Source organism: Zophobas morio, unplaced genomic scaffold (genome assembly GCF_036711695.1).
Source record: "Zophobas morio isolate AGI-343-1 ecotype UQ-CSIRO unplaced genomic scaffold, CSIRO_AGI_Zmor_V1 ptg000023l, whole genome shotgun sequence".
Lineage (NCBI taxonomy): Eukaryota > Metazoa > Arthropoda > Insecta > Coleoptera > Tenebrionidae > Zophobas > Zophobas morio.
Window position 1 is genome coordinate 9,409,563 of NW_026972128.1, and position 259,339 is coordinate 9,668,901.

The following is a 259,339-nucleotide window of genomic DNA, read 5'->3' on the forward strand; positions in this document are numbered from 1 at the left end:
ACTTTAGAACGGTATATAGGAAATGGACAAGATGTTACAGGACTTATAGAGGCACGCTTGAAAGCAGAAGCCGAAGTGCTACAACCCGTTGAAAGGATTTGTAGTTTAATTGTTGACGACATGTCCATCAAGGAAAAACTGTGTTACAGCCGCACAGAAGACAAATTCTATGGGTTAGAGACTACCAATGAGAGTAGTCAAACAATTGGAAAAAAACCAACGTTGGCCAACAAAATGTTATGTTACGTTGTTCACGGCATGACTACTAAGTACACGATACCCGCCGGATATTTCTTCCATCGAACTCTAAAAAACATAGATTTTGTGAATTTGACGTTAAAAGTAATGAAACTTTTACATAATTGCGGATTTACAGTTTTAAGAATTGTGACAGATAACCATAAGTCAAATGTGGCCCTTTTCAAATCTCTGTCATCAAGTAATAATTTAATGACTCATATTCAACATCCAATAGAACCAACAATACCATTATTTATGAGCTTTGATTACTGTCATATTATTAAAAATTTGAGGAACATATTTTTGGACCATGACATGCATTCTGGTAACGGTATAATTTCTGCACGATTTTTAAAGAAAATATATGATATGCAACACAAATTAATTGTTAAACCGGTAAAGTTTTTGACCAGGAAGCATATTTGCCCAACCAATTTAGAAAAGATGAACGTCCGTCGTGCTGTGCAAGTATTTTCCATAGAAGTAAGAGCAGCAATAGAGTATTTGGGAAAATATAACAATCCAGGTTTTGTTGATGTTGAAGAGACTCTAAAGTTTATGGAAATGATGCACACATTTTTTAAAATTCATGATGTCAATGACAAAACTCAGCACATCCGGCAACTAAATGAAGATAGTGCTCCATATACAGATATTAATGATGAACGCCTTCTCTGGATGTTAAAAACTTTACCTGCTTATATAGATTCCATTCAACTATCTTCAAAGGCAAATAAAATGACGGGATTGACTAAAGAGACTGCAGAAGCAGTAAAATTCACTGCCAAAAGCACTGCAGAATGTATCAAGTATTTACTGGAAGAGAGTGGCTTTTTCTATGTCTTAACGCGAGCATTTAGCTCAGATGCAGTTGAATCGATGTTTAGCAATGTCCGATTATGCGGTGGTTCTCAGGACGCTACTGATGCCAGGGCTGCACACTATACTATTAAACGAATAATTAAGTCAGGTTTAGTAACAACTTCAGAATCAGCAAATGTATATTCTGACTGTAATCACTTGAGTAAAATTGGTCAAATTCAGTCTTCTGAAAGATCTACAACAGAAACAAATATACATATACCTGACAGTATAATTGACGAAATTAGTGACCTTCATAAATTAACATTCGTTAATACCATTTTCACAGATATCAACTCTGCATCAGTTGCGTTTTTATCTGGATATATTTGTAGAACAATTGAAGAAAGGTTAGAGTGCAAAAATTGTTTAGATTCATTACTAACCACCGCAAAATCTACCCCGTTGCTTGACTTGATATATCTGCAAGACAGAGGAAAATTAAAATATCCCACAAGATCATTCACAAATTTTATAAATAAAATTATAAAAATTACATTTGATATTTTGGAACACATACCAGTAAATCATCATCCAAGAACTGTGGTGGAGTCTTTGTTATTAGAGCCAATTGCCAGTTCAGCTTTTTTGCCTTGTAAAGATAAAAACCACAAAGTAATGGTTGCGAACTTAATATTGTCTAAAGTGTTGAAACCAATTTTTGCAAATTTTGGTTATACAAGAACTGAAAATGTTACATTGTTTAGTAATTTGACCCATAAACCCCATTCAAGAAAAGTATTAAAATTATAAACATACCTGTCTGTTTTTTTATATTCTTCCAGCGCTAATTAGGGTGATATTTTACAAAAGGCACTTCTCGATTTCGCACAAACTGTTTGGTTACAATTCTTCTACACCACCCCCTAATCACGTTCCTCACCTTCAAATGTTTCCTTTTGCTACAAAAAAAAAATGTTAAATTTCCCAATTCATACACTCTTTAACGGGAAAAGCTGTTTCCAATATAACCTAACTTTTTATAGTCACCAACACGCGAGGAGTAATGTCGGGAACAGAAGAAAACAGTTGTACAACTTTTGAAGGTGCGGAACGTGAACAGGGGGTGATGTAGAATTGCTTTGGGGAAACAATTAATGGGAAATCGAGAAGTGCCTTTTGCAAAATTTCACCTTTGCTAGTCCTTTTTGTTGTAATTTTCAACCATAGAGAGGATACGATGTATGATTCAACGTTTAACCGTTTAATAAATTGTTCAAAACATTTAACCTAACCCGATTTAACCTATTTATAAAACTTCAAATTTGAAGTTTGTTTTAGAGATGGGTCGTTACTTTAGGAACCGTTCCATTGTAGCGCTACCATCGAGTAGCGGAGTGTAGCGCTCCTCGCGACAAAAGTAACACGTTCCACTCTGCGTTCCACTTGGAACTTGAAACGATATTTGTACGGGAGTTACGGGACGGAAATTCAAGGAACGAAATCATAAAACACGTTTGTCCGGAACGTTACAAGAAACGCAAATAGTGAGGGCTTGGGAACTGAAAAAAAAGAGAATAACCTTTCAGTCATTAAAATAATTGTATGTTTATCAACACAAAAAAAGATATCAGGAAACGTTTATAAATAGGTATTTATTTTATAATATTTATGAAAAAAAAAAAAGAAAAACAAAATGTATGCAACGCAGATCAAAAGTAAAGGTTTAACAATATTTAAATAAACAGATAAAATAAAAAGCAAAGCGGTTTTATCATAAAGCAATCGGCAAAATCAGCAAGTGTTGTATTTTGTTTGAGGGCGGTATCAAAGACGCTGCATATTCGATAATTTTTTGTAAGAATGCGACGGTCGATATAAATGACTTATTATCAGAAAAGATATAAAAGCTTAGGTATAAAATAGTTTATAAATAAGTTTTAATTGAATACATGTACATATTTCAATAGGAACCGAAAAAAATTGTAAAATCTCAGTCTAGTAGAAGATTGGGAATTAACACAGAAAGTTGCGAAAACAAGACTATAAAAATATTTGTAGTTTTGTTTATTTTATTATTTTTTTTATTAAAATGAAAGTAGAGTGCCCGTCCTAATTGTTGTCAGTATTTATTGTGTCCAGAATGTCCGTTCGCTACATATTGGTACTTGAGATTGGAACATTCGTTCCAAGTTCCAAGCGGACAAGTGGAAGCGTCGTACTCAAACGCCACTCGTGATGAATACGTTCCAAAGTAACTAGTTACTTGGAGCGCTATTTTCTTGTAGCGGTAGCGGTTGTAGCGCTCCACGCGTGGAACGATTTTGCCCATCTCTAGTTTGTTTGACAATTGTCAAGGTCAAAAGCGCCCCTCTAGTGCTGCCCTCACGCCCTGACGGCAAAATTTTTTCAATGCATTTTTGTGGAAATGAACAGGCAGGATATAATACAGCCGGCAGTGAGTAGATCTAGTACTAGTGACTTTATTGCCTCCACTCCCGTAGCGCCATCTAGTGAGCTCGCGTTACAATTCTTTAAAATACCTGTAAGATTGGACAACCATCAGTCCATTAGTTTCAGAGAGTATTGAAACGTCGAGAAAATATGACGGATGGATTCTATAACAAAATGCTTGCTAGAGCACGTTCAGGAAGTAAAAATTAGACAGCACCAACAGCTGGAGTTGTTGACGTAGGTAGCAGGGCCGGCTCAACACGGTAAGCGAAAGATGCACCGCATCGGGGCGCCCGTGACAAGGGGCGCCGGGCGGCGGACGCCGCCTATGCTTTTATATTAACTCTATAAAAATAAATTAATATTAGATTTGCATTGAACCACTACCAACAAAATATTATACCAGTAACAGACCAAGGAGCCCATCAAAAACTTTTCAGAAAAAGCTACATTTTAACATTCCACTATGACCACCAAAACAGATCCCAAGTCAATTCCTGGCACTTTTAAACTGTAATAATTAAAAAGAGTGCGCCTTTGGGTTGGATGATGGGACCTTTATTAGATCAATACCGACAAAAAATAACCAGATTTATGATGCATTATCTGGGTAACAATTTGACGAGACAGCGGTATGACCACAACCAGATGTTTTTCCTAACATTTGTCACGTTTGTTTTTACCATAAAAGTCCATATCGGCATACTTAAAAATTTTATTTTCCTAGTCTAGTCGGTTGGTTTTGGTTGAGGTGGTCGTTCAACAGTTTTGTTATATTTTTCACTGTTCCTGTTTGTGGCCGAATTTGGTTCTGTGTATCATTTCGTGGCTTTTTGTCATCATTAATTTTAAATTTAAATTTCGATTAACATTGAGGTAAGTCTAAATTAAAAATAACTTGGAAATCGTATCAATTTTACAGTATTAAAAATTGAAAAACGTTTGCAATATAAATATTTTTATACTTATACTATGTATAGTTTAGGAAATATCGTTGTACCCTATAAAATTTTATTGACAATAACGAGACGGACAGTAGTACAATGGTAAGAAATATTTATGGCTCACACCAGTCCCCCCGAATTTGTCGGAGAACATTTAGCAAGTAATTGTACGCATAGGGCGGACTTCCGCTTTAGAAATTTAAGGTCTGCGGATTACCACCACGCGACAACTTTAAGTTGTAAATATCTCTTGCTATTGTACTATTGTCCGTCTCGTTATTGTCAACAAAATTTTATAGGGTACAACAATATTTCCTAAAATATAGAAAAGTTGTTGCCCGCAGCTCCGTTTGCGTGGAATTCGCAATTAGGACTCATCATTTTTCATACACGATAGTTTTCCGGGTTGGAACCGTGTAAATTGAGTTTTTGGGCTCAACGTTTCGCACACTTTCGTAAGTGGTATCTTCAGGAGCAGGGTTAAGAATAAGGCAAAAGAGCAAGGTAACTCAGTATGTCAACCATATCAGAGGCGAAACTTTTTTGAGAAATTACACGGTTCGAACTCGGAAAACGATCATGTATTGATTCCGACCGTGGAAACCTCCGAAATTATCATTTTTCATCTCGTTCACTCTCCCTCCTCAGTGAACCCGTCTTAAAAACTCACGGGATTTATGCACAAAGGTTCATCCCCTATTTTGTCCCCGTAGGGGCGGAATTTCCAGAAATCTTTTCTTAATGGGTGCTTATGACACAAAAGGAACCTACTGTCCAAATTTCATGTTTGCAGCTTCAGTAGTTTGCGTTGATGAATCAGTCAGTCTGTCAGTTAAGACCCGTGGTTAAGACAAACACTTTTATATATTAAGATTGATTCATCATAATTTTTTGCCTGTTTGTTAATAAAAAGTATCTCTCTACAAAAATATGTGATTACAAAACTTTATTTGTTTTTTTTTACAAAATTTTTTTTAAGGGCGTTGAACAGTAAGTTGCATCGGGGCGTCTGGTCCCTTAGAGCCGGCCGTGGTAGGTAGGTAAACAAGTTGACGACATAAAGGTCGATGTCTGAAAAAACTGCACACGTGATTAAAGCGGAAGGTCATTATCGTTATCATTATCCGGTATGCAATATTTAATGATAGTATAAATGACCTCAGTAATGATGCAGAATAAATTAACGGAAGTGATATTTTTACGAAATTTTTATGTATCTGAAGGTTTTGCAAATAAACACGTTTTTCATTGCCTGTTTTTTTTTACTTAAACCTTAAACATTTTATTGCCAAATCAGCCCGACACTGAAATTTGATTCAATCCGACCCTGGTACATGTAACTTGGAACACAATTTTTAATGCAAATGATGTAACTTGCAGACCTTTAAATTTTGGTGGTCAGAACACCACAGAATGAAAAATAATGTAAACACGGTAATTTTAAAAGTATCAACATTTTCTCAAGAACTGAAGCTGAATTGAATTTGTGCAGTTTGTAACTTCACAAAAATGCTAGTTTTAAATTGTATAAAACACTGCTCAATTTTATCTAGTGGTAAAAAATGCATTTTTTTCATCCAACTCTGCCCACAGGAAGCAACACCTGCTTAATTATCTGTAACAACAGGTAGGTTCACTTCACTACCTACTAAGGGGGTAATTTCAAGTTGGATTTGCGAAATCGCAAGTGCCGTTGCTATGGTAATTTCGATGACAGTTGTTGCGACTCGCGATACGATTCGTCCTCGCGACTGCTGTCATTGCATCTTCCATGGCAACGAGGACTTGCGAAATTGTAAATCCAACTTGAAATTCACCCGTAAGTAAACAACATAGTAAGTCTTCAAATTCTTTATTATCTATTCATAATTTTAATAACAAAAAGTAAAAAATTGAAAAATATTACTGCCCTCCGCGAAGACGCAAAACTAAATGTAAGGTAGACTCTTTCTGAATATTATAATCGGAGAGGGTACGGCCATCTTCTAGCTGTTTGCCCGCAAAAATCAATCTTTGCTGATCTGGAGGAATGCCTTCTTTATCCTGAATTTTGGCTTTCACGTTTTCAATAGTGTCAGATGGCTCTACTTCCAGTGTGATAGTCTTGCCAGTCAAAGTCTTGACGAAAATTTGCATTCCACCTCTGAGTCGCAATACTAAATGAAGGGTGGATTCTTTCTGGATGTTATAATCAGACAGGGTGCGCCCATCTTCCAGTTGTTTACCAGCGAAGATGAGACGTTGCTGATCTGGGGGGATGCCTTCCTTGTCTTGGATCTTAGCTTTAACGTTTTCGATAGTGTCAGAGGGTTCGACTTCCAAGGTGATAGTCTTTCCAGTGAGAGTCTTGACGAAGATTTGCATACCACCGCGTAGACGCAAAACCAAGTGGAGAGTCGATTCCTTCTGGATATTGTAGTCTGACAAGGTCCTACCATCTTCCAACTGCTTCCCGGCGAAGATTAATCTTTGTTGATCTGGAGGAATGCCCTCTTTGTCTTGTATTTTGGCTTTTACGTTTTCAATAGTGTCAGACGGTTCTACTTCCAAAGTGATAGTTTTTCCAGTTAGAGTCTTGACGAAGATTTGCATACCACCACGGAGACGCAAAACCAAGTGGAGAGTCGATTCCTTCTGGATATTGTAATCTGACAGGGTCCTACCATCTTCCAATTGTTTACCGGCGAAGATCAATCTTTGTTGATCTGGAGGAATGCCTTCTTTGTCTTGAATTTTGGCTTTCACATTTTCAATAGTATCAGATGGCTCTACTTCCAACGTAATCGTTTTGCCGGTCAAAGTCTTTACGAAAATTTGCATACCGCCTCTCAAACGTAGTACCAAATGAAGAGTCGACTCTTTTTGAATATTATAGTCAGAAAGAGTTCTGCCGTCTTCTAACTGTTTGCCAGCGAAAATGAGACGCTGCTGATCTGGGGGGATTCCTTCTTTATCTTGAATTTTTGCCTTAACGTTTTCAATTGTGTCAGAGGGTTCAACTTCAAGGGTAATAGTCTTGCCAGTCAATGTTTTAACGAAAATTTGCATACCACCTCGAAGTCTCAAAACCAAGTGCAAAGTTGATTCTTTTTGTATGTTGTAATCTGACAAAGTGCGGCCGTCTTCTAGCTGTTTTCCTGCAAAAATCAACCTTTGCTGGTCTGGAGGAATGCCTTCCTTGTCCTGAATTTTGGCTTTGACGTTTTCGATGGTATCCGACGGCTCCACTTCCAATGTAATGGTCTTACCAGTCAAAGTTTTGACGAAAATTTGCATTCCACCTCTCAGACGCAACACCAAATGAAGAGTCGACTCCTTTTGGATATTGTAGTCAGAAAGGGTGCGTCCGTCTTCTAGTTGTTTGCCAGCGAAAATGAGACGTTGTTGATCTGGAGGAATGCCTTCTTTATCTTGGATCTTGGCCTTTACGTTTTCGATAGTGTCAGAGGGTTCAACTTCAAGAGTAATGGTCTTGCCAGTCAAAGTTTTCACGAAAATTTGCATACCTCCTCGAAGTCGCAAAACCAAATGAAGAGTAGACTCTTTCTGAATGTTGTAATCAGAGAGAGTACGTCCATCTTCTAGCTGTTTTCCGGCAAAAATCAATCTCTGCTGATCTGGGGGAATACCTTCCTTATCCTGAATTTTGGCCTTCACATTTTCAATAGTGTCAGACGGCTCTACCTCCAATGTGATAGTTTTGCCAGTCAAAGTCTTGACGAAAATCTGCATTCCACCTCTGAGACGCAATACCAAATGAAGGGTGGACTCCTTCTGGATGTTGTAATCAGAAAGAGTACGGCCGTCTTCTAGTTGTTTACCGGCGAAGATAAGACGTTGTTGATCTGGGGGGATACCTTCCTTGTCTTGGATCTTGGCTTTTACGTTTTCGATAGTGTCAGATGGTTCGACTTCAAGAGTGATGGTCTTGCCAGTCAGAGTCTTGACGAAGATCTGCATACCGCCTCTCAATCTCAAAACCAAATGCAAAGTGGACTCCTTCTGGATGTTATAATCGGACAAGGTGCGTCCGTCCTCGAGTTGTTTGCCAGCGAAGATCAAACGCTGCTGGTCTGGGGGAATACCTTCCTTATCCTGGATTTTCGCCTTGACGTTCTCGATGGTATCAGAAGGCTCAACTTCCAAGGTAATGGTTTTACCAGTCAAAGTTTTCACGAAGATCTGCATCTGCAAGGAAGAACGGAAAATGTTAAGATGACAAAGCAAATGTCCCGTGGCAGCCATATTGGAATTCCCGAACAAAGACAATCACTTAATTCCAATGATGCAACATTAAAACTACACGGAAATTCGACGAAGATTACTTACGGTGTAGTTTGTTGGTTGATTTCAACGAATTTACAAAATTAATTTTGTTAATTTAAATAAATGAAAAACGGGTCACCAAGGCGACGACGTTTTGCGCATTTCAGATAACAAATTTACAAATATGCTTTTCTTGTAACGTAATCTATATTCTAGTGATCTAGATAACAAGATTGTGAAAATTTTTACCTTTAAAACGCCTTTAATGCACGCACTTTTAATTCACTTGTTATTTCAACTTGCTTTGTGTCAGACAATATGGCGAAACCAGCTGCGACAACGCTTTTATAAGAACGTCTCTCCCCACTCCTTCATAATCTCGAACCCAGCGTTCATTTTCTAGAATTTTCTACCAATTTTGCAAACAAAGCTTTGTTAATAGAGAAACTGTGACTAGGGATAGATTTTTACAAAGAAAATTGTTTGGGATAAAAATTTTGGGAAATCATGTTGTAATAAAGCCAGAATTTAATTTTTAAAATACTCAAAATTGTCCATTTTTAGAACATTTCGTTCCTTTATGTTGGCAACACGATTTTACTCTTGACTCATCGTTATCGATCAGCTGTTTTCTATGTTATTGCGACGATTTATTATTTGCAATTTATATATTAATTATTTATATTTGGAAGGCTTTCCCGATTGATTATTTATTTTTACCGGTCATGAAAAATACGATTCATTATTTTCTAATTAAGTAAATGTTTGCTGTTACTACGTTTTATTTTGTTTATTTAACGATGCATTGTTCTGCAAAATCGCCAAGATTAATTGTTACTAATTTTGACATATTTTAGAATCCGTTGGAAATTAGGGTCATTAAATAGGTTGAAACTTTTTTGAACTATGTTTTATTGTTAAATACATAAGGCACTGTTTGTGTCTATAAAATGGAAATCAATATCACATAAAGAGGCAATAATGGCATTATAAAACACTTCAGATTAGAGAAACTATAAAAAAATATTCAGCCACTTTAAACTACACAACATTCTTTTGTTACAAAAAATAGGATATATTCATATTCTAACAAAAATATTGCATCAGATTTTTATTACCTACCTATCATATTCGCTTTATCACTAACTATAATTAATATAATTTATAACCATTGTAAATTACTTTTGTGTCGTCATAATTCGTTTTTAAATTTAACATACAAGTCAACAAAAGCTAAGCTTTGTTACTACAACATTATATAAAATCTTTCAACTAACGCATACATAGGTTTTAAATGCACTTTTAGCTTTTAACATAATGCATTTAAAACCACCCAAAAACTGTTTTTTCAGTTTTCGTTAATTTCATAATGGTCCTAACAGTGAATATATAATTACTTTTTCAATGCTTTGCATTTAACTCCCAAAATATGTTACTGAAAAATCGTTGTTCAAACGAGGTAAACGCAAAGCCCTATAAATAGTGCGACTAAAACAATACAATTCTTTGTCCCTAAAAGCTGCAACTTTTCATTATTTGCGCGCAGACTAACAAATGTTTGAAATACAAGTTTTGACTCGTCCGAGTCTCAACGTTTGATTCAAAACATTCTTCGTATTCAACGACTAATAACGTATAAATATAGAACTAATACATACAAATAAATAATTTCATAGTTTCATATACTCTACAAAAAGTTGACGTAAGCGTAAAATAGTAATCATTTTGCCTCGTTTCGCGTCTTGATGTTCATTATTGTGAGAGTCCGAATAATTTCAAGGCATTAAAGGACGTAGCAAGGGCCACATCTTCCGGTTTTTTATTCATAAAAGCTGCAATCATTTCGACAATCGCTGGTAGTGAACACGGTTCGTTCCTCTGGAAGGTACAATATCGATGCAAAAATGTTATTGACCTGAAGCAAAACAAAACAATGAGATAAATATTTCAATAGAGGTTAATACATTATTAATTAAAACGCACTATACGTTCTATTCGAATGCGTAGATGCGGAAATTGGCGTTATTTTCAGGAAAAACATGCTTTCTAAAAATTACTGAACTGAACATGAAGTTTACAAGAGTGTAAAAATAGCCATTCTGAGAATCAAGGACGTGACGCATTAAAATCGGGAATGTTAATGTATTTTTAGAATTAAAATGAATAAAGTGCAGACGTACACGAATGTCATGTGATTAGATGATAACTGCGGTAGCATTTTAAATTATCATAAGGAACTTTGGACAGTAACCGGTTTGTACTTCAAACAGACGTTCTAGAATCTACTGATTATTTATAAAAAAAAAGTATAATCAAGTTATACGTAGAAACTTCGATCTAAATACAATACACTTTAATTAGGGGAAATACGGTTTTTGAAAGTGCGCTTATAAAGTTATGACTCATCACCTAAAGTTGCACAAGATTTGATAACTGGTTGTAAAAATTAAAATATTGGTAAGTCAACTTTATAAAAATGCCAGATGATACACAATATTTTTTTATTGCATTTAGTGCAAGGCTAATGTACATTACACTTTAGGTGTTGGATATTTTCCAGACGAAACTTTCTGAGTTTTTATTTTACACATTTAACAACCTTTGAAAAATTGGAGTAATGTTTTTTTTTTGTTAATTTATTTTAAGGTCTCGACAACGACAATGAATAAATTCACCGTTAAGCGTTTACAACTTCTAAAGTCAGAAGAAATTACACAGATATTTCATATCAGTTTTAAAAAAAGTGTTTTATAAATTGCAGAAATTATGTTGTCATTTAATTTTTTGGGAACTGAGTGGCTTCAATCAATTATTTTATTGTATCTATCATGTTTTAGATTTTTTTGAGGTCTAATTCAACGATGCTGTACTGTTGTGATGACCATGTAACATAACAAAGTTGTTACTGTCATAACCTAAAAATTATGTTTATTTTTTTTAATACTTGAATTTTAATACGTATACTCATTATTTTTCATCCATCAGGTGTATTTTAAACATCGAACTTGACGATGTGGAAAGGTTTAATAGGTACTTGAAAATTGAGCATACACTCCAATTCTGATAATATTTGAAAATAAAATTTATCTCAGTAAACGGTGATAAAAAGTCTAAGATATGGTTATCATCATTGATAACTATTGAATTAGTTGTGATTAGCATATAATGGAAAATTTCGGCGATTCAATAAATTAAAAAAATTTCTTCTACATACATATTAAATTTTTGTGAAAATATGATTCTGTAACCAACTGAAGCATCTGGCATTAAATTAACTTCATTAAAATGCATTAAATTTCTCTACTTTAAAATTTCCGTTATCCATTAACTTTGTTATTTATTCAGTTGGAGAAAATTACAATAATAAAAGTTATCACAGAAATGTGAACTATGATTATCAAAAATACAAACCGCTCTGTAAGGCCATCCTTGACATGAAGAGGTAGTTTCGAAGCACGTGTATTCGGGTACATAAATGGGGCATCTGTTTCTACTAAAAGTCTATCTAATGGTATAGATCCATCCACCAACAGCTTCCGCACGCCAATATCAGATTTGTCTTTACACAAGTAACCTAGAGAAGAAAACATAAACAAACAATTATGCTAGATTTTGGTCGAAAACCTGTTAATCCTATGTAAAATCCTCTAGAAAGATATGTTAGCGCCTGCTCAGCTGTGCCTGTAAAGCAGTGTATAAGAACAGGGGGTAATTGACCTTTGTACTGATCTAAAATTTCTAATAAATCTTCATGAGCATCACGTTCATGAACAAACAATGGTTTATTAATTTCTATAGCTAGTTCGATCTACAAGAAAAACATCAATTAAGAAGCTAAACATGATTCTAGCATACGTACATGTTTTTGAAAAACCTGTCTTTGCTCGCTCGGTTCAGAAAAGTTTCGATTATAATCTAAGCCACATTCGCCAACCGCAACGCATTCGGGATTCGATGCAAGTATTTTTAATTCGTTCCAAGATTCGTCGGTGTATGATTTGGCATCATGGGGGTGTATTCCTATTGTAGCAATTTGGATACAAAACTAATTCGTAAAGACAGTTAATTACTTACCTGCAGTCGAATACAAAGTGCCTGGATATATTCTAGTCAATCTTAGGGCTTCTTTGCTACACTTCACCGAAGTACCTGTCACCATTATTTTTTGGACACCTACGTGGGGCAAGGAGTAATCAAAGGATGCATACATTACAGAAATGTGATACCTGAGTCGCGTGCCCTTTGTATGACTGATTCCAGGTCCCTGCTGTATTTTTTATTGGTTAAATTTGCACCAACATCAACAAGAATATAATTTTCGTAGCACTGTTCCATATTTTTGTTATTTGTCGAATTTTGATTATCTTCGTTAGTTGCCATGTTCACGGAACCTCTCGTTAATTCACAAATTGATAATAAAATCGTTCAAAATGACTGCAGAAACAAATATAACCCCATTAGTCATGTGTCATTGTGACAGAAATAAAAGTAAACAGCTGTTATAAATTTGATTAATAAAATGACATAAGGAACAGTTGGTAATTAACGCCACTACTACCAACTTCAATTTAATTCTTGGCGGGAATAAGACCACGTAGAAAAGTCAACACTATCGTAAACATGATTTCATTGATTCAATAAACTTACATTTAAACATACAAACAAGTTTGTATTAAACTACAAACAATAATTAACATAAACTACAATATTTATATTTTTACACAAACAGTTTCTGAATCCTTCGTCAAAATGATTGTTATAAACTTAAAAAAAATAAACTTAACTTTAAACGATTTTGACATTTACAAAGACTGAAGATTCCACTTGTTCATTTACTAAGTATTACAAACTACTAAATTGTACTGACAAAAATATGCGGACGGTTTCACCGCATTAAGAAGAGTCAAAGTATTGAAATCTCGTTTCTTCTTTTGCACGTCTAACTGAAAAAAAAGCGTTATTGTGCGTTTTTATAAAATGAAATCTTTACTACCATCTTCACAATATCTGCTAATGGTATGATCCAACTTTCAGCTTCTTTGGCCTCCTTGGTTGCACAGATCCCTCCATGTCTGAAGTGTCTGATTCTGTTTCATTGTAATTCGAATCTTTTCCGTCTGAAGATTCAACTCCGAAGGACCCTGTAGTTTTGGCTTTCTCTAAGGTACGAACTGTAAGCAGAATTTTAAAGGCGAATTACTAAAACTGGGTTCGAGTCATTACTCTGAGCTTCTAGAAGGTTGTTTTGTCTTTTGAGATCTTCGATATCCTGTTGGTGGGAATGGTTCTTTTTTCTCATGAATACAATATACTCCGCGGCCTTTTTTAAGATTTGCGCTCTACTCGCCTAAAATATAGTCTACAATTGCCGGGATATCTGCGTACGGGCTTTGGGAGTGCCGTAGGGGTGAAAAATTGGACAGACTTACTACTTTTTCCCCGTTGAGAGCGGGAACAGAGTCTCGTAGGCTGCTAAAACTGTCTTTTATGTGGTCTCGACGTTTTCTTTCCAGCGCGTTGTGATGTGCCCGTTTTTCGGCCTAAGGAATTAAGAACATCATCATTATTATTATTATTATTATTAAAAATAACAAATAGTGTTGGGCACACTGATGAGTGATGACATTTCAATTTCAGGGCAAACTTGGTAAGTGTAAAAACCTGGATATCTACAATTTGTAACATAAAATTCTATAGTAAGTTTTTCTTACTAATGGCTCTATAATTAACGTTTTATTTCAAACAGTTTTTGTCAAAATTTATTAAACTTAGCCTGAGATGACAGCGTAGCTGTTGAAACTGTCGACAGTTTGTTGAAATTTTCAGTGTCACGTGTTTGTGTTAGTGCATCGAGCGGTTGTTTTAAAGATTAAAAAATCTACAGGTATCATGCTTCAAAAGTGTACTTTCCATATCAACAAAATAGGTTTGGATCACAAGTGGTCGAGTGAAATCTATGAGTCACTCACTGTCATTGGTACGTTGTTCAACATGATTTCAAAAGTAAACAGGATACTTGAAAAATGGCGATAACACTTTCTAGAAGTCATTTGTGGTGATTATATCAAAGATAAGTAATAGTTAATTGTTTCGGAAATGATGCTAACAACTATTAGATTTAGAGTGTAGAATATAAAAACAATAACATGGATGTTACTTCCGATATGGTACTTTTTAAAAGTTACAGTTTCAAATGGAGATACGTCACAATTATTATTACTATAATTTCGTCGCAATTAAAGAATGTTACGTTACTTTATTTTAACTTTGTACATTTGTGTGATCTGTGGTAAAGCAATCATTTTATTTTAAATATTCAAAAAACCACAATATAAATAACAACTCTGCAACACTACATACAATCCTTATGAATGTCACTGAAGCAACAAAAGGTAATAAATAATTGACTGATGTATAGCTGCAATAAAAATCAAAATTTTTCTAGTATACATATTTTACGTATTTTTTTTTGAAAATTAACAAAAACGTCTGGTCAAATTATACTAGAGAGATGTTTGGAACAGAAATATACAGGTTTTCCAGGAAAAATTCCACGGCTTTGTCTTGAGAACGGGTCAAGATATTGAAATTTTCTAAACGCCATTATTTTTCACTTAAAGGGGAAGCTAAAAACAATGGCGTTTACGGAACTTTAATATCTCCATACTTTCTCAATATTTATGTACATATTGGTGGAGTTTTTACTGGAACACCTACCTATTACCATTTGACACACCTTTCGACTCACTTTTTTAATGCAAAACAGTTTCATTTTTAATTTTCTTGAGGCACTCCGATTAATTAATTCCAAAAAATAAAAATATGTTATCAACGAACACAAAACATTAACTTCCAGAATATTCTTTAACAAAAATGTGCTTGATAATTTTGATATTAGGTCGTCAACTCTGTGAAGGGAATCAGAAATACATTCGTCGATGCTATGTTACGGATAAACGTTGGTGTCGTACTGAAATTTTAATGAGCTACGTTATGTACAGTCTACGACAAATGACATGTCAAAGTTCATTCTACCCATTCTATTTTTCCCATATCCCGTATCGTTAAAAATGTTGCTACATTACTAAACTATCGGTAAACGAGCATGTTACACTATACATTTTTAGTAAGATTTACTTAAGAAGCTTTTGAGATGGCGTCATCAATGTTTGGAGAATATGGTAAACAAATTTCCGTCGTCATGATAATTTTAAAATTTCAAGTGAAACAATACGCTAGTTTGGAAGATTATTTAGTCAAAAAATCCCTATCCTTTGGCAGACAGACAGATGGAATTATGAAAATTGCTTTGTAGTCAATGGGATATGAAATGTCCAGAAAAAATAATGATCAAAAATTTTTCACAACAGAAACTTATACAGAGTTATTCAGCTAAGATTTATGTTTTTAAAATAGGCAACCCAAAATACCGATTCCACCTGAACCTGAATTACAAAAAATGTTTCAAAATTGAATTCTATCGAAGTTTGTAATACTAAAAATAACAGTATTGTATTCACAAAATTTTCTGGGAAAATGGAATGAGCCGTTCCTGATTTAATCAATAAAATAAATTGACTCATTAATTAATTTTTTTGAGCCACTTGTTTAAGCATCTCTAAAAAATGCGAATGCAACTATAAATCACAAGTGAAAACTCATCATATTTTGTACATTTTGGGTTTTCGCACATATTTGCACATTCGGCAAAATTTTGAGATGACGTCATCAATTTTTTGAGGGAACTAAACAGATATATTCTGACTAACAATTTACCATGCTTATAATAGGTTTAAAACGATTCGGCAAAATTTTGAGATGACGTCATCAATTTTTTTGGGGTTGATAAACATTTTGGTTAAAAAATTAACAACTTCAAAACGTCTGCAAGATTTCAAAGTACTCAGTTTTGCAATTCTTGATTTAACCAATTAAATAAATTGACTCAGTCATTATTTTTTTGAGACACCTTGTATAAGTAATTCTAAAAAATATTAATGCAGTGATAAATCACATCATAATTTGCACATATAAGATAGGATTTATTCAGCAAAATTTTGGGGTGACGTCATCAATTTTTAGGGGGGATGAGCACATACATTTTGATCAAAACTTTACCATGCTTATGATAACTTTAAAACATCTCCAAGATTTCAAAGCATTCGGTTTTGTAGTTCCTGATTAAATTAATAAAATAAATTCACGCAATCATTAATTTTTTTAACTCACCCTGTATATGCAAATCCAAAAAATATGAATGGAATGACAATCACTTATCATATTTTGTAAATTTTAGATAGGATTTATTCGGCAAACTTTTGAGCTGACGTTATGAACTTTTTGGAGCGGATCAGTAAATATATTTTGAATAAAAATTTATCATGCCTATAATTACCTTAAAACATCTGCAAGATTTCAAAGCATTCGGTTTTGCAGATTCAAAATTAAATTGCAAAATGTTGTTTTATAATTTTGATTTTTTTTCCAAAAATCTCTCAACACAGAGTCATAAACTATGTATATGTGTAGGACTATGTTATTTTATCTACATAATTTAAAACCCATTTACTATCTATAATTCTGAAGTGACGTCATCACATTATTGGTGGGGATGGTTACACAAATTTTGGTTAGCGTTTTACCATCTATAGTTTTGGAAATTTCATTCCACCTTATAAAATTTTATTGGCAATAACGAGACGGACAGTAGTACAATAGCAAGAGATATTTATAACGAAAAGTTGTCGCGTGCCGGTAATCCCCCGATGTTAGAAAGCAGAATAATCCAGGTCCGCACAGGAACCATCGTTGCTCACGAACGAAAATGACCATAATTTTATGAGTACAACTACCTGCTAAATGTTCTTGTACAAATTCGGGTGAACTGGTATGAGCCGTAAATATTTCTTACCATTGTACTACTGTCCGTCTCGTTATTGTCAATAAAATTTTATAGGGTAGAATGAAATTTCCAAAACTATGCATTATATTCCTAATATAAATACAAAATTTGACATCAATCGGCCTAGTAGTTTCGGAGATTATCTGTTTAATAAAAATCCGTGACGGCAGACAGACAGATAGACAGACGGACAGACAGACAGACGGAAACGGGAGATCTCTTTCTTCGTACTCTAGGGGTCATGAAAGATCAAGAAAACGTAAAAGTACAGAATAGGCAGACGAACTCGATTACAATACTTCCCGAGCGTAAAATTAACAACAATTGGTCCCATATAGTTTCGGAGATTATCCGTCTAATAAATAACAACACAGATGATAGACATACGGAAAAGGTGGACCTATTTTTCATACTCTAGGAGTCATGAAACGGCAGAAAACATGAAAATATGTACTTTAATTTACTTACTTTTCTCACCTCTGAAGGGTAACGTATGCATTTTTTAATAATACTTTTATTTTTTTTAATATCCTGCGTACGCACATTACCGACCTGATTTAACTGTTAATTTTTTCAACGACGTCATCAATTTCCTGGACGCAATGAACAGACAAATTCTACTAAAAGTTCCATAATCGTTTAATTGAAGTCAGTATTTCTAAAAAAAATTGAAAAAGTTTGCAGCAGTGAACACTAGGATTGGTAAGAGAATTACTAATTGAACAGATACAAACTACAACAGATTACATTAATTTATTAATTTGTGCTTTTTGACATTTTAACAATTCCTTCAGGTCAATTTAAAAATATTTGAGTCTTAAAGACTAAAAGAAAATTAACGTTTCAACTGTGACACTTGGTGTTAACTTATACCTATCTGTCCCCATAAAAAAAATTAGAAGCTTTCCAACATTAGTTACTTATTTTCGTAGCTGTAGCTACGGTATTACAATTTTTTAACAAAGGAAATATGCAATACGAAACATAAATAGGTGTAAAACCTTTTATATCCTTTCATGTTTTTATTTAAGTAGAAGAGAAACCATAAATTATCAAAGCATTTTTTGCGGAAATATAAAAATTCACTATATTTCTTAAAAGTTTACTTGGATTGATGATTAACTTTTGGGTGAATTTTTGTGGTACAAAAATAAACCCTAATAGACCATATTTATGGATAGTTGACATGACCTGTATTTTTGTAATCCTCAACCTGTAGACTGAAAAAAGAAAACCATACTGTTCCTCTATGTTTTTGATGACGTCATATTGCCAACTAACAACCCAAAAAGAACTACGTAACTACAACCTAACAACAGTAATAAGGTAAAGTGAGTCCGTCGTTACTAATTTGTTCGAAAATCGATTTTTCATTCACGTAATTCCATCTATCTAACGCGTTTCTTCAGACATAATGATATTTGTACCACATAGAACCACTTTCGAACAATATAATATGTCTTAAGTTCATTGTTGGTACCAATTATGACTAATTTAAACAACAAAATTGGATTTTTCATAACATTGTACCTACAGTAAAAAATGACTTGAACGCTGTTTTACCTTGTCGATGCCTTTTTCGTTTAGAACTTTTATTGTTGTTATTCATTTTACAGTGGCTAACACTGGCAGCTTATTTTTAACTGAACACGCTTAATAACACCAAAACACAAACACTTCACTTCCAAGCAACCCAAATCTGATTCTGATTAGAAAGTGCAAAATTTGTCCCTGAAACAATTTACAAAATCGCAAATTAATTTTACCTGTGAATAATACTGGCTTCCAGAAGATTGTCTCCCGGGGGTAGGTTGGCGGGAATCCGAGTCGTCACCTTCCTGAAAACGGGGGGTACATAATGAATCAATGTTAATATTGATCCATTTGATGTTTTGTATATAAACACCACAATACTCACATCGCTTTCCACGTCAATATCTCGATCGTCATCGCTCATTGTACTTGTTACACGATTTCAAGACGAAAAGAGCTTTATTTCAGGTGTAAAATGCGATCATCTACCTGCGCTTTTCCCAAAATGTCACAACACAAGCAAAACTAGACATGAATCGCACGATGTGCGTGACCTGTCATACTTCAGCACCTAGAGTCACTACAAAGTACGAACACGTTGAAGTCTCTTTGTTGTTAGTTTTTTTTATATTTGTTTGTCGTCACTTTTATGATAAAAGAACAATTATTTGTATACAATATTCAAGTTTTTGTAATTGTTTGTAACAAAATAGTAGAATTTTTGGAAATATCGGGGTTATTACTCACTTGTGATTCCGTAGGGACTCTATTTCGTAAAAATAAATATCAATTACCGACTGAGGTGTTGCAACTTGTTGGTTACACGTGTTCTCATTTCAACGCACGTGATTTTAGTAGTTTTAGCCTAGACGCAAACCAAATTAGGAGTGGAATTGGCCGCCTACGCTGCGAATGCCAAACGGACTTAGTCATTCGAAATTGCGCGAAAAAGAAATGATTTTAATTCTCACTAACGTTTAATTTTTATTTGTGGAAAAAAAGCAATAAAGAAAAATAATAAATTTATTTATAACCGAAACCAAATACAAGTAAATTCATGTTACAATTTGAAATAAAAATAAACTTGAGCAGTTAGCTAAAAAAAGGAGAAAATTGTTCATATATTAGCATGAGATGTTTTCCACAGTCTAAAAATGAATTCATAATTATAAAATGTGACTCTGTAATATTAACATTCAAATCAGCGCGTCTTACTTACTACTAACAATAAAATGCAATTGTATGTGTACTGAAAAGATTTTGACACCACAATATCAAATACGAAATCACAAGACAAACAATAAAACAAACATTGGGTTAATAAAAGGCACTTGGGTGGTGAATTATATTGCAATGTCAGTACTTATGTATTACACTATTAAAATGTTTAATTAACACAAATGTTTATCAGTTACTGCTTGACTGAAACATGTTATAGAATTTTTGCAAACTTTACATAACAGTGTATAATAAAAATGTACGTAGTAGATAAAATTGTATTATTTTAGAAGCGTTATTTACAAATATAAATTACAATAATACCAACATTGCCAAGATATCACATAATCAGCAAAGTTACATACTAAATGATTTTTCCATAAGAAACCTATGGCAAGACAAATGAACAACAATCCCAACCATCTGACAATGACATTAATATGTAACAATGCTTTCAAGGTGCTGTCATAACAGACTAGAGAGTGTTATCTATCACGCCTGTTTTTTCCCATTTGCTGTGATATTTGTCGCATTAAGGACAGTTCTTTCAGCTACTTCGACAGCCATTTGCTGCATACCGTTCTCGACGTAAGTTTGTACGACGGGCTTCATAGACTGCAAAACAACAAAAATTGGTAACTATAAAATCAATTAACACCGATTAGTCAATGTCATGCAAGTAGGTAAGAATTTTTGGTAAGTACATACGTTTCCTTTCTTTTCTCTTTCTAAAATAGGCATGCTATAAAAAGAAGATACATTTAGTAACAGCAGGAACAAAACTTTACTGAAAAACCAATATTGACAAAACGTGAAATTGCATTTCTATAGGGGATACCTGAAATTTTGAAGAAACTAAGCTTGGCAAGAGTTAAAAGTTAGCAGAACCATACAACGCAATTCAAAAATTTATGAGTGTCCCACTAAAACGTGTTATAGTAAACGAAATGGTCTTTCTAGTAATAAACAGTAAGTTTATTATTTAAGGTGGTGACGTTAAAGAAATACAAAACGTCGTGTTTGATGATACCAAAATCGATAAAACCGGCAGCCAAAGTGGTTAGTATTAAAAGAAAAATAAATAGACTTACGTTCTCCCATATTAAATTGGCCATTTCGTCGATATGCAAGCCAACTTCTCGAAATTCGCCACTATACCTGCAACGACAGTAGTAAAAAGTGATCACTCGGAAAAAAACTGTATGTACCTTATGTATGCCCACATTGCTAAAGTAAGGAATGAAATTGCCATTACTGTGTTAAACATGTTAGCGATTGTATATGCCCCAAACAACCCAAACACCCCAGATGAAATATAACAAACAACAGCTAAAGCGAAAAATACAGCGGGAGTCCTGGCTGCCTTAAAGATGTTTTTACTTTCATTATGCGCCTTAAACTGGTTAAACGACTCTTCCAAATCCTGAAACGTGAATCAAATTAAAAATGCCTTAGTAGGTTGACCCGTTACTACTTTATCGAGTTGTTCTTTGTATTTTTCACTAAATTCGTCACCTCCCATTTTCCGTTTACTTTGGAATTGATGTAATGCCTTATCTTTGTGTCTACGGTGTTCCGATTCTATTGCAGCTGTATTAAGATATGGTTTGTTTCCGCCACAAACCTCTTCCATTAGTTGCGAGTAGGTCTCTTTTGCATCAGCAACAGCCGATAAATTGTTTGCTTCTGCCGTCGCCTTAAAAGCAAACGTCACCTACGGATTCGCCGGAAATGACAAAACTTACGACAAGCATTGATTTTGGTTCAGGCAGTTCGTTTCCTTTATATATTGCCATGTATGATTTGAAGTATTGAACTAAATCCCTAACTTTAACTTTCTGACCGTTTATCCTTTTCAGGACCAAGTTTTCAGGTGCCAATAACATGGGTACTAGTATTTTTAAATTTTCTTTAAACTCTGAATCGATTTCTACAAAGAAGTTGTTATTAAGAAAACAGTAATTTGATGGGTGATTCAATCTTACCTTCTAATCTACCGTCAAATGTGGGGCTCGTTGCTACTTTTATACCAGGATGGGGCATCAAAAAGCAAGCAATTTCACTAAATAACGACTTTATATGCTTCCTGAGAGATTCTAGTTCTGGGTGTGAATGCTCATTTATTTTCAAACGTTTTTTAAGTATTTGTTGACCACCCACAGCCCCGTATGGTGCTTCATACGGAAACCGCCAGTCCCGAACCAAAAATTGAAGTCTTTGAAATGGTGTTTTCCCTGAGTCTGCTAAAGCTAATCGTCCATACTCTGTAAACAACTGTACACAAAAAAAATTATATTTGATAATCAAAAAGTATGGACACAATGTTATATTTTGTATTTAAAATAGTAGAATAAACCAAGCTGAAGAAATAATAATGTTGGCTTAAATGGCCCAACCTCAGTGGATGGTACCTGTTTTACCGACATATTCACAGCATGGCTAGTAGTTTCATGCATTACTATGTATTATTAACATTTTCGGGAATCGTTCCTATAACTTCAATACAACCAGTGACTATGTATTCTATACTCACTGATACAACGTTCTAATGTGTGCCGAGAGGGCGCTCTACAAAAATTAGGGTGGATTAAATTGAACCCAAAAATGTTGTGGGAGTATTGTAGAAGTCAGTGTATGGGTCACTTTATGACAGATTTATCGCTATAAATGAAGTTATTAACACAGGTTGAGGCCTTGGACTTCCATTTTCTCACAGCACTTCTTGACTTCCATATCTACATATTTACACGCGTGCAGCGTATGTACAAACACAATAGAGTTACTTCCCGATTTAGTCTTGTAATTGTTCACTAAACAGATGTTATTTCTAAATATTGAACGTAGTTATTACAATGTAGTTTCTTTGTGGAAATAACATCACATTTTTTTTTTATCTTTTATGGAATAAAATCTGCTTAGTAGCAATTTTTTCCCGTTGTTTCTTTCAAAGACTTAATTAAAAAATTGATCGAAGATTACTTCGACAGAACGTCCCTCGCCCATAAAGTACAGCTGTCAAATTCAGCTCTTTCGAAAAATTAAAAGATTTGATTTTGCGAATTTTATTGTTTTTTTATGGTAAAAGTTACAAAGTAAGATGGTAAAATAGGGCGACTAGTTCTTAATTTGATCAATAGAAAATATGAATGCAATGATGAATCACAAGTAAAAACTCATCAATTTTACACATTTTGGTTAAAATTTATTCCGCAAAATTTTGAGATGACGCCATAAATTTTGGGGGGTAAACCGATTTACTTTGATTAACAATTTACCATGCTTACAATTACTTTAAAACGTCTGCAAGATTTCAATTCAAAAATTTTGCAATTCCTGATTTACTTATTCAATAAAATAAATTGACTGGTTTATTAATTCTTTTGAGTCACCCTGTATAATAAGCAAATCTAAAAAATTTGAATGCAATGATAAATTACAAGCATAGACTGATCCTATTTTGCACATTTTCGAAAGAATTTATTCCGAAAAATTTTGAGATGACGTAATCAATTTTTTAGGGTTGATAAATAGATACATTTTGATTAAAAAGTTACCACGCTCACAATAACTTCAAAACGTTTGCAAGATTTCAAAGTATTCAGTTTTGCAACTCTTGATTTAAACAGTCAAATAAATTGACTGAGTCATTATTTTTTTAAAGACACCTTGTATAAGGAAATCAAAAAATATTAATGCAGTGATAAATCGCAAATATAGACTCATCATACTTTGCACATTTATGATAGGATTTGTTCAACAAAATTTTAAGGTGACGTCATCAATTTTTTGGAAGGGATAAGTAAATATATTTTGATTAAAAATTTATCATGCCTATCATAACCTTAAAACATCTGCACGATTTCAAAGCATTCGGTTTTGCAGATCCAAAATTAAATTGCAAAAGGTTGTTTTATCATTTTGATTTTTTCCCAAAAATCTGGACATTTCTGGTAAAAAATCAACACGGAGTCATAAACTACATGTGTAGGACTACGTTATTTCATACAATTTAAAACCCATTTACTATCTACAATTTTGAAGCGACGTCATCACATTATTGGTGGGGATGATTAGACAAATTTTGGTTAGTGTTTTACCATCTATATGATATTCCTAATCAACAATCGGCCTAGTACTTTCGGAGATTATCTGTCTAATAAAAATCCCTGATGGCAGACAGACAGATAGACTGACTGACGGAAAAGGGAGAGCTATTTCGTCGTACTCTAGGGGTCATGAAAGGTCGAGAAATAGTAAAAGTAGAGAGTCGGCCGACGGACTCGATCACAATACTTCCTTCGCTTACCTCGGGAAGTAAAAATAAAATATTATGTAAGTGTTCTTTTATCCTGTTAAATGATAAAATTTAGAGAATCTTTGTAGGAAAATAATGACAAAAGCTAAAAACAGCCACCTATAACAAATTCAAGGTTTTACTTGCGACTGAGCCAACGATATGACGTCATCAAACATTTTTAATAGTGCATTGTAGTTGGCGTTTTAATTAATTGTTCACAAGATTAAAACAAAATTGTTCGTTCGTTTAAAACAAATTTTAACACCAAATAACCAAAAACGATTGGTCTCTACACTGTTAAAAATAGGGATAATTACTAAAGTTTCCACGCTAATTATGTGTAAATATTTTGACACAATATACCTACACTTCACAGACTAATTTAAACAGCAAATTGTTAAATCGTGTCTTGACAGCTTATTTAATCTTTGAAATCCCGCAAGACACTAAAAAGCACAAAACCTTGTAGCATCTGGGTCTAATTTTTTGCTGGCCACAATGCAAGGTGATTAAAAAAGATCATACATCAAGTTGGCTTTGGAATTTGGCGAATTTTGCCGCCTCGTTGTGATGATTGATGACTAATCGTCGCCTGTCACAAACGTCAATCATAACCTACTTTGTTAAGTGTGAGAATGTGCTTGCAGCAAAATGGGGGCACTTTGAAAATTTCTTTACGATGCGTGATTGAATACAACTAAAGCATGTGATACCCACACATTATAATTTGTTATTTTTAGATTTTAATAAATCGTTTTATGAAATAAGGAGGCGGCAAACTCTTATTAAAAATGCAGCAAAATTTTCCAAAAACAATTAGATAGACAAGATAGAACTAGATGGAACAATTGCATAAAGTTCAGATAACGCACGTAATTATCTTTTTTTTTTTCAATATCAACCTGATTTGTATCTAGACTTGAGTATCATTTTAATATATTCTAAATAGATCAGAGGTGGTGGGAACAACATAAGTAGGCAAATTTTCCCCTTTTTTAAAATGAACGTTTTCACATAACTTTTGTGTTACAAGTTACCTGTAAATGTTGCAGATCATCTTCTTGGATGTTACTTGACAGATTGTATATTTGAACGGAGCTTATCATTGTACTTAGAGCGAATATTGTGGCACATTCACGGACAGTACTTTTACTATCCCAAGTCCCTTGCGTATCTAACAGAACTATTGCAACCTAAAAATTCACATTCTTTACTACAACATTGTCAAACCCACTACACTTTATACCTTTTCTCCTGTGAGCAATTCCGTTAAAAAAACGTCAGACCACATGAGAATCCCAGTGGTGTCCCTTTCTGAGCCACCTCTCCACGAGAAACCTTCAAGTGGGGCGTCTTCAGCGCCCAACCACTCGGACGTGTTTTGCTTAAGTACATACTAGAAATGAGGCTATTCATGGTCGTGACTGTGTCAAATGCAAAACGTGTGTTTACCTTTGAGTTCAAGTACCTCAGGAAGAAGTCGAGGAGGAAGGATTTACCGTGTCGAAACGCTCCAGCTACAGAAATGACAACGACAAACCTGTCCTTGATCTCATCTCTTAAAAGCACTTTCTTCAAGGCTTCTTCATCCAAGGTGAAGGTGTGATCGTTGTTGGCGAGGACGATGGGGACAGCATGTGGCTTCATGTTCACCGAATCAAGATCAATAACATCTACAACAGAAATTTTCACATTGACACTGTTCGACAGACCTACACAAAGGGAGAAAATAAAAAGGGCAAAGGTTTATTAATATCAATTGTTTCATTACAAAAATGACGTCAGGTATCTCGGTTTTTGCTCGCTTTATTTTAATGTGATTTTGACAGTTTGGAGTATGCCCTTGAAACCAGTCACTTGAAATTGGGATTTCGGTTCACAGTATCATTTTAGATAAAAAATCTTTCCACAAAGTAACGACAATTTGAAATTTTCAATTAAAATGTACAGGTTTTTGCAATTTCATTGTGTCGCAGATGGAGGTACAGTGTGTTGTAAAAACCATACACTTTGGATGATATGTCCCGGGATAAATCCGGAAGCTTCTTGGTACTTACAAGTTTAGTTTTATCTGTGGGATTAGTGAAATTAATGCTTTAAATACCTTCTACTGAAGATTCTCGTTTCTGTACGTGTTTACGTTGCCTTGTGTCAGACATGTTGAACATTTAGTGTCATCTTTTTCGTTCGTATGTTGTTCCTTGTCGGTACGAAATGGCGCGCTTTTTAAATATAGCCGTGCCGCTTTAATAAATTATAATTAAGTGGAAAGTTAACGCTGATAATGCGGTTATTAATTCATAAAACATTTAATGACTTTCTTTTTTAGATAATGGTTTACAAATTTGCATTTATTATCGTAATCAATTTATAATAAAATAACATGGAAACTGCAACACATGGGAGCGTTTTATGTAAATTGGTTTTTAAAAAACATCGTTGACGACGAGATTTTAAAATGTTACACGATTTTATTTTTTCCTTGTAATCCGCTTGTAAGATGGGCACGAGTGTCTGATAGACGACATTCAATTTCCTGTGTTCACATCATAATTTCCTTTTCAGGTACAAGTGGTAAACAAACACGAAAAATGTAAAATTTGAATTTACATGGGTTATTTTTGGCTGCTGATAATGCATTTAGGTCGGTCTCTTATGCAAAAGTTCACAGCTCAGCATACTGAGACTATCGTATTATCGCGCTATTTTTTCTCACTTTTAAAGCGCATAGAAAGTGTTACTAAACAGATAAGAAAAAATAAAATAAGAAAGAATTTATGATTATGCTTTAAATAATGAGGTCATTAGAATTCTTACTGAATAAAAAAATGTTCTATTTACATATGTTGGGTTTTTTCTCTGCCATGACACGTTAATCGATAAATTTATTAAATTATGCATTTTAATGTTATTGATCTTGATAGTGTTTTATTTTTTATTTTTTTTTTATGAAACATAGATTTTCTTTAAGAAAAGACGTTTCTTTATTTTCTACGACAATAACGTAATAATTTAAAACTCTATACTTCGATTTTAAATTGAAATTGTGCGTTTCATTTTTTGCTTTATCCTTTTCACACAATTAATTACGGATAAAAATTAAAAGTTTTATAAGGTGAGTAAACAGCTAACTAAAATGTCCAAGTAAATGTGGTAACTATTGATTAAATTGAAAACTCTTTTTTATGCGAAAGTAGACAAAAGTAAACACTCCTTTGATAACCCTTTCGGAGGAATATTACTTAGTTACTTTTTATTATCAGCTAATGTGTAACGATTTATTTTTTCTGATAAATATTTAAACTTTTTGTGCCAAAACGAATGTGTCAAATCTGATAAATATTTAAGCCTTTTGTTCAAAAATTTTAGGAATTAGGTGGTACAATTATTTCGTTCGCTCTGATGGGCGTAACCACGGAAACGACGGGTCCCTATTCAGGACTCTGAAGAGCCCGATTTTATGGGATGACTTTTTGTAAATATCGAATGAACAGCACCGTGTTTTCATGAAGCCGCCAGGACATCATTTTTTAATCCTGAAATCTTGAATTACTTTTTTAGTGGCGTTTTGTCTTATCATTGAGAGGCAGCCAAACACTCAAATTTTGGTTACTGTGCAGGGTGGTAGTTTGAAAATACCAGCAGCAGAATGAATTTTCCTAAAGACGGTATCTTCTATAAAATTTATAGAGTAGTATTCATCAACTAAAAGAAGTTCAATATTTAATAAAATCTATAAAATATATCCTTTTGATTCCGTTTCAGATATACTCGTATAGTTGCAATTAATAGAATTAAAATAACTAAACAGAGGTTGTAGGTAATCAAAAGCACCTAAAATACAAACACCATAGGTACGTTATAAATTTCGTTTAATGGCAAATAATTCAAATAACATTTTATGATTATTTATTGAAAGTAATAGGTTTTTGGATACCCTAATATGTAAAATAATTTAGTTTTCGTTACCAGCAGGTGATATATTAGCTGTATATAATATATAGCATTAAAATTCCCCATTTAACAAAGAATGTATAGTTTAAATAATTTTATAACGAGTTTATTTTTTTGACAAAATATAAACAATTTTTTTATAAATCTCTTCAACTATGCTATTTGTATAAACTCCATTTTAAATTTTATCTCCATACAGCATTATTCACTAGTGTGTTAAAATATCACCTTGCATACACTTACCATTTGCTTTATACATTTAAACTAACAGTATACCTAAAGGTAAAATTTTCTATTCAGATATATATTAATAAGACGATCATTTCCTGAAGTCTGACAAAAATTTGCAATTCTTTTCTTAAAACATCAATGAAAAAAAATGTTTAACTTTCCAAGCGTATTTGTTTTTCAGCCAAAAATATTTTAAAAATTTACCTGCTGGTTGATATCCGTGTCGTTTTTGTAGTGTTTCGGAACTTTAGACACCACAAACATGTTCTATCAAACGCATTAAATTTTACACTGTGCAGACTGCAATAAAATACAAATGCATTTCAAAAGCCATGGCCAGATTTATATATATTTTATGAAGTGATTACTTATCTTCAGTAGTAAGATACAATACTACGTTTGATTAATTCAGGTTTAAGCCATACTCGTGAATAATAATAGCATTATTTTGTCCAGATGACAAATTTTTGCTTACCTTATTTTATATATAAATGGGGGCTAGACATTTAAAAACATACTATCATTTTTACTAGTTTTTATTATCTGTGTCCATTAAAGCGTGCATAAGTTAATTTATTCTGATACATTTTTTTGTCATTATTAATGCATGCGCATACATTAATTAATTCACTTAAAATGGTTAAACTTACATTACTGACACTGCAACAATTAACAACTACAATTTTACTCTTAATAACAGCAATTTTTAATGAAACAAGTAGTGTTCATTTTATCAAATACTTACATTTTCGACAATAATGTGTTGAAATATGATATTTTGGCTTATTTGTGAAGGTAGAATTATTTTATTGCAGAGTATTATTAATTCACGGCAAACGCAGTTTGATGCAAAACATCTATTTTTGACTACTTTTAAATTTATTTTTATACGGTTTATGTATTAACTGCAGGATGTGTTCAAATATAATCCGCGAATTTTCACGGGAAAATGTGGTTTTTATATATATATTTTGTATACTCGTTTTATTTTCAATGAGAGCAAACAGCAACTTTTGTAATAAAAAAAAATAGTTGCATTTTGTATTAAATTTGTATTTACGCGTGATTAATTTTTCAGTGAAGAGAAATTTACTGGAATAAAAAGAAATAGTTTTAAGATAATACAGATTTATCATCATTAAAGTTGCTAGCAGTATCTTTTGTTCTAATTTGGCCACTAAAAATAAAACGCTATATGAATAATAATAGATTTGTTCAACTAGAATCTGAAAACGCTGGGTATTTATGTTTATCTAAAATAAACATAATCAATGAAACTTGAAAATAATAAATATATAAAATAATGGTCTATAAAAGAAATACTCGTTAAAAAATACTAATAAATGTACGGTAAAGTCATTTAATGCTTGTTAAAATCGATAATTGCTTTAGAAAAATAACAATTAAAATCTAATAAATATCGCTGCAATTTATTTGTATTTAAAATAAATTAACCAAGATTAGTCTAACATATTTTGCGCTCAGATTTAGAAAATTAATAAAAAGTACACCTTTTAAGACATGATGATATGCTCATTTGCATTAGCATCAAATATCAGAAAATACTAATCTGACATTAACAAATGTTAACGCTAATGTCTGTCAATATTTACTTCAGAATGAAGAAAAAATAAAGCCATGAAAACTGAAAATGTTGGCCATAAGCTGCACCTACGTTGTGTTCGTTTAATAGTGAAATGCATGAAGGGATGCCGGACTTTGTCTCAAAGGCAGAAAAATACTAAAAGGAATAATAAGGAGTAAAGATTTAAATCGTGATTTCAGATTGTATTAAGAACAATTTTTTCTACACTATCCAAAAGGACTGTCTGCACGCAAAAGCTCGACAACTTTTCGAACTGATAGATGTTCTTATTATTCTAATAACAATGAAGTGGAAAGTCTCCTTTGGAAAGCGTTCTGCTGAAGCCATTCAGTGTTGTGGCGATATTAAATTAGGCAATGAAATTCTTAGCGCCAGTTTCAATAAAGACTTAACTATTTCAGTTTCTGAGCTGAAAGTTTTGTCTGAATTTCACACAATTTTTAAACTTTAATCACTTCGAGTCCAATATATTTCTTTTATTCGTTTTTGAGGACATTCGTTAGGTGCGAGTTTTATTCTAAAGAACATAAAATTGATTTTACGAAATATATATATATAATACTAGGGACAGTTTACGAAAAACCGAGTGGTCCATAAGAGGATGGAACCCGCGACTATCACTTTATTAGCATAGCACTGTAACCAAGTGCTTATACTTATGGCCAATGCTTTGGGTTCCTCCTAACCTCCTATGTTAGTGTAAATGGTTGTTATACAGTCTGGATCTTTTTTTGGCGAAAATCTGGATGCCTGGGACAAAAAATTAGGGCCGATTCATAAACCCCATGTACAGAAGTATGTTCTTTTCTAGTAAAAACAATACAGAAGGTACTAGTCACAGTGTAATAGAAAAAAGAAGGTTTTACCTTCTTAAAAACAGTTGGGGGTCCCGAGAAGATTTAGTATCCTTAAAGAAAGACACTTGGGGCCCCCGAGAAGGTTCCGTCTTCTTTAAAAAACGACACTTGGTACTCCCGGGAAGGTTACATATTCTTAAAAAAAAACAGTTGGGACCCCCGAGAAGGTTTTACATTCTTAACAAAAACATTTGGCGTCTCCGAGCAAGTTTTACATTCTTAAAAATATACATTTGGGACCCCAGAGAAGGTTTTACATTAAAAAAAGAGAGTTGGACCCCCGAGAAGGTTTCACATTAAAAAAAAAAGACATTTGGCGCCCCTGAGAAGGTTTTACATTTTTAGAAAAGACAGTTGGAATTCCTGAGAAGATTTCACATTCTTAAAATTACACATTTGAGGTCCCCGAGAAGGTTTCACATTCTTAAAAAAACATTTGGCGTCCCCGAAAAGGTTCTACATTAAAAAAAAAAACAATTGCGACCCCCGAGAAGGTTTCATATTAGAAAAAGGCATTTTGGGGCTCCCAGTAGGGACCCCTGGGAAGGTTTCACATTAAAAAAAAAACAATTGGGACCCCCGAGACGCTTTTACATTCTTAACAAAAACATTTGGCGTCTCCGAGCAAGTTTTACATTCTTAAAAATATACATTTGGGGCCCCGGAGAAGGTTTTACATTAAAAAAGAGAGTTGGGACCCCCGAGAAGATTTCACATTAAAAAAAAGACATTTGGCGCCCCTGAGAAGGTTTTACATTTTTAAAAAAGACAGTTGAGACTCCTGAGAAGATTTCACATTCTTAAAATTACACATTTGAGGCCCCCGAGAAGGTTTCACATTCTTGAAAAAACATTCGGACCTCCCCGAAAAGGTTCTACATTAAAAAAAACAATTGGGACCCCCGAGAAGGTTTTACATTTTAAGAAAATAGAGTTGGGATCCCTGAAAAGGTTTCACATTCTAAAAAAAACATTTGACGCCCCCGAGAAGATTTTACATTTTTAAAAAAGACGATTGGGACCACCGAGAAAGTTTCACATTTTTTAAAAAGACAATTGGGACCTCCGAGAAGGTTTTACATTAAAAAAAAGACAGTTGGCACCCCCGAGAAGGTTTCACATTCTTAAAAAAAGACATTTGGGGCCCTCGAGAAGGTTTCACATTCAAAAATGGCATTTTGGGGATTTTTAAAAAAGACAATTGGAACCCCCGAGAGGGTTTCATATTTTTAAAAATACACATTTGAGGCCTCCGAGAAGATTTTACATAAAAAAAAATGCAGCTGGAACCCCGAGAAGGTTTCACATTAAAAAAAAAAAACATTCGGCGTCCCCGAGAAGGTTCTACATTAAAAAAAAAACAATTGGGACCCCTGAGGAGGTTTTACAGTTTTAAAAAAGACAGTTGAGATCCCTGAGAAGGTTTCACGTTCTAAAAAAAACATTTGGCGCCCCCGAGAAGATTTGACAATTGGGACCTCCGAGAAGGTTTTACATTAAAAAAAAAGATAGTTGGGACCCCCGAGCAGGTTTCACATTCTTAAAAACAGACATTTGGGGCCCTCGAGAATGTTTCACATTCAAAAAAGGTATTTTGGGGATCCCAAGAAAGTTTTACATTTTTAAAAAAGATACTCCTAGTTGGGATTCCTGAGAAGGTTTCGTATTCTAAAAAAAAAAACATTTGGCGCCCCCAAGAAGGTTTTATATTATTAAATAAAGACGGGCGTATTCTCGTCTTTTCGAGTAAGTGGGGTAATTTCATCAATAAAAAATTTGTCATGTCATAATTATAAACATGATAATACACAATGCGAGAGAAAAAGAGAAAAAAAAAAAAAGAAAAAAAAACGAAGGTCCAAGTTTGGAATCAAATGCGCGACGTCCAGTCCTCACTCCTGACTCAAATCGAATTCGTACACCACACTTATCAGTGGCGGCTCGTGACCTTTTGAAATGGGGGGGACACAATTTGATTGATGAGTTAAATATGAAGATATAAAATAGGTTGTTATTACCAATTAATAGACGAAATTTTGTGACGGAAATATATAAATAAATACAAAAATACATTCAGTAAACGTAAAAAAGTATGTGTCCACATACCTTCGTGTCGTAGATCATCCACGCCAGTATTAATCCAGGGACATGGTCTCCTATTACTGAGGAGATACACAAAACAAATTAATTTATTATTTTTTTCACAACCACATATCCACGAATATTTATCATAGTGTTACATCTATTAAAATATCTATGAAAGTCTCTTGTTTTGCCATGAACACTTTTTTTTTATTAATAAATCGGGAGTGGCTCTCCCAAAATTGTTACTAAAATGTTACCGTCCTGACACAGAGAACTATTTTTTATTAAATATTCAACCGAATTCATTATTTTTATTTAAAATCAAACAATTTCACTCGCCCAGAATGAAAACTAAAACCCGCAATTGCTGGTGATCACTGTCGGAACAGAACCCGATTCCAGCCTAATAGCGCGACTAGACGCACGGTTTCCACGGTGTAAAAATGGTCTAAATGAGCAATGATTTGGTCTCCGTCTCCGCTTTTATCAGCACTTCATCAGCAATAACATATCATATATCCAAGACACATCATTAGGTGTAAGTTTTGATCCACTTTATACCAGTGGCGCGAGATAAAAAAATTAGTTTTGATAATTATGCTACAAATTTCCGGATATTTTTTTTAAATAATGAAAATTACTATTTTGCTATGTCCAGTGTATTTGTAGACGTTGTAATTTGGGAGGAGGGATGAGTAGCAAAATTTTGGTCAGCATTTAACTGTCTACATGATATTTCTAATATAGAACAATCGGTCCAGCAGTTTCGGAGAATACGTGTGTAAAAAATGGGTACACACACCAGACAGACAGACAAACGGAAACCGGAGACGATTTTTTTCGTACTCTAGAGGTTATGAAACGTCGAAAAAATACAAAAGTGGTCATTTGTCCGATATACTCGATTACTATATTTCCTTAGCTTGCGTTTGGGAAGTAAAAACTTATAAAATTTGGCAACTTCGGAGATTAACTATTCAATAAGTATCGATACAAACGACAGATAGACAGAAACGGCAGACCTTATTCTTCATAGTCTAGGCTAGGAGTCATGAAAAGTCGAAAAACATAAAAGTAGCCACTGGCCGGAAGTACTCAACTTTAGTTTCGCCAGTTCTAATTCGGATTTATGAGAGTACCCCATTGTGCAAAAGTTAACTTCCTTAACAATATAATACTATAGCCGGTGATGGCATAGTCATCTCGTAAATAAGGATTTAACTATGCCGTTACCACTATACAGTATAATGGTTAAATCTTTATTTATGACTGTCCCATCACCGGCAATAGTCATCTATTGTTAAGGAAGTTATCTTTTACGCATCATAAAACCGTATTAGAACTGGGGAAACTATACAATACTTCCTTAGCTTACGCTCGGGAAGGACAAGTTAAAAACAAGGAAATAAAAAAAATCAAGGAATTTGAGAAGAAGTTAATAAAAATTTATTGTGACAGACAACTGAAAGAAGTTTTATGTCTAAAAACGGTCTGCGGTTTGCCTGTTGATTTAATTGACTTAACTGTCTGGAACTTCAATTAAAACGAAGAATATCGCATTACTTTCATTGCGAAATTAAGAATTATGAAACTCAGCAATTTATGTGAACTGTTATATAAACTTATATATATGTGCAAATAACTAGAAAAATAAAACTTTAAACAAAACGAACACAGTTATTTTAAATTTCAGAATGGTCTACGACAATGCCGATAATTATACTTCATCCATTCGGTCACTATGGCTTGTTGTGTCAGATATCGACTACGTGGTAAATATTGCACAAAAAGTTTGTAAAATAATTGTGATAAAAATCAAGGCGGATTCATAAACCAGAAATACAGGGGTACTTAATTTTATACAATTAAAATAGTATACTTATAGGTACTACGCAAAATTTTGAAGTGTCATCGTCAAATTATTGGTAGGATGGCCAGACAAAATTCTTTATTTAAAATGATTTAAAACGTGAATAACGTGCCGTAACTGTTTATCGCATATAAAATAAAATCAACTATTAAAACTGTGATAAGAAGTTTTTAAGCAATTAACCTACGCGTGGTACGCTGCAACAACCTATCACACAATACAATCGTTAAGGTGCAACAGGTAACTAATGAATTAAAAGTAAAACGTAATCATTGTTTACGGTAGAAACAATTACGAAACGCGATAACATTTTTTGTGTTTGGTCAAAGAGATATAAGTTCAGCCACACTAAATGCATACAAATTTTAAAACGTGATAATTGTTCATTTTACTGCTTTAATTTTAAGCCGCATAATTTTCCTCGATGACAATTTCGACATTTTCAGCACAAGCGGCGTGAATTTCTTGGAAAATAATTGTAATTATAATCAAATAAAACATGTCATGCGAATGTCCGATTTTATCAGAGTCCTCTTTGCCAATCCGTTCAAGTTGAACTTCATTCGAGCTAAGCGCGTTAGTTTGACGACAGCTATCTGCTGTGAAGGCGCGCTCCCAAACACACGCTGAAACTTCAAAAACTTAACTCTCCCTCCAAAAAATTTATTTTAAAAACTCTAAGTTAAGCGGATGAATTGCAGTAACAAACGAGAGAAAAAAAGTTGTGTGAAAAATCGTGAGTTGGTGCTTACAATTAAATATTTTTCTGTATGTGGTGCGTTAGAAGTTAATCGATAAACTTTACCTAAGTATTCTGAAATAGGTTCAAATTATACCTTGGCCGTAAATGTCGTAACAAGTTACCCTAAACGAAGAGTTACGTGTTTCGTTCCCAATTTTAGCCCATTTAACTAATGAAAATGCAACCAATTAAAAGGCCGTTAATATCACTTGCCATGCCAGAAAATTGTTGTCTACATTAACACCTAATTAAAATGAAATAAAAACAAACCATGTCTTCTACAAATATTTACGAAAATTTGCCACTGAAAAAGCTCAACAGCGACGACTCCTCGAAGACCCGTAACGGCCAAAACTCCGAGGTCAAGCAGAAGAAGAGAAAAAGCACGCCCGACATCCAGAAAGTCTCTCCACAAAATAACATTCCAAAAAAGCCGAAATCCTCCAGAAGCATTTCTGAGATGTTCTTCAACAGGAACCTTGAGCACGCTGACAACGCTGACAGAGAAAGTGAAGAAAATTTGACCAGTGGCGGAGAAAAAATTGACGCTGAAGAGAGTTGCAAGAAAGTTCAATCTACTCCGACGTCTACTCTAGACGATGGTTACGAGTCTTGCAACAGCACTCCTTTAGTTTCAGGTTTGTTGAATTTACATTTATTACGCAAATTTACTTTCCTAGACGCGACGCTATTCACGTACTGTCTGAGAGTGAGACTGTTTTTCGCAGAAAGTCGCAGTATGTACAGCATGCCAAAAATTGTGGGGTTTTTGGCCTTGTAAACATGATGAAATCTGTGATGTCAAGTGGGGCTACATTATTTTTTATGAGGTAATATCCAGTGGCGGATTAAAGAAACTACAGATAGGAAAATAATTGCTACTTTAAAAGCATTACAGGGTTTTACGAATGAAGTGTGAAGTGCAGTTACGATAACAAATTTCACTTATGTTATAAGCGATTTAATTATACGGGCCTGTCGCAATAGAAAGACGATAATACCTCGTATTTAAAAATCCAAATGAATTGTTTTTGTCCTAGGCCATACCTTACTATTAATTATTTTCGCATTACAATAGTTGTAATAACAAAGGATTTGCCACCTTTGTCCCGCAACGCATACATTAAAAGTTTCACGAATCTATTTTGCCTATTATAAATATTAAAAGATAATTATTAAATCAAACACGACCTTGGTTTTGATATATTTTAATAAAAAATTGCTTATGGTTAATTAATATTTATGAGGCAATTTTCAATCTGTGGCATAACGGTTTCTATTCTTGCAAGCGCTAAACTGTGTCAAAATTTTTTACCAACGCATTTAAAAAACGTAGGACTTTCATGAAGAAAAAAACAAAAACAAGGCAATAAAACTGTCGATAAATTGTTACCTGTGTCAAAAGTGCAAGCGTGCGAATTTATCATAACTATGAAAAGGTTAAACGCTCCTTTAGAGCTTTAGTATAATTAATTGGAATTTACATTTGGTTTGTTACGTTCTGTCCGAGCTGTGAGAAACTCAACAGGTGGTGTTTTCATTTTTACAACTCGCGAAAAAATAAATTATGATACGAAACTGTTACGGCCATGACAATGATGACAAGTTGGTGTCTGCCAACGAATATAAGTTATAGGAATTAAGAATATAAAAATAGGTGTTGTATACATTTAAAAATTGCGTGCGTTTCAGTGATTTTTTCAGCAAACAATTAAAATTGAGCAAATAGTTTCCTATTAAATTATTTGTAGTGGCTAAAGGCGTCCAGCTGAAAAATGTTTGCGTAAAGACTTACCGCACTGTTGAAGTGTATTTTGGTTCATTAAAATACAATTAGTTTGGTTGTTTGAGTTTGCACTTACATACTATTCATGCGTTTAAAACCATTATGTAAATAAATAAAGTGCACAATAACAAGCTGTTAAGTTGTTGGCGTGTTTAAGTAGAATTTTAGCACCGTTGTACGTACACCATTTCAGATCAGTTTTAGATTGGTGCTGCGACTATTTTAATTTGCAATCTGTGGACAATAGGCAGTTCAATTAAATAGAGTTGTCGCGCTGTTAAATTTTAATACTTAGTTTTAAACGTAGCCTATCAACCAAAATAGGTAGCACTTAGTTTTTAAAAGGTTCAACAAAATATTACTGTCTAATTTAAACGAACTGTACTTATTTTTCTGAAACGGAAGTGGGTTAAAATTAATACCGTTGAAGACTGCTGGGATTGTATAATCAGGCAGTGAGAGTAAGTTATAAATAAAAATTCTATTCTTTAGAATTTAGGCGTGTGGTGAGAAAACGACATCTTTTAGTTATTTTAAGTTGGAGGTGGATCATCATTAAGATGATTTATATTTAGCGAAAATAGATTTGATTTAGTGTAACTTTTGACCAAAACGTCAACGAGACACATTATACATCGTATTATTAAATAAATATAGTTTTATCTTAATTTTCGGTTTTAATTTTGATTGCATTTTTGACATGTGGTATTAAACGGATTAAGAAAAGTATATTTAACTAGGCTTTAAGTAAAGATTTAAACAAATATGCTTTTAAATACTACACACAAGCATAGCGAATATTTATATAAGACAAGAGTATAATTACTGCACACTTTTGAAGTAGGTTTTAGCAGTTTTTCAAAAAAAAAAAGGAGTAGCTACGTACACAATTTTGGCGTGTCGTTTTAAATTGGATGTAATGTTGTTAAAATGTTCAAAACGAATGCTCATTTTATAATACTCATTTTGATTAACTATTTCAATGACAAAAGCAGGGCGCACTAAATTAGACGTAGTGTGAGTGAGTGTAAATGGTTGTAGTTATTGTCCATCATGTCAACAACATCATTGACGATAAACACATTGTTTGGAATTTGGTTTGAGTACTAGAAAAGAAACGAAGAGTTCATATGTAGTGCGCATTTCTTACGGAAATTTAATTATTTTTCAAGAGTTTAAAAGAAGACAATGTTTAGTCGCCGTTCTTAATGCTAATATTAATAGCCTAAGGCAAGTGTATACCTATAATTTTACTTTTTATTAATGGCAGTTTTGGCTGAAAACATAGCCCCGATCTGAATGTAGAGACCACATATTATTTTAAAACTTTGCAATTTAATTAATTAAGTTAATTAATGGCGTTTATTTTTGGAAGGTAAACTAGTGGCTTAAGTGCAATCTTATTGGTTCAAAAACCGCACAGAAAATACTAAATGTTGTTCAGGACGTATTTTTCAGTAAGACTTTATTTAATATTTTTTTGGCACTATGTTTTCGAATTTTGGATTAAATTTTAGTCTACAGGGTCGCTAGAATGTTTGAAAACGGTTAAATCACTTGAGAATCAATTGTACAAATCACCTGAAATTAAGTATAGGGGTACAAGAAGTTGTGCTCTAATTTATTCGTCAAAAAAATTTTGTTTGCTTCATTTGTTTTCGAGAGGCAAGGCCAACTAGATTTTTTTTAACCACATAATTAATGCATTTTTGAATAGAGTTTTTTGAATTCATTGATGTAGCACAATAATACTTTCTTTCTGACTGAAATGGCAAAATAAATTATTTAAATAAGAATAAATAAAAAAAATGGCATAGTTCCTTTACAAATAATTTTAATTTGACATGTAAGCTGTTTCTTGCAAAAATGGTGCATCTAAGTGAAACTGAACGCATAGGATCATTAATGATTATCGGTTACGGTAACAAAAGACAAAGTTTTGGTGAAGTAGTAACACTTTTTAATGAAATTCATCCTGAATGAGAGCCCATTTCTAAGTCGACGCTTTCAAAGCCCCACGAATATTTAATGAAACTGGAAGTGTTAAAGAACGTCCAAAATCTGGCAGGCCAAAAACTGCTACAAATGATGAAAATACCCTTAATGTGCTCTTAAACGCAACATAAAATCCCAAAACGTTAGTGCAACAATTAGCGCTGAATCACAATGTCAGTAGAAAATCAATAATGAAAAATTAAAAGTTTCACCCATACAAAATCCATTTGGTACAAGAGCTAAAAGAAGATCATTTTGATCGTAGAGTTGTTTACCGAAATTATTATAAGCAGAATACAACAAGACGGAAATTTTATCAACAGACTTTTGTTTTCTGTCGAATCTACGTTTTGTTTAAATGGTCATGTGAACAGACGCAACTGCACGTACTGGTCTGAGACAAATCCATATTCGATGGAGCAAATCCACACATGGCGTCCAGAAAAACTGAATGTTTGGTGCGGTATAATTGGTTACCATGTATTGGTCGTTTTTTTGTTAATGGGAATTACATTTTTTTTTATTTGGTTTCAACAAGACGGTGCCCCACCCCATTTTGGACGTCAAGTGTGACAGTACTTAAATAAAACTTTTCCTGGTAGATGGACAGCCACCGGATTTGACACCATTGGACTTTTTTTTGAGGGGCTATTTGAAGAATCGCGTTTGTATCAATAGATCAATTCACATTGAAAACTTACAGGAACGCATACGTAACGAATTGCTAGCATTCATCGAGAAATTATCATTAACTCACTTTTGAACATCTCTTGTAGAAAACAAAAGTTTAATTTTGGTTTTGGTTAATTTATTTATTGTTTAATATTAATTAAAATTTATAATAATAATTATTAATTTATTTAATTATTGATTAATAATTTATTTTGACATTTCAATCAGAAAGACAGTATGATTGTGCTATATTAATGAATTCCGAAAAAAAGCTCTTTTCGAAAATGAGTTAATTATATGGTAGTGCCGTTTAAAAAAAATCAAATTGGCCTTGCATCTCGAAAACAAATGAAGCAAAAAATTTTGTTTTGATGAATAATTCGAGCACAACTTTTTGTAGAGTAGCTGCTAAGATAAGACTGACTTTGGCAGATTAGATAACCTCCAAGAAAAGAGAGGGCGGGGGGGGGGGCGGGGGTAGCACCTGCTAAGGTAAAACTGATTTTGGCAAATGGCATAACTTCTAAGAAAAGAGAGGGTGGGTGGGGCTAGCACCTGCTAAGGTGAAACTGATTTTGGCAAATGGCATAACTTCTAAGAAAAGAGAGGGTGGGTGGGTGGGGCTAGTACCTACCTGTTAAGACTGATGTATTCAGGAACGATAATTATTTGAAAAAAACAGGGAAATATTTGCTGAAGTATTGTTTGTTTCATATGTAGATGATAAAAGATGAAGTGATAAAAACTAAGAATAAAGTTTATGACCTTAGAAATAGCTGAAAATTACAAGAATGATAAACACACCTTTCTTGTTATTATATGTATCTTAGATCCCTTCGGGACATTATCTTCACAACTTGTACTCAGGTAGTAGTAGTTTTGAATTAATTGAAATATTTTTCGGGAATATTCTACGTAGGTAATTTTAAAAAATAAATCCATATTTATGACACATAAGTAAAGCAGCATTTCAGGTATATTTTTCAGTAAATTTTCATTCTATTTTTTTGAGAACACAACGTTTTTCTATAGAGGAAATAATAATAATAATAGCAATAATACCCAGATTTCAGAAAAATTAAACAAAAAACTATATTGTTTTGGAGTAAATATTATATGAAAAAAGGGGAAGGATTATTAAAATGGTAAATCTACATTTTCGTACTTAATCAAGAAATCATTCGACATATAAGATTGTTCCAGTTTTATTCCTTTTATTTCTTAGTCTAAGTAGAGCTGGGTTGTGTTTAAATTTACCTCGGTATTGTAAAATGAAAAACAATATATGTAATAAAATAATATTTTAAATAATTACAAATTTGATGAGTTGTCTTTTGTGTATCATTTACCTATACTGGGTGTCTGGAAAATGGCGCATTAACTCTCCGCTATGCTCTTAACAATCAAATGGTGAATCTGGGAAAAATAGTAAAAACATTCTTCTCACATTTTGGTGGAGTCATAATGATTTTAAAATTGGTTATTTTGCTACATTTAACAACTAAACAACACATTCATTATCACAATAGCTAGTAATAAAACTTTCAGGTTAATATTTCTCTCGCCCATGACCATGTTTAATTATCATTTCAGTTAGAATGTACAAAGATATGGTTGTGTTGCTTTTGTAATAATTTGTTAAAAATGTTTGACGTATCAAAAATTATCAAAGTTTTGAACTCTACGTCCAAAATGTTCGGAGTTGATTTTAGGTTCCCTGGTGTTTTATTTTCGGATAAATTTAAAGGAATCTGGTGTTTTGTTGCGGCATGATCTTGAAAAAAATCTTTTGAGCTTTTGGTGTTTTACTCTTTACGAACTTGAAAAAGTCTTGGCTGCCACAACGTTTGGGTACCCATGGTGATTTTTTTTGTAAATTGTTTAAAAGAATTTTGGGGGAATTTGGTGTTCTATTTTCGGAAAATTCTGACCTGACCTACCTAATTTTTGAATTAATTTTGGAACCCCTTTTTTTTTTGAAAAATTTTAAACAATCTCGAGGTTCTAAGTATTCCTGTTTGGAAAGAATTTGAAAGTGCTTTGGAGCCTCTAGTGTCTTTTCTTATAATGATCTAATTAAATTTCTTAGATGACACTTGATTTACTAAAATCAGTCTTATCTTAGCAGGTACTAGCCCGGCCCACCCATCCTCTCTTTTCTTAGAGGGTATGTCATTTGCCAAAATCGTCCTTATTTTAACAGCTTTTAGCCTCACCCACCCACCCTCCCTTTTCTTAGAGGATATATCATTTGCCAAAATCAGTTTTATCTTAGCAAATACTGATGACTAACTTTTGCAAAAGATCAAAATTTAGAAACATTACGAGGCCTTATATGCAAAAGGCAGGAATTTTGAACATCTTGTCTAGTGTTTAGTTGGTTATGGTTTAATGGATTTTTCTTTTGTTGGTTTTGTACAGCTTGTTTTATTCTTTCGTAATTTGTACCATAAAGAATTTTTTAATTGTTTTTTTAAGACTCCCGAAATCCCCGTACATAACATACTAAAGAATTAATCCGCCATTTTCCAGACATCCGGTATATATAAAGTAAAAGATGAACACTCAAATATAAAAGTATTTTTCTATCAAAATCGATTCAATTTGTTTGTGTATTGTGTATCTGTCACTTGGTAATGTTTGACCACATGATTCATTAAAAAACACGGTAACAGCTGATACAAACATGTGTATGCTTTTAGAACTTCCCGAAAATTAATAGGTTTGTTCTAATTCTTATGTTCAATAATTCAAACACACAGTGTATGTTAACAGATGCTACCAATATTTAAATCTTCGATTTTCATTTTATTCAAAATTTTAAAAATATCGGTATTAACAACAGAAAGCGTTTTTTGAAGTCGTTATTAAAATCAACGATAATTAAATTGTTTTTATCTACATTGAGACGACATTTATGACAGCTAAAATTAACATCTCTTGCTTCCATACTTTCAAATTCAGATTATATTGGCACAGGACAAACTTTTAATATCGAACTTAAAAACATTTAGTCCATTAAATGTCTATATAAATTTATCTTAAACAATGATGTTGCTGTCGAAATGTAACTAATAAGACACGAAATTATTCGTTACCTTAACTTCTAATAACGAAATCTGGTTAGTATAGCCAATTTTTTTTAATAGTTTCGTTTTACGCAAGAGTTATTATTGTCGCAAAATACGAGTATTTATATTTACAACGCACGTAACTTAATTTGGGGAAAAGTATTAATGACACAATGAAACACGTGTTTTACGTAAGTGTGTTGTCGTCATTGTTGATAGAGTTCTGACGTATGAGATTTTACGCTAAACAACAATCCGAACAAAGGTGGATACGGTCAGAGACCATTCAAAACGTGCGGATCTTTGTTCCAAACCGTTGACAAATTATTATTCAAATTTTCAACAACAAGGAATCGCAAACACAAAATAGGAAGATATTTGTAAATTTTTCGCTGCTAAGCTCTGTTGGAGTATGAAAATCTACACACGTTAATAAGTTTCAGTTTTACGAAGCCCGTAAGCTGAATCCGGAACCACATTCGGATTTCTGAACGAATTTGAATTCAGATTCCCAGAAGGATCGAAACTGTTTACCGTCGATAAATTTTTAAAACACACTTATTCATCGGGAACTGGTTTGGGAAAGCTTCCTTGGTGCTGGCAATGTCAGCAAATATAGATTAAGATAAATTAAGTTTAGAGCAGAAAAAATATAAAGTTGCCACAATAACTAGCCCGGCTTCATAATCTTTGTGGGAGACCTAACATGTGTGTCCGACAAAGCAGAGATTTTTGAGTTATACATTTGTCCTTAACAGAAAAAAGCGTCATGGCAAAAATTTTGTTATTAAAATTTAGTTTGAAATATGCAGCATAATGTTGCTCCACCTGGGGCAGTGAAATAAAATTTATAATTTATTTAAGGAACTACATTATGGACTTCTTTAAAATTTTTAGTAAAGTAGTGATTTATTAGTTACATAATATTAACGAAATTTTGTATAATTCCTTGAAAAAAATTAATTCCATCGTCGTTTCAATATTTCGTTGCATAGCTATTATGCTTATTTTAAAACAAAGAATGAATAAATAAATCTTCTGGACAACTAAATTTTAAAATTAATTTAAGCTTCACCCAAAAATTTGATAAACTGCATGAAAAAACTATTCTGGTTTTTCTCATTTCTTTGGTATGGAATTTTTATAAAAATGTGCATGTTTCAACGATCAAGGGAAATACTGTCTAAACTGTTTAGTTTAGAGGAATTTGAAACGACCCAGTTCGCTAAGTATACCACGTTTTACTAAATATGTATTTTGCGTAAAATCCCACTTTAATTAATAGTTATTAATGACTTGAAAAGACAATGCAATCAAACTTTAATATTGGTGATAAGGATAAAGGACATAGCTAGGACGCAGTTTCGTAGTGGGTGCGTCGCACATATTTAGAAGAAAATAGTTTTGACAATTTAGGTTTAAATTGCTTCTAGAAATCGTGTTCAAGTATCAATTATAATAACTGCAGTTGATAACGAAGACAAAAGTCAGGCATTGTTATAAATGGAATACAAATTGATGGGATGCGTGATGTTGAATGTGGTCAGCGTTGGAGTACTCTCCAAGTGTTTACGAAGCACCCGTTATCCCACTACAAGAACTGAAATTCCGCTTTTGATGATTCGAAAATTCGAGCTTTAAAAACGGCGTTTATGTCAGCAGGAAATAAAAATGAACTCGGAGAAAGTTATTATTAAGTGAGTTTAATTTAGGTAACAATTTGATTAATACGCAAACTTGGCGAAACCTCTCTCGAAAGTTACTTAAGTCTTTTTAATTATATTCGACTTACTTTTAATGCACCCAAGATTAAAATGTTGAAGTTTCGACCTGAAAATTACGAGGTGGATACATTAAACTGTGTATCGAATACTAATTTGATTTGGTGGCGACTGTAGGTGTATCGATCATAAAGCGACATCCCGTTCAAGCTTAATGAAACAATCGGAAGTACGAGATTTACTGAAACCACTAAGTGATTTCGCAAAGGACGCTTTTTTGAATGGAACTGGCATTTGATTATTGTTATTAAGGAGGAAAAAGTGCGCCGTTTAATTTATTCATTATGTAGTCAGTTGTGTCTAGATCGTACCGACTAATAGTTAAAAGTTAATTTCTTTTAACTGGTTTGTACACACTGTTAAAAAATTAATTGGTAGAGTAAGGCGTCAAAATTTCAAGGCTGCAAGATCCTTTCAATATGAGCTATTTTAGCCGCAAATCTCAGTGGCGTAACCACGAATCGTAAGCTACATGAGTAAGAAAGCTTTGTGATTTGAATATTACCACAGAGTAAGCATAACAAATAGGTTTGTGTAATCTTTTTTCTTAAAACTGAAGGAAAATATTTGTGTTACTGGTTCCAGCTTAATTGTTTATACAGACTTACGTAAACCAAAAATTTCTAAGATTTCAACCAACTCAAATAACTGATGATTAGGAAGCACAATTTATTTATTTTATACATTTGGATTTCCGTTACTTATTAATTGTGTAAATATAGTGGTTACTGTATTAAACTTTCTAAGTGGTTTATCACTACTTGGTAAATGTATGTGCGTAAGTTTCTGCTTATCAATTTCCGATCTACTAACTTAAATTAAACAACTTAGCAACGTGTTTTACACGATGAAAATTAAAAAATTTGTCATGTGGCTGGATTTATTCTTAAATATTTATAAAGATACATTTACACTTTATCACAAGTAGAGCAATGAAAGATTTGAACAGAAAGAAACAACAATGAAAATGATTTGCTCTGTTCACCGAATTTGATAAAATTGCATTTAACAAAAGTGATTTAATGCCGTCAAAACAAGAAAATAACTAGGTATACGAGAATCAGTAGTATACAGTACAGAGGTGTAATAGTTTATAAACTCTTGTATGTAGTATAAGAGGGCAGTCCTTGCCAAAATTCTCAACATTGTTTTGAACTTAAATTAATGTTTATTTTTTTTGTCAGACCTTGGAAGCACATTATTTTTGATACGAATTTTGCAATGGTTACTCAGTTGTATTTTGTAAAATACTTGAAATAAATTTAATTTCATTTGTTCTGAAAATCATAGCACCCAGTAAAATGATTTTCGTATACTTATTATAAATTTGTATACATTGTTTGGATTCTCTCAGTACCGCAACAGTTAAACGTAAGTAAGGTTTTTTAGTGTTAAACATTAAGTAATGCTGGATATGTTTCATTGTACTTTAGGCGCGAGGGAAGTTCTGTCGAAACAATTTTCGACCAATGTTTTTCTTAATATACGTATCTTTTCGCAACAAGAAACTTACAACATCTTGAAAATGGTAAATTTTTCTAAAGAAATGTGAATTTTGGAATTTTGCTCCGTCTTTCAAAGTGACAATAAATGAAATCATCATAATTGAGATAGGGGCGGGTGGGTGGGGCTTAATCATTGGCTTCTTTTTCTTAATGTATAGAGTTTACTTTCAACAACATAATACTTAAAACATAATTCTAACCTAGAATTCACCATTTGATATTTTAAGTATTTTATTATTGAAATGGATTAATCATTGGCTTCATTTTCTTAATGTATAGAGTTTACTTTCAACAACATAATACTTAAAACATAATTCTAACCTAGAATTCACCATTTGATATTTTAAGTATTTTATTATTAAAATGGATAAGCCCACCCCATCTCAATTGTAAGGAATTTTTTTATTCGTCGTGAGACCGAGGGGTGGAAGTCCAAATTTCTGTACAAGAAATTACGGAGTGAAATATTTGTGTTTGAAGCATTATCGTATTGTTTTGAGAAAAAATAGGGAACGAAGAAGAGAACAAATTTTACAAATATAAACCTTTACAAAATTTTGCTAACATAGCAGCGTCAATAAACAGATTAACCAAGAAAAATATGCAATTTAGTTGGAACGTGGAACGTCAAAACTTTTTTGAAGCATTGAAAAATGCTTTAGTATAACCACCAATTTTACAGTATACAAATTTTGCAGAAAATAACACTTTTATTTTAAAAACTGACGCTGCTTCCATTGCATTAGGAGCCGTATTCATTTCTTTAAGTCGGGTTTAATATAATTTCAGTAATATATCATTTATATTTATTTTTCATGAGGCTAAAATGCAAAAGGAAATCGCTTAGAATGCGAGCGCAGCGAGCATGTGTAAGTATTATTAAAAATAATTCACTGTTGTCCCTGATGAGAAGCTAAATTATAAAAAAAAATGTATTTATCGCGTACAAAAAAGTGTATCTCGAAAACAACTAAGGGTGAGTTTCCGAAAATGTACAAAATTATTTTTATAAATGATACCAAACAATTTCGCTAAAACACTTTCTGAATATTTCTGAAACTAAACTTTAAAGAAAGATTTTTTAGAAGTCAAGCGCAGCGAGCACACTCAGTTTTTATTAAAAAAATTGGTCCAAATTTATAAAACTTTCAGCAAAATGTTTTGAGCCGTTGTTGAGAGACGTCATCCATTTTTTTGGGAGGCAGTAAAGGGATAAATTTTGATTAACGATTTACCATTTCAAAATTAAATTGCAAAATTTTGTTATACATTTGTGATTTTTTTTTCAAAAATCTGGATGTTTGGGACAAGAAAGCAACACGAATTCATAAACTACACATAAGAGTATGATATTTTATAAAATTTAAAGCATATTTACTGTGTACAATTTTGAAGTGACATCATCACATTGTTAGTAGGATGATTACACAGGCATAGACGGTGACCAGGCCGATAGACAGACAGACATACGGAAACGGGAGACCTATTTTTTGGTAAGGGTTATAACAACTCGAGGGTGTAGTCATTCGTCCAATGGAATTTCACTGAATACCAGAAAAAATCGCCTTCATCTTTTAACACTTTGAGAAGAGAACTTTTGTAAATTTTACGTTACTATACTGAGGGCTGTAAAATTGTGTAAAGAAAAACTCAACTCGAAAATGCTGGATATGTTTCATTGTACTTCAGGAGCGAGGCAAGTTCTGTCGAAACAACTTTCGTCCAATTTTTTTTAAATGTAACAGACTAATTCGTGAGAAATTTGACGTAACGACGTATCAGGTTTTTCTTGTATTTCCAAAAGCACATTTAATTCAATATTCTCGTCTTTAGGTTTCTTGAAAAACCGAGTTTTTTGAAATTCGAAAAACTCTTGTAATTTCTCAATTTGTTCACTAAACATATTAAATAATGCGAACAAATGAACAACTACTGAAAAAAATAAACATTAAGAGATTTGTATGACGTATGCCTACTTGATTTAGGCAATATTTTATATATTAATATATTTTTTTCTTTTTATTGGTTAATGCGATTTATGCTGCACCTACATCATGGATACAGAAAAAAACTCTTCCAAAATAGCGAAAAAAATGGGCATTTCCCCTTTTAAAATAAAAAAGTTAAATATCGTTACTATAATCAAGAAGGTTACACACATTTTTTTTCAGTACAAAATGCCATTAAGATTAATATAGGTGCTACGAGCCGGGACGCTTTTTGGCATCCACCCTGTATACATACAGGTAATATTTATAAGTGTGCCATAGAGCTTTTTTTAATATCTCCTGAATTACGTTTTAAAAAAAATTATATATCTTAATGAGGCGAAAATAACAAAACTGGACTTACACTAGCGCGAAAAGATAAATGTAGGGACTACATTTCCTGAAAGTTTCAAATTTGTATTTTTTCTGAACATATAGATTTCATTCAGTAAGCAATTTTTGAAGGTTTACACATGTCAAGCAATTTTTTCTCCAAGAAAATGATAGTTAAAATTTCCGTCAGATTTTCTATTGCATGAGTCTAAGAGCCTGAAAAAAATCAGCTCTCTCAGATTAATAGTGTTGGCACACGAGCCAGATAAAAATTACCAAAAGTCAGGAAATTATAACAAAGTTTCATTGGTGACTTATTCAGATATGGTACTTATATTTATTGTTGAAAGCACACTTCTTAGGGAATACAATCATTGCAATATGTGCTATAGAAAAAAAGTTACAGTCCATAACAGGAGAGTTTCAAAATGACACAACTTCAGATTTCAAAGGGATGTTTATCGGAAGTGAAGGATCCAAAAAATAAATGACGACGGTTTTTCATATTGGTTACCTAAAAGATCATCCTCAATTTTTTTCATCAAAATCAAAAATTATTCTCGTATAGAACAACCCTTAATCTATAACAAAAATATGATTTAGTAGAAGCGGACCTCATGAATCACTGACTTACGAATTAATAAATTAATATTCCTGTAATTTTTTCGACAACATTAATTTATAGTTTCTCATATCTGGTTCAATAATTACCTAACTCTTAATTAACAAACGAGTTTTAAATTAGTTTTTGCCGCCCCAACTCAGATAAGACGTTAATATATAATTAAATATTTTTTAAATAGTTTTTAAAAACCAGTGATTTGGAATTTATTACAAGTACAACAATAATATATTAAACTAAACAGAAATTATAATGTTTAAACACATTCCAGTTTCTAAAATCATGACTGCGTAGTCGAAAACTATTTTCTCTGTGTGTATTTACAGAATTATGGAAAATTTATACTGTTCTGAAGTGAAGATTCATTTATTAATAAAAACTTCATGTGATTTATTTTCTTCTTTATTCTGTTGTCTACTTCTTTTAAGATGTATTTATTTTAATTTATATGGACTTTTAAAACCATGTAACTTACGAATACTTAATAAAAAGGTAAATGAACTATTTTTTTATGTCATATATAAATAATAATAAAAAACTCGCACGCTCAAACATGCGAACAAAAGGAAAGAACTGCATAAACAAACCGAAGTTTCACTTTACATGAATTAGACTGGCCATATGTAACGTTAGCTACGATAATTAATTTTGAAGTTAGTAATTTAAAGTTCACAAAGTGGCAGCCATGTTACGACTTAACCATGAAAGCTGCTTACATTTTTTGCTGGCAAGATCATTAAACTTTTTTTAAACACAACCAGACATTTTTTTTCACAATTATAGCCTGGTTTTATTTCTCCGTTAGTTCAAAAAACTTATTTAACATAAAATAAATTTCATGGAGTGTTAGAAAAAATTCGTAGGTGATAAATGAGTTGTCTTTAATAACTTTAATAACTATCTACACAGTGAATAATTTTTGTAATGCGTTTGAAGTGTAATTTTCTTTAGTTTTAACAGTAAATTTAAGAAAAAGTAGCTTTAACTAAGATACTATTCCTGCAGCAAAAGCTTACCTGGCGATATTTTTTCAAGACGCTTAATGCTTTAAGTGGTTGTTTGCGAACCTCTCCAACCCAATAAAGCTCCTAGAAATCTCGATACGCCACTGGCGATGCTGAAATAGCCCATCAGTCACGTTAATTCCAGCACCATGCATATCATTCAGCGACACTACGAGCGCGTGCAACAATTAAAGTTAATTCGTTTTTGCTATCAGACAGACTCGAACATAAATTATACAATAACATGGGAGTACATTGTGATTAGAATCTCTCCCGTTGATCACCATCGATCGCTTTTAAACCGATTAAATTTATTTAAAAACGATTTGCATTAATATCGCAAGGATATTGAAGGATTTGTGCGAAATTAATAGGAGGAAACGTGTCGTGAGCCTTGTACCTGATCCATGAAGAGGGAAGGCACGATATCCTGGACATATCTTAGTGATATTGGCGTCCTGGAATGTAGTAATGTGCAACGAGCGGGCTCCAGAACCGCTCCGGACTCCGGGGATCTCCTCAGCGATGAAGTCCCTGGAATGCCACCTACAATACCCACCAGTTCGGGGCAGGATGTAAGGCACACGTCTTATTCGAGTCGGCCATTCAATAGAAAATATGAGGAATATTAACACACTAATTTTAAACGATTTAATTTCGCATCGCTTGGGATTTTATTATAAATCATATTAACGCGAGAGATTAAAGCAACCTTGATTCTTGAAACGGAAGGCTTATTGGATTTTTGCTTCAACACTTTAAACATTTATTTTTATGCTGCAAGAATTTATTTTTAATCAAACTAGATTACTTTAAAATTTTAAGGGACGTTTGTATAAAGTCAAAAGTTTCAATATACCTGAAGTTTTTATCTCGTTCTGTTCTTGTGTTTTTTGTAATCTTTTGTTTCATCAGGACACCGATCTATTTGACATCGTTATACAATTTTTTTTCATTATCGCACTTTCTTCTTTTTTTGACTAACTTGTTCTTACGTTACGTCTTGCGTTTACGTTGCACTCTGGGGATTTTCATTGACCAAATCTCTGGAATGCCACCTACAATACCCACCACTATAATACCCGTCAGTTTAGATACACGCCTTATACGAGTCGACCATTCAATAGAAAATATGAGGATATTAACACACTAATTTTAAACGATTTAATTTCGCATTGCCGGGAGTTTATTATAAATCATATTAATGCGGGAGCTAAAAGAGGACAGCCTTGAGTTTTGAAGCGAAAGGTCTTATTGGATTTTTACACCCACACAAATAATTATTAAATATGTTCTGTTTGCAACTTTTGCTATAAAAGTGATGAATATAAGTAGCTCAATAAAAGCAAAGGAAGATAAAAGGGTCCCTCGTGTCGACAGTAAGTTTTAAGTATATTAAGCAAGTATTTTTGCCCTAAAGCACGATATATTTATTTGATTTGATTGATTGTGTAATAGGAAATTTTGAGGGAGAATTTTTTCAGTCTTCAAATACTAGATGTACACAGACAGTTAAAACAAATATGGGTAACAAAATTTATAAGAGAAAAATTATACCTACGTCAACAAATTAACAAAAAGGTTTTTATTTTTCGTGTGCTCTGGAATTAAACAATCTTTTAAATTAATCCTTTTGTTGGTTATCTTATGATAAAACGTCTAAAAAGATTATAAATAGACGACTTTTATTGCGATTACCTTTTATACTTATCTACAGAGAGATGCAGTAGTTTTAAAATTGTTTTAAAACTAATGATTAGACTAAACATACGTATTAATTGCACAAATAAGTTTATTTTATTGACACTGTGAGGATTATGATCCATCTTATCGATATTTATTACGTCCTGAACATAAGCTTTCATGTGTTCTCGACGTTTCATGACTCTAGAGTACGAAAAAATAGGTCCCCATTCGTCTGTCTAGTTTGGCTAGTCATCGCCACCAACAACAGGTGGGCGTCAAGTCCAAAATTTACAATAGTAAATATAATTTAAATTGTATAAAAGAAGAAACCTCTGCAAATGTGGTTTATTAATCCGTGTTGAGTTTCTACTCCAGACATCCAGATTTTTGGAAAAAAAAATCAAAATTGTATAACGACATTTTGCAATTTACCTTTGAAACTGAAGCTCTCAAAAAATTTATGATCTCATTTTTAAATTATGCCAAATAAATCCTACCTAAAATATGCAAAATATGATGACTCTATACTTGTGATTTATGAATGCATTCATAATTTTCAGAATTACTTATACACGATGACTCAAACAAATTCATGAATGACACAGTTTATTAAAATGAAGATGTGTGTGGACTGTCAAGTACGTTAAAACGCATAGAGGTTATCATAAGAAAAATTAAATTCGCAAAATTCAATTTTATAATTTTTCAAAGAATCTGTTCGCCTGTACTTTTGTGGAGCGTATTCTAATCTGAATTTAGATTTCAATGACTGCATTTGTGATAAATATAATCAAATTTTAAATTTTTGATGATGTGGAATAAAGGAGTCGAATAATCACTCAGTAATTATACGAATGTTTCATCTCACAATTTATGAAAGTTGGTCATTAATTTATACTTCGCAGGTTGCCTTAATTTATTGAGTCAGCAGTGGTGAAATCAATTTCCTTTAGATTAAAATAAGATTTTATGCCGACTTCGGTTTTATAAGTTTTGATACTAATTTCCGGACATCACTTGAGATAATAATTGTTTTTATTCCCGACCGAATCGATTTCTTAAATGTTGGGTACATATTTTTCAAATTGTTAATAATCATCCTCGCATTTTGTATGTCACAACTATACCATTAATTGTTATTACGTTCGAATTCAAATTTAACACACACCAGGCTTTTTTCATTTGTCTTATTAGATTTTTTACCATGTGTATTCTTTTACTAATGTTGACTTTATTTTAATAGTTTTTTGCAATCATGTGTGTATGTTCAGATTGATAATATCATTACTATTTTTCAACTAACAATTAGTAAGTAAACTATCTGACCTCCTGCAAAATCTATGCCTAGTGTATTTTGGTTTTGGCAATTATACAGCGATGGTGTATGTGTTTGATGGTCTCAAATCCAAACTTTACCATTAAGGCTAACATGTTTGTGATTAAGTACTTACTGCAACTCCAATAAATTATAAAATCAAATTGTCAAATTTGTATCGAATATCAGTATCATCAATCAACACAACAGCCTCTAGGGTATTAATAATGTAAATTATGAAGTTTAAAATGTTTGTATATGTTTTATATTTTATGGTGCGTAAATGTTTATCTGTTAACCACTGAAATAAAGGGATCCGAATGTGACCCACTTTAAATAATATTTTGATATCATCATAGTGACGAGTGTGATCATTTTAATTACTCCATGGAAAACTTTATTGATCCTATAAAACAACTTCTATTGCCACTCTACTTTACACTTCCATACACCCACTGAAACAATTTTATGGGTTACAATACTGGGTGTCTGGAAAATGACGGATTACGTTATGTACGGGAATTTCGGGAGTCCCAAAAAAATAATAAAAACATTCTTTATGATGTTGATTTCGAAAAAACCGCAATTTTATAAAAGTAAAATTGGCAACACTGCACGCACGCAGTCAGTAATCGTTGTGTATTATTATTAATAAAAGAAGCTGTTATTTTTCAATAATAAATAAATAAAAAAAAAAAAAAGACATTTATAAATTACAAACAAAAACAAAATTAACAAAAGAAAAATCCATTAAAGCATAACCCACTAAACACTAAAGAAGGTGTTCAAAGTTCCTGCCTTGTGCATATAAGTAAGCTCGTAATGTTTCGAAATTTTGTTCATTTTTTGTAAAAGTTAGCCATCAGTACTTGCTAAGATAAAACTGATTTTGGCCTTCTAAGAAAAGAGAGGATGGGTGGGCGGTGTTAGTACCTGTTAAGATAAGGTTGATTTTGGCAAATTACATACCCTTTAAGGAAAGAGAGGGTGGGTGGGCGGGGCTAGTACCTACTAGGATAAGATTGATTTTGGCAAATGAGAAGAAAATAGAGAGCGGGTGGGCGGGGTTAGTGGTGGAAAGTTAATCAGCGTTTTTCCAGACACCCGGTCTCATTAGAGTTTCAAATCATACCCATGAAACAATAAAAACACGATGAAGACAGTCATGGATTTTTGAAAGTTTGTCTTTTATCGTTATAATTTCAACTCAAACTTTCAAATTGACGGTAATCACACAAGATGAAAATTCTGTCAACGACAAATCTCAAAAATTGATGGCTGTCTTTGATCGTATTTTTTATTGCTGTCTCAGTACTTACTATATTTTGATCAGATTGTGTGTATGTAAAAACATGTAAACATTTATGAATAAAAAAAGTAAGCTAAGGAAGTATCGTAATAGAGTCCATCCGGGAAGAGGCTATTTTCTTCCATGTTTTGTCGACGTTTCATGACGCCTGGAGTATAAAAAAGTAGGTCTCGCATTTCCGTCTGTCTGTCGTCTGTGTCGATTTTTGTTAAACATATAATCTCCTAAACTAGCGGACCGTTTGTTGTCAAATTTTATGTATACTTTAGGAGTATCGTGTTGATAGCAAAAAACTAATCAAAAAAGCACGATAATCAAAACATTTATTAACTGTTTTAAAACAAAATCAACAATAAAATTCCATTTATCAGTACTGTCATTCTCGTAATCGATACTTACAGAGAAGTCACGATAAAACTTTAATCACGCAAACAATAAGAACAATATGATAATTAATGAATGCTTTTGCTATTTATCGTTTCTCTAATAGGTACACTATTAACATTGACAATGATTTGATTTAACAGCTAACGTCGTCAGCTGCATTTTCAGTACAGGCATTAACTGGTACTGTTTTAACACACCACAGCCGCAGAAATACTCCCCTAGTGGACAATTTCTGCATTCCTTACCCGGTTAACCAAACAGATTTATCCTTATAAGTCCGGAGATGCGGAAAATGATGCCATATGTGGATTCTTCAAGTATTTTAAGAGTTTATAAAACACTCCGTTTTGTGGTTTGAAAACCGTGCTTCTAGAACAGAAAAAATCAATTCAGAACCAGGATATGAATGCACGGACGCAGCTATTTTTTAATTCAAATGGAATTTGTCCGCATTCGTCCCGTTTCTTAACAATAACAATTTCAAATTCACTCCCTAGCATTTGAAATACGAATGACATAAATATGCTAAGTGATGACGGAGTAGGTCAACTAAAAATGTAAATAGGGTCAATCACATGTCTTTGTTGTATCCGGTAAACATCCACATTTTTAAAATTAGACCCATCAAAAAACATAACATATCGTATCAAATGTATTTAATCCACGAGAACTAGTTTAAATATGGTGCTAAGTTTAGTTTCCTATTTAGCCGTTTCAATTAAATTTCCAGAATTAATATGAGTAAGTCATTGCTATCTTTGAGTTAATTAAATGATGTTGTAATTGTTTAGCTGGGGGTGTCGTTTCCTTAATGAACTTCTTAATTAGTAAATTAACCACTGCATCTAACCATCACCTGCATTAAAATATGGAAAGTTTCGAAGATTAAAGTTTTCGTGCAAACTGTAAATATCGGATTTTAATTGGAGCTCCTGATCTCTGACACGGAGGAAGCTGGAACAGGGAGAAAAGCGCACGATGAAGTGCTTTGTCCTTGCTGATTTTTATTGTGCGAAGTGACGCGGCATTCTCCGAGCAATTACATGTAAATGAATATCCACCATCACCTCAGGTATTCCAATATCAGCCACCTGCCGAGAATAGGGAATCACCATCGATAGACTTGAAGTGGAGAAAACTGACATCATTTTAAGTTGAAATGTGCTGCGGGTCGACTTTTTTAGAAATTTTACTCTTGTTGAGTTAACATCAAAAGGATAAGTAGTTACTAAAAGTTGGTGTTTAACCTATGTATGTAAACGAAGAAGTGTCCAAACAAGTCGACAACTTTAATGAAAAACTGATCTAAGGTTACTTAGACAGAAATAGCATTTACCATGCAAAATTTTAAGGTGACGTCACGAAATTGTTGGCGGGGATCAATAAATAAGGCAGACCTATTTTTTCCTACTCTATCTTTATTTTGACACTCCACAAAATCAAATTTTATCGTTTTTCGAAGAAACAAGATTCCTGGGTTGAACTTCAGGGGCGAGGGAACTTCTGTCCAATACCTTACTTCAATGTAAGTAATGACAAATAGATTAAATAAGTATTAACCAAGAAACTGTAAAACAAGGTCAGATTAAACTGACCAATATTTTATTAATTTTAATACCGACGGAGAAAGCATAACTTGAATTAATTAAAAAAACTAGAGTAACTTTTTATGTATAAAATTAAACACTTCAGTAGCCATTCGAAAGTATTTGACTCATACTGCATTTTGAAGCTATAAAATTCATAATTAAATGTATGAGTAAAATTTACCACTTTCGACAACATTGTTATGATTATATGATAATTTAAACAACAACAACTTCATAACCTGTCATTATTTTTTTTCAGAGGCAAAAATGTAGTTTACTATTTGTGTTTACATTTAATGACCACTAGAATTTTTCTAAAGCGACAAATTCTCATTGCTCAGTAGCATGTGATTATTTATTACGGTTGGTCACAACATATTTAGTACATTTTACGATATTTTAAGTTGTTGACTTTTTAAGACTGGCGTTTGGGATACTGTCCAAAGCGTCGATTTAATCTTTTTGTTAATTTTCCGTCTTGTCTGCCACGTTTCTTTTTGAGTGTTTCCTACTGTTGGGTGAACATTCAAACAAAACATGTCACAAAAAATAAATGAATATTATGAGCAATTTACTTTGTTGGACGAAAATAATAAAATAAATCGAGTTTTAATTTTTCTGATGCAGAATTTCTAGCAATTTTTCCACACTTGTATCATAAACAAATAAATTTATAAAATCCCGACAGGATAATGTAAATTTGTAAGTAATATTAACTGTGCAGTTATTATGAAGTCAGTATTTACCATATTTATAGCTTCCACATTGAATGCAAATTGTGTCTATATGGTTGTAATCGAATTATTACGCAAGATATATGCTTGAATATTATTTATTGTTTTTGTAAAGTTGGTATTCGCAGGTGTTCACGATTTATACGATATTTGAATAATTACGTGCGACAGTTTTTGTGCTAAGATTTACGACTTCTTATATTTGTATTTATTTAAATTTCATTTAAGCTTATGCTAAATAAGTTTATTATTTAAGTATCTGCATAATAATAATGTGATGTGTTTTTAAGTTGGAATTGTTATGGATATAAACAAAATACTGGAATCCGGCAAACAAGCTTTGAAGTGAAAAAATTAAGACAACATTCTATTTTAATCGCTTTATTTACTCTTTAAATAATAACGTTTACACCGCTGTTTTATATTTTACAGAATAAACTTTAATGGAGTCATGAACATGTTTGTAAATAAAGACAAAAGCATAAATTAATTTTAATAAATACGTAACATACGTATGTTTCATCTACAATATTTTGGAAGGTCATTTATCTTTAAAATAAATGAAAAAAAAGTTTATACGCATAGATAATAATAATACAAAGAAAAACAACCATGCTTCATTTGTCGTTAAATTATCCGTTAATGTCAATAAAAGGTGTGTTTTTATGGTTTTTAAATTATGTATATTTATTTACAGGTCAATTTATTACCTCAATTGTTACATAAATTTTAGTTTCAGACAGGAATTTATAGTATTTTTTCAAGTGCAATAATATTTTTTCAGCACTGAAAGCAGTTACATTTCAAGCGAAAAACTCGTTAACAAATTCTGTAAACTTATTTTTTTATAGACCACTAAAACTGAAAGTACTAAGTGTGTTTTGTAGTTGAAGTGTTGAATCTTCTTGTTACTGTTATAGTGTTAATTATTGTGCTCACTTCACGCACTTGTTAATAGACTAGAAGAAATATTATATTATAAATTTCGGAGAATCGTAACCAATATTAAATACTTAGTTCAAATTAATTACGGTAATTCTAAAATATATTTTAGTAATGGATAATCATTTATTAAAAACCAATAATACCTCTGGATTATAAAAATTTGTATCCCTTTCACGCCACCTGAAACGTTCCATATGATATTAAATATAACCTGGCAGTATTATATATTCCGTAAAAATAAAAAAGAATAGGAATACAAAGAAGATTTTACAAGTCGTTGAGCAAAAATATAATTTCGTGTTTAAGCGTCAAGGAAAAGAATTCAAGAATTTATTGATCGTGGTTGAGCGGTTTATAATGAACGAGATGGGAGGAAGCCAAATAATTAATAAATTATATTATTTGGAAAGTGTCATCAGTCATCACGTTGGATTTGTCAATTACGTTTACATGCTTCACTTAAGCGTGGTTTTAAAATGAAATTATTTTTTGTTTTTTTTTTGTGTGGTAGATATCATCAGCTCGGGATACACGAGATTAATAAAATTAATTTGCCAAACTGTCGTGGATAAATTATTTTAAAATGCACTTTTTAAAATTTCAAAGCAATCTCTCTCTAACATCTACGTTGTTTCTAATCTAAAATGATTACACAAAGATCACTACTACAAACTGCATAATACACGAAGATTCTCACGCAAAACACAATGTAAATAACCTAATTAAATACAAGCTTCCGAGTTTGACAACGCTGCCAACAGTAAAAAGACGTCTATTTACAATTAAAATGAGATTGTGGCTGAAGTTGCACTCGTATCCATTATGAGTTTCAAAGTCGTGTAATGATTGCATAAAACTAATATATCATTACAAAGACCTCCTACAGGTGGTAGCTAATCAAAACCAAAGACGAATATGGCATTGCCAAGACAAACTTAAATCGTGATGATGAGAAATTGCTTTTAACTTCAAACGTTTCCAGCCTTGTTGTATCAACAAAAACGAGCCGAGTAGAATCACAAAAGGTTTCTTTCTTCCGTCATACTACTAAATGACTTTGTGTATGAAAATATAACTGTCCCGATTTATTACCGTTCGACAAAGACCTTTCAGAGATTTCTTGAAAAAGAAAATGCTTCGTGGAATCTACGTGTATTGGAAAGGGTATTAGGTTTTGTCGAAAATAAGTATTTCGATGGAACGTGCTTTGTAATAAGAATAGTAACAGTTAGGCTGAAGAGGAGTTAATTACTGCAGTAATGAGTAGATCGGCGAAATAGTAGTTTCCTCATAATATTTAACAGGGTTAATTTGTAGGCCAACGAACTGGACAAAAACAACGATAGATTAAGGCGATAAGGCATAATGTAGACGGGGTATTTTTTTAAAGTCTGAGAAGACAATTATTGTAAATTTTAAAATGCAATAACATAATTTGTATCTACAGTTCGTAATAATGTTTTGATATGAACGTTGATGAGATAGACGCTTTCAAAAAATTCGAGGACTGAAAAAGTTCCGTTGTTGTTGAGTCGGTGATTTTAATGAAAATAACAATTAAAATATAATTTGGAATTATTATTACAGAAAAGTAAAATAATGAAGCAAACGTGAAAAGGTAGAAAACCAACTCGTCCCGAACGGAAGTTGATAATTAAGAAATTCTTCCGGTTTGAACCAATAATTAAACTGGATTCTTGGCATTCAGATGCTATGCTGTCAAATATCGAACGTTTTATAGGAAAATTTATCTGTTTTAGAGTAGTCGTGCAACATTTGGAGAAGACCGGAAGGATAGACAAAAGTTCTGTGTATAATTGTGTAATGAGGGTTTTTCATTAACATTATTCTCAAATAAAAATTAGGGCAAAAGGAATTTTTCCCTATGTTTCTTAATAAAATGTATTTGCCATAATGCGTAAAAGACTTTTTAGTGTTTTACGACGCATGAGTTAATTTATATTAAAATCACATATACGTTAACTTAAAATTTTTAAATGACGTAAAAGCACCATACTTGAGTTTTATTGGTCATAAAAATAAGTACTCGTTTAATTTTGTATCTTTGCAAATATGTTTTATTTTTTTATGTCTTGAATTTAGTTTTTATTTCGTACTAAAATAGATATATATGTTTGACCACGACACAAAGTGCACGAGAATGAGCTTTTTGTGCGAGACGCTAGACGAGTATAAAAAATCTAAAGATAACTGTGTTTTGACTTAATTTTTAATTATACTTTAAGTTGTAATTTTGTGCTTGAAGTAAAAAAACAAGAATGAAACTGAGGCCTGCTCCAAATAATGAAATTTTGTAAACGCCATTGTTTTAAGCCTGAAGGGGGACGTTTAATCTGGTACACAGCACATATAAAGCATTTTTACTTTTTAAACAATAATAATTTATACTTTTTAAACGGATTGTAATATGTATATAAATTCTGTATTTATTTCATTTTAAGTCAACAAAAAATATAACTACTACAATTATTAAGATCTATTTCAAAAACAGTTATTTAAACGTATGTGGGAATTGTCTTTGAACGTGCAGAACACATAGTTTTCAAATCTGCTAAATTCTGCAACGTTAGCAAATACACCAAATCTTTTATGTATCACCACAGAAGCAATCAACGGCGTTAAATCAGGACTGCCAGCTGGCCATGAAGTGGGGCTTCTATTTCCGATGTAGATTTATTTAATAATGTAATTACTATTCCAAAATGCGAAAATACTGCAATAAAAGATGCATTTTGGCACCGAAATGTTGACACGAAAGAGTTACTACTAGTTATACTTACTATACTTTTTTAAATTTCCAAACTATAAGTTAATAACGAACGACTAATTTCATGGTTTTTAAGAGTTAATGGTTCGTACAACGTGAAAATGCACGTTTTTCGTTTCCGTTTGTAAGGTTGCGTTTGTTTTTCCATGCTTTCCAAAAATTGTTAGGTGTAAATATCATCTTTTATAGTTTATGTAAAAAACTACATATTGGAATTTTTGATAAGATATTAATGATTTAATAATTAGAAATTATTAACTAATTCTGGCTGTTCATCCTATCTAGATGATTGATGACGTCATTCGGGAAAATTATTATGTGATTTATGTTTTCTTTTGTGTGTTTTTTTTTAAATAAATAATTGCATATTATGTTTAAAATAATGTTCCGGTCAACTTATTTTATCGATTATCTGGGGAATATTTTATCTAATTCCTCTAAAATTCTGCTGTGTTGGTAATTGTATGTTTAGTGTATATTGTTGTTGATGACTAGCCCTTAAAAAAATATTAATAATTTAAATGTATGTATTTGTTTTTATTTTATTAACTTTAAGTATTTAAAACCTTTTACGCATCGTTTATGTAATGATATATGTAGGTACAGGGTGAGTCACTAAACGCCCTCGTCTCATTTATTATTAGAAATAGAAAAAAAGTCTAACACTGAAGTTATAGATTTTTTTGAAGACCATATATTGAAATTATATTCAAGTATTTTCTTTTAAGGCGTAACACTATACAAATCGAATACCCTATATATTTTTATATATTCTGATTTACCTCTTCTTAGGATTTATAACCATTTTAAAATCTGGGTTAGAATATTTTGTGGAGAGATAAATTTCAGGTATTATAATAATTTCTAAACATGTATATTTCACTTTATTCAAATAGAGCACCCTGTATGTTGTGACTGCATCTTATTTTGTTTTTGTTCTCTCTTTTTTTTGCTACGTATTTTCTGTAGTTAAGCTGCTAGTTATTGAGAATTTTTATTTTTTAAGGGACAAAGGAACACAACGAAAGAAAGAGAACAAAAATAGAGTAAAATGAAGTTAATAAAATATATTTGAAAAACTGAAATATCGGTATTTGAAAATTGCAAAATTTATTTTTTTATAAACACTATATATAAAACTGTATTTATTGATATCGTAACAAAGCGTGTACTTCTGTTTTTTCATAAAATATTGCAACACACAACTTAAAAATAACGTAACTGCGATTTTTTGTTTGCGAAACCTTGCATTGCTGAAAAAAAAAGTTGGAATTACGAAAATAAACTGTGGTGTTGTAAAGCCTAGGAAGAATCTAATAAGAATATGTAAAAAGTCGGTTGAAGGTTATTTCGACAGATCTTTCCTCGCTCCTGAAGGACAATAAAACTATCGAGTATTTTTCGAAAAATGATAAAATTTGATTTCGCGAGTTTTTTTTATGAGAACCTCTAGAAGTTAAAATAAAGATATGTATGTAATGCAAAAAGCATACTATGGGTTTACATAGTACATTCATTAATTTTTTTGAGTCACCCGGAATAAGTAATTCTAAAAAAATAAATGCAGTGATAAATGACAACTCATCATATTTTGCACATTTTCGATAGGATTTAATCGGCAAAATTTTGAGATGATGTTATCAATTTTTGGAGGGGATAAACGGATACATTTTGATTAAATGCTTACGATAATTTCAAAATATTATCTGCAAGATCTCAGAGCATTCCGTTTTGCAGTTCCTGATTTAATCAACATAAATAAATTGACACATTCATCAATTTTTTTGAGAGTCACCCTGTATAAATTATAAAAATTGTGAATGAAATGATAAATCACAAGTTTAAACTCATCATGTTTTACACATTTTATATCGCATTTATTTGACAAATTTTGAGATGTCGTTTTTTGGGAGGGGATAAACGAATAAGTTTTGATTAACGATTTACCATAACTACGACCACGTTTGCAAGATTTCAGAGCAAACGGCTTTCAGTTACAAAATAAAATTGCAGAATGATGATATAAAATTTGGATTTTTTTCAAAAAATCTGGATGTCTAGGATAAAAATTCAATACGGATTCATACACCACAAGTGCAAGAATACCTTAAATTTTGGTGAGCGTTCTAGCATCTCTATGATCTTCCTAATCTACATACAAAATTCGACAACAATTGGCCCAGTAGTTGCAGATAGTATCTGTCAAATAACAATCCGGACAGACGCTAGATAGACAGACAGACAGACAGACAGACAGACGGAAACGGGAGACTTTTATCCGTCTCCGGTTTTGCAGTTACAAAATTAAATTGCAAAATGTTGATATAAAATTTGGATTTTTTTCCAAAAATCGGGGATGTCTAGGATAAAAATTCAATACGTATTCATACACCACAAGTGCAAGAGTATCTTATTTTATAAAATTAAAGAAAAATATATATTACTGTAAACTTCGGAAATGACGTCATCTCATTGGTGGTGGGGATGATTAGCCAAATTTTGGTAAGCATTCTACCATCTATATGATCTTCCTAATGTACATACAAAATTTGACAACAATTTGCCCAGTAGGTGCAGAAATTATCTGTCAAATAAAAATCCGGACAGACGCCAGATAGACAGACAGACGGACAGACGGAAACGGGAGACTGTTATCCTTCTCCGGTTTTGCAGTTACAAAATTAAATTGCAAAATGTTGATATAAAATTTTAATTTTTTTCCAAAAATCGGGGATGTCTAGGATAAAAATTCAGTACGGATTCGTACACTACAAGTGCAAGAGTATCTTATTTTATAAAATTAAAAGAATATATATTATTGTAAACTTCAGAGATGACGTCATCTCATTGGTGGTAGGGATGATTAGTCAAATTTTGGTGAGCGTTCTATCATCTATATGATCTTCCTAATGTACATATAAAATTTGACAACAATTGGCCCACTAGTTGCAGAGACTATTTGTCAAATAAAAATCCGGACAGGCGCCAGATAGACAGACACACAGACAGACAGACAGACGGAAACGGGAGACCTAATAACAATTATTAATGAAGCATCGAGGACACCGCGATTAGTGACTCATCCCGTGTACAATATAACTGTCTAATAACCTTAAAAGTAACCTGGAAAGAATTCGAGATAAAAAATTGGTCAAAAATGATTTAGACAGAACTTTCCTCGCCTCTTAAATACAATTGGACACATCCAGGTTTTTCGAAAAATTATAAAAATTGATTCTGAAAAATTGTGTTTATTCATAATGACCCATGTGAGTAAAAAAAAATAGATAGTACCAATCACAGTGAGAAAAAAACATTCGCTCACGGGGTATATTAAGTATATATGAGCGTGCTTATTAAGCACAAAGTTATTTTCAACAAAACATTCTACTGATGTTGCATGTAAAATTATTTGTATATTTTTCTTTTCTTTTGTTTTCACGTGGCAGACAGAATGTAGTCTTTGTTACCTATACGACTGGTTTCTTCTCCCATAATTAAATTTTAAAATAAGTTTAAAATAATCATTAAGTAATATAACTGTAAAAATGTATCGGCGATGAAGCTTCAGGAACAAGTGTTAATACTGAAAGGTTCACAGAGACGGTCGACGCGCTATTCCGATTAAACCAGCTTTCAAACAGAAAAAACGTCACTGAAATTGGGGGAGGTACGGTGCCATAGACAAAGTTTTCAAAATTATTAAAACACTCCTTTTTTTGCGTCAACTATAATAATGGGATTTAATTTAATTACTATTTTTGTATGTTGCTAGTAGTAGTATTTATATAGTTGCATTAAAATTCGATGTAAAATAGCTAAAACCTTAAGACCCATTAATCATTTAGAACACACTTCTGAAGGACAATCTGTACTAAGATTTTTGAGTAACGTATGTGTATATTTTTTTAGAATTAGGTGGTAAATATTATTAAACTTTTTTATTTTTAAGTGACTATTTGACATATTCCGTTCCTAACATCGTTCGAAATCTTCTTAAGCAGCTGAATTAATAAAATTAATATATTTTTTCAGGTAGAGCCAAACCTATTAAACATCATAATAATCAAACCAGTAACATAGTACTTACCTGCACACTAAGAAAAAGTAAGTACTACACTAATATTGTTCCTGTTAGCTGCTTCATTACGAAGTTTATATTTATTCAAAATTTCTCTCTACCGTTAATTACGAATTAAACTGAACTAATTTCAACTTTCCCCTTTTTTAGAAGATCTTCATGTACAGCTCGAAGAAGATGAAAAGGGTTACGAATCCTTCATATTATCCACAAGTTCTAGTCAAGCAGGCGAAGCGGACTCTGATTCGCCAAACGTTCCGGACGAAAGCAGAGAAACGTGGAGTTCAGGCGCTGATTTTTTATTATCCATCATTGGATTTGCAGTTGATCTCGCTAATGTTTGGAGATTTCCTTATCTTTGTTATAAGAACGGAGGAGGTAGGCAATATAATATCGGCGTCTCATTAGCGGGATTTATGATTGGTTTTTATGACTGATCTTATTATAAGAAACCATTAAAATTCTTTTGTAGGGGCTTTTTTAGTTCCGTATACTTTAATGTTAGTCTTCGGAGCTGTTCCCTTGTTTTATATGGAACTCATCTTGGGACAGTTCAATAGGCAGGGACCTATTAGTTTATGGAGGATATGCCCTCTATTCAAGGGTATGCTTTTATTTCATTTTTCACTCTTAGTTAATCTATTTAATTACGCAACTATGATTAAGTTATTGAGAAAGTGAATCAAGACTTTGCGAGGTGGGTAAGTCAGAAAATCGTATCTGATCTAATCTCTGCAACAATACAACAGTGTTCTTTAACAATAGGATAGAAAAAAACCAATCTGGATTAAGAAAAGCTCCGATTGGTAATAAAAATGTAAATTAGACTAGTGTTTGTTATTTATTGAGGAGTACTGTACATATTTCGAGGTCGGAGTGAGCTGAAATTATGTAAGCGGGATTGTTGTGAGCTTAACTGGATATTATGTAGTATATTCGAAACTCTGTTTACGATGTTATGATACACTTAAATTTTTATATTATTATTTCTGAGAAAGTGATCGCCATAAGATAATGTATTCAGAATGTTTATTTCAATCATGGACTAAATAACCAAACCACAATAGTTTTTTTATTTTCTCTAGAATTACCGTAATATCTATCCCTAGAATTGAGTTTTAATGTATGTTTATGGCAGATTGCAAGTAACTCGATCGCATGGTTGAGATGCATCACCCTATAAATTTTTATAGCTTTACGCTGATGTCGTTTTAGCTTTTGCCGGATTTTTTACCAAATTGGATGTTTGCTATATTCATTACGGTAATTTTGCATAAATGTCTTTCAGCGGCGTCACTGAACTCCCTGAGGTATTTCGTTTCAACTTGAATTAGCTTCAGAACACTGGTGTATGTTGCACCATTTCTGTCCAACAAAAATAATTTAGAAAGAAAAGATTTTAATATCAGTATCTTGATAGCCAGTTATGTGAAATGAATATAAATACTGAAAAGCTGTGCTTGATGTTGACTGGTCGCTCCCTTGATAATGCATTTTCACTGCTCCTTTGGGGCGCGGCGTGTTACATATTAATTTGTTGCCGTAATTCATATGTTTGTTACGATAAATCATTTTTATTAAATGAATGTGGGATTAAGAAAGTGCTGCCGCGGGATTTACAATTAAGGTAAATGCGATCTGGAATTAAAATAAATTTATATTTGTATTTTTTAATTACAAAATTTCGTGTTTAATCGCGGATAGTGAAATCATTATTTTATTTTATTGTCTCAAAATGTAATCTACAGAGTGGTGATAAAGTAATGCAACAAGTGCAATAAAGTCTTCATGCTCAGAGACTACAACAAAATTTACTTTACATAGATGAGTTAAGTGTAAAATAAACTGATTTATAACTAAGTGTTTGATACTCTTTAATCATTCGGCCATCGCCTGCACTTTCAAATCGATTCCAGTATTCATATTTTGTAACAGTCCTTTAAAGGAAATTCAAACAGTTCTGTTAATATAATGACTGATATTCTTTATTGTTTCATCGTCTTCCATTCTGAAAATCTGTAAAGTTATTTACACAAGACTTCCCTCGCCTCACAATATAAATATCGCATGAGTATGGGGCGCATTTTAGAATGTTTAATTATTTTTAGGATCAGTGAATATAAATATAATAATTATTGACGTAAAATATACACCAAATTTGAAAAACAATTACAAGAAATTTATTATGTAATGTCTGCGATAAACTAAACATGTGATGGTCGAAACGATTTTTTTAAAGACGCAGTACGATGTGAAAGCAAAAACAATTTTTTAGAGGAGATGAATAAATAATCTAAAGTTCAAGCACGAGTTAAGCAATTTTCGAAATTATTTACATAATAAAATTAATAACGACGGAAGCGGAAAACCTGTGTCTTCCTATACTGTAAAGTTTAAATAAATCGTCATACGAAATGTGCCAATAAGAACGATTTTGTATTAGCCAGTATGTCTTTGATATCTTATTGCATTCTTTTTTTATAGATCAGGTTTTAAAACCCCGCTATTAACGTAGCGGTTACTACGACCAATTTTGAGAATTTTTTATTTAAACATCCGTTATTTTGTTTTTACATTAACAGTGTTTGTTATTACTGTTATTTAATAAGAGTATGAGTAAAAGGTAAAATTCTCACGTCTATAATTTGAGGAACAATTTTTATTAAACACAAAAGAAATTTTCGCATAAATATTATTCTTCAAACCATTATGTTCCTGACAGGTTTGTGTTCGACTTCGTTTGTAAGAATATTTACGTAATGATTACTTGCAATTTTTACAGAAAAAATGATTTGTTTGCAGGATTGTAAAAGACGCTTTGTTCAATAGTACTTCAAAGTGGCTTTTAAATGCGTAAAATATGCTCAATATTGAATAATCTTTTCTTTACACAGGTGTTGGTTTCTGTGCCGTCCTAGTTGCGTTTTACGTTTCGTTCTATTATAATGTAATAATAGGTAAGTTACTATTGAAAGAAAAACATAATCGATACATCTTTGTATTAACAGCGTGGGCATTGTACTTTTTGGGAACAAGTTTCACTCCAGATTTACCGTGGTTACATTGTAATAACACATGGAACACGGGAAAATGTTGGGAAAGCATGTTGCCGGGTACTTCCAACGTTACCGTAAAAGCTCCAATATTTAACGACACAACACCTACAAACAGGCATACACCAGCATCAGAATTTTTTCAGTAAATAAAATTACTATTTTTTAAAAGACGAATTTATTAACTGTATTGCAGCCGAGCAGTATTAGAAATGCAATGGAGTGATGGATTACACGAAATGGGTTACCCGAAATGGCAGCTGGTTTTATGTTTGATGCTTGTCTACGTAATGTTGTACATATCTCTGTTTAAAGGAGTCAAGTCGTCAGGTAAAAAAATGCAACCGAAAAAGATTTTTTTTTTCTATTTTGGAACTTAATTTTGGTATATTTTGTATAATTTTTGAAGTTTTATTGCTGTTGAATCCATACAAAAAAAACCATTTGCTTCATTTTCTTGCAGGGAAGGTTGTTTGGGTAACTGCCACCATGCCCTACGTGGTTCTAACAATTCTTCTTATTCGAGGGTTAATGTTACCAGGATCAGGCATGGGTATCTCGTACTATCTGAAGCCGGAGTTATCTAAACTTAGAGAAACACAGGTATTTGAACATTTCGATCGCCACCCTTTTTAACTATTTTCTAAATACCAACTCCTTAGGTTATATTCTCTGCATGTTTTAAAGATCCCCCAGCTGTTATTTTATGTTGGTAAGGTAGTAAATATTAAAAGTTAACGGTGTAAATCTCGTTAACTGATCAGTAACAGAATTAGTGTAGAAAAAATAATTTAATTTAGTCTCTTATCAGTATTGTGTTACTAGAATACAAAAGATTACATTAAAATTCTAATTTTGGTAAGTATTTAACAATAAAACGAAATATAATATGAATTATACATTTCAACTGCTGTGTTGTGGATTTCTGAAATGTAAAAAAATGTATATTTTCATTGTTCATTATGCAGATGACTTTATTTTCCCCAATTTATCTCAATTCATTAACTAACACTGAATTTTTTGCACCTTTTCTAGGATTCTTGTGTCCCAGTTAAAAGCCCGCGGCCTTATATCTTGAAAACAGATAGAGATATTGAAACTCTGTAAACGTTATTGCTTTCAGCTTGAGTAGTACACTTGTTTGATCCACAGACCGGAGCGCTCTCAAGCCAATGTCGACTTTAAGCGTTCAGAATTTCTGCGGGAAATAGTTATTAAGTGGATGCTTTTATTTACAAACAAATACTACATCTCACAGGGATACTGATAAAACGTCCTAAACTAACAATACTAGTGGAACCGTAATCATGCTATAGTTTTTTTTCGGGAAAGTGCAGTTATGTATTTTATGTTTTAGAAGGATTGTGTTCTATTTTGTTTATTTTGTATTAATTTTTATATAATTTTGGCCACAATTTTGGTAGTTATTTTTTAGTTTTACTTTTAGTAATAACGCTCTCAATGATCGAAAAACCGAAAAAATGAAAAATTGAATCATAGAAAAATTGCGAAAAACAAAAATTGAAAAGATCGTAAAACCGATAATGTTGAAAAAACTGAGAAATCGAAAACTTGAAACATCGGGAAATCTAAGAATCGAAATTTCGAAAAATTTTAAAAGTCGAAAAACCAAGATGGCAAAATTCAAAAAAATCTAAAAATTGAAAAATAAAAATATTGAAGAACTGAAAAATCGAGAAATTGAAAAATCAAAAATTTAAAACATTGACAAGTTCAAATATCGAAAAATTGTAAAATCGAGAAATCCAAATATGAAAAAAATCAAAAAAATAAAAATTTGAAAATTTAAAATTTTAAAATCGAGAAATTGAGCAATCGGATAATTGAAAAATCGAAACGTCGAAAAAAAATTGGAAAATCGAAAATTTAAAAATTCCGAAAATTGAAATATAGAAGACTCGAGAAATCGAAGTTAAAATATCGAAAAGTTGAAAAATTGAGAAATCGAAGTATAAAACAGTTGAAAAATTGAAAAATTCTAAGTTTACAAACAAATAATTGAAAATCCAAAAAAGTAAAAAGTTGAGAAATCGAAGAATCCAGAACTCGAAAAATCGAAAAGTTGAAATATTACTAAAGAATTCCAAAATTCAAATATCTAAAAACTGAAACAGAAGAAAAATTGAAGAATCGAGAAACTGAAAAATCACAAAAATGAACGAAAAAAATTGAAAAAATGGGAAATCGAAAAGTCAAAATGGCAAAGTCGAAAAATCGCAAACTTCGCAAAATCGAAAAATTGAACAACTGAAGAGCTGAAAGATCGAAACTTTGGGAACTCGAGAAATGGGAAACTCAAAAATACTTAGATTATTTGAGAAATCGGAAAACTAAAAATTCAGAAACATCAAAATCTGAAAAATTAAAATATATTGAAGATCTGAAAAGTCGAAAAATCTAAAATTTAAAACATTGAAAAATTAAAATGCCGCAAAATCGAAAAATTGAGAAATCTAAACATCAAAAAATGAAAATAAAAATTTGAAAATGTAACATTTAAAAATCGAAAAACTGAAAAATCAACAACTCGAGAAATCGAAACTTGAAAACTAAAAAAATTGGAAAATCGAAAAATCGAAAAGCCGAAAAGTAAAAAATCGAAAAACCGACAAATCGAAAAATCGAAACATCCAAAAATTTAAAAACTGAGACATCGAGAAATCGAAAAATCAAAAGATCGAAAAACTGAGGAGTCGAAATGTCGAGAAGTCGAAAAATCGAAACATCCGAATCTCGATAAATTTCCGAAAAATCCGGAAAATTGAAAAATGAAAATATCGAAAAGTTGAAAAACGGAAAATTCGGAAGTCAAAAAATCCCAAAACTGAAAGAAATATCCAAAAATTGAGAAATTAGGAAATTGGAAAATTGAGAAATCGAAAAACCAAAAAAACAAAGTCGAAAATTCGAAGAAGTGAAGAACTGAAACATCGAAACGTGGAGAAGTAGAGAAGTGGGAAAATCAAAAATAGATTAATTGAGAAATCGGAAAACTGAAAATTTAGCAACGTCAATACATATTTAAAAAATTGAAAAATAGAAATACTGAGGAACCGAAAAATCAAAATATCGAGAAATCGAAAAATCTAAAATTTAGAACATTCAACAATTAAAATATCGCAAAATTGAAAAATCCAGAAATTCAAATATCAAAAAATCAAAGAATAAAAATTCGAAAATCTAAAATTTAAAAATCGAAAAATTGAAAAATCGACAAATCAGAAAACTGAAACTCCAAAAATCGAAACTCTAGAATTAAAAAAATTGAAAATTTGAAAAATCAGATAACCAAAAAATCGAATCACCGAAAAATCGAAACATCGAAACATCTGAATTCGATAAATCGAGAAATCAAATTAATGAAAAATCGAAAAATTGAGATATAGAAGAACTGAAAACTCGAGAAATCCAATTATAAAACAGTCGAAAAATTAAAAAATCTAAAGTTTAATGAAAAATTGAAAATCCAAAAAGTAAAAACTCGAGAAATCAAAAATCCAGCGGTCCAAAAATCGAAATACTGAAAATCTCAAAACTGAAAGAAATATCCAAAAAATTGAGAAATCAAAAAACTAAAAGAGCAAAGTCGAAAAATTGAAAAATAAAAAACCTGAAAAATCGAAAAATTGAAGAATTGTTGAATTGAAAAATCGAAACTTTGAGAAGTCGAGAAATGGGAAAATAAAAAAAAGATTACTTTAGAAATCGGAAAACTGAAAATTTAGAAACGTCAAAATTTGAAAAATTGAAAAATCGAAATATTAGAAATCGTAAAATTGAAGAGCACAAAATTTGAGAAATCGTATCATCGAAACATCAGAAAATTGAGAAATCGGAAAATAAAAAAAAATGAGAAATCGAAAATTTGAAGAATGAAAAAATTGAAAAAGTCAAAAATTGAAATATTGAAAAGTTGAAACATCTGAAGTTGAAAATTTGAGAAATCGTAAAGCCGAAAAATCTCAATAGCGTATTTATAAACCACAAGTTCAGGACTATGCTCCTTTTTAACATTTAAATAACATTGATTCGACAAAATTGTTGTTGACTTTTTTCCCATAAATCTTGACGTCTAAGATACAAACTCAATACGAATTCATAAACCGTACACGGAGGACATAGAATTTACTACTATCGTAAAATTTGAAGATTACGTCATTTCATTGCTGGTGACGAATTTTGGTCAGCGCTTTACCACTTGATAATACAATTTGAAATGTAAATTAAAGAACTCACAAAAAGGTCAAAAAAACCTCTGAACCAAGCTTTTGAAAATCTTAAACTTTCGATAAAAATTGAAATCACATCTGGAAACGGTTAAAAATAAAGTCGTGGATCGCAATCAAGCAAACCATCATTAAATTATTAACAACTAAATAATTCACTGCGTATTAATGCAGACAGTACATTGAAACAGATCAGAATACGAAGTTAATTCTTCAATTTTGAGGTTTAATATTTTCGAAAGTTTGGTTTAGGGACTTCTATCGAATTTTTCAATGGTTTGTCAAGAACGTCACATCGATCTTATCCGTGATTTTTTTTTATCATTCTGGATATATCAACTGAAAAATTGGTCCTTGACTTCGTTTTATAGTTCAGGAAATTCCAATCATATACCGTTTGTTTTTATGTATTTCTATGTTTATTAATGTGGTTTAAGTTATTTATTTGTGTCATAATTGTTTTGTCTTTATTTCCAAATCTTTTTTTATTTTTGACTATGGACCGTTGTTAATTTTTTAATTTTTGACTCTACAATTTTGGAAACTTTATCAATAAATGAAGATGAATTTTGAGAAATGTAAACAAAAAAAAACATAAAACACAGGAATCACTACTACAAATCGGAATAAACGCACACTATTTCTAAAGACACCAGGGTGACTATGACAAGTTTGACGTTCAGTGATTGTCATATAAGACTGTATTTGCTATATTTCCACACATGAAAAGTATTTCTCTTTGTTTTTTAAATAGAAAACCTCACCTAGACGAAAAAACTTTCTGATGAAATCACTGCCAATAAATAAACTGCTTCAAAACTAAAAAAAATCTTCAAAATTAAGAGTAAAAATAAAGCAGTATAATCTCAGATAAACAGTCATATAGAAGAACTCGGTGATTGCGAAGTTGACAAAAATAAAGTGGTAGTATTTTTTGTAAAATAATAGTTAATAGTAAAAATAGTTTTGACATTTTCCTTTTGTAAAAAAAGTTGGTTACAGTTTGCAAAGCACACTTTCCTTATCAAGAATTGTTCTCAGACCACCTGCAAATAATAAAACCAAAATAGAAAATAGAAAAAGTTTCAGACATCCAATTATAATGATGATGGATGATTTTGATGATAACATCTTTTTAGTATAGTGTCACACGGATACTGTAATACTTTTAGGTAAACAAGTTATTGATTAGAAAATTCATCTATCTGGGTGTATTCAAAATGAATATTTATAAATATACATATTTGCTTGTTAAAATGATACAAATGTGGAGATAAACAATGGAAAATTTAAAGTGATACGAATGCATAAATGAATATATTCTATTAAAATATTGTTCATAAACTTATATGGTTGAAAAAGAAATCTGATTTTTTCATTTCCAGATTTTTTGTTATTTCTTAATTTGTCGCCTTAGCTTCTACGTTAGGGTTGCTTTTAAATAACTGTCCATATCGATCATAAATGAACAAATAAATTTTTAATTATACATAGGTATTATAACGTGATTCCAAGATAAAAGGACTATCACAGTTAGACGAGAACATCCAAATAATCAAATTTATTATACTTTTCGAGGTAATACAAACTAATAGCTTTTGTCTGAAACTGAACCACTTTGATGAATTTAAAAAAACATACATAACTCTTCAACTGAAATAGATTTTTGTTTCGAACAAAGGAACCAACCAGGTCACACTTTTCATAGATTAGTAGATTCACAACGAATTACCAAAGGGTAATTACCTTCATCCAGTTGCTGTCTACTCAAGGATGCCGCAATTTGTTCCTAATTTCAGGTCTGGGTTGATGCTGCCGTGCAAATATTCTACTCCGTGGGAGCAGGATTTGGTGTACATCTCTCTTATGCCAGCTACAACACGTTCCACAACAACTGTTTCAGGTAAGAACTCCTAATCCCCAATAACGAACCAGTCTAACAGAAGTGAAATTTCAGGGATTGCATTGTGACAACTGCCGTGAACTGTTTTACAAGCTTCTTCTCGGGATTCGTGATATTCACCTATTTGGGATTTATGTCGTACAAACAAGGCGTTCACATTAGCACAGTCGCTACCGAGGGTAAGCCAAACAATTACGCTCTGAAATACGTTCAATTATCCGACAAACATTCCGTTTAACAGACAGCACATGAATCGCTTAAAATACAGGATTTGGCTTGACGCTAAACACCGGAACAAAAGCAGAAACGAAAATTCCTTATTTCTTCTAAATTATAGTACGGTTTTTCCAAATTTAATATTTGAAGAACTTAAAAATTGAAGGATATTTAAACTGCGATAAATCCGAAATGAAAGCATATTCTGTCATAAATCCGCGGGTAATAAATTCACTTACTTCAGGCTCCACTTTACACATTGTGCCTGTGGTTCGGGTAATATCGGTTGCTCCTTCACCTGAATTTATAGGAGGTTGTAAAAAACCCTCAAAATTAGAGGGTAATTGTGAATAAAAAACGTTCTAATTATTATTAATGGGCGTGTTTGTAGATTATCGTTTGGAATAAGACGTGATCAACAAAAAACATTCAATGAGAAAAACTTTTTCAGGGCCGGGTCTGGTATTCCAAGTGTACCCAGAAGCCGTGGCTACCCTCCCCGGATCTCACTTCTGGTCAATGCTGTTCTTTTTCATGCTGATCATGCTCGGACTTGACTCTGCTGTGAGTTATAAAGTCAACAATTAGTGTGCAAAGCTAAACGAATTTTTTTTAGATGGGAGGGCTGGAATGTGTAATCACCGGCTTAATGGATGAATACACGACGTTCTTCAAAACTCGAAAGCATTCGAGGGAGATTTTTACGCTTGGCGTCATCATTGTTTCCTTTTCCGTCGCGCTCATCAATGTCACTCCCGTATACGCTTTATCAACTTTCTTTTTTCAATTGTAAAAGATTTTTCTAGGGCGGTATTTACACTTTTAACCTGTTTGATACTTACTCCGCTGGAATTTCTCTGTTGTGCTCGGCTCTCTTTGAAGCGATTGCTGTTTCATGGTTCTATGGTTTGGACAGATTCACTCAAGACGTTGAAGCAATGATTGGATCTAAACCTGGACTTTACTGGAGGATTTGCTGGAAATTCATCAGTCCGACCTTCATAATTGTTAGTACAGATTTCAAATACTAGATTAAGCCTGACAGATTTTCGAAGGAGACGACATACATAGAACACAGATTTTTAAAAATCTATGTCTGTATGGAAATCTGACGCAAAAAAATATTTTTAACAAAATCAAGTGAACGAAAGTTGGGAGTCAATCAGGTAATGGAAATTAAATGTGGAATATAAAATAAATATAAAAACTTTTTTATACACAACTTGTGCATATATTTAGTTTCTGCGGCAATATTTTTAGTACGATGAAAGTCAAGTTCATTTCCCTGCCTAAAACAAGATAAGACTTAATTACTTTTGTAAACATGTGTACATCATCAGGAGTAACTCACATCCATTATGCACTAAATACATATTTAACGCATACCACATTTTAAATTTGAATAAAATTTGACGAGAACGTTAGCCAGTCAATACGAAATTTAGTGGTTTCAAACTTTCTACCGTTGATACGTTTCTATTGCAGCTGCTCAATTCAAGATCACTTTTGAGCACATACTCATCACGATGACGTCATAGTTATTGACTTGTCACTTACAGACTATGTCGACTATAAAGAATGACATGGATAATTGTTACAATAAAGTCTAAATAAGCAGTAAAAGCTTACCACTTAAAGAAGAGAACATGCATTTTATTATTAAGGTGCCATTACATTGCCCCAAGATCAGAGCTTCATAAAGAGATTTAAATATTACTATTCAGCTGTGTTGTTTATGCACATCCTTAAGAGTTACAAAATTTCAGATGGTAGTACTCTTCGGATTGCTCAACCCTCAGCCACTTAAATATAACGACTACTTGTACCCCAGATGGGCAGAATGGGTCGGATGGGGTTTAGCTCTTTCGTCCATTATAATGATTCCATTAGTTGGTGTGTTACAGTTGATCAAAACTGAGGGAACTTTGAAAGAGGTGAGACAATTTATTTAATCAGGCCCACACCATAAAAACTTTTTTTTTAGAAACTTGCTATTAGTATCACTCCTGTAGAAGAACACGAAGAAATCCGACGGAGTAAACTAGTAAGTAGATTTAAGGCTAAACATTGGTTATTCGTGTAAGTTCTTTTTCAAGTTTCTGTCAATCTTTGTTTGTGTTGTATTTTCATTGCGCTGGTCGTATATGATTTTTTCATGTTAAGTGTTCTGTATAAATGAATATGGTAGTTCTAGATGTTTAATTGTAAGAATATTTAAGAACGGTCGTGCCAAATTGTGCTACTCTTAAAAATACCAGTAATACGACTTAACAAGTGTCGATTGGCAATCATATGAACAATAAAAGCTTTATGTATAAATGTTTAAACGTAATAAGTATAAACTGTTTGTAGATCAAAGTATTAAATGGTTTTACGTAACAAATGCATGAATTTGATATGAAAGTATTTGATTTTTTTGGGTCCAAAATGTTTCATATGGCTGGCCCATATAGAAATAATAAATATAGCGGATAAATAGTTGAACAAGAAAAGCAGTTTTGTAAATAAAATAAGGTCGTCAAAATAAGTTTGCTATGAGCTGTGTTCTTGTTGAACTAATTTAACTAGAATAGTCTACTTTAAGTTTGTTTACTTAAATTTGTATATTACTTAATTTATCGAGGTGAAATCAACGATTGGAGTTAGAAAAATGTTGTTTGCCATAAATGCCAAAGTATTTGAACTGAGCTTTATACGTTTTTTATAATTTATTTTTGGAGATACTAGTCCTAGATGTAGTTTTGATGTTGTAAGTGCAGTCTGTGTTATTCGAAAGGAGAATCTTCCTTGTGGAGTAACATAAACAATTTTTGTGTGTAAAATCGCCCAAAAATATTTAAACAATTCTGCCTTCATTGTTTAAATATTTTTTTAACATTTATAAAGATAAGATTTATAAGAGCTACACGTACTTCAAGAGGTTTACATTGTACCAAACAAAGCTTGTACAATAAACACCATAAAAAATAAAACGTTTCAGAAATGGTTTATTTATTATTTGCTAAAAAAATCACAATCAGTACAAGGTTTCATCTAACAACTACTTTATGGGTATAGAACATTCAACATTACATGTTTTTAATAATTCTACATTTCATGGTAAAAATATTACACACCAGTAAATTTCTCCGGAAGCTTTACACGGAATCTATTGTCTGATTTTTGGAAAAAAAGGTGATTCAAATTTCGGTATTGTGGGCAAAATTGAATCAATCGCGCGAGAGAATTTATTGATGTGTTACATTTTCTGATTAATTGGCAATTTTATTATAAGAATCAAATTAGATATTGTGCGTACATATCAATGCAAATGTTATAGAATATAGTAGTAAATTATCATAAGAAAATAATTTTTGTACATAAAAATTAAAAAACTAGTTCGACTAAAATGACTTAAATACGAGTACGTAAATTAAAATTCAGTCTAAGTATGAAGGGGTATTATCGACGTCTTGCCTTTTTATTTCTTCATGTAAATAACGGCAAGTTTAGGAAGAGTTAAATCTTGAATGTAAATCAATAGACTATAAATTGGTTTAGTTTCAAATGTGAAAATATCACTATTATTTTAATACTATATTTTTTAGTCAGTCAAAAATAAATTTTAGGCCTAAATTTTATAAATTATAATGACATCTAGGAAATTTGTGTTTATATAAAATTTTATAAAAACTTTCTACAAAAAATATTACAAGTGTTTACTTATGCCAAACGACAGTTTAATTTAGGAGTTGTTCAATTCATTCGTCAACGAATTTCTTTTGTTGATATGATTTTTCTACAAATCGATAAGCAAAACAACTCGTAAAAAATTTCAACGTTAGTAGGGTACACCGTTTGGTTCAAAAAAGTATTCACAAATCGTCAGTCTGTTGTTGAAGGCGAACACAGTTTAGGGTAAAAATCAACATAACTAGAAGGAAATTTTTTTGAACAAGAGTTATAGTTGGAGGACAGCGACACATATACATTACGAGATCCAAGAAGCAGTGCTTACTCGAACGGAATATTCTTGGGTAAAAATGAATTATTTGGAAGTACCTTAAATTAGATCCTTCAGCTGACCGAGGGCTTGTACGAGAAGAGAATACGTTTTTGAATTTGTGACCACAACGGAAAATAGAGGAAAAGTTATGTCAACATTATTATTTGGAAGATTTACAACCAAAGAAACATTTTAAAATGTACACAACGGTAAAGCAAGTCTTTATTCCAAATATGGATTTTTTACAAAAATTATTTTATAAAACATTCATTTTCATCATATTATTACACGATTTACTTTTTGATTATGCACTTTTCAAAGATGTTGTATTGCTTTTATCTTGTTTTTCTCAAATAAGGAAATTTGTATATTTTTGGAATCTACTCAGCTTTTCGAAGATATCCAAGAAGTTATTAACACAACTGTAACACATTAATGCATGTACCCGATTCATAACTTAACCTCTATTACCGCCTAGTTTTTGAAATAAAAAAATATTTATACTTACGTATCAAAAAATCCTTCAAGAATACCACGTTTTACCAACACAAAATTTTAGTTTAAACACAAAAATAAACAACGCTTTATATAATCATTTAACAGCTAAATTTGTCCAGTGCGTGTCGTGTTGGTCACTTAAATTTTAGCACAGAAAACTTACATGGCTACTTATCACAAAAACGCATTTTCGATACGTTTTGAACAACAATAACAACGAAACAGTCTTACATAGTTACAAAACGGAGCTAACGTCTTCTTTTTTGTCGTCCTTCTCTTTATTCTTTTTCGACTTTTTTCGTCTCTTCGAGTCTCTAGTTTTCGGGGACCTTTCCAACAAGAACAGTGCTTCGTGGAAATCGTCCGAGCTCAGATTTGATTCTTGTATGTGCAAAACCGAACTCAGAGCACCGTCCGTCGAAGACTTGGGAAACCTGAACATCTCTCGTTCTCTTTCCGGTTCGTTGGCGCTCTTCGCTTTGGCATTGTTTTCCTTTTTGGGGCTCGAGTTTGAGGGGCTGGGGATGTTCGAACGCGAATTGGCTGGGGTTGTCGAACGGACCAAAGATGGCGTGAATGGTTCCGGCGGCAGAGTATTGTTTAGACTAGTACTAGAAATGTTTAAAGAACACGAAGTTAGAGGCACAGGTACACTTAAACTAGACGACCTCGATTGTCTACCACCCGATATCAAGATCATCCCGGGTGATTTTGGTTCTGGCGTTCGGGAGATGGACACTCCCGATATGAACAACGTAGGTGACTTGGGGATGCCAGTCTCCGATTCGTACTCGTTCGAACTGTCTGTTTCTAGCATGTGACTTTTGCGGCACTTGGAATCAGGACTGTTGCAAATCTTGATCCGCAAATTGCAGCTCTTGCGCTGGTCCTCCAGAAGGAACCCGGTGGACCTGGAGAAGCTACCGTCGCGGCAACACTTCTGATGTTTAATGCTCTTGGGACTGTGTTTCTCGCTTTTGCACCTTTCGTCTTTAGGTATATCACAGTTCTTTTTGACTTTGTGTTCGCTGTTGCTGAGAAGACCGATACTTTTATTTACCGCGATTCTCGTCAAGTAACTAGTTTTAGGCAGGTGTGCTGAACACAGTTTTGCTTTCAACGAGGCAAACGGATTGTGTGTTTGTTTTTTACATTCGACGATTTTCGTAACCTCAGTCTTCTTTATCTCTTCGTCTTCGGTGTAACTTTTGCCTATGTCCTCGTCAGTGACGGAGCTCAAAATACCGCACACTTCCATATCCGCGTTGATCGAATCGGACGTCGTGGTGTCTTCTATCGAACTCTGCCCCTGGTAAGACTCCTCCTCCGGGTACGTGTGGTGAAGCAGAAGAAATTGTTTTGTGCGCACCGACGTTGACGGTAAAGCTAGAATCTTTCTGGCTAGATCTTCAGGTTTATCATCGTGTTGACTGCTGTGGTCTGAGTCCAGATGATAACGAGGCTCGTCGCCGTTCATCCGTACCCTAGTCCCTCTTCCGCTTCTACGCACACAAAGGTCGCCGGTCGAGTGTGACCTTTTCAAACCCACATCGGCGTCATCATAATCGTCGACATCTTCAAAGGCGAACCCTTTTTCGTGAATATCCGAAATCTGGAACCTCCCGTCTTCGTTACCGTTGCAAGGCCTGAAAAACAGCTCTCTGTCCGTCTCAGTACTCAACTTGTTAACGTCGAGAGTTTTCAGATCGATCTTGTGATTAGCCAGAGATTTCAGGAAATAATCCACAGTTAAATCAGCGCTGCTCTTTTGGTAAGGCTGATTCTGCACTGCGTCTTCTGTCGTTCCCGATTCCTGCAAACTTAACTGAATTGCCAATTTCAGTTGATCGTCGGCACTTTCGTTACTATTATTCGAAATACTCGAACTAGGGTCCGGAGTGATCGCATTAGCTTGAGCCTGTTTCATTCTATCTTCGATCATTTGAAGTCTCGACATTTCTAGCGCTATTATGAGTTCCATGTTATAATCAGAACCTGTTTTCAAAGAAATTAATAATTTCCACGACTTACACAATAAAAAGTGCTTACGGCCGCATCCGTGTCTGCTGCACAAAAAGCCGCACTGATGATCCTTGGAATTTGGAGAGCCTCCAGAAAATTGTTTGAAACTTATTTCATTATCTTCATCGGAATCGTATTCAGGCCATTCACAATCACGCAACCAGGCACTCGTTTGCGTTAAATCAGTCTGAAATAATTGTATTCAAGTACAATGGCCAAAGAAAAGCTTTCTGCTTACGTCTAGATACTTTCGTTTCCGCTTCCTTTGAGTGGGCGGCGTTTCTGGTGGAATCAAGCCTTGAGCTACCGCTCTCACGAATTCGTGTCTTTTTCTCCTCGCCAAGGCGGTGGTTTGGACGATCACGGCTTTCGGAGTGCGTAGATAGGGGCGAGCTATCATCTCGCTTAATTTTTCGGTCACTTCTTCGAGTTCGTTCTGCGGCATTAATTATTATCGCGAAAGAATTCCCACTGAAATTTTAATATTACCTGCATAAATTCGAAGATGGTTTTGTTATAACCGTCATCCTCCAAGTAATAACCGTAAACGTAAGAACCGCATAAAACTCTTCGCGCTTTTAATAATTCCCTTACACCGTCTTCGATAAATTTCGTCCCTTTTTCTCCGGAATCTGCATATTAAAGTAATAATTACATAGTTAGGATTAAACCTACCTACCTACCTTCTGTGCCCTTTAATCCCAGGCTGGAGGCGAGGACTTCTCTCTTTTGACGTACGCTGGTTAGCAGCGGCTCTTCTAATTTCTGGCTGTTCTCGTGGTTTTTAAAACGAGTATAAAAATGCAAAAACCGGGACATTTCTTGCATTTGATTATTCCTGTCTAGAGCTTCGGAAATTAAATTTCCTTGTTTCTCGTCTGCTTTGTGGACAGCCTCGAAGCGATTGCAGCGGAAATAACCCCCGGTTGCAGAACTGTGTCTCTTCCACGATTCCTGACACACCCAGCAAAAATCGAATTTACACTAAAAATTGAGCTGATTAGAGGAAATATGATGTTAAAGGGAGATATACTTTGGAACACTTCATGTGGTTGCAGCCTTCGTTTTTTTGTATAGGGCTTTTGCAGTTTGGACAGGGTTTAGAATTGGTAACAAGCCAGAGGCAGTTGGCAGCGTCTTCGCTTCCGCTGCACGAAGCTTTAAGCTCTTCTGGTTTGATTTCCGCAATTTTAATTTGCCATTCTTGCCACTGTTTGCAACCGCAAGGTGCATGGGCTTCCCCCAAACATTCCCAACAAAAAAAATGCGCATTTCCACAATCTACGGCGTGGGAGGTAACCGGCACTGATTTATTGTTGATACGGTTTCCGGTTTGTTCGGCTTCCGGTAGCCGTACCGCTCTCCCGCAACCGGCAATGGGACACCATTTAATGCTTTTATTGCTTTCGACAAAGGCCTAAAGATTGTATCAACGATTAGAAATTATCGAACAGACATTGTTGTTCCTACCTTAATGTCAAACTGCAAATATCGCCTCGCCATATCGGGACTTACTAATTTTTCTATAAGTTCCACAGGAACCAATATATGGCACTGATAAGCTGGACACAATATGTGATGGGCGTCGCCATCTTGAATTTTGGTAGTGAGGTAGCTTTCCCAACACGTTTTGCAAAAAGAATGTTTACAGGACATTTTCACTGGCTGTTCCCAGTTTGAAATGGTCGATAGGCAAATTTCGCACTAAAAATCTCGACTTATCTCTGTGTTCACATATACAGGGTGACTGAGAACTACTTGCCAAGAATAAAATCGAAGGATTTACAGATCACAATACCTAGTCAAAAACTAGGCGACAATTTCGGGTCAATCTAATTGCCAAACATTTTCTCTACATTAAAAAGGAATGACGAAACGCATCTACCGAACTAAATAATTTAACATAAAAACGGACAAATAACAAACATGCCCATTAAGTCCTAAAACTTTAACACGCAACTGTATTGTATCACGACTCTTGTTTTTTCATGTTGTAAAACTCACTTTCACGTAAACTACAAAGGCTTTCTCTAAGATGATGACTGTAATTTTCCAAAATTTGCCTCAACAGATATTAAAATAACATTTACAAGATTCTTGCTTGCTGCTGGTTTTTGTCGATTTTATTTCTTGCAAGTAATTCACAGTCAGAGTGTATATCAAACCTTCCGTACCATAATTTCATTGATCTCGTCACTAGTTTCGGCCGAGATGCTGGACTCCAAAGAACCTGCATGCTTCAGAACCGAAGAAGGAGCTTGAACACCCGCTAACTGACAGCATTCCACCGGATCCTTCATCCACTTTTCCAGCAGAAGTTCGCGAGACCATTCTAATTTTTCACACTATACAGACGGCATCTAAATCTCTAAAAACTTACCATTATTTCTCAATAGAGCTTCAGCTGTAAATAAAGGAATCTTAAGCATGTCGGAAGTGTCAACAAGTAACTGGTCTTTAGCTTCCTGCAAGTCTTGACTTCTTAATCCGCTATAAACTTCCTCTTGTTCCGTGATAATTTCATCTTCGTTCACCAAATCGGCGTTGTCAGCCTAGAAATGCCACGTACTTAAATTTTCACTGAAATTCTTGTCAACTTACAAAAACCATCCGGCTTTCTAGCAATCTAGCAATGTCATGGTGTGATCCTCTCATTGCTAGGTCGCATGGAGTTAGCTTGTCGTTGTTTTCGATAAAAAGGGGTGCTCCATGAGCTAGCAGAAGCTCGACACAGCGTTTTAGACCTGTCGAGGCTGCCCAGTGGAGAGCCGTGTTACCCTCTTTATCTTGAGAACTCAAATCCACTCGTTCTCTACCTCCGTTTGCCAGAGGAACGCCTTTCCAGTAGAGGAGAAGTTGAACACAAGCAGCTCGTCTTTCTTGAGCGCTAAAACTCTTCGTTTGGTTCAGCTGGCAAGCGCTGTGCAAGACCGACTCGTTTAAACCATTTTTCTTATTGGGGTTACCACCTAAGTCATTTAGAAACGTTCTTAAAAGATGTTTCATTCCTGCGAAAAAAGTATCAAGTTAAAGGTGGAAAACTGAGTAAAAATTTATAAATACCATGTTTGGCAGCATAATGTAGCGCGGTGTTGTGGTTATGGTTTTCTCCGTAACTTAAATTAGGGTCCAGGTTCTTGCGGAGTTCGGGTGAACTTTGATAAATTTGCATAGCGGCAAATTCATCACCATGTTGAAGGTATTTTTTGAACTTCGATGAAGTGCTTCCCATTGTGCTAAGGGAGGTCTAAGCTAATTTCAATCGGTCGTATAAAAAATTTCGATATGTGTACTTGTCCACGATTGGTTTCTTGTCAAGAAACGCAGCTTCTTGTTGAAAGTGTCCATTTTCTTAGCTGTAACAACAAACAAACATCGCTATTTATAAAGTGCAAGGTTACTCTTATTAGCGTCTCGGTTAATATTAAAATGGAAAAGGTGGCATTTAAACGATGATAAGTTACGTCTCTCCTTAATTAAGGAGCAAGACTCGTGACTAGTGTTCCAATTACTTGGGGATTATTTCACTGTACATGCGAACAATAAAAAAATAAAATTATTGATTATTGTACCAGATAACATTAATTAAAAGTTGCAGTCTGGTATTTGTTGAGCTTGACGGCGTCATTCTCAACTCTCCTAATTGAGTTTCACGACTTATTATCACGACTAAAGAGCATTATTGTGTTTGGAAGACAAAAACAGTAGCACATCTCTGAATTTACGATTACACAGACATACATTCAACACAGATCGAGTCATGTTCTACGTAACAAAATTATTTTATTTACAGAAGGCGACAACGATAATCGTCAATGAAACTTACCCAGTAACAGGGCGAGTTACTATCTGACATTTTCTTTATCTATTTTGCGATATTTGTGACAAGGAATTGACATTTTCATGATAGTGACCAAATAGTGTGTATCAGAAACGACGACGCCGAATCGATTATCCTGGCGCAGGCGTCGCCGTCTCGACGCTCAACTACCCGCTTGTTTTGAAGACGATATTTTTAGAGACTACGGCCTGCGAGATTAAACCATATGTAATTACACCAACGTAATATGAATAACCCATAAACATTTAACCGATAAATATTTGTGCAGTAGTTGATAGGTAGGAAATAATCAAATATTGGTGACGCTTTGTTGAACACACATTAAGCTTTCCTAGAAAACCAGCTTACGAAAGTGTATACAGTTTATGAATTAAAACTAAACAAACACGTTGTGTTAATTTATTGCAAATTGATTTGGGATCTAGTGATTATTCTAATGTTGGATAAAATAATTTTCATGTGAAGAGTTTGACAAAAAGAAATATTATAGTGATGCTTGGAATGAATTCAAATTTTATAATTTCTTTCATTTACATGAAATTCGATCGGTTAGAAATCACATTTTCAATGCTAGAATTCATACAATTTTGATTTTCTATAGTTTGTACCACCGTGATATTAATCTCCACCCAAAACTACTTCACCTTTAATACATAGTAAAACAATAAAATTATTTCTAAAAATCTTGGCACTTTTAAAAATACCACTTTGTATTAAGAGATAAAAATACTGCAGGAAGTAAAGTTATCAACATTAATTCTAGGTCAATTAACAGGAAAGTGAAAAATTTACGGAACCGTGAAAAATTTAGAGAGCCAAACTTTTATTATTTACTGTATTAAAAGTACAAACTCGACCCACTTTCATGGGCCGTTTGTCGACATAAGCGAATAATTATAGTTATCACACGGGAGTTGTTTCTAAATTCTTAGAACTTGTTTTCCAATATTTTATGTGTTCACTTCCGCTATAATTTTTGTTATTTAAATAAAGCGATATAGCTGGAATGTTGTACTTACTTCGTCGATATAATAGTTTCTTCACCTAATTGTGATTAATTTTCTGACGTTAACGTCGTTAATATTTCTAATTATTTTTTTTTTTAAGAAACGCTACATGGTGGTCTATTATTTGGTCACGTGTCTGCGTGTCTCACTGATTATTATTATTAAAAAAATATAAAGTTTAAAAATTGGGTTTAGGGTATAGTATAGAATATGAAGTCGCAAGATATGAAAAAATACACATTTGGTGAAATTTGGTTCTACTTAAGTAATATCTTTCTTAGCGGGGAGTTAAAAGTTTAATAACATTCTTTTGTTTGCAGCTTAATATTTTTTTATTACTTATAATCACAAAACAGAATTTGTACAACAAAAAATTATTATTTTAATATGATCACGATCATGGGTGTTACTTTAAATAGATTCAATATTAAGTAAGTATGTAAGTATATAAATTTACGAAAATTACAGATTCAGTTTACAAAGATGTGTTTAGCATACTTATGGAATATTTCACCACAAAGTAAATACATTTTTTTAAATAACTTGTAAAATCAAAAAAATGTGAAGGAAGATTCCTGGTTAATAAAGGTACAGAAAACTATGTACCTTACTTAATATTGTTGGTTAAAATATTCCGAATTACAGGATAATTACTTCACTATAAACGTCTCGAGAATGTTGTTTACTCAAATTTCACCAGCACAATAACCAAATAAATCAAATAACTTTCATACCTCGACTTAACTAATCAATTACCTGAATGTTTTCAGACAAAGTCGTGGAATTATTTTCCTGTCTTCTCTTCACTAAAAAGGTCAATTGAACAGTTTACTAAGTGAATTTAATATCAGCACACAAAAACCTAATACATACTTTTAAATCTTATCCGCCAAAAAAGCTGATAAGAGTACGGCGTGTTTTGCTTGTTATTTTTCAATGTGAGACGTTTTGATCTCGTTGTGCTTCCACTCGGTCGGATCCCATAAGAGTAGTGCGTCTTTGATAAAGTATAAAATACCATTTACAGAGCATCCTGAATTTCATGTGACTCCAAAGTTTTTGAGTTAGTGTGTACTTTCCTGATCCCAGTAAGTGTGGACCACAAAATGGGTTCAACCCTCTCATCGTGCTTTAAGCAGATTCGTTATGCGGTATGCTATCGAAGTTAGATCGATAAAACACGTGTGTTTATTTAGGGGACAATGTCCTGTCACTAGTCACACTACAGTTTGAGATTATTCCTGAGTCAGAAGCTCTTCACTGCGTTTTTCGTCAAGTCCCTCTATAAAAGGTCCTGACCGGGGTAGGTTGATGGTTCTCAATTTTTGGCTTTTGTTTTCACGGTGCACTGTTAAATTTAACTATATAGTAACAACTGTTTTAGTAATTGTTTCCACGAAAAGTACGTTCAGTTAAAGTTAAGAAGAACAAAGTACCGTGAGAGCTGAGACACAATTAATATTATTGCTTACATTTGCTTAGAGGAATGTTTATTTTCTACACAGTTCCACATTCATGACAACTGTGTTTTATTGTGGGTTAAATTTTAAGATTTTAAATACCTTAAAGCACACGATATGTCACGTAATCACGCTGAAACGTGTAATTTGCTACGCCTTTGTTGGCAAGGTGAATACACGTTCCAAAATCATGTAAAACTTGTATCCCGTCATATACACTTCAAATGTAATTAATTTTTAAACATTTCATTACTTTTGTTTCCACATTCTAATCAAGTCACTGCCATAAGCAGGTTTTGCTGGCGATTACTGAACTAATGTAAGTTAGTTAATACTTTTACTGAAAAGTAATGAAACCCATATTTTGTTTTATTTTCTGGTGATTAAAACTCACCAAAAAGCATGTTCTGAGCAAAATTAACACGAAAAAATATCTGTATAATTAATACATTGTGTTAACCGTGGGGTGTATGCTTTATATTTCATACGCAGATAAAACTGCAGCTACTTTATTTCTGCACTCGTTGCATCCTAAAAAAAATAAAAAAAGAAAGAGGGGTAATGAAGCAAGGCAATAAAAGCATCCATAGCAGGAGCGATTAAAGTGCGTCTAAATGGAAGTGTATTTTTCTTTTTTGTTAACGTTGAGCCAGTTTGCATTAAGTATAATAAATTTATTGTTCAAAAGTTGTAACCACATAACCAAATAATACTTATTTTTATATTAAAACTACTTTTTAAGTGAGTAGTTAAAGCATTGGTAAGTACTTAGTTACTTAACTAATCTATTTAAATTTCAAAATTTAACCAACAATCAAAATATGTTTAAGCATTCCCTATTAAGAATGTGACATCCTCTCAAAGTTTTTCGTACTTGTGGTTCATGAATTCGCTTTGAGGTGTTCCCAGAGCCGTCAAAATTTTTGTAAAATATCAAAAACAACTTTTAATACTATCATATAAGCGGAGCCCACGCAAATATATACAATAACGCAGTGATTTCCGTGGACAACGAGAACGTTGCGGGTTGGATTCTCTCATGGGTCTTTTTTCTTCAAGTTTTATCATTTTTCAAAAAAGCGGGGTTTGTTGGACTGCCGAAATGACGTTCGAATACTTTTTTCTGAGTGATGTAAGTCACATATATGTACTATACCGGGTGTCTGAAAAAAAAAATCCTTCCCATATTTTAAAATTGGTTCTTTTGCTACGTTTCATAACTAAACAATATATTCATTATTACAATAACTAGTATTAAAACTTTTAGTTAATATTTCTCTCGCCCATTACCATGTTTAATTAGTTCAGTTAAAAATGTAAAGATATGGTTGTGTTGTTTTTGCAATAATCTTATAAAATTCCATTTGACAAATGTTTGCCTGATATAAAGTGAAGGTACAAATCAGCAAAAATTGAGTAAGCAGTTAAAAATGTTTGACGTACCAAATATTGTCAAAGTTTGCAAAACCCTACGCTTAAAATGTTCGCAGGTAATTTTAGATTCCCTGTTGTTTTATTTTCGGATAAATTTACAGGAATCTTCTGTTTTTTTGCTGGATGAACTTATAAAAATCTTTTGAGCTTTAAGTATTTTATTTTTCACGAATTTGAAAAAGTCTTCAGTGCGGCAGTGTTTTTTTTTTATTCGGGACACTTTTGGGTACCCATGCTGTATTATTTTGGGGGCCCATAGACTTTTTTGTTAATTATTTAAAACAATTTTGCGGGACTTTGGTGTTATATTTTTAGAAAATTCTGACCTGACCGGTTTTTGAGTTAATTTTGGGGGCTCTGTTTTTTTTTTTTTTTTTGAAAAATTTAAAACAATCTTGAGGTTCTAGGTATTCATGTTTGGAAAGAACTTGAAAGTGTTTTGGAACCTCTAGCGTTTTTTCTTATAATAATTTAATTAAATTTCTTAGAGGAAACGTCATTTGCTAAAATCAGTCTTATCTTAGCAGAAATTAGCTACGCCCGCCCTCTGATTTTCTTAGAAAATATGTCATTTGCCAAAATCAGTCTTAACAGGTACTAGTACCATCCACAAGCCCTTTCTTTTCTTAGAGGGTATGTTATTTGCCAAAATCCGTCTTATTTAAGCAGATACTAGCCCCGCCCACCCACCCTTTTGGGGGCTCTGTTTTTTTTTTTTTTTTTTGAAAAATTTAAAACAATCTTGAGGTTCTAGGTATTCATGTTTGGAAAGAACTTGAAAGTGTTTTGGAACCTCTAGCGTTTTTTCTTATAATAATTTAATTAAATTTCTTAGAGGAAACGTCATTTGCTAAAATCAGTCTTATCTTAGCAGAAATTAGCTACGCCCGCCCTCTGATTTTCTTAGAAAATATGTCATTTGCCAAAATCAGTCTTAACAGGTACTAGTACCATCCACAAGCCCTTTCTTTTCTTAGAGGGTATGTTATTTGCCAAAATCCGTCTTATTTAAGCAGATACTAGCCCCGCCCACCCACCCTTTATTTTCTTAGAGGGTATGCCATTTGCCAAAATTAGTTTAATCTAAGCAGTTACTAGCCCCGCCCGCCCGCCCTCTCTTTTCTTAGAGGGTATCTCATTTGCAAAAATCAGTCTTATCTTAGCAGCTATTAGCCCCGCCCACCCACCCTCTCTTTTCTTAGAGAATATGTTATTTGCCAAAATCAGTTTTATCTTAGTAAGTACTGATAACTAATTTTTAAAAAAATGATCAAAATTTGGAAACATTACGAGCTTATTTATTTATATGTACAAGGTAGGAATTTTGAACATCTTGTTTAATGTCTAATTGGTTATGTTTTAATGGATTTTTCTTTTGTTGGTTTTGTTTTTGTTTATAATTTATAAATATTTTATTATATGTTTTTTTATTAATGAAAAATTTATTAATGAAAAACAACAGCTTGTTTTATTAATAATAATGGATGTCGATTAATGACTACCGGTTGCTATTGTACTAAAAAAAATTAAAGGTGGATTTCAGTCACCATCGTTACTAAGAAATCACAAAGTAAGCCGGGGGTATTATATATATTATACTTATATAAAATTACGTTTTTTTGCTAATCTACATCACAAAGAATTTTTTTTATTATTTTTTTGGGACTCCCGAGACCCCCGTCCATAACATACTGAGTTAATCCGCCATTTTCAAGACACCCGGTATAACGTTTAATAAGATGTGCGAATGGTATTTTGTGCAAATGGCCATTATTTTATGCTGAAAAATAAAAAATTTCAAAAAAATTTTGCTGCTAAAGACTTACGCTATAGATCAGTACTATAGTGCTAAGGTCAGTCGCCATTTTTGACTCTTGCGAGGTATTCAATACATTTTCAAGATGTAAATTCTTCATTATTAACAAACTTATAAAATTTTGAATGTAATCTGTCCACAAGTTTTTTTATAATAACATAAGGGCAGCTTTTTTTTAAGTTATGCATATATATTTTTTTAATTTTGGTAAAATGTTTCAACACGTGTATTTAAAAATCAGTATCTCAATTATTTGTATAAATTTCGGAGTGCGGTTGTTACCACTCTTTTGAGCCCACAAAACCCTAAAAACCATAGTAGAAATATGTTTTATCTGTAATTTCTGTAGTTTTCATTCAAGATGACATTACGGTGGTTATGAATTTTGTTATACAGTTCAAGGCTTAGACAAATTGCCACCTCTGTTAAACAGTGAAGTAGATCTGGATGATATGGTTTGTTATTATTAAATGATGTACTGGAGTGCCTAAATATAAGTGTGTGGGTGTCAATATTTTTATAGTAGTACTGTTTAAAGTTATCTACATAGAACTCGCACCTGAAGCCAAACGTTCAAACAGATTCGATGTCTTAGAAAAAAAGATCTCGATGAGGATAGGATTCGAATTTACAAAGGCAGAGCTCTAATTCAATGTATTATCTACACGGTCACCAGGTACATACGTGCGTAAGGCAGATATCGGCTACGGAAAAATGTTTTCAAAGTAAATGTTATATTAATAAAAATCAACGGATTCATAAACCACTATACACAAGTATATTATTTTATAAAATTTAAATAATAGCACAATTTTGAGGTCACGTCATTGCATTGTTGATTAGATAAATTTTGGTTAGCGTTTTACTAACTACAGATCTTCCTAATTCCTCTCTAATAAAAAACGACATAGAAGGCAGACATAAGGAAATGGGAGAACTATTTTTTCGTACTCTAGTGGTGATGAAACGTCGAGAAAATACGTAACTAGCCGTTTGCCGGGTGGACTCTGTTACAACATAGCTTCTTAGCTTACGCTCGACCAGATATAAAACCCAAATATAGAATTATGTTTTAATATAGCATTAAAAACGAAGAACTTGGATATTTAGGTTCAGCTTCACATCCAATTTTCTTTATTTAAATTTCTCTTTAGTGCTTTTTCAGTGGATCTATTTATAGCAATTATTAAGTCAACAGTTTGGAACTAAAATTTATTTTTAAGTTGTTAATACATAATGCAGTAAAGTGTGCCTCAGTAAAGCTATTAAAATTTTTAGGTTTTTTAGTAAACAGCTTTCTGTTTTATTTTATTTTCTTTAAATGCACTGAACGTTGACATGTTCCACATCAAAATATATATTTTGATTTTCTTAGTACAATGTTAGAAAGCATTGTAATATGACCTATCGGGCGAATGGCCATTTTCATGTTTTCTCGACGTTTTATGAGTGTGAATCCATTGATTTCCTGTTTCCGTCTGTCTGTCGCCTGTTCGCTACATACCTCTAGCGCGTGTCGTCTGTGTCATTTTTTATTAGATAGATAATAATCTTTGAAACCATTGAACGAACTGTTGTTAAATAGGTATTTTAGGTCTATGGTAAAATGCTAACCAAAAATGGTTTGATCATCCTCATCCACAATGTGCTCAGGTCACCTCAAAATGTTGGCATAGTAAATGTTATTTAAATTTTATAACCAAATAGAAAAATATATAGAATTATTTAGTTCTTTTAAATCTGATGAAACAGTTTGTAAAACGAATAATAACATTTTCTCTATTGCTGCTACAACCAGTAGTTTGTGATATAAAATCGACAAATAAAATTGTGTCCAATCATTGAAATGTAATTAAATTTCTAAATGTCTGCATCAACTTTAAATGGAGTAATTTTTTGCACAGTGCTTCCACTGCACTAATCTCTAAAAAATTTCCTTCAAATGCAAATTACGTAGTTAAGTTTGAATAGTCAGATTCAACCAAGTCTGCAGGATATAGGTATCTAACTAAACCTCGGAATTAAACGAGAGTCAAGTCAAGAGGATCGATAAAACGAAATGCGATTACTTTAGATTACATCACCTGGAATTGTGATGTAATTAATTGGAATGATTTCATTTAGTTCGCAACGTGTATAACTTGCGTACAAAGTTATTACGTCTAAATTTCGACGTGTTTAGGGCATGGAGTGCACGATAAGATTTGTATGTCAGCACTGGGAGCAATTTAATTATCATCAATTTCACATCGAAAACGACTTGATGAAAAGATCTATCGTTATCGTTTACTTTTCTTATTTTCCTTCATGTCCTGATATGTTCGAAGCGGGGGAAACGGATTTGAAACTTGCGTCATTTAGAGGCAATTTCCAAGTTTCGCAAGAAGGCCTGCAGTTGACGTTAACTGCTGAGAAAACCAAACCTCTTCAGGTGCTAGAGAGTGACATTAATTCAATTTAAAGGGAAGAACAAAAAGGCATCATGTTGGTAACTTTGCCTTAATTAATGCTAATAGGGTCATTTGGGGCGGTTACATAGGACTGCATACTGCATAGGCTAATAATGCTGAACATTGTTGTGTAATTGAGACGTGAATTCCGCTTTTAGTAATTAATGAAATTGTTACCGGGAATGTAACAAAATAATTGAAGGTTGCTATTTGGATAATTTAGTTTTCGGAAAAATGTGTAATAAATCATATTAGCAGAATTAATCTTCATTAAACGTTGCAGTAATTTCGGTAAAGTTTTATCGATAAAGCTTCCGTAAGGCTTTATAAAGCCGTAACGAACGGTTATATCAAATTTGTGGACGTCAGCCATTTGCAAAATTAAAAAAGTTTTTATTTCACTCAAAATAATAAATTTGCCACCCGTCTCTGTAGTGAAAAAGATTTTTATTGAACGTAAAAGAAATAAAATAAAGTAGAATTACAATGCGGCCTGCGAGTGACGTCAGGAAAAATGTTGTTGTGTTTACGTATGTCACGATGGAAACTACGTGAATTTTTTTCCTGAAACTTGCAGCGAATTTTAAACGAAAATTGTGTCGCTATGATCATTTTATTTTTACATTTTCAGGAGATGATTTAATTTTCGTTTTCGAAACGTTAACTGAATGCTGTATTGGAGTCAGTTCAAAGATGTATATTTCAGAAATTTTTTATCTTTCGCAGTTCATAGAATACAAACACTCAAGTTTCCTAGATTCTCTAAAACTAACCTGAAAGTGGTAAGGTGCTAAACATAACGTATCTTTTCGTTTTTATCCTTCTACTGTCTACGAATTTGTGGAACACTTGTGCTGTTTAGGTTAAATCACCCAAAGGAAAAATAAATATATATTTCTTTAATGCGATACTTTATGTTTAACGAATTATTAAATTTTAACACTGACAAATTTTATAAAAATACTTTACTACGCGGAATACAATATTTTTATTTATTATTTTTAAAAAATTCGCTGTGACGTTCGAGGCGCTACACCAACTGTGTTATAAACTGATGATTTTGAAACGGCTGAAGTAATTATCATCAATCACAGCTAAGAACATCAACTAACATCAAGACATAAGCATTTAATTCCAGTTGCGAAATTTTTCGAAAGTTTTAGACCTACATTTCTTTGTGAACATTTTATTTATCATTATTTTCTAGTAACAATTGGGTTAAAAAATAAAGATGTTTAACAGTCGTTTTGGCGCACTCACTCAAGAACTGCACTCACTGATTTCTCCATTAAGAACATTGTTGTTTTCTCATTAAATATTACATCAGACTGTGAGATAATTGAATTTATTAGTATCAACCCAATGAAACACGGTAACGCGACGAAGTACTGAGTAATTTACAGCTGAGATCATCAACCATATTAAGACTAATGGAGTGTTGCTAGAGATATAAGACTTAATGGTACCTTTATTACATGAACTTTTAAAAAGTATTAGTCCTTGCGGAGTTTTTTAATTCGAGTTAAAAGATAAGATACATTTTAAGAAAAATAAGCCTATAAATAAAGTTATAAGAAAAGATAAAGTCAAATACTGACACAGTACAATCATATTATATACCTTTAAAAGTTTTATTTTTGCTTAGTAAGACTGAGAAATCGATTTTTATTTTTATTCTCATTTCCGAATAATACAAGTTAGGAGGGTATTGTATTATATTATAAACATTAACTAAAATTAATTAACGTACCTTACAAAAAGTTTGAATAAATAAGGAATATTTAACACAATTTTAACGAAAGAAATTATAAAAAGTATCAACAGTTATATCAACAGTTAATCAGAAATCGGTTACTAAAACATCTACTAAATTTTTATCTTCACGGTAGCATTGGTTTATTGCTTAAATAAATAATTGAAGAATAAATACTATGGTTTTGCACTTTGTATCTTTACATATTCAAATACAATTTCGCAAAAGATAATAGCAGGGTTTTCATTTTATAGATACTACAATATCCGGACAGAATTCCCCAACTATTCCTGTAATTGTCAAATATGATACTGATGCCCTAGAAATTAAGTGTACTTCAAAGTATAACAACGCGATTCAGTATTGATGAAAGAATTCTAAACAGTATGAAGCGTATTAAATTAAAGCTATCGTTTCCAGAGTGAAGAAGATACGTAATTATCCCAGCGCATCCACCAAATTTGTGTTGATAAAATATGATTTACTTGCTATATTTACTCAAAAGGAAATGGTTTTTCTCAAGTTAGGGGTGGTCATATGAAACGAATTTAAATATGAAATTGAGTGTAATGTAAACAATTTTAAAAATTCTCTTTTAAGTAAAGTTGGATGATTTTTTTGGCGTATTTTCCAGTATATAAGTATATGTCTAGTGGCTCACTGAGAAGTCATTTATTTGATAGTGGGCGCAAATGGTGTATGTATGGTGGAACATTGGTCCCAATGGTATTGTGCTGTCGGAATTAAAAGGAAATTAGTAGGCAATCAATAAAAATAAATAGATTAATATGTACAAAACATTCAGTTTTTAACCACGCCATTAAGGAATTCGTGCAAATAAAAGAGTATTAGTTTATATTACACAGTATAATTATAACATTACTGACTTACCCGAGCTTTAAGGAAATAAAAAGAAACGTTTCTGAAATAATCATGAAATGGAGTGAATAAAACAAATCATTGTTAAGTTGTTTCAAAGAAAAATTGAAAAATTTCAAAGTCAAAATAGACCAGTTTTAGACAGCGTTTTTCTATATTTTAAAAAAGTTTTTGATAGACAGCCAGATGATTACGGGAAACACATATTTTTCTTTTTATAAACTACAGTCCTTAAAATGTTGCTTAACTACGAAAATTATTTCGAAAAATAAATGCTCTCGATATTTCAGTTTACTTTTAGCTGGATTCTTGTAAATTGGTACATTTTATAAGATAAAGTTCTTTCTTTTTTCCTCGTCTTTATTAAAGATGTTTCAATTTTTGATATTATTATATTTTACTATTTGGAACTTTCAAGTTGACAATCTACACTATATGTCCAAATTATTTTTGAAAATGAGATACATTTGTGAACAATATTTCCTTTTTGTTCAGAATTTTTTACCTAGTCAGCATGGACATCGTAAAATTTTTTTAGGGAATGGACTAAAATTTAATTAATTAAGTTAAAAGCAAAACGGGCTGAATGTAATTTTGAGCGAGCTGTCATTATAATTTAAATTTTCGAAATAATGGAATCGATCTTGATTTGTAGCAAAAAAAAGAAAAAACTAATTGAACGAAAATAAACTAAACAATTAACAAATATAATAATAAACAAAACCAAGGTAAATTCGTAAACCACAAGTACAAAAGTATAATATTATTTCATAAAATTTAGTAATGTTAATTACGCAATATACTGAGCGAAAGTCATCAAATTGTTCATGGGGATATTAACCAAATTCTGGTTTACTATCTACATGACATTCCTAATATACGTACAAAATTTGATAACAATCTGTCAATCGTTTCTTGGGTTACTCTCGGGAAATAAAAGTATATGAAAAGAGGGACTAAAATTTTCTTCCTATAAACTCTTAAATACAGAAACCACATGATTACTATGTTAGGAGAATACTGTAATAGGATCTAACGGTTAATTATATATTTCATTGCATTTGAAAAAGAACGCCTCCCTTCGTATTCGTAAATTTTGCGCGACATATACATATATGTAATATGGTTCTATACTTCTAATATGTTAATTTAATTCGCTATTATTCGTTAATTCGAAGATTATCTATGTAAGGTTTGGAAAAAAAAACAATTTTTTTTACAAAATTTTAGAGTTTAATTTAGAAATTATAAATTTGATAACTTTAGAAGTTTTGTACACGTTTTAGATTATCGTGAAAGTAGTAAAGCGATAATTAAAATTCATTTGTTCGTTCCTTGCAGCAATTGAATAACGTCATCTCAAAATTTCGCTAAGTAAATTTTACTAAAAAGAATTTTTGGTGGAAAATGCTTTGTCTGTGCTTTAATAATACATCCATATTTTTTTATTATTTATATTAATTGTTGACACAAATTTTAAACTTTCATCTAGCTGTTTTCCGTTAATAAAAAAAAAATGATTGAAGGTTAATTCGATAGAACTTTCCTCGCTCCTGTAGTACAATAAAACATATCCAGCTTCAGGGTCATGAAACGTCGAGAAAATATGAAATTAGCAAGTCGCCAAGTGATAGAATTTGGAAAACTTGCATACTTATTGAAATAAAATAAACTTGATTTATTTTTTTAAAGAATCCTGCAAAGCTGAATTCGCAGATCCTTAGTTAATGATAACAATGTACAACAGAATTTTATTAATTCTTCAGACTGTGTGTTCTGTTCGTGATATTAGTCAGTCGGTCCTTTATTGATTCAGACGGTTTAGTTAAGACTGTAATTAAAATTTTGAGTTCTGTAAAGAAATGATAACCAAATAACACTTTATTCATCAGTCTCGAGCTTTTTCATAAGCCCTTTTTAAGCACAGCACTTTTTTCTTAAAAATAATCCGACTTATTGTGCAAAAGCGGGCACCTCGCAAGCTTGATATTGTTGAGGCTTAACAATTCAATTTCGTGGTTGTTTTTATTCAATCTCCCACAGTATTGTTAACGTGCGCTCTTTGAGAATGCCGATTTAAGACAACTTCCGACTGTCCCAACTTTATAATTATTGCGTACGTGAGGCAATACCTTCGAAAGATGATAGGCCAGCCGAGAATTTGTTGTTATTTGATAACCAACGATAATCCTGTAAAACACGCTTCCTTGTTCCTGCAGGCATGCGCACGTTATCCTTGTATAAGTGTCACGATGCATCCAGTTCGAGTTCAGTGTATGCGGGACAGCCTAAGAAGTCGGCGCGGCGGCGTGAAAACCTTTCAAAAGAACCATTCGCAAAGTTTTGAAAAATTTTGGTAAACAACTCAATGTGAACCTACTTTCGCAAAGACGCTTTTTTTTCTTTTTTGTTCACAAATTGGCTTATCATTTTTTTCGTGCGCACTATTTTAACCATGCAGCATGATTATCGGACTTTTATTACGTTTCCTTGTAGAGCGCTAACAATTGTTTAAAACGAAGTTCTACACAGTGTTTGAGGTAAAGAAGTGTTCCAGAAATGTTGAGAGAAAGTTCATCGTTGTTCAGACTGGGTAATAAAGACTTATTTGTGTCGGCGACATTGTTCAAAAACTTTGTTTCTTTTTTGCCGTTTTCAGATAGATAGTTTTTGCCGTTTATTTTGCTTGCGTTTTTCCATAGCGAAGTTGTCGAGCGCACGTCTCAGAAGTGTAATTATTAAAGCCTTCCCAGTTTGCTGTTTTCTCGCTCAAAATGTTTGGAACTTCTCCAGGAGGAGTTGCGAGGTGTTTAAGTAGATTGGGTCAAGCTGAAACGCTCCCTACGTAGTGCATAGCATATATTTGGGGTATCTGTTAATTGCATCTTTGAGAATGCTTCTATTAAAAAAATGATTTCCCTTATGGATCACCTCTAATACCCATGAGCGCTTTCCGTTTCAATTTAATCATTTTTTTGAAAGCGGCACATTTTTTCAATTACTAACACAGTTCTCTCATTAACCTGTCGGTTTAATCAATAACAAAGTATTTTGTATCGTTTGGGGTGTTTCTATTACATTTTATTTAATTGGAAAATGGTAATGGTTTCGCAGCAAAACAAGAGCGAGTTTTGAGATTTAAATGCTGCTCGTACATTTACAAGGGAAATTTTATCTGAGTGACTCTTAGCTTGAGGTACTTAAAATTCAAATAAGGAGGTTGGAAATCAGGAAATTTGATTGTTGCCTTTGAGAACTAGGTTCGGATTTAGCTATTGAGATTCAAAGAACGGGAATCGAAGCGGACTTTTCTCCATATGATATTCTCCCACTCAATTGAACTCTTACGAACACGATTAAAATATATTTTGTGGATTGGAATAAAGGCAATAATGGCATAAACACATTCAATTTTAATATAATTTACCACAGTTTTTTTGACGTTCGTACTTGATAATTTTTAAATGTTGCACATTATTGTTCCCCGTTATAATTCATAGTCGTATTGAATTGCTACTTGTGACATAATGATATGATTACAAAGGTATAGTGTCTAATATATTAAGCCGCGATATAACCTGCAATATGATAAATTTATATTAACTGATAACAATAATACCAAGCATAAACAACACTGTTCTAATAATATCTCTCGTTACAGTTTTTTGTTAATCAATAGCCTTGGTAAATGATTTACTAGCACAAAATAAGTAGTTTGCGCACAAAACATTTCATGGATGTTAACAACGCAATGACAAAAGTATCACAAAAAATCAACAAATAATCCATAAATAACAAGATCTTGTTTGTATAAATTGTCATTTCTGGAAAAAATATTTACCCGTCTTATTATTCACAAAGTCAGTAATGCGTACTTGACCGATATTAGATCGAATTAACCATTTATTTATTCATCGGTCATAATCTTTATTTGCTAAATTATAACCCCTGCTTTTATTAACAACAATAAAACTCCGTCAATTCCTGTGCGACGATTGCAACGTGATGTTGCAAATAACTTACATTTAAACTTTTTTATTGTGTATATTTATTCTTCGGATCGATATAGGATACAAGTTGCAGACAAAACAGCAATTTTTTATAAGAAGAAAGTAAACGATATTTTTCATTTCGGGTCTTCCGAGTGAAAGCGACGTAATAACGGCCATTTATTCACCACGGTGTTTTATTAAAAATCAATGAATTAAAAGAGAAAAATAACGAGAGACGTGAACATAGTCCAGGAGGGTGAAGCGTGTCGGGCAATGGAAGTATTCCAGAACGTTTAGTCCAAAAAGCTCATCGCATGGGACGGAATTTGCAATGACGCGTTTCCCCCAGTACAGACCCGTTAGGCATACAATCAACGTTGTCGTGCTTTCTGAGTCAGGCTAAGCGTGCAGCGCGTCCTGAATAGTCGCGATTTAGATTTAGGACGAGAGATTCTCTCGTAGAGATTGTTGTTAGCAATGTTATATCGTGGACCGGAGGCTTCTGTGTATTATGCTTAAGATGGTTTCAAGATGCGCAAAATTTCAGTTTTATATTTATAAGAACAACAAAAATACATGAATTAAATTCATCACAAAATGTTTTTAGTTATGAAATTCTTTTAAAGGAGCAAAAAGATGTGAAGCTCTCCCGTGATTACGTCCCCTTGGAAAATTAAGAAAGTCTGATAAATCTATAGGCATTTCAGAAGCACAGGGGACCGACATGAAAATATTCGTAAATTGTACAAGGGGTTATAAATATATATATAAAGCCGCACCTGGAGCGGGAATATAATTTTAGGATATAAATTAACACAAAGCCTTTTGTAAAAAAATATCAAATCGACTGTGGATTGGGTTATCCGGAGAGATGAACATCTTTAAATGATTTTTTACTCGTCGAGCGTAAGCCACCTATTTGATAAATTGCCTATTTTATGTCTTCTTGATCAAACATATGATAGGTAATTGCAAAATTTTGCGAAGTAATTCTATGCACGGATTTTCTTTTTACATTTCTGTCTTTTAGAACTACTTATACGGGATGTTTCAATAAACCTCCTTATCTCATTTTCTTCAAAGTTTAAAGTACGAAAAATAGGTGTCGTGTCTGACTGTCTCGATTTTCATTAAACATATAATTTTGAAACTACCGTACGGATTGTTGTCAAATTTAATAATATGTTACGAATACATACTCTTATACTTGCGGTTTATGAATCCGCCTTAATTTTTAAGTCTAATCTTCTAAATTGAATTGTACTTCAATGGCCAGGGAAGTTCTGTCGAAATAACTTTAGACCAATTCTATTTATGTGTCACAAAATTGTGTTCAATAACGCAAGAAATACTTACGAGTAATCAGCAAAACTGACATTCCAGAGATTTGTGGAATTATACACGTGCTCATATTTGGAGGTGACGCTTTAGATAACTTGAAATGCCAACAATAACCCAGAACTTATTGCTTGATTTGGAGGTTGATTGACGACTCATTAACCTCGTATTTTCCATCAAATAATCATGTTGCCGCTGACATTATAAATATTTCCAACACAGACTGCATCAGTTTTAGTTATCAAATTATCGATCCGTTTAGAACACCGTGTGAAACTGTTTAAAAAATTTATATTTATATTTGTACAGTATTATTTTAGAATGAATTTTGTTGTAGTAGTTGAAAAGAGACGAGAAATGTTTCGGTGTTGTGGGGATAATAGTGTGTTTGATCTAAGATATAATTATATTTATAAACTGATAACACACTTTTTAGTCTCTCTCGCTGTTTTTGGTGTTATCAAATGTTATTAATACAGTGTTTTTTAAAATTCGTAGTCTTCCGGTGTTAATTTTTAACTAAAAGTTCTTTGAAAATGTATATAATGTCTTCTAATATCATTGTCCAAACAAACTAAAAGTTAACACTAGTTAGAACAGTAAATGCGGTTTAATTTCTGAGGAGCAGTGTATGTTTAATTAAAATTTTACAGTTATTTTCTCACATTGTGCTTATTTTCGAACCTAGAAAGCGCTCTTGCAGTAATTTCAAAACTTCGCCTTTTTATTACATTACCCTTAAATAACTAAAATCGTATCGGTTAATTTATAAAATATTTGATCATAATTTCGATAGCATCATTTGAAATTTTATATTATTTCCTATAATCTAATTCCAGTGAAAAGTTTGCCTGTTTGTTGTTTTATGGCTGAATAATTTACTGTCGAATATGTTTCATATCGATTTCATATTTCACAGACGCGTTGTAAATTATTACTCCTACTACATTATGGATAAATTATGCCGGAAAAAGAAATAAAGATGTGTAGTACACTGTAGGGAACATTTCTGTGTCACAGAGTCGTAATTTAAACTTCAAAGTCTCTAGTTCTTAAAAACATTACAAGTAACTGGTCCTTTGTATGTAAATGTTCCAACTTTAATTAACAGATTATTATTTTTATTCAGTAAGTTTTTACGGAAACTAATTAAACTGAAAAGAACTACACAAGATTATTCTAATATAAATAAATCATGAACAATCAAATTCTGAAACGTCGATAAGAAATAAAGATAACAGTTTTTTTTTTCTGGCCAATCAATAGAAATAAAAATAAGTGGATTGATTTGGTAGTGTGGGCTAAATTATGACAATTTAGACAAGGTGCTATCAAATAGAAAAATAAAGTTTTAATGTCCTAAAGTGAAAAGTTAATGACAAAAAATATAGAGACAGTAATAAACTAGGGAAATAAAGTAATAGCCACTTTTGATGTTTCGTAGTTTGTACAATAAGAAAAAGTAGGTCTACCGTTATTGGTTTTTTTCATGTACCTATTTGTCTGTCTGGCTTTCCTGTGTCATCTTCATCTGTTGGCGTTTTGTTAGACAAGTAAATAATTGCTATACAAAATGTGCAAAATATATGTTTCTGTACTTAATCCATCTTAATTTTTTTAATTCAAAACGGTACCACAAGATTTTATAATTTAACTTGCAACAATGGGTACTTTAAATTTTGACATGCTTCAACGTCGTCTCGAAATTTTTCAAAGTCAATCGCATTTAGCTACTTTATCATGTCTATTTTTTTTTAATTTTTTGTACAGGGTATCTCAAAACATTCATGAATAAAGCAATATATTTTTCTGATTAAATCAAAAGCCGATTGTTTCATTTCCCCGGAAAGCATTGGCATTAACTGGTATAATAATTCACTCTATTTTTATTTAATTTACAGGGATAATCTAACAGAAAATAAAGTTGGGAGATTTAAAGTTTATAACTTATTTAAGAAACTGAAATTGTTTAAATAATTGTGCTTTAGAGGCGGGGGAAGTTCTGTCTAGACAACTTTCGACTAATTTTTACTTCCCGAGTGTAAGCTAAGGAAGTATTGTAACTGAGTCCATTGGGTGAATAGCTACTTTCGTGTATTCTCAACATTTCACGACCCGCAGAATAAGAAAGCATAGGTTTCTCGTTTAGTAGTATCTGTCTGTTTGCCGTCTATCGTCTAGCTCTGTCCGCGTCTGTGTCGATTTTTATTAGACACATACTTTTCTAAACTACCGGACTGATTGTTGTCAAATTGTAGATGATAAAACGTTGATCAAAATTTGTCTGATCATCCCCAGCAACGTTGACAATAGTAAATGTTATTTAAATTTTATAAGTAATATACCCCTTGATGTGTAATTTATAACTCCATTTTGAGTTATTACACTAGACATGGAGATTTTTGGAAAAAAAAAATCAAAATTGTGTCACTTTGTGCAATTTACCTCAGAAACTGTAAAACCGAAAGCTTTGAAATCTTGCAAACGGTTTGTGGTTATCATGAGGGGATGACGTCATCTCAAAAACTCACTAGAAAAATATGCGTATAATGCTTCTTCACCTGTACTTTAACAATCCACGTATATATTAATTTTAGCTCATAAGGGTTTCGAAGCTGTATATGTATGTTCGACTGTACTTTAGGGGCGAGGAAAGTTCTGTCGAAATAACCTTCCACCAATTTTTTTTATTAGTTAATCTTGCTTTATTTTTTATTTTTGCTATGTAAATGATTCTGGGTCAAATTTAGCGTTCACTGGCGTCCTATCTTTTGTACCAATGAATTGGCACCAAAGACTACTCGAAGTTTCTTTACGTGTTTGTTATTTATTAGTGTCATTTATTTTGTTTTTTCGCGCTTTATTAATGGGCGATATTACAACGATGAGAGATCCATTTAACATAGAGATATTTTGGATGTAAACATCATGCGATTTTGAAAGAAAAGAATGGAATTAACAACTTATTTTTATTATATATCTATACTAGCTGACCCCGTGAACTCCGTTTCACCTACAATTTAATTTTGAATCTGCAAAATCGAATGCTTTGAAATCTTGCAGATGTTTCAAACATATGATAAGCATAATAAATTTTTATTCAAAATATATTTACTTATCCCCTCCAAAAAATTGATGGCGTCAGCCCAAACTTTTGCCAAATGAATCCTATCTAAAATGTCCAAAATAGGATGAGACTATATTTGTGATTTATCATTCCATTCATATTTTTTAGTTTTGCTTATAGGGGGTGTCTCAAAAAAATTAATCACTGAGTCAATTTATTTTATTGATTGAATCAAGAATTGCAAAACTGAATTTTGAAATATTGCAGACGTTTTGAAGTTACTGTTTGACATTGTAGGTTTTCAATCAAAATATATCTGTTTATCAAGCCCAAAAACTTGAAGACATCATCTCAAGATTTTGCCGAATAAATCCTATCTAAAATGTGGAAAATATCATCAGTATATTTTCGTAATTTATCACTGCATTCATATTTTTTAGATTTGCTTTTACAGTGACTCAAAAAAATATATGGATCAGTCAATTTATTTTAGTGAATAACTCAAGAGTTGCAAAAATGAATACTTTGAGATCTTGCAGACGTTTTAAAGTTTTTGTAGGCATGGTAAATTGTTAAGAATATTTATTTATTCCCCCCAAAAAATTGATGGAATGGCTCACTCGATTTTCGCAGTTAATTTTGGGAATACAATACAGTTATTTTTAGTATTACACTGCACCAATCCAAGGTGGTATACCTACGTGTTGATAGTAAATGTTGATTAGGTCATCACAAAATTGTGTGAAGAAAAGACTCAACTCGAAAATGCTGAATATGTTTCATTATACTTTTGGTGCGAAGGAAGTTCTGTCGAAACAACGTTCGATCAATTTTTTGACAATGGTTGATATAAATAAAACTCAGTAGATGCTCATACTCGAAATACGAAGTATCTACTCGAATATCAAATCAAAATGTTTCTAGTTTTTTTAGATGATACTAATACTTCAGTAAGTAACAGTTGATGCTCAAGTAGCATCTCGATACAACAAAAAAGGACAACAATGACAGTGTTCAACCATCAAGGCAAAAATCGAGTCACCAAAATATAAGTTAGTATGGGGTAGACACCTTGAGATGGGAATCTCTATGGCCAGTGTTAGAAAAAACGCACTGCACAATTTATGCATAAATAAAAGTTAATTACATGAAAAGTTTTCGATATTCCTGCTCCTAATGTGTTTTTCAAACTGAATGCACCTTTTGACGACGTTCCACATTCATGAAAGTCACCATGTTTAGTTAAAATTCACTCTTACAACGATCCTACTGGTTTTCTAAGCTACTTTACAGACAGCTCAGTTATTTGCCACGCCGATGCTCATTTCTAGATTAAATGCTCACAAAACGCGTAGATGTTCAGTTTGTGGCCGGGGAGATACAATGTTTCCCAGTAGGTACTCAGTACATAGAGTAGATGTTCAAGTATATAAGAGTAATAATGAAGTAGGTACTTCGTACTTCGAATATAAGTATCTACTCAGTTTTATTCATACCACCCAATGTCTCGCTTCAATGTTTGACTATTATGTTGATTATGAGCACAACGCTGATCAACTTCCATAACCGTTTTTTTACGAAAAAACAAAGAACGATTTGAAATGCAATATACTTTTTACAATCGCACGATAGAATTAGTTTTGTATGACACGTCAGTTAGACGACAACCATTGAAATTAATTTGAAGTGGCGATTCCCATAAAAAATTTTTAGGATTTTTTGATTTTTTAGCTGTTCTTTTAAGTTTCCCCTATTTTTTTAATTTATAAACAATCCCCGTAATATAAAAATTTCTTCAAATCGGTCAAGCCGTTTTTGAGTCTTAGAGAGACTAATAGGAACACCAATTGATTTTTATTTTATAGATGGTTAATAAATGGGGGTTGGTGGTAGAAAGGTGAAAATTTAGGGTTATGTATATTTTTTGATGTCAAATCTTAGAAAAATAAAAATAAAAAAATTTGTCAAAAAAATAGACAAAAATTTTTTAGGGTGGGCCACCCTTATCATTTAGGGGTTTAAAAAATAGTTTACAACCTATTGTCAGACCTACCGAATAGACATACAAAATTTCATACAAATCGGTCTACCCATTTCGGAGAAGTTCGGTTACAAACATTGTGACGCGAGAATTTTATACATAATGCATTATTATTTTAGAACAAATTTCAGTACCATAAAAAAGGTTATACTGACTCGACCTTAAAAGATAGACATATGCTGTCGCGGACTTTTCTTTAGAACTTTTAGAGGGGAACAATTTCGTCATACATGATTTTTACGTAACTTTAACCGTTCAAGCAGCGTAAGCAACGGAAGCTGTCAAAGGAGGAATAATTTTCCCGTTTTTCCGAATTTTTCATTGCTACTTCGCTCCTAATGATCGTAGCGTGATTTTATATAGCCTATATGTAGATATGATACATGGACTATCCAACACAAAAAGATTTTTTGAATTTGAACCAGTAGTTTCTGAGATTAGCGTGTTCAAATAAACAACAGCTTCAGCTTTATTATATAAGTATAGATTATAGATATATTTTGAAATTATTTCACACTCTGAAAATTCTGCCAAAAGATTTTCTGTAACTACTGTTGTCTTTAATTATTGTTGAATCAGCAGTGTTTAACTTTGTTCACTATTTATAGATGGTGATATTTTTGGAAAATTAATCTAAATACTTGTAGGTCAATATTAATATAAAGACTGATAAGTGATAATTAAATTTATTCTATTAATATTCTGTTCTTCGTCAATCCACAAAACACTATATCGCTAAACGGAAAATTTTAGCATTGTATTGACAGTTTTAATATACCTACACCCCAAACATTCGTAAATTATTCATCTATGTATGTACTTGTGTAGATCGTTTAATCATTTTATAAAATATGATCATCGTAAAATAGATTGTAGGGTAAATGTGTCCAAGAGTACGCACTTAGTGTAAAACTGTCAATAACTTTTTAATTTTTTTGGATAGACAAATTTTATGATATGGGTTCGTTATATACATGTTTAGGGATCAGATATATTTAATTGTACGCCCCAACACCACTATATTTTAAGAGTAATTTCAATTTTTGTCAAGATGTGTAAATGCGCACTGTTAGACAGTTCATTGCACAAGAGTGCGCATTTGAACGCTTATGAGTACGCATTACATTTTATGAAAAAATATTTGTCTCTAAGGTGAAAATAAATGGGAATAAGTGACTACAGACTACACATAAAACGGGAGACCTATTTCTTCGTACTCTAGGGGTCTTGAAAAGACGAGAAAACGTAAAAATAGAGAGTCGGTCGACGGACTCGATTACAACACGCTCAGGAAGTAAAAATAAAAAAAAAATCACCATAACCACCACCCCACAACTCGAGAAGCAGTACAAAGTAGTAGAGTTAAATAATTCATTACCGTATGATATGTATCTCCAAGACTATTAGACTACGTATTGCAAGCAATGCGCACGCTTATACAATACCTCGCTGCGCACTCTTGTACATTTGTACACAACCTAATGTTTTCAAAGTTAAAAGCTTTTGATGGACAGAAAGTGTAAAACTGTTAGTGTATAACGACACCTTAAAAGTTACAACTAATGAAAATTATTACTGTAAAATAAAAGAACTGGTACGTACCTTACAAAAAACTAAAACTATGAGCGGTAAAAATTACATCCACACAACGTGTGAACATAAAATCGTCAGTACGACCAAACTATAAACTATATTCAGGTCACTTTTGCACCTTTATCTCAGGTTTAACATTAAATTCTGAATGGTATAACTTCATCTTACCCAGATGGCACTAATAAGCAGAAATCATCAGTGCGTACTCTTATACATATGCGCACTCTTGTACACATTTACCCTAAGTCTTATGGAGTAATTTGATTCAAAATAGTATTAGCTGGATGTCGATAAATAACTACTTCATGAAAATGCGCATTGATTTTTGTCACCTTGTCGAATACATGAATACTAAATGTACCGTCAAACTGAAATTACATGACGAGTACGATTTATAACAAGTATCACCATAAACATACATAGTAGATCGAAAAATGTTAAACCACCAGTTTATGCCTCACCCTTTCAAGTTAATACTGTTAGTTATTATTTTCAAGTTCGTTTTTGATTTTAGTTTAACACATGCTCAATTTATTTACCCCTTTTGTAGTCCATTTCTTTAAGTTGTACTGCTGTCATTATTATGTTTCATTTTACAATTTTCATTTATTTATGTAAATTCCAGCTTCTCGAAATTCCAAGACTCACTGGAATTTTTTTTTTTGGAGCATATATGTGTATTTACAAAGCTTTTAGTAACGTTTCCTGAAGAAAGAGCAGAGGGTCTAGATCTGGAGTAGACATTAAATGCTTCTTTACACTAGCATTGTAAATGTAGATTTAACTAAAGGCAATTAACCATTTTAACAAGACGGGAGTTTAGTTATTCCCAGCCGCATCTGCTTCAGACGCAAGTCGTTGCTGCCATAATTATTTACTTAAATGTCAAATTATTAACTTTCAAAGTAGCAATCTGTTTATCATTAATGTAAGCACATTTTAATATAAATTAGTGTTAGCGGATCTTTGGCAAAAGCCAAGTTTAGGTTCTCGTACAGCGTTCATTATAAATTCTCCATCCTTGGAGGTGAAAAAAATTTCCGTCTGTGAATTTTTATTCGCAACATTATTTAATTGAATGCTGAGACATGTTCGAAAATCTTGCGATATTAATGGCAATAATTTTAACAGAGCTTCCGATTCCCAGTTAATTGTCGGCATCGCGGTTTTATTATTCTCGAATGGTTTAACGCTTCGGGAGATAAATTTACCATTCTTTGTGTGATTACAATAATTGTGCGCATATTTACGAGAAATTTGCGTTCAAATAGAATTTATGAAACGAATCAATGTATTTATTCACCCGGCGTCAGTGTTTTTGGATTTAAATGAAAACATCTTTGTAAATGAAACAGTTTACACGCACACCGATTTAACCTGCCAGAGGCAATCCCTGCTTTAATTATTTCCATTTTGATGTTCTATCAAACAGTGTTAGACTCATCGGTAGACAATAATTTGTTCTCACGGGTTGTTAGTAAAATTGTCTTACCTCTATAGACTTGGCTCGTAAAGACCTCTGCTAATTTGTTTGCTAGAGGAAATATTTGTGAAACCGTTTATACAACTATTCGTAATACAAAAAATAATAGCCTGAGTTCGTAGAATTAATCAAAACATTTGTGTACAAATAAAACAAACACATTTTTATTGTTATGTATGCGATACTGAAAAGTGAATACTGCAATTATTACCAGGAAAAATTTGCTGTATGTTTGGTTTATCTGGTTTTCTGAATCAATATTTTGCGCTTTTGTTTTTATTGAATGATATAACTTCTGTTAATATATTAGACGCACTATGGTCAGATTTGTGTCATCCAAAAGTGTAAAGATTGTTATAGACCTGAAGGAAAGCTTAGAAAAAAGTTTTAATACGTCATTAACCGAGTTATACCCCAAGCTGAGGTTTCTCGCAGTATTCATAAAATTATCAAAGAGAAATTGGATTTCTAGCCATATCGAGTAATGAGGTTTCAGATTATGAAATTCGCAAAAATTATTACAGATTTTTAATACACTTTTATTAGAATTAAGGCTCTTGCTATGCTGACAGAGATAAGAAATGAAGACACGGCTACTTCATTTTACGCAATGTTTCAAATGCGTTCAGAAAATTTTAAATGAAGTTTTGTTATTGATTTTTAATGAGCTTCGGTCAACACTATTTGATGCCCTCTTTAGCACAGCAACATCCTTAACAATCTTTTCTCATTGACATGGCATATGGGTGTGTAAATTCCCAAAATTTTTGATTTTAGAGGATCTATAATTTTCATTATTTTTGTTGAAGTGAGTTTTACAATATATTTTTGTTTATCTAAAATCTAATTTTCATTTGTTAACAAAATTTATAGTACAATTTTTAATAATAATAATAAATTTTCATCTCATAGTAAAACAGAATTTTCCACTATGACAATGAATTGGTAAAATTCTTAAATAAGTTAGTAAGTTTGAAGAGAAATATTTTAGAACATTTCTTCCAAGACCAAGTAAGTAAGTAAACTTTCCTGTGGGTTGAATTTTTTTCAGAGAAACGTGTTTTGTTTAAGTATTACGATTTCTTGTTTAAGTTTTTTTCTAAGTGGTAAGAAAAGTTCACTACACCTACACAACGGTACTGTATTGATCTAACCAATATGTTTTTATTCAAACAGCTGATTTTTATTTCAAGAAATCAACAAAAAGCTTTTAAATTAAGGATTGACGAGCAATCGTTTTGACTAAATAAATATAAGACTTCGTGTAAATAAATATTCCGAAACAATTTATAGTCGAATTTTAATAAAAAAATTAAATTAATTTCAAGTTTTTTTATCCTAGCATTTTTTTCTGGATTTTTAGCCTTCTTATTCAAAAATTCAATTTTTAATATTCCCTCCTCATAAAACGTCGACCTTCTTTCAACCACCCTGGAAAATTACTTAAGAGATTTTTTTGTAGATTTCGACCTCCAGAAATTACTTCCGTCTCAGTTCTTGGAAAACTTCTACCAATTTTGCAGAATCGCCCAATCAATTAATTTTCAAAATTTCAAAAATCCTAGTGTGGACCACACACGCGCTATATTTTTCGAATCAGCACCTCGAAATCTATATTACGAATTTTTTGGGGATTTTTCAACACCTTTTTCAAAAACTCAATTTTTCAAAACCCTTCCCTTATGAGTTCGGTTTTCAGAACTTCCTTTGGCCTCATTTTTTCGAAAATGCCTACCATTTTTCCAGAATATATTTTCAATAAAACGTAGCAATTTTTAGGATGTAAAAAAAAGATTTCAACTTGAATATTTCTAGAATCTTGTTCTGGGGTGATGAACATGCTATATCTTTTAAATCGATACGTTGAGATCTATATCTGTGATTTTTTTGGTGGATTTTTAGGCACCTTTTTCTAAAAGTCCATTTTTTAAAGCAAAAGCATGAGTTTCAAGGGTCATCTAGAGATTTCCCTTATATTTTAACACATTTCTGTTACGTATGATCGTATTATTTACTGATCTTTACGGTAGAAATACTGTTAACACAGTTTTTCTCAATTAAGGTTAAGTGTGCTGTTAGATTCCTCCAGTATCAATGATGCCAATTCCGTACGTTTTATTTTCTCCGAAAAGAAAAAGGCGAGTTTAAAGTATCGTGTTTTCAGACAGAAGTTGTCGCTGTAAAGGCTTTAGAGGTGATTTTAAACGGCTTCCTCCTGCATTTAATAAATGGGAGCAACATTGACTTTCGGTTATCGTACACAACGTGAATATAAAACACAACATCAGTAGCAACTTAAGAAAATGATCGATACGTTTATTCTGGCTAGAATATTTTAGACACTTGTCTTTTTAAACAACTATTCGTAATCCGAAACAAGTATCGTAAAAACTAATCGAACTAATTAAAAACGAAATAAAAGTAAAAGAAACAGTTTATACGCATCCCGATATAGGCTGCCAGAGGCAATTCCCTCTTTAATTATGTCCATTTTGATGTTCTATCAAACTGTAATCTAAACTCATCCATAGACAATAACTCTGTTCTCAAGGGTTATTAAATTTCTCGTATCCCTGCAGACCTGTCACATACTGACCCTTCCTCTAGACCGCCAATCGATAAAATATGATGTATTGTAATATCTGTTCACAAAGCTTGTGCTAATCTTGTTAAACTTCTTGTACAACGCCCGCTATCCATGTTATGACACCTACACGATCCCAAAAACCGAGATCTGCACCGTAATTAATTCGGTGTGAAAGCTCCACACAAAATCGTGTATTGAGCAAAACCCTACAGAGTTTATCAATTTTAAAGATGAAAGCCCCGGTTGACCTTTCTTGGTGTTGTGGATTAGTGAAAAGTATATCAATTACTGGACAAATCCTTTAAGGTTTTCGTTTGTGAGATTTTTCTTCGTATTCGATTTAGGTTTGGCGAAAATCGTTTCACTTATATATATTTTTGGTTCGCAGCGGTGATGGAGAGAGCTCTATAACGGAGGGGCTGAGAACCGCCCTCGCCCGACTGCGACAGAGATCAACTCCCCCCGGTAGCCAGACGTCCCCATTGCACCAACCTTCTAAGGTAAGTCAAAAGTCTTTTAATTTTTTTTTCTCACTTTTATGGGCCGCGTTTTCTCGTTTCTCCATTCGATCAACATGGAAATGTCAAACGGATAATTATTAATTAAAAGGAATGCCACGAGTATTTACTTTGGAAAGGTTTTCTTAATGTAAAAGTAAAATAAAATCGCTGTTTTTTCATCGTGCAAACAAAATTAGCCAAGTGGAGTAACAATGGCCTAAAAGAACGTTATGGATATCTGTCGCTCGATGGTTTAAAATTGCTGAGGAACGTGTTCATTTTGACAGTTTCATAATTAATTGATGTTTTTTTAATGTCACTTTCACAGTGTGGCGACGCAAATAATGATTAATTTCTTGTAGAAAATGCACCACAAAATAATATGTAATGTACAAGTTGCAAGTGAAAATTTTTTTGGAGATTTGTCTCTAAACCTTCCTTCAAGAAATACATGTTAAGTTATGGAATGTCGCTAAGTTAGTGTGAAAAGGCTGCCAATGAAAGTAATACATATTATAATGAAGTTGAACAAATGTATTTAAATTAGTCCGAACCGGAAAAATATTTCTAAGGAAGCGATCAAGATCAATGATATATATGATCAAATATTGGTAGTTATCACAAGTTTCTCAAACACATAACTTTTAGTATTACCAGACAACGTGCTTTCGAAAACTGTGATCAAATTATGTCGTAATTATCAGTGCCCTTTAGGTTAATGTTACATGGCGTAGGCACAAAGTTCAAGCAGATAGCTCCATTAGTTACAATATAGCACAGTATTGGATTTATCGAAGCAGTCGTGACAGGTTTATTTATTTCCCAAGAGTTTGCCTAAATATTTTTGAGTGTTTACACAAATTTGACGCACCAAGTTAAGAAGAAGGAAAAGAGTACACTCGAGGCTCCCTCGGCCATTGGACTTGATTACAATACTTCCTCAGCTTACGTTTGGGAAATAAAAATATATTAAATGTGGCGCTGTTAACAGTTTTATTTTAGAGTTTTAGAGTTCTAGAGCAGCGTAGAAAAATTACATAATAAATGATGCTTTATGTGGCAGGTTTAAATTTTTATCAGAAAAATGTAAAAAATTACAACCATTAGTTTTACCTCTGTGCACCAGTTTCCCCTAAATGTTAAATGACTAGCAATAATTAATTAAAGTGAGTGCAACGTACATTTGCTTTCATGTTAGTCTACAATAGAGTTTTTCAATTCTAAAATAAATACATGTGTGTTTGCTTTAATCAACTAGTAGATTAATACTTGATTATCCATTTCGACCATCACTATTCATAAGATTTTCATGTATTGAACCAAACAACTTTCGCAATATGAAGTTAATTTGGAATCACAGTGGGGTGATAAATTCAAAGAAAATGCCGAATTAGATTTTTCTGGAACGTGCAGCGTCACAATGACTATAATAATAGTGCCAAGTTTTTTTTAATTAAAACAAGAGAAATAAAACTACAGTATTCCGTTCTATCCATGAAGATGCCAACATTGTTGCGATTTTTGAAGTGAAAATTTCCTGAGGCACATTTACATCTAGCCTAATCATTCATCCATGAAAATTTGCTCATTTATACAACAGCAGGATCTACACTGCTCAATCGGGTCTTTCATAAATCAAAGATGATTTTGAGTGAGAGTTTCAGTGTGAATTTCTCATTTTTGTTGCGGTCTGAAGCACATTCGATTTATTTATGAACAATTTTGCTTTTACTTTAGAAATTTTATTCAGAAATATTATACTTTAATAAGATTGCAACTATCCAGTCAGTTTTGAATATTCAATAGTGTGGTATCAAACTTGGATTTTGTAATAAGTATGTATAAATAATTCCTAACTTCAAATGGAATTTTCAGGTGTAAATACACAAACTTTGTTTTGTGTGGACTCTAATATATAATACAATAATTCTTCTATATGTTGACCCTTATGTTTGAAGCTTACATTTTATATAAAAAAATTACTTGATTTTAACATTTATCTCAGAAAAGTACCAAAGTTTTGATAATTTTCGCAAGAGATTGACAATATCTTCTCAAACAATTGCCAAATAAAATTTATGTCTTCTGTTAAAGCTAGAAAACTTCTATGTATATAACTTCATAGTTTTAAAGTTTTTTTTTACAACACTTTATATACAATTTTAAATTATTAATTCAAATTTCGTTAGCGCGCCTTATAAATAATGTCCTTATTACTGAGTACCTAAGGGAATAATAATATTTCAGCAAAACGCTAAAAGGAATCTCCTGTAAAGTTCATCCTCTCTATTTGATGGGTTCAATTAATTAAATTTCTGCCTTTAATAAGGGTCAACTAAAACCAAATGCATTCTTTTGTGTAAACTCTAAAGCTAAATTACTTTGTGTTAGAGCTAAACGAATTTTGTTACACACAATATTGATTTTTCGCTAAAGTGTTGTGATGTAAAGAGGACTATAAAAATAATACCGTGGATACTGCAAAAGTAGCATACTAATTTTTCATGCGTCGCAATTTTTTTTATATATTGCAAAATTATGAAATATAGAGACGGAAGCGAAAAATTTGTATCTACTAAACGTAAACGTTGTTATAAACTAAACGGTCTGTATTTTTCAAATAATTTTTAAACTAGATATGGAAAAATAAGGAATTGCAAAAAAAACAAATTTCAACAACACAAGACACAAACATCAATGACAAAAATTTGACGAAACCATATAGAAAAAAATAGGTAAGACACATCATGTTTAGTCTGCTCGAAGTTGTAAGTTAGGAAATTCTTTGACCTCCTAGGAAAAACCTGCTAGACGAGACGTCGGGAAATTCATTGTCAGTGAAAATAGCTAGAAATCCAAGAAAAAGAAAATATATGAACGTAACATCCAAAAGTGATTATATTTAGTTTTCATATGAAATTACTCAATGGACGAAAGTAATCACAGCTTTAGAATCAGCGTTAAATTTAGTTTGATCCGACTATTCTATTTTTATGAGTTCAATTTTTAATAGCGTTATAAAATCGAACTCTTAACGAGAAATCACTACAATTGTAACCGCATATTATACAACTGTAACAAATTAGTATCGCAGAAATGTTAAATGATATTGAACACTGTACTGTTCCCTCATTTTCTACTTTAATTAATTTATCCCCATTCTTTGTAACTTTTCTCGAAATAAAAGCTCAACGATAGCTGTGATCTCTAACAACTAGGAGTTACAAAACAAAATCCAAAACAAAATTGCTTTGTTTTTCCAGACACCGTTTCCGCGACGACAGAAAATCATATTTTCACGCTATTTTCCGTCGTAAACAATTCAGCCCGACACAAAACCTTCTGACTCTAATTTTATACTTTTACCGCTTTCGGAATTATTTAAATATTATGGTGAGCATCTGCCGGTTTCGCTAGGAAAATGTTGATGAATGAGCCGTTGAGTGGAGATTGCATATTTAAGGAACATAATTTACTTAAAAGTGCTATTTCTCAAATCCATACATAAAATTTACGTCTGTAAATCCCAAAAAGCGTGGATTAACAGCGAATTAATGAGGATTTTTACGGCATGGCTTGACGAAAATGTGAGAGAATAATAAACGGCGTGTTTATTTGTTGTATTGCTGAATAATGCATTGAAGTTTGGGGCAACTAGTTAAGATAAAGTTGCTGCAATGTGGGAGGTAGTTAATTCTGTTATTGGCACCAAGTGTTCAATGAAGTTTCCAGTTGAGGTATGCCCTAAATTAAATTTGGGTAGATGTAGCTGCATTTTGATTAAGAGAGAATTGAAGAATTGGATGATTATTCTGAATCGAAATATCATAGTTGTTTGTCGAGGTGAAGAAACGAGAATTAAAGCGCTCGGAGGCGCGGTATAAAAAATATTCAGGTCGTTTCTCGTTAAAATCATTTTTAATTATGATGTTTAGCGCCGGTTAAATGGGAATTTTGGTGGTTAACACATGCGAAATGAATCAAAATAATTCCAGAAGCAAAATCCCGTCTGTCATTTTCATAAAAGAGAATTTTGTCGAAAAATCGCTGTATGTTGTGTTTGCTCATCTCACGAAATTATGTTTTAGAAAGAAGCTAAAAAGTTTTCTTCACAAAGGCCAGGTATGAAAGAGTTGAAATAAATCGCTTTTAATTAAAATAAAGCAATTATTTGTACCTACGCTTTCAGAGTTTTTCTGATTTTATATTAAAAAAAAAAAAAACTCGCAGCTGTGAATTCGTTAATTCTACAATTGTTTGAATCGGATGACCAATGGGCATTTAACATACGCTCACTATTAACTTTCATCAGCCAGTTTCGATTAGGTCGACGTTTTTGCTGCAATAGCGTCACACTAGTATCGTTTTATTCGTGATTAATTACAATTTCGCTGAACCCTGCAATAGCGTGATGGCTGGCCCTCGTTTAGATTTTTGCCAATAATCCATTTATCGAACGGTGTTAAAGATTCAGGTCAAAACTAGCTATGTCCCGAAAACAATCGCAAAATTGAAATTACTGCAGGATTTCCGACATCAAACCCCGACAGAAATTGTATTTGAACTGGCTTAATGCAACTGGGATCTAGTTCGGTTTAGTGGAGTATATATTTCGTAGAAAAAGTTAATTCAGTTTAAGCAACTCTTCTGGTTGATTTTACCTAGCAAAAAAGGGTGGAATTTCACTTGTTCCTCTCTTAAAACTCTTCCGGCGTTTCCATATGACCTTCCGGCATTTTACCATGGACCCCAGCGAGAAAATAATTTGTTCTTATTTTACTTGAAACTTTCCTGCTGTTTGTTCTGCAAAGTTAAATCGTCTTTTGTGTAAAGAGCGGTTATTTCTATATATTATGAAAATATAAATTGTAACGTGTTGATTCATGTGAGAATAAATGACGTATTTGTTATCCATTTAAATAATTGTGAAATTTTACAATTTGAAAAGTTGCGACAAAAATAAATATGATCTGAAAAAGTCCAATAAAAACATAATTTTGGTGGTCGCTAATTTTGTTCCTAACTAGTTTCCAACTATACATATAACAATAATATAACCAGATTGGCATGTCTATACCCAAAGTCATGTTATTTAACAGAGGGTTGTGTAACCTATAAATTAATTGGTGAACGTTAAGAGCTTTAAAGTTATATAACTGTTTTCTAATTAAAACTGGAAACGAGCTTTTCAGTGCTTTAACAGTATAATAGGTACTGCAAGTTTTGTTATAAACCGTCCAGGATGTTTTTAGACAAAAGTGGGCCTTGAAATTTTTTCTTCACGTTGGATAAACTGATTCATTGACAAAACGGTTTGTCTGTCAGTGCGTGAGACTGACGTTCATTTATTGTTATTTAGAAATCGTGTTATTAAGTTGGCAACATTTTTGACTTCGACAGCACTTCCCTCGCCTATAGAGTACACCTTGTCAAATCTAGCTCTTTCGAAAAATTAAAAGATTTAATTTTGCGAATTTTATTGTTTTTTATGGCAACCATTATAAGCTAAAATCAAAATTTGTATCTAATGTGTGAGTAAAGGTAAAGAACCGTGCTAACCGTTTATTACAAGTGAGTTTTTCTATTGAAGCGTGATTTATAATCAATAAAATAACGAAACAATTTAATCACGTCTGCCGTCTGTAATAATAGAGGTGCGACTGAAGACTGAACTGAAAATCATATATGGTACTCGTAATTTAAGACAAATAGTGATAACACTTATCAACTTGTAGACGTGAGAGTAAAACAGAAACCAAACTAAATGATGTTGTCTACGAATTGCAATAACCGGATTACAATGCTGACGGTCCAGACTTTTTTATTGCTTTGATTTCCGCTAATGGAATAAAACACTACATTTTATATATTTTGATTTTCGATGTTGTAATTCACATTTGGTTAATTATAACTTGTCTAGATCTAGGGGAGGCTTAGCAGATTCACAATTCTACACGCAGGAAGTCAGTTTGGGTTTTTAGATGGCTCTTATTAAAAAACAATGGACGGGACACTTTTTAAAAATTGGGTGGTTAATCAACTTAATCCTGCTTTGGCTAAGTTGAACAAAAAATATTTGGTGGTTACGGACATCGCACGATATTATTCAGTGTACCTGGAGGAGCCACCAACATTTGTAGTAAAAAAATGACTGCTTAATCGTAGTATTGAATTTGAACAAAAATTAACCTAGTACGATAAATTTCATTTTTGCATATACCAAATTAGTTGCCAATTAAATTATTAGATTTACATGGTCTACTTTTGTCTAAAATCATTTTGAACGCTATATAAGTTTACAACCTAATGCAATTATTTCTTTATTTATTTTTTGTAATAAATTAAAATGTATTTGTTTTTCTGAAGGTTCTAGGAATTATTATAGAGGCTACTTTAATAAATTAACGCTTACTCTACTATATTCAAATGTGGGTAAATTATCGTATTACTCGTACCTTTCTTGTTTTTAATTCCAAGAGTAAGCTTCCATTAACTCATTCATTTTGCCACTCCCGTTTCAATACCTGAAAAATTCATAAAACGAGATGAAAATCACCTTTCGCGGAAAACATGAAAGAAGTACAGAAGTTTCATTTACCTTGTTTTAATGTTTGCGAGATAAGAAGTTTGTTTTCATATTGCTCAATCTTATGAAACGTATGCCATTCAGAGAGTAAGAATATTTCTGTTTACAAAGAATTCGCTTACAGATTAAATTCTAGACTAAAGCTCCGACATGAAGAAAATAAATCTTGGCTCTCTCTGATCTCGTTTGAATCTCTATCATTATGTACACATTGATATTTTTTATCAGCATAGAAACGTGTATTTTTCTCCTCCTTTACGACTCGAATAATCAATGTTAAGTGTATTCAAGAAATCCTACGGATAAATTGCGGATCATCGATTTCGTTGGGGTCCAGACGCTGAATCGCTTCTTGTCTTTTTCAGCAGAAATATTCGTCCAGAACGCCAATTTTATTAACATGGGCGCTATTTAAAGTTTAAAGCTGGAATTTTCTTCCAGGCCAGCCCTTTTACGGTAGGTACTTCGTTAATCAAAACAAGTGGGTTGGCTCCGGAGCATGCCAGCGCAATTTCAACGCCACATGTGACAATGTCATAATACGGTAATTGAATCGTGCGCTTTAGCGCTTAGATGAGCTCGTAACAACATTTATTCCCTTAATTAAATATTCCTTGGAGCTAGAGCATGGGTCGCATCACTACTTTTGGCACTTAATGGGGCAAAAAGGTAAACGACGCAAGGAAGAGGCTTTAGATATGAGATTATCGCGAAAACAGGTTCTGCACATAAGGCACCGAATCGTTCGGAAACAAACTGTGAAAAAAGCGTCATTTGCATATACATCGAGATATGCAAAACTGCTGTGTTGAAGGGGGACCACCCTTTAGAATGGTTTAAGCGCTGTGAGAGTGAGAATTTTATTCTAAAATCAAAAAAACGTTATTTGCACCCAATTTTCTTTAACAGCGTTTTTAAATGACACCATCAACTTTTTAGAGGAGATAATAGCGTATTCCGCCACCAGACTTACCTGTCACGGTAATATACGTCTATTATCTTTTTGCATTTTTTTGTTCTCTGACAGGACAATGTGAATGACGCACTATGTTGATAAAAATTACAAATAACTTATTTTTAACCATATTGTGCATTTTACTTAACTTTGATTTATGGGGTGTATTATGATTATGAGTTATTGTTAGCGACGAAATTAATTTACTCAATTCAGGACTTTAATTCTAAGTATGTTGTTTCTTTAGTACAATTTTAGAATTCTGGTTTTTAGAACGCAACACTATCACACGTCACAAACACTTCATCTGACATTCACCAGAAATGCGGCGCAAAATCCAACATTAGAAACAGTTTAATGTTCTTCGTTACGCGATGGAAGTACAAATTTTTTGGAGTATTTTTTGCAAGACGATACGATAAACATCCACAATTTTTAAACAGAGTGCTATCGTTTGTTATCAACGGTTGGACCGTAAAAACTCCCAATTTTTTACTTTGTCGACATAAACATTTTTTTTTGTCAACAAAGTGTCACTTCTAGTTAGACATCTTGGTTTATGAGCATTTACTTGTTGTTTTAATTATTCAAGATGAATGTGTATTAATTAAAAGAAAGTACGTATTTAACAAGGGTGTAGGAGGCGCCAGAAGGCAGCTGTCTACATGAGGTTTTAACGCTTTCCTTTAACGAGTTTCTTTGCATAGAAGGTGGCGTGCTGTTACCTCATATTCTTATAATAAACATCTTTGAATAATAAAACTTTCCCAATTTGATTTTTTTCCAATTTAGAAACTCCGAATGACCTATAAAAACTAATTAAAAAAATTCATATTGCAACTCAAAAATTTTTAAAAATTATTCTAGCCACTGTAAATTTTGTTTCACAAATTAGGCTAGTGTCTTTTATACTATAACGACGGGTTTTGATGTTCAAATTTATTGACTTGTTATTTGATGCAGGTTCCTTCTAGTGTTTCGTCGTGAACATGGGGATTAATTTTGCCTTAAACATACGTGGGTAGCGATATAATATTCAGACATCAAGTGAATTTTAATACAACGGTTAAAGTTATTTCCCTGTTTTTCGATGGTATCATAAATTAATAAAAGAAGTCGTGGTAATAAATAATAAACGAAATAAGTATTTACAACGAGGTAGAGGAATCGGATCGATTTGATTAACAGTTACTCTACATTTTTCACTGAATAAAAATTATACACTGGATATTTTTAATAAAATTATTATTGCATTCATTAATGGCTAAAATGTGAATATAATTGAATTAATAACTATTTATCTAAAATTTGCTATTTGTGCTTTCAATTTGATTCTTACGTCATTAGGTCAGACGATGGGAATTCCTGAATTGATAACTTTGTGTACATGAGACATATTTGATAAAAAGTATGTGGTACGTAGTGTTTAACTGTAGATAAAATGTGACGAAGTGTAATATGTAAATATAGGGTCTAAGATAGACCCTGATTATACGTTTCTATTAACTATTTAGAATAATGGAATAATACATATTTATGTTAGTTCCGTCACGTACTTAACAAGGGTTCACGAAGCACAAAATATGTACCATCGGAAAATTATATAGAAATTCCGGTTACGTTTACACAAAAATTTGAGTGCTACATGCTACATATGTTAAGTGGAACTTTCTATTTATGCATGAATGGAAACAGTTAGATGGCATTTAAATTTTGATATTTTGAAAATTGGTTGGAAATTTCCGTAGAGTTTTTCAGCCCTTTGAGTGTTGAAAACTCTAGAAATCACAAGACAAAGCATCAAAATTGACATTTCAGAAGATTTTGAACGAATTATTTGAATCTACAAACGCCAGAACGTGGAAAATATACTCAATAGTTTCCTTCTCGCAAAACAAAAAATTGGTCGCAAGTTGTTTCGACAGAACTTCCCTTGCCCAGCATTTTCGAGTTGAGTTTTTTCTTTACACAATTTTGTAGCCCCCAGTAGACTAACGTAAAATTTACAAAAGTTAGTGTTAAAAGATTAGGATGATTTGTTCTGGTCTTCAGTGAAATTCCATCGGACGAATGACTACACCCCATGTTTCTCGACTTGTTATAACCTTTAGAGTACGAAAAAATGGGTCTCCCGTTTCCGTCTGTCTGTCTGACTGTCTGTCGGTCTGTTCGCCGTCTATGCCTATCTAAACATCCTACTAACAAGGTGATGACGTCACTCCAAAATTGTACACAGTTTATGTGCTTTAAATTTTATAAAATACCATACTCTTACGTGTAGTTTATGAATCCGTGTTGATTTTTTGCCCGAAACATCTAGATTTTTGAAAAAAAAAAAAAATAAAAAATGTAGGAGTATTATTGAAATGTAATTTAATTTTGAAACTGCAAAATCGAATGCTCTAAAATTTTGCAAACATTTTAAGGTTAGGATAAACATGGAAAATGGTTAATCAAAATTTATCCGTTTACCACCTCCCAAAAAATGGATAACGTCTCTCAAGAACGGACTAAAACATTTTGTTGAAAATGTTCTAAAGTCGGACCTCTTTCTTTATTAAAACGTGGATGTGTTCGCTGCGCTCGCCTTCTAAAAATTTTTTCTTTTAAGTTTGGTTTCAGAAATATTCAAGAAGTGTTTTAGCGAAATTGTTTGGGATCACTTATACTTAATAATAATTTTGTATATTTTCGGAAACTCACTCTTAGAATACGAGTGCAGTGAACACATTCATGTCTTCTCATCGTTATTAATAACAACTGTTTTCGAGATACACTTTCTTGTATGCGATAAATACATTTCTTTTTTTATAATTTAGCTTCTCAGGGAGAACAGTGAATTATTTTTAATAACACCTACACATGCTCGCTGCGCCCGTATTCTAAGCGATTTCCTTTTGCAATGCAATGAAAGAAGCGTCAATTTTTAAAATAAAAGTGTTATTTTCTCCAAAATTTGGATACCGTAAAATTGGTGGTTTTACTAAAGCATTTTTCAATGTTTCAAAAGAGTTTTGACATTCCGCGTCCTAACTAAATTGCACATTTTTTTGTTTAATCTGTTTTTTTGGCGTTGCTGTGTTAGCAAAATTTTGTATAGTTTCATTTTTGTAAAGTTTTTTCTCTTCTTTGTTTCTTATTAAGTATTATGTTGTTGAAAGTAAACTCTGTACATTAAGAAAAAAAAGCCAATGATTAAAACCCATCCACCCGTCCCTGTCTCATTTTCATTTATTGTAATTTTGAAGGACGGAGGTTAATTACAAAATCCACATTTATTTAGAAAAATTTACCATTTTCAAGATGTTTTATATTTCTTGTTGCGAAATATGACTTATACATATGTTAAGGAAAACATTGATTGAAAGTTGTTTCGACAGAACTTTCCTCGCGCCTAAAGTACAATGAAACATATCCAGCATTTTCGAGTTTTTACTTTACACAATTTTGTGATGACGTCATCAACATTTTTGCAAGGACACGTATATTAACTTGGATTGGTGCAATGTAATACTAAAAATAACAGTATTGTATTTCCAAAATTTTCTGGGAAAATGGAGTGATAAGTTCCTGATTTAATCAATAAAATAAACTGACTCATTCATTAATTTTTTTCAGTCACCCTTTTTAAGCAAATCGAAAAATATGAATGGAATGATGAATCACAAGTATAGACTCATTATATTTTGGACATTTTCGATAGAATTTATTCAGTAAAATTTTGAACGTCATCGATTTTTTGGAGGGAATAAGCAACTATATTTTGATTAAAAATTTATCATGCCTATCACCAACTTTAAAACATCTGCAAGATTTCAAAGCATTTGGTTTTGCAGATTCAAAATTAAATTGCAAAATATTGTTTTACAATTTTGACTTTTTTACAAAAATCTGGACGTTTTGGGTAAAAACTCAACACGGCATCGTATACTGCATGTGTAGGAGTGTAGGACTATGTTATTTTAAACCCATTTACTATGTGCAATTTTGAAGTGACGTCACATTGTTGGTGGTGATGACTAGGCAAATTTTGGTTAGCGTTTTACCATGCACATAATATTTTTAATATAAATACAAAATTTACCAACAATCGGCCTAGTACTTTCGGATATTATCTGTCTAATAAAAATCAGGAACAGCAGACAGACGGACAGGCGGACAGACGGACATACAGACAGACAGACGGAAACGGGAGACCTATTTTTTTGTACTCTAGGGGTCATGAAAGGTCGAGAAAACGTAAAAGTAGAGAGTCGGCCGACGGATTCGATTACAATACTGCCTTCGCTTACGCTTGGGAAGTAATTCTTCATATCCTCAGTGATTCAAGTCGTTCACAATTGCTAAACAAGTCGAAATAAAGCTCAGTAGTTTTAAATTTCATTAGAAATTTTTTTTCTAGCTAAAATTTGATTTTTTAGTGAGCCCTTGGAATGAAGGCCTAGCTAGAAATCACAAGAATAAGCTTGAAAAGTTAAATTTCTGACGTTTTTGCACGAATTCTTTAAATTTACAAACGCCAGAACGTCAGAACTTGGTTTATGGTTAATACGTTTTTGTGCAATAATAGTCCATTGTCTTAAAATAAACAACTTTTTTCCACATAATTACGCACCATGTTGATTACATTGACTAAAAATATCAGTTTGCATAACAGTTATTGCCATTTTCGTTATCTTTTAATTACGTCAATGATTTATTTCATCATCAGAATATGACCACGTAACTATAATTACGTACCTCTTGTGGTGTGGTTTGGATGTAATAACGTTCATTTTATTTTATGTAACTAATCTAAGCCATGCGATTTGTTGATAACACTTATTGAGTTTTTGCGGCATCACCACGACATAAAAAAACTATGAGCTCATAATGTGTTGTTTTTGACGTTACATATTTGTCAGCCGATATGATTAACAAAAAAATATAGTGATTAGGTATGTCATAACATTCTATATTATTAAAGATAAAGACGTCATTATTTTTTCAACAGCACTGCAACCATTTCTTTCGTGGTTTTAGTAGTTTTTAGATCAATGCGTACAGAAAACTTAGGTATACTTTAGCCAAAGGTAAAGTGCACTTATGGCTTAAATGTTATTCAACTCAACCAAAGTAGGCCGCAATCAATCACTTTTCTTGGATAGACCTTCTCCTATTGTATCCACTGTAAAATGCTTTTAAAGTCATAGTCGTAAACGCACTATATCTTTAGCCGAACTATATTTTGCTACAGTCGCACACAGTAGGTTTAATATGGAGCTTTCGTTCTATAAAGGAAAGTTTAAATATGTGTTTGTTGCAAAATAATTTCTAGAAATATCTTGAATATGCTACACATTACACATATTTTTAACAAAGTGCATACATTTAATAATTCCTTTATCAAAAAACATCAAATTCCAGCGAGACTTAACAAAAGAAAATCCTTGGTTTAAAAATTTTGCAGCAGCGTCCCTTGAATAATAAAGTTGTAAATATATTACGAGTGGAATGCTCTTCGTCATTCACTGACAAACGTAATTAAAAATTGAATTAAAAGATATAAATTCAATCTTCAATTGATCCCAAAAAATACAATTGTTATTGCATACATTACTGAATTGTTGTTTCTGTGGTTACAGTTCTGCGAGATATTTTCTAAAAATGCTACCTGAATTTCATATAATTTTCCATTAAATTACAAACAGGTTTAAATAATAACTCATGTAAAAATCTGAGCAACCCTTTCAGTGCGTTACTAACAAAATTATTACTACTCTACTGACATTTCAAAGTAATAAGAGAATTACCAACACAAATGGATTTAGAGTGCACTGCAGAGCTTCGCAGTAGATAATAATGAATTCCTAACTTAAATAGAATGAGAAAGTGCAATTACGTTCCATTAGAAATAAGGGTTTCATCGGTGTGGATATTTAATGCGAATGGAAAAAAATGATGTCCTGAGAGGATATGTGGGAGTGGACATTACAGTGGAAACGTGAGAGACTACGAAATAAATGAACGGAAGAGTTTCAAGAGGTCAGCCAAAGCAAGCAGTATAATGATGAACAATGGCGAAAATAGAGAGGAGTGGTGCACAGGATGTTAGAAACGCCGAGGGCTGTGAAAATACTTCTCCGTATAAACGGGAAATTCTCTTTTTCACTTATAAACCCTAAATTAATTGTGGCGGAAAATTCACAGAATTGCACAGACAATATTTCATCAATTTTGCTTGCGGATCAGTGTTAATCGAAGATAAGGGATGATTTATGTAAAGGTTGCGAGATTTTAATTATTACCACCACTGACATGCCGTTCTTCTACTTTCCAAGCTACATTGGAATGTTTGATTCTGAGTATTTTTAATTTAATACACATACTCTGGGCGTTTCGCAGTCTGCGGAATACCGAAACGCAAATTTCCCCCTTCGGTCTATAAATCGTCTACCAGTTAGAAATTATGTTCGAAACTAGTCCCGAAAAATCTTTAAAATGACTAATTTGTTTCAAATAATAGGATGGAAATAGGAATAGAAGAAAGTTCAAGTTGTCATTTTGATAATTATGAAATCAACGACTTTTATTCTTGTTCCAGTTGCTGGTTTCCACATTTTATAATATTAAATGTTGTTTGCTTCAGGTGGTTAAACATATTTACTTACCAACTGTGCATTTGAATGTGTAATCATCAGATTCAGATAGTTTCATTCAAATATTAAAATTTCTTCTACCCATTTCCATACTTAGTGCACAAATTAAATAGTAAGAAGCTGCTGAGGTTGCTGTTGACATTTCCGTATTGTCGCATAATTACGCTGAAATCTTCGCTAAACATGTTACCTCAAGATTTCACATTTACATAAAATTTAACTAGAACTAGATGTAACAAAATGGGTGAAATGCGAATATAGCTACATACTTCCTTTTATGTAGAATTGTAAGAATAGTTTTTTTTTATACACAAAATTACGAATTCATTACTCTTTTTAGCGATTAATATAAATATCCCAAGATTATGTTACCAATTTTTGCAAGGATAGTGTTCTACTATTTCTTCTGTATGATTGATATTGATTTTCCTAGTGGTGGTTTAGACATTATTGGTGTAATAAAACTGCCAACATGTAGATTGAAATATACAACGCTTTTTTCAATTCTTCCTAACGAACTAATATATCTGAAATATATCATATTCCATTAGAAAGAATTACGTTAGGTAAAAAAAGTGTCCATGTAAGAATCCCGATTTATTGCACAGGGATCTACCCAGTTTTTCTATACAAAAAGCTTCGTATACAAAGAAAAAATTTCAATTTTATTCGTCCATATTTCTGGACTTGGGGTTCCTTTTGATGGTTCAAACATTTAATACTTTCATTTCAATAAAAACTTTCACCTGATTTGAGAATACCACCACCTGTTTTCAATAAAATGTTACGAGTTTCCCTGATACAAAATAGGTATAATTTGCATAAATTTTCCAAGCTAGATACAGCAATTTATTATGTATGGTATGTGCCGTGAAGCATCCATATTATGTTAAAAGATGTTCCAAAATGTGCGGAGTTTGTGTGAGCAATAATTTTCGCCAATTAGTAAGTCTGAAAGGGGTTACGTTACTACAGTGTGCGGGAAAAGGTTTATCATTTTAGCCTTGCTGCGCAGTTCGTGTAAACTAAAAGGCGGTAGAGGCACATGCCGTGACGTTAGAAAAGCAGTTTAAATTCCAAAGAAAACAAACATGAATGGCAACGAGGATTAGGATTAAGCAAGAGAATATAAAGTTTGTAATAAGAGAGCGTATAGTATGAAATTTTACTTTGTGTTTTCGTTCGGAGGCAGTGCGGTATATAAAGAAGACATTTTCTGGATCAGTGCGATAAGAGGACTGCAGGGACGAGTACAGTAACTCAGAGACGAGTAATTTTAGACGAGTGGTCAGTACTTACTGCAAAACTCCTTTTTATTAAAAAAGAGTGGATGAAAAAAAAACAAAACGGAAACATCTCTTCACACCGTGATTCTTTATGTACGCAGAAGTGGAGTTGCGGAAACAAATGATACTCAGAGCTTTGGTCTTGGTAATGCGATAAGAAACGAATATGTAGTATATTTCACCAGCTTGTGCGAAGTCATAAAATGCTAATCATCCAGACTTCACACGTCGCTGCTTTCATGCCTGATTCTCCGAAATTCGAAAGAGAAAATATTGTAATATACAATACGTATTTTGCTCTGAAAACTTTTATGACTTCGACGCATAAACTGGTGAAATGGAACATTCCTGTTTGCCGGAGTTGCGGATTTTTAAAACAAGAGTAAAAATCGCTGTACGTGTAGTATTTAATGTTGAAATTTGAAATTAATAATTATTTAGGTACACCTGCATGCAAAATAAAATTTAATCAGAGCCGGACTGTACCCGAGTACGTACGAGTTATCCATAATATCTAAACGTCAGTTATCTGAACAACTTCAAATTTTAATTGATTTGTATTAACAGCGCAGTTTAAAAATAATCGCAATTAATTGGAATATATTCGTGTTGTGTGAAGGGGTTGTGTTATACACAACACACAATATTTCCAGTCACTCAATTTATTTATTTATTTTTTTGCACAGTGATCAAGCGCTTGGAAAGTGTCACTTTTTTTCACTATTTTTAATTTTTTTAAGCGATTTTATTAAACGATGTTTACAAATGCCTCTCCCAGGCGTTTAGTCTTATTGGCTACTAGTTTTTTTTTCTACATTTTTTTACTGATTTCCTTAATTAACTCGGGCTTCGTCCTCGTTAATCAGACTGCAAATTCATGAAAAAAAAAAGTATCGCTTTGAAAACTAGTTGTACAAAGAACTGTTAACGACTAATTAACACTTTTCTACCTTTTCCGTTATTCTAACGTTATTGTCGTACTTTTCGCTCATACCACTTTTATTTAATACATTGTAACTGGTATTGTATGTCTAATAACATGAAACCAATTTTTATTACCTCCTGATAAGGAGGGCGACTGACCACTTCTAGACCAAATTGTAGAGGAGGTCAGTGATTAAAAAGTTCATTTTAGCAATAACAGACACTAATATGTACCAGTAGTAGCAACAGTAACGCTAATACTAATAACTATGTGTAAATAGCGGAAAGGTGTTCTTTAATAGATCTGGTGTAATTTAGATCAGTAATATTGGTAGCCATGACGAGAAATGTCAGGCGAATGTCAGTGACAAATGTCAAATTAAAATTTCCTGTATTTCCGGAGGCGTAAGGACTTCACTAACTTCTTCACAAGACATTTTTACCAACTTTAACTTTAAACAAAAACTCGAATTGATTCGAATTACAGTTGTTGTTGTGAAAATTCGAACCTCAAATATTTCGTGGTTAGTGTCAGACCAACCCATCACCAACCACGACAAAATTCCCCAGATTTAAAAAAAGGCAAATTTCAATTAAATAACTTGGATTCGTGCCTCTATATTTGCCTTATGAAACTCGTTCTTTAATATACTATTAAATATTTCAATTATAAAACACAACAAGAATTCGAAGAATCATTTAAGAACTAAATTTCAGGATCTTTCCAAGATTCTTTATCTTCCAAGGGTTCTCTACATTCTTTTACAATTTTTTCCAAAGAAAAAAGACTCGTCCAAGATTCTTTTACATTCTTTAAAAAAAAACACCAGAATCCCCAAAGATGCTTTTAAATATTTTAAAGATAAAAGACAGTAGAACTTCTGAAATCTATTCAAACAAAAATTTTAGGACTTCACCAAGATTCTTTAACTAGCATATAAAAAAGCCAGGGGTTTTCCTTTGTAATTTTTTTAAATATTAAAATTATTTCAGAAACACATAAAGGGTTCGCAAGTTTCTTTCATACCCTTTCCAAAAAAAAAAATCAAGATCCTTTCATGTATACCCCTTATAAAAAAAACATCAAGGTCTCTAAGAATATTTCATTGTTTAAAAAAAAACTTGGGGTCGTCAAGATACTTTTACATTAAAAAAAAACAACCACCAGAATCCCCAAAGATTATTTTAAATATTTTAAACATAAAACACAGTAAGACTTCTGAAATCTATTTCAAAAAAAAGTTAGCACCACCCCAAGATGATTTACCTATCACAATAAAAAAAAGCAAAAAACAGGAGTTCTCAATATTTTTTTTTACAATTTTTTCAGAGACAAAACACTAGGAGATCGAAGATGTTTTTAAAAATAAAATGTCAGGACTGTCCCCAAGATTCTTTAAAACTATTTCAAAAATAGAACGTGAAGGTCCCCAAGATTGTTTCACACTCTTTCCCCGAAAAAAAAACACTAAGCTCGTCTAAGATTATTTCATATTTCAAAAAAAATACTCGGATCAGCAAGACTCTTTTATATTCTTCAAAAAAAAAACATCAGAATACCCAAAGATGTTTTAAAATATTTTAAACATAAAATATAAAATGGGACTTCTGAAATCCATTCCAAAAAGAAATTTTAGAACTTCCGCAAGATTATTTACCTTATTAAAAAAAAGCTTCTCAACATTCTTTTATAATTTTTTGATAGACAAAACATTAGGGGATCGGAAATGTTTTTAAAAACAAAATTTCAGGATTCCCCCAAGATTCTTTGTATTTATTTCAAAAACAGATCATAAGAGTTTCCCAAGATTCTTTTATATTGTTTCCAAAAAAAAAAAAACAGTAAGCTTGTCGAAGATCCTTTCATGTTCTTCCCAAAAAACACCAAGGGTCCCCAAGATTCTTTTACATTCTTTCCAAAATCCGCCAGAATCCTGAAAGGTCCTTTTAACTACTTTGAACAAAAAAGACACCAGAACTTCTGAAATCCACTCCAAAAAATACAAAAGTCTTAATATTTTAAAGATACAAACCACTAGGAGTCCTAAGATCCTTTCAAAAACAAAATTTTAGAACCTTCCCCTATCTTTTAAAACTCACCAAAAACTCCACAAGATTGGTTCAAACTTTTTCCATGTAAAAAATAGTAAGCTCGTCCAAAAATATATTTATATTTTGCTTTTTTTTAATGTGCGTAGTTTTCTTCTCACAATAGGAAAAATGAAAAATGTTTACAATGATAAATTTTTGTAGGAAGAAATCGATATTGCAATTATGCTCCGCCCCCCGGTTTGACAACGAATGAAAAAGGTGGAGCTTAATATTACTAATACATATAGTTTGCTTTGAACAAGACGATTATTTAAGAACAAGTTTCATATGATAATTTCATAGATAAAAATGAGGATTGCAATTAAACTCCGCCCCCGGCTAATAAGGAATAAAAAAATCATCACATTTCAGATAGAGTGGGTGGGCGGGGTTTATAATTTGATTTTTTTTAATGTACGTAGTCTTCTTTTCAGAACCAGAAATATAAAACATGTTTAAAATGGTAAATTTTTGTAGGGAAATATGGATTTTGCAATTATGCTCTGCCCCTCAACGAATGCAAAATTGATCAGTTATCACAATTGAGATCGGGGCGGGTCTAGGTGGGGCTTAAACTTTGACTTTCTTCTTTATTTATTTTAATAATTAAGTATATGCATAAAAAAGAAACATCTTTTCTTTTTACATAATACTCACCTCCACGGGAAATTAAGTCAAAATGAATTATTATTGTTTTTTTAGAACAACACGATTATTTAAAAACATGTATCGCATGGTATTTTTCTTGGAGAAAAATGAGGATTACAATTCAACTCCGCCCCCCGACTCATGACGAATAAAAAATCATCACAACTGAGATAATTAAAATTATAATTTTCAAGTAAATGGGAAAATCGTCAAAAAACTCGATTATAATATGCCTTTAGAACAGATTAGAAAGATCAATTGAAACTGCCAGAAAAATTTACTTAAAATCATCACATTTTCAGCACCAGCGGAAGAGTGCACAGCATTATTGTTTTTTAAATGGGACTCCCTTGTGTTATTTTTCTAAAAGATAATCTCAATACAAGAAATTTATACAAGGTACATAATAACATACAATTTTTGAAATAATGCGGATGGAAAGTTTCATTTCAACAATGCTCACTGGTCGAAATGAGTTAAGGGAGGGAAGTGAAGTTCACGGGATGTGATGTTTGAGAGTTTTTCCTCTATGCGGTGAACAGGAACAAGAACTGTACAAAATGTTGAAACAAATCTCAGCGATGTTATTACGGTTCAAACAATTTTGTAATCATTTTGAATCTGTTTATGTTACTGCATACGTAAATTGTTTCGTTCAAACTGTTTCCATGTTTAAAAGTGACTGAGTAAAAAATTAATTCCTAATCAATACAGTGTGTTAAAATCTGTCGTCATCTAACTCAAAATTAATTTCTCATTTGCGGTGTTATTTTGCTTCTGAATAAGCACTGTCAACAGGTAAATATACTAAATAATGTGTTAGCATAAACGTTATTGAAGCCTGAAAAATGTCGCAAAATCACATTCAGAGGAAAAAGGATTTATGCATATATAGGAAGGATAATACAGCAAGAATGTAACTCATTTTTCACGAGCACAAAATTTTTTACCATGAGGTCAGGCGTATGCTGAAATGTCATTTATTTTTTAGTTCACGTGAAATGAATGGATAGTCAATGGTTACAGATGAACAAAAAGAAATTGAATTTATAAATTATAATAATCTGTCAAGTTTACTGCGGCATGTGTCTATAGGAAAAATTCTAGTGTACCTAATGGATAATCGGGGTAGGACACCTGATACATTATTCATGTTTGTGTGTTAAAAAAACATACAATTTATGATGAAGATGAATATTGTAGGCTTATTGTGGTTTTGCTCCACACGCGGTGTTTATGAAAGATAGGTCAAGTATAACAAATTCAGCCGTAAAACATCAAGCGATAAAACATTCCAATTTTATCTGCACATATTATGTCTAAAATAATGCAGGCGTTGTATTAATAATTTGACGTAACCCTCGAACAGTAATTAATTGTAGGCACTCTATACGTGCCAAATAAAAGAACTTACGCCGTAATTTAACCCACCGGAAATAAATTAATCGAATAAAACTAGTCAGCGTACAGGAGGCTTACACATGAAGAACTTGACCTAAAAATGCTATATTATAAAATTATATTTTACAGAACAAGTTTGCACAATTTGCAAATTTAACACGAGTGTAATGATGCAATAGGACGTTCAGAATTTAATAAATCTCATTACGCTTCATATTTCACAATCTTCCAAATCAGTGAAGCGTTCAATACGATTTTTCTCTTCGTGAAATATACTCTGTCAAACTGACATAGGTTATTGGGCGTAATATACCTGGACAATATTATTATGATGATAGCTAATACTTTATTATTACACAGCGTTATTGATACAGACAGTATGTCCTCATAAAATACTGTTGCTCGATTCAAACATTGAGCCTGAAGTGTTGATATTGTGCAAAACACTGAATTTGCGTCAGAGCAGCGATGATAAGTAAACCGACGCACTTATTTATATCAATATTAATTTAATCGTTACACCAGCCGTAATTTTTGTTTGTTCGATGGATTATTCGCAGCTTTACGAGCTTTAGTTCGCTTGCGGTTAAACAAAAGAACTTTTTTTATTAACAATTTGGTAACTTTTTCCGCTTGTCTTGAAATTACGAACTACACAATGGGTTTAAATTTAAACTAAGTGGTGTAATTTTGTATACAATATTCGTGTAGTTTTAGTCTGAGTTGATTTTTCTTGTGTTACGGGTACCAAATTCTTACCTGCGTTTTCTTGATATATCATTCTGCGTATTTTTAACCATGTTTAAAAATGTCTGATGCTTCAGTGGGCACGATTACGAGTACGTTAACTGTATTGTTTTTGTGTATTTTTCAACTTCACAGGGACGCTCACAGTTAGGCTGACATTGTAAAAGCAACTAAGAGTGTGGAAAAACATTTACATAAATGATAATGGAAAGTGAACGATTTTAAAAATAAATGAGTAATGGTAAGCAATGTTATCAGGATTGTTATAGCGGAGGCGTTTGTTGCATGCATGGGATGAGCACGTCAAAATTTGAAAAATTGTGTCAATACTTGGTCGCACAATTATTTACTCATCCTTAAGTCGTTAATGTAAAGTTAGTAAATGTTGCATGAATAAAAAGTAGTTCATCCGAGATAAGTTTACCTTCATTTTGAAAGCAAACTTTCTGATAAATATTTTCTTTATAAATGGGAAGTGGTAATTCGCGCTTCCGAGGTTTACGATGCGCAACGATAGCAAGTATAATTTAATTAAAAGTGGCATTGCAAGTCAATGTAAGTATGCATCAAAAGTAATAGTATCTAAGTATTGAACCTGGAAATTACTTAAGTCTTTAGACATAAAAAAAATGAACTAGATAGTTCTGAAATGTGATCAATACACTACATGTCAAATATTTGACGGAAGCTTTCAAGTAAACAATGAAAAAATTTCAAGTATTTATTTTGCAAACTATTTATCTACTTATGTATCTAACAGTGCTTTTTATAAACAGATGGTGTTATTAAAAGACAACAATCTGTTTTCGGACGATATAGTGTTGCAAAGTTTACTGTTGCCAACTGACTCACTTATTATCTAACATGTTATGCAGCTTAGGTTGCAAAAATAAATACAAATTAATAAAAGATGAGTGATGAATAAAAACTTCTGTTTTCTAATGAAACTGAACTCTTCAAACCATAGTTTTCTGTTTTTAGTAATGATTTCTAGATACATGTAAAATAAAATTGCGCAGTTAGTAACACGATTTTTATTTTATGTCGAAATCATTGCAATGAAGCTGTGATTTAAAAAATTATGAAACCCTTTTCACTGGTACGTGGTCAAATGTCTGTTAACTTATTTAGCATTTAAAAAAAGAAAAGTGGACTGTAGGAACGAAATGATTTCATCAAATATTTTTTTTAGGAAACCGTTTCATTCTAGCTTGTATCGTTAAAATAGCTGATTTGCGATAGTTATAAAAAATGCGTATATCTTTGGAATATAATACTTTGTTTTAGTTATTTTTAACAACTGTATACATTTTTTGTTTTAAAACTTGATACATTACAGTAACTAAATATATTAATGGATTTTGGTGGCATGTGGAATTTTTATGTAACATTTGACCGAATTCTATGTTGCTGCTAGTGTAGATTTTAAATTGCAGCTTTCAGAATGATTAAGAAATGAAAATGCGCATTTCTATGACATCATTAGCTTCCAACACTTTGCTTAATTATCTCTTTACAAAAAAAATTACCCGAAAATGTCTTGCTTCTTTCAAAAAATTATTAAATTTGATTTTGTGAAATTTTACTGTTTTTTGTGATAACTGCTGTAAAATAAAACAAACATAGATAATAACAGCCATAGTGTAAGAACAAAATATAGATCATCTAATCCACTCGGCTACGAGGTACTTCACCCATGAGCGAGTTATTGGCTGCATCAAACACCTGGAAAATATTGCACAAACAAAATTTTTGTAAAGTAATTGTGATAACAATCAAAGCGGATTCATAAACCACACACACATGCACAAGAGTACAACATTATTTTATAATAGATAATCTTTAGTACGAAAAATCATGATTAAATACAAATGATATGTCAAATTTTGGCTGGCGTTTGATCATCTACTCAATATTTGTAACAATCGGTCCAGTAGTTTAATAAAAATCAACACAGACAGGCGATAGACGACAGACAGACGGAAACGGGAGGCCTGTTTCTTCGTACTCTATATATTATTCATCCGATGGGTCCTATTACAATACATCCTTCGCTTTACGCCGGAAAGTAAAAATTTGTCATTATACTTAGTACAAAAATTCTGATATTAGTTTCTTGATTTATAGATTTGTTCCAATATGTTTGGCGATGTTAACTACCCTTGAGATTCTGTAATAAAGACAACTCAAAATATTGTTAAGTGATTTTTACCATAAGAATACGGCTTTTGGTTCAGCATTCTATGGATATTGTAGTTTACGTAACAGATTATAAAAAATACAAATACATATATCATTAAATCTTACAGTAGCTTCACGTAAATTACATAGCATAAATTACTTCAAAATATTTATGCAGAATTTTCTTCGTTCTATAAGCACAATCAAATAAGCCCAGGTTTCCTACATAAATTCTAAATTAGATAAAACATTTTGATATATATTTTGTTTCCTGAATTAATTTTTAAAATATCCGCTATAAACAGTTCTAAAAGTTCTATTATTTTATAACAATAATATTTCTGTTATAAAATGTTTCATTTTAGGCCGCATTATTCAAAAAATTGGTCAAAGTTACTTGGACAGAACTTCCCTTGCCCTTGAAATACAGTCCAAAGAATTCCGCTTTTTTATGCAATTTAGATTTTTTCGCTAAAATTTCGATGCCTAAGATAAAAAACAAAGTCGAATTCATAAATCACAAGTATAGAACTATGTTATTTTATAAAATTTAAATGGCATTTATAAAAAAAAAATGAAGGGACGAACAGACGGGACTAACTTTTCGTACTCTAGAGGTCATGAAACGTCGAGGAAACCTGAAAGTAACCATTTATTAGATGGACTTTTAGTAGAGCATATTGTAATCAATGTTTCCTTAGTTTATGCCGGGGAAGTAAAAACATTAATAATGTTTTTTTATTTAATACATTTTTGAGGTGATGCCATTAATTAATGCAGTTTTGAAAATTATTTTTTTTATATGTATTATTATTAAAGGTATTGTGAGATTATTAAACCAAGTCATAAAGTCTTGAAAAAGGTGACTTAAGGTGACCTGACCTGACCTGACCTGACCTGACCTAACCTGACCTGACCAGTTGAATGCTAATTACCGATTTACTATGTTGACTATAACATTAAAGCGTATGCAGAAGTCCAGTTTTCGTGAAGTAAGAAAATATAGATAAATAAGGCTACAAATAGCAATAAATTAATAAATAACAAATACAGGAACATTTTACCATTTGAAGGATATCCTTAAAATACATCTAAAATTCTCTTATAAAATAATAAAATCTTCAACAGGTGATAAAGAGAGACGTAGGCCTACTTTTTTGCATCCTAGAAGCTCTAAAACGTCGAGAAAAAATGCAATTAACCAACTAAATTGACCCTATTTTTGCTAGAGAATTTAAGATATTATTCCTATTTTGCTTACGCTTCAGTAATATTTTTCTATTTTTACTTTTCAGAATTGAGCACACATCTGCTTTTCCTAAAATTCTGAAAATACCGCTACGATTCAGTTTTTTTTCAAAAAAAAAAAAACATAATTACAGTGTCTTATGACAAAGTGCATTTTTACATTCCGAGCGGAAGCGAAAGAATTATTGATAATAGGCTCCATCCTATGCCTATTTTCATGTTTTCTCGACGTTTCATGACACGAAAAAATAGATCTCCCGTTTCCATGGGTCTGTATGTCGTCTATCGTCTGTCTGTGTCGATTTTTACTTCCCGAGCGTAAGTAAAGGAAGTATTGTAATCGAGTCCGTCGGCCGACTCTCTACTTTTACGTTTTCTCGACCGTTCGTTACCCCTACAGAAGAAATAGGTCTCCCGTTTCCGTCTGTCTGTCCGTCCGTCGGTCCGTCTGTCCGTCTGTCTGTCCGGATTTTTATTAGACAGATAATCTCCTAAAGTACTGGGCCGATTGTTGTCAAATTTTGTATGTATATTAGGAATATCATGTAGATGGTAACCGCTAAACCGCTAGATGGTAAACGCTAACCAAAATGTCTCTAATCATAGCCACCACTAATGCGATGACGTCACTTCAAAATTGTACATAGAAAATGGGTTTTAAATTATATAAAATAACATCATTCTACACATGTAGTTTACGATTCCGAATTCAATTTTTACCCGAAACGTCAAGATTTTTGGAAAAGAAATCAAAATTACAAAACAATATTTTGCGATTTAATTTTGAATCTGCTAACCCGAGTGCTTTGAAATGTTGCAGATCTTTTAAGGCTATAAAGAGCATCATACATCTTTAGTCAAAATATATTTGGTTATCCCCTCCAAAAACTTGATGACGTCAGCTCAAAAGTTTGTCGAATAAATCCTATCTAAAATGTACAAAATATGATGAGTCTGTACTTGTGATCTATCACTCCATTCATATTTTTTGGATTTGCATATACAGGGTGACTCAAAAAATTAATGAATGCATAAATGTATTTTATTAATTTAATCAGGAACTACAGAACCGAATCTTTTGAAATCTTGCAGATGTTTTAGGGTTATAAAGAGCATAAAATTTTTAGTCAACATATTATCTCCTCCAAAAAAATGATGACGTCAGCTCAAAAGTTTGCCGAATAACTCCTATCTAAAATGTACAAAATATGATGAGTCTGTACTTGTAATTTATCATTCCATTCGTATTTTTTGAATGTGCATATACAGGGTGACTCAAAAAACTTAATGAATGCGTAAATTTATTTTCTTGATTTACTCAGGAACTACAAACCCGAATGTTTTGAAATCTACTGCAAAAAAAAAACATAATATGCATGCAGTCGTCACGTTTCCGACAGCGAGGGAAGTACCGTCTAAACTCTTTAGACCAATTTTTTTTTACTACTGGATCGATTGTGGTCAAAATTTTATATCTAATTAAGAATATAGTGTAGACGGTAAAACCTTAACAAAAGTTGTCTAACCATCCCCACCAACACTTAAATGACGTAAACATTTTTTTCATGGTTCCGATTTACATTTTATAATACTCCTACTTCTGTAATTGTTCCGATTGTAAAAGTACTTTTTTAAAACTCCAGAAATTCAATTTTTTAATTTTTTTTCTAATAATTTCTACTTTTGGTAATGTACTTTTAAACAAATATTCAAAATTGTCCCTCTTTTGGCTAAACCAGACCAGTTCTTGATACAAAACTAATTTCATTTTTCAGATTATATTTTGGTTGTTCAAGTATCAAGCTGGTTAATAAAGCAAATTTTATTTTCTTATTAAAACGAAGTCTGATGAGGCACTTCACGTTTTATGACTTTCACATGACTTGTATTAGAAAGCATTTCATAACATGCTTTCAGTTTAGTGTTTTTAAAATAGACTGAAAGCACGTGACCTTTAATAATCTTTTAACGTTTTTTTACACTTCACATATAGTGTAAAGCAGGACCGCAGCCCCAAAAATTACATAATAAGTACTTTTTATTCTACGTTCTCCGACCGGTGCTTCGAATACCGAAAAACAAAGCTTTCCATTACCCCTATGGCTATTGTTCCTTTAAATTCGTAACGCGTTTAACCTACATTCTATGAACACAATGTTCAAAAATAATGCAGACACGATTTTTATATACGAGAACAAAAACAAATAAAATATTTTTAGAATAATTGCACCTATAACTAGTATTTACTAATAAACTGTACTTGTATTTTAAGAAAATAGCACACAGAAATAGAGTTTTGCAGATGTTCGTAAAATATACATGTGTCTGAAAAGTCGTACGAAATCTCGTGTTTTATTGCTACAATAAATATCTAGAAACGATTAGAATGATTTAAAGCTTCTTCTGTATTTAATTTACTGAAATGGAACGTTTACTTTTACGTTACAATGCTCTGAACATGCCAATTCCCCAGTACTCACAACAGTCTACTGCTGCAGTCCCGAATTATGCCAGACTAATAAAACGTCCATTTGATAAACTATTTTGGTAATTCTTCGCTGATTTCCAAAGCCTTTAGCAATAAATTTCAGGAGTTTCTTTCTAACATGACGTCTAGTTAAGTGAAAATTGCTACAAAGTTAGTAGCGCCCCTTAAAACTTTCGATGAAGCCACACTATATAAATTTAACAAGAGAATGCTCTTTTCTCCCTTCGTTCAGTTCTCAAGGATGGCATTAGTCAGTGAGACTTTAAATATCTATAAATAAGAAGGCAATTAGTAACTCTAACTTCGCTAAAGAACGACCGACGGACTTGCGAAGCTACTAAGTAGATTTTCCAGTTCTATTGAAGAGTGAATCATATTCGTCTAGACGAGAAAGAGGCACTGAATATATCATAATCTAAATTTAAAACGTCGACACCTCACTGTCTCATAAAAAAATACATTTATCATGCGGGGAATTCTCTAACACTATACGTTTAGATAATCATCAGGATCGATCGTCCTTGACTGAATTGTAATTTTGACTGTCGATAAAAAACGTTGATGTCGAATGTAATAAACCTAATTTTGACCTTTTCTCCAACAAAACTCAATCAAAATATCGGGTTTCTCAAAAGCCATTGTGTTGAAAATACCGAGAATTTGGCAGAAATGGCAGGTGTCGAGTTATTGGGTCAATGCCGATTTAGAAAGAAAGTTTACTAACACGTTTTGATGTAGGCTCTAAATAAAAAGAGACACGTTTGCGTCCTGATTTATCTCATCTGCTGGTACACAAAACAATTTGTATATTAGATCATCGGCGTTGTAATGAAAAGGAAATTTCAACTTTCACGAAACTGGAGCAGCGACTTTTGTTTACAGTTAAAGAATTTGCTGTTTGAACAAAAAAATTATATTGGAAAATGAAAAATGAGTTACAGTGCATATTAAAAACTAATGAAAGGAAATATTAATTTTTGTTATGTACACCCGACAAGGCTAAAGCAGAACTTTTATTGCCCTTGCTGTGGGAAGAGTTTGCGAGTAATATTCGTGAAATTTTATTATTGCAAACGAGCGAAATTATTATTAATTTTAACATACTTTTAGAAAAAACTTGAAGTTTTCTTGATATAAAATTCTATGTATTTGAAAACGCTTTGCTCGAACTGGCACTTTTGGTGGCTTAAATTGAAAATTCTCGGTAACAGATACTTAATTCTTTTTTAACATATTTCTCTGAAACCATTTAAGTTGCTTGTAAGAGTTTTGGCTTTGTAATTATTGGTAAGATCCATAAACTAAATTTAGTTTTCAGGACACATAGTGTTCCAGTTCATTTTCTACATACATATTTCGTAACCGAAGATTTACTATAAAATGGAAGTTTTATGTGTGTGTCTAATTAAAATTTTGGAAATTAAAAAAAATTACACTTCATTCAATTGTGAAAAAGCTCCTAAAAATTTGTCTTTCATATTTGAGTTACAAAACACACATGAGCATTTTTAATTATCTATGTTGACGTGCATTAGAATTATAGTTTGATGTTCTGAATTATTCATGAACGAAGCTAGAGTGGAAATGATGGAAAATGAACAAATTGAATTTCATTTGCACAAAATATTTGAAAACTACTAAATGTCTAGAAACATTGTTAATTTAAATATAAATTATTATCAAATATTTTGGTTAATAAATATTAGTTGAAATACAAACATTATAATATTGACCGAAATTAACGTTTTTTATGAAACAATTATATATAGCATGTCCAAAAAATAGAGAATATAAAAAATTTAGAACGAGATTTGTTGTTAATGGTTGGATAAGCCGAAGTAAACACAGATCTGAATTTGTTTGATGATAATTATGCCCCTCAATTTATTAAAATGCAACCCTATTTTATTATTGAAAAGTGTATACAAACTATGTTGATTGACCTTCTAAAACAAATTAAAAACATTTTGCTAGGCAATCTCACAATTTTGATCTTGGACTATATTTTTTGTGGCTGAGCAGACCAGACCTGATCTGACCTAACTCGAGCTAACCTAATTACAATGATTGAATAGTTATTAAGAAGGGTTATAAGTAGAAGGCATATCCTGCGTTATTATGCAATCATGGTTTAGTTAAGTTTTTGTACACCTACGGTTTTCATGCCGTAAACTCTTACGAGGACGACATTCAATTAAAAAAATGCAACCATCACGTAACACAAAGTGCAACACTCCAAGCTAAAAAACCTATTTTCATAAAGCTTTCAAAATAATTGAGTAATCTTGTTGACTTGTGAAAAATCCCGGGTCAAACCAGGTTAAGTTGTCAAATGCACTCTCGATCTATTTATACTTGTAATATCTAATTCTGCCACGTTGTGTCATGCAACCTGCTGTTGATATTTATAAAATCAGTCGAATCGTTGCGGGTGACTTAAAAATATAAACAAATCTACGAAGACAACGGTTGCTAATCCGTGTGATTAATGTCAGCTCAGAATTCACATTTTCAAAGAGCTGCTGCATCTGGATTTATGTTTCTTTGTGTTCCGGTTCAGTGAATTATAAACCTTTCCGTGAAAAACGCGAATTTTGAAAACCGCCAGCTTTGGTTTAACCCGGCGTTAATTACTTATAAAGACAACGGCCGAGTGAACCGCAGAAGGAGTTCAAAAGGTTATTAAAAAAGTTTTGAAATTTTTAGAATGATAAGTTTTACGAGATATTTTTGCGAGTGCCTGGGTGATTCAACGCACGTTCAATAAACCTGCTTTCACGATGCTAATTAAAACCGCGATTCGCAATGTGTTGATACTTTATTGTAGGCAAAAGAACTTTGACTTTAATTACACCTGAATCCGGTTCTGGTTCTGTATTTTCAGTGCTTCACACGAAAATGAGTTGGTTTCGCTTACTCGCAGCGTGGCTAGGTTTCTGTTCAGTTTCAGTGGCGGCTCGAGATTTTCGCCGATGGGATGAGTCAGCTCCTCGAAAATTTCTTAGATTTTAACAATAAGTAATCAGATGAGGTAAAGCGGACCAATTTAATGACCTAATAATTTTAATTAAGAAATAGAATGAATATATAGTTTTGTTTTCATTTTGCTTAAAACAGTTCGAAAGATGTGGCGTTAAATATTCCTGTACATACATTAAAATACAACATCGAATCCATAAATATACAACACTATTTGTACCTAACTTCTCTTATACCTAAAGACAACCAGATACACTAAATCAGTTCCCACATTAATATTCTTTCAGATACCCTGTGCAAGCCCAAGTATGGACAGTGTAAAATATATTTAAAGCAGATAACCAACGGGAAAAAATGGCCCCTCAGCACTAATAACAAGCTTAAGTTTAACTGTTTATGTTTGTACATCGAAAGAATATCACGTTGAAATTAATTTGATTTGAATGAGTTTGACCCCTCAAAATCGAGGACTAAAATTATTAGTTAAGCTACAATCGAACAGAATGTTCTGAATATTATAAATCTTATTCTGTCCTTATTCACATTTTCGAGAGAATAAGGTGACTCGTTCTTAATTTGATCAAATGTATTTGCGAAATTTTGGACTTTTAGGAAAAGTGGATTCGTACACGGCAAGTACAGGTATATGCATATTGTTGTATAACATTTAAATCATTTAAAAATAGAATTAGGTCAAGAATCGTTCTGGAGTAACCGAAAGGGTTTCTTTTGTAATTTAGAGGGTAAAAAATTTTAGCAAATCAAACTCTAATTATGATGCAGTGGTAAATTTCTGGAACGCCTCAAAAAATTAACCAAACTACAAACAGATCACTCAAAAATCTTGAAATGCATATTTTAGTCAAGCTATCACATACATGACATTAAAAATAACCAAATTTACAATGTAGAAAATTATCTATCAATTCTCAGACGTTTTACCCGTTATATACAAAATATTACTTGCTACAGCAATTAAAAAGCATGCACAGAAGTGTTGAAACATATTCATTTCGTGAATGGACTACCCAAGAGCTTTTTTCAATACCCACTCATGTCTAAAGAAAACAGAACTCCATAAAGTGAATAACATATTCCAATTCTACTGCTATCTGATAAACTAACTACTAACGAACATATTTTCAAGTAGATGACAACACAATTACAACACAACCAATATCTCCATCTGCATGGAATTTTTTAAAGAGATATTTTGGCCTCATTATAATTCGACGGTGGAATTTAATAAATACCGGTATCTCTTTCAGAAGGGACCAAAGAAAAGATCAGTCTTTTAATGTGCATGAACGACTTGAAATTCGACGCTTTAAATCCTGAAAAATTGGAGAAACTAATGGAAGTTATCTCAGTATTTAGTGATGCGTTTTGTATTAACAGAATTACTACAAAGAACAATTAAATTTATTGTATGCTCAATCCTGAACTCTATGCTACAGGCTGGAGTGGGAAGTTCCTGTTAATGTATGGGTGTAATCACTGGTATTCTTTAATCACTTTATTTTACTGAAATTTAAAAATACATAGGGAGCCAGTATTTATGACAATTATTTGAACATCGCAAATTTAAACACACAAAGAAATCGCAATCGTCATTAAAGTAACTGGATCACAACACACACTTTATTACGATGGTGTAGTGGAAAATTTACATACTAACAGTCGGGTACAACAGGCCAAGTTGAGTAAAAACAGACGACGGAGCATGGTGACGCATAGCGACAGCGGCGCGAAGGGCGTCTTCTTCGAGAAAGTCTATTTGTTTTAACTATATACATATACAGCTGCATACGCCATTCGCATTCTTGAGGTTTACTTCCACACCCGGAAGGAGACAGCCAGTTGGACGGCCTGATTCACTGGCGGAGAAAATCCGGTATTACAAATAAATATTCACATGAACAATGACAATGAGAAAAGAACTTTGCATTTAGGTGGGGATCAGTCACTCTGTTTGATTTAATCAATCCCGTGTGTTTATTTCGGTTAAAGCTAAAATCTCCGGAATTTTGACGATAGCAAAATAAGTATTATTATCTCTATCTCTCTATAAAGAATTTGCAAGATGTCAAATCACATCGTGGACCGAATGAGTTTCCACTTCACATAAAACAAACCACATATGAAATAAACACAACAGGCACATGTTCAATACGACTAAAATCAAAATAATAATGCCAGAATAAATGTTCAAATTCAAGCTGTAAAAAAATATGAAACCTTTAGCAAAATATTAAAGCCCTGCCGTTTTCAAGTCCACGACGATATTAAAAATTGATGATCATTTTTAAAGTTCTTTCTCTCAAAATAAATGAGTTTTTAAGATTAGTTTAAATGACATGGATGAATAAATCTCGAGTGGGAACTTCTAAGTATGAAGTGTAGATAATGCAATTTAATAACTTAACTAAAAACATTCACAACTTTATATATATTGTTATTAGAAATAAATGAATTTTCTGCTACATATTTTACGGAAACATTTCCATTACAGTTAAATTGAACTGTGAATTTGGAAATAACGTGTTGATGAATTCGCCAAAGTTTTACAACATTTCAGAGTAGAACATTAAAATTGGTATTTGGTGGACCGTGGTGTCGAATACAATTTCATTTTGTTTATAGAACGGCGGGTGGGTGGGGCTAGTACTTGTTAAGATAAAACTGATTTTGGAAAATACACTTCTAAACACAAAAACCTGGACATTTGAATATTTACAACTTTACGTGAATGTTTACTGTTATAACGTTTTTATTTTTTCTGTTTCCATATATTTTAGAATAAAGTTATGTTTTCTATTAATGAATATATTAATATTTTGTTTTTTGGAATATTTTTTACAAAAGTTCGACCAATCGCAGGTAATCACAAAAAATCAAGAGTTCGGGTTTTTTTGTCTGGCACTGTAGTATACCCTTTCAGAAAATAGGGGGCGGGTGGGCGGGGCTTGTACTTATTAAGATAAGACTGACTTTGGAAAATAAGATACCTTCTAAGAAAATAGAAGGGTATATCTGTTGCCAAAATCAGTCTTATTTTTGCACGTACTAGCCCCACCCACCCTTCCTTCATTTTCTTAAAGGGTATGTTATTTGGCAATATTAGCCTTATCTTAGCAAGCACTAGCCCCGCCCACCCGGCCTTTATTTTTTTAGAGGACTAGTACTTGTTAAGATAAGGCTGATTTTGGCAAATATACTGCCAGACAAAAAAACGCCAATATTTGAACATTTACAACTTCACTCGAACGTTTAATGTTATAACGTTTTTTATTTTTTTTTTTCTATTTCCACATATTTTAGAATAAAGTTATGTTTTCTGCTAATGAATATGATAATGTTTTGTTTTTTAGAATATTTTTATAATAATTGGACCAATCGCAGGTAATCACAAAAAGTGTCCGGGTTTTTTTGTCTGGCAGTATAATATACCCTTTAAGAAAATAGGGGGCAGGTGGGTGGGGCTTGTACTTGTTAAAATAAGACTGATTTTGGCAAAGAATATACCTTCTAAGAAAATAGAAGGGTATATCATTTGCCATAATCAGTCTTATCTTAGTAAGTATTAGCACTAGAGTATGGGTGGTTGCCTACGTTATTAAATTAATTAATTTTTTACTTCGCGAGTGTAAGCATTGCAATCGAATTCATCGGGCGACTTGCTGCTTTCATGTTTTCTCGACGTTTCATGACCCCTAGAATACGAAAAAAGTGGCGTCCTGTTTCCGTCTGTCTGTCATGTGTCTGTGTCCATATTTGTTAAATACAAGATAATCTCCAAAACTACTGGATTGATAATTATCAAATTTTGTGTGCGTATTAGGAATATCATGCAGATGGTAAAACGCTGACCTAAATTCGGGTGATCATCCCGACCACTAATAAGACGACGTCATCTCCAAAAGTTACAATAGTAAATGTTATTAAAATTGTATAACAACATTAAATCGATATTCAACATTTATTTGTTTATACCATCACAAAAAATTCATGACGTGTTCTTAAAAATTTTGCTCTTTGAAATATGCAAAATATTATGACTATACTTGTAGTTAATCAATGTACTCATTCTTTTTAGAATTCCTTATACAGGGTAGCTAACAAAAAAATTATGGATGAGGCAATATATTTTATTGATTAAATCAAGAAGGACCCTCTCTATTTTCCCGAAAATTTGGGAATACAGTACTGTTATTATTGGTATTACCCTGCATATATCGAAATTGATATACATGTATAGAGGCGGCTCGTGTCTAAATAATATTTTTGATAAATTTATGCAGACAAATAATACAATATTATTTAGACATGGATTTGCCTAATCTGTGGAATGAAGTCGAAAATGCCAACTTAAATTTGAACATTTACAAAAAATTTAATATTTTCAATAATTTTGTAACTAACGTAATAACTGATAACTGAATGCTTCCAAATTAAAATAATAAGCATGTATAATTTTAAAAAATAGTTTCATGTTATTAGGCATAATCTGGGCCTGGTAAAAAAATCAAGAGCCTACAGAAGTATGTTATTTTACAAAATTTAAATGGCATTCACCATAAAAATTTTTAAAGTGACGTCGTCAAATTGGTGGTGGTGATGATAACAAAAATTTTGATTAGTACTTTACCACCGAGATGATATTTCTAACATACATTTGAAATTTTACAAGAATCAATCCAATAGTTTTGGAGATTATCGTCTAATGAAATATGGGCACAGAAAACTGACAGACGGAAACGGAAGACCTATATTTTCATACTCTAGGGGATATGAAGCGTCGAGAAAACATTAAAGTAGCCTTTCGCAGGATGGACCTTATTACAATACTTTTTTAGCTTAGCTCGGAAAGTAAAAAACTTATTAATTACTGAATAAAATAAAATATATTCTCGGATAATAATGAATGTTAATAATGATCTATAAAACTATATTAAAAAGAACACTATATCGTGGCTATTTAACCGCACACAGTTTCCTTAGATTTTAAAGGGTAACACAATAGAATTTCTTGCTTCAAACTAGTTTGCCGGCTTCTTTAAAGCTTGAACAAGCGATGCATTCACTGCAATTCAAATTTATTTTTATTTTCAAAACCATTCTCGCCTGAAACGACTGCGTGGGCCGCCACTGGTAAGTGTATGCACTTCGGAGAATCCGTGATCCGCACAATAATTAGGTAACGTTTATTTTTCCGCCTCTCGTTCGTTTCTCGTTTTCCGAATGTGAGGTGAGTTTTGTTGTCTGGGAATTTTCCTCTGATAAATTATAAATAGTGCCGGTTCCTGTTTATTTATTTTGAATAAATTTAGATAAGTGTACCGTCCTACCGTCCCGTATAGAAAAAAGCATAAAATTTTGAAAATAGACTCATAGTACATTACGTCGATTCTACGAAACGAGCAAGTGTCTGTTCTGTTCTCATCGTAAAAATAAACGATGCTCTATATTTCTTTTAAATTCGTACAACGCACAGTCTGACAACTGAAAGGTGTGAAAATCGCGCGACAGCTTCAAAATATAATTTTGCGCGTAATGAGCTGCGTTCGAAGAATTTTAGTTTACGAGAAACTTCACGCACGTCAGTGAAGCACCTTTCTCATAACTCGGTTACCTAATTTCATTTTATTTACACGGGTTTTGCGCGGGTTCGGCTACAACAATGCTTTTAAATAAACTTGGGTTTTGTTGGCGGTGTTTCCTCATTGTCGGGAAGCTTATTATGATGCATACTCACGGCAGAAAAGTTGCGCAGTTTTTCAGACAGGTTACGACGATGCAAGTATTCAAATATATTCAAAACACTGGGGAAAAATTTTGGATGTCGAAAGCTTAGTCAGTTGTTAACTTTCACTTAGAACAAGAAGTTTCGGGAATCATCTGCTTTCCTAAATTTTTAAACGAGTTCGGGTTGGCGAAGTTGAAAAGAACTTTCCTCCTTTCATTTTTTATACTGTATACCCTTCTTATCGATTTAATTTTACTTTATTTTCCTCCAACGGAAGAAGTTATTAGTCAATAAAAGAACCATCAAACCTATAAAAAATACCTTGGCGAAATAACACGGTTTTCGCTTTAAGGTGATTTTAAAGACGCACTTTTTTTTACTTTTTGAAAAACTCACACGATTTATGTTCAGAATGGACTGTAGATAGTTGAGGTTTCATGCCAACAGCACATTTTGTGCTTTCAAACGGTTCGTTATGGCTTGTCTCAACTAAAAGGTAAAAGTTTTAGTTCCAGACGGTGCTAGACATTAAATTTACTTTAAGTAAAGTCAACATCGTTATACGCAAGAATAAAAATGCAGGTGACATTTGTGTGAATTTACGGCAGTTACTGAACGTTTAGTGGGAACGGTGATAAATAATTCAACACTATATGTTTACAGAGCGTATGTATGATACTGAATATCTGCAGAATCTGCTTAAAATTTTCACCGTGTACGCAAGAAGCTGCTGCAATGTCATCGGAAATTAAAGTTATGAGATATTTTTCCAGCTCATAGGATCATAAACTCATGTTTAAAAAGTGTTCTGTTTTTGATTCACATAGAAAACATTTGACTATTTATTTATTAAATCAATATTTTGCCAATTTTGGATTAGTTGACTTGAAATAATGAGAAGAAAGACTCTGTGAAAAACAATAATTTACAAACCGTAGTGACTTCAGTCAAGCCTACATTACATTTGGTATACAACTGTTTTTGTCTTTCAGTTGATTTACGATATTCTTCACATGATAAAACTCATCTTGTATTAATAATTTTTTCTGAGAAATATGTATGTAGGTATTTACAAAAACAATAATAAAAATCCTAATTAAGAACCTTAGTTATTTATGTAGAAATTCCCTACAGTATGGAACACAAAGTATACCATATGTAGTATACGTTTCAAAAAATTATTTATTACTCCTAAACTTTTTGAAAATCTTACTACACATTAATTTCGATATGTCCCGGTATACACTAATTGAAAGAAAAAACCACAACAAAGGGAAATTAGTTGATATATGTTAGAGATGGTTAAGAAACAAAAAAAAATAATAACAAAATTTACCCATGTATTAATTTTTTAGGAAAAAAACTAAACATCTTTTATAAGCACTTCTAAAAAGAGAAAATAATTGCAAAACGTAAATAGCGCATATTTTCTAAGATGACGTTATCAACTTATTGATAAGGATCAACATATTCATTTTGACATGTGAACTGTAATTTGAATCAAATGTTGCTGTATTTACAGAATTTCAAAGAAATTAAATGGTTCAAGATAATAAACAAATTTGTTATTTTAGTAAAGGTTTATTTTATATTTTTAGAATGATATCATAATTTATGTATTATATTTGATATGTATCAATCATTACCATTTTTCGGAACACTGACAATTTGTTCTACCGATATTTATAACTAATAACAAAGTTACAATTTTTGATGACATTATTAACTTTCAGTTAGGGAGGAATGAAAATATTGTAGTAAATATTCTGTAGTCAATTCAATCAATAAAGAAACACTTTTATAATCATTAAATCAGTATCAATTTACTGCATAAAAAATTTGTGACGAATTATTTTTAGCGCCCTCGAATGATTTGTTAACGCGGTCAACGCCTCTTGCATAAAATATCAGTTCCCCCAGTGCATGGCCAAATAACAATTTTTCATGTGAAAATTTTAACTTTTTGTTCATTGACTTAGAAATCTATAGAGATGCAAATATCATTTTATCCTCGCTAAGAAATTGCTTTACTCCCCTTAAGCCTGCTGAGGCTTATTAAATCTTTGAAAAAGCTTCACGTGACTCATATTGTCAATCAATTAATGCCTGCTCGTAACCCATTTATTACCCTTTAGTATCTCCAGGTTGTTATTAATGAATTGATACAATTAATCGATGAACTTCTATTTCTATAAATGATAAATGACCATATCGTCCGCCTTTTCCTATATTAGAAAAAGTGTGTTAGCAGCGCTATTTTAAGTATCTTACGCTGACTGCCTCAGGAGGTTATTAATCACAATACCTCTGGAATATTTAAAAGAATTTTGGAGCATATAAAAATTGCAGCCAACTGTATTTCAGTACTTTAACAGTTATTTGCGGTGTTATACCCGGCAATTTTTCATCAAGTAAATAATTATTTGCGACATTTACTAATTTAATGTAGAGGAACAAACTACAAAAAACGAAAATATGAGACACTTATGTTTGTGTGGGTAGAAATACTATAAACATGTTTTCATTCCACTAAATTCAATTGCAAAGAGTCGTAAGTGATAAATTATTAATAACCGGATAAGTTTGTAAGCTAGTGCCTACTTGTTAATGGTTGGATAAAAATGAAAAAGATCAAATTATTCCACCACGACGCATGACAACAAAATTTCGCAATGTTAACAACTTAACAAGGAAAATTCCACTGTGACTATAATGACCTTTTACTAGATATTATTTGACTGAGAAATAAAATTTTACAGTTGTCTGACCATTTTTATTTTATAGGTTAAAGTAACATGGTAAGACATAACGCGTAAATTCGGATTCGTAAATTTCCTGTGAAATATTTTTTTCATTAAATAAATATGCTGATAAAAATAAAATAGACATTAATTTTTAATGTCTATAAACTACAAATTTAGTTTATGCCGAATCTAATAAAATTGATATGAACAGTAACAGAAAATTAGGGCAGAAAATATTCAGAATAATTTTATTTTTATCTTTTTGCTGTGTTGAGAAAAATATATTTTTAGGTGTAAATAATTAAAAGGTCATTCGTACTTTTTAAGGTCAAATGCAATCTCTAGTTTCTATGGGATATATTTGATTATTTCAGAATAAAATTCAACGAATTTTTGTATATATACTTTTATATAGATAGAATTCATTTTCTGTATTACATTAAGGTACATGCAATATTTCTTTACCAAAAAAGATGTCTTCAAAAGACACGCATGTGGGCGTATAGTTTTTAGAAAACCTTTCATATTTTTTGAGAGAGGATATATATTTTTATATATAGTCCATTGGGCGACTGGCTACTTTCATGATTTCTCGATGTTTCATGACCTCAAGAGTACGAAAAATAGATTCCTGTTTTCCGTCTGTTTGTCTGCCGTCTGTCCCGATTTTTACAACATAATGTTTGGAATATCTATATATATGTTGTAGATGAAAAAACGCTAACCAAAATTTGTCTGCTCATCGCCACCAGGAATGAAATGACGTCATCTACAAATTCTACAATACGAAATGTTATTTAAATTTTATAAAATAATGTACTCCTCTATTTGTGGTTTATGAATCTGTGTTTTACTTAGGCAACCAGATATTTGGAAAAACATGAAAATTGTACAACAAATAACAATTAAATTTTGAAATTGCAAAATCGAATGCTTTGAAACCTTGCAAGCGTTTTAAGCTTATCGGAAACATGGTAAATTGTTAATTAACATGTATTATTAGTCTCCTCCCCAGATTTTGATGATTTAAATGTTAACAAATAACATATTTCTGAACTTGTGGTTTATGAATTCGTGTTGAATTTTTATCCTAGACATCTATATTTTGGGAAAAAAATCAAAATTGTATATAGATTTAATAATTTTTCGATTTCTTGCTTTTTCGACTTTTCGATTTCTCAATTTTTCGATATTTCAGTTTTGAGATTTTTAAATTCATAATTTTCGATTCTTCTATTTTTCAATTTTTCCATTATTTGATGTTTCGATTTTTCGATTTTTCAATTTTTCATTTTTACCTTTCTTAAATCTTTGTTATTTCAGTTTTACGAATTTTCAATTTCTAGATTCTTCAATTTCACTATTTTTCAATTTTTAACGTATCTAAAGTTTCGCTTTTACTATTTCTCAATTTATCGATTAATCGGTTTTTGGTTTTTGACTTTTCGATTTCTATAATTTTTTTCTTCGATTTTTCCACTTTTTAATTAATCGATTTCCAATTTAGACTTTTTAATTTTGCAATTTATAGGTTTTCTGATGTTTCGAAATCTCAATCTTTGAATTTTTCGATATTTCTATTTTTCAATAATTTTTTGAATTTTTAAATTTTAGATTTTTCAGTTTTTTGATGTTTCGATTTCGCAATCTGTGATTTTTGGACTTTTCAGTTTTAGATTTCTGATATTTACAATTTTTAAAAATCTAGACTTCTTTGTTTCTCGGTTTTAAAATTTTCCAATTGTTACTTTTCTCGATATAGAGATTTTGATGTTGGATTTTTCGTTTGTTCAATTTCTCGATTTTCCGATTTCTTGATTTTTCGATTTTTCAATTTTTCAATAGTTAATTTTTTTTTAATATTTCAGGTTTTTGATTTTTCAAACTTTCAAATTTTCCATTTTACAACTTAAAATTTTCGACTTTTTAATTAATCTATTTCCAACTTTAGACTTTTTAATTTTGCAATTTATAGGTTTTCTGATGTTTCGAAATCTCAATCTTTGAATTTTTCGATATTTCTATTTTTTAATAAGTTTTTGAATTTTTAAATTTTAGCTTTTTCAGTTTTTTGATGTTTCGATTTCGCGATCTGTGGTTTTTGGACTTTTCAGTTTTATATTTTTTGATTTGTCAATTTTCTGATATTTACAATTTTTAAAAATCTAGACTTCTTTGTTTCTAGGTTTTTTTTTTTCAGTTAGTCCTTTTCTCCATATAGAGATTTTGATGTTGGATTTTTCGTTTGTTCAATTCCTCGATTTTCCGATTTCTTGATTTTTCGATTTTTCAGTTTTTCAATTGTTAAAATTTTTTGATATTTAAGGTTTTTGATTTTTCAAACTTTCAAATTTTCATTTTACAACTTAAAATTTTCGTCGTTTCGATTTCTCGATTTTTCAATTTTTCGATTTCTCAATTTTGGAATTTCTCAATTGATCTTTGGATTCATCGATTTTTCGATTTCTCAATTTTTTACTTCTTCAATTTTTCGATTTTTAAAATTTTCAATTTTTCGATTTCGTGACTTTTCAATCAATTTTTCTTCAATTTTTCAGTTTTTCGATATGTCAGTTTTGGAATTTTTTCAATATTTTGATTCTTGAATATTTCGATTCTTCAAATTTTTTATTTCTCCATTTTTCATTTTTACCTTTCTCAAATCTCCGTTATTTGATTTTTACGAGTTTTCGATTTTTCGATTAAATTTTTCGATTTTTCAATTTTTGACGTTTCTAAAATTTCGATTTTCCGATGTCTTAATTTCTCGATTAATCGACTTTTGGTTTTTGACTTTTCGATTTCTCGATTTTTCAATTTTTCGATCGCTTAGTTTACCGATGTTTCAGTTTTGGAATTTTTTCACTTTTTCGATTCATTTTTTTCAATTTTCGATATTTAAATTTTGAGGTTTTTCAATATTTGGTCTTCGATTTTTCCACTTTTCAATTTTTCGATTTCACGATTTTAAATTTCAGAGTTTTCAGTTTTTTAAATTTTAGGTTTTTCAATTTCTTGTTTTTTCAGTTCAATTTTCTTCTTCAATTTGTTTCTCGATTTTAAATTTTTCAACTTTTCCATTTCGATTTATCGAGATTTTGATGTCAGATGTTTCAATTGTTCAGTTTCCAAATTTTTCGATTTTTGTTTATTTGAAATTTTTCAACTTTTCAATTTTTAACTTTTCGATGTTTCAGTTTTTCAATTTTTTGATGTTTGGAACTTTCGACTTCTCGGTTTTTCGATTTTTCGACTTTTTTTCGTCACTTCAGTTTTGGAATTTTTCATTTTCTTGATTTTTCAGTTTTTCGATTTTTTAAATTTTGGATTTTTCGACTTTTCGAATTTTCAATTTTTCAATTTTTGAAGTTATCCGATTTCTCAGTTTTTCAAGATTTTGATTGTGGGAATTTTTCAGTTTCTGGATTTTTCAATTTTTCCATATTTTAGTTTTTGCCATTTTCTTGAAGTTTCAATATTTCGACTTTTCGAGTTTTGTATTTTCCGACTTTTAAAATTTTTTGATTTCTCAGAGGCTAGGGAAGTTCTGTCTAAATAACTTTGGACCATTTTTTTTTCAGATGTGACACCAATTGCGAAGTAACTGTTTCCAACATTTCACGAAAATTAAATGAGTCGATTTTGAAACAATCAAAAATATTAGTTGGTTTGTACACAATCCTAAAATAAAATAAAATAATCTCCAACGAAGAGGAAGTCCCACAATTTTGTATTCTCCAAGTTATGAGGCATCGAGAAAGCAGGAAATTGAACAAAGTGGGTGTATTATTGAATGCTTTCTTTAACATACACTTGACAATAAGAAAAATAGATGCCTATGTGTATGTGTTGATTTCCTTCCGCTTTTTATCATACCATCAAGATATTCATAATCGAGTCATCTTGACAAATAGTGCTATAATTTAAAATTATATTTAAATTAAAATAAATAAGTTGATGATTGTCAATCAAGTTCAAGTTATGAGGTGAATGTAATACAGACACGCAATGTTAAGTCCATTTGTAACTCAGTCATAAAATTTGCTGTTCATGGGTTACTTTTAACAATCGATCATTTCATTAAAATAACAATAAAAATAAAGAAAAATTGCTATTAGTTTTAAGTAGTTCTTCAAGTAATAAAAATACAAGAATAAAAATATACATTTAATGTAAATACAAATTTCCACTCTCGAGTACGAAGATATAAAATTTTGTACTGTGATCCAATCTAAGTCTGCTGCAATAAAAGCATCTAAAATAAAAGAAAATGCCGAAGAGTGCAATAATCACATCTCCGTGACGTCTCTGTGCTCCCTGGTGTTTCCATAAAAATATAAACGCGATGAGATAAAAGATTTTTTATTAAAGTCTGCGAAGAAAACCGGGAAGACAAATGAGAAAAAAGAGTAAGTTATACGGTACGTTAAAAAAGTACGTTGTTTCGCCATAAGTAAACTGTCGGAACTTTAAATTTATCAGCTGCAGGGGTAATCTTCTTGTTTGGTAATTTTCGGCAATAAATTCCTTATAAAGAAAGAACATTGTGGACTAGTTAATGAGGTATCGATTGTTAGATTTTCTAAATAAATAATCTCGGCACGATATTTTTAGAACATCTCGATTACATAGAAGCAGACGGTTCACGAGCGTTTTTCAACATGTATTCAATATTCGACTCTCCCTCTGAAAGATATATTACCTTTTTTATATTTTTCTGAAAGATAAACACAATCAAATTTCTGTTATCAACCCGAGCGGGCGAACTCAGTTGATAGAACTTGAATGATTTATTTCTGTCAATTAGTAATTAGGTATCGTAAACCTGTGAACAGGAAGCAGGATGAGCATGGGGAATTGGAGTTGATAACCGTAGGTACACATTATTAATTATTGATTGAATGTGTAGGTTTTGAAAATATTATGGAAACAAAAACCTGGCACTTTGTTTGGTTTATTAACAGAGTTTAACTATAAACCTTTGTTCATCGAACCTCGAAAATCCCCAAGCTCACTAATTGTTTGTATGTCAGTTTACACACGACTGCGCATGTGCTACCTTGTCAAACATAATTCACGCTTCAGTGCTTTCATTGCCGCCGGATTACAATACATATGTCCTGCTGCGTTCAAGAATATATTAAGGAAACGATTCCTGATCCTGCATTTTGCGCTCTTTTTAACGCGCTATCCGCATGTCGGCACCTAGGGAAATTTGTCATTGTTCAGCAGGAAGCCAAGATTATGCCGTCTGTTCCGCACAACAATACGGAACGGCACGAGTTGGAATATATTCCATATTCCAAGTTCATAATCAATTACGGCCTAGCCTTCGTCCTGTGTTTATATTCCCAACTATAATTTGTCATAACAAAATTTAGTGCTACAGACGTAACGTTTCTAGACAGCTTCTCCTTAATGAGGAAAGCACAACTGTGACAGTAAAGTTTCCGGTGTGGCAACACAATTCACATACAAACGTTAACAAATAAATGGGAGCTTGATTGTTTCAACTTGCCGGTTTGTTCGAAAAGGGCTGATAAACGTTTACGCGCTCTAGAAATACACCTAACCCACCCTTAAAGCCTACTACCGTAAAAGAAAGATAACAGGGACAATTGCCACTTTTCAAATAATTTTCTTTAATTTTTTATATTAAACAATAGACGTCACATCAACCGTTAAAAAAGGTTCCGACAGGAAAATAGGTTCGTTAGAAAGAAATTTGAAATGTTTTAACTGATAGTGTCAAAGTTATGACCTGGTTACAAATATTTTCCCCGATATATGACTAAACAAATATTTGACATGATTTACATTTATTTTTAGCCGCGTTATATCTCTTTTCGCTTGCGCTCGCGAAGTATTGTAATCGAGTCAGTCTGCCGTTTTCTCGACCTTTAGAGTACGAAGAAATAGGTCTCCATTTTCCGTTTGTCTGTCTGGCCTTTACGGATTTTATTAGACAGATAATCTCCGCAAGTACTGGGCCGATTGTTGTCAAATTTTGTATGTATATTAAGAATATCATGTAGGTAGATCTCAAAATGCTAACCAACATTTGTCTAATCATCCCCACGAATAATGTGATGACTTCATTTCAGATTTGTTGGTAGTAAATGGGTTTTAAATTGTGCAAAACCGAATGCTTTGAAATCTTGCAGATGTTTTAACGTTATGATAGTCATGATAAATTTTTAATCAAAATATCTTACTTATCCCCTTCAGAAAATTGATTAGGTCAAAATTTTGCCAAATAAATCTAGAAACTATGATGAGTCTGTACTTGTGATTTATCATTCCATTAGTATTTTTTGGATGTGCTTATACAGGGTGACTCAAAAAAAAGAATGAATGCGTGAATTTATTTTATTGATTTAATCAGGAAATACAAAATAGAATACTTTGAAATTTTGGAGATGTTTTAACGGTCATCCCCCTAAAAAATTGATCACCTCAAAATTTTGCTGAACAAATCCTATCTTAAATCTGCAAGGTATGATGAGTCTGTACTTGTGATTTATCACTGCATTAATATTTTTTAGATTTGCTAGGACTTGCTTAGATAATACTGATGTTGACTCTATTAAACCTGTAAAGAAGATTTAGCAATTTAACTCGTTACTATGGAAATTTGCTATTTAACATCTTTAAATTTCATAACTTTTACAAGATTAATAGGGGCAAATCAATTTTATCTTAACAAATACAGAAAGACCAGCAGATGGAAACGGGAGACCAATTTTTTCATACTTTAGGGGTCATAAAACGTTGAGAAAACCTGAAAGCAACGATTCGTCGGAATGTATGTATCTACTATACTTCCTCAGGAAGTAAAAATTATGTTGCTAACGGAACAGTAATTTCATCTTTCTTAGGTTGTCAGCCTGCTAGTTGTCATCAAGATTGACATTTGAATTTTAAAACTCCATATACGAGAATTATTTCCTCGCCTCGTGGTTTTGAAAGAAAACTATATACATATATCAGAAAAAAGGAACGAATGATTAAGCCCCGCCCACCCGTCCCTATCTCAATCGTGATGAACTTTAAACATGTTTTAAGTTTCTTGTTGTGAACAAATAACTGCACATATTAAGAAAAAAAAGGCAAAATGTAAGCCCCGCCCACCCGCCCTATCTCAATAGTGATGATTATTTCTTATTCGTCGTGAGCCGGGGGGCGGAGCTTATTTGCAAAATATTCATTTTTCTACAAGAAATTACCTTCTGAAGCATGTTGTTGTAGTGTAGTTTAAAGAAAACTATGTGCATTATGTAAAAAATTGGTCTAAAGAGTTTAGACAGTACTTCCCTCGCTGTCGGAAACTTGACGACTGCATGCCTATTGTGTTTTTTTTCTCATTACATTTTGGTAGTGGGAATTAAAAAAAAAAATGCGATGACGTCATCAACATTTTTGCAAGGACACGTATATCAGTTGGGATAGATGTAGTGTAATACTAAAAATAAAATTATTATATTCTCAAATTTTCGGGAAAATGAATTGGGTCGTTTTGAATATTGATTTGTAATAATCAATAAAATAACGAAACAATTTACTCACGTATACATATCAGAGGCAACTGAAAATCGTGTATGTATAAACATTCTTAATTTAAGATGACAGGCGTAACAGCATACGTGAGAGTCAAACAAAGAAACTGTAAACAAAACGACAATCGGTTTTATTGCGTCGACTTCCGCTTATTATATAAAACATTGGATTTTATTTTAATTTTTCACGGTGGAATTCACAATTGGTTGATTTAAAACATGTCTATACCACATTCGCGGAACCTAGTCAGCTATGTTTCAACCGAGTTTTAACTTTAAAAAATTTTGTGTCTACCAAATTGGGTTGGTCCAATGTAATACTAATAATAAGTGTTGCCTTTAATTTGATCAATAAAATAAATTGACTTCATTAATTTTTTTGAGCCACCCTTTAAGAAAATCTAAAAAATATGAATGGAATGATAAATCACAAGTACAAACTCATCATATTTTCTGCATTTTAGATAGGATTTATTTAGCAAAATTTAAGGGTGACGTCACCAATTTTTTTAGAAGGGATGAACAAATACATTTTGAACAAAAGTTTACCATGCTTATAATAACTTTAAAATATCTCCAAGATTTCAAAGCATTCGGTTTTGTAATTCCTGATTAAATCGATCAAATAAATTCACGCATTCATTAATTTTTTTGAGTCAGCCTGTATATGCAAATCCAAAAATATGAATGGAATGATAAACCACAAGTACAGACTCATCATATTTTGTACATTTTAGATAGGATTTATTCAGCAAACTTTTGGGGTGACGTCATCAATTTTTTAGGGGGGATGAGCAAATACATTTTGATAAAAAATTTACCATGCTTATAATAACTTTAAAACATCTCCAAGATTTCAAAGCATTCGGTTCTATAAATCCTGATTAAATCAATAAAATCAATTGACGCATTCAATAATTTTTTTCAGTCACCCTATATATGCAAATCGAAAAAATATGAACGGAGTGATAAATCACAAGTACAGACTCATCATATTTTTCACATTTTAGATAGGATTTATTCACCAAATTTTAGGGTGACGTCATCGATTTTTTAGGGGGGAAGAGCAAATACATTTTGATAAAAAAATTACCATGCTTATGGTAACTTTAAAACATCTCCAAGATTTCAAAGCATTCGATTATGTAATTCCTGATTAAATCAATAAAATAAATTGACGCATTCATTAATTTTTTTCAGTCACCCTGTATATGCAAATCGAAAAAATTTGAATGGAATGATAAATCACAAGAAGAGACTCACCATATTTTGTACATTTTAGATAGGATTTATTCGGCAAAATTTTGTATTGACGTCATAAATTTTTTAGGAGGGACGACCAAATACATTTTGATAAAAAATTTACCATGCTTATGATAACTTTAAAACATCTTCAAGATTTCGAAGCATTCGGTTTTGTAGTTAATGAGTAAATCAGTAAAATAAATTTTGCCCATTCATTAATTTTTTTGAGTCACCCTGTATATGCAAATCCAAAAAATATGAATGGAGTGATATATCACAAGCACAGACGCATCATATTTTGTACATTTTAGATAGGATTTATTTGGCAAACTTTTGAGCTGACGTCATCAAGTTTTTGGAGGGGATAACCAAATATATTTTGACTAAAGATTTATGATGCTCTTTAGAGCCTTAAAACATCTGCAACATTTCAAAACATTCGGGTTAGCAGATTCAAAATTAAATTGCAAAATGTTGTTTTATAATTTTGATTTTTTTTCCAAAAATCTGGACGTTTCGGGTAAAAACTGAATTCGGAGTCGTAAACTACATGTGTAGGACTATGTTATTTTATACAATTTAAGACCTATTTACTATGTACAATTTTGAAGTGACGTCATCGCATTAGTGGTGGGGATGATTAGACAAATTTTTGTTAGCGTTTTACCATCTACATGATATTCCTAATATAAGTACAAAATTTCACAACAATCGGTCCAGTACTTTCGGAGATTATCTGTCTAATAAAAATCCGGGACGACAGACGGACAGACGGACGGACAGACGGACGGACAGACAGACGGAAATGGGAGACCTATTTCTTCGTCTTCTAGGGGTCATGAAAGATCGAGAAAACGTAAAAGCAGAGAGTCGGCCGACGGACTCGATTACAATACTTCCTTTGCTTACGCTCGGGAAGTAAAAATTGGTCGAAGGCCATTTCGACAGAACTTCCCTCGCTCTTGAAGAGCGAGGGAAAATTATAAGATTAAAAATTCATTCTAAAAAAATAATCCGCCTAAAAGCCAAAAATAAAAAAAACCAAAAAATAAATTGATAAGATGCAGAAATAGAGAATAAACAGCGCCAAAAAAAAAGAAATTATAAAAAAAATATATTAAACATTCTAAAACCAACAATTCTATATAAGATTTGATTTTGCGATTTTTTTTGATAGTCCTTATACAGGGGGCCTTAAAAAACTTAATGACGGAGTCAATTTATTTTATTGTTTAAAACAAGAATTGTAAAACTGAATACCTTGAAATCTTGCAGACATTTTGAAGTTATTGTAACTTTTTAATCAAAATGTATCTATTTATCAATTGTTATCTCAAATTTTTGCCGAATAAATCCTATCTAAAATGTGCCAAATATGATGAGTCTATACTTGTAATTTATTATTGCATTAATATTTTTTAGATTTGCTTATACAGGGTGACTCAAAAATTTTAATAAATCTGTTAATTTACTTTATTGAATAAATCAAGAATTGCAAAACTGAATGCTTTCAAATTTTGCAGACGTTTAAAGTCATTGTAAGCATGGCAAATTGTTAATCAAAATAAATCTATTCGCCCCAAAAAATTGATGACGTAATCTCAAAATTTTGCCGAATAAATTCTACCCCAAATGTGCAAAATTTGACGAGTTTTTACTTGTGATTCATCACTGCATTCATATTTTTATTGATCAAATTAAGAACGAGTCAGCCCTTTTCCCCGAAAATTTGAAAATACAAACCTCTTTATTTAATAAGACCTATAATAATGATATTTAGAACATTTTGTCGATTGTAGCTTACTTTTTAATAGTTTTGATCCTCTCTTTTGAAGGGACGAACTCATTTAAATCAAACTAATTTCTACGTAACATTCTTCCGATGTATAAGCATAAACACTTTCAAGTTGTTTTTCTTATCGAGGACAACCTAATGACGTACAGTAATGGAGTCCGTTGGACAATTTGGTAGTTTCATATTTTCTCGTTATTTCGTAACCCCTAGACAAGAGCTTAGTTAGGGGGAGGCTAGGGGATTCTAAGCCTCCCCTAGATCTAAACAAGTTATAATTAACCAAATGTGAATTACAAAATCGAAAATCAAAATAAAATGTAGTGTTTTATTCAATAAAAAAGTCCGGACCGTCGGCATTGTGATCCGCTTATTGCAATTCGTAGAAAACATCTTTTAGTTTCTGTTTCAGTCTCACGTCTACAGGTTGATAAGTGTTATCACAATTTGTCTTAAATTATAAGTACCATAAATGATTTTCAATTCAGTCTTTAGTCGCACCTCTGTTATTACATACGGCAGACGTGATTAAATTGTTTCGTTATTTTAATTATTATAAATCACTATTCAGGAATAACAATAATACAATACTTTTATTATTGGTATTATAACGCATCTATCCAAACTCATAGATGCGTCCTTGCAAAAATGTGGATGACATCAACAAAAAATTTTGTAATAGAAAAACGCACTTAGAACACGTTTCGTTACCGTTACTCAAATATTAGATACACATGTATTTTTATTTTAGCTTATAATGGTTGCCATAAAAAAACAATAAAATTCGCAAAATCAAATCTTTTAATTTTTCGAAAATATTTGACAAGTTGTACTCTATGGGCGAGGAAAGTTCTGTCGAAGTAATATTCGACCAATTTTTATTACTTCCCGAGCGTAAGCAAAGGAAGTATTGTAATCGAGTCCGTCGGCCGACTCTCTACTTTTACGTTTTCTCGATCTTTCATGACCCCTAGAAGACGAAGAAATAGGTCTCCCATTTCCGTCTGTCTGTCCGTCTGTCCGTCTGTCCGTCTGTCCGTCTGTCCGTCTGTCCGTCTGTCCGTCTGTCCGTCTGCCGTCCCGGATTTTTATTAGACAGATAATCTCCGAAAGTACTCGACCGATTGTTGTGAAATTTTGTACTTATATTAAGAATATCATGTAGATGGTAAAACGCTAACCAAAATTTGTCTAATCATCCCCACCACTAATGCGATGACGTCACTTCAAAATTGTACATAGTAAATGGGTTTTCAATTGTATAAAATAACATAGTCCTACACATGTAGTTTACAACTCCGAATCGACTTTTCACCCGAAACGTCCAGATTTTTGGAAAAAAAATCAAAATTATAAAACAACATTTTGAAATTTAATTTTTAATCTGCTAACCAGAATGCTTTGAAATGTTGCAGATGTTTTAAGGCTATAAAGAGCATCATAAATCTTTAGTCAAAAAATATTTGCTTATCCCCTCCAAAAACTTGATGACGTCAGCTCAAAAGTTTGTGGAATAGATCATATCTAAAGTGTACAAAATATGATGAGTCTGTACTTGTGATCTATCACTCCTTTCATATTTTTTGGATTTGCATATACAGGGTGACTAAAAAAAATTAATGAATGCGTAAATTTATTTTACTGATTTACTCAGAATCTACAAAACCGAATGCTTTGAAATCTTGCAGATGTTTTAAGGTTATAAAGAGCATAATAAATGTTTAGTCAAAATATATTTGCTTATCCCGTCCAAAAAATTGATGACGTCAGCTCGAAAGTTTGCCGAATAAATCCTATCTAAACTGTAAAAATATGATGAGTCTGTACTTGTCATTTATCACTCCATTCATATTTTTTGGATTTGCATATACAGAGTGACTCAAAAAAATTAATGAATGCGTAAATATATTTTATTGATTTAATCAGGAACTACAAAACGGAATGCTCTGACATCTTGCAGATGTTTTAAGGTTATAAAGAGCATAATAAATGTTTAGTCAAAATATATTTGCTTATCCCCTCCAAAAACTTGATGACGTCAGCTCGAAAATTTGCCGAATAAATCATATCTAAAATGTACAAAATATAATCAGTCTGTACTTGTGATCTATCACTCCATTCATATTTTTTGGATTTGCATATACAGGGTGATTCAAAAAAATAAATGAAAGCGTAAATTTATTTTACTGATTTACTCAGGAACTACAAAACCGAATGCTCTGACATCTTGCAGATATTTTAAGGTTATAAAGAGCATAATAAATGTTTAGTCAAAATATATTTGCTAATCCCCTCCAAAAACTTGATGACGTCAGCTCGAAAATTTGCCGAATAAATCATATCTAAAATGTACAAAATATGATCAGTCTGTACTTGTGATCTATCACGCCATTCATATTTTTTGGATTTGCATATACAGGGTGATTCAAAAAAATAAATGAAAGCGTAAATTTATTTTACTGATTTACTCAGGAACTACAAAACCGAATGCTTCGAAATCTTGACGATATTTTAAAACTATCATAAGCATGGTAAATTTTTCATCAAAATGTATTTGGTCGTCCCCCCTAAAAAATTTATGACGTCACCACAAAATTTTACTGAATAAATCCTATCTAAAATGTACAAAATATGGTGAGTCTCTTCTTGTGATTTATCATTCCATTCAAATTTTTTCGATTTGCATATACAGGGTGACTCAAAAAAATTAATGAATGCGTAAATTTATTTTATTGATTTAATCAGGAACTACAAAACCGAATGCTTTGAAATCTTGCAGATGTTTTAAGGTTATAAAGAGCATAATAAATTTTTAGTCAAAATATATTTGGTTATCTTCTACAAAAAACTGATGACGTCAGCTCAAAAGTTTGCCGAATAAATCGTATCTAAAATGTACAAAATATGATGAGTCTGTACTTGTGATTTATCATTCCATTCATATTTTTGGATTTGCATATGCAGGGTGACTCAAAAAAATTAATGAATGCGTGAATTTATTTTATCGATTTAATCAGGAATTAGAAAACCGAATGCTTTGAAATCTTGGGAATATTTTAAAGTTATTATAAGCATGGTAAACTTTTGTTCAAAATGTATTTGTTCATCCCTCCTAAAAAAATTGATGACGTCACCCTTAAATTTTGCTGAATAAATCCTATCTAAAATGCAAAAAATATAATGAGTTTGTACTTGTGATTTATCATTCCATTCATATTTTTTAGATTTTCTTAAGAGGTGGTTCAAAAAAATTAATGAAGTCAATTTATTTTATTGATTAAATTAAAGGCAACACTTATTATTAGTATTACACCCCAACCAACCCAATTTGGTAGACACAAAATTTGTTAAAGGAAAAACTCGGTTGAAACATAAGGGTAGCACGCTTATTTACATCGACTTTAACATTACAGACCTGCATTTGTTTTATGCGCTCACTTGGTTCCGCGAATGTGGAATAGACATGTTTATAATCAACCAATTGTGAATTTCACCGTCAAGAATTAAAATAAAACCTAATGTTTTATATAATAAGCGGAAGTCGAAGCAATAAAACCGATGGTCGTTTTGTTTACAGTTTCTCTGTTTGACTCTCACGTATGCTGTTACGCTTGTCATCTTAAATTAAGAAGGTTTATACATAAACGATTTTCAGTTGCCCCTCATATTACTAGACAGCGGATTTCTGTCGGGCTACGTCACGATTATAGGGGGGGACGTGCTGGATCGCCGGGTGATAGATAATCACTGAATTTAATCGGTACTAATTCCATAAATATAATTAACGATTTATTAATCAAACGGCTAAGTAAATGAGAACGGGAATTAACAGCAGAGTGCAACGAAACAGCGTTATTCTAATCTCAAATAAACGAAGTGCAGTCCGCAACCGCAATGAATTCGCATCCCGTACGAGCCGTATCGAGTTTGGCCTTGCCTAGCCCGACAGAAATCCGCTCTCTAGATATTACACACCGGCGCCGTATACGTGAGTAAATTGTTTCGTTATTTTATTGATTATAAGAAATCAATATTCAAAACGACCCAATTCATTTTCCCGAAAATTTGGGAATACAATAATTTTATTCTTAGTATTACACTACATCTATCCCAACTGATATACGTGTCCCTGCAAAAATGTTGATGACGTCATCACAATTTTTTTTTAAATTCCCACTACAAAAATGTAATGAGAAAAAAAAACACAATAGGCATGCAGTCGTCAAGTTTCCGACAGCGAGGGAAGTACTGTCTAAACTCTTTAGACCAATTTTTATTCTTGATATATGTTTCTTTTTATAGGTAAGCTAAGTTTGCCAACTTATGTACTCAACATGAATAATAAAATAAAACAAAACTTTTTCACACCGGAAATACAAATTTTAGAACTCAACTTGTGAAAGAAAAGATTACTTTTTAATAGCCTTGAAAGGGCACTCACCTCCAGAGGAGAGGTAGCAAGAAGCAAAAATAAACAAGAAAAGCGAATAATTTGTGCAGCAACACCAATTTTTTAAAAATAGAAGCAACAAGTTTTGGAGTCCAGAAACAGATTTTTCAAGAGGTGCTTAAATTTACATAAAAATGGAATTTTTGTTAACTGAAAAATAATAGCTGCAATAATGTCCACTACACTTTATTGTAACCATGATGTAGATACATACAAATCGTTATGTATGTTATTATTAACAGAGTTTTAAATAAAACTAAAAATGTAAAACAATAAAACTAGTTTGAGAGTTACGGAGCATTAATAACTATCATCTCTAATAATCTCAAAAAATGTGAAATAAATTTTACTGTAAAGTGCGGTTTTATTTGTGTTTCAGACACAAAGGAAGTTTTGCATTATTTTACAGATCGCTAATGGGAAATATTGTATAGAACTTCGTTTAGCGTTAGCCAGCGAACTGAATAATAACAATAATAATAATAAGGCCTTTATTATGCAATAAAGGGAGTGAATTCTAGCCTTCGCTATTCTACTTTATCCCGTCTGCATATAAACAAAAAATATATAGGAGTACATAAAAGGAAAATGGTTAAAAACTTAGTTTCATTGCTGGCCGTTAAAATTTACAAAAGATATTTAAACCTAGTGTAAAATAAAATGCTAATTAGTTTTCTGAGATCATTTTAACGTCGCGTTTCATTACAATTTCCACTATAGTTCCCTGGAGCAATACTTTTTTTGAAGTGTACAGCTATCCAGGATGTGGGCAAGGGTGACTGACATTTGTTAGGGTTCAAAGCTAGCTTGATCGCAAGATCAGTGGTGATAAATGTAAAAGGTTTTTCACTCATTTTCAAACAAGATGCTTTCAACTGCTCAACATACAATCGTGCCTGAAACTGTTCAAATACATTTAGATAGATGGAATTTATTTAAATATAGATAAAAATATTTGTGCGTGCGTTTAAATACTTAGTATAGATACAAATAATGATCGACAATAAAAGCAATTTCATAAATATTTTAAACTGTAGTTCAATAAAATAATTTGACATGTTTTAAACATAAATAGTGTATTTTTTGTTTGCCGGTTAGCACGTCCACAATATAATAATTTAAATTGTTTCTTTGGTTTTTTCTTTTGTAGTAATTAATTATTGCCAAAATTTACAAAATATTACGCAAAGATGTATAAGGTTGCGAAATAATTTTGACTAGTTCAATTTAGTTCAGGACCTTTAAATTTGTGGTAAAAAATTAGAAGCAGAAGTGTGTACTTGCCTGGATGCTGAGCTCGTCCTCTGTATGTCTGGAGAAAAAAGGAATTTTCAGTTATGTCAGACAATGAAGTAAAAACAATCAACAGTTCTAACAAAAGAAATAATAAACTATTAAATATTTAAATGCACAAAGGCGAGTTCAGTTAAAACACTTTTCTCATATGTTCTTTACATCACTGGTGCCAACTAGTGCAAAAGTAACTTTTACAACTCTGCTTGTTTAATAACAAAAAAGTAGAAAGTGATCTGCCCAAACTTAGACACTGACTAAAAACAACATTTCTGTTGTTTTTTATTATAATACTAAATGTAAAAAATACTGCGTAAATTTTGTAGAATATCACTGTGGATAGCCACAAATCATGACTGGCATTCACGTTTGGACCCGCCTCTGCAAAAGTACCTATATAAAGACATAGCAGTTTAATAGTTTCAATTCCCTAACTGCGGACATCTATTAATATCCAAACAGTACAAAAGGATGGAATCAGGCCAAAAAGAGTAAGACACTGTAGTTCTGTTGTCTGTATTATTAATTATGTGGAATTTGCATTTATTATAATTAGATTAAAATATTTATCGTTCAAAGTTTTTCCTGTTAAATACGGAAGTTCATAATTTATTCTTTGTTTACATATTTATGGTACAATAAAATAAGCCAGAGCGACGTTGTCAGAAACAAAAAAGAAAAATTATTCTCCGAAATTAATAAATTACAAAAAAAAAATAACACGCACTTGATATGTATAATGATTGAAACACTGTCTGTTAAAGAAGACTTTTTTCGTAACATATATTTGAAAAAAATTGTCGAAAGTTAATTCGATAGCACTTCCTTCTCTTCTGAAGTAAACAGTCCAACAAATTCCAAAAAATTATAAAATTTGATTTTGAGAGATTTTATTATTATTATTTGAGCCCTTGTTTTTCTGAATTTATTGCCGTATCATAGTTGAATCACCCATACTCCACCACTGCCTTTGATTAGAACGCATTATGTTACGAAAACACACTCTTGTACATTTGGTTTGGCGCGGAGTGCTGAGAAATCTGGTGAACGTCAAAGAATTGCTCTAAAAGTATGAATGCATTGATAAAGAGCAACGCTGTGTTGCCTGTTTGTAATGAATTATCTCATAGAAAAATGGCCCGATGAATATTTCAGCAAGGACACGTATGTCAATTTCAACGTAAAAAATATAGATAATACCCGACAGTGTAAAAAAAAGCGACTCACGAATACCTAGCTGAAAATATACTACTGTGCCTAGAAAACTGTAGGAAATCGAATATAAACCGGAATACATTCCCATTGATGTTCAAATGTTTTGGACTGTCACAGTTTTGGTTATTTGAGTTTTTTTCAAAAAACGATTTCCTTTAAAATAGTGAAAATTTGCCTCAAAAACGCACGTTTAACTTTTTTTATTTTTTAGTATTCGAGTCTCCCGAAAATGGTACCGTCCGACAAATGTGTGCGCAGATTTTAAACGGGCAACGATTTCGGCCTGCAAACTAACCAATGTGACTAAAAAATTTCAAGAAATCGAATGGTGAAAAACGGAATACGCGTTCTTTGTCCGTTCCAAAGTTATGGAATCAAAGTGGAATCATGAACCACGAGTACAGGAGTTTGTTATTTTATAAAATCAAATGGCATTCTAACAGTTCAAGCTAATTTACAGAAAACACACCGAAAATGTGAAAATAAACTCAGACTAGACTAAATTGTCCTTCAGAACAAAGTATTGCACTAATCGAGGACGAGAGCAAAGGGAACTTTGATTAGGTTTTTGTCTGTCTGTCTGAAAGTTGTCAAAGACAGAAATAAATTCTTTTTGCTTATCGAAGCTAGACTTAAAAGTTTCACTCCAGTAATTACTTCATATTAAATGTTTTTTTTTATGTTATTAAAAAGTATATTAAATTACTCATATTAATAAATACTTATAATTAGTTTTCAACTTGGCTAATTTAAAATATCAACTAAAGAAAATGAGAAAAGTAGGAGCAGAGAGAAACCACAATAAGAGGTTTAAAGTTTAAACTTATTTTTAGAACCATTATACTTATTGATCTGTCATTTATGTCAAACTATTAGACACTTTTAACAAAATTAATTTGCAAACACTGCAGTAAATTATTGCACATTTTTTATTTTCTCTCATAGAAAGGAGCGTTTGTTGATTTAAAAAAAATCTATGGAAATTATGATCATGTCTGATCTCTTTCATCTGATGGATACAATAACATATTATCAACAGATTCATTTTGATGCAATATTTTTACAAGAAACTGATTAGATATGAAACGAATTCAACGCCTGAATATTTATGTGTTCACTGTCATTGACGGCTGTTTGTTTTAACTGGGATTGCTGAGTTACCAACAAGGATTTTCCACTAACTGAAAATAGCTGCATCTGTACCTTTGATAATAATTACATTTAAAACGGAACAAGGAATTAGTGCCAGTAGAGAAGAGTAAGTTGCCAAATTGTTACTTTTGTGCTAAATATGTCAAGTAACTAAAAAGTGATTTTTAAGGACTAATAGATTCCGAAAATTCTAAATTTAACTTTATTCTAAACATAACTTTTTATTGCCTGTTTATTTATTCTAAAGAGCTAATATCTATCGACTTCTCCGTATTCAAACTGTCATTGTTTCGTTACACTGAACGATTATCATGAAGTTTGCCAAATTATTAATATGAGATCGATAAACAAATCAAAATGGGAACAAACATGAATTTAAAATTACATTTTACAAAAACAAATAATCTCACTAGTGGCATACTTCTAACGAGTACATTATTTTCCATAAAAATCGCGTAATTGGCATGAGAACTACAAATTGAAAATGACTGATATTTCAGACCTATTTTACGATCGTTGCTTAGATTCTGAAAGAATTTCTGTTTTACACGCAACAATTAACTCCGTTTACATTTCCACTGAATATTTCACTTAAAGTTAACACGTTATCCTTTTAGTTATTATCTGTGTTTGCTGTAAATTACTGACTGTCATGCACTTTGCCGTATAACATAACCGATTTGAGCTTTTTCTTGCATAAAATGATGATATGTACACTAGCAGACTCGTATAAATAAATGTTTTTCAAGCGTTTCTTCTAATATGGGATGTCGGATATATTTTAATATGTAACTTCCAACGTAAACATTTGTGAAATATAAAATTGTGTACACAACTCTACCTGCGCCTGAAGTATTCCATGAGTTGTTTTTGTTAGAGGTTACGTACTTTCGTTTTTCGGGTAAATGTTTTGAAGTTGTTAAAATTGCGGTAAACGATTTGAGCGTATATCGTTCCGTTTCACTTAATGCGATGGTCTCTAGTTTGTGGTTGGTTAAAATTCGACGCAAAACAAAGTTTTAAACCTGCTTTGGAAGCTTTTTATAATTTTTGTTACTATTTATTTGTAGCCTTTAGGTTGTTGTAATCCTTTTTATTTTCTCTTATTTAACCCTTTCCAGGTTCTAACATTTTAAGTGGAAACGCTTTACATTTGGTGAAAACACATTTCCATAAGTTATCTTGAACTCGAACTGATAATAATAATAGCTAAAGTGCTTCCTTGGTCTCCCTTAATTAATTAGAAAGCAGAGTGTGTTAAAGATGGGAGAGGGGTGAATTAATATAAGTGCAAAGGTGATTTCAAAGCAGTTAGATGGAGAAAGCGGTAGTGTTACACTGATCTAATACCATTTACAACAAGCGTTTATTTTCTTGAAGTGTGTTGAAATATGTTCTGTAAATGTAATCATTCAACATTTTTTCTCTAGATTAATTAGCGAAAGGGTAACTCTGGTGGCAAGAGGACGAACATTGGACGCAGGATGTTAATGTATTTTGTGACTGTCACAGGACAACTAATTATGGAGGAAATACTAACAAGAAGTTTAGTTGTGTTATCTAAACTAGCTACTTACACGTACACAGTTAACAAAATTTAAGTTGTTTTGTGCTTGTATCAACTATTGCGCAAGCAAAATAACCACCTTGTTGCAGTTTGTTGGAGTAGGTACTTGTTTACACACTTTGTACCGATGCATTAAAAAGGATTAACACGGAAATAGGTGTCAAGTGTTCCATAAATAATTTAATCGCTACGCTGTGTCTGATATGGGTTATTTACATTCAGAAAGAAACCAGGTTAATTTTTTTAGCAAATTTGTAACCTGAGACAATGTATGACTTCCCACTTCCGTGATGTGCGGTTACTTTGAAAATCTCTCAAACGGAGGAATTTATATTATGTGTTAAAAGATAATAATAGCTAGTAGCACACACAAGTCATAATAAAGCAACATTTGCCTGTCCAAGTCAGTTCATTTTGATATAAATAATAACAGAAATATTTTTACTTTTTTTCTGTTACAGACTAGTTCGCAGAAGGCGCGTTGAAAATTTGTTTTGCAGAACTGTAATTATAAACGATACTTGTTACAAATAACGTATCCACAGCTCGTTCAAATAAAATTAGGTTGTTGACTTAATTTTCCTAAACACTGTTACACGTTACACCTCAAAATTAATATTTTTACCTCCACAAATTTTCGTTCATTTAATTATTTCGTTAATGTAAATTTTTTTGTAAAAAAATTGCACAACTTTTATTAAGAGAGTGTAAGAGAAGTTTATTTTAGTAAAGTCTGTCTCAACATTTAGATTTTGTGCTTACAATACCTTCCTGTCGAGGTCGATAGGCATCTTAATTAATAAATCTGTTATTTGAGTAATCTCTATGATCGCGTTAGTTTCAATAGCATTCAAAACCTATTTAAAGCTCCGTTGTAAAAAATATTATCTCTGTCTCCCAATAAACAAAGCTCTAAATAACGTGCTTATCAGCTTGCCGTGAATAAATGAGCATATAACACAAGCATTGCACGTTTATTCAAGGTATTAGTGTCAGTACTTTCATTGTTAGAAGACTAACATTGTCAGCTTATTATCCGCATTTTGCTCGTTATATTTGTAACATAAATAACCGAAGTAGCAAACAATAAAAACGAAATAATGAAACCAATTTATCATTTCATTAAACAAAATCCACGACTCGTAATTTTTATTTACCGTTCTTACTTTTTACGACAGTCTCGAAGGGTCGATGAATCCATGGACTCCATTTCAGTTCATAAAACACCTTTCACGCCATTTTATTGTTATTAAATTTTAGAACTCGCGATGCAACTTTGAGCCACAAAAGCGATTTTGGACTTGTAATGACAGTGTTTATGGTAAGCCGGAATAAAGCTTGTTGAACTTTCAGCATAACCCTGAAAACTATATTGCACTTGGGAGTCTGCACTTGCAGAAAAGCTCTCCGGATTTTTTTAATTCTGCTGCAATAAAATTCCGCTGATGCAAGATGCAGACTACCTTGGAATTACACAGAAATAACGCCACTACAAAGTTGTGGAAAGTTTTATGCGTTTTTGGAGAACGATTTTATGTGATACGACAGTCGGATAATTTCTGGCTGCTTTTCTAAAGAAGACAGACAGTGAGTAAACAAGAGTGTTTTTAATATTCTCGGAATTTTTCAGTTTGGTCATCCGTTTAGAAGAAATAATTAATAACGTTTTCTCTGCAATCGGTGCGTAAATTTGCATCGCTTGAAGCGATTTGTTTCACTGAGCTGCTATGAAAATCCAACCAATTTATTGTTCAAACAGTTTATTCGGGATAGTTGAATGCACTGTTAGTTTTTTGTTATTAAACGTAAGATTAATATTGACCCATATAAAATGCAACAGTATTGATTCTGCCTTACGGAAAGGAATTCTGCTTTATGAAATTTTAATCATTTCTTTGTAATGAATTTTCGTTGCTTTTTTCTTTTCCATGTACCCGATAGAGGAAATTGGAATAATCCAATTCGACTTCAACGTTCATTTATTATATTTGCTTTGAAAGAATGAAAATGAGACGTTATGCAGTGTAATTGTAATGTTTTACAATAGTAATTATTGTTTACGAAGAGCTTTTAAAATATTGCCAAAGAACAAAATAATCCGACACATAGGTACGCAGTCAGTTCTTTATTACTACATCATTTACCAGAAATCGAATGTTTATTAAAATTATTATAAAAGTAGATAAAACAAAAAAAGTAGTCTCCTGTTTCCGTTTGTCTGTCTGTCTGTCTGTCTGATGTCTGTATTAAACATGTAATATTCGAAACTGCTGGACCGATTGTTATCAAATTTTGTATGTATATTAGAAATATTATGTAGATGGTTAAACGCCAAACAAAATTTGGCTAATCCCACCAACCATTTGATGACGTCATTTCACAAAATTCAATGTTTATATGATTTAAATGTTATACAACAATATACTCCAATACTTGTGGTGTACGAATCCGATTTGAGTTTTGTATTAGCTACGTTTATGACGTCATAACAATTTTTTTATTATTCAAATTAAAAACGAGTTACCCCATTTTCTGGAAAAGGTGACAATTTGCACGTCTTCAGAACATGTATAGACAAACACTTGAAGCTAAAGCTTATTATTGATGGGAGACAACTTTTTCCCGTTGGTTATCTGCTTTAAATATATTTTACCTTGCCCAATTGTGCAATTCGCACAATCGTTTGCAATTTACGCCCCCACCGCCAAAGATCGAAAAATCTGATTTTATATTTTTTAAAAAAAGCGAGATTTGTTGGTACTTCAGTAGCGGGAGAAGTTCTGTCGAAATAAACTTCGACAATTTTTGATTAAACACATTACTTTTTTAATCATTTCAGTCAAAAATATTTTGGTAGCCGTAAATTATTAAAGAAAGCAAATGTGGTTTTATCAAAAAGTGTTTTATTTTCTCATCCTGTCGTCTTAACAGCAATAACAATGAATGGAAAATGAAGCTTTCAATATAATTTATAAGGCTGCTTTTCTGTTTTAGTATTATCTTTTCGTAGAAGAATGTTATCTTGAGATGTGCTGCTTTGTTATTACTGCATATAAATAGAACAACTTTATATAGCTTGTTCTTTGGAGTGAATAATCAAATTTTTTACTTTTCAATAAAGTCATAAAGAAATTTGGACAAGTGTCACTAAAACGATTGCATTTCAGATTTAGTCTCATGGTTAAATCCTAATTTTAGCATAATCATTGTTTACTTACTGTTAGCAAAATTTGTATTTTAATTTTAAAATAGAACCATATATTATTTAGTCACAGCACGATGATGACGGCTTTTAATATAAACAAGTTATTAATACAAACAAAGCGCATAAGGCGTGAAAATAATATAAAGCCATCGAGTTGCGTTCAATTTTTTTCTGCTATATATAACGAGTTTTGATTCTCAACACATCGAAGTAATAAAACCAGTCCAACAGAACAAGATCGAAGTTTCGTTTATTGCTAACTAAATTGCTAATATCCATTACCTTGACGAGGTTATGAAGTTCAAAATTTTTACTTACCAAGCAAAAGGTAAGGAAATTGTAATATTCGAGATACGCCTGATTTGATGCTTTTTGGGCATTTCAGAATCCTTATAGTATTAAAGAGTAGGTCCTCCGTTTCCGTCTCTTTGTCCTCTGTTGGCGATTTTGTTATATCGATAATTTCCGAAACTACTAGACCAATTGTGGTCCAATTTTAGGTTATTTTAGGACGATATTCCTTTAATTAACAATCCATGCTTATTTTTTTAAACTTGGGGCCCTTGGTGTCATTTTTTAAACAGTTCGAAAAAATCTAGAGAATCCTTATAAATAAATGAGTGACGTAAACTATTTTGAGAAGAAATTCAGGGTGGTGAAATTTTAGAAGAACTGTATAAAAATGACAAGTAGGTACGCTACTGAATGTCCTTTGTCTCACTTTCATGGTCATCATTACGCTACGGGAAACCAACAATTAGAATAATATAGCTTATTCACGTATTAGAAAAATGCAGAAGTACTTATATTTAATCACATGAATCATGAAAAACTTTTATTAACGTCTGAATATAAAAATAACGTCACTTCTTTAGAAATGTCTAAGCACCATGGACCACAACTGATAAACGTAACTTAGGTTTGATGATCCAGCTCAGAATTTCCACGTTATGTATCGTAAAAATAGTGCAAATTCTCTCGTAGAGCGTTTCTGTAATAAAAATAAAAAACTAAAACTAAAGTATACCGTGAACATTTCCATAACCGTGATGACCTTTTCTACGACTTCATTTAGCACCCAAGAGAGGTTAAGAATCTCTCATCTTTGCGTTCAACGATCGGCCATTTATCTGCAAATTTAGTTAGTAACATTTTATTAAATTCTACTTAATTGTAATAAATGCGATACTCTTTTTCGCTTTCAAAAGGGTAATCAACGTTCTTTCTTCCCTCGTTGAGATCATTCATCTTGAATTAAAAAGAATTCATCCCAAATTAATTAGACTCGCTAATTATTCCTTTCCCCTACATTTCAAAGCGAAAACAGCACACGTCAACATTTTAAAGCAAATTAGTAAAGTGAGCAACAAAATTGGAGAACAACTCCAACTGAAGTATTCAGATGAGCCAATTTAAATCAATTGATTAAGCCACTCGTTGCTGACTTAAATATTTTAGTTGGGAACCGCAATAACTGAACCCTAAGTTTGCAGAACCGAAACTAAACACACCGTTTTGGTTTGGCTGAATTAGTTCATTTGAATGCAGATCACGGTGCTACTGTGTATACCAGTATTCCGATCGATTTGCTCTAAATTTTATACTGTCAAGTTTTCTGCAGGGTTCCCAATGAGACCGACATTTATTGCGACGTATGCATCAAGTAAATGTCTTAGGTCTAGTATACGGGTAAATGTAAATACCAATATAAGTTTTTGGTGAACGTTATTCGTTTACTTCACTAACTTAGTTCTGTTTTATGTACGGGATGATGTGCACAAGATTTGGGAGTATAATTTATTGAACTTTGAAAAAGCAGTTCCTTCACTACTCGTTACCTATAGAATCTTTTCTAAAGGCAGCAATACATGAAAGCTTTGAATAACTCTTTAATTATTTTTTGTTCTATCCGGGACACGTTAGTTTGTCCAACGTTTCCCATAGTGACATTGGGTCTGGTTAGGGGACATGATAGGTTACGTATTTGTGAATAATTCAATAAAATTACCTGCACTTTAATAATCCAGTTTCACACCCTTGAAAGCAAAACCAGTGTAAGGATGTGATTAAAAGTTCTAAGTCTTCTTAAATGGAGTTTAATTATTCTGTCTACGAATACGACAAAACCTTTCACTGAAGCGCCCTCACGTGGATAGGATATAATAAAGTTTCCAGGCACTGTTCGACACCTTTTCCACAGTTCAGTTTCAAAATCGATATAATTTGTTTCATTGGGATTAAGGTGGTGAGGGCTTTTGAAATTTACTTTGTTACGAACTGTAGCTATATTAAAGTTGCGTGAATTTAGAGAGGCCCAAAGAATGAAGTGTAATTGAATTATTAAACATTGGAATGGTAGGAAGTTGTTCAACCGAACTAATCGTTTTAGAGTTTAGGAAGTACAAAATGATATTCTATAATTCGTTGTAAAGAAAACGAAATCTTGTCTCTATTGAATTTTAACAGTCATCCGTGCTCTCTATCGCTTTTAATAACGTAATTCGTATTAATTTATGATTTCGGCGATAAGATTCCGGAAAATTGAGTTATTCTTAATAAAAGAGGCTTCTTGTTAGGAATTTGAAGAGGTGATTAATAAATTGCGAAAGTGTATCTTTTCTTCATTGGATTTCTTGCTCTCAGCCTTCGAACAGGTCTGCACTTATCGGAGATGTTCCAAATCATTAATTTGTCAGTAAGAGTTATTTAGCTTATATGGCTTCTGGAGTGTAAATTATAATTTGTATTTTACTCTTTTAACGTTCGGTTGCAAGAATATAACGAGCGATTAAAAAGTTTGCAGATTGGAATGGGCTACAGAAATATTTTTGTGTCTTTAATTAAAATTTCAAAGATCCCTGTGATTTCGTTCCGATTTTGAGAAGTTCGAATTTTTGACATAATGCAATTTTAACTGAAGTGAAAATAAAAAACTTTATATTTCACGTAAAACTTAGATAGAAATGAGTTGCGATATACCACAAAGTTTAGACGATTAATATTTACTAGAATGCTAAAATTAGAAGTTTGTTTGTAGACACAAAAATAAAAAATTAAATTTTGTATGATAAGATAAGTAAAAAGAATCACAATATTAAATGCAAAATTTATTATCTAATATGTAGAATAAGGCAGTCATCGGTGAGCCTCACCCTCATTCTTATTTATGTTATATCAGACTTCAGACATTTTCAGTAACACAAAATTAGCAACTGTGAGTTTGTAGTTTTAAAAAGAATTATTGCACAATGATGTAAAGTTGACGAACGAATATTTCCTAGTATATTAAAAATAGATAACAGGTATTATATAGGTTACAACTATCATAAACTCTCAAAGAAAGTTTGTTTATACAAACATTTATCTACATTCTCTGAATTTAACGTATTCGCTGAAGGTTTACGGATATTATAACTTCATCTGTCTACCTATTAGTTTTCGTTTGTTGCAGTGGTTAAATCATGACGTTGAGGCAACATTTCTCAAAAATATATTTGTGTATGTTTATAGAATTAAGTTTTCGTTTTAATATCAAAAACATGCGTCACAGTCGTAGAAAATGATGATGTTTTCTGTTTATGTACTTATATGAGCAGTGGCGCTTTGTCCAACGGGTCATTTTTGACACTTGTATTAATTAAATAGTTTTTTATGCGTTTAATCAACGTTAAAAAGCTAAAAGCAACATCATTGATGTAAAACTAAAAGGTGAAAGGACCAAACTGAGACCCTTGTGGAATTCTTGAATTTATTGTGATGATGTTATGAAAATTATGTGAAATGTGAAAGTCGCCGTCTCTGAGTCATGAAATACAAAGAAACAGTTACAAGTTCAGGGTTGGCATTATTCATTAAAAATTTTTTTTACTCCTCCACTAATACTCGTACCATTAGCGGTAAAACAGTAAACAAAATATGTCATTGTGACATTTGTTGATTTTACATATGCACATGTTAAAAGCACACTCTGTTGAATATCATGCACGACGTTTATTAATATGAGGCACGTGATGTATGACCATAAAGTTTAAAATTCAGCATTTCAATTTTAAAACGACTATCGGTTTTACCTTAACTACTTTCGTGAACGACCTTTAGTGCCATTAGAATTCATGTGGAAGTGTTCACATGCGGGTTTTCCAACCAGTCATCCAAACATACGTTTTTCTATAAGACTTTACGACGTGTGGTCTGCAATTTAAATGAGTAACAAGGGGTAAAAAGCGACTGTAAAATATATCCAAACTTTCGAGACTTTCACTGGTATCAAAGAACTGGCATGCATTCAAAACTCCCCATGCGGTGTCAAATTGTAAATAGACTAAAAACGACCTGTTACAAAAATAATACTTGTCCGTCAAGCTGGGATACATTTAGGCATAATAATTAGACTCCGCGAAGTAAGAGATTTGCGGAATTAAATCATCAGAGGTTTTGATACTCAGTATATCAATAATTTATAATTTTTATTTTCAAGAGATAGTCTTGTTAAGGTACAACTGTACTAATCCGCATCGGACATACAGATCCAGCGATCGGATTTTTAATCGGTTGGCAATCTGGTCATATAAATTATTCTTACTTTCCTATTTTTACTAACTACAACAACAACCAAGTTCTTTATCGAGTGCTCTGCAGCAGCTTATGATTGTGTCCGTAAAGAATTAAAATTAAATTTAGTTGATAAGCGTCTTCACAAAGGTCTCTTTCAGGATGGATGCAACCTAATTTAAAACAAATCTTTGAATCGTTATATTATAAGGAGATGACTAGATGATGGCATAATACCCTAGCTTGGGACGCACAAGAGCAAAAAATTATATTATTAACGGCTGAATCACGATAAATTCTCTGCAAGATCGATGAACTAAATCCAAACTCTTCACTGACCTTCTAACTACGTCCTTTATGTGTGGCACAAATGTAAGTCTGTTGTCAAAAATAGCTCCCGAGTCTTTAAAGTATTTCGTTCGTTAACTCTTCTAGTTTATACCTATTTTAGAGGTATAGGTTATGGAATTTTTCTGACCCGAGAATGTCACGAGGTAGCACTTAGGTTCGTTTAAAATCAGTTAGTTTTTTTGACACTAAAGATATAAGATATTAATATTGTGTTGAAGAGTTAGACTGTCATGTACTTAAGAGACTGGTTAATAAATCATTGAAAAATAACGAAAACAACAATGGAGCGAGATTCAATCCCAAACTATCCCCATCTAGAAATCTCGGAATTATTATTATTTTTTTTATTCATTGGTTGTAAAGTTTCTAAACGATTAAATCGTCTCTTAGAGCAGCTATAAAGACATATTTAAATATCACAGAATTTTGCATGATAAATGCTATAAATTCAAACTCTGGCGCTTTAAGTTTCACAAAACTTGAATAATATGAAACTTTAAAAATTCTTCTACATTTTTTTGTGTGAAAATTTCAGACTTTTACTTCCGATAAAGTTAATGGTAATAATTTTATAAAGTGACATTGTGATGATTTTTTTTTATTTTTTTTTTTTTAATAAATTCTGTGTCTTCTGAAGGTGTATAATAATAATTAAATTTACAGATAAAATATCTTGTTGTCAACTTTTCCTTTTTAATTCTTTTAATTACTAAAAATCGATGCTAACAAGACCATTTATTAACAAACAAAAAAAAAAGTGAAACCCACTCGCCTTGACGAAATAAAACGAATTGGTTTTTGAAGTGAAGCAATGCTTATAGCTTGTTAAATTTAATTACTTTGTGCGAATTTTAAGTCAAAGAAGCGTATAAAGAAAATTGGCCAATTATCAAAGAGTAAGGATAACTAAGCGCCGACTTGAAGTATACGATGCAATTACAGGTTCAGTTAACGTTCGCATACTCTATCATCTTATTGTAAAATAAAAACCCAACGACTCTATCATTTAAAGAGAACCCCCAAGTCTGAAGCATCATGTAAATTTTGTTTACGCTGAAGTTTAGAGAGCCTATTGAAGCGTTTAGAGTAATAATTTCGAGATCGAAAGACTTCAATACCGAACATATCGAAAAAACGCTTCCGAATAAAATTGCAAAATCTTGCGAGATATTCTGCCTCTCACTTTGCAAAGAAATACGAATTCGTTATCGTGACTGTGTCGGGTTTACTTTCAATAAGAAAGATAAATAATGTAGAGGACCGAATTTTGCAAACTTTTTTTCTTTGCAGTGTGTAGCCCCTGAGAGCTGCTCTTCGGGCAGCACTAACAACAGCCACTGCCCTTCCAGCCCGCGCCCTAAGATGACCGTCAATTCGCAGTCGGGCCCCAGATCCCCCCGACCCCCCGACGACCTTATTAGCACTGCCACTTCCGCCCTCCGACGCCTTCATTTTAAAACAGGAAGAAACGCCACCAAAAATTCCACTAAGGTAAGCTGGGTTCGACCACAGGTTGTCTTACAGAAAATCTTCGATGAGAAAAACAAGAAGCTGTTTTTGGTGCAGTTATACCATATTTAATACTCATTTTTGAACTTAACCCATCTTTGAGCAGTTGGCAATATCTCAATGATTTCTTTATCATCACATTTTTTATCCTAAATCTTTAATGTCTAGAAACTTTGTTAAAAAATAACGATACTGTTAGTCATCTCATAAATTAAATTCCTTTATCATCTTATTTTTCTAAATGAGTGTACAGATTGATGACAAATATTTAATTTTAATCTATGATTTCGTGGAAAATAACTTTGAGTGCTTCTTATTCTACCGCCTCATTTCTACAAAGTAGCTTTTTTATTTATCATATATTTTTTCGTCTTTTTGAAGTTAAAATATATACCTGCAGTTGAAAATAAGGCTGATTTTTCTGTAATATTTATTTCGGTGATGAAGGCTATTTGACGCTGAAAAATTCAGAAGTATTGGCAAAGATTATTTTTAGATTCTGAAAAGCCTAATTGGGAAGTAAATACGTCAGCAATTTTATTCAGATGATTATTTTTAGAAACATTTTTTGTTAAGAACTAAAAATACAACAATCTGTTTAAAAACTAATATTTAAGTAATAATAATTTATTTATTTTTAATTATTAATATTACTATTATTGTTAAATAATAATTCCTGTTCATTGTTAAACAATATAATGATTTTCGCTGTGTTGGCCAGGCCAAACAGCCGTCTGCTGGATGGGTCTCGAAACCATGTAAAGTATGTTAAGTTGATGGTATTACTGAAAGTGTTGTTTGATACACAGCTTTAAATATATATTTTTGCTACTACTATAAAACGGCAAGAATTTATACATTTTTTAATTTGACGATGTATTTGATTCATTATATTTTACCTCGTACAGACACCGATCTGTTGCATTAAATGCATATTTGTATTTTCCTCATTATTACTATTATTATACACAAAACCATACTTGAGGTACAAGTACGAACAAGGAACACACCCTGAGATTGGTTTGTTCACTTTAAGATGAAAGTAGCAAGAGTATCAATCTAGGCAGAGAACCTCACTTTAATTAACCGATTAATTAACGTGATTGGATGCAGTGGAGTACATTTTAGTGTGGGAGAATAAGGTCATTATAATTCTGATGTTTGCAGCAGATGGAGTGTCTACACCTGTGTGGGCAAATATGGCAGTTAACAATGCCACTAATACACTGCTGCGGAATAGATATTGTTAGGAAGAGCGACATTATCACGAGAATACTGCAGACACACTAACACTGTCTTTTGACTAACAATTTGTGAGGCGCATTACAATAAAGTTGAAATGAAAAACTCTTTAAACAATTTACATTTTCAGTTATGCTGTGTTGAACCAGACGCCACGTCGAGTGTAAAAAGACAAGCTTCATGCAAGTTGCATTTAGTAAGCTAAAGTTGTAACATTTACACAAAAATCGTTAAATCGTTTTGACACGATTTACAAACACAGGCATGAATATAAATTAAGTTTAGTTTGATTTAATACTATAGCTGTAAATTGGAAAAAACGGTGACAACAAAGATCGAACTTAAATAAAAAAAGATCATGACTGAAAAAGAAACACTAGTTCAAGATAATTTACTTAGTTTTTTGGAAAGTTAATCTTTTCCTTTTGCCTGGTAGAATTAATTCTTGTAAGTCTCAAATTAAATATAATACTTACTAAATACATTATAATATGTCACCTCAAATACTTAAAAAACTCAATTGTCTGATAATATTTGTTTTTTTCCAAGTCACAATCAGTTCCAAAAGTTATCGTCATGGGCTCAAGCACGGCTTCAGAGACCACCATCAATACCAGCACCGACAGCTCCAACACCATCGTAACGACCGTAACAGCAACAGACGGGGACAATACCGAAGACAGTTTGGACATTACGGAACCACTGGATTATTTCAATTCTGATAACAACGCACCGGACGGTAGCAAAATCCTTCAACCAGTTCCTGTATCACCTAAAACACCAACAACAGCAAAACAACAAACGCCGCCGACGGCCAAACATGACACAAAATTCAACTTTGAAGTAGAAACACCCAAGGCCGTTTTATCAAAGCATGACAACAGGTTCGTTTTTGACGCGAACGAGGTCAGCTGCCTTCCTGAAGAAAAGAGCGTGGAAAAGCTAATGGAAGAGCAGATAGAGGCTTTGAAACTAGAGGCCCGAAGACGGAATAGCTACAAAGCTGCTGCACAGGGCGACTTCAATAAGATGTCGGTGGCGAAAGCCATGGAGAGGACCAGCCCGAAGGACTTCAGGAGGAGCTACAGGGCAGCCACTCACGACATGGATAAGAAGGATGGAAGTCCGAAGGAGCACAGGAGGAGCGTGAGGAAGAGGCTGGACGTGGAGGGGAAAGAGAAGCCGGAGAGGACTTCGCCGAAGAGACGGGCGGAGAGGAACTTGAACTCTTCCCCGGAGACAAATGAGGATTCTCCAAAGCCTAAACACAGACACAAAAAGACGAGTCGGCGTCACCACTCGCCGAGTAAGCAAAGAGAGAAGTTCAACTACGACGAGAAACATATCGCAAAATATCGGGAAAAGGCTCGCATGACCCCGCCTCTGCCAGACCTCCGAGTAGACTTCTTCAACGAAACCGTGGATGCTTGCCAAGTGGATTCGTTGCATGTTTCCGGCGAAAAGCGCGGCAGCGTGTGTCTCAACAAATGTTTACGAGAAGTGGGGGCCCAGCTAGAAGCATCTGCCACATCACCTATAAATGTTACTACTAATCCATTGGAAAATTCAGTGCACTTTGGTGGCCGCAAAGCTCCGCAAGCTACCATTGTCGTTCAACAGCCGTCGCTCAGCTTGGACCACTCGAATGTGTCCACGATTCTCCTGAAAAACGGAAGTGAATTCGTGTCGAACGTAGAGAGTGCCGGGAATAAGTTGAGTTTCAAGAGACAGAAGGAAGAGAACATGAAACAGTTGCTGGATGTTGCAAACAATCTAACCCTTGAGGAAATTCATGACTTCGAAATGAGGTAATTCGCATTTCAAATTCGATTTTTAGGCCGTATTTTACTTTCATATGCTGAAATTTATAGCGATCAAATCGAATTTGCATAATTTTAAAGAGGGAAAAAACGCACATGTTAGGGACGCGCTGTTTGAGAGTCAGCAAAAACACGCTTAAACATGTGTCAACACATGATAGTTGAGGTTCGACTTTCCTCCAAAGATTTCAGCGCATGTTAATCATCTGCAAACGGAATTATGGAAATTTATCGAAATAGCACGCATAAAGCTCGTTCTTACGTTTTTCTGCATTTACATGTTTTCAAATAGCTTGTACTTGATATAAATAGCTTTAATGTTGATATCACCATTTCTATTTCTGTTTCGCATTAGTAAACCTATTTTTAGTTAAATTACACTAATTATAACTAGAACAATTTTAAATAGCCTCGTTTATTTTGCCAGTTAACGCTCTCACTTTCGGTCATTTAAAACGTGATTTTACAAAAGTATCATTATTTTATTTTGACAGTGCGTGGTAAAGAGAACACGTCCATTTACTTAAACTTCTACTTAATTTTCTCATGCGTTTACAAAGCAATTTATCATAATTATATAGCAAACCTGGTTCTCGTACCAAATGTGATTTAGTGCTTACTGGTATATTGCAACCTAAATGGAAATAATACATAATTATATTCATAACCACACTTTGGATATTTTTGCTTCGGTAAAATTTTCGAAAAGTACTTGGTAGTGAACGAAATGTTATTTTTTTAAATCAAGGCCCAAAATCCTTTGAAATACCCCAGTTTTTAGATATGCCAAAAGTTCTTCAAGATCTATACACAACCAAAAATTGCGCATACGATAAAATGGCCAAATATCACCAAAAACCTCAAGAACCTAAAAAATGTCCTTGTCTGTAGACACTCGAAAATGGATTTTTACTCCTGGCCCATCGGGAATCAGATCTGACTAAATATGTGTATTTTTTCGGATAAGATTGGTTTTGTTCTAAAAATTAAAGATGCCTGTGTTCTTTTTAAATAAACACCAAACAGTTAAAAATTTTTGGTTTCAAATACCAACAAAAAATGTGAAAGAAGAAATTTGTCCTGGCAATATTAACATTGAAATTATTTATTTATTGAAACAAGTACAGCTATAAATTTAGAAACTGAATAGAAAGAATTAAATCAGGCCTCAAATGCAAAGATTTGTAATGAAGAATATTTCAGTTTTGTTGGTATAGTTGCTCTGAAAAGATTAAAACATTTTATTTTAGCATTGTTGTAAAGATGCGTGTAAACTGCAAGTATCAAAATATTACCAGACAATGACAGATAAATAAAACTTTCTACTACACAGACAATTTTTTGCTACGAGCTCTGTTATGAAAATGTCAAGGTCTCGGCTTCTAAACAACTCATAAATTCGACTGGAGCTAAATTTATAAGTTACTTCACATAACTCAATGAAAGACAACAGTCATAAAATTAAAAAAAAAATAATCAAAAATATTAAAGAAATTTTACGATATCGACAGGTCTGAACTCTTAGCGGCGTCGTTGAAAATAGTAGGATAAGCAAATAAAGCAAACAATGAGAATTTCAAAGAAACCAAAATCCTGCATCAATCATTTCCTTAAGTAACGTAGCGTAAACAAATTTTAGAAATAGCCTTTTTGATGTTTATATCATGCATTTTGCGTCATAGTCAGTGCATTAAAGTCAGTTCACCTGTTGCCATAAAATTTTAATTTCATCAGGTCGCGAACTTATAAATATTTAAGGTATCTTTTCCTTCAAAGCTATAGAGTTTATTGATACTGGACGCTTAAATAAAAAGCGCATTTCAGTTGGTATGATTTTGTGCGTAAATTTGCTTTGATGTTTATTTATGTGGCATTGGGAACGAACGTGGTGAAAGTACAATAATCAGTGAAAGATAAATTTAGTTGTTCTTCTCGATTATTCAACCCTTTTGCTGACGCAACGTGGATCAATAAGACCCAGATATACAAATGTCCATAAATTTTGTTGAAATCATTCAAGTTTATTTGAATGGTTTAAGATAGCATTTATCGCACTGTCCAAGCTGTACTAAGCTATTATCATCCAAGCACAAAACACATTTGTGAAGTGAAATGGGAAGAGGACAGCATAAAAAAACAAAATAAGGGTTATTGTAAAATTTAACGCTTACGGTTTTAAAAGGAAAATCGTGCCCCGAAGTTCTCAAAAAGTAGTTATTCATAAAGTTCCACCTTAAAAACTTATTACGGCCGAGTTTATAAAAATTATGATCTTAGTTCCGACTTCATTGTTTCAGATCACTCGTTCGCATACTAATGAGACAAAAATAGACGTTTAAATAGCGTATTTTACGACAGCGATTAACCTGAAAACCCCGCTGCAGAATTCGATGAAACAGAAATCATCAACTTTAAAACTTAGAAATTTAGTTAATGGTCCCGTAGATAAGAAAACAGGAACTTTATGAAAGCGTTACATTGAATTATACAGCGGAAGGTAGCACTTTTTCGAATCGATTTCAGACGTGTCCCATCATGCAGAAAAATGAACTGAATTCAAAAACCCCTCGACGCGGAGTCACCCAGCGCAAAAATATAACGAACGTTACTATTGATTCTCTTAATTTATGTTTAGTCCGTAATGATTCATCATTAACTTTGCCCAAATAACGTTTAATCTTAATTTGGAAGGTACGGCAGTCCGCACCACAATCGATCTCAGTCCGTGAAGACTCCGGGCCGGTCCTCTGGCAGACCGAACTATCTTTGTTTGCCACAGCAAAGGTCTAGAGTGGCGTCGATGCCCAACACAGGCGTTGAAGAGGAGTATTATCGCCTACGACACTTCTCAATCACTGGAAAAGGCGTCGTCAATAGGGGCGACAGTCTGAAAAGCCGCAGATCCAGGTCCAATAATTCGGTGGCTTCCAGCAATTCAAGGTAGGGTCGCTGCACAATTTGCTAGATGCCGAGCTTTTCAAAACGCTATAACGAGTTAAAGGCCCGCACACACTAAACTCCCAGAAAATATTTAGTAGGAAAAAAGGTTATGAGTGTCAAGGGATTTGTACGAGGAGGTGGGTTTAGCCACATCTCAATGTTGCAACGGTTTAAGTTACTCTCTTAAATTTCCCATTTGATATTAAACACAAGACAGTGAAAATTCTTTCAGTGTAGAGACAGAACGTGCAGGTGGTCCTAACAAGAATTTTTTTCTTGTAATTTATGACAGCTTCTATTACAAAATTTAATAGAGTACGATAACTTTGTCATTATTAATTTAACTTTTTATGCTTGCATGCCTGAAATGAATCAAATGAAAACCTTATCATATGTTTTGCGTGTATCAATTTGGATCACGGTTGGAGGTAGAAAAACTAACGCATTCAAACATAACGGTACACAAATCACTCAAAGCCACATAAACGTACACAGGGGGCTACTATTATGAACACTCTCATCATCAAGTTAATGAAGCAAAACAATGTGTGGGGCTTTTCATGGGTCATAATAATAATTATTTATTTAATAAACACCTAATAATAATCCGTTGTCAGACTACGTTTCATAAAAGATGTTGAAGCATGAATACTAAGAAAGTGTGCAGACAGCGTGCTACAAATTGATGTATTTGCTACTTAAACTTAAATGTGATATGTAATTATGTAAAATAAAAATGAAAAAATAATCATCCACATATTGTGCGAAAAAGGGAGAATTAGAATTAACTGTGGCCCTATAAAAGAGTGTTTAATTCTACCCAAAGTAAATAAATATCGTATACGTGTTTGTCTGAATGTCTCTGTGACGATAATTTTGACCTCAAACACCCTGAGGATATGGTTTAGCAGTCACACAATTGCCAATTGGAGATTTATGGCTACAGTCAACTCTCAACCTCTTTTTTCAATTCACGGTATATAAACTGTCGTTAGAGATTTCTATAAAAGTTTTACGATTTTCCACGGAACACGACAGCGAAGATCGAAACTGCTACAATAAACATAAATGGTAGTTACTGTGTGTTTTAAAGATTCTTTATGCTTAAATTTAAATTTTTCATAAACAGTTGGCGTTTATTCTGGCTAGGTCGTACTAATATTATTATATAACATATGCAATAAAGTGGATCAATGTGTTTGGTGCTCTTTATGTTTTATTTGCTAATAAAAAAGAAAATTTGAGTTAAACTTAAACTCTGAGATTGTTTTTTTTATTACTTAAGGCTTTATGTAAATTGAATATTTATTCAGTATTCAAATATGTTGAAACGTTTGTATGCAGAGAATTTTTGTTTCTTTAAAATATTTCTGCTTCTTACTCCAAAAAAGGTAAATAAAAAATCACGCAGAGGTAAAATCATTACTAAATCTACTAATACTAGAGGGTTCTAGTGTCAATTCGGTTCCTTTACAGAAAAACACAAATGTGTAAATATATGTGGGTTGCTCTATTTAAACAAACGTAATTTCAGTGTTTGACTTATAAATAGAACATCTAGCGTATAGTAAAGAAATAATTTTACTTTGTGTACGGAAATGAACTATATCAGAATTTATACACTTGTATCAAGCTACTGAAAGTCATTAATCTTACAATATAAAATATAAGACATCGCGACATGTGTAAACCACACATTGTGTTAAATTTGCATTAGAAAATCCCGACTTTATGTTATGCATTCATCATAACATAAATACATTTGAACCGTAAAATTTAAGTGAGTGATATAAAATGAACTGGTAAATAACAATTTCAAGATGAAAGAGCAATATCAAATGCTGTACGATACATTTTGTGTAAGTGTTCCCAAAATAGTCATTTATTTAGCACTCAGTACTGGAAGAAAAATTTATTAGATTGATTATTATTTGCTTTGATCACGTTTTATCAGTACCGTTTTAAAAATGTTTTATTAAAAAATTTGAGTTGGTAAACCTGAAGCCAAAAAACATAAACTAATGACTAATAAGCTCCTTTATTTTCAAAAGGTATTGATTACAATTAACACTTGTCAGCTTTTTAGCAAGTATCTTAATGTCTTTGAACATGAATATCGACTAATCGGGAAACTAACACATTTATTTTGTGATTGCAAAATTCCTTTTGTAATTTTACCAAAACAACTGGCTTGAACAGAATAGAACTCAGTGAAATTCGAAATAGAGTTCAAAGGGACGTCTTGAGAGATTGGAATACTAAATTCACAGTTTGTATAAATCTTGGCCTTAGAACAATTGTTAACAAAAAAGCGTGTATTTTGATTGGAGTGACTTAAATGAAAACAGAATCGTTTGTGCACCAAGTTGAAGAGAAACAAATGCGAGAAAGAAACGTTTACAATGCCAGCAGCGATTAATTCTTCAGATGGCAGTTTTAAACGAGGCTAAACCTACAATTACTCATAAGTTGCATGCGGAACGGATAAACTTGGACGTTTACAAAGACCCTTAAATGACAATGTTTATTCATAATTTATTGATTGTCGCCTATTTATAGACACACAAACCTAGACTCTGCTCAAATACACCACATATTTATAGGCAAAGTGTATGATAAAGTGACTGAGTAAACCGCTTTGGGCGTTTTCACATGCTGCAGACAGATCGATAGAGTGTCTACTCGTTCCTCTTGGGCCCTTTTACCGGAAAATTTCACAACAATTATCCTAACTGGACGTAGAATACAGCCGGAGACGAATTAACAACTTAGGAATGGCCATTAAAAATTTACAAAGCTCGTGCTTAATTAATCTACCAAATAATTTTATTATTCCATTTGTTTGTTGTTCCCAAATATCAAACAGCAGTAAGATTTATGTTTACTTCATGACTTTTTGATCACTCAAGGTAATTTTTATGTGCCTACCATCGATGTTCATTTCAGTATTTACACAGAAAACCAACAAAAATTCATACGTTTTTACATCCACTTTCAAGGTTAGACTTATAAATATTTTGACAAGATAAACGAAAACGCGAAATTGATGTTTACTAAGAGAGATTTGAAGCTTTTTTTTTTGGAGTGCACTCTCGTAAATTTCTTACTCAACTTTGTGAATTCGTAACATGTGTAATAACTGAATCATAATTTATGCACGGTTTAGATAGATGGAGATTTATTTTTATGGAGTTTTTTGAGAACTAAACACTCGGATGGCTTTATGGACAAGTTTAAATAGAGATGTATGGATCCCAGAATGTTTAGCTCTTAACTGTTTCCTGATTTAAAAAACAGGTCAAAAGTTACATGTTTTGTTAATTTTAGCGTTCCACGGTTGCTGTTTCGCGCGTCAATAAATGCGTACACTGTAAGCCAAAACCTCAGTCCACATTGTGTGGATATTCAAGAAGTAACTTAATTTTCGTACATGCAACTGCAACTATGTTAATATTAAATTTGTAGAGTCCTCCAAATTACTGCGGAAGTTGCACTGTTTCAATGTTGGCCACGATTCAGAGATCGCTGAAACGAAAGATAAATGACGGATACTTTATTTTTACGGATAGTGAACATAAAAACGTTATATTAAAGACAAGGAGCAAGCTCCTTTAATTTACGTGCTGTTAAAAAAGCTATATTGCTTTTAGGGTTCTTAATCGGTTTCAAATATTTGTTGCTTTGTATGAAAACTAAGTATTCACTATACTCCATGTACAAATATATGTTTATTATAGATAATTTGTTATCGTTTCTTTCATAGCTAGTAGGTTTTAATGTATGTAGTAAGTAATTTAATCATTCGCTTGGGACACCACACGCTCTATACAGTTGAAATCAGTCGACATTAAATCGTTCCCCGATTTTTCTTCTGTGGAAAATAAGCGGAAGCGGAACAATTCTTTATTTTCTTTTGATAGATAGCCGAGCTACAATGTAATTTTTCCAAACTAACTTATTATATATAGGGCCTATTACATTTCATTTGTAAAATGTGGAATATGCTTTTTGCTACATTAGGTACTAGCTATTTCACGCTGTGAATATTCATTTTATACCTGCAGTAAATAACTTTTCCAAGAACTCCGAATTCTTGCGTAGTTTAGTTTTCCGAAACATTCTCTCTCTGCCTTTGCTAGTTAGTCTTCCGATCTTTCGCCCTTCTAAAATCGAAACTTTGATCATAACGCTTCAATAAATCTTGGTCAAGTCTCCCTTCAAACCCCCACATTATGTTTGGGTATCATGGATTTTCCAATAGTCTCTTTGGAAGTGATACGGGGTTTCAGCCCTACTTGTCTTCCACTGCCAATACCCTTGACTATTATTAACTCCGCTGATGTATGACAGGTTATTATCGATTCTTAGCTAAAATACCAGCACTTCACAAAGATAATTATTCAGAGATGATGACCTTATTGTGTGAATAGGTTAAGCAGTGTGACATTTGCACAACTTTTAGCGTGATTAAAAACATACAAACCCTTCCACAACGACATGTTTGGTCAATTTTTACATAGGCTTCAGCTCATTTTTTTTTTCGATATAATTACTTTACGCTTTCACAAGCTCAAAAGTCTTTTATGTGTGGTACTACCCACACTACAAAGCCACACAATTCACAAAACCGAAGGCAGAATCCACATTACAAACACCTATCACCACAAAATCCATAACAGTATCGTTTGTAACAAAGGTCCTCTTAGAAAATATTTTTATTGGATACTATTTTGGAGTCTCGCTTCTATACGACGCTAATTGAATTTCTGTGAAGTATTGCTTTTGAAGTAGAGCTTTTACAGACGCAACTTCCAAACTTGGGCAATAAATTAGTTCAGGGACGATAAGTCGAGTGATAAGTAAATCGGGAGATCGTGTTAGGTTGAAATTTTATATTTCTTGTTGAGAAATTGATGAAACATGGTCTCAAAGGGCGGCGCTGAAAGCCGAAACAACAAAATGATTTTGTCAACATCGAATTACTTCAATATATACCTTTTTACAACACGAGGCTTTTAGTGTTTCGGGGAAATATTTAACGTTGTCAAGGGAGTTTTATCTCGATGGAAAAATTACTCTCAGTTGGGTGCATTTGTAACAAATCGGCACCAATTATAATTTGTCCAACACAAAATTGTGTCATTCTTTTACTGATAACAATACCCGTTCCTAACAGAGGAAAAAAATTCTCATTATGTTGGGTAATATTGATTTTTTTTTTAACTACATGGTAAAAAATATTAAGCACCACTTTTTTATGTAAAAAGAATTTGATAAAATTTTAACAATTTGATTTTCGGATGCGTGATGAAACGATGATTGTTCCATCAAAAGAACAATTTTTTTTATTAGCAACATATCCTTGTGTGTATAAAACTGTATTTTCCTGCGGAAATTTCACTCCTTCCTCAGCCTCCAACAATTTCATCAAGAATTTTTCTCATTCAGTGCCTTTTCATTTCCGGCCTATAGCAATTTTTGCTCGTTTCGTTCACATTATATTGCTTTTTCACGTGTAACAATTTGATACTATTTACATTTTCGGATAGGTGAGTGCGATTATAGAATTTGTCGTGCCATAATCCAGAGATTTTTTTCAAGGAAACGATTTGGGGTAGTTCTACTTTTTGGTGCCACAGGCCCAATGAATTTTGCATATCTGTTCCAGAGATCGGATTATATTTGCATACTTACTTTACATCGGTGTAAAACAAAATAATTAATGTATATTATTATATTATGTACATATATTTTATATTCTAACGTAAACAAAAATTAAATCAGAACTTTCATTTTATCTCTCACTGTGGTTCCAGTTAAAACCAAAATTGATTTCACAGACAAACTTTTCATAGTTTACACTAATGGCGTCGAAAGAAATATAAAGAGAAAATATTTTGTTCACGTTAATAATAAATTAATTACTCACATGCCCTACACTTTTTTATCTCACGTATTGATGCACGCAGGCATGACGGCTTTTGATTTGAAGCAACATAAACGTCTATAAATGGGGAGTCTAATTTATTTTACATTTGAATAATTAATTATGCTATGCAAATATTACATGTGAACGTAGCCAGAGGTGTTAAAATGGGTTTAAAAATAAAAGTTGGGAGCATTTCGGTGGCTGGTCGTTTATGTATTATTTACCCAAGCAACAAACAGCTTGTTATAAAATATTGTGACATTTTACTTTTTTATTACGTTTAAAATTTGTTGTACTATATTTTTCATTCTTATCACCAAGCAGCGGAATATATGAGGGCTTTTAAATCTCTCGTCGCCAAACTTTTGGATAAGAAAATTATGCAGTATTAAACGAAATTTCTCTCAATATTTTTTATAAAATGGTAAAAAATAATTTACTATTTATTTGCAGGTCATTAATTAGCCACAAAGCGCCAGAGGCATCCTCATGTTCTTCGATTTAAGCTTTATAAACTGACACTGAAAAAATAAAAGCCGTATTTTATTAGGTTAATTAAAAACCTGTGAGATTTGTAATATATGTTTTTTATTTTCCAATGGCTAAGGGGGAAGTACCGTCACAAAGCCCCTACCAAATAAAAGAGAAGCCTGCCATCGGACCATCTGTTTGTAACGTGGATTTAAAAACTGAGAACAATAATGCGTACATTTTTGTACTGACAACAACACAAACGAGTTGTCTGGATACTCACAGTGAAACCAACTTTTGCCCTTGTGGAAATTGTTCGGTGAACACGGTGGGCTAGTCGATAAATAATATAACGTAAAAAGTAAAAACGTGCAAATTTTTATGTTCATTCGATAATAATTGTACAATTTACACAACTTTTGTAAAACTAGGAACAACTTTAATTATTTTCTCAGTCTTGAATGTAGTTACTTCAGTGTTGTTTTTGAGACGCTTTTTTAATAACTTCCATCGTAGTGTCAGTCCATCTTGCAATATGAACATGAATGAGTAAATTGTGGAAATTTAAAATGTGAATAGAATACAACTGTAACTGTTATATGACAGAATAATATTCAACTTTACGTTTACAGACACCGAAAAGCAAAACAAACATTCATCACATACGCAGCTTCTCTAGGAATAATGTTTATGACACACAATCGTACACTGTGAGAATAGACAGAGTACAACTTCATTACAATATTGCTACGGTTATACTTCAACGTATTTATTTGTATGTTTGACTAGTGATAGTGATATTAGACAAAATATTGTCAGTTGAAACTTAAATACCTTACCATTGAAACTGTATATAATACCTGCTAAATGAATAAACACAAAAAAAAGGAAGGGGAAAAGTTGCATATTTGTATACAGCGAACTGTGAAATGTCAAGACAGTATGAAACATTATTATTTAACATGACGTCTCTGCACTTTTCTAGGCCACTACTCAGAAAATAAACACAATTAAGGTGGTAACTTTTTTCGTACTCGCGTGACTGAAACTATTACCTGACTCTTCATTTGACAACACTAAAACGTTACTTTTAACCGGCAAGAATAAAAATTAGACTTAATCCCTCCAGGACGAAGGTAAAAATAAATGCGTAGCCACAACATTTTTTTATTGGTCGTTAAACATGAATTTTTCATAGAGGCGTGTTTTGTATTGATGTAAAAAAGTCATTGATTATACCTAAATAACCGCGACATGTAATAAAGTTTGTAAATCCAGAGTAAGCTTTTTGGAAGTAGCTCATTTCCTGTATATATTTTCATAAATATTTGCTTTGGAAAACAAGACTGATTTCAAAACGTGTCAGGCAATTAAAATTCCAAAATTTTACCTTCGCTATTTACATTTCAAAAATTTAAATTTTTAAATTTTATTTGCGAATTTTCAGTATTCACACTGCGTTGAACACAGAATATTGTAAACAAAGGTTGAGAAGCCGTAACTTATTTTAATTTTATAAGAAAATATACATTAATATTTTGCTTACAGTATTCCTTGAAAAACTTTTATGAGCTTTTATTGATTTTACTGGTGTACGTGTGGCTTCTCCTATTCAAAAGGAGCAACGTTGTCAACCAGTTCTTTTAAGTTGTTTTTGGTTAAAGAGAAACATATTTCAGAATCTTAGTATTAACAGAATATGACAAAATAAATTATCACCACAAAGCGAAAAAACCACTGAAAGCTTTAACAAAATTTGCTACTATATTTGATCTCACAAAAACAGACTAAAAGTGTGCCATTAAAATTTTAGAACTTAAAAATAGAAACGCTCATCCACCCATTAACTTTGACAAAAAAAAAGATAAAAAAGATATTAGTAGTAATAACGAAAACACCCATAGAATTAAAGTTTCAACCCCTGTCGTTTAAGCACCTAAGTAAATAAATTCGTTAGCAATCCACGTTTGGAAATTTTTTTACGATATCGTTAAATGCTCGTTTAGACGATGACGAGTGGGCAACCCTGCACTAATTTCAATCCGATACTTAGATCGAAATAACGTCAGAACAAGCCGGCTCGAACGTCATCCCAACACCCTCTAACTTTCAGTTCAGCGATTCGTTCGGTGGGTTGTTGCGTCACAGACATGGATGTTTCCGCCACTATAACTCCGGGTGGGTGTTTCCTGATTTACTAAAGTAACTTTTTCCTATCGGTCCGGTTTTCCAAAAATACAGGCGATGTTAGCACGACACGTCAGAGTTAAATTACCGGCGGAACGAAACCCTATTGCTTGCACAACTTCTCCACTCGAGATCGTATATTGATTAAGTCGGGGACTGACAAAGCAATTTGTATTAGATATCTGATACATTCTATGGATCTCAGCTGAGCCATCAAAAGGCGATGAAAAAACATTAAGTCGCGAAAAGTGCAAAAAATTTACTGCTTTGGTGCCGAAACATGGATAAATATAGGAGAAGACGTAACACTCCGCGGGGGTAAGTTGCAGCACTTTAAATTTATCTTCATGCATGCACCCCTCGAAAATGCATATATTTTACCACGCTGAATCACGTTTGTGAGTGTCGCATCAGTCAGGACGTTCACTCTCTGAGTGTGACGTATATAGAATATGACGTTTTTGTTCTTGGAACAAAGCAGAATTGCATTATACGTTTGTTCTGGCTTGCACACTCTAACAAAAGCATTAAATTCGTAATCGATTCGAAGTTCGTTCTTCAAGAAAAAATGTTACAATTTATTTCTTGATTATGAATTTCACTGTAATTCCACGCGTACCATTTCACAAATATTCCATTATTTAGGCAAATATCTGAAAGGACTTCTCTAATTTACATTTTCATCATAACTTAGGGAACGAAGTGTATTAAATATTACATTGTTTTTATATGAACTCGAATAATGTTTCTTTACTCCATTTTGGTTAACTTGTCACTAGCATGAATATGAATTTTAATAGGAATAAATTAAAACACTCCTGGGACACTTAAAAATTAGAAATTTATTTCTTGGTTTGTTTGTTTTCCTTTACTTCTACAGTATACACAATATGTTCTATCACTTTGCTTTTCATTTGCACTTGTTTCTATAAACTAACACTGTCATTATCGTAGAAGTCGCACCAAAATCACTACACTAGGATAGCGGAACTACAAATACTATTGATCGTTTAGTTTTTTCTATCTTTTATAAAAAGTTTTAATTTTGTTTTACCGACAACAAGCGCTGCTTCAAAATTAACGATTAATTAGTGTACTTATTTGAAAAATGTAACAAACTGATATTTTCTTGTGAAGTCGTAATTAATTTGATGAACAAAATTCATAATCTTCTCGTATAAAATTTCTATTGAGTTCTTAATTGTATATTAAAATTTTAAATGAATTGCAATTAATAATGGATTCTTCTTCAGCGTGTTGTTTAACAATTACGACATATAATTTTACATTAAAAACCTCTCTGTTGCTCAAACAAAAGATAATTTTGCATTAACAGTCTAATTGAACGTTTCTGCGACATAATTTCTGAAATTTTAGAGGTATTAATGTCGTCGGAATATTCATTTGCCAAATATAATTCGAAATTATGAAAGCCCACTTTCTTTTTAGGTTTATTATAATAAAAGCATTGTAGTAAATTATTAATCGCACTATATATCTGTATAAATTACAAGTCTTGGCGGTCGTCAAATGCAGAACAGGGCCGGATCAACTCTACTCTACAACGAAACAATTTCAATTACAAATAATTTTGTCTCACTGTTTAGTTGATTGAATATCCGTCGAACACCTATTTTCCTGAACACATCTGAAATTTAAGCACATTTCAAAGATACATGACTCGGCTATAAAGGATCGACGAAGATTCGTACCGGAACGGTTGTTCGACCATTGTTGGCCCAAATAACATTAATAGGGCCATAAAACTTTATTACTACACAAAAATAGTGCCTTTAGTATACTTACACACTCTTTTTGACTTCTGACTCCATCCATAAATAAAGTAAAAATCCATGAAGCTCTGTATCAACTTCAAACAAATTCCATAAAGAACCCAGACTGATTTTTATTTCGTTAAAAGTTTTGGGGCGTTTAATACGATTTTGTTCGATTTTTAAAAATACTCTTTGACGTTAGTCGAACTTGGTGGTTTTACCTCGCAATACACTTCGCATCAACTCCAAGTTTTGACAAGAAAGCGTTCGGATGTGTAATTTCCTCATGCACTTGTAAACTTTGCATGCATTTGTCCGTGAGAATGTCGATATCAACTGAGTTGTTACGAGTTGGTCCAAGTTTGAGCTTTGCACGTCATAAATATTCCATGCTGCACCAAATATTTAGATATCGTTAAAGATTCTCTTTGAGAGTCTTGGAACAATTCTCATTGTTGCTGCTGTGTGCTGATTTCGTACTTGGTTCACGAGTCGACTGTTTCAATTAAAAAGGATCCTTTAGTACATACGTAATGTACATCAAACATAAATTCAATGTTTGTCTTCTGATTTGACTTGATGAACGTTTTAGTACTAAGTACATACTACATTCTTCATAATTGCGACAGTAATTCTGAATCTACTTAAAAAAATATAAAGGAACACTGTGTTTTTAATTTCCTGGAAGCTGTGCTGAATGCATTAACATTTAATAAAAAAATATTTTTCAGAATGTGAAATACACCGCAGCAATAACATTTTCCAGAATAAATGAATAAATAGCGAAGGCGGTGTTTTTTCAGAATTTCGAACAAATGTTTGAAGTTGTTGGTAAATATGTGATTGCTTGTCAAATACACTGCAGATACAGAAATGTAAATATCATAGGTCGTTATTTTTATTTTCGAAATTTTGCACAGCGCAAAAGCACATCTCAATTTAAACAAACCATCCAGTGCAGTTCAACGGTCGAATAAACACAACAAAGCACAAAGCACTTTATGCTACTTGTGTACGGTTACAATGTTTAATCGTAGAAATTCCCAGTTCCGTATGCTCCTCGTTGTCATCCGCTTTATTTATGCGTTTGAGAACCAGATCACCGCCTTAACATAAACTTGCAAACATCAATAATGCCTTTATAGAAAATGTTTTCACCAAATATTTGATCTGAAAAGTTCCTGAGTGCACTCTAAAGTTCAAGCTATTTCTACCCGGTTTCCCATTTTGCAATACTCGATTTACTCCGGATTCATTTTCTTTTTGCATGCGATGTCGACAGTTATGCCAACACTTACATTAAAGATAAGCTGCCAAAGAGACGCGAAATATTCATGTTTACTGGAAAATTATAGCTCCGTAATGTCGTTATCATACTTTGTAGCAGTTTGTGAATCATTAACTAAACCAGCTAAATTATGTACCCTCGCAATGAATTAATTAGTATTCGTATAATTTGACGTGCGATGTTTTTGATAACCACCGACCGATTTATCGAAGGCATAACGTCATTTAACGCTTTTTATGCCTGCTAAACGAAACGTGAACACGCAAGTATTCAAGAAAGCCGAGAAAACTGCCATGCGGAGGACAATAAACTTCCAACTATAATAAGGGCTCCAGATGGTGGATTTTCGCAGAATCCTGGAAAACACAAACAGATGGAATTATAAATTGGCTGTCGGATGTGTTATGTGGGTGCCACTGATACTATTAAGTCAATGTATGGTGCAATTTTAGTCAATTTATCTGCAAAGGGTATCTAATGCACCTAGTTAAACGATGCCATTTATTGGTTTGATTACGTGAATGGTGTCGGGAGAGGTGTGCGCTGAAAGCTTCATTAAATCATTTGTTCAATAAATATCGGTTAATGGTCTTTGCGTGTTGTATTGAAACAAAGATTCATTTATTTTATGACATTCATTTTTGGCCACTACAAAGACTGCAAAAAAGTTCTGATAATTGAAGAACCGATCAAAATTTATTACCCCCCCCCCCCCTATTGGATGGTGTCATCTCAAAATTTTGACCAATAAATCCTACGCAAAACGTGCAAAATATTATGAGTCCATATATGTGGTTTATCAGTGCATTAAAATTTTTATACAAAAAAATTATTGAATGAACTCCACCTGTAACCTTGACACTCATATATGTAAGCAGAAAAACATGGTATTAAGAAGAGTAAACTTGAGTTATGCTTAGTTTGCCAAAAGACTAATAAAATTTAGTTGAAAATAATTAAACTTTATGTATGTTAAATTAAACATTTTGAAAATCTCAGCACAAGACAACTGCAGTGTTTTTTACGCGAAACTTTCTCATCTCTTTGTGTGTCACGAGTGCTTTTGTCATGGCTGAGTTCAATAAAAGCCGGGTAAGCGTCCTATAAAGTACGGCATAACATACTGTTTTATTATTATAGGCCTTTACTCTTCATTATTGACGTCCGAACAAAATAGCTCCACTAACTGTTAATTCCATTCGTTAAACATGCTTAATAGATTCTTTTGGAGGTCACTTTTACATGGAAATTAATGTATTTTTTGACGTTTCCAGCACAGAGCAACTTCCTGGAGCTGTGTCGGCAGCAGGATCGGCACGTACTTCCGCTTCCTGCAGCCTGGCATCCTCGAGAGAGTCATCCACAAGCGCCCCTGGACCCACTCCATACAAAGTCCTGATGTTAGGGGGACCAGCCGTTGGTAAATCCTCGCTAGTTTCCCAGTTTATGACTTCCGAGTATCTTCACGCTTATGACACTAGCATAGGTGAGAGCTGAAATTAATTAGTCCACTCGACGTAGTAGAGGTAGAACGAGATAAGTTTTTGCATACATTTAGAGGAAAAATGTCGACATGTTTTTGTGTTTTTGTCTTTTGAAGAGAACATTCCATTAATTTTGGACAAATTGAGTGAGGCAGTTGCTATTATATCGAAATTTTTTCTTAGTAGCGTAATTTGAAAAATAAGTGAGGCAGTATTTTAGAAAAAGGGGCAAATGAATTCAAGTGTTGTAAACACTCGGCAAGCCTCATTTGCAATTTATTATTTCTCGATTTGGCATAAAATTAACCAGTGAAATCAAAATAAGCCAGTTTTAGTTATATTGATATTTTAATGATAATTTATTAATTGCACAGCAACAAAACCAGATATAGAATTGGATATCAGAGTGTAGTTTTAATAGTATCTGTTACCAACTAAAGTAATTATACGGAATTTCGCTTGGTTTGATGTACAAGCTATTAGATATTATGAAACAAAAAAAACAACAATATAAACTAAATTGGGAAATAGAAACCAAATAATTAGTATAATGTACATTCCTACCGACATTTCAAGTGTATGCGAAAACTTCTCTTCTTCAGTTTCCAAAACTTCACTAACCCTGAAGCTGACATTCCTGTTACTCCTCACGTTTTTACGAATTGGAATAATTTTCGCTGGAGTCCTCAAGTTAACTAGACCTTGGAAATTGAATTTTCCTTCTCTTTTTCTGAGTTCACTACAAAAACTTTAATTACAAAAGAGCATCAAAGCCGACATTCGGTTCTCGAAAAAATTAAAAATTTTCAAGAGTTTCAGTTAACTGAATTATGTTTTAATTCAGATAGCGAAAACTGCCATGGGATTAGTCTAAGGATCGATTTCGTGTCCGGTGAGGTAGACAAACAGGGTACGTACTAAAAACCTCTGTCATGCTAATCCCCTCAAGTATATTCAGATTGTGGCCACAGATCTCTTTAAATCAACGATTTAAACCCAACACCTAGCGGTGGCGCGACCGGAAACAAATTCAGATTGGCATCTTAAATTCATGACATCGTTTGTGTTTCTAAAAATCTTCGGTTTGAACTAATGGAGACCTCAATTCGCCTGCGTTTGTGAAACGGCATCCGCACTGAAACCAATTTAAAGTCAATTTTAACATTCTTGACAGACAATGATTTGGCTGGCAAAGTTAATTAAAACTAATCGGAAAATAGAATGTAGATTTGAACTGAATTTGCGATCATTAGCGAACTTGTTGTGTCAGGAGTTTTAAATTGCTTTTACACATGTATCTAACTTGAGGTTTTTTTATCGTCGGAAAATCTGCGCTCAGCAGACGCGGTTTGTTCCAGTTTATGCAATGTTTTCTAAAACGTAAATATGACTTTAAAAACCTCAGGAATTCATGGTTTTGGCATCAAATAACACTAAAATAAAAAATTACAAACAAAATTAAAGTTGTTTATATAATTATCTGCAAGAAATTAACACAATAAAGAAATAGAAACAAAGAAAAAATAAAATGTAACCCAAAAAAACAGATTAGCGAATGTATGACAGAAAATATTTATTTTGGTAACAAAAGCGGGAAATAGTATTTACAAATAGGAACAACATAAAGTTTTCTGAAATCAGAGACTCCATTGCTCACTGATGTGGCAATCGATTTTCCACCTACTTTATTCACGAGGAGTAAATATTGCGGAAGAGACCAAAAACAACGACCAGGAAGAGGTCAAACACAAATAAGAATGGAGGAAACCATTATGTAGGTTTGCCACGCCATGGTGATTAATACGGAAAAGTGAAAACAAACTTTTCATTATTTCAGCAAGCAGCCCATAAAACACAAACTGTAGAATGTGTACGTATGATGAAAAATAGGGTGTGAAAAATTTTGTAAACTTACCTACTTGTTTTAAATTAAATAGAAATAGGTATTGGTTTTGGTGGGTTAAATATCTACCAAATTGGTTGATTTTGATAGAAATTCTCGGGATGGAAATTTTTCCGTCTTCATTATGCGCTCTACAACCGGTAGCCGCAAAAATTCCCCCCACGAATAAAAATCGAATCTGCATGGAATACACTATTAAAGAAGTAATCAAACTGTCATTTTTCGAAATTAGCTTGAAAATCCGCGCTCCTAATAATGCAGGCTGAGCAATAAGCTCGTTATATTTAAATTTACATTATTTCGAAAAGCCATTAACTCGGATGCTCCATACGTGGTGGTCAGCGATTCGTATGAAATAATTATTAAACGAACGAGGCTGTTCATGATTGGCCAAATTAGATTTTATATGTACGTTAGGTCCTGTGACGTGCATAAAAAATAGGGATAAATGAAGCGTGCTAGTCGGGGCGCAAAGAAAATTTTACATTTCTTTTGATGTCTAGAGGAATTTTCGAGCGATGTTTCTTTTCCGCCACTTTCTCGTAAGAATATTATTATGGCCATGTTTGCATTTTTAATAGAGACTTCTAGAAGAAACAAAGCATGCCAATTTCACGAATACTTTCACGAGCTGCATGGAAATTGAGTTTTAATATTGAAGACTTCTATTACCTCCCCAACTATGTTCTAGTTTTCTATTCACTATTCTTGCAAGTCGTTCTTCTTTGTCTAGTAGTAAATCAAGAAAATTGTCACGTTCGTGAACGTATTGTAGTTGCCTCCTACACACACGCGGTAAATTATGTAAGGGCAATTCCCAAAATTGTTGCAAATTGCTGTGTAATAAAATTTCCTACAAGGGTGGCTTATTAAAATAGAATAATAGATACAAAGTGGGTACAGCAGCAAAACGTCTAAAGCAACATTTTACGACGTTCCTTGTTTTAAGGGGTGGATTGAGTCGAGTTTAATTCCGCTCATTTGCGACAATGTTACCTTTTACGGCCTTCCGAGATGGAATCACGTATTTCATAACAAAACTTTTCTCCCATTTTTCTGGCCGATTTTCAAAGTGTAAGACAGATGTGTAGTAGTTTAAGAACGTAATGCCGGAAGCTCAAGGGTGCACACGACGTAATGGAAGTTTATGTGAATTGAATGGATAAAAGGGAACCACGAACATGAATCCAAAATTACGAGACGTAGCTCTTTCTCAAGAATACAACGCCAAATCTCATTAAACGGAAAATTGAACCGCTTTGTAACGTTTCGTTAAACATATCATAGCCGAGATCGGATCTTACATTCGTAATGTTTGTGTTTGGGAGCAGTGACACCAGGACAGGACTTGTCAATTTTAATAGACTGCAATTTGCTGTTGGTATGGATCACAATAAAACATATAATAATTTCGAAATAAAGTTTTATACTCCGAAAGAACGTCACGTCGAGCACACAAGCTATATAAAAAAAAGCTTAAGAAATGCTACACCAAATCAATATTGATAGACGTCATATCGTTAAAGGAGTGTCAAATTCGACTCCTGAAGAGTCAAATAAATAAATATTTTGTGTGATAGAAGTGGGACCAGGAATATCGTCGAATTTTCATTTCTTTCTCCATTTACAATATGTTTTAGGTCGCGATTAAATTTTCTTGATAAAAAAATAAAGTTATTTTAGAAACATTACAAATCAGGCTGCAGCACTGCCAGTTTCCTGGAAAAGACAAATTTTGTTTTGTCAAAGGTGCTACCACCTAGCTATTTTTAGAAATAGTTGTTATTTTCTACTTTTACGCGAAAATCCCTGTCAACAATGCTCGGAACTGTATTCGCCTGTAAACTAAACTATTTTTAAACACAAAACAAATACTGTTCCGCCGTGTCTTTATACTGGGGATAATTTAATCTATTGTTGAACAACAATATTCCATTCCAATTTAATCGAAAATGTTGTTACGTAATCTATTGTGAATTGTTGTAATTTCTTTGGCAAAATGGGCTAAAAATAGTGTTTGTTCCGTGAAAAACAAGTTGTGTTCATTTCCATTGAAATTTGATCGATTAAGTGAAATCAAGCACACGTTTATGTAACTTTCTACCAGTTTACTCGAAATGGAAGTTTGCGGTGATTTGCTACATTATTTTTGCATCTTTTAACGTTCCGCTGACATCGCCTTAAGGACATGTCAAACCGAGACCGACGAGGAGGTTAAGGTGGTTTCTATATTGTTTAGATAGGAAATTCGTATTCACTGACAAATATTTACCGAACGGTTGGTACTCAATCGTTATTCCTCTCGACGGGAAATTTTCCCTTCTAATTTTTTGCAGACGACATTGCTTTTCAAGCATTTTCCAAGGACAATAAAGAATTCGTCCCGTCCTTCCGAATAAATTGCATCAACTGATATCATCCGGAGTCACCCATGCCATTTACCCTCTAAAATGAATTAGTCCATAATACCTCCTGCTTCAGCGGTAATTCCACAGGCGATCTGAATTTAGCAAAGGGATTCCATCGTAAAGGCCCGGTGAACAGCTCTATCCAAATAGATTAAACCTTACCGACACATGTCTAGGTTTTCATTCTTCTACCCACGACGCAGCCATAAACAAGAAGTGAATGCGGAATAATCAATCAAATTGTTGTTTGTGTTGATTAAGTGGCCCAGTTTGGCGTAATAATTCACCCTCGAAAACTTAATATGTTTGTGCAAAGTTCATAACAAGAGAAGGCGGCCCTCTTCCTTTATATCTGGCATCTGGGATTTATTTGCACCAGGTTATCTCAGATGCTGATCGTGATAAAAAACGATATAACAGTCTTACTTTCCGTGACCATTGTTCATTATGAGCACGCTACTGCTAGATACAGGCCGTTCTGTAACGAAGACAGTTATTGTTGTAGAATTTACCCCACGTTGGAAATTAATTCCGTAAGACGCTATTGTGGACTTTGTCACAGATAAGAAAATTTCTGCCATGGATTCTATTGTACATATTCATTTATGCGGGGAAATGTCGATGTGTAAAGTTCTTAATTAAACGGATGAAAGAAAGGGATGCGATCACCATTTAAAGTACGACTGTTTGTAGATTACGTCGACTTTAACGTAAGTCTAACTTACGTGAAAAACGTAGTGCTAATAAAAGAGGTTGGCTAACAGGTTGTTGGAAGTTTTCTTTCTCTTAGTGGATACCCGATTTAAAGGAAATGCGACAGTTGAAATCTACATTCTAGGAATTTAAAATTTGTCGTAATACGTTTTATGTATTTTTTAGTTTCGTTCATACATTTTTTAATACGAAACAAAGAATGACACAGTATCAAAAATCAGAAATTGAAATATGTATAATTGTTTATTTTCAAACATATTTTACGTATCTTCAAAAAAGGTTAATTTTTTGAGCTAAATGTACATTACCCAACTACGGTACCACAACTGGTCACATTAAAATTAAATTATTACCAATGTGCAGTCAAACGCTTACGTAAAAGTGTGGATTGTTTATTATTATGATCCATAGCTCTATTGTATAATAACAATTAAAGAGAAATTGTTTAATGCATAGCTTGTATATGACTGTTGTCTATTGTACTGTGGAACAATCCACTACCATTGATATCTGTTTAAATTTTTGAGTCGCAATTAAACTTGTAAACAATGCGGATGTTACATGCAAACGTATGAAACAGTGAATTCAAAATAATATGATGCAATGCGTAATTAGCTAATGTTCTGTCGTTAAAAATTCCGCTAGTTTCATTTGCCTCTACTTTATTAAACAACAAAGTAATCAACTAAAAGCTTACGCAGAAAATTTTATAATATAATTGCATGTACTGTGCATTAAAAATTTCATAAAAAGTTAATAAATTGGCTTACTGTGGCACTAAGCTCAGTTCATAAATCACCATTTTAACAAAAATACGCTTAACAACCTTTCAAAATAGACGCACTTTGTAGACCTGCTCGTAGATATGGGTTGCCTAAACTTTTTGTATACTCTGTAAGTATTTTACTTCCTGTATTCTTTTTTTTACTTTGTAGAATTTCATAGCAAAGTAAAAATTCCTTTTATTTAGGACCAACTTATATCTCCACCAACGCGTGCCTTGTACATCTCCAACACGAACCAGATAATTACAGCTTCAAGAAACGTCTTTCTCAAAAACATTTTTCTATTTGTTTCAGATGATGAAAGCGGCGAGAAATCCGTGTCCGTTCTCTTAGCCGGCGAAGAATCCGAACTTACTTTTATAGATTTTGCCACAGCTGACTTGTCGGTGAGTTCGTGACAAATATCGAATCGGTCACGTTTCAAAATGATTTTTTTTCAATTTTCAGCCGGACAGTTGTATCAATAAGTATACAGACCCTAACGCTTACTGCGTCGTCTACTCGAGCTCCGATCGTTCCAGTTTGGCTTGTGCTGAAAAAATCTTGCAGAAATTATGGACTCTGGACACCATCAGCACGAAAGCCGTTATTCTGGTAGCCAATAAGGCCGATCTTGTCAGATCGAAAGTCGTTTCCACTGAAGGTGAGTCCCTGATTCGTATACGGCAAGCGTAGAAACAAAAATGAGATGACTGCTGCTGCCAGCAATATAAAGATTTATCCTATACTTTAATCTTTACTAATTACATACTTCAATTTAAAAGAATAAAAAGGGTGTTACTTTTCGCACTCGATAATGAAATGAAGTCACTCGCAAAATTGACATTTTGTAGTGGAGGTTGAAGAACTTTTTTTCTATTTTTAAAAGATTCAGCGTTTTGTAGCTGGTGTACAAAATCCTTGAGGGTTCCCATTTCGAGTGATTAGATCGATATGCTTGGTTTGGCTGCAATCTCATCTCATTTCAGTTTCTTTTGTACGTTATAAGGCGAAATATTTTCGCAATTCAATTTGTTTGATTATGGATTATCGCTCCTTGTATTCGGTTTCGTTCGCGTCTAGAGGCGTCTTTTTCTCTTAAATCTGACATACCAACTTTGCTATCTTGCTCCCCTCACATGTAGTTTTTTCTTTAAATTTAAAATGATTGATAAGCGTAACAAGCCCATTAAGAAGATTGAGTTCGCCTTTATAAAATACAAATTCGTTTCGCGCCACTATCGATTACAGTCGATACAGCGTCAAAAATATGGTGCTATTGTCCTCTAAATCCCATTGAATAATTAGTTATGTAAAGTAGTTCATCAAATATTAAACGAGACCGCATTATTCAAATTCTGCGAATTAATACGAAGCAGTGAATAAAAATCACTTGTCTGTTCGTAGAACTTTGAAACGATAAATTATGCAGCAGGACTTTTGGTTTTCTAATTAGAAAAGAATACACATGTTTGGTCGCGTTTTTGCTAAATGCGATTATTCCTTTGTACGTAAAGCTCTTCCTGTCACAGGGAGCCGTCACTTTTTGTCCCTATTCAAGTGTGTTAAACTTAACAGGATCCAATCTAGCTCGAGTCGAACTGCATTAATCCCAAATTTGCAATTGAGAGCAATCTGTTTGAAACAACAAAGATGAGGAAAGCGGACAAGAGCCTTATTGTTCCAAGCACTTTGGCTTCTTTAATTAATCACATGCAGTGACACTTTGGACTTTTTAACGAGTAAACCGTTAGACGCAAATTCTGAATATGACGTGCTAATCGCGATGCCAAGAAAATGCAAATAAAATATGATAGCATCTGAACCTCTGGCTCTTATTACCATTTCTTTGTTCCTCGGTGTGCGCAATAAAATTAACCTTATAGAAAATTCCGTTCGTTTTAACGTTCCACAAGGTGCAGATTCTGGAAATCCGTTCCGACCAAGATTGTTTCATTTTTGTTTGCCTCGTAAACATAAAGATCCCCGAGAGTATCACAGATGGTAAGGTAAAGGTATCCGACACCGCCTCTTGATAATAAAATTCATGGAAATCAATAAGTACACGCGAGGCGTGTAAATTTTGAATAGGAATTTCCTTCGATGGTCTAAAAGTGACCCAGAGTTTATATGATAACAGCTGCTGCAATGCGACGGCTTCTGTGGGGTGAGGAATATGTCAGGGCCGCATTTTAGCACGAAAATATTATAGGATGAGACTATTAAAGGCAACAGCCTGAATTATGTCGGTCGAGTTTGTGATAAAATTATAGGTTTGGGGGTTGATGAATGGAAGGGTTCAGAAGGTGAATTTTTTATAAGGAATACTATATTTCACGGAAATGCGACTACATCTAAGGGAGTTTTTTAATAAAGATTTATTTAATCATTTTATTTTTAATAAAGACTAATTTAATAATTAAAAAAAAAGCAGAAATGGATAAATAAATTTTAGTTAGTGTTTTTTATATCGGTATTAAAATGTTATCAAAATTTCGCGAAATTTTTGTAATAGGATAAATGATGTCCGTAAGCGTGCCAAGAATAATCAGAACATGGTGTTTAAAATCCAAATTTCTAATAAGTAAGCACGAAAATTCTGTATTAAGACATCCTTTCACGTTCTGTTCAGATAACGAACTCGAGAACATCGAAATAAACTTCTTAAAGAAAGATTTCAATCGATAGCGAGACAACTCTTTTCGTCCACTTAAGCATTTAACGAATGACATTCTCCACTAATGGGAATAATACAGAGTGACTTCATATAACTTCGAAGATGTATCCCGACAGTGTAACGTTTATTATAGCGATTCAGTTTGAACTGTCATCATTTTTTTGGCAAATGTGAACAACTGGTGTTCTCATGTTTTAGTTCTTGACACGAGAAGTGTCGTACAGTCAATAAAGAAACGACATATTCTTATGAAATGTAAAATTTTATAGTATTATAGTCGTATATTCTGCCTCTCATTGTGAAAACTTTCATTTAATTGATAATAATTCAGCCTTTAACTTAGAAAATAAATTCAACTATAAAACTAGATCGGGAATGGAATTTAGCCTTCATTTTTAATCGTTCACTGAAGTGGAAAAATATTCGACGAGTTTTTAATAAGTGAATAATGTAATTTAATAATTTTTGGTTAAATTTTGTAGTTAATCACTCTAAGAAATGAGGAGTAATATTTGGTATTAGTAGAGTAGAAGACACTATGAAAAAATGCATAAATTACACACGTTATATATTTTTCCTTATATGATAATATATTCGATATTTTACTTTATTAAAGAGCTGCAATTATGTATAAAAATAGAAATAGTCTACCCTTCAATAGAACAAAGCCTAAGAATCCAGTTAAGGGAATCATTCCCTAAAGGAGTTATTTTACGTCATTTGCACTCAAGGCTAAAAACAATTTTAACTACCTATTTTTTAGCTCTAATTCAGTAATTCGTTTCATTAATTATCTCCGCAAGTCTGATTAACTGGTCTAATTTAGACTTTCAAACTTTTCAACCTATGAACAAAATTTTACAAATATTTTCCATCAAAGTAAACTGTAGTAATTTCAATGATAAGTGAAAAGTTCTCAGTTGAATAAGTACGCTAAACTTATACTTTTTTTAATACGTTTTACCTGCGTGAATAAAACGTCATAAAGTAATCAAAGTTTTTAAAACAGCGTTTTTGTCCCGGTTACATTAAATCAAATTTTGACCTTCCATGTTTAATGTAATAAAAACAGAAAGTTCCGAATATAAATCGGACTCGGTATTGGTTAATCCGAAAAGTTTCACAAATAACATGTTTAAACGTTGCTCACACAAGAATCAAATCACCATTAAGCTTATACTAAATTTAGCTGAAGTCAACCAAACTTTGCAAAGTAGTTATAAAGATTTTTTTATTAATTGTAATTTTATTTTTTGTTTATATGTAACCTACATTTACATTTATAAAAAAGCTAACTATTAACGTACACGACAAAACTGACGTAACACTTCGGGCAAGTTAGTTTTTTTACAAAATGTAATCATAAGACATTTATTAGTTTCTTGGAAAATTTCAGTTTCAAAATTGAAAAACTTAGAAATTATGTATTTGCCAAAACCTTATCAATATCAGTGAAAACTTAGTTTAAGTTTGAAAAGAGATTTTTCAGCAGCTTAATAAAACTGTAGAACGATAAATTCACTAGTGGCTATGACACGCGTTGTAGAATAACTACCGAGATGAAGCAATCAAACTATGTAAATTACTTTGGGAGAAAACTCTGAGTTGTCTGTGCATTTAATTTATATGATGTACTAACATCCTCGGTAATGACAAAGTTATATTAACGGAAACGTTTAATATGTTGATAGTGGTTACCGTTTGTGGAGAATAGGTAATAGAGCACAAATAAACCGTAAATTTATTGGACTGGAAACTTCGCACAGATATTAGGATAGTTAAAGCGAGATTCTACGTCTATTGATTTTTGTCTTCTTATAATATTTAGTACAACAAACAAGTAAAAACACTAAAAACCCTTCTTTGTTCTAGTTTAATTGTCTCCTAAGCCATCCCAACTTGATTATTATTTATACACAAAAACTGCCGTGTTCCACCGCTAATTTCACACCACTAAAATATTTATCAAACTCACCTTGTATGTTTGAAGATGCACAAAGTAGACAAAAGCTGCTTTCCACTTAGCATGCAAACTATAGAGGGTTGTAGGTCGAGTTAACAGGGTTCGACGACCTCAAGGTGTGCAAAGCACTTTTTCACTCTTTCGATCATCCAGCAATTCACTTTGTTAAATCATAAAGTGATGGTTTAGGCACCCTTAAACGGCCTGATGAAACGCACCGTAAATAATATATTCACGATCCTCTTGAAGAGCAGGGTGTAAATCATTGATTTATCAACATAGAGGCGAAAGCAGGACCAATTAATCCTGCTGCCAGCAAATAATTTTACAACTCTGCAGCAAAACAAACAAAAATGAACACAGTAGTTGAACGGAAGATATAAATGGCAAATCCTTTCGAAGTAGTGGAAGTTCAGGATCCGATATTGTCCTCTTAGGATAGACGCAGTGGCGGCTGGGCAAATTTCGACAGGTAGACACGGGATCTAACGATTTTGTTGATTTCTCTTTAAATTTTACTAAAACTAATTAACTATATCACTATTCTAAGATGTTAATTTAGAAATCTGTCAAAATTTATAGTTTCAACAGAACAGTGCGCACCATAGAAGGGTGCGGGATTACCTTGTCTGATAACACTTGGTCTCCCAGAAGTCCAATCTTACTATGTTTAATATTTTTTCACGAATCGTTAAAACTGTGTTCTGGCAGTGCATTCACCGATCGATTGCCCCGTCGTTTTCCTCTTTAAATTCACCTGAGTGCCCCGGTTGCCGAGCCGCCCCTGGTGCTAGGATAATTTCGTATCGTATCGGAATTGGGTTGGGAAAGGCGGAGGGCTTTCAGTCGGATTTCCGACGGTGATTGAGTGACGGTGCGACAGCTAACCACGGATATACGGAGGGCTGAGGGTGTAATGACGCAGCAATTACTCTGTAAACTGGTGGTTAAAGTTTTGCCAAGAAATTCCGGCCTTATTATTGCCACTTTTCAGGAATTCAGACGCAATTATGGCATGAAACGTAATATTCAGAAACTCGTGTATGACGCTTTGTACCTTTCACGTTTGCGATTCGCTAATGAAAGTCTTGCTTGGATGATTCCGTAAAAGAAAATTTCTTCGAGAATCCTAAATCAAATCGTGCACACCGGCGAAACTTTAAACGACATAAGTTTTCTAAGCTTCTTGTCTTCTTATTTGCTCGAGAGAAAAACACATTTTAAACTTTTTTTAAGTTTGTGGGTGTGATTACGTGGCGGCTAATTTATTCTCCACGTTCTTATTTTTTCTTTGTTGGTACTGCTACTCAAGGTTCACGAAGTTTCGCAGCCATTTTTTCACAAAACATTATTTTCAATCATGTTAATTACACTTGTGCTTCTGCGATTTAATTATATTCATTAATTACGATAAAAAGTTTTTAATTAAAACTTGTTTTGGTTTGCTATAACACTGCACCAAATAATAACTAAGATTCATGTAATATTCAAGTTTAAATATTTTCTTTTCCCGACTTTATGGCTTTTTAACAGAATAAGATAATATAAGTTCTGGAGAATAAATTTTGTAGACTAAATTCTACACATTCCTTCCAGCGTTTAGCCTTATTCTGTTTATCGCCGCTCTTTATCTTTAGAGACAAAGAAAGTTCACATTTTTAAAAGTCGTTTTTCAAACAGAAAAACCGACAAATTGTCCACGTATAGATTAATGTTGTTCGACTATAATTTCTTTTATTCAGAATGGTTCTCATGAAAATGATACAAAGAACAGTAAAAATTTCATAAGCGACCTCTTATATCTAGCTTTCTTAAAATAGGTATTTTCAGTATTTTGCGTTTGTCCTCTGCGTCAATCTCTGTCAAGCTCGACTCACTCTGTTTCCTATATTTGTTTACAGCGAAAAAATACAATCTTCGGTTGTCAGGATTTGAACGTATCAAATTGTGTTAGATATAAGTAGTGTCATGGCCTGCGTTAAACAAAACCTTCGTTTACTGATATTTTCCTCGTCATTCGTTTTATTAGAATAATTTCCGCGTTTAATTAAATTGTTGTCGAAACAAAGACAATAACTAGCGAATGCGAATAACGCTTATTTAATTACTCAAACTACATTAAAATTTTGCCGTATTTTGTTAAAGAGAGTTTTATGCAAATTTCTTTTAATCATCGGTTGGGATCAAATACTTATTTGTATTAACAAACCAAAATAACAAAAAATTTCACAATATTGATTGTATTTGTATCCCGTACTATACATAAACAAATTGTAAATTTTATGTCAAACTTAATCAATTATGCTCATGCGGGTACGTGCTATTTAGCATGAAATAAACGCAACTATAAATTTGATGAATTGCTCGATTCTGCCAAATATGACGAACTAATTTATCAAGGGGTTGTACCGATCGGAAATTCAATTTCAGAAAGTTGTTGTTCGTAACGACACTGATTACACATTTACGATAGATCTAAAACTCCGGTTCGCGTAAATGCCGTTTTCATTAAAATTAGGGTCCGGAGAAATTAATTGTAAAACTACTTAAGACTCGTCTAAGTGAATGCCGTTTCATTTAATAATCATTGTCCTATGAATGATTTATTTCAGAGGGGAAATCGATGGCTACAGGATACGATTGCAAGTACATAGAGACATCTGTAGGCATCAATCACAACGTAGACGAGCTGCTAGTAGGAATCCTTACGCAAATCCGCTTAAAATTGGAAAATCCAGAAAGATCAAGGGATCTGTTTCGTAAAAGGAGTTCATCGAAGAAGAATCTGAATAGGAACAGATCCCCGGTTTCCGGGACCGGCACACCTACCGGAAGCGCCCAGAATTCGCCGAAAAAATATAGGGGTTCCCGCACATCAGCTAGCTTAAAAGTCAGGAATTTACTGGGGAAAGTGTGGGCGAGGGATAGCAAATCGAAATCGTGCGAAAATTTGCACGTTTTGTAATTTTTAGTTTAGTCCTGCCCTAGCCGACGGCTGAAAGTACAATTCCAAATGTGATTTTTTAAATTAATTTTCACTGTTTAATTACTTAGTTTTAGGTGCACAAATTTTTATACTTTTTTGACCATATACCATATCTACTATTTTTAGTGATTATTTTATATACTGTATGTGAAATATACTTGTTTTCTAAAACCAAAGTGATTATTTTAACAGTCGCTACTATTGTTACTAACAGTTTCCAGAACATATCTACTACACAGGTTGAGCGTAAAGTTTGTCACGTATTTTCAAAAATCCAAAGTATATATTTTAAAAAACAGTGGTAAAAATTCATTACGAGGCGTCACATTTGCTGTTCCAAAGAGTTACAAACTCTACATGCAGCCTGTATACTTTTCAACACCCAAGAAATTTTTGTGGGTCCATGCAAGCAAACACCAAAAATAGTTGGCCAAACTGTGACAGTGTCGAAGTTTGGATAAAGCTTAATTTCTAGTGGTCGATCAGTGTCAGTATTTGTATCATTTGCAAAAATTAATCAAATTGGGTCCATAACATAGCAACTAATTAGGTAGTTAGGTGTAAAATATTTGTAGAAATTGTAAACTAGAGTAATATAAATTTTGAATTTGTATTTTACTGAGCAAGGTGGAGCTTTAAAATTGCGCGTCAAATATTGTTAGTTATCATTACGGCAATGCAACTATTCAGAACCATTTCAGTTAGTAGAGATACAGGGTGTTTACCGTTTTACACTCAGTGAAAATAGAATCATACAGCCTGGTCCAAAATAAATCGACCACGTGATGGTAAAAGTGTAAGAAATGACTGACAAGAGTTCATATCAAGCTTTTCCTACTATTTTTAATCAGAAAACACTACCTAAGTAGTGTAGCTCATTTTGGACCGGCCTGTACTTTAAATGTAAATAATCACCATTATTTGAAAACATTTTGCTATTAAAAATCATACCTAAATAAATGTAAATTTGGTAAATGTATTTTAGTTTCTTCCGAGTATAAAAATATTTTTGTCTGGGGGTAAATAATTTCGGCGTGAAATTTGATGAGAAATATGTAAATGTGGAATAAATTTGATTTGTCTTTAATTGTAAAACTTGAAGCCTTTGCACATTAATTCACAAACAAATTTGCATCGTAATTGCTATTATCAGTTTAACGTGCGAAAATATTTTTATACATCAAATACTATTTCAAAGCTGTAGTTCCAACGTTATTATCATTTGTATTAAAGTATTGAATGATCAAAATGAGAATTAGAGAATTTGACCAATTTTATTTGTGCCTTTGTATAGGCTTGGTTAGAGATCAAAAGTGTTTATAAGGACTGAATTTAGAATGAGCGTATTCCATATTCCTCTGTATGTTGATTAAAAAGTACATCATTAATATAATCAGTATTCGTAACCAATAAATAGTGCAGAATATAATACGTGTCTTTTAAATTTTTCAACAGTGTTGTATCTTCCATTTTCAAACAGTGTCGTTTAAGTGTTAGCAGCTAAGATATACTTGTTTAATTATTATAAGTGCCAATATATGAATGTTACGTTGATGTATAATTTATTCGGTAAGTGTTGATTTAGTTTAGATGTTAGCGTAATGGAGTGGATTACCATAACTACACCAGATTGATGGTTCTCTCCATTAGCTTGATTTTTCATGTTCGGACAACCGGGTAAAATTATTAGACTAGGCCATACATTTTTGGTTGGATTTTAATCATCTGGGTTACGTTTCAGCATTTATTGTTATGAATTTTAACTAAAAGTTAGCGAGTTAGAGACTTAGTTAAATCTGTAACGTATTATTGTAGTCACTATTATAATAATGAATCATAATGCACAAGTTGGAATTTTAAAATTTGTAAATTTATAATCCATTATTTGTAACATGTAATGAAGTTTATATCAATAAAATTTTGCCGTGTATTAAGTGTTTTCAGTAACATGATTAATTTCAACGTTCGAACCGTGACTTTAATTTTAAAGTTTTGTAATGAGGTTACACTCGCCACAATGTAAGCACAAATATTAATCTACCTTACTTTCCTGTTATCTTTAACAATGGACAGTAGCAAAGAAATGTGCCGTTTGTTAGATAAAGTATTGACCGTAGACTATAGGTGAATGCTTTATAGACATTAGTGTAATTTCTGATAAATTCTGTTATCTCTTCAGGTTTTATATTTTGAGAAAGAAATTTGCACTTACGTCAGTAGGAAGTCATTATATTTTGATATACGAGAATTCCATACAGAAAGGCAGAACTATATACATATTTTCAACATAATTAGCCTTGCTTCTTAGTTAATTAATATTTATACCAGAGTAGGACTTGTAACTGAAAACATCTTGTTCATTCACATTTTTCCCCAATCTGAAAAATCGTGTACTTTTTCTAGTACCGGTGTAGAGGCTATGATTTTTATTCACTTTTTTTTACTACCACTAAGTATATTTTAGTGCAGACAACCCTTAAAAGTGACCCAGTAGTGCGATCCGGTTTCGTAACACATACAGTCCTTAAACACGAATATGAGAACAAACACACCTGATTTATCTGGTGTCAGTAATTAAAGTAAGTGGATCTTCATCCCTTTGTCCACTCCTTTCCATTCAGCGGTTTGAACCTACAGCATCTTCTAATGTTGGTTTCTCTACATATTCCTTCTAAAGTAAAGTTACGTATACCCACTCCAGCTGTACAGTTTGGGATATACTGACCACTTACAGCCCCCACAGGACTACCGTTATGGCCAAAGTACACATGTCAAGATTTTTTTTTTATTAAACGAATTTATCTTCTAAGCTGTGTTGTGTACTCTGCCGCAGCTAGAATTCACTGCCTAAATAAAAGGAATGCAATGTACGATCAAAATCATAATAATAATTTGGGAATAAATGTTCAAATTCAAGTTGCGAAAAAATAATTCGGATGTAAGAAAATAACACATTAATACAAGACAGCATAAATTTATACACCTCCCATTTCGAGTCCTCGATGATATTAATTCAACTGATGAAGATTTTCAAGGTCGTTTCTCTCAAAATGGATCAAGTTTAAGATTAGGTTATGAGCCAGAAATGAACGATTTTAAATTTCAAAACTTTTCGATATTATATTAGAGAAAAATGCATATTCCATTGTGGTGACCGAATTTGAATCAAAATTTTCTCGCTGAAATTAATTAACAGCGGCGCGAAATCACATTTGAATAATTTGAATTTGAAAGAAGAAAATTCAATAAAAAAATCATTAAACATAGGCAACCAAATATGCACGTTAGTGCTTGGGACTAGTTGGTAGTTCTGCTTATAAGAGGGCGGTAGTGGTAGACAAGCTAGCGGCTAGCGGCATGACGAGAGGGTGATGCTGCATTATGTTTCTGTTCGGTGTAGTGGACGCATGGTAAAAAGATGCTGTAAGTAGCTAGGTTTAAATTAGCTGGTTTGATAGTTAATAAAAGGGAGGAAGCCTTTGTTTGTAAATGCACCAATTAAGTTAGTTTTTTAATCGTCAGCTAGTGATAACACAATTTAACAATCAGGATTATTTAAATAAACCACTTGCTAGAAGATTTCATGAAATTCACTTGGTCAGGATAACAATTCTTTGTTTAACAAGTTATAAATAAGTTTCTGGATGCATATACGTAAGTGTTACTTTATAACACTTTTTAATTCTTCACACAAGATTGCTAATAGTTCATTTACGGCAGTTAAATTAACAAAATTCATTATACCGTGGACTGACAGGGGGGTTAAAATAATTTCTTCCCTTAGGCGGTTATCATTGTTATCATGATTACATCACTGAGGCATGATCTCAGAACGCTAAAGATTGATTAGGTACATCACTGAGGCATGTCCTCGCAACGCTAAAGATTGGTTACATCACAGAGGGCATGTCCTCGTAGCGGTAGAGATTAATTACATCACTGAGGTATGCCTCGTCACGTTAAAGGTTGATTACATCATCGAGGCGTTTCCTCGCAACGTTAAAATTTACACCATCGGGGTACTTCCTTGCAACGTTAAAATTTACATCATCGAGGTATTTCCTCGCAACGTTAAAATTTACATCATCGAGGCATTTCCTCGCAACGATAAAATTTACATCACCGAGACGCTTTTTCCTCGCAACGATGACTGGATATTTTTGTGTTTATTTATTATGTGACTTGTTGGGGTAACCAGTTCACGGTATTCTAGACTTTCAAAGTAAATTGTTTTTTTGAAGTAACCAATCACTTGGATCATGATATATTGATATATTGATAAAGCGTGGCAAGAATTAATCTCATGTAAATTTTGTTAACTTTGCAATTTTTCACCTCATAGAATATTTCTCTATCTCACAATTTTAACCTCAGTAATTTTCTTTGTTGTATAATTTTCATTGAACATAAATTTCGTGCTCTGCAGTTTTAACCTTACATAATATTTTTCTTTGCATAAGTTTATTTCACACCAGATCTTTTGTTTTTCATAAATCTTTGCTAGTTTTGATCATGTAAATATTTTGTTGATAAATGTTTTCATCGTATAAATTATTTGATGTCCAATTTTAATCCCACATAAGAATTATTTGTTGTTTAAAATTTCAGAAGATTGTATGCCGAATTCAAATGTTGTTTATTGCTCTTTTGAAGCTGTAACACTTGTTCAGTTGTTGTTAATATCAGAGTTATAAGAAATTGAACATTTAAAATGGAATTGAGGTTAAATAACACAGAAAACATGGCAGAAGCGAAGTGCGGTTCCTAGTCGAGCGGGCGAGATCTATCGCGTCACCTGCACAAAGGGTACAGATTTGGATATATTCAGTGCTGTCGGCTTCTGCGGATCTCCGATGGTAACGGCCTAGTTTCGGACGGCATGTTCGTCATGGAGCTGTGCTGTGTGGGTAGGCTTGCGATAGATAGAATCACCGTCGGGGAGAACAGCCCCGACCGGTAGCCCCAAACTCCGCTTGTGCTAGAACGCCCCAGGGGTATTTTTATTGTGGTCCTTAACTGCCGTAACTTTCAATTTGACGCCACACGCCCGTAATAACTTGTGTATTTGCATCCAGTTACTTTAATTCAGATTTTGCTTTGTTTCTAGTAAATTTGTGATATTCAAATATTTGCATTGATCCATTTTACATACGTATAGGATTTTGTGTTTGTTCGGTTTTCAGATGTGTATGTCTGTCAATTCGCGAGTGTCTTTTCTTTGATATTTTTAAGATGTTTCATTTGAAATGTAATATGTGGGTGAATAAAACCCTAGGCGGTTTTTGGAGATGGAAAGCGATGGCGACTCGGCCCTCCTGGGCCGCCAGAAGGGCACGTCCGAGTCACCTTCGCTCGTCGCTTCTTTTCCTCCTAGGGAGAGGTGCGAGTCTAGCCCCCCTCCCAAAAATGTTTTCTATTATTTCTTGCGCTCTCGACTGACACGCAGTGTATGCTCACTTGTATGAAAGAACGTCTTCCCTACATGTTTCAAAAAAAAAAACACCAACGTAGGTTCCTTTTGTTAGACGATCACAGCCAAGGTCAAATTTTGAATTTTTTAATTTTTCGCGGGCCTTTCAAACTTTTTCAAGTGTCAATTTAAGGGGGGAAGTTTGGGTTATCATTATCACACCATTTTGTTTAAAACTTTTGTATAACAACGGAAACACTGTATAATAAACTTACAGGAATAATTATAATACTACTAAATTACTACATTTGTTTAGCTCATGAGTAAACCCACGAATTTCGCTTTCTTTTTTGTGCAAAAGTCTAATTAAATCAATAACTAAAAAATATTAGCATAACTTAGTGTAAAAATATGAACCGTAGGGTCAATAATCTCTCAATCCAACTCTGTCGCGCCATGCACACTTCATCGTCTATAAATGCCGACAGTGGAAGAAAAAGAAGAGGAACTGATTTGCACGTGATCTGGGATGAAACTCAAAAAACTATAATCGAAGAAATAAATTGCAACAGTCGAACATACAAAATAACTTTTGCATGATGTATCATTTTGTTTTAACTGAAAACCGTGTTAACGTGGAGTGCCACTAACAAAACGTGGAAATTGGACATAATTAACTGACCCAATGGGAAAACGTGCTTGCGATCGAAAGATGTATACGTTTATCTCTCATAATCCGTTAAATTAAAGTTTTAATCAATTCTACAGGTACGTTTTGAGTTGTCCCAATACAAATGTTTTCTTACAACTACAAATTACTTACAAAAAAGTCGGTACTAATACGATATATTTTTACAAATAAATTTTTCAAACAAGGCTGTTAATAATAATTATCGTTGCAAAATTTCGTTCACTTTTAGAACCACAAACGTTTTAATTATGACTGATGCCTGTGGTCGATATTGCATGGAAATATTTTGATAATAACGACAAAGTGCTCTTATTACGAGCGTATGCATTAAAGTTGAAATAATTGTAACAATAATTAGTGTTTCGTGACATGAAACGTTTCAGCTGTCAATAAACCTTACAATAACCATTAGATGCAATTATGTACGCAAATCAACACTTAATTAATTCATACCGTCAATAAACTAATATATTGATTATTATTATGAGCAAATTTAGCAGATAATTAATAATAATTTTCCCATTTCTTTACACTTTTAATTGCGTGAGCGTGTTGCTTCGACGTTTCTTACTTCTATAGTATGAAAATATCGGCCTCTCGTTTCCAACCGTAAAATCTGCTAACCGATTTATGTTCGTGTTTCTGTTGTTTTCTCAAAAATATGTTTTTCTTCTGGATTTTTATTATTAATGAATATCCGACTATAAAACTTAGAAAGCCCTGCCAAAAGCACTTGTGGTATTGATAAATCGTATTAGGTTTTTCAACACTTTTTTCTCCTTGTCCCCCTTTTAGAGCATGTTTTATACTCGGATTATAAAAACTACTAATGGAGTGGAAATTGATGTTGCCTGGACGTGTGTGAGCAACTGTCCGTAAATTTCGCGCTTTTCATCTATTCTTATTAGTTTCGCTATTGCTGTAAATGAATTTGCCTTATTCGCAGTTATGTGATTTTACACCAACTGCTTTGTTTCAGAACTTACTGTTGTACAAAAGTGCTAGTCGTTTGTTACTCTGTACATATAATAGCATATAATATAATTTTGTCTAAAAGGTAGACATTGTTCAGAAAAATCTAGATACAGGACCATTTTTTAAAATCTGCTTGATCTCTGGGTAGTGCTTTTTCATTAATGTAATCCACTTTCCAAATACATATGACATTCTTCCAGTTTTTCAACGTCATGAAAATTGGACAACACTACTCAAATACTTATATTAAATTGGTACATTAACCATTACTTCGCTGAAAATAGTTCATTGGTAAGTATTTTTTCGTATTCCATGATTTTTCACACATTCATTGTGGACTAAAAAGCAGTTGCCGTCTGTTGGGGTCGTCGTAAGGTGTACTTAGATATATGTTGATGTTGAGGTAATAATGGACCAATTGCATACTTGGTTGCCTAAATTGCGTGAGCTTTCGCAAAACTAATTTGGTAACGAAATTACAGTGAAAACGTCCAGTTGTTGCGAACAAACACTGTCCTTGTTTATATTCTCTCGACCGGGATTTGTTCGGAAAATATGACATTTATCACACATTTTTTGGGTCAGGTCGTAACGACGAGTTTTTGGAAAGAACTACTCTTCAGCGGTCAAACAATATTCCTCTATAAGAGTGCTAAATTTTATAAAAATTTACGATTTTGAAATGATCAATTTTTGTTATCTCTTTTAGAGCAACTAGTCTTGCTGAACTGGGTTCCAGTCTTTTATTGTCATCTAAAAACCATTGCCCATATCTGACCATACATTCTAGTTTAAGGTACGGTGCTCTAAACATGGTAAGTAGAATTTCGTAACCAACGTATGAAGTCGTTAGTAAATATTAGATTGCTTTTCAAACACGGAAGATCTAGAAATGCGCCAATACCACAACTTAGTATTTTTATTTCTGAAATCTTTCCACAGTGCACAAGTACATCTCAATTTAAACAAACCATCCAGTGCAGTTTAATGATCGAACAAACAGAACAAAGCATTTTTTACTACTTGTTCGTTCCCGTTTAATCCTAGAAACTACGTTATGTTCCACATGTTCTTCTCTGTCACCGGTTTCATGTTTGGGATCCAGGTCACCTTTCCAACATAAAATTGCAAATATCGATATTTGATCTGAAAGATACCTAAGTGCACTCTCAAGTTCAAGCTGTTTCTATTCGGTTTCGCATTTTGCAATACTCGATTTACATAGGATTTAGTTTCGGTTTACATGCTATTCAGACGGTTATGCCAGGTAAGCTGCCAAAGAGAGACTAAATATTCACGCAGGGAAATTATAGTGTAATATCTTTATCAGGCTTTATCGCAGTTTCTGAATCATTAACAAAACCAGCTAAATTAGGTACCTACGCAATGAATTAATTAGTATTCGTATAATTTAATGTGCGATGTTGTTGACGATCACCGACTGATTTATCGACATCATTTAACGTTTTCGGTTCCTGCTAAGCGAAACGTGAACACGCGAGTATTCAGGAAGGCTCAGGAAATTAGCACGCAGAAGGCAGTAAGCTTCCGATTATAATGAAGACTCCAAATAGTGGAGTTTCGTTCCTGGAAAATATCAACAAATCGAATTACAACCAGTGATACTATTATTAAGTCATTCGATGGTGCAGTTTTAGTTAGTTTATTTAACAGAGGGTAGGTAAGGTACTTAATTAAAGTGGCATTTATTAGTATCATTCCGTTAATGGTGTCAGGAAAGGTTTGCGTTGAAAGGATCAGTAAATCATTTGTTCAATAAATAGAGATCAGTGGTCCCTGTTGGTTTCATTCAACAGTAAAAAGTAATCATAAATTTTGTGCCATTTATTCTCGAGCCTCATGAAAATTAAAAAGATTTTCACTATCACTTGGTGGTGATCGAATTTGCATCAAATTTTCGCGCTGAAATTAATTGACAGCGGCGCGAAATCACATTTGAATAATTTGAAGTTGAAAAAAAAATTCAATAAAAAAATCGTTAAACATAGCAACCATGTGCACGTTAACGCTTGCTGGGAAGCTGGTAACTCGCTAGCGGATTCTAGTTAGAGGGTTGGCATGGTGAAAACGTCATTATTGTTTTGGTTCCGTGAGGGTAAGTTAGCTAGGTTAAATTAATTGGTTTGGTAGTTAATAAAAGGGAGGAAGCCTTTGTTTAACGAAAATTAATTATAACGATGGCGCCACGGTTTACCCCAACACGCGCAGTTAATTCTTGCGGCTTTCTAATCGGAATATGTGAATTTTTGACCGACGCCGACACATGTAAATTTAATTCATTGTATGTAAATTCACAGTTCATGTTCGGAGTTTAATCGTTAACTAGTTTTAACACAATTTAAGAATTAGGAACTTGCTCAGATAAATACTTACTAGTAGATTTCATGAAATTCACTTAGTCAGTCTAACACTCTTTGTTTATAAAGTTATGAATGAGGTTTCTGGATGCATATACTTAAGTGTTACATTATAACACTTCTTAATTCTCCACACAAGATTGTTAATAATTCAATTAGGGCAGTTAAATTAACAAAATTCATAACATCGTGAACTGGTGGGGGGTTAAAATAATTTCTTCCCTTAGGCAGTTATCATCGTTATTATCATCGTTATCATCATTACATTACCGAGGCATTTCCTCGCAACGCTAAAAATTACATCACCCAGACGCTTATTCCTCGCAACGCTGACTGGATATTTCTGTGTTTATTTATCATGTGTTTTTGTTTGGGGTAAACAGTCACAATATAAACCGTCAAAACAAATTGTTTTAAGTAACCACCTGGATCATGGCATAATGTAACATCATTTAAATTTTTTTTTTGAATCGTTGATAAAGTGTGGTAAATATTAATCTCATGTAAATTTGTTAGCTTTGTAATTTTTTACCTCATACAACATTTCTCTACCTCATAATTTTAACCTCAGTAATTTTCTTTGTTGTATAATTTAAAATGAGCGTAAATTTCCATGCTCTGCAGTTTTAACGTCACGTAATATTTTTATTTGCACAAGTTTATTTCACACCAGATCAGATTGTTTTTATAAATCTTTGCTGATTTTTGTTTTGTAAATATTTTGTTGATTAATGCTTCCATCATAAATTATCTGATGCCCAATGTTAATCTCAAATAACGAGTATTTGTTGTTTAAAATGTCTTGCTATTTTTGAAACTTTAACACTTGTTCATTTGTCGTTAACATCAGAGTTATAAGAATTATATAATACATAATTCTGTTATTTACCTCAATACATAAAATGTAATTGAGGTAAATAACAGAATAACACTTGACGGAAGCGGAGTGCGCGGTTCCTTTTCGAGAAATAGGAGACTTCTTCTGCTTCACAATAGAATTTAGAATAGGAGTTAGGGACGGTCGAGATGACGTGACGCTGTCGGCTTCTGTCCATAGCCAGGACCCAATCATGAGTCTGCGACTATAACGGCCTGCTCGTCTAGGCAATGTTGGGGTACTGGGCGACAATGCTTGCGATAGAATAAAACCACAGATTTAGAATAAGGGTTAGGGACGGTCGAGATGACGTAACGCTGTCGGCTGCTGTGCATAGGCGGGACCCAACTGCCAGTTTGCGACCGTAACGGCCTGCTCGTTTAGGCACTCTTGGGGTGCTGGGCGACAGTGCTTGAGATAGACAGAATCACCGTCGTGGGTAGGGGAACAGCCACGACCAGGAGCCCCAAACTCCGCTCGCGCTACAGCACCCCCTATGGGTATTTTTGTTGTGCTCTAGAATGAAATTGACATATTGGATCGCCACACTCTTATGGCGCTTTGATGCCGCTGCCACTGCATAGTTTTTTTTATTAAAATGTGCTCTTGTTGACTGCCATAATTTTAAATTTGCTGCCACCCGTCCGTAATAACTTGTGTATTTGCATCCAGTTACTTTAATTCAGATTTTGCTTTGTTTTTATTAAGTTTGTGATTTTCAAATATTTGTATTGATACAGAACTTTCAATTTGATTTCATTTAAATTTCATCCAGGGTTCAATAAGGTTTTTTTTGGAGCTGAAAAGCGATTGCGATTTGGTCCCTACTATGGCAGCCTGAAGGCAAGTCACGAGTCACTCTTCCATAAATTTTGTATTTGATTTAGTGGTACTTTTCCAACCTTGGGGTCTATCATTTGCATCCGAACGCATCCCGCCATTTTTCAAAAACACAACGTAGGGTTCCATTTTGTTAGACGATCACAGCCAAGGCCAAATTTTGAATTTTTAAATTTTTCGCGGGCCTTTCAAACTTTTTCAAGTGCCAATTTAAAGCTGGATGTTTGGCTTATTACAAGTTATTGAATTAAAAATAAAAGGGCAGCAGTTTTAAAAAATTATGTTAACGTAGGTGGTGTTATTTGTAACCAAGTTATATTACTCCTGATGTTGTAACTAAGTTGCTTCATCCAGATATCCGGTTCCTGATAAAACATCTTAATGACTAAAAATGTCTACATGTGGTGTGAAGCAGAAGAAGCCTAGATTCATAACGTTATATCCATGTGGTCAACTACTTAATATTACTTGTATCCCTTTTGAACCGTATAGGTACACGACATAAAGTGATTCAAAGATACATATCCCATTTTTTATACCAAATGAAAAAACCACTTAGAATACACTTCACAAAAAGTGACACAACTCCGCTATGAGTGGAACATCTGAGTTTAAATTTCAACTTCAAGTTAATTTGGTACGCAGTCATATTTGCTGCATTTTCCCTAAAGTTGACAGGTAAATTTGAAACTTATTTTGACGTCGAGGAAGTGAGTTGAATAAAAATTTGCAAGGATATGAATTATAGTTCAGAAATTCAAACACACTGTCCTGGTTATATTATTCTTTTTCTTTTTGAAATAGTGTACAAGATATATACATACTTTTTAAATAGTCAAGCGACATGGTTGGTTGACTTCGCATGGGATGACCCAGATGCAATATTTTCATTACTTTATTAGTTTTAAACTAAAACCTCCCATAACAACGGTCCTTTTGATACATGTGCTCATAGTGTTTATGCAAAAGGTGTAGAAGATACAGAGATACATTACAATAAACCAGAAATGATAATATTATTAATATTATTATGTATTCTGCTTGTTCTTCTCACTGAAATTGTGGGTTGCCTATCACACTTGCACTAAATAGACGCCGGAGCTTATTTTTCAAATTTTAATAATTGTGCAATAGTCGAGCGCAAATAAGAAGAGGTAAAGGAAACGAAATAAAGTGGGCAATATCTGACAAAAATTTTGTCCATCTAAACTAAATAAGTTCAATTAAAAGCATGATATAAAACACAACGTTTAAATTAATTTTGAAATATCAGAACTTTATAACAATGATCCATCCTCGTGGTACTAAAAAACAAACCTTTTTTTTCGCCTTGAATACTGATCCATGCATTTTTCTCGTAAACATGACGCCCGGAAGAGCAAAAATTCATAAGTAACCTCTTTATATTGGATTTTCTTAAAATAGCTACATATGTTCAGGATTTTGCGTTTGTTCTTGAATTTAATGTCTGTCAAGCTCAACTCAGTCTGTTTTCAATATCTGCTTACAGCAAAAAATACAATCTTAGGTTGTCAGGATTTGAGTTATCGGATTATTTTCAGACATGAGTTGACACGGTTAAATTGAAAAAAATCTATCCGCTTTCGTTTTAGTTAGAAATTTAAATAATTCCCGAGTTTAATTAAAATGATTTAGAACCAAGACAACAGCTTTCATTATTGAGACTCTATTAAATTTTTTCTGTGTTTTGTTAAACACAATTTTACGCAGATCATTTCAGTTTTCACTCGTTTTTGTTAGCAAACCTAGGTAATAAAAAATCTCACATGTATACGAATGATCGACATTAATGATCTGCGTCTGGTACTAGACATATCAGATATAAATTTTATTTCTTATTTAATCACTTATGCTCATGCGGGCACCTGCTGTTTAACATAAACTTAACCGTAAATATGACAAATTGCTTAATTTTGTCAGATATGACGAATTAATTTATCAGAGGAATTGTACCGATCGAAAATTTCCCGAAGTCGTTCGAACTTACCTTAAATCTTGACTGTGTTTTACATAAACGCCGTTTTCATTAAAATTAAGGTTTAAGACAGAAGTTAATTTAAAACTAATTAGCACTCAGCTATGCGAATGCTGTTGCACTTAATAATCATTGTTCTGCGAATGTTTAATTTCACAGTGGAAAACGACTACAACTACTTACCTTGGTTGGATACCTCTACAGGCACACTGTAGACGAACTTCTAGTAGGAATCCTTACAGCAGCCCTTTTTAGTGAAAATCAGGCTCACTTTGAACCAACTGTAATTAATAATAATAAAATAAAATAGAATCATAATGTAACAATTAAGTCCTTTTGTTTCTCTAGCGTATATAAATATTTTTGTCCGAAAGGGTAGGTGATTTAGTCGTGAAATTTGATGAGAAATATTATTATGTAAACGTTAATCAAATTTGATTCGTCTGTACTGGTAAAGCTGAACCCTTTTGCACATTAATTTTCAAGTGGATTTACATCGTAATTGCTACTATCGCTTCCATAGGTACGAAAACAGTTTATACTTCGACGCTATAGTTCCTGAACTGTTGTTATGCGTATTAAATACTGAATAATCTGTAAAGACAAAATATAAAGGTCAAAAGTGCTTATAAGAGCCGAATTTTGAATAACATATAATAATATAAATTATGTATTTGCTATATATATTTTACTACTTGTAACCAATAAATATAGGTGCTTTTTAAATATTTAAAAATAATAGTACTTTCTGATTTGCAACAGTGTCGTTAGTTGTTAACAGCTAAGATACACTTAGTTAATCGATATAAGTGCCAATATATGAATGCCTACATTGATGTAAGTATAATTTATTCGGTAGTGTTGATTTAGTTTAGATGTTGGCGTAATGGAATGGATTACCATAATTACAACCAGACTGATGCTGCTATCCATTAGCTTGAGTTTTCATGTTCAGACAACCGAATAAAATTATTAGCAGGCAAAATATTTTTTGTTATTGTTATGAATTTTAACACAACTGTTAGAGAATTTAGAAACTTACGTTTTATGTAGTTACTGTAACAAAACAATTATAATACAATATCACATTTATATCCATAAAGCTTGAGTTGTGTTTAGATGTTTGCAGTAACATGCAATTTTTCGTTATTCAGACAGCGGCTTTAATTTCAGCACTTTATAATGAGGTTACACCGGACACAATGCAAGCATAATCATAAATCTATTCTCGTATTATCCTTAACAATGGACAATAATCAGGAAATGTACCGTTTGTTAAATTGTATTAACCAAAAACCATCGGCGAATGTTTGAAAGGTGTTATTGTAATTCCTGCTGAAATTCCGTAACTGTCCAGGTTTTATATTCATGGAACGAAAATTGTAGCCGTTGACATAAAAAGTCAAATAAGTGATTTTACAAAGAAATTAAAAAACCGTTGCACTTTTTATAAAAAGGAATCTATTGAATTCCTCCTGAATTCCTCGCAGGAGAGCAATTAAATATTTCCAACATAATTAGCTTTGCTACTTTGTTAATTAGTTTTTGTGTGCATGAAACACGTTAGAGTGCACATTTCCGCATTTATCACAAGTTTTGTCGATGTGAACAGTGAGCACGCACATGACTGCCAGGGTCGGGCTTAACAATGAAAATCGTTCAACGATCGGTACAAATATAATATACAAATATTTATTTTGGTTGCTTTTTAGGTTCAGTTCAAATTATCGGCATGTTTTAGGTTTGAATTACCCGATTCTTAACAAGTAAGAAATAAAATTAGGTAAGTAAAAATTTTAATATTGGGGCGGAAGCGTGCGTAGTTAGGGACACTTCAGAAGTATATAGACAATTAAGAAACATGAACCTAATAAGAGAAAAGCAACTGAATATAATACCTACTGATGAGTGGAAGGAACATTATGAAGCATGACTTGTAAGAACAAGCCCAAATGTATACATCAGCCAAAAGAATTCAAAAAAATAAATTAATATTATTAAAACATAGATGAAGTTAAGAAAACAATACAACTAATGAAAAAAGTTCGAGATGATCGTAAAATGACAATAAGAATGGTTACATGGAGGAAGGACTACCCACAAGCATGGTAAAAGCGTGTCTTCAGTCAAGTTTTGTATTGTCCTGAAGAGTATTTATTGCTTTCATAAGACTGTATGTATACAATTAGAGTCATAAATAACTACTAATTGGCATAAAGTTATCACTAATTTTAAATCACTATGGAAGTTCATACTGTGTGCGCCTTGTGGCTGTACATTCAGGCTTCTGGGCTCTCATATTGTTTTACTTTACCTCATGATCTTGAATATCGTAATATATACAATGTGGTAGCTGTCCAGTTTTATTTGAGCACTTATTGCAACAATTAAATATTTATCAGTAAGGCTAGGATAATATGTCAACTGCATATTTTTGCATATTCTGCATATTTAATTTTTTTTTATTTATTGTATATTTTAATGTTAAGTGCATTTTTATGCATATTCTAGAATTTTTGCTGATTGTTCGTGGTAATTGGTGAAAATCAAAAACATGTCGTTGCAGTCAAAATTACTTTTTTGAGAACATATTTACAGTTTCTAAATTCTTGTGAAAATTTGACTTTCGTGTATACTGATACTGATCTAAAAAGCAATCCCACCAAAATTAAAAGTGAAGGATCAAGGTTTACTATTCTCCACGCGGGTTGTTCAACGGGGTTCTTGGATGGTTGTAACAATTTTTTAAATTCAAAAAATAACGATAGAGACTGTCATAAAACGATGGAGGGGACAACTTTTCAAAATTGGGTGGTTAATCAGCTCATTCCTGCTTTGCCAAAGTTGAACCAAAAATGTGTGGTGGTTTTAGATAATGCACCGTATCATTTGGTTCAGTTGGATAAACCACCCACTTTTTCTAGTAAAAAATGTGAAATGCAGGAATGGCTCTTTAAACATAGTGTTGAATTTGACAAAAAATTTTCGAAGAAACAGTTTGGGATTTAATTAAACTCTTCAGAAACAATAGAAAAAAAGATATTTGGTAGACGAGATATTAAGAGAAAGTGGCCATGAAGTCCTTAGATTACCTCCGTACCATTGTCAATATAATGCAATTGAAATGACGTGGGCATTTTGTAAGAACTATTACAACAAGCTTATAAATTCTCAACCTTCATTAAAAAATAGGGTGGAGAATTTATGGCTTGAGGCGCTTTCTAAATGTACCCCAAGCATGTGGCAAAATTTTTGTAAACATTGTGAAAAACTTATTTTGGCAGATTGGGAAAAATATGAGAAATCTTTCGTATGAATCTATACCTCCTTTCATTATTTCGTTAGGTGAATCTGATTCAGAATCTGAATTTGAAAATGACGGTGATCATACAGATTTTCATAGCGAAATAATGGAAATGGAGTGAATTGTAGTTTGTCGGGGGGGTGGTATTTTTACGCATCTTTCGTTCTAAATTTACCAAGGTAGTATGTGAAAAACTACCTGACGTACAACAAAATAAGTATAATTTTAGTTACAACATCCACGTTGTTACTTTGCAACAAGTTTTAAGCATTTTCATTTTTTTTTGTAACTCTTCATGGATCTGAAGAAGGCGTATAGTAACGTTCTTATTAATAAGCGTTTGGAAGTACTTAGTAAAAGCAAATAAAGAGCACTTACGTAAGCATTAGTAATAGCTATATAGATAAATCATTCAATTTAAGGCCGGAAAAATGTTTCAGAAGAGCTAAACCCATCAAAGCACTAGAGCAAGGTTATTGTCTTTTACCAACCCTTTTAGTAATCTTAGAAAAGTGAAAAAAGAAGTTGAAAGATATGGAAATAGGCTGTTCACACAGGTCGAAATTTCCATTTCTAAGAAGAGAGGGCGAGCAAAACGAACTGATAATTGAGAATTAAAGATCATATGCTAAATGTAGCATGCGACAATAGTCGTATGCAGAACCCCCATTCATAAAAAAACAATGTTTAAGTGAAATTTTAGTGTTTGTTCCTTACATATGAAATAAACACTTACAAAAAGCGCCGGATAACTGTTTTAAATAGTGTAAAGTTTTATGCTTTCTAAGAAATGGATACCGTTAATTTGGTTATTGCTACTGAAAACTGAAAGTATCGGCAACAATGTTTATATTTCTGGCATATTTTTTAACCTTTAATTTAATAAAATATAACCTAACGAAGGAAGTTCAGGGAATTTTTATTCTTCTGTATCGAATACCAACAAACTCACTAGATTTTCATGGTCAACTCTACTATATAAAGATCGTGAACGGATAATATAAGTAGATTTGTCGAAGAAAGTTTAACCAACATATTTTTACCCAATGCTATACCATTTACTAAAATGGTATTAATGCTTTTTGATGCTGCGTCATATATGATCAAAGCTGGAACCCACTTAAAAATATTTTATCTAGATTCATTGCACTTGTTTCACCCACGGTGTAAACAAAATAGCGGAAGAAGTACGAAATCAATTTTCATTGGTAATTGAATTAATTAATAATATGAAAAATGTTTTTGTTGAGGCTTCTTTAAGAATACAAATATATAAAGATACACTACCAGATGTACCATTGCCTCCTAAATCTGTCATTACATGATGGGGTACATGGCTTAACGCAGCCTTATTTTATTTCAAATATTCCTATGAGATGAAAGAAATCATGTCAAAATTTTAAGCAATCCTAAATTAAATCAGAACTTAAGTTCCATAAACAACAACTACGAATTAATTGGTGTAACAGTAACAAAATTAGAAAAACAAAAAGTACCCCTAAATGAATCCGTACAGCTAATAGAAAATTAAAAAAAAAATTACTCTTGGTCAAACAGTCTCAAAAAAACTAGACGAAATCCTTAATAGCAATGGAAGCTTTAATAGACTAACTAATGTGGCAAAAGTTTTATGGTGAGTTTTCAGATGAGGTAAATGTAGACCCTCAAATTGTGTCGTCCCTTAAATATGCCCCAATAGCTTCTGTCGATGTAGAGCGTAGTCTTTCAGTGTATAAATATATTTTAATTTGTGATCGAAGACATTCATTTAAAATGGAAAATCTAGAAAAACATATTATAATAAATGTAAAGAATAATATTTTTCAAGAGAGTAACTAGTTAGTCAATAAAATAACTAGTTAATAGAGTAATAGAATACACCCACATAGTTAGTTTTAATCTGTAAATGTGTAGTTTATGTCCAAATGTGTATTATCTAAGTTAAAAGTTGTAAGTGTTGTAAGAAATGATAGCAATAAAGTATTAATGTGTAAAAAAAGTTTTTTTTCTTGTATATTTTACATATATTTCTTGCATATTTTAGCAATTTTTTGCATATAATGCCAAATTCCTCTAAATATATATGCCATATTTACATGTTTTTTTTTTGGATATAATTCCGAGCTTTATTTATCAAACACATTCTAAATTGTCACAGAATATCAGATTGACAGAAGATTGATTACGACAAAGTATCTATTTCTAGAGTTTTGTAAGCTGAAAATAGCGGTCGAAATTGTGTTCCGAAATTTCGATAAATAACTGAGATATTGATTTTTAAAAATGCATGATGCAAAAATTTCAACAAAGCCAAAACAAAAAACGATAATAAACTGTTTAAAAAACTACCCTCGCTTTATATTTATAATAAAAATTGTGGACACTTTATACTTTACAATTCAATTTATTTTAGTTGTATTATTCTTTAGGAAGAAGGGAAGTTCAGTCTAAATAACCTTTAGACAAATTTTTTATAGCGTGTGTTACAAAGTTGTAGAAATGCATGCATTATTTATTAACTTGTAACTTACAAAGCTAACGGCAGCTGATCAAGACCACAGTTAATAAAAAAAAGTTAAACCTAATGGAAAACGTGTGAAGTTGTAAAATACTAGACGCTGTTAATATTTAAGTGCCATTCACATACAATATACAGTTCATATAAATATCTTTTAAATTCATAAGTCTAAAGGTAAATTCTGCAAATTTGGTTGCCAGATATAAATTTGTGTAAAGATCAAATACAGATGGTTAATTTGTGCCATATATAAAACATGCAGAAACCTAATTAAATCAGTATCTGAAAAAAACAGTTTATTAAGTATTAGCATAACCTACCTACTGTGAAGAAGCGCCTCAGGGTCAGTAATCTCTCAGTCCGACTCTGTCGTGCCATGCACATTTCGCCGTGTAAATGCCGACTGTTGGAAGAAAAAGAAGAGGAACTGAGTTGTACGTGATCTGGGACGAAACTCGAGGAAGTGTAATCGAAGAAGTGGATTGCAGAAGTCAAAAATATAGGTTAAGTTTTACATTATCTATTATTTGTTCTTAGCTGAAAACCGTGTTAACGTCGAGTGTTGTTGAACAAAGACGTGGAAATTTGCTTAATTAACTGAACCAATAGGAAAAGGTGCTCGCGCTCTGAAGATGTATGCGATTATCTCTGACAATCCATCAAATTAAACTTTTTAATCAACTCGAAAGGTATGTTTGGTGCTGTTGAGACGAGTCAAATTTTTCATTACATTTACAAATTGCTTGTTGCAAATTCCAGGCCAGTCATCGATGAAAAAAGTCGACACCAGTCCAATTTACGGCAGTGCAGATGCATTTTTACAAATGGATTTTTTAAATTGCACTGATAATTACCGTTTCAAAATTTCATTCGCCTCTCGAGCAGCCTGGCTACCATTAACTTTTTTATTATATGATTGATGCGTGTGTTTGATATTGCATGGAAATATTCTCGTAATAACGACAAAGTGCTCTTCATTTAATTATGACGAACGTATGAATTAAAGCTGGAATTATAATAATTAGTGGTTCGTGATATGGAATGTTTCAACAGTAAATAAGGTTACAGTAACCAATAGTAGTAATTATGTATGCAAATAGTTAATTAGCTAATTAATTCATACCGTCAATAAACTAATAAATTTCTAATTGTTTCAGACAACCTTAACACATGATTAATAATTTTCACATTTCTTTACGCTTTTTTATGTTTAATATGCACACAGTAGGTATAGTAGTCGATTTCTAAGTTGATCAATTTGTTTTATGAGGTGCGTAGATCTTCTGACGTAAAGGTTTTCGGTATTAGATAATTTTTTATATTTGAATACAGGATGTTCGAGTTAAAACTACGCGGCCTTAAATCTTGAAAACGAATAGAGATATTGAAGTTCTGTAAACACCATTGTCTTTAGCTTAACAGGAAAGCTCAATTTAGTGCATTTAAACTATGACGCACATATGGCGTCGACTTCAGGACTTTGCCACTAGAATGATAAAACTCAAAACTCATTGGATCCAAAATAGTGACTACGAAATGCCCACGAGCTGGCCATTGAACTAGAATTATTTTTTAAAAAGTAAGAAACAAATTAAAAATATCAATAATTTTGTGTAGCAAAAACTACTATCGTTTTGCAAAGTGTAGCATACTGGTCAGTTCAAGTTTAACGACGAAATAATTCTCGTTTACTTGCAGTTGATGCTTTAATTAATACAACAACCAACGAGAATTTAATCGTGATTGATGTACCCATCTTCTGAAACTAGTTAAGTCTTGTGAAGAAAATTACAAACCGTTTTCTTGACTAGATTTACGAGTAAAAGTGGTAAAATGGGAATACTCGTACGTCTCCACCAAGTCACGACGGAATCTGCAGAGAATGTTAGATGCAAACAATTTATTCTGACGTTTTAAGGTTACAGAGTTGAAGTCGATCTAGTTCGAGGAGCAAGAAGATAGAGCAAATTTTCTTAGATAATATGTATCGAATTTAATAAAGCGTGCGGTTTCGTGGACTCATACCACGTCTTATTAAATGATTGATGTATACGCATGACATAGAAAGTCTTCATTTAGTCGACCTACTAATCGAAATTCATGCTTAATAAAGAACAAACACCCTTGAGAAGGTTGGTTTTTTCGCCTGTGTTTGCAGTGGCGTGTAAAGTTGGTTTTTTGTTTTGTTTTAAACAGTAGTGATCCATGCGTGCTGCCTCCGGCTGAAATAGAAATCATAAATTTTAATTCAGTACGTGGGCAGCAACCGCTTAGCTCTATCTCTGCGTTATCTATCACGCGTATTTAGTTTTTGTTAGCTTTAATGGCAACTTTTACAAGATTAATTAACTCATCACGTAATGATCCACTTTTATTTTTCTTTTATTAATTGGGTCTACCCACCAAGAAGGATAATACAACGTAAACACTGACTCATCTGTGGCTTAGATATTTTTTTTTTCATTAATCCTCAATTACTAGATACTTGTGTCCGACTGAACACTTTATTTAGCGTCATATGCCAGTGGCGAACTATGAGTAGTTACTTTATGAAAATTTGTCTGTATCGTTTCATCTATACCTACTGTGGAATTGTAAGGAATTTTTTTACCTTAAAAGCTCAGTTTTTCAATTCTCCTCCGTTATGAAAATTTTGACTTCTTTTTGACTACTTTAGGAAATTACCTAAACTGATTCGATTGTAGATTTCGATATCTAGAAGTAAATTTCGGCCTCATTTCCTACCGTTTTTAGTCACATGAAATATGGCACTTTTTACGGTTTTTTAAAACTGACTCTTGGACCCTAAATACGCTATATTCATCGAAATTTATATCCCGAATTTTTTCGGAATTTTTAGGCACCATTTTTAAAGACCTAGTTTTATAATAGGTAGGTACTCCTACGAAAATTTCGACTTTTTTCAAGCACTTTCAAAAATCACTTACGGAGATTTTTTTGTACATTTTGACCTCTAGAAGTTATTTTCGGCCTCATTTCTTAGAAAACTCCTACCATTTTTGATTTGGAATTAAGTCTAAGCCGAGGACGACCTGAAAATCGGTGCCCGGATCCGAATTTTATATAATTTTAATTTTAAATTAAATTTAACTTGTAAAAAAATGGTCAATTCGACTTTTCAGTGCTGCAGGTCTAAATTTTTCCCGTGCTGGTTCAGCAGGTCCTGTCCACCCCTGAATATCCTTAATATATATAAGAGTATAGTCTGTTCGTTTAGGATATACCTCATAAAATTATATAGACCCCATTTTACAAGAGGATGATCGCTGATTTTGGATTAAGAACCAGGTAGATTCAAGAGACACTAACTGCATCTGCCAACAAAAGGATTCAGGAGCTCAATATTATTATAAAATTTTATGAGGTATATCCTGAACGAAACGAGTATACAATGAGGTGAACCTGTATTATGTAGGGCAGTATAGATGTTGTAAATTTTAACAAGTTGTACCCATTTAATTTGTTGTTACAGATGTTGACATCTTGCATAGTACATAGCTGCCTCATTGAAAATGTCTGAGCTATGTAAGTGTAGTCGGATCAAAATTGTGGGGTCCCTAATTTGTAAATTCTGATATTTTTTCCTGGTGAACGAAACATATTTACCATTTTATGTAGTTACTTAGTATTATTTTTCCTTATTACTTGATTATTCTATTCTTATGATCAGGTCATCTAGAAATATTAATCTTGTTAAAGTTTTGTTTCACAAGACCTACTATTATATTGTTATTCAGCGTTTAACGTGTTGTTCAACACGTTATTATTTTTTGAATTACAAAACTTTCGGGTACAGTGTTATTTTAGAGAATTAAGCTGGTTGACTTATAGTATAGTCCTGGCAGATACAAGTGGCAAGCTTTTTAACTCCGTGTTACTATAAAATTATAAACTTCTTATAATGTCTAATCTAATAAAATGTGATCGGATCTCAACTGAACCACATTTTTATTTAAATTGAAAAATTTTAGTATGCATTTTGTACGGCCCTATATAAATGAATTATAATTGTGTTCAGTTATTTAATTTTTTGTTATGATCGAGTCAAAGAAAATGTCTAATAATATTTAGATAGAACTTCCCCCGTCCATGCACTGAAATCAGAAGAATCCATTTTTTAGATAATTTATAAAATTTGGTTGTGAAATTTTTTTTTTTTAATATAACACTTGCAAGTTCAAACTATGTGTTATTAAACTACAAGTAAAGAAGCATCAGATGTATATTTCACGTACATTTTTTTTTTATAAAATTTTTACTTTCCGAGCATAAACTAAGGAAGTATTGTAATAGGGTCCACTCGTCGAAACGCGACCTTCATGTTTTCTCAACGGTTCATGTCCCCTAGAGTATGAAAAAATAGGTTCTCCGTTTCTTGTCTGTCGTTTGTCGTCTGTTGTCTGTTGTCTGTGTCGATATATGTATATATATTTGTCAGACAGATACTCTCCGAAACTATTGGACTGATTGTTGTCAAATTTTATAGGTAATTTAGAAATATCCCTAACCAAATTTGTCTAATCATTCCCACCAACAATTTGATTACGTCACCAAATTTTGTAACATACGGATTAGCACGGTGGTTACAGCGTTGCACTAAAATGCGAAAGTCGCAATTTCGATCCCCTCATGGTGCATTTTTTTCTTACACTATGACTGGTATTATCTCCAGGTTTTTTTTATTATAAAATATATAAAATTCCGTTAAAGCAAATTTTATAATTTTTCGAGGAAGTTTGATTTGTTAGACTATATTTTAGAGACGAGGGAAGTCTAAATAACGTTTTTTAGTAGAGATAGAGACAGTGATGATAAGATAATACTATAATTACAAAATTTCAGGATGACATAAGCCATTTTTGATTGAATCAATAAAATAAATATTTTTTTTAGACATTTTAAGCAGAATCTATCTGTAAAAATTTTGAGGTGACGTCATCAATTTTTTGGGGGAAACAAAGAAATAAATTTTGTTTTATGGTTTCTCTGCTAAATTGTAAAATGTTGTAATTTTTTTTTTATAAATATATTGTTTAAACACAGATAATTTATACATATATAGCATATAATCATACCTGTAGTCCTTCTTCCTTTTGACTAAAATATCGTACATAGTATGTGCAAAAAGAAATGTTCCATCCTAGTATGCCAGTTCACAATTTTCAATTTTGACTTTGACAATCAGGTATGTCGTTATAAAATTTTAAAGAGGTTGCCAATCTGACAAAAAATCACAAACATTAGTAGTCAGTATTTTTAAACCATTCTGGATCTACAGGGTGATTAAAAATGGACGGACGGCACATTATTAAGTTCACAAGTCTAAGTTCTGGAAAAATCATTAAAATAATTATTGCTTTTGTTATACGTCAATTCGACGTTCACTTACAAAAACAAAATATCGATTTATGGATAAAAACTTTCAAAATTATTTTGAATAAAGAGAGTCAGATCGATTTGATGTACTCGACACTAAATGGTATCAAAAGTATCAGAAAGAAAAATTAAACTCTATATGTCTTCTACATTTGGATTTTTAAAATAGTTTTTTCTTTGTTCAATAAACAGTTCTTAATAACGTGTCATAGAATTAGTGGGGCATTTTTTGATAATCCTGTATCAGTCTTTAGCAATGAAAACAGGTAAATTAGTAAAAATACAAGGGGAATTACATTTAAACAAAGATTTGATGAGGTATTCTGTATGTTGTTAAGTCCACGATAGCTATGGTGTTGAAATACCACAACCGTTTAAAATTTATACTTGTAAATTTAGTGCTATATTAGGCGAGATTTATGTAGAACAACTGGTGTTTTTGCGAATCTTGAACACTAGAATGTGAAATGACCGTACAGTTCTATACGGTTTCTCCCCAAAAAAAAAACTACGTTCGATATTCTGATATACAAAGTAATCAGATCTAACGACTGTATGTAAGGAAAGAATGTTTAAATGAACTTTTTCCAATACAGGAGTGATTTCTAATACGGCATCCAATTAATTAAGACATAATTGCTTTATTAGTTAGCAGAACTACGTAAAAACTGACTTTGTTCAATTCTCACTGAATGAAATATCTGCAGTAAACACCAATTTTCTGAGAGACCACCCAAGTGTGGTTTTTAATCAACTTTTGCCTCCAAATTAGAAAAAGTCGATTTTATTGTTTTTCCCAATCAACAACTAGGTTAATAATTACCCTCTCTTCACTTGATGAAAGCTTAATTTGTAGTTCCCAGGTTTCCAATTTATTAAATTTATTTTTCAACGGCGGCAAGTGGGTTCTTCGAATCAATAAAAAAATCGCCTCTAACGGTAATTTAGCGACATAAAGGTCTAGGTGCTAACAGTAGAACAAGTTTTGAATATTTTTAATGAGTGATCGACGGTGCTTTTGTGCTGTAGCGCGTAAAGAAAATAAAATGGGTAACATATATGTCAGTTGCCGATAAGTAGGCAAAGTGCAGCTCCAGGTCACTGCAGTAACCTCGATCAAGGTCAATTCTACTTCCTTTTACGACTCGAGTGCTGTGTTTAAGTCATGCACACCTATCATTTTTATGGTGAAAGAAATAGATCGTTGTTCAAGAATCGCGCTGAAGAATAACTCGTCGCTTGGTGGTCTTTAATTTCCATCATCATCAACTCTGGCTTTAGGGCCAAAAATCGAAATAATAACATCGTAAATTTTATTAGTCTAATCCATTATGAATTCTCATCCGATGGTGTGATGATGATGGAAAGGTGTGAAATTTACCGTAATTAATCTATATATCAATCACTTTTACCGGAGTAACAGATTGCTTTATTCGAGCTAAAATGATGTCTTGGGATATGGAAATTTGGGTTAGGAGTTCGCATTTAGCTATTTTTACACATGTCTAATTGGTACAACTGACTGGATGTTAAATTGCTGGTCGAAATTAAAAGCGTGTTAACAATAGAATGCTTTCTAAATGAGAGTGACCAACGGGCTGATTCAATCACTAATCGTGAAATTCTTGACTGATGTAGCAGCTAATGAAGTTATTCGCAGTGCTGAAAGGATTTTTGTATTGCTACATATGACAGATTTCTACTGAGGTTTATTCTATTACATTTTTTTTATATAAATAAATAAGTTGGTAAATTTTAATTGTGTCTTTTAACAGTATTTTATTCACATACAAGTAGTCGTTTAATTACGGAAGCGTAGAATGGTGAGGGAGAAAATTTATTTAAAATGTCAGACAAAAAACATGTTGAGTTTAAACTCAGAGTCAACATGTCGAGTTTAAAGTCAATATGGTGACAAAAAACTGGAGATGTCGAATTTAAAGTTCACATGTTGAGTGTGCAGAAATCTGCTACGTGTTTAACGTATTTATACTGCTTTTTATAGCATTCGATTCAGTTTGCCTTCATTGGCCGCTTTGTATAATTTTGAAAAAATTTTGTATTAATTCAAGAGAATCAAATGGTACCTATGAACTAAATTACAGAATGATTTATGTAAATACATTTTTCTAAAACTTTAAAAATAATAATTTTAAAATTCAAGTGGGAAATTTGTTGCGAATACTCAGTTTCAACAGTTGCCGAAAGCATAAAATAATGATGTTCCTCTTTAACTACTGTATTTATAGTGAACCTATTTTTTAGACCGTACAGCAAGATCAAGATCGACCATATATGCATTGCAGGTTTTATTTTCCTGGAACGAGTTATACGACATAAATTCGTTTAAAACTTGTGCACTACTTTCAAATTGAGTTGCTTTATTTATCTGTTGAAAATCTGAAACACTGAAGTCACATCAGCAATAAACTTTCTACATTAAAGTTTGTAGACTGTCGATAATTGCCATTTTTATGATAGGAGTAGGAGTAGTTATTGTAACAAATGTATTTGAAAACAAAATTTTTTCATAATTCTGAGTTAATATTAAGTGGAATATTGCAGCTTCTACAATGGAATATATTTTAGTTTTGACTGAAGAGCTCAAATGTCGTTATAAGCATGATAACATTACTTGCTGAAAAGCAAATATTTTTCATATGTAAGTAATTATGCTACCTAATAATAATAATAATTTATTTTCAGTAGTAATATACCGTATATCTAAAAATATAAAGTTAAATATGTAATATTGTTTTTTCCATTTTGCCTTTTGGGTTTGCAAGATATCGTAGGATTTAGAACTAGATTTTTATTTCACAGATAACACTATGCAACAAATTAAAAAAAAATAAAATTCACAGAATGCACAGTATGTAGTTAAAATTTCTTACCTCAAACTCAATTGAGGTTTATGCTTGAAAGAATCGTATCACATCAGGTTTCAGAATGAAAAGTGTTTATTGAATTTTTTGAAATCATACAAAATTAATAAAACAAAACTTCATTTTTCATTGAAAAAGGTCTTTTTTTTCGAACGATTGGCATTCCTATTGTCGCCAGATCTCGCAGTATCCCTCTGAAGACACCAACAGAAGTTTGAAAGCATGGGTGGATACATAAAAGCGATATTTTTACGATTAACTGAAATCAAGTGTCCCAAAAAGTAAGAAAAACAAGACACCCGTTATCTATGTTTTGTGATGTGATATAGGTATAAAACATTTTTTTCTTTAGCATATGGAGTATAGGTACCCAACCTATCACATCAGGTTTCAAAATGAAAAGTGTTTATTGAATTTTTTGAAATCATATAAAATTAATAAAACAAAACTTCATTTTTCATTGAAAAAGCTCTTTTTTTTCGAACGATTGGCATTCCTATTGTAGCCAGATCTCGCAGTATCCCTCTGAAGACACCAGCAGAAGTCTGCAAGCATGGGTGGATACATAAAAGCGATATTTTTACGATTAACTGCAATCAAGTGTCCCAAAAAGTAAGGAAAACAAAACACCCGTTATCTATGTTTTGTGATGTGATATGGGTATAAAACATTTTTTTCTTTAGTATATGGAGTATACCCAACCTCAAACACTATCTGAACTTTCTGTGAATTTTTTAGTGTTGCATAGTGTAATCTCAAATTTTAGATGTTTTGAATGTCATTTTAAATTGTAGAACGTCAACTTATATTTTTCTAATTGTTCCCAGCAACAATGGGAAGACGTCATCTCCTCATTTTACAGTAGGAAATGTTATTTAAATTTTATAAAATACTATACCCCGTACTTGTGGTTTATGAATCCGTGTTGAATTTTTACCCTAGATATTTAGATTCTTCCAAAAAAATCAAAATTATATAAAACATTTAGCAAATTAATTTTGAAAATCCAAAATCGAAAGCTCTGAAATCTTGCGACCGTTTTAAGGTTATCGTAGGAATGTAAATTGTTAATCAAAATTTAGCCGTTTATTCCCTCCCAAAAAATTAATGTTATTTAAATGTTATCAAATAACATACTCCTGCACTTGTGATTTATGAATCCGCGTTGAGTTTTAGCCCTTGATCTCCAAATGTTTGGAAAACAATCAAAAACAATATTTTAGAATTTAGGTTTGGAACCTGAAAACAGAACGGGTTGAAATTTTGCAAACTTTTGAGGTTTTCGTAAGCATGGCAAATAGTAAACTTTGTCGCTTTCCCCTCTCTCAAAATGATGACGCTATCGCCAAATTCTCTTCGATAAATCCCATGTAAAATGTCTAAAACATTTTGAGCTTATTCTTGTGGTTTATCGATGCATTCATATTCTTTTTACTTTAAAGAGTTTGACCAATTATTTATTTCATTTTTTTTAATTTTCATTCAACTTATCTCTTTACACTCTTTATTCAGAAATTCACCTTTATTGTCGTCCATTTCATTCTTACCCTTCACAGTCGTTCAAAGATTTTAAAGTCGTCTCTCTTTCACCACCTGTATACTCTCTGTTATATTTCTAAACAAAATTTGTTTCTTTTGTGCCTCATTCCAAAGTAACTTAAAATATCCTTAAAGTTCCAATTATTGTAAAAAATATTAAATTAAAACTAATTAACTTACCAACTTTCAAGTTTCTTTTATATTTTTTTAGTGAATCAGTGTACACATTATAAAACGGAGACCAAATTACAGCACAACTTAAAATTTTGTCAGCCTCATGAATAATCTTAACTGAACTTAGAGGTCTATTTTGTAACTCTTAACGATCTCGCTAGACCATCGTTAACTTACGATAATCGTTCCCATAACGATTTTGGGACTGATAGCGATTTTGTAACATCTATCGTCTCGTTACATAGCGATCGTATCGTTAGAATGTCATCGTTCCGGAACGATAGGTTTCAGCTCACCGTTAGAAGTGTCAGAACACGTTAGAAAAGTATTTATACAATGAAGAGGAACGTTTTGGTGCAAATATGGGTAGAGAAGGTAAATGTAAGTAATTAATGTATGTTTGGATTAGGTTGATGACTTATTATAGGTATATTTTTTTTACTGCAGAGACAGAATGAGAAATTTGTCTCGGGTCTTGAGAGATGTAAACGACCCCTTGATCGTTCGAGAAGAAACCTTTAGGAAGACCTACCAACTATAATGGGAAGCGGCGAGAGATACATTTCCAGAAATACTGCCGCAGAGTTCTGTATTATTCACCAGAAGTTGCAGGAAAAATTACATACTCATGTGCTGTTTCACACAATCTTACGCATAAGAAATATCGAAAATGACGAGATCAACATTGTCTATGACAAGGAGAACGATAATAATGAAGAACTTGAATATGAAGAACACAATTTACTACATGAATGGCATATCACAAGAAATAATTTAATAATACAGCATTTTCAATAATGTATTTATTATTTTTTTTACAACATAATGAAATTATTAAACAGTTCCTCTTTCACATACTCGTAGTCTTAAATTTCTGGCCTTCTTTCAAACATTGAATTTCCAATCTACAAATCTCTGGAACACACAGTGACGTTTACTTACCAGGCAGTACATTGTAATTAGAGTGCCCTATGTTATATTCTTGGTGTACTAAAAAACACAGAGGTTATGGTTTATTGTGTAACAGTATTTATAAAGATTAAACATCTCAGTTCTCATAATTGATTGGTCATGACTAAACAAGATGTTCACTTTGTCATAACCAAAGTGTTGATGTAAGCAGAATAATTGCTAATAGTTGTACGATAAATTATAGTAAAGTACACATTTTTAAAAAGAGTGTTCGGGAGATTCATTAATTACACATACCTCTCTGAACTGCTGAAAACTTTTTTGTGGTCCTCCCACAGAATTTAGTTTTGCTATCAACCCTTCCCATATCTTTTCTAAAAGATCTGGCTTGTCCGCTACGAACTTTTGGGCCCTAAAATCTACATTACCTTCTAACTCCTCCACATACAACTCATGTTACTCTTGGGTAATACGCTGGGCCCTTTTACGTTTTTCCATTGCTCCCGTGAACGTATTGTAAACTGAATTTCGAGTTAGTGTGATTATTTTGATGTTTTTCTTTTATAATTATTGTTTACTTACATGTTATAAGTTCACAAATTTGTCCAAACTTCAATCAGTAGCAAAACAAATGTCACATGTCACAACAGAGAACAACGTAATCTAGACGCTACACAAATTTAAATACTACCGATTCTAAAAACATTAGATTCATCGTTCCGCTAACGATTTCAAAGCTTTACGATTACGATAGTGTTTATAAAATTGGAAATTTGTACAATCTCGCTAACCTGATTTTACGATTGCTTCTAACGATTATCGTTTGGGAACGAGATCGTTCTGGAGCGATAAATTACAAAATAGACCCCTTACTGTTATTCATAAGATTCGTGTCAAGTTGCCTTATGAATCGCAAAAATTTTCATAATATCTCAAAACAACTTCGTCTAAAGTGAAGCAAAAATCATGGCGTTGTAAGGATCCAATTCGAATTTTTAAATTTCAAATGAATTCCCCGCGCGCAAGAAACAGTTGGTGAGAAGAAGAAAAGAAGGTTGGTAATCAACCACACCAAGAAAGAGAGGCATGCGCAAATGTTAGGGTAGTTTTGTCTCGGGTAAAATCGGGCACTTCCTTTTGATCGCTTGGAGAGAACGGTCGATTTCTTTTCGAGCGCTTCGAGCAACAGGTTGTATTTTTAATTGTGAATTATTCTGTGCCTTTTGCTGTTGTGTTTTGTTTTTCCAGTGTTGATCCAGTTCCATTGGAAAACCTAGCAGCCACCGTTGAGCCATTGGGTGTTCCTGATTTCTCATCGTTCTTACGACGAGGTTTTTGTGTTCCTGTTGGCGGTAAGCCGTGTCGAAATCTTCGCATCTTTGGAGAGGTATGTTTTGAACACCTGTTTGGCGGCGAATTTCAAGCCCCGACGATGCTTCTGGCCTCGTGACATCGACGCGTGCGCTTTTTTCCACTAATCTCGTTTTTTTATCTTTCATTTAAAATCCATCGCAGTAGGGCTTTACAGGAAGTGATTTCTAGTTCGGACCATGCTTTATTTAGCTATATTTGTGAAATCTGTATTTTGGATGGCGGCAAACGAGTTGTTATTTTCACCGTTCTTTGTTCAGGCAGCGGCCATTTTGAAGCGTCCATTTTGTTTCTTTTAAACGAGCACATGTTTTAACTGAATCTATTGAACAAAATAACAACATTGTGGGTCATGGGGGGACGTGCCTTTATTCTTTGGATTTAGCACATCGTTTATACAACGCCACAGGATTCATCGTATTTTTGCATCGCATATTTTCGACGCCTATTATTTGGAATGACGAATTCGTCCAACGCCATTTTGCAACTGCAGCTTGTCTGCCATGTTTGTTTATGTGTTTTGTTTGGGGAAATGTATGTGTAATAATGGCCCACAATGCATTTAAATAATTTCACGTTTGAATTTTAACCAATAACTTGACTGGACACGAATTAATATTAATCACATGTAAATCTGTTAACTTTACACTCTTTCACCTCATGCAATTTGTCTTTGTCTCACAATTTAGCTTCAGTAATTTTCTTGGCTGTATAATTTGAATTGAATGTAAATTTCCATGCTCTACAGTTTTGACCTAACATGATATTTTATTTGCACAAAGTCTATTTCACACCAGATCTTTGTTTTATAAATCCTTGCTAAATTTTGATCATGTAAATATTTTGTTGATGAATGTTTTCTCTCATATAAATTATCTGATGTCCAAATTTAATCTCAATTAAGAATTATTTGTTGTTGAATTTTCGTAAGAGTGTGTGGCGAATTTAAATGTTGTTTATTGCTCCTTGTTGAAACTTTAACACTTGTTCGGTTGTCATTTAATATTAGAGTCATAGAGATTGAACATTTAAATAGAATTGGAGGTAAATAACACGATAACACGTAGTGTCGGCGATGGGCGCAGTTCCTAGTTGAGGTAGCGGAATGTGTCGCGCTCTCTGCACATATGTGCAGGCTTTGAACTAGACTTCAGTGGGAACGGTCTTGACGACGAGGTAGTAGTTGACGAGACTTCACCGCTAGTTTTAGGCCGAAACGGCCTGCTTGGACAACATGTTCGTAATGGAGGGGTGATGTCTGGCAGGCTTGGTGTAGATAGAATCACCGTCGCGGGGGAAACCAGCCCAGACCGGGAGCTCCAAACTTCGCTCACGCTACGACACCCCCTCTGGGTATTTTGCTGTGCTCGTAAATGAAATTGATATATTTTGTTTTATGTTTTGTTCGATCGCCACACTCTCATAATGATTCGGGTTCTGCCATCCAATTTACATATGTGTAGGGTTTTGTATTTGTTCGGTTTTCATATGTGTATGTCTGACAATTCGCGAGTGTTTTCTTTCACATATCTTAAGGTGTCTGACATGTAATATGTCGGTGAATAAAACCCCAGGGGGTTTTGGGGAATGAAGACCGATGACACCTTGGCCCTGCGGACTCGCCAGAAGGGCAAATCGAGCGTCTGTCGTTCTTCGTTTCTTTTTCCTCCTTAGGAAGGCTCCTAATTTTGTCTATTATTTCTTGCGCTCTCGACAGTGTATGCACTTGTATGAAAGAACTTCTTCCCGCCATTTTTCAAAAACAAAAAAAAAAAAAAAACACACAACGTAGGTTCTCATTTGTTAGACGATCACAGCCAAGGCCAAACTTTGAATTTTTAAATTTTTCGCGGGCCTTTCAAACTGTTTCAAGGTCAAATTTTAAGGCGGGAAGTTTGGGTTATCACAGAATTTGTTGCCGCGTGACCAGCATACAATGTTGCATACTGTGTTGAGGGTTGCATTTAATGTTGCATAAATACTCATGTGTTTTGATTTAGAACAGGCAAAGTGATCAACTGAAGAAATGGCCGAAAGACGGGACCGCAGTAGCGATAACCGTGACGACCCCGACTTCCGGATCACGGACGTGTGGACAGATCACACGCAAGCCACGACCTCCAATGGTTGCAGAAGAAGCCCTAGCAGGGAACCGGAACGTTCCTCCGAAGGACGTTCGAGGAGCCCTAGCCAGGAACGCGGCAGACGCCGAGAGCGACGCGAGAGGACCCCAGAAGAACGACGCCACCGGTCCTACGAGCGAAGCCGATCCAGGTCCCACGACAGGGGCTGGAGGCGATACGCTTTGGACCTCGAGCGACGATTGGCGACGACATCTTTGCCCCGCCCTTCCTTTTCAGGCACGCGAAAGAAGACTCTGGAGTTCTTGCGGGAATTCGAGGATTATTGCGCCGAGGCGCACACGCCCCCCTCCAGCAAGCTGGGAGAGGTGTTGAAGTGCCTCAAGGGAGACGCGATGACATGGGCGACGGCCAGCCGAGACGGATGGAGCACCTACGAAGACTTCCGCCACGACTTCGTGGAGTTGTATTGGCCTGCACACCAACGCAGGGCCGTGGCTGAGGAGGTCCGGCGAGGACGCTTTGACCCCCACCGAGACGGACTCATGGTGGACTATTTCATCAACAAGTACGGGCTCCTGAAGTCGCTGATGTTACCAGACAGCGAGCTCGACACCATAGACAGTGTCATGAGGGTGTTCCCGGACGACGTCTGGAGCGCATGGAGCACCATTCCACCGAGGGAAAGGAGTTTTGCCAGGGCTCAAGGGTTCCTCCTCGGACGTGGGTCCGGTCGAGAACATAGGGACTCTGACAGAGGGTCGCCCCATCGAAGGCGTGAGCGCCGGTCACCACGACGCAGGCGTCGTGAAGATTCCAGGTCACACGCTCCTGTCCCCGCGTTGCCTGCTCAGGCACCCTTTAACCCCTTTTCGCTTCCTCCACCCAACACTTCGGGAAACGCCCGGAGGACACGTTGGTGAGGTAAACGTGTCTTGGTACACTTGGAATCGGGGGGACGTGTCCAGAAGAAAGAAGAAGATAAAAATTCGATTGGCCTTCCTTTAGGTTAGCGTTTCCAGTCGCTACGCGTAGCTTCGCTCCGAAAACGCTGGGGGACGACTGTAAGGATCCAATTCGAATTTTTAAATTTCAAATGAATTCCCCGCGCGCAAGAAACAGTTGGTGAGAAGAAGAAAAGAAGGTTGGTAATCAACCACACCAAGAAAGAGAGGCATGCGCAAATGTTAGGGTAGTTTTGTCTCGGGTAAAATCGGGCACTTCCTTTTGATCGCTTGGAGAGAACGGTCGATTTCTTTTCGAGCGCTTCGAGCAACAGGTTGTATTTTTAATTGTGAATTATTCTGTGCCTTTTGCTGTTGTGTTTTGTTTTTCCAGTGTTGATCCAGTTCCATTGGAAAACCTAGCAGCCACCGTTGAGCCATTGGGTGTTCCTGATTTCTCATCGTTCTTACGACGAGGTTTTTGTGTTCCTGTTGGCGGTAAGCCGTGTCGAAATCTTCGCATCTTTGGAGAGGTATGTTTTGAACACCTGTTTGGCGGCGAATTTCAAGCCCCGACGATGCTTCTGGCCTCGTGACATCGACGCGTGCGCTTTTTTCCACTAATCTCGTTTTTTTATCTTTCATTTAAAATCCATCGCAGTAGGGCTTTACAGGAAGTGATTTCTAGTTCGGACCATGCTTTATTTAGCTATATTTGTGAAATCTGTATTTTGGATGGCGGCAAACGAGTTGTTATTTTCACCGTTCTTTGTTCAGGCAGCGGCCATTTTGAAGCGTCCATTTTGTTTCTTTTAAACGAGCACATGTTTTAACTGAATCTATTGAACAAAATAACAACATTGTGGGTCATGGGGGGACGTGCCTTTATTCTTTGGATTTAGCACATCGTTTATACAACGCCACAGGATTCATCGTATTTTTGCATCGCATATTTTCGACGCCTATTATTTGGAATGACGAATTCGTCCAACGCCATTTTGCAACTGCAGCTTGTCTGCCATGTTTGTTTATGTGTTTTGTTTGGGGAAATGTATGTGTAATAATGGCCCACAATGCATTTAAATAATTTCACGTTTGAATTTTAACCAATAACTTGACTGGACACGAATTAATATTAATCACATGTAAATCTGTTAACTTTACACTCTTTCACCTCATGCAATTTGTCTTTGTCTCACAATTTAGCTTCAGTAATTTTCTTGGCTGTATAATTTGAATTGAATGTAAATTTCCATGCTCTACAGTTTTGACCTAACATGATATTTTATTTGCACAAAGTCTATTTCACACCAGATCTTTGTTTTATAAATCCTTGCTAAATTTTGATCATGTAAATATTTTGTTGATGAATGTTTTCTCTCATATAAATTATCTGATGTCCAAATTTAATCTCAATTAAGAATTATTTGTTGTTGAATTTTCGTAAGAGTGTGTGGCGAATTTAAATGTTGTTTATTGCTCCTTGTTGAAACTTTAACACTTGTTCGGTTGTCATTTAATATTAGAGTCATAGAGATTGAACATTTAAATAGAATTGGAGGTAAATAACACGATAACACGTAGTGTCGGCGATGGGCGCAGTTCCTAGTTGAGGTAGCGGAATGTGTCGCGCTCTCTGCACATATGTGCAGGCTTTGAACTAGACTTCAGTGGGAACGGTCTTGACGACGAGGTAGTAGTTGACGAGACTTCACCGCTAGTTTTAGGCCGAAACGGCCTGCTTGGACAACATGTTCGTAATGGAGGGGTGATGTCTGGCAGGCTTGGTGTAGATAGAATCACCGTCGCGGGGGAAACCAGCCCAGACCGGGAGCTCCAAACTTCGCTCACGCTACGACACCCCCTCTGGGTATTTTGCTGTGCTCGTAAATGAAATTGATATATTTTGTTTTATGTTTTGTTCGATCGCCACACTCTCATAATGATTCGGGTTCTGCCATCCAATTTACATATGTGTAGGGTTTTGTATTTGTTCGGTTTTCATATGTGTATGTCTGACAATTCGCGAGTGTTTTCTTTCACATATCTTAAGGTGTCTGACATGTAATATGTCGGTGAATAAAACCCCAGGGGGTTTTGGGGAATGAAGACCGATGACACCTTGGCCCTGCGGACTCGCCAGAAGGGCAAATCGAGCGTCTGTCGTTCTTCGTTTCTTTTTCCTCCTTAGGAAGGCTCCTAATTTTGTCTATTATTTCTTGCGCTCTCGACAGTGTATGCACTTGTATGAAAGAACTTCTTCCCGCCATTTTTCAAAAACAAAAAAAAAAAAAAAACACACAACGTAGGTTCTCATTTGTTAGACGATCACAGCCAAGGCCAAACTTTGAATTTTTAAATTTTTCGCGGGCCTTTCAAACTGTTTCAAGGTCAAATTTTAAGGCGGGAAGTTTGGGTTATCACAGCGTTGAACTCTAATTATTATTAGTTGCACACCATGCCAAGTTTTGAGTTCAAACTAAAGTAAACAACAACCATGATTGATGAAGTGGCTCTAAAAATGTTCAAGTCATCCACAAGTAATAAAATTTTATTATTTCAAAACATGTTCTTTGTATCACCAACAAATAAAGAAAAAAATACAGGATCAATGTATGACCCTTGGAAAATACCCGATGTTTTACGAATTTTATATGTACTCTATTCATATACAAGGATATATTATTGTAGTCGATCGTACAAAAACCATCTAACCCATTCTAAAAGAAGGTTATTTAACGCCAATAAGACAAAACCTTTCTGTAGGCACAAGAATTGAATTAATATCAATCATAATTAGTATCAGATCAGCGACAGCTATTGAGGTATTAGCTTGCACACCATTTAAAAACATATTTGTAGGCACGGAATTAACATTAATATTGTATTTTCGTAAAATGATTTAGGTACAGTAACAATATTAGGTTATATTGTATTTATATGGATAAGGTATTCTACAAATTTTCACAGCCTTTAGTAGCAGACTGATAAATTTTAAAACAAATTTAGTGGGCAAAGATGGGAACAATGACTTTCTTTTTACAGTAGGAGACGCAGGAATAAATTCCGTAACAAACACTTATTAGTCAGTCGATTATTTTAGTATGCCTCCGAAAATCTGTATCACTTTTAAGTCGAACACCCTATCCTACGCGACATGAAGAATAACAAACGTCGATGATAGGAATAAATCGTTTATTTTATGCCTGAGGAGGTAAGGATGGCAGTTCGTCTAGTAAACTATACATTTTTTGAGAGCTTGTGTTAACTATCATGAGTCGTAATCAGGAAGCAAGTAGAACAACCAATAAAACTAATATATTTCATGTCTTTGATTTTTAAACCTACTTTTGACACTTCCATTAACCTCTATGAACACATTTACACCTACTTTATGCACCATCGTTGACCTCTGGGACATTCAGTTGCAGATTTATGTACAAAAGTTGTACATAAACACATGTTTCTGTGAAGAAATGACTTCCTCAATAAATCTACCCGTTAAAATAAAATACAAAACGTTTAATCTCCGTGGACCAAAATCAACAACTAGATATGTGTCACACAAAATGATAGTGTACTAGGTTTTCATTTTTATATAAATTTTATTAATTTTGTGTTAGTGTGACACTTTCTACTCTTTAATATGTTTTACTCCAACATTAAAATTCAGTTTTTAGGTAAACACGGACTTTATTTTTCATAAATTAGTGTTAATACACAGTGTGGGATTTTTAATATTCAAATTAATTCAATGTATATAGCTAACACCTGTATTGTTTATGTGAAAATTTATGAATCTGGTAACAGGCTAGATTTTCTTTATGAAATTAATTATGTAATTAGTATTTATGTACGCATAGTGGAGTTCTTAGGCAGGCTACACATTCCTTAGTTCTCACAGACAAGCCTGACATTATTAAAATTAAACCAATCACAAAACTGTTAATAATGAAATTAGTTATTACTGAATCAGAAATCTTACGCAAACAACTTGCCTTAGGTACGGAAACAGTATCTCTTCCTGCTTTAGACGAGAGACGGTAAGCTAATACCCATTTGCATGCATGCAGTTATTTCTAAGTTTACACACGTGTGTACTTAATTAATAATGAATATTAAAATTACTCAGTTATTAATCACCTCTCTATGTAAACGAAGCAAAGCAAATCACCTAACACTCTTTCGATTTTACGACGAACTTCCAGGAAACGTAAAGAAATGCAAAAATAGCTTAAGAGGTCTATTTTGTAACTCTCAACGATCTCGCTAGAGCATCGTTAGCTTACGATAATCGTTTCCATAACGATTTTGGTACCGATGGCGATTTTGTAACAACTATCGTCTCGTTAGATAGCGATCGCATCGTTAGAATGTCATCGTTCCGGAACGATAGGTTTCAGTTGACCGTTAAAAGTGTCAGAACACGTTAGAAAAATATTTATACAATGGAGAGGAACGTTTTGGTGCAAATATTGGTAGAAGTAGAGAGAAGGTAAGTGTAATTAATGTATTTTTGGATTAGGTTATTATATATTTTTTTTACTGCAGGGACAGAATGAGAAATTTGTCTCGGTTTTTAAGAGATGTAAACGACCCCTTCTTCGTTCCAGAAGAATCCTTTAGGAAGACCTACCGACTGTCAAGGCAAGCGGCAAGGGATGTATTTCAAGAAATACTGCCGCGAATGGAACGAGGAAGGAGGGCAACAAGAACTCCGTCAGTTGTAAGATTTATGGTTTCCTTACATTTCTTTGCCCAAGGAAGTTACCAAAAATCTGTGGGCAAAGATCAACACTGCGCCGTCTCGCAAAGTGTAGTCAGCAAATCTCTGAAGGAGGTAACAAACCTTTTAGTGGAAATTGCTCCAAGATACATACAGTTTCCCAGAGATATGCAAGAGGCTATCGCCGTGAAAGCGGGATTTTACGAAAAATTTGGGTTTCCCGGTATAGAGGGATGCATTGACGGAACTCATATTCTTATTTTTCCCCCTCCTGCAGAACATCCTGTTCATCCTGGCAGAGTGTATGTGAACAGAAAGAACAGTCATTCCATAAACTGTCAGCTAATATGCGACTCTAATTTGAAAATTTTAAATATCAATGCTCGTTTTCCCGGGTCAGTTCACGACAGTGCCGTTTGGATGATGAGTAATGTTAAGGAAATTATGAGAAACAACCATATGCAGGGCGATAGAACAACATGGCTTTTAGGAGATTCAGGGTATCCTTTAGCACCGTTTCTTTTGACCCCTATCATTGGAGCTGAAGATAATACACCAGAGGGCCGTTACAACAAAGCACATATTCGTGCGAGGAACTGTGTTGAACGTTGTATTGGTCTGCTGAAATCATATTTTAGGTGTTTGCTCAAAGACAGAGTTCTGCACTATTCACCAGAAGTTGCAGGGAAAATTATATACTCATGTGCTGTTTTACACAATATCTTACGGATAAGAAATATTGAAAATGACGAAATCAACATTGTCTATGACAATGAGAACTACAATAATGAAGAACTGGAATATGAAGAACACAATTTACTGCATGAAGGGCGCATCACAAGAAATAATTTAATACTACAACATTTTCAATAATATATTTATTTTTTTAAAACAAAATAATTAAACTATTAAACAGAATTGTCCAAAACATCAAAATTTACACTAGGATATTTTAATTTAAATTTCATTTCTTTTAATAACACTTCCCGCTTTTTTAACTCAACCAATTTTTTTAAGTTGTTATTAATTTCTTCTAAAGTTCCGTCATTTTTTTCCAGGACTGATTTTAGTGACGAACTCAACGTTTTATTTTTATATTTTTTTTTTGGGACGGGTTTATCTTTGGATGTCGAAGGAATGACGTTGGGTGGGGCAGCAGGAGGTGTATCGTAGGCAGGTATGGGAAAAGTATCGGTTTCAATGGGATCACCGGGATCATCAAAGTCTACACTGTTCTCACTGCCATGACCTAGGACTTTATTAAAAAAATGTAATTAAATATTGAAAGAACGCTGTTGTAAAGGATACAGATACATAATACGATTACGACTCCAAAGTATTACTGCCCATTCACAATGGACATAAGGCATAACAAGTACATAAAGCTTACATAAATATATAAAGTTGAAACGATGGAAAACGTATACGCAAACGTATTCACAGTGGACGAACTTAATTCTTATGCTTATGAACGTTTTATGTAATCCTTGTGTGCGTACACAAAGTTGAAATAAGTTCAACTTTGTGCACAGATTATGTCAAAATTATGTTAAAATCTAGGGACTTTTCAATGCTGCTATTGAATTCCCTTTAACAGGTGGCACTTGGTACTTCACAGCCTATGCTTAGCCGGCAGTTATTCTGTTCTGCGTTTGCGCAGTTTAACAATTCTTACAGAGTTCACTCTGTCCACTGTGAACGTACATAAGCATAACCCAGACACAAACCAAAAACGTAAATTATGTTATGCTCTCGTTCTTATGCCTTATGTCAATTGTGAATGGGCAGTTAGAAGATAATGTTCTAAAAACTACTTAACCAATCAAAACACTATATGCACTATTATCTTTAGCTGAACTATACCAAAAAAAATTTTCCACATGAACTCGTGCCATATTTTTCACGAATAATGTGTCTTTGTTTTATTATTCAACATTTTTCAAACAAATATTTCTTATACTTACATTGTGGTACACCTAATTCAGGTAACGAAACCAACCCCGCAACAACGACTTTCCCCGTAATACCTAGGAGTCGCTGCTCCAGGTCTGTTAAAGTACCTGCAGCAGCTTCTCCACCTCCAGTTCCTCTTTCATACAGTCGTAAATTCCTCGCCTTCTTCCTAACATTAAATTTCCAATCTGCAAATCTCTGGAACACAGTGAAATTTACTTGGGTATCAGACATACGTAACATTATAATTAGATTGCCCTATGTTATATTCTTGGTGTTGTACTAAAAAATACAGAGGTGATGGTTTATAGTGTAACAGTATTTATAAACATAAAACTTCTCAGTTCTCATAATTGACTGATAATGAGTAAACACTATGTTCACTTCATCTAAAACAAGGGTAGGTGTTGGTGTAAGCAGAATAATTGCTAAGTGTAGCATAAATTATAGTAAAGTACACATTTTTAAAAATAGTGTTTGGGTGATTAATTACACATACCTCTCTCCACTGCTTAACACTTTTCTGTGGTCCTCCCACAGAATTGAGTTTGGCCACCAACCCTTCCCAGATCTTTTCCAAAAGATCTGGCTTGTCTGCCACGAACTTTTGGGCCCTAAAATCGGCGTTACTCTCTAACTCGTGGACATAGAGCTCGTATTGCTGTTGGGTGATACGCTGGGCCCTTTTACGTTTGTCCATTGCTTCTGTGAACGTATTGTAAACTGAATTTCGTGTTAGTGTGATTATTTTGATGTTTTTCTTTCATAATTATTGTTTACTTACATGCTATAAGTTATAACTTCACAAAATTTTACTAACTTTCAAAACAAATGTCACACAGAGAACAGCGTAATCCACAGCCTACACAAATTCAAATACTACCGATTCTAAAAACATTAGATTCATCGTTACGCTAACGATTTCAAAGCTTTACGATTACGATAGTGTTTATAAAATTGGAAATTTCTACAATCTCGCTAAACTGATTTTACGATTGCTTCTAACGATTATCGTTTGGGAACGAGATCGTTCTGGAGCGATAAATTACAAAATAGACCCCTAATACAGCTACATAAAATTACACCAAAGAATGAACAAAAAATTAAATACATTTTGAATTGATTCAATATCCTTTGCAAAAACTGAGTTAAGGACAGGAAAATAAAACGAAGAAGTAGTTCTTATTAGTTCCTGCAAATACGGTAACTAAATTTAATTGGTTTCCTACACTTCAAATTTGTTAAAAAGTGCACACACGTAAATACAACAAAAACCAGTGTGGTTTACGTCGACTCAACTTGAAACTGCTATTTTGAGAAGAAATACATTGTGTAGTAGACAAAAATCTGTTTCCAAAACATCGTAAAGTTCAATATTATCTAAACGCTGCTTTTGGTACCATATTTTAAAATTGGTCTAAAGTTATTTAGAGTCGCCTGAAGTCAAAAAACATACAAACAAATTCAATGTCTTAAAAAATGTCGACGAGGATGGAATTTGAAACCACGAGAGCAGAGCTCAAGTCGAACGTTTTAAATACTCGGACATCATGTGCATGTTTCGTCCGCAAGCCAGATATTGGCTAAAATCATGACGGATTCATAAACCACAAGACAAGACTATATTATTTTATAACATTTAAATAGTATTTACTAATCACGAAATGACGACATCAAATTATTGGTGGTGATAAATAGACAAATTCTGGTTAGCGTTTTACCATGTACATGATATTCCTAACATATATCCAAAATTTGCCAACAATCGGTTTGATAGTTTCGGAAATTATTTTTCTAATTAAAATCGACAGAAACGACAGATAGACAAAAACAGAAGGCATATTTTTCCTACTCTAGGGGCATGAGACTTCGAGAAAACATGAAAGTTTGGATGTAATAGGGTTTTCGTCAATAATTACTTAGCTTGTACGTAATACCTTATATTTTGTTATATTTTCTTCTTGCAAACTATTTATTAGATAAAGTTTTTTAAGACTGTTTGTGTTCTACTGGTTTATTTTATTTGCCTCAATGCAATAAATTTAAAAATAAATAACAAAGGTATGAGCGTAAGTTAAGGAAGTATACTTTGTAATCGAATCCATTGGCCGAATGATCACTTTCATGTTTTCTCGACGTCTCCCGTTTCCGTCCGTCTGTCTGTCTGTCTGTCTGTCTGATGTCTGTATCCATATATCATGTAGATGATTAAATGCTAACTAAAATTTGGCTAATCATCCCCACCACCAATGGGATGACGCCATTTCAAAAATTGATAATATATATTTTTTAAATTTTATAAAATAAGATACTCCTGCACATGTACTGAGCGAATCTGTATCGAATTTTCACCCTAGACATCCAGAATTTTTGGAAAAAATTCAAAACTGAATAACAATATTTTGCAATATATCTTTGAAACTGTAAAACCGATTGTTCTGAAATCTTGTAAATATTTTAAGGTTGTCGTAATCATGGTAAATCGTTAAGTAAAATTTAGTCGTTTATTTACTCCCAAAAAATTAATGACGTCATCTCAAAATTTTGGCGAATAAATCCTATCCAAAATCTGCAAAATATGATGAGTATATACTTGTGATTTATCATTGCATTAAAAGTTTTTAAATTTATTATACAGGTGACTCGTTAAAATTAACGAATTTGTCAATTGATTTCTCGAAAATTTGGGAATACAGTACTGTTATCATTATTATTATACTACACCTATCCAAGGTGATATACGTGTTTTTCCAAAAATGCTGATGACGTCATCACAAAATTTTGTTAAGGGAAAACTCGTTTAGAACGTACACCTAACATGCTTCTTTACATTTACTTTAACGTTACATACATATCTTTATTTTAACTTGTAAGTGTTCTCCCATAATCAAATTTTATAATTTTTCGAAAAACCTTGATTTGTTTTACTTTACTTCAGAGGCGAGGAAAGTTTTGTCGAAATAGCCTTCCATCAATTTTTCTGTATGTAACTGGATTGTATAACTTTTATCCAATTTTAATGTCTATGTATATGACTATCAAACACGTTTGTATGTACCTGATATTACTATTAAATGTTATTATTATTAAAAACTGAAGGCGGATTCGTAAACCACAAATACAGAAGTACATTATTTAAAAAAATTAAATAGCGTTTACTTAGAAAAAGAACTGAGAGACATCAGACAAATTTTGGTCACGGTTTCACCATGTAGAAAATATGTCTTACTAACATACATATAAAATTTGACAACAATCGGTGTGATAGTTTTGGAGATTGTCTATTAAAAATCAACACAGACATACTATAGACAGACGACAGATAGACAACTGACAAAAACGCGAAACCTACTTTTTGTACTCTAAGGGTCATGAAACGTTAAGAAAACTTGTAAGTAGCCATTCAGCGTTTACGCTCTAGAAGTAAAAATGAAATATTTCATCCAATCAATCTTTAGGCAGACAATTTTTCATGAAGAAAATACTATAATACCTACTTTTTTTCATTCTGTCAATATAAAAATTTATACGACTTAAAAATTTACTAAAACTATACAGAAGTGTACAGGTGATCCTGCAGTGATAAACTATTAACTTAAAATAAAATTACATTGAGCACATTTTTTTAAATTTTTTGTTTACTTGATTAATAGGTCATTTCGATAGAACTTCCCTTGTCCCTGAAATAACAGGTACTTAATTGAAAAATTACCCTGAGTAAGCAATAAATTTCATTTGACACAAACGGCACGTCTACTCTTAAGACTGTTATAACATCCATTTGACTGAAATTTAACATTAGGTACATTTTAAAACAAACCACTGCAATTGTTGAATATGTGAGTGATTTTTCAATTGAACGTTACAATACAACAATCCAGTTTTTTCGAAAAATGATAAAATTTGATTTTGCGATTTTTTTTTATTTTATGAGAGCCCCTACAAATTAATATAAAGATGCATGTAATGTTAAAATAAATTTTTTAATGAGTTTTTCCTTGACAAAATTTTATACTGTTTTCATCAACATTTTTGCAAAGACACGTATATCAATTTGGATAGGTACAATGTAATACTAATAACATAACAGTATGGTATAGTATTCCCAAATTTTCCAGAAAATGGATTGAGCCGTTCCTGAGTCAATCAGTAAAATAAATTGATTCATTCATTATTTTTTTTTAGTCACCCTGCATTAACCATTCTATAAAAATCTATAAAAATACAAATGCACTGATAAATCAGAAGAACAGACTCACCATATTTTAAATATCTTCAATAGGATTTATTCGCCAAAATTTTGGATAATGTCATCAATTTTTTGGGGTGAAGGATAAACAAATATATTTTAATTCAGAATTTACCATGCTCAAGATAAGTTTACGTCTGCAAAATTTTAATGCATTCGGTTTTGTAGATTCAAAATTAAACTGTAAAATGTAATTCAATTTTGAATTTTTTTTTCAAAAGTTTGGATGTCTCGATTAAAATTTCAACACGGACTCATAAACTA

General features: G+C 32.8%; 9 protein-coding genes and 1 long non-coding RNA gene across 27 annotated transcripts; 4 read left to right on the forward strand and 6 right to left on the reverse strand.

The window, feature by feature from the left end:
* Nucleotides 1–6,275: 6,275 nt before the first annotated feature.
* Nucleotides 6,276–9,065, reverse strand: LOC135134594 (polyubiquitin-C). Its single transcript, XM_064063314.1, has 2 exons — nt 8,955–9,065; nt 6,276–8,627 (listed from the first exon to the last, which is right to left on the reverse strand). The coding sequence occupies exon 2, from the start codon at nt 8,625–8,627 to the stop codon at nt 6,342–6,344; it is 2,286 nt and encodes a 761-aa protein (XP_063919384.1). The 5' UTR covers nt 8,955–9,065; the 3' UTR covers nt 6,276–6,341.
* A 558-nt stretch (nt 9,066–9,623) lies between these two features.
* Nucleotides 9,624–13,205, reverse strand: LOC135134268 (3'-5' ssDNA/RNA exonuclease TatD). Its single transcript, XM_064062892.1, has 6 exons — nt 12,932–13,205; nt 12,780–12,878; nt 12,565–12,725; nt 12,330–12,513; nt 12,117–12,279; nt 9,624–10,620 (listed from the first exon to the last, which is right to left on the reverse strand). Exons 1-6 carry the CDS (start codon nt 13,083–13,085, stop codon nt 10,458–10,460), a joined length of 924 nt encoding a protein of 307 aa, XP_063918962.1. The 5' UTR covers nt 13,086–13,205; the 3' UTR covers nt 9,624–10,457.
* LOC135134269 (uncharacterized) lies at nt 10,972–12,485 on the forward strand. Its single transcript, XR_010281266.1, has 2 exons — nt 10,972–11,162; nt 12,051–12,485. It is a non-coding gene; the product is annotated as an uncharacterized LOC135134269 (long non-coding RNA).
* A 110-nt stretch (nt 13,206–13,315) lies between the features above and the next one.
* LOC135134081 (protein max) lies at nt 13,316–19,746 on the reverse strand. Of its 3 annotated transcripts, none has more exons than XM_064062679.1 (6): nt 19,526–19,746; nt 19,374–19,445; nt 14,135–14,245; nt 13,929–14,052; nt 13,699–13,876; nt 13,316–13,644 (listed from the first exon to the last, which is right to left on the reverse strand). In XM_064062679.1, exons 1-5 carry the CDS (start codon nt 19,562–19,564, stop codon nt 13,716–13,718), a joined length of 507 nt encoding a protein of 168 aa, XP_063918749.1. In that variant the 5' UTR covers nt 19,565–19,746; the 3' UTR covers nt 13,316–13,644; nt 13,699–13,715. The 3 variants fall into 3 exon arrangements, with proteins under 3 accessions (XP_063918749.1, XP_063918750.1, XP_063918748.1); XM_064062680.1 differs by having other exon boundaries at nt 13,316–13,648; nt 14,138–14,245; nt 19,526–19,745; XM_064062678.1 differs by having other exon boundaries at nt 13,316–13,648; nt 19,526–19,740.
* Nucleotides 19,747–20,149: 403 nt separating this feature from the next.
* LOC135134044 (atlastin) lies at nt 20,150–26,852 on the reverse strand. 4 transcript variants are annotated; one of them, XM_064062627.1, is made up of 11 exons: nt 26,760–26,852; nt 26,108–26,328; nt 25,902–26,051; nt 25,693–25,848; nt 22,344–22,632; nt 22,104–22,288; nt 21,833–22,054; nt 21,567–21,781; nt 21,450–21,516; nt 21,067–21,100; nt 20,150–20,973 (listed from the first exon to the last, which is right to left on the reverse strand). In XM_064062627.1, the coding sequence occupies exons 1-11, from the start codon at nt 26,821–26,823 to the stop codon at nt 20,906–20,908; spliced, it is 1,671 nt and encodes a 556-aa protein (XP_063918697.1). In that variant the 5' UTR covers nt 26,824–26,852; the 3' UTR covers nt 20,150–20,905. The 4 variants fall into 4 exon arrangements, with proteins under 4 accessions (XP_063918697.1, XP_063918696.1, XP_063918699.1 ...); XM_064062626.1 differs by lacking the exon at nt 21,067–21,100; XM_064062629.1 differs by lacking the exon at nt 21,067–21,100 and having other exon boundaries at nt 26,713–26,812.
* Nucleotides 26,853–35,835: 8,983 nt separating this feature from the next.
* Nucleotides 35,836–77,987, forward strand: LOC135134738 (sodium-dependent noradrenaline transporter-like). The gene is made up of 15 exons (XM_064063546.1): nt 35,836–36,638; nt 65,546–65,617; nt 65,742–65,969; nt 66,064–66,195; nt 68,486–68,548; nt 68,600–68,789; nt 68,841–68,974; nt 69,108–69,247; nt 74,691–74,794; nt 74,849–74,973; nt 75,462–75,574; nt 75,627–75,767; nt 75,817–76,017; nt 76,777–76,944; nt 76,995–77,987. The coding sequence occupies exons 1-15, from the start codon at nt 36,272–36,274 to the stop codon at nt 77,091–77,093; spliced, it is 2,277 nt and encodes a 758-aa protein (XP_063919616.1). The 5' UTR covers nt 35,836–36,271; the 3' UTR covers nt 77,094–77,987.
* LOC135134736 (ankyrin repeat and IBR domain-containing protein 1-like) lies at nt 77,985–134,134 on the reverse strand. 8 transcript variants are annotated; one of them, XM_064063535.1, is made up of 14 exons: nt 119,355–119,484; nt 119,212–119,280; nt 117,418–117,559; nt 84,579–84,871; nt 84,117–84,523; nt 83,896–84,067; nt 83,681–83,847; nt 82,986–83,219; nt 82,549–82,932; nt 82,199–82,499; nt 82,005–82,147; nt 81,754–81,951; nt 81,543–81,702; nt 77,985–81,488 (listed from the first exon to the last, which is right to left on the reverse strand). In XM_064063535.1, exons 4-14 carry the CDS (start codon nt 84,745–84,747, stop codon nt 79,729–79,731), a joined length of 4,095 nt encoding a protein of 1,364 aa, XP_063919605.1. In that variant the 5' UTR covers nt 84,748–84,871; nt 117,418–117,559; nt 119,212–119,280; nt 119,355–119,484; the 3' UTR covers nt 77,985–79,728. The 8 variants fall into 8 exon arrangements, with proteins under 8 accessions (XP_063919605.1, XP_063919607.1, XP_063919609.1 ...); XM_064063537.1 differs by lacking the exon at nt 117,418–117,559; XM_064063539.1 differs by lacking the exons at nt 117,418–117,559; nt 119,212–119,280; nt 119,355–119,484 and adding exons at nt 87,120–87,169; nt 87,237–87,357 and having other exon boundaries at nt 83,690–83,847.
* Nucleotides 87,376–215,216, forward strand: LOC135134737 (spermatogenesis-associated protein 31H1). 6 transcript variants are annotated; one of them, XM_064063544.1, is made up of 10 exons: nt 87,376–87,451; nt 112,645–112,756; nt 181,086–181,286; nt 183,096–184,354; nt 187,058–187,306; nt 200,231–200,442; nt 201,285–201,350; nt 206,545–206,636; nt 206,698–206,893; nt 213,482–215,216. In XM_064063544.1, exons 3-10 carry the CDS (start codon nt 181,158–181,160, stop codon nt 213,832–213,834), a joined length of 2,556 nt encoding a protein of 851 aa, XP_063919614.1. In that variant the 5' UTR covers nt 87,376–87,451; nt 112,645–112,756; nt 181,086–181,157; the 3' UTR covers nt 213,835–215,216. The 6 variants fall into 6 exon arrangements, with proteins under 6 accessions (XP_063919614.1, XP_063919612.1, XP_063919613.1 ...); XM_064063542.1 differs by lacking the exon at nt 87,376–87,451 and adding an exon at nt 98,420–98,748; XM_064063543.1 differs by lacking the exon at nt 87,376–87,451 and adding an exon at nt 98,420–98,695.
* A 37,297-nt stretch (nt 215,217–252,513) lies between these two features.
* Nucleotides 252,514–253,746, forward strand: LOC135134021 (putative nuclease HARBI1). The gene is made up of 2 exons (XM_064062587.1): nt 252,514–252,642; nt 252,699–253,746. The coding sequence occupies exons 1-2, from the start codon at nt 252,596–252,598 to the stop codon at nt 253,744–253,746; spliced, it is 1,095 nt and encodes a 364-aa protein (XP_063918657.1). The 5' UTR covers nt 252,514–252,595.
* Nucleotides 253,747–254,509: 763 nt separating this feature from the next.
* Nucleotides 254,510–255,642, reverse strand: LOC135134022 (uncharacterized). Its single transcript, XM_064062588.1, has 4 exons — nt 255,611–255,642; nt 255,326–255,531; nt 254,838–255,024; nt 254,510–254,565 (listed from the first exon to the last, which is right to left on the reverse strand). Exons 2-4 carry the CDS (start codon nt 255,524–255,526, stop codon nt 254,510–254,512), a joined length of 444 nt encoding a protein of 147 aa, XP_063918658.1. The 5' UTR covers nt 255,527–255,531; nt 255,611–255,642.
* Between the last annotated feature and the right edge of the window lie 3,697 nt (nt 255,643–259,339).

Excerpts from the sequence above, each read along its gene's own strand:
- LOC135134594 (XM_064063314.1), bottom strand. The coding sequence starts at position 8,627 with ATGCAGATCTTCGTGAAAACTTTGACTGGTAAAACCATTACCTTGGAA.
- LOC135134268 (XM_064062892.1), bottom strand. The coding sequence starts at position 13,085 with ATGGCAACTAACGAAGATAATCAAAATTCGACAAATAACAAAAATATG. Across the intron at positions 12,280-12,329 it reads ATTTTACATAGGATTAACAG|GTTACTTGTGTAAAGACAAA; the intron begins GTTTTCGACCAA and ends TTTCTTCTCTAG. Across the intron at positions 10,621-12,116 it reads AAGGATGGCCTTACAGAGCG|GTCAATAACATTTTTGCATC; the intron begins GTTTGTATTTTT and ends GTTTTGCTTCAG.
- LOC135134081 (XM_064062679.1), bottom strand. The coding sequence starts at position 19,564 with ATGAGCGATGACGATCGAGATATTGACGTGGAAAGCGAT. Across the intron at positions 14,053-14,134 it reads CTCTCAACGGGGAAAAAGTA|GCGAGTAGAGCGCAAATCTT; the intron begins GTAAGTCTGTCC and ends ACTATATTTTAG. Across the intron at positions 13,877-13,928 it reads CAACCTTCTAGAAGCTCAGA|TTCGTACCTTAGAGAAAGCC; the intron begins GTAATGACTCGA and ends TTCTGCTTACAG.
- LOC135134044 (XM_064062626.1), bottom strand. The coding sequence starts at position 26,823 with ATGTTCAACATGTCTGACACAAGGCAACGTAAACACGTACAGAAACGA. Across the intron at positions 22,289-22,343 it reads ATTTGACGGTAGATTAGAAG|AAATCGATTCAGAGTTTAAA; the intron begins GTAAGATTGAAT and ends ACTTCTTTGTAG. Across the intron at positions 22,055-22,103 it reads AACCAAAATCAATGCTTGTC|GCGACGGCAGAAGCAAACAA; the intron begins GTAAGTTTTGTC and ends TTTGCTTTTAAG.
- LOC135134738 (XM_064063546.1), top strand. The coding sequence starts at position 36,272 with ATGTCTTCTACAAATATTTACGAAAATTTGCCACTGAAAAAGCTCAAC. Across the intron at positions 75,575-75,626 it reads TGCTCGGACTTGACTCTGCT|ATGGGAGGGCTGGAATGTGT; the intron begins GTGAGTTATAAA and ends AATTTTTTTTAG. Across the intron at positions 76,945-76,994 it reads CTGAGGGAACTTTGAAAGAG|AAACTTGCTATTAGTATCAC; the intron begins GTGAGACAATTT and ends CTTTTTTTTTAG.
- LOC135134736 (XM_064063532.1), bottom strand. The coding sequence starts at position 84,747 with ATGGGAAGCACTTCATCGAAGTTCAAAAAATACCTTCAACATGGTGAT. Across the intron at positions 81,952-82,004 it reads CCATCTTCGAATTTATGCAG|AACGAACTCGAAGAAGTGAC; the intron begins GTAATATTAAAA and ends TTAATGCCGCAG. Across the intron at positions 81,703-81,753 it reads GGAAACGAAAGTATCTAGAC|ACTGATTTAACGCAAACGAG; the intron begins GTAAGCAGAAAG and ends CAATTATTTCAG.
- LOC135134737 (XM_064063540.1), top strand. The coding sequence starts at position 134,101 with ATGCTTCAGTGGGCACGATTACGA. Across the intron at positions 134,125-181,085 it reads TTCAGTGGGCACGATTACGA|TGTGTAGCCCCTGAGAGCTG; the intron begins GTACGTTAACTG and ends TTTTCTTTGCAG. Across the intron at positions 201,351-206,544 it reads CGGTGAGGTAGACAAACAGG|ATGATGAAAGCGGCGAGAAA; the intron begins GTACGTACTAAA and ends TATTTGTTTCAG.
- LOC135134021 (XM_064062587.1), top strand. The coding sequence starts at position 252,596 with ATGGAGAGGAACGTTTTGGTGCAAATATTGGTAGAAGTAGAGAGAAG. Across the intron at positions 252,643-252,698 it reads TTGGTAGAAGTAGAGAGAAG|GGACAGAATGAGAAATTTGT; the intron begins GTAAGTGTAATT and ends TTTTTACTGCAG.
- LOC135134022 (XM_064062588.1), bottom strand. The coding sequence starts at position 255,526 with ATGGACAAACGTAAAAGGGCCCAGCGTATCACCCAACAGCAATACGAG. Across the intron at positions 255,025-255,325 it reads GTGTTAAGCAGTGGAGAGAG|AGATTTGCAGATTGGAAATT; the intron begins GTATGTGTAATT and ends ACTGTGTTCCAG. Across the intron at positions 254,566-254,837 it reads TGAATTAGGTGTACCACAAT|TGGACAGAGTGAACTCTGTA; the intron begins GTAAGTATAAGA and ends GTACGTTCACAG.